Source organism: Falco punctatus, assembly GCF_963210335.1.
Source record: "Falco punctatus genome assembly, chromosome: 11".
NCBI classification, from domain to species: domain Eukaryota; kingdom Metazoa; phylum Chordata; class Aves; order Falconiformes; family Falconidae; genus Falco; species Falco punctatus.
This window is the reverse complement of record NC_137591.1, coordinates 34,923,029-35,211,386: the sequence shown is the minus strand read 5'-3', so window position 1 is coordinate 35,211,386 and position 288,358 is coordinate 34,923,029. Positions and strand designations below refer to the sequence as shown.

At 38.9% G+C, this 288,358-nt stretch overlaps 4 long non-coding RNA genes across 27 annotated transcripts; 3 read left to right on the top strand and 1 right to left on the bottom strand.

Moving 5' to 3' along the window:
* The first annotated feature begins 20,295 nt into the window (after positions 1 to 20,295).
* On the top strand, positions 20,296 to 34,998 carry LOC308071413. 3 transcript variants are annotated; one of them, XR_013931181.1, is made up of 4 exons: positions 20,296 to 20,880; positions 21,993 to 22,179; positions 24,098 to 34,714; positions 34,863 to 34,998. It is a non-coding gene; the product is annotated as an uncharacterized lncRNA (long non-coding RNA). The 3 variants fall into 3 exon arrangements; XR_013931182.1 differs by lacking the exon at positions 34,863 to 34,998 and having other exon boundaries at positions 24,098 to 34,367; positions 34,533 to 34,665; XR_013931183.1 differs by lacking the exon at positions 34,863 to 34,998 and having other exon boundaries at positions 24,098 to 34,367; positions 34,479 to 34,613.
* Positions 24,251 to 74,693, bottom strand: LOC308071415. Of its 2 annotated transcripts, none has more exons than XR_013931187.1 (4): positions 57,444 to 74,693; positions 51,257 to 51,385; positions 25,235 to 44,216; positions 24,251 to 24,364 (listed from the first exon to the last, which is right to left on the bottom strand). It is a non-coding gene; the product is annotated as an uncharacterized lncRNA (long non-coding RNA). The 2 variants fall into 2 exon arrangements; XR_013931188.1 differs by lacking the exon at positions 24,251 to 24,364 and having other exon boundaries at positions 26,940 to 30,885; positions 44,052 to 44,216.
* A 74,512-nt stretch (positions 74,694 to 149,205) lies between these two features.
* On the top strand, positions 149,206 to 203,474 carry LOC308071418. The gene is made up of 2 exons (XR_013931191.1): positions 149,206 to 149,280; positions 149,345 to 203,474. It is a non-coding gene; the product is annotated as an uncharacterized lncRNA (long non-coding RNA).
* A 14,785-nt stretch (positions 203,475 to 218,259) lies between these two features.
* Positions 218,260 to 285,431, top strand: LOC308071412. Of its 21 annotated transcripts, XR_013931178.1 has the most exons (10): positions 218,260 to 221,394; positions 251,423 to 251,536; positions 251,856 to 251,988; positions 257,241 to 257,382; positions 259,509 to 259,622; positions 280,964 to 281,059; positions 281,947 to 283,644; positions 284,311 to 284,383; positions 284,464 to 284,535; positions 284,620 to 285,431. It is a non-coding gene; the product is annotated as an uncharacterized lncRNA (long non-coding RNA). The 21 variants fall into 21 exon arrangements; XR_013931174.1 differs by having other exon boundaries at positions 257,255 to 257,382; positions 280,964 to 283,644; XR_013931175.1 differs by lacking the exon at positions 259,509 to 259,622.
* The last annotated feature ends 2,927 nt before the right edge of the window (positions 285,432 to 288,358 follow it).

Below are 288,358 nucleotides of genomic sequence, written 5' to 3'. Positions count from 1 at the left end.
TTAATGGAGCATGTGTTTGTCTTGTAAGTGTGTCAGAAGAAAAGGAACAGGTCTCGAGTTTCTTCTCACCATGTCTAATGTAGGATGGGCACTCCAACTGCCTCTCTAAGTGACATTGGTGGTCTTTGATATTGCAAACTACCACAGGATGGTCTGGATTACACTTGCACCTCACATTCTTTGCTACTATTTGGGTATGTTGGTGTTCATTTGAAGCTATCCTTCAGATGAAGCTTTTTAAAAACCACAAAGGCTAAGATAGTTTTCATTAGATAAACAAGATTATAATGAGAGTCTCTGTCCCCTTCCCAAGTTTGCATGAGTATGTGGTACCGATGATGAGGGATGTGGTCTCCAGGAAAACATAATTCCTGTTACATTCAACTGGAAAATGGAAAATGGAAAATAGATCTTGCAGTGGAAAGATAGCTGCCGTGTGTACTGTACTGCAGCCCATGCCACTCACCTCTCATTCATAACATCAAAACCAATACTAGAGTAAAAATGTTTGTAATGAAATTCCAAAGGACATTTTAAATTTCAATTAATATTGATAATGGTTTTTTAATAAGTCTTGGGTCAAGATGTGTCATAAAACTTTTTTCCACAATGCACAGAAAATAAATTCTTATTCTGTCTTTGTGATACGACTGGATCTAGTCTTACATGGAGCAGCCAGCTGAGGCTGCTTGTCTATTATAGTCTCTTCCACCATTCCTGACAAATGAACAAATAACTAGATGCCCTGTGAAACATTTTAAATAGAACTGTCTCCTGGAAAAGCTGTTACTGACAGAGACAGGTTCGATCCAGATCAAGGGAACCTGCTTTGGGATAGAGGAGATCAATATTGGTTGCTGTCTTTTTTATTTCTGATTTTATTTTATTTTATTTTTTTTACTAAGCAGAGGTAAGGATTATGATGAATAAAGTAAAGCAGAAAACAATCTATGAACTGAAGTACATCCTTCTTATTAAAGCTTATTGTGCTCTTAAAGCAGTAGCTGAAGCTGTTGCTATGAACTCTATCATGCAAGAGGCTTTCAAAAAAGCATTTAAAACTATATATTAGCTAGAAACCACTTTGTCCACAAATTCTGAAAGAGCTGAAAGTACCTTTTGAAAAGGAACCAATATATTTCATGGCAGAGTAAATTAGCTGCTCTTTTTTTACTTTTGAAGTGCTTGATCAAAATCCAGTGCTGAGCACAAGTGTCTTTAATTCTATTTAGAGTGCTTCTCTGTTGGTTACAAGCCGGATCCTCTGGCCTGGATCCTATAGTACTAACTGCTCCCCTCCTGTTGTATTTTTTTTGACATGTGCATGAGAACGACCCATTTCCAACACCAGCTGGAGGCGCTAAGGCCACATTTTTCTGTTTGGAAACAATGCACAGGTTTGCGTGAGTTGGACAGGTCAAAACTCTGCTTTTATTTATTCTATTTAAATAGTGGCATCTACTCTGATTTTGCTTAACGATGAGAATGCCAATTAGGAGGAAAGAATAGTCACCAAGACCAAATAATCTCAACGACTGAAAATTATAAAACAGAATTCGACAGGTCTTAGGAAGCAATGCTAGCATTGTAGCAGCAATATTCTCCGTAGCCTTAGGCTAAGTCCAGGAATTCAGCCTACAATATAATCAATCATCGACAATCCACAAGCATTAAATTCATCATTAAAATGTTGTTCTCCCTTTCCCAAATCTTCCATGTAACAAGCATCTTAGTAAGATAAAAGGCATTTGTTACTGAGAACAGCCTTAAGGAAAGGAAAAAGAGCAAATCTGGAAAACATATTCATATTTTTCTGGAAATGGGTAGTATTCATAAAACATTTAGTGAGTTCAAGGTCAACTTGTTCTCCCTCTGTATACTATTCATAACAGGCATTTGACAACTCAGTGACAGTCAATCTAGCAGCTGAACTGAATATATTGGGTCATCCAGTTTAAATAAAAGCTAAATCTTCGTTGTAGAGTGAGCACAACAAGAACAGCAAAAGGCTTTCCCGTTTCTCAGATTTCAATTAAAATCAACAAATACAGTTACAATAAAGAAGAAATAGATCTGATTTTGGTAAGAGGGCACTACTTGAGCAGGTGTATGCATAAATGGAAAGAGATTATGGTCTTTCACACCACAATGGGTGTTGTCTTCTCATTTAAGTGAAATTTGGTAATCCTGAGCATTCCACAGATGTTTACCCCCACGCCCATCATCTCTGAGGAATGACCTACCACCAATAAGACATTCAAATTTTGCAGTTACAATCACTCTAGACTTGTCTTTTCACTCCCTATGCAAGACCGCCCTGGAGTTTATTCCCATTATTGACTGTTCCTCAGTATGCTCTGTCATTCAGTAAAAGGTGTCCCCTGGCGGCTCTTGCCCTACTGAAAAGTGAGCAGATTACACTCATTGGACTGGAAACATGAGGCTTTCATCTGAGTTCAAAGCTGGTGAAAATATCAGCTCAGGGAGCTAGATGGACATATGTTTTAGAAATCCCAGTAATGTTGAATTTTGTATCCATGCAAATTCTGAGGTCGGGTCTGTTTGTCATTCCAATATTTTTTCTCATCGTAGTTACTGTGACCGTGAATCTTAAAGAAGTTATTCTCTGTCCGTGTGTTGTCCCAAACCATATGGACACACATGGCATATACTTACCTTTTATAAAAAAACCTTCCTAACTAAATAAAAAATAACCTTATACTGTGTATGTTGAAGACAGATGGTACCAAACAACCAGGTCACCCCTTCCCTCCACCACTTCCAAATTGCACAGCTGTTTCTAACACAGTGGAAATGCATCGTATCACCAATTGCCTTCTCTGTTTCTACAAGATACAAAAGGAAAGCCAATTAGCAATTGTTTTGTGGGTGGGTTCACAGATTAAAGATCAACTATAAATGGAGAGGAGTATCAAGTTCACAATATACTTAGTTCCTTTTTGGAAACCACTAACTGTTTTTGTTTTTAAAGCTGCCACAAGCTTTCAGCAGGATTCTTACTCTAAGAGCTCCGTATCTTTCATTAGCTAGTACCCACTGAACGGCCACCGCAGCATCAGCGTCCGACTCTTCTGCAGACATCCAGCTGGACTCTCTGCGGGGATTTAGCTGAAAGGGCTTGCTGGAGGAATGATGTTACTAACAGTTACGCTTCCCGCACTCTATGTTTTTCAAATATAAACTAAAAATATTTTCAATATGCTCATTATTTAATAACTTAGAACTCTTCCCCAATTTTGTAAGGTACTGCAGAAGTGGCTTTCTGCCTACAGTTATAATGCATGTCTGCAGTCCAGGAAAACAGCTGACAAGCACAGAGAATCTGGCTCTATATTTGGAAACATCTGCTGTTTCATTTCCATGATGCACAGTGACGTGCCACTCTAAGAGGAAGAATGAGACTGGCACAGGAGACATTAGTTTCTGGTTATATATTACAGTACTGAAGCTGAGATTCCTCTAACTCTTAATCATTCTCTGGTGGTACTTCTCCATTGAGTAAAGGATGCTGGAAGATCCTCTGACTGTTAGACCGTTTGCTGAGGACATAACTCCCGCTCCTAGTGAGGCGGCTTTTTCAAGTATCAGTGACTGGCTTCCTCCACGTCATTCTGTTGTGCTCAGAAAAGAAGTGTATAGACAATATACCTATGACATGGAGGCAAAGCAACCAAACTGACTTGGGAGGGGCTTTGGTTTGAGGAGACTCTAGAGTCAAGGTGAGGTGCTAAGGAGCTAGGAGAAAGATTTGCTTTACTATATGTTCTATACAGCAGTCGCACAAAAAATCCAGTGGTGTTATCAAACATATAAAAGCCCAGATGCATATTCAGTAGAAACACTCCTTGATGAGTCAAGAAAATTTGGCAAAGTTCTGTTTGTGATAGTGGCAGAGGAAATATTGGTTTTTAATATTCTGTAAAATCATTGGAGATGAAAACAGTTGTGTGAATAATCTTAGCAATACTTTATAGGTGGGTAAGGCAAATTACTGCCTTTGGTGCTAGGGATAAGCTTGACTCCTATCTGCAACTGACCAAGCAAAAGGTCTTTTCTGATCACGACTGATCACTGCTAGATCCAGGACGCTGGGACAGCTACCCCTGTGGTCTGGCCCGGCACCGTGGCGCCCATGGAATTTTGTTCTAGTGCAAACGCCAGTGTTATACCTTGTGTGGGTTCAGAATCAGACTGTGGGTTTTGTTTTCAAATGATTATCAATGGAAAATTTCACTTAGAGCTAGAAGGGAGCATGGGGGCTTAACAGACCTGAGAGAGCACATTTGTGAGGTGCTGTTAGTGTGGTTCAATTTGAGGTTTGGGTGTCTTTGAGCACGTCTGCCTTCAACGCGCTGCTAAGTGTACTGACAGCAAGTTTGGAGAATGTTGAAAAATTGTTGTTTCAAGAAGCGTTCATGCAAAATTGTGTTTAAAATTCCCTCATGCATTCATTATGTAGGAGCTTTACAATATTTTGTATGTGTACAACATTAGTGTTAGAGTGATGTAATTGTGTTGGCCAGGAATTCTTAAAAGGCTGGGGCATGAAGAGCTGCCTGTTCCTACAGAGAGGACAGACCTCTTTGTTCCTCTCAAATTTAGGCATTGGTGCAGCCTTTCTTCAGCAAAACTGAGGAGGAGTACATTTTGATCTGTCAGATTCAGTTTGGTTTGTCAAATTTTTGAATGTGATCAAAACTACAAAAATCAAACTATTCCACCAATTAACCTGAAAGTTATACAATGTAGTTTAATATAGCAACAGTACTTTGTCCTAAATGTTAAGTCAAGGCTGTCTATCAATAATTCATCTCTTATATAAAATATTCTTGCAAATAAGATATCGTACTTCAAGGATAAATGTTCTGTACAGATCTATTTTCAAAGAGTATTAGTCTCACTGTATATGCCAGTGAAGAGTGAAAGAAACCTGAGGGTGAAAAATAAAACGATACAAGGTTGCATGAAATATGTGAGCTTAGAAGGTAAAATGGTGAACATTTGGAACAGTTGAACTTCTAATGTGGAGTGTGTCTTAATCATTCTGTTGCTTTTTTCTAATACTTTAAACAACCTTTCAACAGATAAAAAGTGCCAAAAGAAACCTTAATGGCAAAATACCCTTAAGTATGCAAGAAATGTAAGTGCAGCGTGTAATGATGAAATGGGCTATTCCAAGGCAATGCACTCCAAACCTGAGAGCTAGAGATGAAAAAAATAATAAAAAAAATTACTTAAATCTCATTTAGGATATACAAACGAATCAATACCTTGAAAAAAATCTATGAATTTGCCCTGAGGTGAAATGCTAAGGTGATGGGAAAAGCTTTTATTGTAAGATGACTACGTAAAATCCCAGCCTTTCATAAAGGAATGTTTCGTAATCTTTTTTTGTTTACAGGTTGCTTTGTGTTTGCTTACATTATTCAGAAATGAATCTTCATCTTCTAAATAGCCTGAAGCGCATTCTTTAGCTATCCATAAAGGCAGGAGTGACTGCTTATACCAGTGATTTTTAAGAGGTATTTTTGGTTTTGGAGTGATAACATTTATGTCCCAATACTTCCAGCATTGCCATCCCACAGTTCAATAAAATATGATTTAAGCATCTAGAAATCATGAGATTAGCTTCAAAGCCATGAGTTTGAAGTTAAGTAAGTACATTTGGCATGTCTAGCTTTCCAGGCCTTGTGGTTTTAGAAATCACTTCCTAACTTTTCCCCACAATCATAAATAGAGATTTATTTTTTTTAAATGAGCGCTAGATGATTTTACACAGCCATGTGACTCTAGAAGCTGATGTTTAAGTATGCTGTAAGAAATTCAGATACTACAATCGCTAGTGGTAAGCGTATTGTTTGCTAACCCAGATTTTAAATGCTACCCTGAAGGAGAAGGTTAAACCCGACCAATTTCTTTCTGCCAAAGCTGGTTTTGTTTGTTACAGAAATCATCTGTGTCAGAATGAAATCTCCCCCCCACCCCCTCCCCCCACCCCCCCCCCCACCCCCCCCGGCCCGGGCCTTTCTTCTTTTTTTACAGCGAGATCCCTGTAACCATTGGCTCGGGCAGTCAAGGAACAGTGAAGTTGAAAACTGCTGGAGAAGCTACGGAAGTTGTGCTCCGCTCCTGCAGCCGTTTTGGTGGGGGTCTGCTGCAGGCCTGGCCGCAGCGGGGGCAATGGACATTTATCCTGGTTTCCAGGCATCACTCGCTACTGGCAATATGTTGTTTTATCCAGACTCACTTCTTTCTCTAGAGGTCACTGGCACTGCTGCTGATGCACAATGTTATATTACTCTAGGCAGCTGGTTGACTTTACTGACCTCAGCAATTAAGAAAGAAGACTTTAATGTGGGCGAGTCAAGAGGGAATATGACCTGAAAGCTTCTGAAATGGGAGAACTATGGGACCACCCCACAAGAGAGAGATAATACTGGGTCTCCAAAGGCCCCATCAAGCTTTCCTGAGGAACAAGGTTTGGCTGGATCCATGGGCAGCTGTCTTGCTCCTTCCCACTCGGGTTACCCTGTGGGTCCCAATGGTCTTGCAGCCAGCACAGGGCCATAGCACCTGAGGCAGGCTTCAAGCTACATGTGGCTGCATTTCTGAAAGTGACACACATACCCGTGGTCACAAAGTACAGGTGACTTCCTTGGGATGCTGCACACTGTAATACTTGAGTGCACTCCAAGCAGGCAGTACAATCTTATGGTTAGAATAGGTCTATGGCACCTATTGGACCATCAACTTTGACTCGATAGTGAAGCTCTGTAAAAACTTGGTATGGATGTGATGCTAGTGTGAACTACAAAAGCGGCATTAACCCAGTTGCTTCACCAGCTACAGAGCAAATAATCCCAGCACAGGACTGTTTCTCCAAGGGGAAATTACCAGTGTGTCAGTGAAAAAATGCAGGAGGGGGCCAAACGTACCATTGTATACAGATAAGCCCCTTCCTCCCCCTTCTTACTCCAAATAAGAACGGTTGTCAGATTTACGGCGTTGCTCCTTTCCTTCTCTTGCTCCATCACTTTACTCTTTCCCTCTCCTGCCCTTTCAGGGTGGCTGACAACATAACTTCCTAAGATATATTGGTTGCAGGTATGATGCTGAGATGGGATTTTTGTTTCTTCATCCTTTTGGTAAGGGAAGCTGAACAGACTCATATAGATGGATGGGTGAAGTGAAGTAGAATATCACTGAATAATCTTCAGCCTTGAATGAGGAAAATGAGGTACAGGATGCCTAATGTTTCATTGACGTCTATGAAAAGAGGCATGAAAACATCCAAACCTCTCTGTGGGGAAGAAAGTTAAGGTGACCACGTGCCAACAGACAGCTGCGGTGAGAAGCGTGGCCCCGGCAGCTGGCAGGACAGCAGGCACCCCGCTGACCTCCCCTGGGGTGGGCACAGGGAGGGTCCGTGCCTAGTGTGGGCAGGAGAAGCGAAGCGTGTTTGGTGAGTTCCCAGTGCAATGCCTCCCCTCCATTTCCGTGCAGGAGGTAACACTGATGTAAAAGAAAAAAAAATTGTGTGAAATGGGTAACATACAACTCCAGTGTTCTTAATTTCTGTAGTAGTTTCATGATTATGTTTCTAAAAGAAAGGATGCATTTTTATTTTCATAATTAACAGGAAGTACATGTTATACATTAAATGTGACACAAGAGAGATGAATTATGCAGTAAACTCTGTGTGTGCTGATCAGCCCAAAACCCAAGGCACATACAGCAGCGTTTCTGTGAAGATCTGTAATGAGTTTCAAGTACATAATTTCCTGATGGAGGGTAAGAAAACATCCATCAATGCTAATTTTCCCACAGTTTTTTGCTTTTTATGAATACTTTACAGCTTACAAAAAAGATGAATTTCTAAAGTGCAACTTGAGGAAACTCTCGTAGTAATTAGAGAGTATTCCTTGCCAAAACTAATGAAGTCTGAACCTGAAATTTGGGGATGGTTCAAAGTTGACAGCCCCAGCCTCTCATTTCTTCCAAAAGGTTAAATCGATTCCCCAAATCTGAACACGGGTATTTTGTTTCTAGTTGAACTCTAAACCAGGGCTGTCACTGTGCCTTCAAAAAGCTAGAATTTAGGTGTTAGGCTCATTTTGGATTCTGTAGTAGTGTTGCACAGGATTATGTGGTCTGAAAGAGCAATCTGAAATGAGATTGTGGCATCTCTATACCAAGCTTGAAGGCTCTGTGAAGTAATGCTGGCTTTGTAGTGGGGCACGTGATCGCAGACACTGGTTTATTTTTTCCTAAAGCTTCTGTCAGGCTGTCGCAACAAAGACATCCTGACATTTTAGGAGTGAGAATGGCAAGGAGACAGTGGCAACTTTTCTAGTTAGGCAGTTGTCCATTTTATATTGAGATCTATTTGCTTCATTACAGACTTCAAAGAACCCAAAGGTAATATCTGTGAATATTTTTCCAGCTAGTGTATGTTGCTTATTCAGTGAGGAAACATCAAGTATATCCCATGTTTATATAATAATCTATATTAAATATGTAGTATAAATATAAGCATCAATATATTAAATATAAAAATTATACCCGCTATACCAAGGTCCTTATCCCTGCAAGATTCTAGGGATTGGAGAGAATTTAGAGGTAGTCAGGCCAAGAGTTGTGAAGAGCTTTCAATGCGGAACACTAAACCAGTGTGTTTGGAGGGTAAAACTGTTTAGCAAAACTCACCCTTACTGGAAGCATCAGGTTGTTATTTGACTGTATCTCTCTTTAGCTTGTGTCCCCCAGTTATGTTAAATGAAAGCTCTCTCAGAGGAGATCACTACTCTTATTCAGTCATAATTTAAGGTATTTTTTTAAGATAGATTTTAAAATTGATGTTCAGATTTCTTTCCAGCACCTCTCACCTGAACCACAAGGCTTTTCTATATCCACAGAGTAGATCTTATTTGATGAATCACAAAATCAAAAGCCATGACCTGAAAGACCATCAAATGTATGGCCTGAAAGCTGGAGGCTTGACAGCAACAGATAAAATAACTTCAGATATGTGTGAGTAAATTGAAAATTCGTTTATAAAATGTAGAGCCACTCAAATTCTACAAGACAGTCCTCACTCTTCAGCTGTCCTCAGTTCCAAGGCAGAGCTTGTTTCAATCATGTTTTTGTTTTTGTTAGTATTCACAGATGTTTATGGGAACATTTCCTCCCCCCCCCCCAAAAAAAAAAACCAAAAAACAAAAAAACAAAAAACAAAACCTAAACCAAAAAAGAATTTTTTAAGGAAAGACTGTGCCTTGTTTGAGTACAGGTATGACCAACAATACTGCAGAGATACCGTAACTTATTCTTTTTGAAACATTTCAGGTATTCAGTCAAGACACAGAAACAATTCCATGGGAATGGATGACCAAGTTATGAAAAGTAAATAATCACTGTAAATTACTCTGGGTTTCTACAAAGAAATTATGTCCTGAAGTTTTTTCACTCCATACTCTGCGATGACTGTGAATAGTCAGAGAAAGCAGGGTAAGTTCTCTCATGCTTCAGTATTGAGAAGAAAGGCTAATTTATTCTTGTTTAAGGTAGGCAAAAGTAAATTGTTTTGCTCTGGTACCAATACAAAACTATTTTGTGATACAATCTGGAATAGGAATATTAGTCACCTATCTTTGATGCAAAAACACCTTTTGTAGTCTGACGCTACACTCATTTCCCTGTTCAGCAGTTAGTATGTCAAGTGTTCATACTGGATCTTAAAGTGTGCTTTAAAGCTCAAGAGTATATCAATATTTGCAGCATAAAACTGTCTTCTCTTTGATCATTCATGCTTTCCATCACTCTAGGTGGTCCTAACTAATAAGGAACTGTGATCGTCTTCACTACTTGATTCCGGTAGCCATGCAACAGACCACATGCAATTAGTGCTTGCCATTATTGTTTTAGTCAAATACTAACACTTAACTACAGATTTATGATCCTGTCAGTGAATCATTTCCTTTTAATTACATATTTATAAATCATGTCACTATATGTATGGGAACTAAAATTTCTCTTTGAAAGATTTAAACAATCTATGTCTTTTCCTTTGAGATTTTTTTCCCCTAAAGGCAAAAACATGTGCAAGTGTTTTAATATATGTAATATATATTACTAAGCAGGAGCACTGCTCTGAAGTCCCATACAAACATGTACTATGAAAACCAGAAATCTTTGATCTTCTTCAGATTTCTATATGAAGTTCTTTGTATAAGAATCTCATTTACAATGCTGACATGCCCACGCAATGTCCATACAGTCGGCATTGCATCCTATATCTGTGCTTCAGCAGCCCTTGTCTGCCTTGTTATGGATGCTGGGCACCAAGAACCCTACTCACTTTTTTGTACTGAGAGCTCTGAAAAGCACATGTGCAGAAAAGGAGCTGGCATCCTCAGAATTAAATACCTGTTTCTGGTAACACTCTTTTCCCAGGCAGCTATTCTGGAATGAGTTGAATATGGTCCCTGAATCTTTGAACAAAGATGATTGAACCAGTTAAGGTGTCCTGTCCCATTTAAGAGGAAATTGTGGCCACCGGATAACAGTCACATGGAGCTGACACCCAGGTGTGGAACAGAAAGAGATGTATGTTTTGTGTAGGTATTAGTGTTTAATGATAAATGAAGAAGGGCTGATGGTAAAATTCATTAGTGTGGTGACAATTCCTTCAGAAAAGAGTTTCAAGTAGCTGCAACCAGGCAGGTCCTCCACAACTGTCTTTCCTGTATTTAAAAAAAAAATCTGCTGAATTTGAGATTATTGAGAATGAGGAAGTTGCCAAGGTGAAACTGAGCAATGACCTACAGGTACCTACCTGATCTCTATAGAAACCTTAGCCCCCCTCTTGCTTGGATTACAGGTTGATTTGATCTGCTACCTCACGATCTTGGAAAATGTATGTTTGTGAGGGGATCATGGTGAGGTAAGTAACTTCAAGAAATCCCTTTTGATGTATCAATGATTCCTATATTAGAAGTTTATGATAGCACTCCTCTCCTCAGATCTTGTGTGGGCATCAATTTGTGTTGTGATCTCCCAAGTACACACGTGATTTGTGACTTAGAGGTGCAGGATGGTCACCGGTTCCTGCTGCAGTGTCTACAGGCTGACCTGAACCTTACCCTCAGCCCAGTTGTTTGATTGGGATGTTTGATTAGGCTGAATATTCTGACAGTAGGTCTTTGTGGTGCTCTGAATGTCTCACGCAGAGTGCCTCACGCAGCAATCTGAAGCACCGAGCACTAATTTTCAGCACTAGTTAGTTGAAAAAAAAATTAAAAATTGATCCTTTACAGTTTCATTGTCATACTGTCCCTTAATTCCACATACTCCTTAGAGTTTGGCTTAACCTCCCCTGGTAGGTACATGTTAGCGGAACATACAGATTTGAGACTTTTGTTTTCTTCCATTTTAATATATAGATGTCAATTTGAAGTAATTGTGAAAGAAATAAACTTAAAGGAGGGGAGATGTTTGCCCTAAGAGAGGAATGACACAATGGATTTGCTCTGAACTGCCTGGGATCATTTAAAACCAATGAATTAAAAATCAGATCATCAGTGAGGGCTATAATTTACACTACAGAGCTGATAAAGCCTTTTGTGTTCATATTTACAAAGAAAGCATTAAACTACAGCGATTTTTGATTTTTTTTCCCACCAGGGAGAAATGTGAAACTCAATTTTACCCCCGATTGGTAAGGTGCTAATTTGTCTGACAAGTTGTTGGAATCTCAGCATGTTTGAGGTATCCTTGATGTATCAACACCTTCATGCTGAATGAAGGATGCCTTTAATGTGTAAATGTTTAGTACATATCCTATATCTCATTAGCCAAGAACAATACAAACCACACACAGGCAAGAAGGGTCAGAAGCAAGCTCCTAGAGAAAAATCTTTTATGTTCTAATTAAGTGAGCAAACATTTGGAAAATGTCTCATTTGCAAGTAGTTTATCAAAAAATACACTTGAAATTTGCAGCCTAACTTGTGTCCTAAAGGCCTGAGGAGCCTAATATTAAAGGGTGCCTCCTCAGTCAGAGTGCCATGTTGTAATGCTGATGTCTGAGGGTTCTTGCTACACGAAATGTCACAAAATAGTAAGAACAGAAGAAGAAACACAGTTGTTAATAAACCCACAAAAGTACACTTTTCCAAATTATTTCTGTTAGCCTAAACCTTGGTAAGTTATATGTAACTTCAGAAATTTAGCATTGTTGACTCTTTGGTGAAAATGAAAACTTTTCTAGGGAAAATGAAACCATTTTCTAAGGAAATACCATCACTGTTTGAGTGGAAGGTAGAAACTCCAGTTTCATTTCATTCTGTAAGAATAGTGGCACCAAAAAGGAGCCAAGCCAGTGAAAAACAGGCACTTTAAGAAAAGCTGGTAGAAACGTTCTCAACTGCATTGAGCTGTGGCTCCCATGGAGAGCAGGAGGCTGGTGGTCAGGTAGGCAGCGCTCTTTGCTAGGTATCTTCCAGTGGAACTTTTATGTTTGTGAGAAAAATGACTCTGACCGAGGAACTGGAGGATGTGGTCACGCACTCTCAAATGGTTATCACTGCCATTTTCCTAGTTTTCACTGGCATTATGCTGCTTCCCTTTGAGAAAGTTTTCCAGGCTGAGACAAGCACCCGGTTCACATGCAACAGGACTCAAAACTAGAACTTTTGGTCCTTTGCATTTCTGGTTGTTACCTTTAGTCTCCTCCAGGCTGTAGTACTTCGGATATTTGACGCCATGGTTTTGATAAATACAATACAATAAGAGGAACAAAGGGCAAACAAAACCTGCAATTTAAACATAGCAAAAAAGGAGCTAGATTTTGCTACCATATTTTATTACAAAGACAGAGGTACAGCTGAGTAGTACAGGCTTCTGAGCAAGGCCAGAGTCTCAGTAGACACCAAGCCCCTGCTGTGACGTGGGACAGGGAGAGACTTGTCTCCTGCAATTCATGGCCTCAAGAGGGCACAGAGTTTGCCATGTTCCTGAGTTACTGCAAAAGGCTATCAAGAACACGGCTGTGGATGTGTTTATATAGCAAAGGGTTCTTGCCACAAAGCTGTAACTTGTCTGACTAACAAATTCTGCTTCTCAGCAGACCTAAATAGTCTATATAGATCCATTAACTAACACAGTTTACTGACTATTATACTGAGCAATACAGAGTGTGAGTTTGTTGCAGTTGGTATGTCTGGGAAACAAGTGGTCTTATTTGTCTGGCATGAATTGCATTAAATATATTTATGAAAGGAGACTTAGAAAACCAAAATGTAGACAAAGATCTTCTCAAAGGTGTCTTAAATATTTCCATCTTGAAGAATTAATTAATTAAATAAATAAATAAATAATCACCTTTTGACAATCATCATGATTACCAGTATTTCAAGGGAGGGAACACATTTTCAATACTATGATTGATTGTTGGAAAAATGGGTCTTATTTGTATTGTTGGTGAGGGGCATAAAAATTACCTGCATCTATTTCCTTGTTATGCAGCTTTTGAAACCTAGTATTTAAATAAGTCTCTACGGTGAGCTTATGAAATGTTGCAAAATATTTCTTCCAGCCTAATATGTTGGTTTTCCGTCTTTGTTTTAAATGTTTGGAACAGCTCCCTCTGCCCCACACCAGAGCCAGAGTGAAGTGGTGGGCACTTTGGGGCATTTAGGTCTGGGAGATTCAGAGTCTGCCAGGGCAGCCTCACACTGCCCTGGGGCACCCAGGCTCTCTGCTTTAGCTGTGCCCATTGCTTCCCTGCTGCGCTCCCCATCCGCACCCCCACCGCCCTTCAACAGGCAAATGGTGCTGGGAAGCTGCTTGGCAGCCCTCAGCAGGGCACTGCTGTCTGCTGCCACCGGAGCAGCCTGAACAGGGCTGGTGGGCTTGTTACCAGCCCCGTTACCTGTTCCACCCTGGCTCTGGTTTAGGTAGTGCCTCTGGCTCTGTCTAGACCAAAGTATAAGGTGGGCATGGGCCCATGGGGAGAAACGTGGAGCTCCTGCTCCATTTGGAGTCCCTGGAGAAGGAGACCTGTCTCACCCAGTGTTGGCTGTGGCCCTCACCAGTACCACTGTCTCAGCAGGCCATGGGGAACGCTGCTGGGCTGCAAACTTCTGGCTTCTGCATTCTGGAGCTGCATAAAAATGGTTAGAGAACCTCTTTTCATTGCCGTTTATCCACATTACACAGAACCAACACAATGCCATTTGACAGTTCAGTTGCAATAGTGCCCTCGTCTTGTGTATCGCTTCATTCCTTCTTTCTGCTTTTCTTTTCCAGGGGTTGATCCCTTTGAACTGCTGAAACCTGATGACTCACAATCAATAGTCTGTGAAACAATCAGGTCAGCAATGCGAAGATTCAGATTTTCTGCCTCTAAATGCAGATTGCTGTGCTGGGCCACTGAGGTGAGTCTGACCTAAGCTGATGCGTGATAGAAGAACAGAGTGGGAGGAAAGGGATTAAAAATACCTGGAGACATGTTGAGCTGTTAATACATGTCTGTGGGAAATACGGCTGCATAAACTTAAATAGATGTGACCGACAAATGTCATTTTCTTGTTAAATATTAAATCACTGATGGACCCGGTGACTGGAATTCTAAACCCCGTATGTGGCACAGCAACTTGCAAATTGATCAAGAACATTCACGAACCCAGTCATCAGATCAGCTTTTCCAATGAAGGTAAAACAGGAGCCCAGGGTTTGGGTATTTTTGGTGTATGTGTGTTTTTTTTAATACCAATAGGATTATATTTATTTGTTCCATGCAAACAGAGATTTGCAAGACTAGCCTGAATGGCAGAAGAGTTCTAGGGTGACATGCTTTGATATGAAATGCAAGTTTGGATCCAGTTCCTAAGAGGAGCTGAACCCAGGCTTCTCAGCTGGATCTTAAAATAAAGTTAGCACAGCATCTCTGAACGATTTGGGTGACTTGTGTGCAGATGGACATATTATGTGGGGGTTAGAGAAACTGGCATCTCACTTACCCTGCAGTCTAACTTGCCCACCTCCGAGCGGATCAGTGCTGGCTAATACATCCATTTTGGTTTGGTTCCCATGAATACAACAGGACCTCATGGTAGCTCAATTACACCCAAGTTTATGTTGCACTCACAGAAGAGAATAAATGTAAGAATCAGACAGTCAATCAATGAAAACATTCAAAGGGAGAGATTTTCCTCAGATTATGACAAACTGGCGTAAGTATGATCCCAAGGAGTGCTGAGGTATCCAAAATGATACAGACAGTTATTTCCATAAAAAAAAAAAAAAAAGTGTCTGCTATTCTCCACCTAAAAAAGAGAGAATATCTATGACGTTAAAAAAAAAAAAAAAAGAATGTGCCTAATATGTAAGCAGGTTGGGATAACAGTACTGTGCGGATGGAGTGGCAGCGAGTGCCTGGAGTTGTGGGTGAATGGCAGGGCTGCGCGGGCATGGTCACACCGGCCGGCTCGCAGCGCTGCCTCAGCCTGTGGGCTGGAAGGCAGGGTGGGCTATTCCTAGTCCAACACTCACACAGAGCACTTAGCCCTAACAAAAAGAACAGAAAGAAAGTTCTTTTTGACGAAAAGGTTGGAGCTTCTTTTGTGGTTTGAGGCTGTCATCTCATGAACAGTCTGTCCAAGACATTATTGCTAAAGTGATTAAAGAAGCATTGTGGCAAGTGTTCCGAGTGCACAAGATGAACCACGGCGGCTGGGTGACCTGTTTGTATGCCTGGTTGGCTGAGGAAAACTCTGGATTAGTTAGCTGTGTAAATACTCATGATCATGAAGTTGCTGTAGGCTTTAAGTAAGTTCACTGTGTTGGTCTCGAATTCATGTTCCTATTACTAAGAGAATTTACTAAGTACCGTTAAATATTGCCCTTATATTAGTGTCTGGAGCTCCTCAAATTAGAAAAGCTGCAAGAATTAGCCAGTCCTAATAAGGTTTGGTTTCTGCTGGAAATAAAATTAACTTGCATCAATTCAAAGAAAACCTACTGTAATGAGGTTTTCCTGCTGAGAGTGACCAAGACAGATCATAGGAAGAAGCACAACAAATAAGTAAAGAAAAAAAGAAAAGGCTGGGAAGGTAGAACAGGCATGTGAACATATTTTTCATGGGCATTTTGACTTTCTTGCTGTATTCATTTACTTTATGTCACAGTTTCATGCCATGCAGTTTCATGTCATGGTAGCAATAATCTTAACAAGAACAAAATTCTGTCTCTGACCTAATGCAAAAGGGACAAGTATTTATATATTTGACTTCAATTTAGATGTCTGTACTGAAGTCAGTGGGAGTTAGAGGAACTTAATATACTTACAGATCTTGTGATTGCTCTCTTCAAATACCATTTTTTAAATCCACGCATAAAGTTCTGGTTTTGTTAGGGTAATGATCATAGAGCTTTTGTCTACTCCTAATTGATAGAAGTAAATATTCATTTCAGATCTGAGTCCAACCCTCAGATGCCTACATGTTTATTGCTGCAGATATTGAAAAGATTTGCAAGGGGTGCATGTGCAGAATTGTGAAATCAGACCTGGATCCTTGGAACTGCTTTTTGGCTGTAAGTGTATGCAGAGCAGAGCGCTGCTGTTTTCCTCTGGCTCATTTTTAATTTTGGGATTCCAGTAGGTGAAGCTAAATGCAAACCCCTCAGCGCTGACCCCTCCCACATTCTCATTTGCAGCTGCACATTCTAAACACTGTGGAGGCAGATCACAGAGCAGTGTGTGATCTGCAAACATGTATATGATAGATGAGCCACACTAATTGTTCAGGTTCATGATGGGTATCATGGATAGTTCATGAAAAAACCATATTTTGAAACAAAAATATAAAGATGTAGGAAAAGATAAATTTACGCCTTTGCTTCTGTGAAGCATTTTGCCCCAAATAACCAAATGTCAACACCTAAACAAAACCACAGAGTTTATTGTCCCTATCTCTCAGTAAGGGTGTTTGCCTGCACAGTGTTGGGATCAGCTGTAAAGATGAAAATTGCACTGGTCTCAGATCCATATTCCACTCCAGTGCTGCTGGGAAGGTCTGGTAAAGCCTCTCCTTGGTTTTGGGCATGTTACATTGAAGCATCAATGGTGCAAGTTCAGGTAGGCACGTGTTTGCAATGCTGAAAATGCTCCTGCTGAGAGCTGGATGGGCTTTCTAGCTGCTCCAGCTGTTTTCCCTGCCAGGTTCTTGGCAGCCTTTTGGGGTGCATTGGGTTGTCCATGTGGCACTGGGCCCATCATACTGCCAAGACTAAGCAACACTGCAGAAGTCATGGGTCTGCTCCTGGGTATGTCTCCTCAGATCCTTGGTCTTCCCAGATAGCAGGAACTGGAATATAAAATTGCTCTGCTAATTCTAGACTCCTTTTCCTGTCCTGTCATATAGGGGCATGCATATATTTAACATATACATTCACAAACTATCAGCCTTAGTACTGTTACTGTCTTCTAGATTAAGAAAAGCTATTAATGGTTAACTAAAGCTTCAGCTCATTTAGAACACTGCAATTCATTCACTCAGCAATACAGTCAAGAATATACCTACTGGGCAGTTCTTTATCCCCCCCCCCCCCCCCAAAAAAAAAAAAAAAAAAGGAAAAAAGAAGTTCCCCAGGCACAGAGGGTCATTTTCAAGGCTTGTATCTATCTAAGGCGTTTGAAGATCAAGCCCAAGTGGTCTGTGGAACTGTTTCATACTCTGAAATCTAGTTCTTCTAAAACTGGTATCTCCTGATAAAGAAACAATATGCTGGCTGTGGAGATAACAGATTTCTGAGTGAGTGGCCTGTTTCTCTAAGGTTTGCCCTTGGGAGCGAGCAGGGTGACCTTTGCACTCCAGTGGGTCTTGGACACAATCTTTTTATCAAAGAAACCACAATCAACCAAAAAAAAACGTAACCCCTAGCTTCCTCTTGACATAAAACAAAGCATCCTGGCGACTCAGGCAGAGTCAGACTAATGTTGAACAGATCTCAATGATCTTAGTTCAGCTCAGACTGAAACTTCATGTGTGTTGGCAGCACTCAAAGTACAGGATTTTGTTTCAGTTTTTCTAAGGGAAAACCTGAACAGAACTTAGCAGCCAAACCAGGACTTGACACCTGGGCACTGAGGCAGGATTTATACTTGGTGGTGTCTTTTCCGTAGGCACCTGGAATCAGAGACAGCTAAATGCTTCCACCACCCAGAGCTCCTCATGGTGCTTGTGGACAAACTTTCAGATTTCTAAAGTATCAGAGCATTTTAAAAAATGTTGCTGATGGCTTTTGAAGCCCAAATGGGAGCTGGGCAACACTGCGGAAGATGTACGGCCCCCCCGTTCTGTGCCGGTGCCCCCAGCTCAGAGGAGCCGCTCTGGTTTCTCAGGGACAGCATTTGGTTGTGAAATTCATTTCTCACAGGGGCCCTTCCCTCTTTTCCAGTCTACTTCAAAATGACAGGCAGAACCAAAATCCCATTCGATTAAAAGAAAGTGAAAAAAGGAGATGAACTCCTAGCAAACAAAGAAAAACAGTTTGAAATTTTTACTTCAAAAGCACGGCAGTATTTTAGCAGCAAGGACTGAATTCATTAACACTGCCTTATTCATGCTGCTACCATTAAGAGTTTTGCAGTGTTACTGTTCAACTACTTTGAAATAGTTCTACCCAGGAGTGAATCTTTGCATTCAGTTTTAAAACAATCACTTCCATGTGGAAGCTATGCAACTTTACACCAGTCTTTACCATCAGTCTTCAAAGACAAATAAGAAATAACAGGCTTCCTCATTCTGGACCACTTTCCTTTTCTATTCACCCTCTCCTTCCACATTTCCTTTTCTTGTTTTTTCTCCACCAGCAGCTACTATGGTCACGTGCTGGGGTAACACATGCATGCATGCACATGGGCACACAAATGAATAGGCTCAAAGAATGAAGACCAGGACCTCATAACTGCCCTAAGTATTACTCTTCATTTTTCATTTTTCTTTATCTTCCTCTCTTCCTTTTCCCTTTCCTTTCTACCTGTCTGCTGCCTCTGCTGGAATCTTGCAATGCTGTTAACTGCCCTGCTGTGAGCGCAGGGTTCTCTGCAGCCCTGGCCCGCTTCGGTGTGCAGCACGTGCTGACGCGGAGTGTGGGCACTGCCTTTTGCGGTGCCAGGGCCAAAGCCTGTGGCCCCCATGAAGTCACCCTGAAGTCGTTCTGGCCCAGTTAGATGCAAAGTTTGGCTGCTGTTGTGGTTTTTTCTGCGTATGGCAACCGAGACCGAACCTAGAAGATGAAGACCGTGTGGGATGCGGGGGCTGGCACAGGAGGCTGGCGCTGGCTGTGGTGGCAGTCCTGACGGGGCAGGTGTGGGTGAGCCCACTCCTGCAGCCCCCCACCAGCTCGGCCGGGCTCCTGGCTCTGGCATGCCAGTGGACACAGTGACTGGTCTTTGTAATGGGAAGGGCTGGGAAGCAAGAAACACTGATGCCATGCCAGCGGCACTGTTACCATCGCTCCCTGGGTGAAGCCAGCTGTACGCTGGCAGCCAGCACACACCACCCTCATCAGGGGGTTCCCATCCTAAGCGTGTCTGCAGCTCTCAAAGATGCTATTGCACAGCTGGGCCCTGCGTGCTGCGGAACCATTGAAGGAAAAAATGAAGACTGGAGGTAAACCAAACATGGCTGACCTCAGCGCGGCCGGAGGTGCCATGACGGTGGGCGCGGCAGGTCCAACGGGCTCCGCTGCCCAGCCCAGTGCTGTGAGCAGCTCCGGGTGAGCAGCTGTACGTGCGGGTGGCAAAGGCTCCAGCCAAAGGAAAAGGCCTGGGGACTTTTCAGGAAGCGTGTGTGACAGCAAGGAATATTTTCAAGTCAAGGTAATAAATAGTACATCGTGAGGGAGGGGTTTGCCTTTGCTAATAGAGGGGGGATCCGAGGAGCAGGTATGTCGCCGTTTCTAGCCCCCCAAATTCGTCGCCGTGGGGAAAGGGAGGGGGTCAATTTTTTTGTCACCAGACGTAGGTTCGACAGAAACAAACTGCGGTTCCTTCGAGCGCGGGGGGGCGGCGGCACCCGAGGCGCTGCGCGGGCCGCGGCTGCCATGGCAGCGCCTCTACCGCCACCTAGCGGCGACGGGGGGGGGGACGGCGGCGGGGGGATGTGGCGGGGGTGCGGCGGCGACGGGGAGGGTGGTGCCTCGGGGGGATGCGGCAGGGGTGCGGCAGGGGGAGAGCAGCAGGGACATGCGTCGTCGTCGGGAGCGTCGGGGGCATGCGGCGTCGGGGTGTGCGGCGGCGGGGGGAAACAGCGGCGCTCTGGGCCGAGCCGCCCCCGCCCGGGGTGTTTGCGCGCGCGGGGCGGGGCCGCGGTTCAGAGCCCGGCGCGCGGAGGTGACGCGGGGGTTTGGCAGTGACCCCGCGCTGGGAATCCCCGCTGCCTGCTGGCTCCCTGCAGTCTGCTAGTTTTCCCTTTAACATCGCCATCTGATGTAAAACTCCATTTGCTTTCCACCCCGTTCCCTCTTTAGAGCATCTTGATTAACTGCATAATTAGAAACAGAATTGGGTCTTAAGCCACGCACCCCCCGCCCCAAACTGTTGCTGCTTTTCGTTTTAACTGTGTCCTGTCGTCACCCAGGCCATACTACTAAGAGGCCGTGATACTCTGATACCATATAGCAAGAAAAAGTTAAAAGTCTTGTTTTCTAATCTCTTACATAACTCACTTGTCTTGTACCAGCTCGAGAAAGATACTGGAAGCGGGAGGACAGGAGTACGCGTTTCTGAAGATGGGCTTTGTAACTCCGAAGTGATGGACTGCCAACGGACAGAGACGATCCATGGAAAAGCAGGTAAAATAACAAATTACACTGACCTTACTTCTTAAACTGCTGCTGTCAGTCGATGTAATTCCTACCAGCGAACAATACAAACATTTTGACATGCAATCTTGTACACACTTCAGTAATTGTTACCTAATAGAAATTTTCAGCCATGGAAGTATTTCTTTTTCTACTCCCTCAGAATCATGAGAATTTTGACGTGATACGAGTTCTGTTGTAAAGGGCACCCTGTCAATGACAGCAGTCACCAGAGCATCTCTGTAAATTGCATTGTACAGAACAGTCATGTACATACAACTATTATACTTCATAATAAAACCCAGCTTATCACCAGGGACAGAAGGCTTTGGTTTCTTACAAAAAAAATACTGTCAGACCAGAACGTGCTTTAATTGGAAATTTAGGTTCTCCCAGCTGCTTTTGGCTAGTTAAGCTCTGTTCAAGCTCCAGCCTGAGCAGAATAGGTGAACGTTTATTTTGGGTAATTACAGAGCTGGTGGGCACAGACTCCGACACCGTGATTGCATCCACGACTCCTGCATTCCCCACTCCAGAAGGCGACTGAGACCACAGCAGCCTTCACAGTTGCTCCAGCTGTGTTTGCAAAACAGCTGGATCAGGCACAGGAGCTCTGCTATCCAGACTCTCCACCACACTCCTGCTTTCGAAAGTCGTGTAGAGATGTGGTTTTGCCTCCGAGTGGAAGAGATCTGTAAATGATTTGAAGGTTCAGAGTTCAGGGGTGGTTTGGAAAAACACCCATCGGGCTGCAATGCCCGAGGGGCAGCCATCTGGTTAGATAGAGTGTCTGGGTATTTCTGGCATTTCACCTCCTGACTGAAGTCAGGAAAACTCCAAGAAAGGAAAAACATGGAAAAATACATCCAGACGCTTCCAGACTTGGAAAGCAGTTTCCTAATGCTTAGTCAAAGGCAGAAGTCAGTTCTTGTTGTAACAACCCACCCCTCTTTGGACTAGAAAATAGCCAGTGCAGCAGTTTCCTTTAAAATATCAGATAAGCAGCATAAATAGCCGCCCAAGAATCAGAGATATGACTAATTCCTATTCATTAAACATGTGCAACATAAATAATTACTTGTTTCATTACTCATTAATTACAGTGAGATGCCTCCAGCTCTGTCAACATGTGTCCAGGTCTACTTCCACACTGTCTCCTTTGAATAAATCCACGTTGTCATTCTGCAAACTTGTACCAAGAGAGGAAATGGGAAAGGCTGTGCGCCACGGGCATCCCCCTCCTCCTGTGCAGCTCTGGTTCCCAGGGATTTAAGAGATGGGCGTTAGGGGGTAAGATTCAGCCACTAATTTTGTTGCTGGCATTACATCTTGTATCTGAGGTATATTGCGAATACAGTTCCCAATACATTGCAAAAACTTCTGGGGAGTTTTGTAATTCACCTCAGCAGTATGGATGTCTTTAATACTGCCTTCCTGCTGCCAGGGTTTTCACTGGGTCACCGTAGTGGCCTTGGAGCTTTCCCCGGGGCTGCGCATGTGGCCACCCAGCCAAAGGCAGGAGAAGCCATGCCAGTTGAGTCCCAGGTGATCACAGTGTCTGACTGAAACACACTTGCTTTTGTTATTTTTAAAGAAAACACTGAGTCACAAAAACTTAAAATACCTTAAATACCTTGTAAATGGATTGATTTTGAGGGGAAAGTTCTCCAAACAGGGTGGACTTTCTGTGTATAGAAAAAAAAACAAAAAAAAATCAATTCTTCAGTGATCAGGGAACTTGTGTGCAGGAGCCCTGTAGTCAGCAAAGCGCAGTGAGTTGTGAAATAGTTGCTGAGGCTGAGAGGGAAACAAGCAGGGCAAGGATCTGAACCTGCTTTACAGACTAGTTTCCCAGTCCTTGGTTCATGGTCTCAGTATATCCTGCTGATGCCAATCCATTTTGTAGAGCTAATTAAAAAATGAGTAAGTCAGGGAGAAAACACCCATAAGCCAGCAGTTAAAGCAGCTGGGCAAGCTGGGGACCAGGCGTGCCTAAACCCTCGATCCAAGCTGGTCAGGGGAAAGACTTGTGCACGGGTTTCTCCCGTGCAATGGACCTAGGGGTGATGTTGCTCCCTGCAAACTTAAATGCCTCAACTGCTTTTTTTGTGATACAGCCTACCCCTTTAAATTAAAAATTGGGACTTCTATTTATAGTGTCATTTTTACCTCCTATATCTGTCCCTTTTAAATGCTCCACTGTTCAGTCCACAATTGCCCTGAAAGGATTAATTTTGTTTACCTTCAGAACTAAAGCTGTTGGGAGCTGAGGATGCCTCAGAAGTAATTGTATTAACAGAAGGTGGTGATGCGAGGTTAAGGGGAAGTGCAGGACCTGAGTGCTACAAATGCCATCAGCTACATCATGGAAACAGATGTACTCTCTTACTCTGTTGAGCATATGGGGAATAGACTCAAGGTCAGGGTCTACTCTGAACAACTAAGTTTTTTGGCCCATTGTTCTACTTTTTACTTTTCAGAAGGGATCCTAGCTTTTTTTATTATTATTATTTTCCCCAGTTGGTTTTCTGGTCACTGTGGACAACTTTCAGAAGTCGTTCTACAGAAATTCTGTCTGGCTTTAAAAAAAAAAAAAAAAGAAAAAAAAGAAAAAAAAAAAAAGAAAAAAAGACATCCTCACCTTCAACTGCTGGAGGCAGCAGGTGAGCCTATGGGGAGCGCCTTAAAACCCCCAGCAGTGCTGTGGCAGGTCCGGGGCAGGCTTGGGGCTGAGAGCGGTGGTGGGCTCTGCCCCTGCTGCGTGCCTGCTGGCTGCGGCTCTCGGGGAGGGGGGACAGCACGGGGAGGAGAGCTCAGCACCCCTGCCACGCAGCCACCTGCCATCAGCAGTTCCTAACGGTCAGTGCGGCACGTTCAGCGCCAGCACTTGGTGACGGGCTTAGCTAAATGGTGGTGGCAGTTTTCCTTTAGCATCAGAGGCACAAGGGGCAGGGGCAACCCCCGGGCTCGTGCTAGCTCATCTGCTGGACTCCACGGGTGGCTCGGTGAGCACCACAGGGGAAGCCAAGATCAATTTTTAGCAATAACTTTACGTTATGCTGTTCTATAGTTGTGCCAGACCTTAGTGTTACTCTAATGAGCATTGTAGAAGATGTATACACACATCAACTTGATTTACTAGGAAATCAAAAGATAATGCATATTTACAGCCAATAATCAAAAATATACCGGATTTATCTGTTGACAGAGAAGCACTACACAAGAACAGAGCCTCAGAAGATTCTACAGGTCAGCCAGTCCTGCCTTCAGCAGCCCGGCTCGAGACCCCCCTTGCCCATATCGCCATGCCCTGCCTCCCTCCTGTGACCTTACAGAGACGCTGTACATCGCCCAGCAGCCATGCTTCTGCACGGAGCTGAAGCAGCAGGGCTTGGTGTTGTGCCGGGCTTTGTTCCGCAGAGTTCTCTCTCTTTAAACCATGTGTTGAATTATAACCGTGTAAGTAGGAGAAAAACTAAAACATATTTCACTGAGTTCTAGAAAAGCTCTGAATGGATGTAATTTTTATCAAGGTTTTATGGGCCCTATCCAAACACCAAACAATTCTGCTGTACCATCATATTTGAAGTGAGCTGTTGTATTACATATCTAGAGGTGGCTACAGCAATGGCAGTGCACACAGTTTGTAGCCCCTGTCTCAGGATTCAAGGCTGATGTGCAGTGATGAGGTTTTGGGTGATGGGAGGAAGGATTGCTAAGGTTAGAGCTGGACATCTGGTTTTCAGAGGTATGATGGGCTGTTTTCTAGGGAGTTTCAAAAGTGCTCAGGATAGAGCTCTTGGGATTCAGGAAGCAGCAGCACAAAGTGCTCCTGTGTTTTTCTGATGCAACTGAAGTTAATGAGAGTTTTACAAGCTGGTCTTGCTGGTCAGATTAGGGCAGACATTCTCCCCAAAAGGCTGTTCACAGTTGCACCTCTCTTCTGTTAATGAGGTGGGGGTTCACGGCTAGAAAGCTGAGCTAAGCAGCCTGAGAAGTGTGGTGTGTTAGTGCTGGGCCGGAGTGCAAAGGATATCCCTGGCTGGGCTCGCAGCGCCGTGTTGTACCTGGCCTTGGTTACGTTACTGAATCTCTGCGGGATGTAGCTCTCTCTTGGAAAATGGGAATAAGTGGTATTTTCCTACCACACAGCAGTACTATGACGAGCTGGTAGCTCAGGTGGCTTGTATATGTGCAAATGCACTAAACTGCTCAGCAGGCTCCACTAGCTAATTAGTTTTTGGACCTGAGTTTATCTGGTGCGACTAACTAAATTCCACTGTAGCGATTGCAATGGATCCAATTTCTGGACCTTCTTTAACTTTGCAAGTTTGTGGAAGAGAACCTTCCTCTTATATATACCACACTTGGCAGCACTTTCATCAGGAAAGGAACTGAACGGCCAGGATTTCCGCCAAATTGGGCTGAATGTATGTGGAAGAGATTGTGAGATTTTTGCTGTCTTCAGATCAGAAATGCAGGTTAGCCTAAGTTTGTATTTGAACCGGATGTTAGTTCAACTCTTAGCTTCACATACTGCAATTTTGACTTTTCTCAGTCAAAAAATACAGATAAAGCAACCCAGAATCAGGAGGAACTGGCCTCGTTTGTGGCACAAAATGCCCTGATGCTAGAGAAGTGAGGGAGCCCAAGGGGTTAGCTCATGGTGTTCGTTCTCGCTCAGCTACAGTGAAGGCAGATTAAGGATAAATTACTCAGTGAGCAAATGTCTTCTTTTCCCTGTGACTCCACCTCCTTCGGGCATCCTGCCCTGTCCCCACCCCTTGCACTTGTCTGCATGTCTTAATGACAGTATTCATGCAGCTGGTAATTTATGTGCCTGATTTACCCAGAGCCTTCCCTTCAGTTATTCATAAAATTTGAGATGCAGTACGTATGTGATTCGTTAGGCCCCAAACTCCAGCTTAAAAAAAATCACAAATGTCTTAAGGGCTGGGCTCGAGCTAGAGAAATCTTAAAAGGAATAATTTCAGCTAGCAGTTAGCTGTTAGGTCCTCACTTTACACCTAGTTACAAAAGTTTGCCCTCAAAATAAATACAATGCATATTGTAACATAAGCACACAGCCGTTCGGCTTCGACCGAGGCAGTTTGATGTTCTGCTCTGGACGACAGACAGAGCTGATCCAGTTACCGAAACCTACTTGATTTCAGTTGGTGTCTCATGTCATAAACATGAATTGTTAATTTCATATTACTCATAACAGGCGCACTGTGAATGTTTGCGGGGTTTATAGGGTATCAGTTACAAATGTGATTATACCAGCCATTCCTCAGGACTGACACCAGTTTCAAATTAGAAGCTGACAAGCCTCACCTGCTCCGGAGTTCACTGGCAGGTCACCTTCTTGTCATTTTGGCTGTCCCCCCATCAAAATGACATCTGTGTTCATGAAGGGCCAGTGAGGGACTCTAAGTTGTTAGGATTGTTGCAGAATAAGAATAAGGTGTCATCTAGTCCAATAATGTGCTCGGCTTTGGCCTTTCAGATGGCTTGGTGCTTGCAGCACCTGGCAATGTTTCCAGATACAAGAATAGCTGGCTCGGCGGGTCAGCAGTTGTTCGCTCTTCCACCCATGGATGCTAGGCATTCAGCTCAACCCTCGCCACAGCCTATAGGCAATTCCAGAGACTTGAGCAAAGAGCTTGTAAAATGCCTTTACTTTTCTACATATAGGAACGGGACATCAGGCAAACAAACGCTCCTTTCAGAGGCTGTTGCTACACATTCGTATTTTTAAACAAATGATGTGTGAAAGACAAAAGGTAAGTATCATCCAACAAACACTGGATAAAAAGAATTTGAACTTTTCCAATTTGTTGGACATTTCCTTGATTTATTTACATGCCATTTATGCAGATGCAAACCATAATGTTGTCTGGAAATGTCTTGACTCTTGAGTACCTATTTCTTAATAATAGAAGATTCTTCATATTCACCTAGTTAATCTAATGCAGTCGAGCTAGGTCAGCCCGATGCCTATGTGCTGACACTTCTCAAAACTAGGAAAACGCACGTGCATCTTCAAATACAGACTTGGGGATTAGCTTTTATTTCTGTCATTAAACAAATGGAAACATCAGCTCCAAACAATGTCAGACTTTGCAGGTTAAAGATTTGGGCTCCCCTAGATTTCCAGTTTAATAAACACTCATCTAATGTATGTGTGCCACCTACAGAACAGTTGCACAGCTGTCTCTCCAGGCGTGGGTTTTTCAGGCAGGTAAGTAAATGTATGTACATAATCCCACTGAAGTTGCCTGGCCCTTACTGCTGTGTGTAGAGAGGAAGGTCTCCGAGTCGTGGGATGTTACAAGTTCACATACACGAGGCTGGTGGGAAAAGAACACAGATGTATTCGTGAGAGGGTAGGCAAGGATAAACAAGACGTTGACTTACACTTTGCCAAATGAAGGGCTCAGAGCAGCCAAGGAAAATCTTTTTGGTTTTCCTTCACTAAATTAGACCTTTATTTTTGTCTTGGGCACTGTTTGGTAGCAGTAAGGACGTTTAGTTATCAGTTACCATAATTCTCTGAAATCTGTCCTTGATTTTATTTTCTGCTCCAGGAAATGTTATAGTATTGTTAGTTTATCTGTATTAAATAAACCTAAGGCCGGATTCCTCATGGTGTAAACAAGCGTGACTTCAGGAAAGCAATGCTGATTCATGCCATCCGAGTGTCTGATTCTTAATATAAAAGGGAACATGTTACAAGAGAGTAAACAGAAGCAAACATTTGTTACAGAAACTCATGTTGTCAACATAGACTCCCCCCACAGCATTCAGCAGGAATAAAAAAAAAGCTAAGGTAGATTTACAGAAGCCACCACTTTTTTTTTTTTTTTTTTTAATGATTTGGATATTGATCATTTTTAATCTTCTTCTCAGAACAACCAGGAGATCTATTATAGCTTGAGCCAGCCATGAAAAGCGGGTTCGTTCTTTAACCTGCCCCAATTCACTTGGACATATTTTATATCTCCAGGGATTCAGCCACAAAGTCCATTAGAGCATCAGATGCAGTGAGGTCAAATCAATTGTCCATACTGCAGACAAGGTAACCATCATTTACTGTAATTCTCCCCCGTCATGGTAGAGGAGAGGAAAGGTTAAAAGCTGTATTACCATGAGGCTGTCTCATCTATCTTTCAGTATATTGGTAATACCTAAACATTGCTTAAAGAACTGAATTTACAATCTTAAATCTGTGTTAAACTGGATTTAATGGTTAGATTGCCAAATCAACAAATTTGCTAATGATTTTTTCTTTAGGGGGAAGCAGAAAAAAACTGCCGCTTTTAAAACAAAAGGCAAAAACCGTCAAATATATCGTCGTGTCCAGCACAACACAGCTATACTGAACGTTCATCTCAGGATGACCTGAATGACTGGTATTTATCCTTCCCTATACATAGATATATTTACCTATGGAGTAATTTGCTGTCATCTCTTTAAGCTGGAGATGCTACGACAGTCTTAAAAACAAAAGAGAAAGTAAATTCAGGATGTATATTTTGCACTGTAAATCAAGTCCTTATGCGTTTGCACTCTAGGATGGGCAATAATAATTGACTGAAGCAATCACTGCTGTGGGAAAACAAACATCCTGGCAGTGTCGCATCTGAAGGTCAAGCCTGATGACACAGTAAGCACCTGAACTCTCACTGACTCCTGGGGAGGTGGCGGGCACTGAACACCTCCTGGGGCTCGCCTGGCAGGGACAGATTTACACAGCCACTGGGGCGGGGGGTGAGGATGCTTTTTCGCTCCCACCTCCCTTCATTGGGTCTGCAAAGTCATTTATTTCCATTACAGTACCATGGCATCTGTCTGACTCCTGCGCTCCCTGCGTTAACTGCTTGAACAACCAGAGAGAAAATGCAGCTCTGTGCCAGGGACTGCCTATTCCTCCTCCTCCGAACAATCGCACTGTGGCCCTGATGAATGTCACATAAACTCTTATGCGTGTAGGGGACCTTGCCAACCCTTGCCATGCATGTGAGAGCTATGGCACTGTGGCCCGGTCCTTGTAGGACTCCTCTGTTGAAGTGGAAAGTGATAATGAAGCTCAGATTTATTCAGCTTGACTTGCCTGTTTGCCTTTTCTAGGTTAATCTTTTTTCTTTCCCTGGATTTCTTTAATCCTGAGCTGTTTTCATTAAGAAAGTGATTGAATGAGGGAGCTATGGAGATTTTCCGTATTCCAGAAATCTTTTCACAGCTGTAGAAATTAGAAAATCTAATTTTTTGTGTTTCAGAAGCTGAGTTGCTGAGCAAACGTACACATGTATTTAGAATAGAGATAAAATAGTAAGAAATAGAAGATAGTCAAACACTTATTCTAGTATAAGTGTATCAAATATATTTCTGTGGCTGACATACATTCATGATATTGTTTCTGGGAGACAATAGGATGAATTAAGTGGGAATGTGGGAGCTGGTGTAGGTTACAGATTAATACATATTTTTATTATGAAGTCTATTTTTAAGGTTTTAGTTAGAGTTTAATGCCCAGCACAGTAAATTCCAACTTCAGATAATGTGGGTATTCAGTAACTGTAAAAAGAAACTAGTAAAAGTTTTGTGTGTGCTGAAGGAGAGATAAATGTGCTTTAGATTAGGTGTTACATACCATTCACTTAATTGCTTTTCCTCTTCTGCTCCTTCTCTTTATGCTTTACCTTAACACAGACTCTGTGTGGCTCCTTTTCCTCAGTTTAAGTTACCCATCATCTCTGAACTCATCCCTATGAATATCTGTTCACAGGTCCTTTGCCAGCTCTCACAACAGCGCAGATTAGCGTTGTTCTATTGAATAAAAGTAATGTCACTAGTATAAATATATATTGGGAACTCTTTACAAAATAAAGCATTAAAATAGCTAAAGCTTTTGCATTTTAATATAGAAATTCAGAAATAAATATGGGGAATGTAAAGCTAAGAAAGAAATAAATTCATCCAAGTCTGGAAAGAAACAAAATGTTACAAAGATGTTTTCCTTCATAATAGCACATAATTAGGACCACATGCAGCTCGCATCGTCTGTTGCTTTCCTTGTTCTGGAGTAGCTCTCAGATAGCTTGCAGCTTAGTAGTACACTCTCTGCTGGTACATATTCTGCAGCGCTAATTCAAAGAGTGATCCAGTGGGTTATTTAACTGAAACCGGAGTCTCAAAAAAGATCAGACAAGCTTTGCTGTTCTTTGGCTTCAACGGATATCACAGCTCTGACTGAAAGAGCACTGAACTTAACAGAAAGGCTTTGGATCTGGAAAACTGCTTACTGAAATCAATGAGAGAAAGAGCTCCAACAGTTAACACTTCATCCTGGCCCCTTTTCTCAATAGGTACGAACATTGGCTCTGTAATGCCTGGTCATTTTTTTAAGATCAATACAACAAATCTAACTCGTGCAACGAATGTGTTTTGACTATTTGCTGTGTTGGCATTACAAGCCAGATCAGACTTCTGAGAAATAAGTATTTGATTTAACAATAATTTCACCCTGTGCAGCAAACAAATGTATTTTTAAGGAAAGCTGTTTAACCAGGAAAATCACTAAGGAATTCCTCAAGAGTTATATATAGCTCTTGGTTGACAGACTTTCTTAAAGAACTTCTTTTTCTATGTCTACAGTAATTAAAATAAAAGTTGTCCTTTGAGTATTTGACTTTGGCAAGATGTATTTAGTTTAATTTTCTCCAAATGCTAAAGAGGTTGCTACAGTTGTGGGGAAGTAGTTAGGTTTCACGAGTGTGAGAGAGATTCAGATTTTCTGAATTTGCCATAAGTTAATAGATTTTAACAGACCTTTTGGATTCTCCTGGCCAGTCCGTGGGAGTGCAGCAATCGTGTGCTTCTTGTGTCTGTCGTTGGTGCTGGAAGCTTAGTTAATGGCACGAAGCCGGGGTGTGACATCAGTGTAGGGCTCTGGGGATGAAATTCTCCCCTAAATAACCAAAACCGGCAGTCCTGATTACAGAAAATGGTGAGATTAGACAGAAATACTCTGAAAACATGCATGAAACAGGCAGAAAAGGGTGTTTGTGAGCAAGTCTTAACCCGGGCACAGCTTGGGTTATGTCGCAGCACAACTGTTTCACATTAAAGACAAAACACAAAAGCTCTAGGAAGAGGTTACCAACATAATTTTTTCTTTTGAAAAGTAACTTGCTCTGTTAAAATGGAAATAATTATGAATGAAAGACATCTTACATGTCTATAAAAATGTTTCCTACAGTGCTGTGGGCCACCAGAGAAGACTGTAAGGCCCCGTCTTCTTTCCTTCTTTTCTTTTTAACAGCAATAAATAGGGTGCAAATTAGTAACTGTAGATTGGCTGGAGTTTCTTGGCATTTACAGACAATTTCAAACTAACACGGAAAGTTTTTGGAGGTTCTCTTCACATAACTATGCACCTCCACAGAATGCATTTGTAGTGATTAATTTTTGCCTTGTGCTGAAGTCCCTCGTACTTGCCCCAGTCTACAATATATCATCCTCCAATATGTCACTGGGAAGTCTAATTTATAACAGATTACCCAGTAGTATTTCCTATTTGAATCTCTTGACTTGGTGCTCTCCACTGTCTAAATCGAGTGAATCACAGAAGAAAACTGGAGCCCTGAAGCTTTCATAAGCCTATTTAAACCTTTTGAGTTTTAAAAAATGGACGAAAAATATAAAAAATTCAAATTGTACATACAGTTTAATTTCTGCTGAATTCCTGATGTTCAAAACATGAAAAAGGCACAGGTGTTTGTGATCAGATGAAAAACAACTAGCTTAAAAGAACACATATACAAATCAAACCTAAGTGATTAGTTAAACCTTTTGATATTTGCTTTGGGATTAGATTTTGGGCTGAAATTTGTTGTGAAATTTCTACAAAGGCCGAGGGAAGGCATGGCAGCCAGGGAGGGAAGGTTCTTGCTTTACACAGATCCCTCTACGTTCCTTCTGAGTTCGTTATTAACTGCCTTAGATGGTGATTAAAAGATCAATGTTTATTTGTCCAGACCAGCAGAACTGGGAGAAAATGTATCAAAATGAAACATTAACCTGAAAGATCTCCCATTTTTCTACAAGTCCACTTTAAACCAATTTGTCAAGATCAATTCAAGGACAAAATTTACCAAAATTCTGAAGAACAAAAAAGCAGTAGAAATATTTCCATCCATTAGAAGAAAAAAAGTCTATTTGGTTTTGTCCTCAATGTCCTCACTTCTAGCTCTGAGTTCAGCGTTAATATAATCTACTGCTGAATAAAAATTTGAATGAGAAATTGGCTTTAACAAAAGTGAATTTAACTAATTTATTTTCATTACTGAAGCTGAGGAAAATGCAAACTATGTGACAGGGAAATGTTATATTATTGGAACAGGAAACACGTATGTGAAAAAATGTAAAACATCGGAAAAAACAAGGAAATTAGATGGTTTTTAAATTATTTTTTTAACCATGCAAGATATCCCTTTCAGCATAGCATGGGATATAACATTAATCTTATTTGTCTGTGATCTAAAAACCTGTATATATTTCCTCATAGTCAGGACTTTGCTACATTACCTCATTTTTACCCACAGAAGCCAAACTGCTAGAATTTTGGAGACTGCTAGCAATAAATTTTTTTCTATGACAATTAGTTCATTACTAATCTTGACCATCTCTCCAATGAACTCATGAGAAACTTTAATATTGAAAAGCACCTCATAAATCATTTACAATAAACCTGAAGGAATATTGAGCATTTGTAAATATGACCTCCTTTTGCAGGATTTGTGTCTCTTTTAGCTTTTCTTCCTGACCTTTTGCTACAATTATCTTTAAATGTCCATGAAAGAAGCCAAAGTAATGGGAACTCAGGTTTGTAGTAAATATTAATCATCTTACTAGTGGATATTCTATAGCTTGTCCTTTTTTCCACTTCCTCTTCCCTGTTTCTTTCATAACTCACAGAGTCAGACAGACTCTTAAATACCCTTTAGTTGGAGCCAATGGGTCTTACAAATGTAATTTATACAGTAGTTGGTGATTTAAATGGCAACCCCCCAAAATTTTGTACTTTATGAAAATGTAAATCTGTCTGGATCTCATTAATGAAGGTTCTCAACCACAGGAGAAACTCCTTTTTTATTTTTTAATTTTTTTTAGAACCATTGATTTATTCATGAGATTTAGCTCTTCAAATAATACTTTGGAATCATGGCTTTATCTGTTATTTTTTGTCCAGTGAACTCAGCTGAAACCTGACCAGTGGTGACATGTAGGATGGTGTCATGAGAAGACTTCATGATGACCACACTCTCAAGACAAACAGTGCAACAGTGCACTCTTTGCAACAGTGCAAACAGTGCGTAACACAGGAATCCCAGGGAGTAGTGGATTTATCTTGACTCTGAGACTGAGAAACTCCTAAGCATCTTCTTTTTTTTTTAAAAAAAAAAAATTAAAATTATTTTTTTTTAAAGTTTAAAAAGGATGGCTGCATATTAGGGGCAAAGCTTTGTCCACCAATAAATCTTTGCTACTTTGCTATTCTGTTCTGAGTGTATGGAAATCAAAACATGACAGCTTTGTCTTAGCCATAATATCCAAGAAATCCTATGAGAATGAAGGGTGAAACCAGCTTGCCTCCATTTGGGAACAGCTGAGGCTATCTGATGATAAACAGCTTGTATGTTAATTTGTGGATAAAGCTATCCTGATGCAGATTGTCAAGTGGGGTCATAACTTGTGGAGATATAAGGTTTCCCTGCATAAATTTTGGCAGTTATTACTTGTTGAAGACCCTAAATGAGAATTGACTCAGAGTGGTGGCTAACTTGGTTTTCCAAAAAAGGGTGACAATGCCTGTGTGAAAGATTCTATAGGAGGCTTATTTTTTATTTATTATAATTTTGTGAAATCCATCAGTGTCTACTCCTTTTCTTTTGAGTTTGGGCTATCTGAGAAATTTGGGGTAAAGCAACATTGGTGGTGTTCCTTTTTCCCTTGTCCTGCTCTATTTTGCAAAGGCTATGCAGGTGTGCCTGAGGAGCTGCTATTGATACTTCAGGTCTCTCCAGACATCACTGTTGACATATCTGGTATCTCTTTTTGAGGAAGACAGATTTCCTTTTAAGGGTTTTTACTTTTTTAATGGAGAAAAGTTCTGGGAAGCTGCTTCTTCAACCTGAAGGGTCTAACAAGATTCAAGCCAGATTCCATTTTCTTCCCCTCCTTGTTACGTTCAATGTATTACAACTGTATTGAAAGTGTTCAGAAAGAAGGCATAGTTCACTGTAGTAACTTTAAACTTAGCTCACTGGTTCTATCTGCTAGTTTGGAAATAAAAAAAATTAGTGATGTCTTCTTTTTCAGCTAAGAATTAGACATACTTTCTGCCTTGTTTCTACTTCTGATCTTCTTGGGTGTGTGGAGAGAATGAGAACCAGAGAAAGACATCTACAAAGGTAAGTGAAATGTTTCTTTGTGACCAGAACAGAGATTATTTACTCTTTCTAGGTGCGCATTTTTCAATGGTTTGTTTGACACCATCATCCCTTACTTTCCAAATTTTTTAGCTCTCAAAAAACAGGGCGATGTTATTAGAGATACTCTTCTCTGTTCTCCACCAGTGCACAGAAAAGCTTCTGCTGCGGAGCTGCAGGGCTTGCACTTGCGTTTGCCCTTTCTCATCCACCTCTGGGATAAGCACTGCCATTTTCTGGTTGCTGTGTTGTCACAGCCAGGCCATGGGGAAGGTGCTGTCCAAGAAAAACAAGTTGGTCACTCATAACAGTGGCCAGCAGGAGTCCAGGTAAAGGATCTTTTAACAATTTCTTAAATAACTTTGTTTTGTATAACAGATATAAATGCAAACTTAGTTAAATATGACTGTTTGGTATACGTGAAGAGAAGGCACATCATCTTGCAAGTGAAGAATGACACTTTTGTATCCAGTTTAGTTACAGAGACTTCAGATTCCTGCTGGGGAGGACGCAGGGTCAGGTGCCTGCGGTACTGCAGGAGTTACCAAGCGAGGAGCCAAGAACCGATGAGGCTCGTCCTGGAGGGCTGAATGCCCCGCCAGCTGAATCGTCACACCAGAATGCTGCTGTTTTAAGAACTATACTATACATACTTGTTTTGCATTAAAAAGATATGCTTAATACCTAAAGTATTGCTTGTTCCCAGCATGTTATTTGATGAAAAAGAAACCTGTTGGAACATGTTCTGTATTCAGTGTTATTGTGCTGGGAGGATTGCAGAGACTTTACTACATGTCATTTTACCATCCTTATCAGCCAAGGCACAGACTTTTTTGGGTGACTGCTGTGTTTGTTGGCCACAGACCTGTATGCACCCCAGTTGCTGACTGCGATCAGACCTTTTACGAACAAAGCAGGATTTTATTACCCCTGCCCCGAGATTCCTTGCTGATATCCCAGCTGTGCTTAGCACTTGGCCTTGCAGCATTTTGCTTGCATACTGCTGGTGTGCATCTTCAGGTTTCACTGGGACATTGTGAGACGATGGGGTACTTGGGTGAGCCTTGAAATGAAGATCTAGAGTGCTGTGCCTGCTTTCTTTTGCTTTTTTACTCTCTTGATCGCATTGGCTTCTGGTTTTAAAACGATGATGTATTTTAGAGCAGTATTACAAAACTCTGAGGTAAAATATATTTGTATTAGTGCTATGTCCAAGGAAAGATACAAAATCATGAGAATTGTACTGACAGGAAACTTTGTCTCTCTCTATCTCTTATTTTTTCTTATTTTTGTCTTAAGCACCTGCATTATTGGGGGACAATATGTTAATCAGACACCTCACAAACCAGAATCCTATGTAGTTTGATCACTTTAGGGGTAAAATTTACAAGACTGCCTAGAAATGCTTATTGGTCTCTATGGATCTGTGCTGAGTTTATTTAATACAAAGTGTGATATAAAAAGCCCTCTCTGCAGTTAATTAGCCTCCAGGTTACTGCAGGCCCCAAGGCATTGTATTTGAGTTGTCATTGCTACTTGCAAAGATCAGCAGTATTTAATTCTTGTGTTACACAAAGTAGATTGCATGTGCTTATCTGGCTAGAGTTAATTCATTGTTTGTAGGCTTTAATTTCATTTTTAATATTCTTGGCTATTAAAGATGGTTCCAAACATGAGGAACTTCACTGAGATTGGACATTACACTGAGGCTGTACCAGTTTCCATCACAGCCAAACTAAACCTGAAGGTTCCTCCAGAATTATGCTGTTGTAACTGAGGGCAAGGTTTGTTTCTGTTACATTGCAAACCTAAACCAAATGGAGCTTGTTCAGGCTCCTTTGGGATAAGGCAGACCTAAGCTCACCAACTATTCCTTCTTTCTAAGGAGAAAACATCAGGCTTCCTTCATTTGATGATCCTGTTTTCTCAGAAAACATTTGCACGCGTTCCCATACTCAGGTAGCAGTGGCAGGAACTCTTTAGCGGTTAGAGAAGTGGCAGAAGGTTAAATCATCTGACTTTGGTGTGATGTTGATTGTTTACCCTTAGTGTACAGTAATATCTTTAAAACATGAAGCGAAGTAGGTGTATTCATTACTGGACAAACACAGCTGACAAGTTAAAGAATACGTGACTCTCTTCAGCTGAGACCAAAGTGCTTCATTTATAATGGAGATTACGGTAAGAACCAAATGAAGTTGTCTAAGGGAAAATGATGTCTCCTGAGCCTTTGTTTGGGTTTGGCCACAAGTTAATAACACAACCAGCACTTAACAACAAAATGCAGGACTGTATTATCCTTTAGCAAATGCCAGTCATGTGCAATCCAAACAGGTCAATTACTAGCAAATCTCCGAAGATCTCCTGAAACCTCAGAAGAGTTAGAGATGCCAAGAAAATGTCTAGATGCACAGAGACACAGGAACAGAAATAGGGCACAAACTAATTTACAGAAATGGAGCTTAACCCTTAGAGGGAAGAACCCAGCCTGCTACATATTCATTTCCATTTCATTAAATATTTATGGAAAGACATGCATGTAATGTGATTCTAAATTATGGAAAAAGCACAAACAGAATCTGCGCTGTTTCAGTCATGTTTAATCTATTTTTTTCAACCTTTCTGTATCTTGCAGGTGCAATGGACAAATGTGGTTTTTTCAGCCACTAATATGCTGGACATTTGAAAATTAACACATTCTCTTGAATGATTCTAAATCAGCACATGCACAAAATAAAGCGTAGAGGCCAGCAATAGCCTATTCTTCAGCTCAATACGCATGCCTATGACCTATTAATATTAATGAAACCTGCACGCAAGCATGTGGGGATAATTGACCCCATTAAATTCCATTTACTCATGAGCTACTTTACTTTGTAAGATTTGCCCCTTAGTTATTGTAGTTTTTATCAAGGATGTAAGTTGGAACAGCATGTATCCTAACAGAAGACTATTTCAAAAGTAGCTTTGTGGAAGACAAAAAAAAAAAAAGGGAAAAAAAAGGGAAAAGAAAAAAGAAGTATCCCAAAGAAACATGTTTTCATCCAAAATTTCAAGAGCTAATGAAAATGACCTTGTCTTACTTTAAACTTTTATTGGGACAGGACATCAAAATCCTTTAGGAGATGAAGAACCTCAGCCTGCATATATTTTTACTGTGGATCTCTACTGAGTAGTCTTTTCATTTGCAGGACTTCTTATTGAGCTGGGCAGACATGGAAGGGTGAGCAATGTTTCAAACACAGACCTGGAGATCTGGTTCCATCAAGGTCAGGTCAGACGGGGCTCTGAGCACCCTGACCTGGTTGAAGATGTCCTGCTCATTGCAGAGGGGTTGCGCTAGAGGACCTTTAAGGTACCTTCCAACCCAAACTATTCTATAATTCTCTGATATGAATTTTTTTTCTTAAGTTCTAGGAATCTTGTCTTCACTGAGTTTTCTTTCATGCTGCTTCTGTTTTCTGGGCAAGAAAGGGAGTAAATGAACAGAGTCAATCTGTTTTCTTTTTAATGGCTCATCTGTAAACATGTAGATTTCTGACTTAGCTCACTGAGGAGGATGCACCTAACATCTCCCCTGATTATTGGAGATTCAAAGTTGTAGACATCAATGTATGAATCACTTTTTTTTTTTTGTCAAATAAGTGATAAATTCTCCCTGGCAAGGAACATCTGATCTTTTTCAGCTGACTTTTTCTTTAAAAGAATCATCCTGTGATGTACAACTGGTTTTGCAAAGTTACACGCAATCATAATCTAACCGCCACAGACATATAGAGAAAGGAAAAATGCTAGTGTTAGAACTAGCATTAGTACTGCTGTAGTTGTGCTTTGTAATAAATATTACTCAAAATAATTTTCCTAACAGTCAATTTACTAATTTTCTTGGTAATAACCACAAACCAAGTGCCTTTGAACAAATCTCACAAACAGTGATATCAAATCTTTCCCCAAAGGAGCATGTGGACTACATGAGCTGTTGTACTCCTTGTTCTGTATACACAATACAAAAATAGCATTTTTACCTTCTCAGTGCACCTTCAAAATCCCCTTCTTCAGGGCACCTGAAGAAGGGTCCAGAATCATGCTTGTTGTCCCCAGACCTGAGCTGGGTCTACACAAAGTGCAGTGTCTCCACCAGCCCCAGACTGACGCAATGCTAGTTGCACCAGACCGGAATGAATGATCTCCAGACATGAGTTACTGGCACAATTAAAGCAAGAGCACAGCTGACTGACATACTGAACAAAAGAGCTTTGGCAAAGCTTACAGTGGAAAAGCGTATAGAGGAAATTCACTCTTGGCATTGAACGCACCCAAGTAAAAGCAGGATGAACTGCTGATTAACAAGCTCAGACTCTGCAGACCAAATACCAAAGGATGAACAATAGCAATAACATTCTGTTATGTCTCTCTACAGCATGCATGCAATTTATCATGAAGTTGTATTCCATAGGCAGCTCCAGCAGTACATTTTCACAGTCTAATTGTTGCATATGAGATTTGGATTGCAGCTTTCAAAAAAAGTCAGAAGTACAAAGAATTCTGTTCCATCCAAGAAGCAAACCAAAGCCCTGTAATATTAGTTATAACTGCAGTAGGTTTTTATGACTCCAGCACAGCTAGTTCACTCGGTTAGGCAGACAGTACGCAGTCGTGTCTCAGAGGGGGCATGTTTAACTGGGCTCCTGGGGCTTCCTCATAAAGCACAACATGCCGACCCCTCCACAGAGCCCTAGTAGGTCTGGGAGTCATGACTGTCTTCTACAAAAGTCAGGTGGACCCCTCTCTGGGGGACTTATTTTTCCCCACGTTGACTAATTTTGATTCTTTTCACAACTTCTACCAGTTTGTTCTCTGCAGCAGTCAGGTATACTAGTTCCTAGTTTTCAGGGTCACCTCTAGAGCCTTTCTCACAGATTTTCACCTTCCTTTTCCCTGCCTGTGGTACTAAGGTCACTGCAAATAACTGATTACACAGAGACATTACTGGAAATTTCATATCTGAGTCCATCTGGAAATTTTGAGTGAATACCCTCTGCTCCAAGTGTTGTACTTTTTTGACACTTCAAACCGATGCATTCCTGGAGACACTTTCGGTTTCATATGGGAAGCTCCCTGTACTCCTTTACTGAATACTGATGTAAGTAACATATTTAGGTTTCCTGCAAGGGCCTTCTTTTCCAGAAATGCTCCTTTTGCACCTCTGTCATATGTTGGCACCACCAGTTCGCTGGTAGCCTTCTAGAGTAACTGAACACAGTTTTGTTGTGTATGTAAGTTCAGCAAGTCACTCTTCAAACGATCGTTGTTTAAGTTACCTTCTCCAAGTCTACTCTCTCATCTGTTTTTCTCCATTAGACATGTCAGTTTCTGAAAGATGGCTTTTTACTCCTGATAACCAAATTCTCTGCCCTTCTGACATGAGAAGTACTTTTGAAATTTGAAAAGGCTATTTTAACGATATACATTTATACTGAACCTTTATTTGTGCCTTTAAGCAGACTCCATGAGGACTAGCTAGCTGCTCCTTTATTTACTTAACCTTGCCATTTTAAAATAAATTGCTGCAAAGCTTGATGGTTTTGACTTTGTCTTTCTGAGAGGAGTTGAATTTGAGAATGACAATATCAGCACTTTACCAGTTTCTTTTCCTTCCACACAGAAAGTTGGCGGCTTAGCTCTGCTGAACGTATCTGACTGCTGAGGGGTTCTGGCATCCAGGTATCTCAGTCAATGCTCTCGCCCCTCAGGTAAGCTGTCACACCGTCACTCCAGACCTACATGGAACAGCTGCTCATAGTAGTAAACGGACTACTGTAGCATACAACACTGCCTTCTGTGGCAGCTGTGAAACAACATTTTCAGGGTTAGACCACTGTAAGGTGCTGTGCATGTGGGCTCGAGGAGGCACAGCTCTCAGCTGAAGAAGATGCAGACAAAAATATTAGCTTGAGTTTCCAACTTTTCAAGTCCTGTGAGAAACAGAGTAATTTAATCCTTTGGTGAAAGGCAGTGTGCTAGGCGAGATCTTCCGAGCTTGGTACTTTCATACCACACTCGACCTGCTAGTTGAGTAACAGTTTGGCATTACCCGATTTCTCCAGTGCTTACAGCAAAATGACTTTGTAATAAAAGCATTCACATTCACCTACACAGCTTCAGATTTTGCAAGACTGTTATGTTTCTAATAATGAAAAACATGGCTTTATTCAGATGATAAAGTAGCCATAAATAAACAGCACACAGGAGCAGGCTGACAAATAAACTTTTTATATGTTAGGTATGTATGGTGATGTGGTTTGTGGTGACAGCACATTGCTCAGAAGAGCAGGTCATATGCTGCTTCCTATTATACCAATGTCAACCTAGAGAATTTCCATTGTCTATATTTCAACCAGTTCAACTAAGATAAAGATCTCTACACAGGATACATAGCCTTTTTTTGCCACTGTATAATATTATTAAAAAAAGAAAGTACTGTGGGGGTCAAATTACTTTCAATATTGTTTCTGATAATAAATGCACTGCAAATGATTTAGTCTCATCCATTAATCATAATAAAATCATAAGAGAAAAAGGCTGAAACAGATTTCAGTAAGGTATCAAGCCCTTCTGCACTGTTATGAAATTTAGGCATGTGACACGAGGCAATGCCTACCGGAGTGACTGCCACTGGAAACCAGACACGGCAGGGTAGACGTTGCCATTTTAGGTCTCACAATGACAGGACTCTGCGTGGATCAAGTCCCCTGCCCTGAAATTATTTGTAGTAAAAATAAATAAAGATGAAATTATAGAAAGGAAAATAGAGAGGATGGGTCTGAGGGACAAGTGAAGAGGTATTCAAAAAGCATCATGCCACGTGCATTTATACAAGAACCGCAAGAGGGAAAACGGGAAGCTGTAAGCAGAGGGGTGGGATGGCAGAAGAGAGTCTGGGAACATGCACGGACAGGTCTAAGCCCGGGCTTTGATTCCCAGCCTCTTCCCCTGCCTAGCTCTGGACCTGGCTAGCTGGGGCAGATGTGCTGGGAGCTCTCCTAGCCCTGGCCACGGGTGCTGCCTGCCTGGGCTGGCCGGCCTCAGCACTCCCGGCCAGGTCTGTGCTCCTGCCAGTGCAGCTCTCCTCATCTGACGGGGAAAATAAAGCCTGAAAGGTGGCACAAGCGGAGAGGCGCAGCAGGTGATGCTCTCACCTGTGGGCACACGCCAGCCAGAGCCCTGCACGGGTTTGCTTACCCCGCAGCCCAGAGCAGGCAACCCGAAGTGAGGGCGCACAGAGACAGAGCGACGAAAGTAGGGCAACATCCACACACAAAGCCTGAGCGGCTTAACTTAACCTGATGGAAAAAGGGATTTGAATAGCTAAAACCTGGTACGGCAAACTGAGATCAAAATATAACTCTAAGGATATGTGTCTGGTCTGTAAGGGGACTGGTAGAGAGGAGAAATGGTATCTGTCTTACTCCTGTCCTGGAGGTTTTGGTCCCCCCACCCCCACGTTTTTTAAGAACACAGAGAGATGTTATTTTCAGTCTAAACAATTCCTATTTTGCAGGTAAACTCAAGAATAATTGGAAGTCTGGTTCCAGGTTCAGGAACAATATATATATCTCTATGCACATTCATGTACAAACACCTTTTCACGGAAGCATACACGTGCTTACCTGCCTGCTCTCTCCCGTGCCCCCCCCCCCCCCCCCCCCCCCCATTTCTCTGCCTCCATATACCCATGTTTCTTTATGCACCCTCACAGGAAATGATGGCAAAAAAATACACAGGAAAACCACTTTTTTTCCCCTCAAAGAATCAAACCTAGTATAGGCTATTTCTAAGAGATAAATATAAAACAGATACTATGTTTCTAATTCTCAGTTAATCAAATGCTGTACATAAAAAGGCAGAGGGTAGATTCTATTGAAATTTGTAGCAATGTACAAAAAAACCACCACCACCACCAAACCCAGAAAATTCTCTGTTACTCTGTTCCTAAGCACCACAGAAGAATCTGGCATTTTTATGTAATGGAACAGCATGGAGTAATAAAACTTTGAATTTCAGAAGCCTGTTTCTATGTGAGCATTCTCATTTCACAACCAAGTCAGATTAGCTCCACCATCCTCACTGAAGTGACAGTCGTGCAGGTTCATTCTCATTTTATGGATGAAATTAAGAAGCAGCATTGTGATTTGCCTGATGCAAAGCAGAATATTGTCTGAAGAAGAAATGGGACCCAGGTCCGTGGCCATCTAGTTGTGTGCATTAACCTCTAGGCTTTCCAGCAGTGTGATGCATACCAGAAAATGAATTTCCTCCATATTCCATTTTTTTTTTCAGTCCCAGGATAAAAGTAATACTTCAAAAGAAATTAGTGTTATTTGTATTAGATGGGAGGAGGTATTTTAAGCGGACGTATGGTTAATTTATTTCCTCTGAGGTAAATTCTGCCTGTGCTTTCGAATAGACAGTTTATGGGGCCATCAGTGGCCCTTCTGTGGGTGCAGTTGTCTGGACTGGCAGATGATGAGGGGCAGGGGAAGAGAAAACTCACAGGTTTACCTGCTCACTTCATGAAATGAAGGTGTACTGAATCCCTTGCCTCTACTTCTGGCCTCCCTTGAGGGCCCTTCTGAGTATCAGCACTATACCTTAAAGACATTTTATTCCTTACCCTTCATTTGAGCTGTGGCAAAGCTGGTGGAAACTGTCATATTATCCTTGGAGAAAGTTAAGGATCTACTGGGAAATGTAGAATTTTACTATTCTAATCTACTTTTCCTACTCCCTACTTAAAAAAAAAAGGGGGGGGGAAAGCTTTTTGTTTTAAACATCGACTAAAAAGTTGTGATAAAATGCAGATAAGCCTTCTCTCTCAGCAGTCAGTGACACCAAGCCACATGTAGTCCATGGCAAAGACATACCTATGTTTCATACTATTTTCCTTCTCTTTTTGGCACAGCATGGAGTTTATGGCACATATGCTACAGCCAAGCTACAATAGTTTTGACAGCTGTGGGGGAAGGGTGGTCGGTGTTGTGGCTGAACTCTTCAGGCATTCCCGTGGGGGCAAGGGTGCCTTGCAGCTAGGCAGATGGCTCCTACGGAAGGTCAGCAGATATGTCCATGCATACCCTACCTATTTTTGCATGGTACCCATTGACTCGAACTCCTCTGAGCCTCTCTCCCCCCTTTTTAATAGGAATTTTATCATGGTTTTAAATCTTTGCCAATTTCAACGTGGCTGATCTAATTGCACACAAAAAAAGTGTGGGAGCAGCAGTCATGATTCCCCTGGATAAACACTGGACTACGTGCTACTTGTGTTTGCTATGTCAGCTGTGAGCTCTGTAAGTACGAAGTCCTGCCAGGCAAGCCATAAATCTTTTGTCCATGAAAGGGGTGCATTATCTGCTTCTCAGCTGTTTCTTTTCTAAACAGCTACCTGAGGTTTAAGATAAATATTCAATGCGGTTCTTTAAAAGAAAAAAAAAATGAAGAAAACAGAACAGTTTCTCTCATGCACTGAACATTAACGACAAATCATATAGATCAGGGATTGGTCCTCATGGCATGTCCTGGGTCAATCTAAAAATGCAGTAGTGCAGCGAAAGGATTTCTAAAGAAGCAAAGAATTTAATACTTTGGTTGTAATATACTTTGTACCTTCTGAGTCAGTCCCTTGCAGTGAAGCTGCCAGAGTAACTCCTGAGGCAACTGGGTGCAACTCTGCTGGGGGAACAGTCAGTCCAAGCACGGGATTGTGAGGGCGGTTATGGTGAACGGGGATCCTTGTTCTCAGCTGATGTCTTGTTCCCAGGTGGCTTCATACTGAAAAGCGTGAAGAAATTAAACTGAGGACTAGCCAAATGCCGACAGCTTAGTGGTTCATGGATTTAGTAGCTCTCCATGAGTCCAGTCAACCTCTGTTCCATTTTCAACTCCTGTAGATGTTGAATTTGGATTTTGGTATTTTTGATACCATTTCAAGGTCACCTCAGCCTTGTGTGGCTAAGCTGATATGGTTAGTCAGTACTGCTGGCTTTGCACTATCATACTCCCCAAAACATTTCCAGTTGTCACCCCCAGCTTTCTGTGAAATTTGGCTGTCTCTCACGTAACTCCTCCTTAACCACCTGTGAATTCCCCACAGAACCACCTGCAAATTTGTCAGCTTCTCACCCTGTGATCTATCAGATGCCACAATTTCTTGTGCCATGCCCAGTAGTTTCTCACGTCTTACTGGGTTGGGTGTGCCTCAGGTCCCATCACCTGCCTGCAGCCCTGGCAGCCAGCATCAACAAACCCAGCCTGCTGCTGTGGGACAGAGGCACATATGTTCTTCTAGGACTAAACAATAGTAACTATGTTGTATAAAAAGTAAAGATAATGCAAGCTATGGATTGAATACGACTGCTTTTGCTCATGCTGCTTTGCTCCTGATCACTCATGGAATGAGTTATTGAGGAAAGAGGATGTGCCATCTAGTCCCATACAAAGGTAAAGCCCTCCGTTAAATAAGAGCTTGAAAGGGACATAAAAATGTTTGTGACCAGCCTCAGGAACTGGAGGCCATTGTGGGAAGCTGCTTCAGTGGATGATGGGTTCTGATCTGATCAAACAGAACCTGGAGTTGAGAAAATTATAGTTTAGGAGAAACATCTTTGAATGAGGAGGAACAGAAAACCAAATAAAACCACAATGATTGTAGGAGCTGTAGATAAGATTATACGTATTATATTTAGATAGGTCCTCAGAGGAAAATAAAAACATTTCTGTGTTAAGAAATCAGCTACAATAGTGAAGTGGATAGGCTTGCAAGTGCATAGGTCTTTTATATGCAATTTTGGAAAACCAAGCTATACATATATGATTTGTTGCATTTTTGTTGTAGAGGGCTTTATCCCATTTTTATGATTTTAGGATTAATAAACATTATCCAAGTCAAGCATAAAACAAGCAGCACCTCATTCAGCACATTCACTGAAATTTCCAGTGTATTTATCATTTTCTGCTGGGAGCATGGCTACAGAAATGATTAGAAAACAATATGGCAGGAAACTCTTGATGTAAAACATTTGAGTTATGTATCACAGATTGTCTCAAATTCTCTGACTTTTTAGATTTAAATCTTTTCAAAGTTTTCCCAAAGCTTTTGGCACATTTTCTGCAAAATGTGTACAAGAAAGACGAAAGATTCATGAAGGACCCTAGCCTTCTGTTATTGTTTAAACACTGATGCTTAAGGTTTAAATTTACAGGGAACAAATCATTCCACATCAAAACTAAGGTGTTGTATGTTTATTTACAGACCAAGCTCCAGTAGTAATGTGTATTTGTCATGGAAACTGATTTGAATGTAATTCTATACTCTGTTTTGCACCAGGAAAATGTGAGTTTCATTTTACTTGTCTCTGTTTTCAATTATAATTTGACAAAAGAAATAACTGCATTACCTATTTGATTTGCCAGAACTTTATCCCAGCACCACCTGTTGAGCCCTCGGCACTCGAATCCTGACATATAGCAGAGAACGAAATTATGCAGTTGGCATGCTAACCAGCAAGGATGCCAACAAAAGCATAATATAGCCTTTGTACTCAAAATACAACAAAATATATATTAAGCTACCAACTGCAAAGGTTTAAGCAAGCCACATTTAATTATACATGAACATATCTTTCCAACAAATAACTCAGTAGAAAAACGGTATGGAAGTTAGAAAGGACCCTTTCTGTATGGTTTGCATTGGTAAATATTGCAAGTTCAAAATAAATAAAATTTCACAATACCATAGTAGATTTATATTAGAGATGGCAAGAAGATCGCAGGTAGTTTATACAAATAGATGGGTTCAGCGCTATCAGCCTCCCAGTTTAAACAAAATGCCCCATGTTCATTTTTTTTGGGGGGGAACTGACCTAGCACAGCACTGGTCTCCCAAGGAGGTGGAAGAAGAGGGTCCCAGCACTAGTCCAGATCGAAACCTTTTCTGCAAGTAACTGTGACCAAAGCAGCAGGGATCAACTGAGATGTGTTTCTTGAAGTAGCACTTTGCCACAAAAGTTAATCGCAGCTGCTTTCCTGGCACTTCTGACCTGAGATTTGCACAGAAGAGGGACTGAAGCTGAAGGGAGATAGGACAGGTCAGCAGGGACGAGGCAGAACCTCTAGTCCCCTGTTCTGCAGAGGTCAGATGAGGTCTGCACAGGGGCTGGGAACTCACGTGGGATTTGCACGCTGGGAAGGGCTACCAGTGCTTCTAGCAGTGATGCGAGAGTTTCCAGTCTGTCCAAAAATATGACTTAGATCACTGCGTGCTTTTTAAGGGACTGTTTTAAAATACCGGTGACAATGACAGTTCACAGATTTTTATCAACCCCTCAATAAGCCTAAGAGAGAATTAAATCTGGAAACTTGATTACAGCATTGCTAATTCAGAGTCTTGGCCAGAAAAATGACACTAGGTATGAAACAAGGATTGTGTTCCAAGGTAAAGAGAAAACAAGGAATGAGATCTTACTCCTGCCCACCCAGAAATCACCACAAATGAGACAGGGTAAGGCAGAAAGAGCTAATTGACCCGTAAGGAAGGGAAAAGCAATTTGGGAAGTACAAGAAGAGGTTAATTGCCAGTGTTGCAGAAATTCTGATGCATTCGCACAGGGCTGAGCACATAGGTTCTGATGCTGGCTAAGGCTTTTGTCAACATTTTCATATGAAGCATAAATGAAAGACCATTAAAACTTTGGATAAGGAACCAAAATGCTGTGGGTTAAATGAAATGTCTAGAAAATCATTTAGAGACAATGAAGTACAGCTTTAAAAAAGCTTGGGAAAAAAACCAACTAGCTTTGTAAACAAGGAAACCAACCAGTTGTAAATCACAGAGTCACCAAAAGATTTTACTTACTGTGCTAACTTTTTCACTCTGAGCTATTTAACTAATTATTACCACTGTAGGCTCATACTAAATGTATGTACTAAATGGAGGAGGTACCTCTTGGCACCTGTCAGTTACCACCAGATGCAAAGTTCTGATATGTGATTCCTGAACAGTATATATGCAATCCAGAAAGTTTAGTGAGTGAGGAAGTGGAACATTTCAAATTATATATAGAAAAACAGAATAATTTTGCATGCAGATTGCTACCAACACATGGCAGGAATCAGCATTCAGCAGAGGTTGCAGAATCTCTGTTTTTGCAGGGTTCAACTTGACCGGCCACAGCCATGAGCAACGTGATGAAATGAGACCTGCTTTGAGAAGGGAGAAGGGGGTTGGACTACATGACCTCCAGAGATTCCTTTCAGCCTAAATTGTCTATGATTCTAGAACTTACCTAAAGAAATCAGAAATCTTTTTAAAGAAATATTTCTTTACAGCTGTTACTAAGTTTTGCTGAAATGCAATGTTTTGTCCTATTTGTTTAAAGGTTGGAATTAAGTATTTACTCTTTATAATTTTTCTAAATTAAATTTTTGTAATTATATATGTAAATGCACTTTTATTATTTATTTACTTCTTAAGGGATTGATCAAACAGAATCCTGGGTGCCTGTGGTGAAATCCCAATGAGCCAGTGAGAGCGCTTGCCTAAAACTCTAAAATGGTAGCTTGAAACTTACCTCAATATCCTTAATTTTTCTGTGCTGAAAATGTAAAGTGATGATTGTTAATGAGAAAAACTTAAATTTGTAATAGAAACTGTAAAACACTTGCTAAGAGATAGACCACATCTAGGAAAGCCAAATCTAGCTGATCTCTCCTCCTTATTTGCAAATATCCTTTGGGGTAACCACATTTCATTCAGGAAAATAAGAAGAGAGGAAGCATACATATGGCAGATACTTTGGCACCATCCCCTTCTAGATTTCTCTGATGTCTAACAGCCAAGAAAATATTCCATCATTTTAATTTCTTTCAGATAGCTGATTCCATGTGATATTTACTTTAGATGAAATATCTGGATAGTGTTCAAATAGGGCATTCAGTCAGCCTAGATAGAAAAGAATCCATCATCTTCTAATAACTACAAATTCTTAAATTGCAATGTTGAGCTTTGAGTTGTAAAATCATAAACTAGTAAGAAAACTCACTCCAGAAATGCACTGCCTTCCACAATATCTCCAAACACACCTAATATTTTTGCTTCCTTCCAAACAGCCTTGCAAAGACACTGAAAATACTGGAACACTTCCTTGCCCATCAGACATGCAAGGAAGCCGCAGGTGGATTGATGAACAGTCCGAGAGCTCTACAAGTGGCTTTTTTATCCTTGACTGTGCTTTTGGGAATTTAATGAACCCACCCTGAATACTTGGGGCTAGCATTTCAGCTTGAAATTGAACTTTTGGCATATAAAACAGCCATGAAAGTTGTGAAGATTTACAGGTGGATTACAGTGAGCTGTACCAAAGGCAGCACCTTTTCAGGCAGTCTTTGAAGTCTGCTCTGAGCAACTTGCAAATGCCTCAAGTACTGCTCAGCTCCACTGTTATTCGCCAGGTAATTGCTATTAGTCTTTTGTATTATCATCTATAAAGTGGAATTCATTGTTGAATTTAATTCCATTTAAATCTGTACCATTTGGGAAGAATTAGTAGTTCTGGAATTAAACGTCAGTGGTTGTTACATTAGTTTAGCGTTTGTGTCTGCAGCACTGCTCCAAGCAAGTGCCCCCAGTTTACATCACATTTCTCTTATTTGAGCATTCCGATAGCACACATGCAGCCTTTAGCAGAAACCAGTGACCCTGGGGGATCCTTTCACTTTAAGCTTAAGTCTACCTGTCACTGAAGGTGACTGAGGTCAGCTGGCTTAAAATGACTGATCTAAACCCCACACTTCCTGAAGGGATAAATTAAATCCAAAGAGAGAGTCTCATAAATTCCCAGGGATCTCTTAGTATCGTAAAAATAGACTTGACGCTGCTCCAAAGTTTAGCCTCTGCCTTGACAAAGAGGAATCAAAATCAGCTTTGGCGCAGATCCTCCACAGGAGATACTTCTCCAAGTGCTGCTGAGCAGTCTGTGCCTGCCTTATCTCGTGGCAACTTGTCACTGATCCCTCTGCCAGCTTTCACCGATAGTGAGATACTGCAGCTGACTGGAAGTGGGAGAGGAAAACAACAGTGTGTGTTTTCATACTTCCCTGTCTACTTCTCTGTGTCTCCTCCTTTACGTCCTTATTCATGCAGATACTTCTGTAGAACTGGGCTCAGGGTAGTTGATGCAGGGCACAGACAAGTGCTTCTGTAGAAAATCCTACCGTATTGAATAGAATTCTACAGAAACGGCTCTAAGAGCTTAATGTATTTGTAGAATTAATCTTGGTACAATTTTTTGAACCACCTATTAAAGATCTACATCAAGAATAATATTCACTGTTGTGTTCTATGGAGTTTTTGCTGTAACTTGTCCTGTTCTGCTTCCTGTCCATCATAATCACGTCATTACTGCTACAACCCGAGCCTTTCATCGTTCTGGAAACTGGTTGAGGTTTACCCAGTACTGCTTCCCAACAAAAAGTGATTTCCTGTCTCAAATGACTAAACTGTAGCATTGAGAAGGAATTTAATTTTATTGTCACCCTCTGAACTAGCAAGATGATTTATCAGTTTGTTTACGTACTGAAGGCTGCCAGCAAGGAGCATGCTTTGGTAAGGGGCACTAAAATGGGTGATGATTTCATTTGGCATCACCTAATACTGACTGTTTACTTTGGCACTTACCCATTTAGGCAGCTATGTAGACTAGGCAACTTAAGAAACAGGCAGGAGATTATGGCTGTAAATTGTCTTCAAAGAATTGTCTTGATTCATGATTGTCTTAAAATATATAAACACATTTTACCACAATGATTTTGCCCATTACAAGGCATACACAACGCACAAGAGACTTTTCCCCCTTCATATAGCAGTAAAAAAAACCCCACTATGGCTCTTGCCAAACTTGTTTAAAGTTTACATGCATTTGTTTGGACAAATGTGGTGGAAAATTATATCCAATGTTTTGGGCACTGGCCCAAGCACCTCCTTACACCTCAACAGTACTCTTCCATCTTTTAATGCAGATTTCTAAATTAAGTTTGTTTTTATCTGGAGTATAATATTAAAAAAATAGACTATGAAATAGCACATAATTTTGGCTCTGTAAAATGTAGCTCTTCCTGGTGTTTGTTTTTGTTTGTGGGTTTGTTTTTTTTTCTCCTAATTGGAAACAGTAGCTAGTGATTTCTGCTCTGCTTTTCTTGGATGCTGCTGTTTTAGGGTTATCTATTGCCTGTAAGAACAACTGCTCCTCAGATGCTATTGAAATATATCATCTTGTGATGGAGCTAGAGACGACACAATCCCATACTGAAGGCATCTGGTACAGTGGCAAAAAACATGGGGCTTGTCCTGCCTCACTACCAACTTCATTAAATTTCTGTGTATTGGGTAACTGTGTGAAATCAATAGGGTATTCTGCTGGACTTTTTAATGGACTATGATACATGTTATTGACAAGAATTATATAGTAATGAAGAGGTTCCCATTTCCCCTTAAGTTTCAGCATTATACAGGATGAGAAAGGAAAAAAAAATCCTGCTTAAAAACCCTAAAATTCTATTTCAAAAGATTACATTATTTTGCATGTCTATAAATCATAAATTATCAGATTTTTTTCAATGTCATTGGGAACAATCGCAACCGAAATATTTTTGCAGAGGGAAAGTTTGCGGACAGCAAGCTAACATATTTGCTTGATTCCCTTTGGCACTGCTAGTATTTAAATCTGGGGTTCCGGGACTGTCGATACGTACGGGACTCCAAGAGGAGCTGCGAGCAGAGATCAAGTTACTCCTGCAGCAGGTCATCAGGCACGTACCTTGCTGAAGGAGAAGGCTCCCTGCTTTCGACCTCTCTGCTACGCCAGAACTAAACCTGAGGCCAGGGCAGGCACATCACTGGTCCCAGGCTGAGGTCTTTCTGGAAAATCCTCCATTAAGTAGAGACCCTGGAGGAGAGAAAGGGAAGTATTAATTAATGTAAACTGGTTCGGTCTGTGGCTGTATGGAGCCTGCGCACGCCTCTGGCGCTCAGTAATAACGCGGCTGCGGTGGCAGAGGGTCCGGGCTCCGCTCTGCTCCCGGGGTTAAACGTTTGATACATTTGTAGGTAAAATCTGAAAGGGAAAGTGAGTAGGTGTCCTTAGAGACGTTGTACAACGGGGGAGCATCGCCTTCTCGTCGGGAGGTTCCCCCCAGAGCTCGCCTCCCGCGCGGCGGCCCGGCTGAGCCCGGCAGGGCGGCCCCGACACGGCCGAGCGGGTGGGGCGCTGCACCGGAGCCGTCCGGGGTTGCTCGGCCCGCCCGGCCTCGGCCGCACGCCGGGGCTTCGGCCGTACCGCGGTCCGGAGCCCCCGCACAGGCCGGGGTAGCCCGTCGCTGTTGCCAGGGCCCGCCGCACCCGCCCTGCCCCGGTACGCCGGTGCGTGACCGGCCCGGGGGCTGCCCGGCTGCACATCGCAACCCTGACCCGCGAGCCAAACGGCCTTGCAGCCTGCGGGGCGCCCTGGGCCGCCCCACGCCGGGGCCGCCCCACGCCGGGGCCACCCCCCGCCGGGGCCGCCGTGGCGGTGCACAGGGCCGAGGGCAGCGCGGCCCCGCAGCCCCCGCCCGCCCGGCGCTGCGCCCCGCGGCCAGCAGAGGCCGCTGCCGGCCCGGCTCCTCTGCGCTACGCTGCGCTCGGGGCCGCCGCGGGGCTGGGGGCTGGGGGCTCGGGGCTGGGGGCTCGGGGCTGGGGGCTGGGGGCTCGGGGCTGGGGGCTGTGGGCTCGGGACTGGGGGCTGGGCGCTGGGTACTGGGGGCTGGAAGCTTGGGGGCCACTACCGGGCTGGGGGCGCGGGACTGGGGGGCTCGGGGGCCGCCACCGGGCTCGGGGCTGGGGGTTAGGGGCTGGGGGCTCGGGGGCCGCCGGCGGGCTGGGGGCTCCGGGCAGGGGGCCCAGCAGCGTGGCCCAAGCGCGCTCCGGAATTACCTACGGACGGACGTGTAACCCCCCCGGCAGCAGTTACACACAGTTGTGCTCTGAGGGGGTGCAGCTATTTTTCACCCGTGTGAAGTCAAGCTCTGTACCACAGACGCTGCTTTTTCGTACTCAACATAGGTACGAGGAAATACAAGCACCCAGAAATTAATTTCCGATAAAGAAAAAAATACCGAAACACTATGATTTAGAAGGAACTTTAGACACAGTTCAGACAAGGTGCTATCTAGACAGACCTTTCCTGGCAGGATCGCCGTCACTGCTTTCGGTGCCGTGTATCGCCACGCTTGAATTTGGTACCTGCCTGTGGCTGTCTATGACCGCCCAAGACAGGCATCCCATTTCAGTAGCTTACTTATTTCCTTGATTTGTTTTTCCCTTATTTTTCCCCTTCAGCTGAGAACTTCTGTTCTCGTTCCTCTTCAGGGACACACTGGGCAGAGGGCACAAACAATTCCCCCCCACCCTTTTCCTTTTCCCCAAATCACCTATTTCTTTGCTTTCTACTGTGGTTTTGGCGTTTTTGGGGGGAAGGAAGGACCGCAGAGAGAGGGGCCTTTTATTTGGGCTTGGACACCCAGGGTTTTTTGAATTAGTTGGGTTATCAAGAGTTGTGGAAAAATACTTTCAGTCCATGGCACCATCCAGTCTCCTGATTTAACAGACCCCTGTGTGTCCTGGGGCTTTCTGCCTCCAGCCCCCAGACAGCCCTGCCATGTGCCCCCGGGGAGGGGGGGGAGGATGCCCAGGCGTCCTCTGCCTGTGCTGCACCAGAGGCTTGGGGTAGGACTGGCATAAGTCATACATCTCCTTTCCACTTTTTGGGTCACGTCTAAAGCTTGGAACCTAGCACAGGTATTTCTAAAACCTCTTCCTTAAATATCTCGAACTGCAGAAAGGAAAATAAATCTGATTTATGACCTGGTGCTTCTTCCTCTATGAATGTGTTTCTTACTGTGCTTCTCCAGTGTTGCTCTGAACCTTGTTTCATAAATACCTACATATAAAAACCCCACAGAAACCTCTATATTTACATTTATATTATTTGTCTATTCCTTGATTGCTTAATATGAAATAAACTGAATCAACCATTTAGGTTTACCTTTCTATGCTTAAAAAAATAATGAAATATGACAGTTTATGGCTTTTCTCCTCTGGATGGCAGTAACTCCTGCTTAAACATTCATGACCCGTGACTGCAATATCCCGCAGCAAGGGATTTCCTTTCCTTTGTCAGTGTGTTATCCAAAAGAAACATTTAATTTCATTCATTCTATGTTTTTTTCAAATCTGAATCTGAAAGTTAAGGAACCTTTCAAATAAGGAATCTGCTTAATGTAAAAATCTAATTGCATGTGTTCTATGCATAAAACCAGAACAGGAATCAGAAGAAAGGAATTAATGGTGGGCATTTGTCCCTAGTTGTATCTGATTACGTTTCATAAAAATGAATGAATGTTGCTGAGAAAATCAAGTTCCTTGACGTTAAACAATGAAGCGATACAAAAGATACAGAACTTGCCTGACCTGAGAGTGTACCAGAATACCTGCCCCTTTAAAACATTCTTATTATAACAAAGCACATCTGGATTTCTTGAGTGTTCATTTTTTACCAGTAAATACATCTAGTAAAGGTGATTTCCAAACACCCACTGCGCAGCCATGTAAGTTAGTTTAAACAAGAGGTATGAGAGGGAGTTAAGCTCTCCTCCCTCCACATCTGACCAAATAACATTTTTTCAGTAACAAAAGTACATTTACACATAGGACTTGGGTCTTCTCGCCAGCCAGGACTAGCTCTATTGCCTTGTTTTACTGCTGGTGAAAACGATGCAGTTAGAGCAACGGTTTCCAAAGATGAGTGCTTGTATTTATACAACTGAACCTGCACTTTGAGGGTAACCCGAGTGCCCTGACACCTTCCCGCTGACCCCGGCAGGCTGAGGTCTGTCCCTCAGAGGAGAGCAGCCTGCCCGGTTTCTGGGGCGCAGCGAGGGCCGTGACCCTGGCCCCTGCCCAGCAGCAGAGAGCGGTGCCCTGGCTTGCTGGTACACGTTATCTATCGGGGAGAGAGTTACTGATTCTATGTGCGCGTTCAGTCTGTGGGCTGTGAGCTGAGATGGCTAGTGGTGATCTAAAAGTGGTTTTCGAGAAGTGGGTGTTTTTCTACCAAGAGCTTAATGCTACCAACTCCTTTGAAAACCTTAAATGTTTTCAAATGGAGAAAAAATCCCCTTGGCTCCGAGAACTGAGAAAAACATTTCCGCCGACACCTTTTTCAGTGGAAAAAATAAATTTGACAAATTTGGCAAGTTTACATTAATTTCTCCAGAATCAAGATCAAATTTACATTTTCTCTCCAAATGGCTAGTGCTCAGAAAACCCACTTAGACTGCTCTATTTCTATCACTATTGTCCTGATCCTCAATAACAACTTAAGGTTCTGCCCATTCATCTATCTTTTCTACATCTGAATGAGTGAAGGAAAACACTTTTGTGGCAAATAAGCAAGTCACATAAAAGGTCCTGCCTAAGCACTGGAGGTCCTCTGGTGATAGAAACATCATCCCAGCTCTGCAGACACGCTTCGGAAGGCATGGTGTCTCCTGAGTTTCTTCATACGATGGGGGAGCAAACTTTGTCACTGTCCTGGAGAAAGAGCAGCACCTACTTGCTGACATGAACACAGCTCCGCAGTTCGAACAGAACCACTGGCACACAGTCTTGACCTCCCCTGCTTCATTGTCCTGGTAATTTTCTTGAGCAGCCTAGCAGAGGTGCTCAAAAAGCTTTCAAGACTGAAGATATCAGTGAGAGATAAACTGCAAATTACTCCCAGCTGCTGCCCTGGCCTCTTTTTTTTTGAATGTCAGGAAACCTGAAAAATAATCATGTGGGTGCAGCTAAGAAGGTGATATTACAGCTTGCCACAAAGCTGAGCTTTCAGCCTTTCAAAAGATGAATAAAACTAGATACATCATTTGTTACACTGGTTTTACTGCAAGTCCATACCTTTGAGATTCTCTGATTTGCTGCAAAATTTTCTTTGAAGACTTCATTAAGTTCTGGCCCTGGCACCGATTTGTCAGTAAAAGATAAAGCACTTTGAGAAGCTGTCTCAAAAGGTTCCCCCTTAGCACATTTGTGGAGACCTGTTGCTGCTCAAACTGACTTCTGAGCTCAGGGGGAAGGGTGGGGAACCCGCTATCAAGCAGAGAGAAAACAGGTGACTGGAGTTCTTTTCTGTCCTATTAAACATAGTGTGTTCTCCCCACTTCAGTGCATGAGTCTGCCTCTTCACCATGGTAGCAGGTAGAAGAAGGACAGATAAAGCAAAAAATATTAAATGGACTAAATAGCCAGCTGCAGATTTAATTTTACTGTAATTTTTTTTAAGTATAAGCTTTGTATGGGATGTGGGTAGAAGGTTTCTGCCATATAACTTCCAAATACCTCAGCTCTCTCAAGCTGCCCTGTGACCAATTCAAGCAGCATTCTGCATGGTCTCTTTTGAAAAAAGGTGTAATTCATAAACCTCCCTTTTCCCTGAGCTCCAGACAATGTCTGTACCCATTTCCTAGATAGCGTTATGTACACATGGCATAGTAGAAATACAGACAGAACACAAGCAACAATGCATTTATTTTAAACCCCCTATTCTTCATCTCCCTGATATGCTAAAATGGAGGCTGATGGAAAACAAAGATGCTTTCCTGTGTGATGCAGGGTGTCACTGTGACAGCTGAGGTCGGGAGGAGAGAAGGCATGCAGAACGTTTCAGGCTGAGGTCCAAAATAGAGAGATTTCAAGTTTATTGCGAGGACAGAAGAGCACTGTGCACTTGAATTTCTACCTGTTGGCACTATAACTAAGCCCAGCTAGTCAGAAGGTTATGTTATAGCTGGAGCTCGGTTTGAAAGGTGATTTCAAACAAGTTAAAAATTCCTGTTTATTACAAGCTCCTAAATTAAGAGAAACTGAAAGATGGGTTTCTTTCTGAATCCTGAATCGTTCTTTAAATTACATTCAGAGGTTATGGCCATTTTGAATTCTAGTTTAGAAACATGTATGGAATTTGTGCTAGCATTCCTAACGTCCAAAGTTACAGAACTGCCAACAGTTTGTCCAGAAAAACACTCAATTCTGGACTTATTTTAAAATAATTAAAAATAAATAAAAAATCTGTTGGGGATAGCAGCCCTGCCCCACAGACTAGAGATGTTTTGCAACCCTAGGAACTCAGTGTAACTGCAAGATGACCTGCCTTGTGTGCAAGATATGCAAAATTTCTCTGAAATTCTTCCTTCTACTTCTTCAAATTAATTAGCAAGAGGAGCCTTCCAGGACACCTGGTATAAACTTTCTCGCTTTCTCATGCAAATGCAGCGGTAGGAGCGGACCTTACAGCACAGCCTTCTCGAAAGGAGGGCAGGCTTGCCCTTTCAGTATTGCCGTAACAGTAGGATCCCTTCTAGAACATGCTTTCTGCTAGGTGCTGCATGAAGTTCTCTGCAATGTTATATGAATGGACAGTACAAATCAAATTCACCATAGCTACTGCTACTTTCAGGCTTTTTTTCAATGAGCAAGGTCTTGTTGACTTGTCTTTCTGTGTAGCATCAACTGCTGATTTTACCTGCAGGAAATCAAAGGGAAAAAAAAGTTTCTCTGTGTGGGAAATACACTTGTTTTTAAAAGAGCTGTTGTATAAAAAAACCTATGCTTTCTGGGTTGCTGGAGTTGCCTGAGGCAGTCTTGTCGTTGTTGATGCACAATACATCACGTGCCACAGAAAAAGGTTTCCCAGGATCGGCTATGCCCTTTGTACAGCAGTAAGCAAGAATGACTAAGGTATAAAAGGACATACTGTGGTGAAGCATTTTTGTGGGTGAGGTCTGCAAGGTCAGAGAAGACACATATAAAACTAATGCCTTCTGCAAGCCATGAAGAAGTTAGCAGGAAAAGAAGTATAAAGGGGAAAGCAATCAAAGGCAAGTAATGGAGGCGGCACACATCCAAAAAATCACCTGTACAACAGGGCTGGCTGCTGGGAAAATCCTGACTGATCCAGAAGAATCTTTTCTTCACGTGATGGCACAATGGGCTGCAGAGATGGGGTTAGTTCAGCATCCATAGGCTCCCTCCTGCCCACATTGCCGAATCTGAACAATTTATTGCAGAACAATCTGAGCAATATCTTGAATCCCGAAACCCAGTTTCACGCAATTAAACCGCAGCTGTTCAACGATCAGAGACTATAAATGAAAAGAAAGGACAGTCAATTTGCAGGAGGCATATGTCCTGTGATAGATGACCAAATTATATGTAAACCGATTTATAAACTGGTTTCTTTGTAAATCAGCAGCACAGAATACCTCCCCCTGCCTGGAGCCTCCCAGCTGTACTGTGTGTACCTGCGCTTTCTGTCTGATCTGATTTCCTCTGCTCTGTCCCCTGCTGCACTCTGTAGACCTTGCTAAGGTTGCAAAGGATCTTTTAAGCTACAAAATTGCCCCTGGTATAATCAAGTTGTGATACTTTTTGATGAAACTCTGTCTCTGAGGCCAAATATTCCACTGTTCTTACTTGTTACAGCCAACTTTTCACAACTGAGACAGATGTATTTGATAAAACTAAAAAACCCATTAAAATGAAAATCAAGCCTTTTCATACTCTCCTTTGCTTCAAGGGACACAGAAAAGCATTGAGATGATAATGGACTTTTGCATTGCCTATAATTATTCTGTTAGCAGCAGACTGGCTTTTCAATAAACCAAAGACATGAGGATACAAACCCTTGCATGGGCAAATATGCTCAGATTCCTTGATTTTGTAAAGTTTGCACTGGCAGTTACAACCTATTTAACTAATCCCTGGTGATTTTGGAAGGCTGACCAGAACGCCTTTCTGTAACCTCATCCCGGCAGCAAAGCTTCGCACATTTGGGGGTAATCAACACGTTCTCTCCTGCATTTCACATCTTTTACCTCTTTACAAAATCACTTATCCCAGTATCGTTATAATAAAATTTTAAAAGCATGTGATTGCTCAGATCTTTGGTACAAAAGTCCCCTCAATGATCCCTCCTCCTCAGCTGGATGTGTGCTCATAACAGGGTGTTTTGAATTGCACCCAGATGGCCAAGGTCTCCTGAAGGAGAGAGGCCAAAGGTCTTTTCAAGTGCCAAAAATTGCCAAGGTGTAGAGTTCTTGGCTAAAGGGAGTGCCACAGCTTTGCTTGAGTAACCATGCAGTTGAAGGGTATAGGGGCTGCTATGGCAATACAACCTAATACATCAAATCCTGTCTGAAAGGTATCTGAGAGCTAATCTGCATTTTACAAAGCAGCTGCAAAAAGAGCAGGTGATGCTAATTCAAGGATCAGTAAACCATTGGTGAACCTAGCACACACCTCTCAGATTTTCTCCAAGATTAAAGGTTCTCTTTTGGTCATCTTTCTTGGCAGGACAGAGCAAAGACTGTCATTTAGGTATGGGTTAAAGAAATACTCCCTTTTGATTGATGAAAGTTGTTTGCTGCATAAGGAATTGAAGCAAATTACATGATTTGTTTAATAAGATTTAATACAGGAGCTCTTATAAAAAATAGAAGATTGTCTTTGATTTCGTATCCTTAAATAGCACTAATTAAAAGTACCCAGTGGGTAAATAATAATCATCATCACCCCAGAGTGTGGTGCCCTACTGAAGCCTTGGATCAGTCATACCATTTGGGAGGAGACAGTTGCAGTTGAACGTGATACCCCAGACTTGTCCCCATTCCTGATGGCCTGTGCTCCTCCGTGGTTGCCCTCAGAAGCTGGATGACATGGTTCATTGCACATAGCCCCTGAAATGCCTTCCTTCCGCGGGGTGCACGTCTATGCATGGGAAACAAGGCAGCTCAGAGCAGTCTGACTTGGTCACATCACCACCACAGATACAGAGGGAAAAGAACCCTCTGACCTGGCATTTCCACTGCTGCATCTGTTTGTCACCGTGTGATGGGCATGAATAGCAGGAGGTGACAGGATGTTGATTTCAAGCTCTAAAACTTAGTTCTGCAGAGGCTGCTTCCAACAGGTGAGTAAAATAAAAAAAGAATGGGGCTTTTTTCATATTGATAAAACCAGCTGAATTGTGAGCATTCTTGAAAGTGTGCGAGGCTCTGATAAGAGTTTTATCAAGCATGTATTACATCAACCGGCGGCTACAGTGGCCCCCTAATCAGCTGGTTTTCCTAGCAGCAGTGCCTAGACAATACGCTCACATCTATCGAGGAAGCACTTCACTGTCAGCGGAGATGCTGTTCCAGTAATTCATGCTTGAGACCCGGTGTAAAGAAGGACAACCAGGCCCCTGCTTTAGATATGCTCAGATGCCGGGAGAACTGAGGCTCTTTCAAAAATCCTATTCAGTGCAAACTTCAGTTCTGCACATCTGAGAGTCCCTCCACCTTCATGAGAAAGAATATGTATTTAGTAATTTTGTTGGGGAGTCAACAGAAATAACTGTTAATGATTAAACACCAACCTGTGAGAAATGTCCTTTCCAGACGTGTTTTCAATACAACATATAATTAAATTTTAACAAGTTTTATTCAGGTCTATGAGGACTTTGCATAAAAGCTTTAAGTGGCAATGCAGAGGACAGAACTCCTGATCTAGAAAAGAGAAAAAGGCCCATGAATATAGTTACATTTGTTACAATGAGACTGAGTTTGCAATTTCTTGGATTAGACGAGGACAGACTTTGAGAGACTGCAAAGACCCGAGAATACTGAGGTACTTCAAGCACCCAGTTTTTCATCACTGGCAATATTAAAAACCCTGGGTAAGACTATTCTTTGTTTTATACTCATATAAATAAGGACTAATTCCACTTAGGGAATGCAATAGCTTTATTTAAAGGGCATTATTTCTGACCATTGAAAGTGGTGAGAGAATACGCCTCACACTGAAAATGAAAGCCAGCCTGACCACAGAACAGTAACATACACTGCAATCCGTACCTGTGAACCTCCTCTGAAAAAAATCTGATGGTTTTTCCTGAAGCTGTTCTGGGATAATTGTATCTTTGTCCATTATAAATTCACATATATTTTTATAAGCAAAGCAAGGGTCCCATTGGCACCATTAGAATTAATCCTTTAAGAGATTTCCAAAGATATGTCTTGCTTAACTTCAACGGGGAGTTAACTAAACACTCTACAGAAATTTTATTTTTCCTCATAAGAAACAATAGATCCCTGTAAATGTAAAGTAAGTCATACACAATCAAATATGCTGGCATAAAAGCAGTCATACTCTCACTCCTATAAAAAATAAATAAATGGTGCCAATAAAGACAGGCCAACATGTAAGAATAAACCTTTTGTTTTAAAGCATATATAACCAAAAAACATTTTATAAGCTTTTAAAATTCATTAAGACTCAGGCCTTGGCTGTTTGGAAGTCTTTTTCAGTGACTGGATCACAAGGAGACTGGGGTGAAGTCTGCGTTTTCGTGTACAGAGGCCACAAAATAATGAAAAAGATCAGTTTACTTGAAACTGGGTCCTAGTCTTAGCAAGTTGTGGTAGAAAGAGAGTAGAAGTAAATTTGTCAGGGTCTGTCCTTTCCTTGCAGCCCTGTCTGCTGTAGCCAGCACCAGGGAAGACTTGTTTTCCCACCCACATCCTGTGCTGCTTTTTGCTACCGGGCTTGGGGACTTGCACGTACCTCCTGCAATACCGCACCCTGACTTCTTACAGACTTAGAGAACGTAATGGCTAATGTGGTTGCACACATCTGCCAAACATATGAGTACTTTTTCACCCCAAAAGCGTTAAAACAGTTCATTGCACGAGAAAGCTGTCATACGAAATTCATATGACAGCTGTTACAGTGGAAGTGTCACAGGAATTAACGTATAGGAACATCTCAGTAGCCCATCTGAAGTGATATTCTCTCAATGCAGTCACCCACAAACTTTTCAAAAAGGAGGCAGGCAGTGATGAGGATATGGGCTAAAAATGAGCAAAACCCTTTGGCTCCATATAGAAACTTTCCCAGAGAGCACTGGAGTCCAGATTTTCAGTTCAAACTTCTTTGTGACCTAACGCTGAGAACAGCGCAGTCAGGCTCAGAGTATATCTCCTCCTTGCTTACATGCTGGCGTGTTAACATTTTCTGTACTTTACAGTAAGGATATTTTACAAGGTAACTAAGGGCTTGTGGATCCCTCCTTTAGGGCATAACGAGCTTGTGCGTGATACTTGTTTGAAGTCACTGAAATGTTCAAACTGCAATGCCACTTACAGCTGGGCGTGTTCCGGGAGGTGACTGCCTACCTTACAGAAGTCCTGCTCTTTTTGTGGAGACTTTTCCAACCTGGCAAAGCTGCCTGGGGCAATGTACATGTGAGACAAGAGACCAGCATCCTCATTTGCAAATGGAGTCATAGGACAGAAAGGTGCTTCTGTGCCTTAAATTTAACTGAACAAAATGCAAGTTTAAGCTGTCTCTCTTACAGTTAGGCTGTTGGATGACACACTCTTCCAAGGCGTCTCTTTATACCAAGGCTAAACATGCAGTATGAGGATTTGATTCTGGAATGGACTTACACTTCCTATGTGATAAAAATTGCTTGTGTCAGTCAAAGTACCATAAAAAGGGTATATACCATGTAATACCTAAAGGGATTTACAAAATCACCTGAAGGATGACTATGAATAGAGAAAGGTGGATATAGTACCTTTGGTAGAGTGTTTATTAACTTACAAGTTAAAGCAACAGTTGTTTCAGAAAATCAAACAGATCCCGTGGCTGAGTCCTCCAAATTTTGACCATCTGCATCACTCTGGAACACTCACATAAAAATGACATATTTGAAGAGTTGTGGCTTTTTTGTGGTGTTGGTTTTTTTTTTTTTTTTTTAACAGAAACATTTAATTCTCATTCACGGTTTGCTGTGAACAAAACTTCAACACTTCTAAGAAATTATAAAAGAAAGTGGTAAGCACATAAGGTTCTTGCTACATCTGTTGGGAAGCAGGAAAAAAAATCACAGATCACTAGAAATCCGGGGAGGGGAATAGGAAAACTGGAGGGAAGGATGGTATCCCAGGGGCAGGTATGTGGCTGTGAGGCACAAGTGCTTATTCCAATATATCTCAGAGTGCCTTGTAATGACATAAAAAAAGCATGAGCTCTACCTTCCAAGTAAAAAATGTCAGAAAGCCGCACTGAATGTTTTTCTTCTGAAAGACTTTTTCCAGGTTCTCTAGGCAAAGAGAGTGATCTAAACTAATATATCTCATGACCACTAACAGTAACATATTGCTTAGCTTGCAGTGCATTAGCAGTATCTGGTATCTAACTGATATGAAGCAACTCTTATTTCTCAGATGATAGAACCCCATGGCTCCACTGTGAGATTCCAAATTAAAAGATTTCCAGAGCCTATCACCATCATAATACTCTCTTACCTAGATTCCAGGGCTTCCTCCACAGCTTTGGTGGCAGTGTTTCTGCCTCTGGTACCTATTGATAGTATGTTTGCTGATTGAAGCTGTGAAAATTTCTGGTTGCCTTATTTAGCAAAGTCAGATCTTAGACATTTCCGAAAAGAGTGGTATGTGGTTGCTTGCTAAGGGATATGTTGATTTATTCATCCAAGTTTTGTAGGATAGTTATGTATAACTGTCTCTTATTTTGACATGTGGAGCTGTAAAAATAGTGACTGTTGGGCTCTGGAGCATTTCTTTTCTGTCTGGGTATTTGCAGTGCTAAAACCTGATAACGTGTTGTTACATGTTGATCCACCTTGAGAGCTTTTCCGAAATAATCTAGCCCAGTTGGTTTTGACCTTTTCCAATTTGCAAGCCTCTAAATGTTTTCCAGTAAGATTATGAACCCTCTCTGCACTCTGAATTTAAGCTAACAGAGAATAGCCTTGCTTCCCTTTGTTACTGGTCAGGGATTGCCTGGAAATGGTCCCTTCGCAGTGGTTGCAGGCCAGGCATCGAAAACCAAGTGCAATTTTATGGCCAACGTTACAACTAGAGCAACTTGGCATAATTCCACTGATTTCAAAGGAAAAATCCTTTGATAGTATCAGTTAGAATAATGGCTAGTTTATTGTACATTAGCTGAGGAACTTCCCCTGCCTTTAGTCCTCCTCTATAGCTTTCACTGTGAATAAGATTAAGCTCCATTTCAATGTAATTATATCTCCTTTGGGAAATATTCCTTACTTACTACCCAGACAAGAACACATCGAAGAGCCCGAGAGGAATCTTAAAAAAATTTTACATGGGAAAACTCATAAGAAAATTCTTAAAATTGTATTTTATGCTTTGTCTCAGATGTATTCTAGATGTCTGATTTTCTCTCAGACGGACAGTACCTTTTATCTCAGTGGTGCAGTGTAACATGCACAACTCTAATAGAAGTTATACAGTTAATAAGATAATTTTTGCTTGGCTTCTCCAATCAAGTAGTTCTACTGTTAAAATCTTGAGCAAGGTATCAGTGTCTCTGAATAGAATTACACTGATTTACACCAGATGATCATATGTCCAATTATTTTAAGATGCTTGAGATTCTTCATGAGTGCAAAGGAAATAATGTTGGTGTTTCTTCTGAAAAAGAAAAGCTTAGATAGGAAGGTAGATATTAGGAAAAGCAACAATTAGGTCTGAAATGTTAATAACTGGATATCTTTTCTGAAGATAGTTAGAAGTATTTACATTTAAAATACAAGAAAATCTCTGAAAAATTAGAGAAAAATGGGAAACGGTCTTTTATGCCGTTACTGCCTAGCTCACTTTGCAGCTCCCTCACATGACAACGAATAACTAAATAAAACTATTATTATGCAAACCACTCCAGCACAAAAGGGTATTACATATCTGGTACAAAAGGGGATTTCTTTAAAAAGCACAGCACATTCAGTGTTTAGGGTTTGCAGTTGAAATTCATGGCCTTGCTTGCCAATATTATCATGCAGCTGGCTATTATGCTATTGCTTTACTCTGAGGGGAAAAAAATCACAATAATGATATTCAAATGGGTTCGTATTAAACTGTTGTATTCTCTTATGCTGCAATATCAGTTTTAATGACTTTTGGCATCTCTTCTCTAGCACAAAGGTCACAATAAACACTAGCCACAAAAACCTGATTGCAAACAGAAAATGTCAAAACTGCACATCTTTTGATTTAAAAAGTTATCGCTGGAAAATAGTGTTAGGCATTATTTCAGTGTTGATGACTAAGATATATGATAGGACTAATTAAAATATTGTTCTCATATTTAGCTATGAGATAGAAGTTCATGTTTCTGTAAAGAAGGCTTCTGACAGAATCTCTTCTATTGGTGCTGTAAAACAAGGCTTTATTTTTTAAATTTTAATTCTAATCAATTTTTTAAGTCTTTTCAGAAATACTCTCCTATTTAAATAAAAGCAAAATCAGCCGCCCAAAAACATTTCTGATGAGTAAAAGATTAAATGTGGCCTCAGAAATCTTAAGCTCTTTATGACGTGACTATTCAAGACACTGATTTGCATGAGTAAATTACATCAGTCTTTACAGGGTTAGGTGCTTCCTGCTTTTTCTAGTTGTATGACTATTGTCAGCCATCTTACTAAGACTCAATGATTTTTCTAAAATTCTTTTAAAGGAATGCTTTGTAGAAAACAAGTCACATAGTACAATTCAAACAGTTCCAGAAGAACAGCTTAAACTTTTTTTCATTTGCATATGGCACATTTCTTTCTCTGCCTCTTAGATGCATACACCTCTGGGTATCTCCAGCCGTGTTTTCAAGTCCTTATTTCACGTTTTGTTTTCTGTTTGTCCTTGAGATGCCCAGCTTTACCATCATGGAGGGCTGAAAGATATGTAATCTGTGGGGAAGTCATGTACTGAAAAACAGAGGAATGGTGCAAAATGAACATTTTTGTAGGGGAAAAAAATGATTCCTTGGCATGGGTTAGTACAGAAGCCTCTCAGACACTGAACACACTGTGGCATCCAAACACTGAAGTCACAGTAGCCCTGGGTGTACAACAGATTAGTGATGGAGAAGAAAGCTTCAGAAAGCGGTATAGCAATGAACACACAATTTGAATTTCCTTACACAAAAATTGAAAGTACTAGAGATGCCACAAATTACTGTCCCAATCTCACTTGGTTATACATAACTGTTTGTGCTACCTGTTCATTTAATTATAAAGAAACAAATTGCTACCTTATTCCAAACGTTTAATTACTGTCTTGTCAGGTCTCGGGTGTGTTCAGAAAAGTAGTGGTGAAAGAAACCTAACCTCACTCGATATGCTTAAATATACACCAGGATCAGTGTTGAGAGAGATGTTAGCATTTGCGTACCATTTCGTTCCTAACTTGTATACATAAAATAAAATTATTTAAATTTACTACACATGATTAAGCCATCCTGACAGTTTTGTTTGCTGGCTTTAATGGAATATAAAAACATGTATCTGTCCACAGCGGCTTGGAAGCCTGCTGGGGATATACTGGTTTGCTAAGCTTCATGTTGCTCTGCTTCCACTGTGCAACTCATAGGATTAGGAGAACAGGAATTTTGTCCAAGAGGGTAACTGGTTGGAGAGCTGTGTTTCCATTCAAAGGGAAATTCTGACACACTGAAATCTGTTTTCTTTCACTGAGGAAAAAGCTTGAAACTTCATCCTTTCCAATAACAGAAGTGTATCCTAAAACTTTGAGTCACAGTAACTGAAAGGCTTCGTTTGACTGTTCAAATGATACAATTCTATGCAAACAGTGGAACTGCATAATTTGTGGTGTCCTGATATTTTTTGTACCTATAACAGTCTTGCTAAACTAACTTTTCCTTTGAATTCACTTACGTGTTTATTCACATGATGCTGTACTTTAAAAACCAGTAACATCAGAAAGTCAGGCCTTGACTAGTGGCACTAAGCTAAGTGGCACTGCTGAGCACTTCGTACAAGTGGCACTTGTAGCAGCTCAGAGGAAATGTCTACGGGAGCATAATCGCCTAGATTCTTTTCATGGGTACGGAGTCACCTCCAAAATATTTATCCAACAAGTACTTTTAGGGTTAATATTTTGGTTGTGGTACAACACCTTCCTCTTCGTGCTCAGTGTTCTGGGTTTACTTACCTACTGTCCCATTCACACTTCCTGAAGAAGGAGCAGCCCTACTGCCTGCCCCGTGCACCACTGTGGATGGTACAAGCTCCTGGACTGGTGACATTGGCAATGCTGTGTAGAGCATCCTATTAGACTAGCGGGATAGTGCCCATATACCGTCTTGTATAAATACTATTGCTCATGCTTCCATTCAAGTATATGTTTTTTCCACTTATCAGCCTTTTTTTTTTTTTTTTTTTTTTTTAATTCTGACTTTTCTGGAATTACCAGCTAAATAATACAGAATGAAGAAAATGCACAATACGAGACATACTAATTTCTGGCTGTGATTAATCAGTAATTATAAGCACACATCCCCACCCCCATAGCCTCAATTGCTAGTGAGTAATTTATTTGCATGAATTCAATAAAAGCAGACAAATTTCAAAATACCTTAAACATTATTGTTTTAATTGACAGATGAGCTTGTCTGTTGTCATTGCTTCCGAAGCCTTACATTTCTTAAACTGAGAAGAGACACAGTAGGATCCTGTTATCTAGATTGATAAGGATCCAGAAGCTTAACCAAAAACCTATAGACAGTATACAAAATATTTTGTCTTCGTCGCCTAGCTTTTGCTTTCAGGCTCCCCAGTGAGCTGCTCTCATTTGCCTGGCTAGCAAAGGAGAGGATTTATTGCTGTATTTTCAGGCATTTTTCAGTTCTAATGACAGGAAGTCAGTCAGACTCTGACCATTTGCAAAACTATAACGTGATGGCTTTTTAAGGAATTAAGTCCCCAGAGGATTAATGGTATTCAGGTCCTGGATATCCCTGGTAGAAGCTAAAGAAGGGAGCTTCTCATGCTGCTCTGGAAGACTTACACTTCTGCCTAATGCAGCCACATTTTGAGGCCACATGCCCTTACTGCTCCCCTTTGAAATGGATCTGCCTGACTTGTTTTTTGCTCAAAATACTGTTCAAAAAACTTCTTCACATCTTCTAGGCCATATTATTAAAACATGCTTGCATATCCTCTCTTAATTGTAAGTTCTGCTGAAATGTGAAGGTCAATTCTTACAAAACAGTATTTGCAATTACTGTACCAGAACCTAAAATTGACCATAAACTTAAAACCAGAGCACATAAGCGGACTACATAGTTTTCCCTTCAGTTAAACCATCAACATGGCTGCAGAACAAGGTTTTAAAATAGCACTATCTAAAAAAATTACAATGTTATGAATCACCACTTCTTACAAGACGATTAGAGGATCTCCCTTTTCCTGTTTGTAAATCCTTAGTCTTCACATTAAAATTTTCTCAGACAGGAAAACAATAACAATTGATTTACATGGACAAAAGCAGCTTTTCTGAGTTTTCAATCCAGCTTCCTCTGAGATCTCATTGACCTCCAAAGTTCAACTTCTTCCAAGAAAATTTTCTTTGGGATTAATAGCCTTCAGCATCAAATCATTGAGTGCTATAGCCATTACCAGTGCTATAACTAAGGCTGTATCAGCATTTCCACATAAACTCTTATTTTCAGAGATTTATAGCTTGGCTACAAAAATATAGTTTTATGCTGAAACTTGGTAAAAAAAAGCTGAATCTAGGAGTGATTTTTTTTTTTTTTTTTTTTTTGAGAAATCTGCATGACTCTGTGGGTGTTTTTAGACTAAAATCCTGAATAAGACCTTGTCTTGCTATCTGCATCCCAGTGGTGCCTTGGAGAAATCCCAGCCTGACTTTCTAAGCGTGCATATCCATTTCTGATAAATTATGGAAAGGCAGTGTAAAAGGGTGTTTTAAAAATGGTTATTCCCTATGTTAAAGATTCTCAAATTGAATCTAGTCACTGCTTCTCTAGAAGACATGTTAATCACTTGAAAATTATAATATTTTTCAGAAGATTTTGGCCAGCCAGACTAACACGTGAGACCAACAAAGTGCTCTGCAGTACCAGAGGGGTCTGAATGTTTCTGTTAGCTTCATGCAGAGTAACTGAGGAGCCTGCTGGCCCTTCAGCAGCTGGAAATGCTGATGGGTTAGGGGATGAACCCCCTTTTTAGAGGAGGCCCAAGAAAATCTAAGGTAAGGAGTTTGAGGAAACTGTGGCCTCCTGCCTCTTCAGGACCTATGACAGGCCCCTGGTAGCTGGGACAGAGTGTCAGGAGGGGTAGGGAAGGGAGAGGAGGCAGCAGGCACCTTTTTCTCCATCATCCTGAACAAAATCAGAGATGCTTAGGTCAAAGCCAGCAACAGTACTTACATGCTCTGTTTTGCACAAGCCCCTGCAGAAGAGGTTTGGAGGCACCACCAGGAGGGAAAGATGACAGAGAGATGCCATGGACCTTCCAGTTTCCCTTGTAGGTGATTCCTATAAAGGGATGATTTGGTCCTGAGTCATTGCCGTTGGAGATGGGAATACAAACATGACACAACATGCAAAAATGTTCAAGGCTACAGGCTACAAATACAATTGCTTCACAGAAAAATGTACTCAGGTAAGATGATGACCCAGTGCAACGCAGCGGTTCCCATAACTACTCATTCATTCCACAATAGAAATCTGAACAATCCAGAGACAACACCTTGTGCCCAACTCCCCCAGAACTGGTCACCAAAACTAAAAATGTCCCACCAGTCTTTCCTCACAAGTATAGAACAAATTGATGCCTATGTCCAGGAGCAGGACCACTATTTCTCTTAGCCAATACAAAAATACCTTTTCAGTCACCTGCCACATGAAGGGAAAGACCAGGACACCCTCTGGACTATCCCCTTGTTTGGGGCTTGCCCGTGACTACCACAGCTGCTCCTGCAATCCAGATCACCCGTCAGTTCATCCTGTTCCGTTTTCAAGCAGGAATATGTGGGTCCCCAACAGGCAAGGCTACATCCTCTGAAAACGCCACCCTGGTAACCACACAGAATCGACAGTGCTGCATCTGGGTAGGAAATACCAACCTTCACATCCACCTGAACCTCATCCACAAATCTTGTTTTGGGGAGCAGCTCATTATAACTAGGCAAACTCAGTCCAAACCCTGAAACTTCTTTTGAAGGCATAATGGCAGGGGAGCCTCGCAAACAGGATTAGAAGGAAGATAATGAGGTAGCTTTGCAGATGTCTAAAGAAGCTCTTTCCAAATGTAAGGAACGGCATGGGATAAAGCTTGAAACGGAGCAGCTGAAAATCTGAGAAGTAGATGGAGGAGGCTGGCGTCATGTGCTAATCAGTGAAAGAAGTGATTTCTTGATCCTGAATGAGAGATGATAGGTAGGATGAGGTGAAGCTATGAATGGCTTTGAAAGTGAAGACAAGCTGCTTATATCAGATAGGGAAGGAGTGTTATACTAGAGTCAAAGTGATGGGCTAGGAAAATGATCTCTGCATGCTGTGCTGTACAGAATCATGCTGGCAAAACTGTATTTTTCAAAAGCAGAGGAACGGATATTGCAGTAATCAACAGAGCTTGGTGATAATTTACATATGTATTAATTCTTGCATAATGTGTCAGTGAGTAAATTCCATAACTCACTTCCATAAAGACAATGATTTTTAATGATTTTTTTTGAAACTTTCACTGAAGCATGTTGCATAGGAAAATGAGGTTTTGTTGGATATTTCTAATAAGATTGTTTATACCAGCATTTTCACCACAGCATTCTTGTAAATTTTGTAGTTTTATAAAAGAAAAAAAATAGATACTTAACTGAAAATCCTTTTTACATGCTTTTTTGTTTGTTTGTTTTTGGCTACAGCTTTTCATTTAAATACAGTACCTGAGGGCATCCAATGGTCATATCCATGGCAGTTACACAATGTCTTAGCTGGTGGTCTTGGCTTATTCCTCTCTGGGCTCTGGTAGTGGGAGAGAGGTTGTCCATTACAACTTGGAGACGGCTCTGAAAAGTCAGTATGCTGGATAACACAGACATCAAGTCACTAAACATACCACCTCCTAGACATGCAGATTCAACAAGGGTTCTCCACTTTGTTTGGAACAGTATCCGATTACAGTGGTTCTGGCTGTAATACGTAAGAAATTCATTTTATTCCCTATTGAATCATATGCTTCATTTCCCTCATGCCGAGACTGACTGCTGCATACACGTTCTTCCAGGGCAAGGCTTTTCCTATTAATAGACAACTTGGCTTCACACGCTGAGATGAACAAACAAGGTTTCGAGTGCTTGCCTAATTTAAGTGGACCATATGTCATAAGGTATAGTATCCTGTTAGTAGACAATAAAATAAAGCAAGACTGAGAGGAAAAACAGCTTCCTACCATTAGCTGACCTCTCAGACTCAAATTTTCAAAGATGTTTGTTTAGGTGTGCTCAGAGCTGTTTGCTTATTCTGTGCATCATGAAGTTATATGTATTTCTCATGCATTCTTAATGGGGCTGATGTCTTTGGAATAGAACTTCTGAGTGTTACCACAACACAAGGGATAAGGTACTGATCCTGATTCCCTGCCCGCCTCCCTCCTGCCCACCTTTGCCCCGGAACTGCCATCAAAGTGTGACCAGCATTTTCACATTTTTTCTCATCTTCCTGCTTTGACTTTCCAACTTGTAAAACCTGGAATACAGTTGTTTACTATTTATTTAGTGTACCCTGATTGTAGGATATTGCAAACTGTCCTTTACTAACGTAAAATAAACTAGTGGATGAAGGTTATTTTTGAAAGCAAATTATATTAATTACTATTATTGTTTAACCAGCCCATCTCTGCTGCACAGTTGAAAGAAATGTGCTCTTTCAGATTCTTTGAGTGGTTATATAAACATTGTTCCTCACAAATATTGGACTCATTAGAGCTAGCAATCGTATTTTCCTGGCAAGTTGTCCAGTGCTGGGTGCAAACAGAGTCAGAGAACTAGAAAATGTGAAATATCAGCATTTCCATTTACTTCCTCCCACCCATCCCACGCATTTCTACTGTATTTTTTCCTTCTTTGCTTTGTCTTTCTCTAAACATCTCTTGAAAAATAACGTTGCCAGATTATTTAATTTAGGTTAGGGAATGGATAAGGCCATGGTCAGCTGACAGGCATACGTGCTTGCATTTTCTTAGGTTTTTAGGATTTGCTGTTCTGCACTTCCAGTATAAGTCCAACTTCCAGTCAGAAGTTTATGTTGGTATGAAAAACAGAAAAGGAAGAAATTGTATAGCTAACACAACTTACAACTTCATTGTTTTCTTCTTACACTACTTGTGTCCAAAAGCAGCAGAATAAAAGACTTTGTGTCTCAAATGAAAGAGAAAAATCTTTGCACAGAAACACTTGTTGGGAATGAAGAGGAATTTTGTGTGCATATTTTAACCAGTGCTCATTTGGCTGCCTTATGGGTCTGTAATACTGAATATTGCCTGCAGTTCAGATACTTAAAAAGCAGAAATTAATAAAACATAACAAATAAAAGCCACACATGGAGAAAAAGATACCTTTACAATCAATTATTCACATTTGCAAATACTATAGATGCTCCTCACCTTTCTTTCCTACTTAATTCAGTTAGTGACAGACTCAAAGGTGATGTCTGAAGTTAAGAGAACAGCAGCTGTGGCAAGAGGGAGTGAGGCTGATTTTAATCAACAGCAAAAGTTATGCAACACAAATCTCTACGGTGTGGCACACTGTCCTAGAGAAAACAATCCATGGCCCCAGTCCTATAAACCCTTTGGCGCTTTACGCTTGTGGGAGATGTCCATATGGGCCAAACTCATATCTGTGGGGTATCTAAGAGGAAGAAGAAAATTCAAAGCATCACCTTTGATTGCAAATTAGACAGGTCTGTCAATCCTGCCATGCTCCATGGTAATGCCTCACCCTACTGCAATTATCTGTGGATTTCTGGCCATTTGGCTGTTTGGCAACCCACCAGCAGGGCAGGCTTTCCCTATACCTATAGGTATTCCAAGCAGAGTTAAGGGCCAGAGGTCAGACACTTTGGAGGTACCCTGATCGGTGGCATGTACGCGTAGGGTCATCTGTACCACAAATCCTGTGCATTTGGGACACACTGTCTTTAGGTTTTGCAAAAAGGAATCTAGGTGTTTTGGTGTTTCAGTTTTAAAATGTCAAGAAAAATACTCTTTCTTTGATGTTTTCTCTTTTACTTAGACTAGTGGAGATGTAATTTAAGGAACCATCTTGGCACATGTCACTGACAACATCTTGGAAGTTTCCTTAAGAGTTTAGCAAACACAGACCTGGAGTTGCACTGCTGAATTTGATTCAGCTTGCTCAGTGCAAAAGAGAAAGTGAAAAGTCAGGCTTTGACTAACTGTGTGTTCCCTTTGAAGAAAGAATTGTGATTGTTGGCAGAGGAAGGAAGGAGTTAGGACAAAACAAGGGAAGGAAGGAGTTGGTTTTTTTCATTCTACCCACCAGTTCCTTAAGTATTGCTGCCAATATTATAAGTTATCTACAAGATAAACATAAATCTATTTATTTATTATTTAAATTTAATTTAAATTACAGAAAATTACATGTCTGTTGTGTTGAAATCTTTGAGTATTCAGAGAAGGGAAGATGAGAGAATAAGCATATAAGGCAGAGGTCATTTTGATGTCAACAGAAAATAGCCCCAGTCAGAAAGAAAGAAGTTTCTGTTCACATTTAACATATTTTTATCTCAGTACATATTTCTTTCATTTTAAATGTTATATCTTATTACAGAGATATGGTCAGAGATCTAAAAGTATTTCGGTTTCAATCTTTAAATGTTTGAAAGTATCAAAAAATGTATCTTTGAAAATGAAAGGTGATGGAGGCCTCCCTGTAATCTTTCCTGGATAATTTATTTTGGATATGACTAGGGCCAAAAGATGTCAAAATAAAAGAATTACTCTGAGAAATTTGTTAATTGCCCCAATTATTTAATGTAACATTTCCTAAGACTCATAATGATAGTATAAATGTTGATGTTATGAACTATGTTGTGAGGATCTTTTCTGCAGCAACACTTACTGTCCCAGCTATTAGGAACAAATTTCGAATATATCAATACTATCTTCTAATGCCCAGCTGAAAGATATGCATACTTGTTTAATTAAGGAAAAAGAAATTAGACAGGGATAACCGATTACAAAATGCAGCCACTTAATTATAACTTGTTTAAAAATTGAGTTATTTATGCAACCTTCCCAGAAGAAATGAAGGAAAAAAAACATTTGCAAACATTAAAAATAATAATAACAATAATAATTTGCATTACTTTTTTTGTCGTCACATTGTAGGTTACAAGTCTCACCACAAAGAAAAGCAAGAATTCAGGCTTGCATAAACAGCCTCCAAGGTGATGGAGCCTTCTATGAGATTCCAAGAATAATTTTTAAACTGAAAATGAAAAGAAGCCATTTCTGCAAAATATGTCCTTCATATGGTAAGACTACTAGAACAAAACAAAAAGGGACACAATATAGGAACACAATTTATGAAATCTGTAGCAAATTTAGTTAGAGGTAGATCAACAGTAAGGAGGCTATTTGACTGTTTCCGTTGATGCAATGTCTTACATTTATTGGAAGAATACCTTTTATGCATTACGTTAAAAATCAACCTTTCAATTTTTTCCAGCATACTTACAATACTGATTCTAAAACAAACCTTTTCTCTGATGCTAAGGAACACAGGTGGAGTAATGGGCCCCTAGAAATATAAGGTGAAAAATTTGTGAAAAGAAAAAAAATGAACTTTAGAAAATGAAGCAGCGTTTCAAGGAAGACAAAAATCAAGCAGCCAGACTTTGCCTTTAAAGATTTTGTAGTTTTGTTAGATTGTGTCCAGCAGAACCACATATTCAACCAGACTTTGGGGCAAACTTTAGATTCAATAAGTAGGGTAAAACATGTAGTTCAAAAACTTACTTGTAACAGTATCAACATAAACATTAAGGTGTCGCACTCTCATAACCAAAGGACAAGCAGGAAAGAAATTGTGTCATTCCCTTCAGTTGCCAAATGCTCTCAGCTACAATTTATTTGAATGGGGACTGAGGGCACTTAGCACTGCTCAGAAATTAGTCCTTAACCAGGACTAAAGAAACAGAGATGCCAACATCCAAATGGGGTTTTCTTCAGTTTGACCAAGTTTCCTAATGACAATCATCTTCATTTTAAAAATCTGGAAATGACTGTGATCTTACATGGTCTGAGTTTCTACATGGTGAAAAACTTTGCAGGATCTCTCTTCCTAATGGATGATGAAAGACAATGGATGTTTCATGTAGTATTTTCCTTTTTTGTCAATATGATAGCTGCTTTTTATTTAGCTAGGAAAGCTGTGATACTGCTTCAGTGAGTGGTGCTAAGTGTGATTCTGAAGAACGAGCACTTATACTTCTAGGGTATTTCTTTGTAGATCCAAAGAGAGGACAGTAATCTCACAAAGCAGAAAGGGACTAATGTCGGTATCCATTTGGTTTATAGTCTCTCTGGAAAAAGGTCACCTAACTGTGGGATCTGAGATTTAACCATGGAATAGTTAATTTTTCATGGTAAAGAAGCAGCCTTCCCTTCCCCAGTAAATAAAGAACTTAAGTGAACAATTCAGTTTCTCAAAATATTTTTGGGTGCAAAATTTGTAATAAAAATATTAAAAGTGTTATTTGATCCTTTTTGAGCAAGTGTCTCATGTGAAGCCAGTATCCTGCATGCCTTAAAATCTACAAAGCTCAAAAGCAAAAGAAAGTAGGAAAGGCAGCAATCTCTAAGAAACTTTCTATCCTTTTCAGCTGGTGGGATGTGGAATCCCGTAGGATGTCATAAAAGCCAGGCAGTCTCTGGAGAAAGCGCTGTGAGGTAGAGGAAACAGGGTTACCTTTTTGACATTTTACTAAAACTTTTACAATTTTTTATTACTACCTAGTGTCCAATAAATCTGAAATAATTCAGTTTTAGAAAACAGTGTTTCCCAGCTCATCCATAACCATCAGGAAAATGGCCAACTTCTGTATGTTGTCCTTGACTGGCATTGCCTAATGGAAAACTGCTGCCCAGATGTGGTCTGAGGACTCAGTATCTGATAGGGAAAGATTCTGGAGCTAACATTCAGGTTTTTAATGGCTCTGTCAGAGTTGATATTTGAATAAATATGCAAAACATAACCCACTCCTTAGAAGAAATAACCGTCTTTATCAGGAATCAGAACTTGTAATGCCTGTTGTATGTCTTTTCGTTTCCATCTCAAACCCAGATTTGTATTTTACCCTAAATCTATCTAGTGTCTGGAAATGTCTGAGTGCTCTCCTCGCTTGTTCCTGAAAACATATTTGGTGAAGTTTGAATTAAAACCTTCCTTTCCAGTTACAGGAAGTTTCATAAGAAACCTTCCTCTGGCCCATGCAGACCTATTGGGAACAGAGAAAAGATAGAAAATGCTCGCCACACGTAAGCCATGAAGTACTTTTTTTTTTTTTTTTTTTTATCTGTTCGTTGGAGGAAAACTTAAACCATGAGCTTCACAGGACTTTACACTTTAGTTTTTCAAAGCACTTGTTATTTAATGAATTATATTTAGGTTCAGTCAGGGTTGGAGGCATTGTGAAATCTCAATGGAACTACACCTTTTGATAGCAGCTGAAAGCAACGCTGTGGGTGGGCTAGTAAATTCCTTTCTGGGGAACAGACTATGATCAATAAAAAGGGAATTACAAGGAGCATATAGACTCACGGTACTGTAACTAGCAGGGCCTGTTCTTCCACACTCTGTTCTTGCTGTAGCAGCAGCACAATAGCAGCATTTTAAGGACACTTCCTGAAATGGATATCCGTCTATTTAAGCACCTCCATAAATAAGGATATAAAAGATTTTGAAAAAAACCTGAATAGTCTAACGTTCATTTATTTTTTGACACTATAGACTGTTGTACCATGTTGCCCCTGAACTCTGTTCCATCACTGACAGTAAGGCAGAGGTACCAGCCAGCCTGGCTGTCCCTGCTGCAGAGGGCAGTCTGAGCAAAGGTTTTGGTTTTTTTTCCAGTAGGAAAACTGTTTTGCCAAACCAACATGTAGAACATTAATGATCAATGTCCCAAATGTTTTCAGTGCTGGTTAACTAGAATTATTTTAAATTTTGTCTAGTGGAGTATTCAGAATGAGTCATGTAGAAATGAATATTTATGTTCCCTCTGACCTCAAACATCCATGGCCTTGTACAAGGTCGCATAAGGAGACTATGGAAAGCTGCCACGTAACTTACTTGATAATTTCTCTCCTTAGCTCGGACAGCTGTGTATGTGATATACGCCACGTGGGTTTTGGTGCATTCAGGAGTGCATTAAGTTCTCATAAAATTCATTTTATAGCTATTTAATTGTGAATTATGATAACTGTAAATATATAAGGAATGTTGGGGCAGGGAGACAAATTGCAAGGGATAGCATTTTGCTGCTGCTGCTGCGGTTATTTTTAAATCTGGCAGTGATTCTGTCACCATTACACACAGTTTTCCCCAAAAAGATATTCTGAACACAGCATAAAATTCCCAATCCAAAGACTAAGAATTTCAGAAAAATAAAATGCAAAAGCAGCAGCTGCCTAGGTTCTTGAAATCTTTCTTGGGTCTCCTAAAATTATTTTTCCAGAGCTACTGTCTTCTGTGTTTTCCAGACATATTTAAAGTCTGAAAAATATTTATTATACAGATACAAATGCACATATTAAAGAGCATGATTCAGATCAGAAGAACTGATGAGTCAGTCATATATGCAGCAACATAATGAAGCAAATTATAGGAAAAACTGAACTGGCAGTTTAAGAATTTCCTTAAACCCTGAATGATAGAACCCCAGATCACACTGAATATTATGGTTCTTATATATGCCATTCAGCAAGACCGGGACAGGCTGGAGAGTTGGGTGGACAGGAACCCAGTGAAGTTCAACAGAGGCAAGTGTATGGTCCTGCACCTGGGGAGGAACAACCCCACACACCAGTACAGGCTGGGGCTGATCTGCTGGGAGGCAGCTCTGAGAGATGCACCTGGAGTCCCGGTGGTCAGAAGGTTGCCCACGAGCCAGCAGCATGCCCTGGTAGCCAAGAAGGCCAATGGGATCCTGGGGTGCATTAGGAGGAGTGTGGCCAGTGGGTGATCCTCCCACTCTGCTCTGCCCTGGTTAGGGCACACCTGCAGTGCTGTGTCCACTGCTGGGCTCCCCAGTTCAAGGGAGACAGGGAACTAATGGAGCGGGGGCTTCAGTGCAGGGCTACACAGATGATGAGGGGCTGGGGCATCCCCCTTATGGGCAAAGGCAGAGAGAGCTGGGGCTGTTCAGCCTGGAGAAGAGAAGGCTGAGAGAGGATCTCATCAACGTCTACAAATATCTTAAGGGCAAGTGTTAATAGGACGGGGCCAGGCTCTGTTCATGGTGCCCAGCGACAGGACAAGGCAACGGGCACCAACCGTAACACGGGAATTCCCATCTGAATATGAGGAAGAATTTCTTTACCGTGAGGGTGTCAGAGCCCCGGCACAAGCTGCCCAGAGAGGCTGGGCAGTCTCCTTCTCTGGGGACATTCAAACCCACCTGGATGCAACTGTGAGCAACCTGCTCCAGGTGACGCTGCTTTAGCAGGGGGGTGGACAAGATGGTCTCCAGAGGTCCCTTCCAGCCCTGACCATGCTGTGATTCTGTGACATGAGGAGTTATTTTGCCACTTGAAAATGTAGACTAGCAGGCAGAACCAAGAATGATGAAATTCCAGTACGCAAGAACCACAGACACCTCTGGAACTGTATACAATGCTTAGCAGCAAAATAAAAAAGAGTGTGTATGTATATCTCTAAAAATATAAAAGGACTCAGAATTTCCTAGTACTAGAATGTCTTTTAAAGGACAGACAAACAAAACTGTCTTACTGCAGAATGAATCTTCAAATACATGACTTTGCTTAGAGTAAGAATGGAAAGAATATTTTCGGATCAACAGAACATTATGAACAATATAACAAAAATTATATTGGTCAAAAAATATTAGATGGGGGTTGAAAAGGATGGAAAGCATTGATTCACCTGTGTTAGTGTGGAGGACAAACATGAAGGTCTTCATTTATTAGGTTCCATTATGAACTTGCAGTTGTTCTGTTAACCTGAGGCCAAGGCAGTAAACAAGTTTGTTCCTTTTAACTTTTAAATAATCTTTTAAAGGCCAATAATACCGAGTTAAATAGGAACTATTGTTAATAGGGCTGTGCCCATTTAGACTAGTACAGAACTTAGCCCACTGCTGGAATAAACAAGTCATGACTTTGTTGTTCATAAAAAAGATGAAAATGCCATTGGAACAACCTCAAGATGCATCTTTCATTTACTTTTTTTTTTTTTTTTAGATAAAAATATAGAGATTTCAGTGGGATACTTGTTAATACAGGTGAGTTTGGGTGGTCTTCACTTAGTAGCCCCAAGGGATAACTACACTCAGTAGCCACTTGGGACTGAGGGCAATTTTCCCACTGCTCTCCTGAGAGTGATGGCCACAGGTCTGGGTACAACTGTGGATGCTCTTTGCTTCCTCCCTCTACCAGTACAGGCACCGCAGCCGTAGCAGCTCAGGGCTCTGCAGGATGGGATGAAGCCTTCCCCTCTTCCTCCTAGGACATAACCTGGGGTCTTATATTCCCTGAAAAACTGCTCCTTGCCTCCCCCAGGAAAAGATGCAGACTCAGTGGGAGCACCTCACATGCTGAAGTCAAGATATGGGCCACCGGTTAGCCCTGCCAAAGTTTATATGGGTTAGAAACCTGTTTTCTTGATAGAAGTCCCATTACCAGGGCATAAAGGGCCCTGGGCAGGGGAGCTGATAAGAGGAACCGTATCTGCTCGCCACGGAAGGTGCCACTGGTCTGCCACTGGGCCACAACAGGGGAATTTCCGAATGACTTGTTTCAGGCAAAGCATTTTTACGGCTGCAGAAAATAACAAACTACAAACATTTAAACCCATGTAAGATACTTTGTATCTATAAAAATAGTTCTGTTTCCTTACACGCTCATGAGGCCTATGGCTATTCACTGTCTGGTTGTATCAGGACTCTCAGTTACACCCTTTTTATACCCTGTATCCTTGTTGATGTTGATGTCTAACTATAAATCTCTATCAGCAGAAGAATTGCAAAATATCATGTAATTAATTTACACAAGTGAGATAGTTCTCCCAGCTCATAAAAACTATTAAATATAATGGCCACATTAATTAATTAGAAGAGTAAGACCAACTTGAGGATTTGTTTGGCATTAACTTTCCTTTCCTAAGAAGAATGTTGTCAAATGCTGGCCTCCCATAATCCTTGTTTTCTCACTTTGATTTCCTCCTGCCTTCAGCATCAACTGATCTTACATGTCTTCACAGATGCAGAATATAAAATGGTAATGTTCCTATAGGATGCTCCTCTGCACCGCAGTTCTCTGGGACTGCCAGGTAGGTATTACTGAATCTCCCTTTTTAGAATTCCTTTTAGAGGAGTCCTACAGATTTGTAGACATGAGATTTTTATAAAAGCTTACTGAATTTAGGAAAATATACTCATCTTCTAAAATTGGGTCATTTCACTGAAATATGCTTGTTATAGAGTTATCAGATCCATCTTTCAGGAAAATCGCCAGATCTCAATAACAGCACTTAGTCACTCTTTCACAGCATGATTTCCACCCTTAATCATCATCAGTAAAGCTAGGGCTTGCCTGTTTGATCCTGCTAGAGAAGTTGTTAAATCATGTTACTTCACCTGAGCAATACCTTAATGGGGAAATACCGCAAAATGGAAAATTAAACTAAATGTTTTCTAAACTAAAGTATTTAATGTACTGAAAGAAAGCTTCTAAACCAAAAGTATGGCCCAAAATTCAGACCAGAAGGTACAGTCATTGCTGCTCCATTCCTGCCTATCTTCAGTATGGAAGAAATAATAAACAGCGTAAAAGGCTGAAGACCTACCTGAAAACAGAAAGGGTAACATCAATATTGTCAGACGCTAAGTAATGTGACTTTGCCAATCAATGCTCTTATCTTCCATAGTCTAATTGGGAGGTTGCATGAAGAGTTAATGGACGAGAACAGATAGCAGGGAAAGGCAAGTCCGAATCTGTCACACCGGGCTCATGTGTTGTCAGACAGCGTCAGGGAAGGCGGCAGAGCTCGGCCGCCATGCTCCGAGAAGCCGGCTGCAGCCACCGGGACGGGGGCGTGCGCTCGTGCCCTGAGGCAACATCCTACCCAGCTGATGAAAACATGGCTGGCTGGGTTGTGCTTTCTGTAAGACATTTTCTTATTGTTAGTTTTAATGAGGCAGCACCAGTACCCCATGCACATCTTCGCACAGCCTTGCCCTTTGTGCCTCCTTGAAGTACATCATCTCAGGCTCTCGTCCCTGCAGACCCTAATGCTTCATCACCCCACCCCTAATCCTGGACAGAGCCAGGACCTCTGTGCAGCTCTCACACAAGCAGGTGGCTTACCAAAGGGCTAGTGCAAAACACTAATGGTTTTGTTTCTGGGACAAACAAGAAAGAAAAAAAGGAAAAAACAAAACAAAACAAGACCCAAAGATGACTGAATCTGACTGAGCACTAACACAGAACAGAAGCAGCAAAGTGTCTCTAGAACAGGAAAGAAAGGTAAAACTGGCTGAAGTATGTGCAAAGCAGTTTGAGAAGGCACTGTAAAACAAGTAAATAGTTTGCAACCTGAACACTGTCACACGAATGTCATTGTGAACAGCCAACAATGAAATAAACCTATTGCATCAAACCAAAATAAGGACGAAACAATCATACTGTGTAGTCAATCCCTAAATAAAGTAGGTACCACAGAAAACAAGACTGAATTAATTTTCAAACCATGTAGCTGTCACTTAGGTGATATATTAATATGTTATAAGCAAATATGTTGTTAGACAAATCAATTATCTATTAAAGGATACTGGATAAAAACATGCTACAGTCTTGCCATTTGTGTTATTAAAGAAAGGCCTGTTCAATCTAATTTAAATGAGATTTGGTGTTTGTAGGTCTGTGATAAATAAGGAAGGGAAAGAATTATGGGAGTATTGTAAAAGTATTTCAGTTAACTTTGTATTGTTACATCTTAAAACATGTATCGTAAGTCCAGTCCTTTATCCAGAATTAGACATGCAGAATAATTATCTCATCATTTATGGCATAGTCTTGTTTTTAAGAAATAGATGACGCTTGTTTAAATGTACTTTAGGAGTGATTAATAGAAGTTCTTTTTATTAATTGGAACTGTGATTTGCTATGTGTACTGCTAAAGGATGCAGTTGCTAAGACGCTAGTTAAATAACTGGAAGTTGATTGCACATGTAAATGGATGGGGACTGCATTCTGTCACGAATTTCTGCAGTTTTTAAAGATCCCAGTGAAATATTTTGGATGTTGAGCAGAGAGAAGCTGCATGTATTTAAACAGATAAATTATAATCTTTAAGAAAGATAAAACCAAGATAACATTAAAATTAGCTGGGGAGACTTTATGTGACCATGACACCCCTGTCCCCAGCTCTATTTTTAAGTTTAAAAGTTTAAAATATTTGTTTTACATCTAGTGATATTTATGGCAGAAGGCACAGATATTCTCTGAAAGAGAGACCAGAACCAGTACATAACAGTTTTCTCATCCTTCCTTTCTTCTCTGCAGGTGAGTGCCCTAAACAGTAAACCCTAGACTCATGTTCCTTCTTGCTTGCTCCCATCTGTCTCTGTTTCCTTCCTGCAAGCCCTAGTCAGTACTTAAAGAAATAAAAGTCATAAGCACCAACACTGAGGACAGGACTTCATAGCTTGAAAAGATGAAAGGTCCTTTTTTATAGCTTCAACTGAAGCCATAGTTGTAAACTTAACTTTCAAAGTGTTAAAGGGAAAAAGTTTATTTTTTCTTGCACAGGTTTTCCTACATATGAAGACATTTTTTCCTCTCATTAGGTGTTCAAACCCAGAAAGACAAGGAAAGAAAGCCTAGCTGCTATTTTCTGTACTAGCATTTGCATTCCATTTCATAATATTTGCATTGGGCATGTTTAGACATGTCTTTTTTTTTTTCTCCTTTTTTTCAAGTTTCCCCAGTTTGTCTACAGCAACAACATCCAGATGTTGCATCAGTTCAACACTAGGTGAAAAATCTAACTGAAATCTGAACAGGCCTTTTTATCACTTGACTAGATACTTCCAATTGGGGTAGCTGATCTAATTGATAACAAAAGTATTTAACTGTTTTCCACCTAGTTTCCTATGTGTTGCTAGATAAATTTCTAAGAACAGTAGGCGAACATGATTTGGTTTTGAATACATGAGTGCAACTTTAATAGTACATTAACACTTAGAAATAAATCAGCAATTTTTAAAAATAGCTGTTGTAAATTTAAAGCTTAATACTTTATAGTTTTAATACATTTAATAAAAACAGTTCAAACAATTTCAAAAAATCTAATGCATTAATATTTGCTTCCATATGCTTTCGGAATTAAATATTACAACAGAATTAATATTAAATTGGATTTTATGTATTATTTAAGGCAAGTCTTTATCTCTATCCCTTATGCCTAGATAGCAAGAAAACTGTGGCTGGATGCTGTTTCCTTTCATAGGGTTACAGCATAAGCAAGAATCTGGTTATAATGATTAAAGGGATTCTAAAAGTTACGACAAACACTGCAATCAGGCACGAGATTAATTGGTCGATCTAGCTACACAATGGCTCCACAGGCAAGCAGAAGTCAACCTTCAGCAGCAAAACTAAAGCACACTGCCCCTGGCAACTAAATCCAAATGGCTCCAGTAACAGTTGTCTACGGTGCCAAAGCAAGTGCTGCCAAGGGGAGCCAAAGAAGTCTGGGACCCGCGAGCTGGGGCTCCTGCTAGTGCCAACACACTATGGCAGGGGATGGCACGCACTAAGCAGAGTGAGAGAGAAGAAATATTACCCCTCCCACTTCACAGGCAGAGAACACAGAGCCCGTGGAAGCTGTCCGCTTCTGCTCACAGGGAGTGCAGAGAAAGCAGCTGCTTTTAGTAGCCAAACTACATGCAGAATGGCACTGTGCCACAGACATCTCCTAAATGACAGAAGAGGAATCCAGTCAGATGGTCTCCAAAGCCACTGCCTTAATCACAGCTCCCTTTCCACTGCCCAGCTCTCCCATCCTCCTGCTGCCTTTCTCCCTTCATGGCTGCGCTGTTGGAGGCGATTCACACACGAGCAAGGGAAAATGGACTTTGTTAAAAGACCATCCTGTGCAATTCCTTCTGTTTCCCTCACTTTCGGGTCACTGGAGCAGTGTGCTCAAAATTCTGCTTTTATCAAATTCATCACCTTCAATCATCCTCTGTTAAACCCAGCAGCATTCCTCTAAACTATTGAATGACATTTCCTACCACTTCCTTTATATTGCGCTGTGTGAAATAATACAGATACTATATTAACCTACAATTGCAGATAATTGGGTAACAGCCCTAGAAACCAGTTAAAAAAGTATTACACTTGGTGATTTCTTTTGGATATGAAGAGGTTCTGTTACCTTGCTTTAGTGAGGTTATACTTACATCTATATACATACAGGAGTTACTCATGGTTGTAACAGTGGCAGATCTGAGCGATGAGCATTGTAATTGAACAATATAGCATCACTGTCACTTTTTGAACTCTGGATGAAAAATACCAAATAACATATTTGGCTCTATTATGAAGTAATGAACATATACAATTCATTTCACATCTCACAGCTAGAATAGTGCCTGTCAGAAGATGCACTTTGATTTTTGTTAAGTACAAACCCCACATTTTTCTCTTTGTGCCTTTTAGGCATACCAAACCATAGCATGGACTTCATGTTGTTCTAAGAGAATCATGCAAAGAGAAAATATTTGTGTCTTTGGAGGAGGGAAAGCAGAAATAGGGGGTGGATTTCCTCTTTATTATTCCCGATTTGATCACTTCATGTAAAATAGACCAGAGCTATATCCTTGTATCTTCCTTGTCCTCTCTTGATTTGCTTGGGACAGGGATAGAAATGTAAGTGTTTCTAATTTTTTCTGCTGCTTAGATAGACCCTGAAGTGGCTGACGGCTGGAATTTGAGGTTCTTTTTTTATCTGACTAAATGACAGTGGAGGGAAATCAATAGCTGTGGGGCCAGACTAGACACTCTCTCTCTTTGCTTTGTTCAGAAGATCCCTGTAGGCTGGTTAAGTCCATAGTCACTGCAATGTAATGGGTACCAGTCCATTTCACGAGCCCTAACTCCTCTTGGGCGTCATTGCTGCAACATCTCCTTGGACACTTTTGGTAATCAGAGCATGTGGAAGTAGCTGATCTGGACAGGCATACTGAAGCAGCTCTCCTCGCACCCTCCCTCTCCTCCCGTAAGTAGTCTAAGCACAGAAAGCCCCTTGTATTCAGCCTAGGCTTTATGTTAATTAAATTTCAAACAACTACACAAATACAATATTTCAATTCCACAATTAAAATGAAAAACATGATTGTCATGAATGGACAATCAAGAATTAAATGCTTTGGGTCCTAGAGGGAAAATTCACTTAAATGCATTGTACTTGACCAGCATTTCTCTCTCTCTCCACTTTAATGTGTTGGTCATAAAACATCTACCAGAGAGGATACAGGTGCTATAGATGATTGCCTGTATAGACAGGAATAGGCAGGAGCCTGAACATTGTATTTATTGGCTTGCTGTTTATCCTTTAGGCTAAGGTCGTATGCATTAACCTAGCCACTTCCTAGGTTTATTTTAAAAGGAAAAATAAAACACAGGTCTAGTAATGCTAAAATTTAAATGATTCCAGGTGTGGTGTTCAGAGATCATTCATTCAGGCTCTTGTTAAGGCTTTTGTAAAAGATTTAATTTACTCTGTGAGGCCTTGGTGACTTGCCTAAGCTATCTGCATTGAGGAGTGCAGCTCGGAAGGCACCATCCCCAGTGCCCTCTGAAACGGGTGAGACCTGCACAAGTGGCAGCTGAGTGGCACCACTTCACTGTGGCACTGGCACAATGTGTGTTCAGCCTGTGGCACCTCTTTTGACATGGTATTGTCCAGAGCATCTCTGGCTCTGCCAGGAAAGGTGAGCCAGGGGACTGGAGAGGGAACCAGAGCCAACAAAAGTGACAGCAAGGGGGACAGCCCAGGTCATGTTGAGGGAGGACACTGCAAGGACAGGGACATGGATATGAGTGTGTTGAAGAGATGGGACAAGATGCACTAGGGAAAACTACTAGAAGCCTCAGGTAAAGCAGGGCAAGACAGACCTCTTTTCCTGAACCTCCTTGGCATGTTGCTCAACTGTGTAAGAATGATGGCTCAGCAGTAGTGAGCAGGTGGTAGAGGGATGGGGTGCAAGAGACAGGCTATGCAGCAAGAAAGTGGAGGAGCCTGTCCATACTAACAGGGTGGCGGCAGTAGAAAACTGGGCTTGATTTGGGCTGTTGAGCTATTTGCAGTAGAAAGTGAGGTGCTTTGCAGATGAACGCATGGGAAGAAAACATAGGAACTACAGGAAAGAAATGGGAACAACATATTTGAAGGGAGTGGAAACTGCAGCACGTAGTGATAGGCCTTCTAAGGGATACCTCATTAATCTGTTTTATGCGTGCTTGGACAAAACATTCAGAGGTCATTTAACAGCCCACTAAATTATGCTGTGTACACCGAAACTCCTACCATATATGTAGGGAATATGCTGGTGGACGATTGTACTTCCAGCCTTGCTGCCAGTGTTACTTGCTTGGAGACAGCTTCCACCAGGCTGCGTGAAGATCTGCTGCATAACAATCATCACCTAAGAGTGCTGTACCTGAACACTGGAGACAGAATGGGAGCGGGGCATGGAAAATACCACAGGAAAGAGCACACCTTTCAGAGAAGGCAAAATTATGGGGTCCACAAAAGCATGAATAATAGTGACATTTTGTTTTCTTTGTATAAATGACTTTTAGACTAAGGCACTTCTGTCAAGTTCCCCAGAGCTGTATTAATTTTCCAGTCCTGCCACCAGCTTCCAATGTACTTTTGCAAGCCACTTATTCTTTGAGAATATATAAAATATGTTATTATTAATCTTTGGCAATATATAAAATATATGTTATTAGTTTCTAGAAATAAAAATATGATCACCACAGTCCTCTCCTCCCAAATCCAAATGCCATGACCTTCCTGAAAGTAAATCTCTTTGAAATTTCAGTATTCTGAAGAGCACTAAGCACAGCCTGCAATCCACCCCAGCCCTCCTTTCAGATTCATGGGGCCACCTCTTCCACACAACTCGTGACAATGCAAGGACAGTGCTTATAACACACTGATCTGCTACTTTCACTGTGGTGGACAGAACCTCCTCACAACCATCCTTTAAAACAGGAAGGGTGAAAGCAAGTTGCATTTCCTTAGGTGTGGCTAAGCCATGTAACATAAACAGAGGTCATTTTTGTCTCTGCTTTTCATTTATCCCTAAGAAAAATACTGCCTTGCTATATTTAGCATTCTGAACCAATCACAAGAAGGGGCACTGGGCAGGGTTCGTGGTTTCTTCAAGCAATCTGCTGATCACACCATCCTGGGTAAGTTATTCCCTACGCACAGCCATTAATTCACTGTGTGGTGAGTTCTTTGGGTTTGCTTCTTTCTTAGACGTCGCTAGAACTCCTTTTCTTTATTCACCCACAGAAAAGCCTTACCTAGCAAGACACCCAGGTTCGGCCAGGACAGAGGATGCCTGTCAGATCTTTTGTTCCCAGTCCTCCAGGGAGCTGCCCACCTCCCAGGCGAGCTCCTGCACAGGTAGCTCTTCAGGGAAAGGAGAGCAGAAGTTTGGCATAAGCTTTGTCCTTTTTTAGCTTCTCTCCAGCACAAGTGGCCAGCTATATTAGGACACAGATATATTGTGTTTCCCCCAACAGTGATGCATAGGGACTGTTTCTCATGGGCTGGGGCACTGCTTGAGAAGCACGGTGGTACCAGTGACTCTGTCCAGAGTGCAGGTGGCTTGCAGAGCACCCACAGTAGCAGTTACAAGTCAAATTTGCTCATGAACATATAATGTCATTATTTAAATATAGAAGTGATGCCAAAAAAATGGCCTGGGTTTACTTCCCATACATTGAAGTTCCTCAGGCTTGAAACTCCCTAGCAGGGGGATTCCTTAACTGTTTATATCAGTATATTTCTCCCAGGGGGTGGGCCATCATTGCTACAGTTTAAGGGATTCGCCTGTAAAACCAAAACAAAACCTTTGAGATATTATGGAACTTCAAGACCAGAGAAAAGAGCAGCTGTTTTCCTTTGTAGGTCAAGATAAGAATCATACTTTTACTGTCAGGAAATGAGCTTAATTTCTAAATACCAAAGAACAGTATGAATCTTTTTCTGACCAAAGGCAAGCTAAATATCGTTCTGATGTGGTAGACATCCTGGTTATTACAGGTAGCCTCAGTAATCGGTATAGGGCCATCTTAATTTTCTCCCCTGAAGCAAAAAGAACTTTATTATCTGTAGTTGAGATGGAATTTGTTGAAATGGAGCTCAAGAACTACTAAGCAAAAAGGCCAAAAAATGAATGAATCTAGAGGAACGAGTTGAAATAGTGAGATGCATCATGAAATGTGATTAATGACACCAAGGGAAATATAAAATAACATGTTTCCCTGGAAATGGGCTGTAAGTGCACAATGTCTGCACAATATTGTGCATCTGCAGTTCTCTGTCCTGCCACCTAATATCCAAATTGTCTGCCAGTATAAACACAGCTGCTAAATGTCTTCTACAACTGCAAAAATAATGAATCTCTACTTTCTTCCCAGCTATTGAAGCATATTTTTACAGAAACAAATGCAATGTTTACCCTTGTTCAACAGAAGACGATGTCAATGCCCAACATATATGTCTTATTAACACACGTTCAGATTCAAATATCATAGATCAAAGAAACAGGGTGGCTGTTTTATAGTATCCTTAGACGAGCTGGGATTTAATGTTTTTGGCTTGAATAATTTCTTATCTGGTTTCTGCATAGACATTTGCCTACCCATCAGTACAGAATCACTGTTTTAGTTGGTTTTGACCATCACTACGACTTTACTAAATCTAGCAGGCTTCTGAAGGAAGGGTAAGAAATCTTTGTGTAAACTCTGCTTTCCACGTTGTGGGTTGGCCTGCAGACTCTGCTGGATAAGTGCTGTGATCGGTTTCTCCCCAGCCTGGAGACATAGGTCTGCAGAAGCCGGGGGTGTGGGAGACTCCAAGTAACAATTTTCGTGTTATATTACTAGCCTGGACTGTAAGAAGTAATTTAAGATAATTTACTACGTTGCATTTACTAAAACAACTTCTTTTCAGAAAGTATAACTAAGGAAAACCCAACTAAAATGGAAAATGATAGTCAGGATTTTCAAACGCTGTACTCTGCTTGGTCTTTGCTTTGATGAAGAAAGCATAAATGGGACAAAAAAAAAAACAAACCAAAAACAAAAAAGCAACCCAAAACCAAAAAACAAACCTGAAAGAAAAAAGAGAGAAATAAAGCTTCATAACCTTAGGAAGGGTACCAATCTATTTATATGCTTCCTGGAATGCTTAGAACATTTAGTCTTACTGGCCACAAGAAACCACTTCTGTTGTGCAAAAGGTTTCACACATGAACTGAAGCCAAAAGTTTTTTCATGGCACTGTGGGAAGAAAAAACATTATTGTACAGTTTTGTGAACTACAGGCAGAAATCAGTCTGTAGACCTGCCTGGTAAAAACTTTCTGAATTTAAGAAAACACTGCCACTCCCCTGACCCCCTTCAAATCATAATCTTGAAATTCACCTCTTGTTATATGGAGAGAAAATTGGCACTTAATCATGATTAGGCAAGTAAGCTAAGTACTTGATTAGCTAAAAACTATGCACACACTATCATTTTTGTCATCCTGTGCCTTCCAACCTATACTGCATTTTTATCTTATCCATCTGTTCCAACACATCAGCTGGCATTCTGTGGGGCAAGGAGTATGGATTTCTCTAGACTTGTACACAAAGTAGCTTCAGTCCACTTTTCTACTGGCTGCAATAGAAATACAAAAGGCTTATAATAAACATGAGGCATCTTTTTCCTGTCAGAAAGCAAAGGCAAGATCATAAATTTTAATAAAATTATAGGAAAATTCAAAGTTTATATAAAACCTAATCATTAAAGACAGATTGGGAAGATTCAATTGGTCAGACCACCAGGATAAGGAATAAAAGACAACTTTAGTCCTTTGTCAGAACTTACAATTTTCTTTCTATATTCAAATTATTTTTCTGGATACTTAGTTGCAGATGTTCCTAATCTACTGGTCTACCAGGCAGAACATAACTTTTGGATATCACTTGCCAGTGATCACTCATGATCTGTAGTTGTGCTTGATACAGTTCAAGGTTGTGATGTGGATCAGGCTGGCGTGTTGGGGAGAGGGAAGGGTCCAAGACCTCTATAAATAGCCAGTCTGCCCTTACAGCAGGTAAATACATCTGCACCCTCGCATCTGGATCCAGGAGTACTCACTTTAAGCATTATAGCTAGAAGAAAACAAACTGAAATGGAACCCAGACTTTCATGCTGCTAGAGTGAAATGCACAGCTGGATTTAGAAGCCCAGCTCTCCAAGTTAGTTAGGTATGAGTTTGAACTCCAAGACTTTGTATTTTTGTTCAATAGCTTCATATTTTTAAGTAAAGGCTAGAGCCGAAACAAACAGTTGCTCCTTCTGCTGAGAAGCTGTGTTCGAATGCTGTTCTCATCCTGTGGGCTGGCCCTGAGGAACAAACCTCAGCCAGCACCCGGCGGTGCTCCTCCGAAGCAGCACGGCTCGGGATGCACCTCGCGGGGCTGGACCAAGGTCGTAGCGGTAGGTACAGCTGTCAGTTGTGCTAGAGCAAAGGCAGGCTAATGCCTTTAAAGTCTGTGGATTTATTCAATTCCACAGTTATTCTGGCATGAGTCAGAGCGGGAATTTGACTACAGGAGCAGTATGGGCAGAGGTGAACGCTAAATACAACAAGAATAGATACGCTGGAAGGCAATGTCTGATATTATGTCCCAAAAGCAGGCAGGAAAGAGAGCAGGGGACAGACAATGCAGAGGTGAGGGTCCTGCCTTACAGACTCGGTCTGGAAAAGCAGCAATTGAGAAGTGGTCAAGTGCCAATAAAGAAGCAGAACTGAGCTTTCCTGGTTTTTGCATGAGAGGCTTCATATCACATAATGAAAGAAGTGGAGAAGATTCTCAGCTTTTATTCACCATACGTTTCCCTTGTTCACCCTACATTTCCCTTATTCACTCTGCTTTTTTAAAAAAAACCCCAAGTCTCCCACATTTATGAACCTGCTAAAACACATAGCTTTTCACAAAAATAGACAAATATGACTGCAAACTGTCAAGGTAACGAAGAAGGCTTGGATAAGGACTCAGGTCACTGAGAAGGCACCACTTACTACAAAAAGCCCTTGGATGAGGCTGAGGAAAAGCTTGCCAAAATACACTGGAAAAAATTAAGTGGCCTGATCATTACAAGAGATCAGTGTGTGCAATTCCCAGCCACTTCAGCATGAGTTGCTCATGTGTACTGTCTTGTGATGGATGGACTTGAGGGATTTTAAAGCCCTGTATACGGAAAACCAGACCCTGCACAGCTCTATTTCCCCTGTAAGGCTACAGGAGAAAAAAAAAAGAAGCAGCAGTTTTCAACACAACTGTCTTCTTCCTGCCATAACATCTTTCATGTTGCCAACAACACAAATCCAAACGATCACCACAAACATACACCTCTCAGGAAGTCTGCCCTCAGTGCTGGCTTCAAACATTTGCTGGGTTTTTGCAGTGCTGAAATTATTCCTGCATCAAATCCCGGAATTACAGTGAGACACCACCCTGTCTGTGGTTACAGGCTGCACAGACAAAGCCTTGGAGAGGGTGCTGGGGGCTTCCCATGGTGGAGCAAGGGTGGAAGAGGGCTCAGGCTGTCCCCTGCTTCTCCACCCCTTGCCACAGGTTTGCTCTCCGGCTGCGGAGGACAGCAAACCCCTCTAAACCCTGGAGCTGCCAGCCTGGGCAGCCAGTATGTGCTGGGGATGTGTGTGCAGCTCCTATCTCTCCAGTCATCCTCACTGCAACCTGTCATCTCTTTCATAGAGCCTCACAACGTTTTAAAGAGAAAAACATGGATAGGATACCTTTCACAATAATAAATAGGAATAGCAGTGGTTTTGTGAATTTAGGTCAATGCATCACCCTTAGAGTGCATTATAAATTCATCAGAATCACAGCCTGAAGAAAATTTTATTCCCTGGCATCAGCTGCTTTTAGCCATGCCACAGATCTTTAGCAGAATTTAAACTCCAGATTAAGTATTGATTGAGTTTAAATAAATTATAGCATGTTACAGCCAGAAAGCTGGGCTGTGACTGGTATAGATGGCTTCCCTTTCTACCTCCTTTCTCACCTCAGATATTAACAAATTTATTCACTGCATTATGACTGTAAAGAACAACCAATTCAAAAATGTTTAATACTGAAGTAAGTACTAATTTAAACAGCACCTTCACCCACTTGACGTAGGAATGAATAGAAATTATAAACCAGGTACAGAATAAAACATATCAACTTAAAGGATTTTGTGAATAGGAATAAATTCCTAAAGAATTAGCTATAGGAGAAAAGTAAATGCAACTTATACTAACTTTTGATTACATTTCAGATGCTTTGTTCCTTTTTTAAGGTTCAAAAATATCTGTCACGATTGCTACCAACAAGCTGTAACTCACACTCTTCTGCCGTGTTCAGTAGCATCAGCTGCTTATGTATCCAGCACATTATTTCTGGACGACTAACAGACGAGCATATCACTTTAAACTATATTTAATAGGGAATGAAAACTTGCATGAGCAGGTATTCAAAATGTAACTGTGATACAGTTACCAAAGCCAACTGAGAAACAAAACAGGCCTAAACTTTATGGAAAAGAAAACAACAACTATCTGCTGTACTGCTAAAAGAGGACAAGAGGACACATAAGGACATATAGTTTTGTGTTTGACCTATTTTGGTTGATTTAATTTTCAGATTTTGTAAGCCAAGCTCCAGTGAGTTCCTGAGGAAAAAATTCTAACTGGCATTTTACTGTGAGTCAAACCTCACACAAAAAGTGCTTTGTGCATCAAGATAACATTAGGAGCTGTCTAGCTGCACGTACCGAAGGACCACTTTGAACAAAGAAAAATAGAGCTGTAATGGACTTCTAATAGCAATAATATTCTGCACGTCTGTAGTACATTTCAATTTGAGATCTCTAAGTTGGTTTTGGTGTTTTGTGGTTTTTTTGCAGTGCATGACAATTAAGCCTATCACTTGGAAACTTCAGGAGAAAACAATTATCACAATTTTACTGATGATGCAACTGAGGTAACAAAGAAGTTGAATGACCTTCATAAGATCTTACAGCAAACAGGATGCTGGCACATGGTCACAGATGCCAAGTAGTCTTTCAGAATCCCACTTCAGCAAGGGCACTAAGCCCCATTTCCAAGCAGCTAAGTTATATGTTTGACTAATATTTCCCCAGCTTCATGAACAATAAAATAATCTTTACATTTACAGGCAGCTCATTTCCTGTTGCTGTTCTTACCAAGCTGATGACAGGAACATTCATTCTTTTAGTGGAAGTGCAGACAGTGTGGGGTATGACAGCAATTCAGATAAAGTCCACTCAAGGATGGAAAGAGTGACTGAAATTGCATGTAGCGCCATATTGCATATGGACATACAATGTTACGAATTTAAAACCAGTTGACATGGTTAGCAATTGCCTATTTTAAGAGACAATTTGACTGTTTTTTTCTAGTTACCGTTGAACAGCAGTGGTATCTACTGCCTTCTTTCCATTCTCTGCTAAGAAAGATGTGATTGTCTTTTTCTGAAAAGTATAATAAATGAATTTTTTTTCCAAATGTCTCTTTTTCTAGTTAGACCTCACACTGCAATTAGAATAACCCAGGCTTTCTTTGAGGCATTAATAAAATCAAGAGGCAGTGGAGTTTGACTTTGCAGTGCTGTACATTTCCATCTGCCTACACCTAGCTTAACTACCCCCGAAATCTTCTTTGTATTTAAGCCCAGGGAAGCCAAGCTTCTGTCTGGCCAAGCAGGGTTTCTAGTAGTAGTAGTAGTATATGTAAGTGCATTGCCACAAGGGTGTGTCCAAAGGCCTTCAGGGATTAGCACAGAAATGCCACGAGGCTGAGCATTTTGCTTAAGCCCCATCTGTGAACGGGGCTGTATATATTCACTTTCCACATGTGGCAGCCCTGTGTGAAACGAGGAGTGATGACAGAGGGGTGAGGGAAGGAGTTCAAAGATCAGGCAGTAACAGGACAGAATTACAATTATCCCTGTTACCGTGTAAGAAAAGGTAGGATGTTGCCATTTCAGTAGGGTTCCTTTAACATTAATGCAGAATCACTGCTTTAGCATGGTTATCTGGAAATACACGAGGAACCTTCTTATGGTCTAGAGAACTGGTTACAACCAGTTATTCTGGAAGAATGAAAGAGACTCAAATTTGGTAATCCACACTAAAAAAAACCTTATGCACCTTATGCTACTACATGGTAGATACTTTAGTCAGAGAATGAGGTTCAGGAATTATCTGCATGTATTTTCCATACATGTATCAGTACATATGTGAAAGCACTCAGGAAAAGAGAGGAAAAAGTGCTGTTAGTAGCAGTTGCAGTGCTAACCTATTAGGGTCATGGTTGAATGGCATAAAGATGACTAAGACTTCCATAGTTGTAGAGCATGAGTATATTAGTAATTTCTAAAATTGGTGTCCTATTACTAAGAAACATCTAGGTTTTGAAAGGAAAATTCAACAGCATAGCATCTCACTTTCTCTCTTCTCCTATTCTTTAGGTGTATAACAGCCTTCCAGATCCTTGAACAGAGAACTGATATAATGTGTGAAGCCAATCCATGCAGTGGTCACTGTATCATCGTACGTATCTGATACATAAGAAATTATCCTTTTCCATGCATTTATGATTCTGATCTGGTAGCTTTATATTTATGTTCTGTTGTTTTCTCTTTTCCTAAAAACCAATTAAATTTTAGATTTCTGAAATAACAGAGACTATGCAAAGACCTATGTGATGATGGCTAGCTACATCTGAAAATTCTTTAGCCCAAAAGCCTGGCAAGAATCTGAAGGGAAGTGTTAAAGCAACCTGACAGAAATCCCCTGCAGTGCTTAAGAAAAAAACCCAGCTCTCCCTCCTCCCAGCTAAACCCTGAAACAAGGTCAATGCACTAAAAGGTTCTGGAAGTAATTTTTTTATAAATAAATATCCTGGGGAATTAGTGCAGCAAGTGCCACAGTCACATCTCTAAAATAAAGGTAGTTATGAATATGTAAGCATTTCCTTTATGCGTTAGGGATAGCACACATCAGTCAATGCGAGATTAAATGCAGCTCTGACTACATGCTACAGAAGAAAGCAGTATTTTTTCTCAGGAAAAAAACTTTGATCATAAGCTTGAATCAGCAAGTTGTTTAAATGCATGCTGAATCTTAAGCCTGTAAAACGTCCCATGTCTTACGATATGCCGGAGTAACAGAGCCCTGAAAGAGCAACCACGGTCCTAGCAAGTCATCAGCACAACAGTAAATGCAGGACTCACCCGGATATGAGCTAACGCAGAGATGCCAAGGCTTTGGCAGCTACTCTGACCAGATTCAGACTCCCTGACATTCATCTCTGATTGACTCATGCCTATCATGGAAAGTGCCTTTTTACCCATCTGATCAGCTCAGATACTGCATTACTGCACAGCAGTAATTAGTTTTCCTTTAAAAGGGATCAAAAGTTCTAATCTCCTATGACTGCAATCAATGGCAACCATTTCCCTGGTCAACAGGGCATGAATTACACAAATATTCACTGTACATCTAACTAAAGCAACTGAAGAAGGGCATTTTCAGGTAAAAAAAAATATATGTTCTTTTAGCAAGGACGTAATAATTCAGTGAATTTACACAGTATTCTGTGACATCAAATAGGAGGCTTTGACCTGGCTTAGCTCAGTTTTTTAAATATTATTTCAACTCTTCCTCCTTGCACTTTAATTTTATCCAGATGAACTTCTTTTTCATTTGCTGAAAGGAGAAGAGCAGGGAAGAAAAGGGATCATTAAGTCACAAATCCACTTATCTTCACTGCATCTGCGTTGTTCCCTAAGTGGTGGTAATCTCCTACGTTCGGGAAAGCTGCACAGTTTTCTCGCAGGAAAAGCACAACATCTGAACCAGTGTGAACACAGCAGTCAAGAACTGGAAGAAATACAAGAAAGCAAACCCCAAGCTAAACAAAAGCCCAGACCAAAACCTTTTAATTTCTTCTCCATCAGAATATCAAGTAACAGTTATTTAAATGAAGAAGATATTTATGCCTTCCTCTTTTGGAGGTAATTTCCTAAGGTTAAAAATGCAGTTAAAAGGCTTACAATTCTATATTAGCACAGCCTGATTTTCAGTTTTCCTTATCACTGCCTGCCATGCAGCTGGCTTGCTTTCGCTCCTTGAAAGTTTCAGGTTTTTACAGAGAAATTGTGTTTTCAATATGCGGTTGAGAATCCTGATATTATAATCGTTTTCAGAGCCACTATGTACATTACTAATTGTGTACATGACTCTCTCGACCGACTCCATTGCACATGCTGAGATTACTGGTTACCAAAACATCATTATAAATTACAAGGTAAGGAGAATGAGACCAGCTTTATATTTCTGACTTGGTGAAGGTGTTGATAGCTTGTACCCAATGGAAATTCTTGTAAAAAATGAGGTTGGAAAATGTTCTTTTTCCTGAACTGTTAAAATGATAAATACTAAATAAACAGCTGCAAGTGAAATGGTTCCCTGCTGTCCAACAAACTACTTTTCTAAACACCTAAGAAAGTAGCCAAGTTTAGGTCTGATATCCAAAGTAAATAGGGAACATACAACGCAGTGATCACTTCACAGTTTTTCCAGTGTATTCTTTTAAATTGCAAGCAGGAAGACCTCTAATAATCCAGAGCTCCCAGTTCAGAAGAGATTTGCCTGGATATTTTCACTGGAGATTACCAAACGACTGAACATTGCTATAAATAGGACCAACTCAGCAAAATAGTTAGCCAAAAAGGAAATGTATGTGCACAAGGAGATGTAAGAGTGGAGTATATCTCACAAAGAGGAGAAATAAGACCTCAGTCTTTTGTTGGTCTTTACATAGCAGTTCGAACATCTCGGGAGCTGAGTTACGAACTAACACAGACTGCAAATACTGTGAACAGTGGTAAGAGAAAAAAGAAAAGTAGCTGCATCTGGCCAATTTGAAATGTATAAACTAGGACTGCAAGTCATTTATATATATACAGCCCCTCTCTTATCTTGAACATGATCATGACTGTCTCCAATAAGTAGACAAGAAACTGCTTGGCACCCTGCTTCTGTTAACTCCTTAGAAGAGCAAACACAGTTCACATTACAAAAATTGTGGGATTCTTTATAAAGAATAATGTAAACAAATTTTTTCTTATTTAATCTATTTAATGAAGTGCTATTTACTACCAGTTTCTGAAGCACTTCAGATAATAAAACCTAAATCCTTGATCCTAATGGGAATTTTAAGTGCAAGTTTTTTTAAAAAGTACTGTTTCCCATTAAATGTTTTAACTACGGCTTTAGGAATTTTAAGAAAGTCTCATAACTTTTAATGTCTTGATATCTATGTCTTAGAAAGTAAGTAATTTTTTGACCTACATTAACCGAATGAGACTCTTTCAATGGAAAATGCAATCAATACATGAATAACATCCCATGCATTAGCACTGAATATATCAGAAGGTTAAAAGATGCACAGTTTTCTCCATGAAGCCTTTTTTATTTTTCCTTTTCATGTTTTTTCTTAATCTGGGAGTGAGTAGATCCAGTTCTAGATCTAGTACTCTAGAGGCTGGAAAATGAAGCAACTCAGGCATTTTTACCTCATAAAATATCACATGGTATATACTTTCTCAAGCCCCATACACTGCCCTCAATACTCTATCAGAAATCCACATAACGTGTGACAAGATCCATAGTCTGCAGGAGAGAAGCTGCCGACAGGGCATGAGAGTCTGGCAAGGCATCATGAACATTTTTGCAGAACTGGTTAGGGATTAAGTTCTGTTTTAGGGCATTTTTGAAACTTTTTTTTTTTTAATAAAGAAAATGTACAGCAAGTTCCATATGTGTTACCTCATCTTTCTCTGAGCATTTTCATTTTGAAGTCTATTTTCTCCTTTTTTAAGTGAAATATATTTACCAATTTTAAATTCAGATGGAACAGGAAGGAAAAAAAAAGCTGTATTTCTTGTTCACATTAAGATTATTTTATCAATTTCTAATTTTAGTTCTTTTCACATTTTGTTTGTTAGGCATAACTGGGTCAATGCTTTCATTCTTTCAGGTTGAAAATCCTGTCTGAAGAAAAGCAAAGTTACTTGTCACGAAGCAAAGGAAATGGCTGTGAATAATTTATAAGAAAGTAAAAATATTCTGCTTTTGAGATTTTAACAGGAGAACAACCTCAAGTTATAAATTATTATAATTACACTGAAATATGCTGCCCATCCTCTTATTCCTTTGCTCTGATCACTGCCACAATACTTTTTGCTCAAAGGGGTAGTGGCCTCCTGAGCACTGCGGACACGGACCCTCCAGGCCCGCGCCCTTTGGACCACGAATTTATCCATGACTACAGCCCTGCTTTGCGCTTGTCTCAATAAGTTCATTAGAATTGTCACAGGTTTCTCTACTTATAGAGAGTAATAAGCAGGTATGTGTTGAATGTCTTGTGGGATGTGAGGTGAGGGCTGTAATACAGCTGGAGGCTCCAGGAGCAAGAATGGTGCTCACAGAAGGTTCTGGGACCATTACTAAGACACAACACAGAGACCCGCACACCCACTGCTCAGGTACAAAGCGACACTGATAGGATATAGGTTGGTAGTTAAATTCTTGATATTTGTTTAGTTCTAGCTCCTAAAGCCACAGGGTTCAGAGATACTTGTTATAAAATAAATAGGGTCTTTCTATGTACAGAGACGGTAAAGGTGGGAAACATGGTATGTTTAAGGGAATAGTAAGATTACAGGAACTTGATTTGATGAGCATTCAGTTTCACTAATGCTCTTATTAAAATTTCTGCAATAAATATGTCAATTCTCTGTGGTTCCAAGGGAAGAAGATGAATTGCTTAATATTAGACTGTCACTTCTTTCTTTAAAATCTTATACACTTTAAGCAATACAACGTCTCTAGCGTATTAATGTTGACATAAACCACCACAATTCCCAGCATCTTTTTCTCATTAATAGACTTCTGATTTTTAGGATGAAAGTTTAGAAGCATAAGTGAAATAATGAAAATGTAGGAACGGATATATACATAAACCAGTTTCCATAAATAAGTTTATATAATTTGGTGCAGTTGCTGTTGGAGTCAGTAAGTTCATATGCCTTCCTGTGACAAGCATAATCTTTTACAGTCCTGACTCACACTGAGATCAGACTGGCAAGAAAGGGAAAGGGCAGGGAGCCCACAGGTTCTTATCAGCATGACTGATTCCAAGCATTTGCATGTGCAAGATTTCAGCAATACATTCAATATTTTCAGATAAGGTGTGATCATATACGCTAAGACTTTTGCTACCAATGTGCTCCCACAGGAGATACTCAATTACCGAGTCCTGCAAGGAGTCTGAAGTGTGTAATAACTACTGCTCATCTTTCTTGCCATGTTGTTGATCAATGACTATTGGTGATAGCCTGAGTTTTGGGGGAACCTGAATATCTTTTGTTCTACAACTTTAGCCCTGGCTCAGAACAGTTCTTAATATGAAACCTCTGCCCCATATTCCCCAATCTCTCCCCATAAATAACTGAATTCCTGATTGACATACTTCTTATGTTTGGCCCATCATTTATCACTCAGTGAGGACGCTAAAGTTCTTTGAAAAAAAATGGGTGGTGAAGCTGACATTCATTTTAAAGTGGAAGCCCTATCTAAGAAATAGTTCAGGGGGCTGAGGCTTGCGGACAACAAATAAGTGCTGCTTTAGATAGGTATTTCTGGGGGGCTCATAACTTAAAATTTAAGCCTGAAGCTTTTAGACTTCAGGACAGGCAAAATATAGAACAGATTCTGATAATCCCAACTGATTGGCCCCATACATACTGAGTGCAAACTGTGTGTATTATCTTTTTGCATTTTTATACACTATTTATATTTTATGGCTGAATATTACAGGAATATAAAATTTGGATATTACAAAGCTGCTTCCAAAGTGAAAAAAGTTAGTCTTTTTCTCATGGAATACCACAGAGTATTACCAAGTAAATTTCAGATTAATGTCATGGTGATCTCTCTTGAAGGGCTGCTGGATATCTTCTTACACTTACATGCTATTAAATTGTTTTTGTTCTTCCACGATTCACCCTTTGCGTAAGCATCATGTGGAATATTACTGCATTGGTCTTTCTAGGCATAAACACACCTTGATGTACCATAGTGGGAGTTCAAAACTACTCTTCATTCAATTCCTCCACATTTCATGGCAAAGAAAGGATCATATTTGCTCTGATTGCCCTTCTGTCCAGGAATTCTTACCAATTTGACCTTGTCTGACATTCTACTCCGGGTCACCAACTAGATTTTTCTCAGCTTTGCCATAGTTAACAATGTCAGCGGAACTGCACCTCTCTACACCAGAATTATGTTCCCAGATTCACTTTTTCTCTTTGCTACTCACAGGCTTGAACCAAAACAACCATGCCTTTCATATTTCATTCTTATCTAGCCACTTGCTGTACATTTACTGAAAAATGTCAGTGTAATTATGCAACTCAAATCTGTACCTTCTTCCTGCCTATAGAAGAAACATGTGCTTTCATTTTTTGCTTCAGAATAATGTATTAAACTTCAGAAATCAAAGTTTATTAGTGACATTTGTAACAAGTATTAAAAATAAACTGTCCCAAGTAGGCCACTATTAAGTAATATCCCGCATATGACTGGGCTGCAGGATTTTCAGGACTACTCTTGCTGACTGTCCTCTAAGGAACTCTTTCCCCTAAGCTAAAAGCAGCTTTGGGCAGGTGCCGATCACACTTCTCATGATTTTCAAAACTCCCTCTGTGGTTTTAATACCCAATTCCATTAACTTCAGCACTAGGCCTGCTAATCCTGTAGGTAGGCTAGAAATTCTTTAGCTGAATGCAGGTGCTTCAGAGATTAGAACACTAATCACTCACATTTAGCTGCTAATATCAATATAAGAAGGAAGGCAAAGACAGCAGTAGAGCGAGACAGACAGGCTTGGATTAACAGAGAGACATACCCATCCCATGTGCTTTTTGCCTTTTTCGGAACAAGAATAATTCAATCTTCTTTCCACCATTCATGTGGAGCCCAAAGCACCAGACATCTTTTAAAAGATGGTAGCCTTGAAAAAAACCACACCCACATTTGGGGAAGAGGGTCTCCTTGCCCCCTTCAGTGGGTCATTTTCTTAATAAACTTTCAAACCAATCATCAATTTTATTCTGGAGATTTTCCTACAACCAGAACATACTCCTGCAGGAAACATGTAAGATCTACTCATGTCAAACACTCTTTGGACATGCAGTGATCTATCTTTGGAGAAGCTATTGTTTCCCTTGAACACTGAGTTACTGGTCCCTCCTGCCTTACAAGGAAGATGGGTAAATGAGTACTTGCCTTTTGAACAGACTTTACTCCGATGTGACCTGTTGCTGCACCGAGTTACCTGTACTTTCATTTTTAGACATAGAAGAAGGACAGAAAAGGGGGATATTCTGTGAGACTAACTGTATTTTTACTTTTTTTTTTTTAATTGATTTATGGATTTTTCAGTGTTTTTCTTTAAGAAAGTGTATCCAAGACTTTTTATATTTGGAAATGTTTTCATATGGGAAGGTGGCTGTTACAGTGAACAGCTGAATCATATTGCAGAAACTACTGAGAGCTGCCAAATTAAAACCAGAGCTGTCTGAGAAACTAAGGGAAAGCAGGATATCCTATAAATTAAAATAAGAACTTCTTTATACCGTCTAATTGAGAGTCATGAGAAGTTTGATTTTTCTAGGTTTTGGGGTGGAGAGAAATGTCAAAGGCAAAATTCTTGGTTTTATGAAGACCTTTCAATGCCACTTATTTCAAAGAGATATTTAAGAGAGTGTAAGACTTATACACATATTAATGCTCTCTCACGGAAAGGAGATGTTCCTGTTAAGTGAAAATTAAGTCCAGAAAGCTTACGCTTTGATGCAAGATTTATTGGTACTGTAGCCAAAAATTTCCTACAACTTTGACTTGTCAGAAAAGGTTCAAGAAATAGCTCAGTGCTATCTCTTTTCTTCCACACCTGGTCTTCCAGGGCTGAGCTGCTACTTGGTTTTAAACAGTTCAGTTTGGGACATGTTGCTGGCTGGAATGATTTTTACTTTTTTAAAAATTTTATTATTACTTAATTAAAATACTGCATTGACTCATACTATCAGGATTTTTTGTGTGGGGGCCTAAAATGAGACTCTGTCTCTGACTTTCTAGAGCCTTGAAGCTAATATAGTAATTCAGTGGTGAGAAAAGTAGGTGAACAACTGTGAGTTTGTGGACAACTCCAGTTAAACTTCCTTTGTAAAAGTATAAAGGACTAAAGATGATATAAGGCAGCCAAGAACTGGCTTTTTTTATTTACCATGATAAATTACTTGCTTTATTACAGCCGTATACTGGGGCAATTACTGAGAAAGTAATAATATAAAATAATTTGTGCTTGTGGGTCTTAGATTAATAGAATTGCTGACAATTTTCTTTTACTTCATCCTAAATAACTTTTATTATGGCAGTTACTAATATCAGTAGCATAAGAACGTGGCAGTTTTCTACTACAGGCAGAAGAAATAGAAAAACTCTCAGTATATCATGAACTGAAACAAAGAAAAGTTCTGGGAAGTTCAATTTTCTTTGAATGAGTTTTCCCAAACTTCATGTGGAAAACCACATGAGAAAGGATATGTGTATATGTTCACAGAAAACGGCCTTTGCCTTCTGTAATGCCAATTAGAGAGTAAAGACATATCTGTTTTCTGTGGGACAGTGGGTGTCTTTATAACCATAGCAGGAAAGAAGGCGGCAGCTGGAGATGGCCCTAAGCACAAATTTAAATTTATTCCTGTCAAAGTTGAGAAAATTATTTGGACCCTGGTTCCCAAATGAAGAAAAAAGAACCTGATAAGAAAAGGCTCCAGGCCTCCTTGGTTGAAAAGCTGTTCTTGAGAAGACATTAGAAGGGGGAAGAACTAAGAATAAAACTAACAAGAACTGGAAAAGCACCACCCCGTTAATCAGCAGGGAAAAGGAACTTGTTAAAGGCTGGCAAATGTAGCAGCAGAGAACTGATAAAAGTGAAGTTTAGCTGGTATTGCAGAGGAAGTTAAGAAGATTGCCAGAGGATTTTCAACTGCATAAAAACAGAACAAAGAAAGTAAAGGTGGTATCACTAAGCATTTGAGGGAAAGGATGAAACATGGACTAGACTCATGTAAATGCATAAAAGTATGATAACACAGGGGGAAGGAAAAAAAAAAGGAAACAGGATTAAAAGCTCCATTGATTTTGCACTGAACTTTTACACCAGATCAAGCCATCAACTACCTGGCAGAACTGATTTGCTTGACAAAGGAATTATAAAAGATTGGATGTTTATGATTAAGGCATTTGAGGGTGGTGCCACATGAGAAATCATTAGTTCAACTGAGAAGAAGAGTAAATATGAGGATGGGACTGGTGGAGGAGAGACACCATTGTGTTATGCAGAAAACAGAACTGCTGGACTGGAGACTCCCTGGGAGCTGATTTTCCCCAAGGACCAGTGTGGGAACAGATTTTGTTTCATGTTTCCGGTAAAGAAGTATCTTAATGAAATTTAATGATGGCATCAAAGAGGGATGAACTGTAAATATAGGAGATACTCCAAATAGCATGGAGGAAAAATATAGGTGATAATGAAAAAAAACCTGATAGGAACCGTCAGAAATTCAATAGTATAAAATTCAAAGGGAATAATGAGGCTGTTAACTAAATAAATTTCAACCCAGGGTGATGCAGTGGAAAAGGACAGGGCATGGGAGGCTTGCAGGGTAGTCTTACACCCCTTGTATTTCATTTGTGAAAAAGGCAAATGTAGTCCTAGTGTGTCTCAGATGTATTTCCAGTGATAATACAATACACTGTTGACAAATTGTGTTGCATGTACAGTTATAGTAACTCACACTCAGAAAAGCTATGTTAAAATACATGGCAGATGAGGGTTACTGAAACTATACTCAGTATATATAGCAAAAGAGGAACAGCACTATTTTCAAAGAAAACTTTCAAATAAGGAAATCTGGAAAAGCACACATCCCAGTTTCCATTTTTCTACCGAGCTGACTTTATTACACACTCTTATAAGACACCTGCTCCCTTTTGCTCAGGCCTTGGAGAGTGGCTGGTTGCAGCCTCTCATTTCCTGGGGCTTGCTGCATCCTTGCTGACCACCCACCAATCTGCGTTCCTCTGAACTGCAGAGGAACAGGAGAGTTCAGCAAGCAAGCGTGTCTCTGCACGGTTTACTTCGTTGCTCTTCCTCAAGCCAAGTGCTGCTGTATGAACTGCGAGGCTTTTGCTTGGGTGAGACCCTTGGGTACAGCTCCGCTTCCTCAGCATGCCTCACGGTGGGGAGCACTGCAGCCAAGTGACTGCCTTCCAGCTGAGTGAACTATCACGTACTGAATTTAGGAGCTTTGGTTAGCAAGCACGCTTATTTACCTCTGGCATTAGATTTAAATGACAAGGCAGCAAGAGATCATCCTTCCCTTTGACAAAGCGGCCAGAGTAAGACCTCTGCAGCACAGCGGTGACAAGGAAGTGGAAGAGGAGAATGTGTTCCCTGTCTGTGGCACCAAGCCATGTGACTAATCACTCCATCCTATAAGTGGCCCCTCATCAGTACACACCTACAGTTCCTGCAACAAACAGATCCTCAGTTCTGCTGCCTGTTTTCACTGGCCCACTCAGAGGATTGCACAGTACAGCAATAATCGGTGAAGTGCGAGATTTGCCTATGCAAAACAACCACCTGCTGATCCTGTGCCTGCTCCTGGGTACTTACTGACCACCAGTTGGTCAGCAGCTCCACTGGCAACCAGGGACAGATCAGCAGGCGGCAGCAGCAGATATGGTGTTGCAGGGTGCAGAGTCAGCCTGGTGCCCTCATTTGAAATCTGATGTTGCTTGGACCACTGTGATATGGATAATCCTTTGGCTTATTTCAGAGCTGCTCAAAAATCAAGAACCTTTTTCAGCTGCCACAATAGAGAGAGATCTTTCTTAACGGTGGTACAAAAATAAGTGTGATTTTTTTTGTTTCTTACTCCAGTTATGTTCACATGCTTGTCCAGTGCACCACAGGTCATATAGCTCATGATTATGTTTCGTTGCTTCATCATTAATCTGCAATTGAATCTGCAAATGTGAATCTACATGTAGGCAATCCTACATGAGACAGAGCCAGCAGGAGACAAAATGAGGCAAAGAGGATTGCATCTGACAGAGCTGTTTAAATAAATTGTTAATTTTCTTAGAACACTGAGGGACCTGTCTGTAGCACCAAATCTCCATAGCTTGTAATCTTATGAGCCATCTGTCTCCCTGTATACTAGAGAAGGCTATGGACTTGGGCAGATGATGAAATATTAGGATGCAAATAATGAGGGGGTGGGACATTAACGCAGTATCTAATCCTGCATCTTGAAAGACGATGGGTTCCCTAACCTCCCACTGTGGTAAGGGAATACAGGGCTTTCAAAATCTTCAAGGTCTGAGCTGTGAAATACACACATATTTAGCAAATTGGATCAATTTTACTGTCAGATGTCTGAATGTGTGTGCCTGTATTTCTGTAGTTTTATTTATCTTTTAAATAGATATTCTGCTCATTAAAAATATTATATTAGGATTTTACGTTGTGTCCAATCATCCAAAACATAGAAAAAACAGCCTACTCAATCTACTGACCTTTAAGACACACTGCAAAACCCCGTCTTTAGTCAGCTTTGCAGAGGACAAAGACTAGGTTAAAACTAAATAGTACTTACTCATTTTTTTATAGGAGGGATGTGTCTTGGATGAAAAAAGCTCATATCTTCCTAGCGGGTTAGGGCATATTTTACATTTACTTTCTAAAATGAAGAAATTTGATATGTAATGGGAGGTATTCTTTTTAGTTGAAATTAAATATTCAAAATGAGGTCTGGTCTGTGGTCATGAAATGAATTTGCTTATATATCTCTCTCCTGAAAAATTATGTGACTTCTTTGAAAGACTAATAAATATCTTTTCAACTTGCAAACTTTTCAGTGTAATAAATCATGTCCTCTGTGGCTTTGTATCTCAAAGGAGACTATATTCTTCCGGTGGAAGATCAGAGAAGAGGTTTAGGAGACCTGTGTTTCACCTCCAGTTTAAGAACGGAGAGGTCTGAAAGAGTAGGAACTACATCATATCTTTTAAACTGGCCTTCAGTCACTTTTCTGAGTTTCCCTATTGTAGCTGTATTTATATGCCTATGCAAAGCAATTTGAAATCTTTGCCTGAACTGTATGCAAAATGTGTTGTAGGAATATACTATGTATATAATTAATATTTACAAAGAAACTATCACACACTCTTCAAGTTGTTAGTTATTTTTAGATTTGTTCTGTGAAATGTAACTATCATATTTTAATAAATATTAAAACAAATGCTTTCTCGCAAACTCTGAAGATTATCAACTGTAAAATGCGACACAAGATCTTCCTCTTCATTTTCCTTTAGTCACCTAATCTAACACAGCACTGAGCCTTTCCATAGGAAGTCCAAACAAGGAAGCACACTTTTTACCTTAATCCAAAACAGCATCTTAGAGCTGATTTGTCAGCCCTGTGTTGCTTTTTGCAATTAACTGCCAAACCATATTTTTTTCAGATATATAAGAGACTGATACAACTTTTAGAGGACCACTATCAATACATCTCTAGGCAAAAAAAGTGCCAGAAATGATCAGCTTCACTGAATTATGTGAAAAGTCTTATAAAGCAACTAAGAAATGTCAATTTTCCCCTTCCAATAAACCCCAGTGAAAATGCAGCTCACAGATGTTTAAGGTCACTAGATGGACTGCTGTCATTATAATCTTCATAAAAATATATACATATGTGTGCTGTCACTCATGGCATTCTCCAGACTTTTAAAGAGTTCCTTCTCCTTTTTATACTATGATTTATACAATAGTGGCTTTTTATTTTCTTTTTTCTTTTTCTTTTTCTTGCCTTGCATTTTAGACTGGGCATGCTGCAATGGCTAAACATTACTAAATACTTCCAGTTCAAACATTCTATAAGTTAATACTTTGAGTCAAAGACAAATATGCTCTCAACCTAGAATAGTTACTCACCTAAGGCATCCGCTTAGGACTGGCAGGTATGACCAGAACTTACAGCTGACATGCTCAGCCGGAGTGGCAGCTGGAGGTCACGCAAGGTACCCTACACTTAGCTACCTAAATTGCTCCACTTGTGTTCATATGAACAACTTGCATAAAAGCTTCTGGTCCAAGACATCAGCAATTTAAATGGTGGTATAAGAGAGCAAGCAGAATAATTGACATTTGCCTGCCAAGTTCTGGGTGCATAATTCTATTGGGATAAGAGTGGAGCAGGTGAAAAGAGGTGAGACACTTCACTCTTGGTCAGGAAATTAATGCAGCACCATTTACTTCATATGTAATGAGAGCCATGGTTTCATGGAACCAAACTGTGATGAGAAACAGGGTTTGGATTTTTTTCTTCTCACCATCTCTAATATGGATATTTTAGTACACATCAAGCTTCAGATAGGATTTCAGTTAAGGCACTGGCACTGACCCTCTGCCTATTCTGTCCAATTCAAAGGAACTGGGAAAAAGCGTCTTACCTCCAACCTTTAGCAAGGCATTGGTTGTTTCCCGAACAACCTTTGTGTCCTTCCCCTCAGAAACACTTTGCAGAATGAAAAAGTACTTCATCGTGTGGATTCCAAATTTATTTATTTCTGACTTTCACTAAAAGCTCCTTGTTCAGCATGGGCTCAGCTCAAAAAGTAACCTGTATTATCCACAACCATGATCTGTACATATTCATCAGGGCTGACACATAGAGCAGCACGTGCCAGTGAGGGTAGCCACTCAAAACCTGTATTAGCAAGAACACAGCCAGAAGGTGAAGGAAAGTGATTATTCCCCTCTCTGTGGAGAACGGAGGCCAGAAGGTGGCCTGCCCAGTAAAGGACAGATTGACATACTGGTGTGGGTCCAGTGGAGGGCCACCAAGACAGTGAGGGGCTGGAAAATGTACTGGGTCCAGCTGAGCCCCCCAGCAGCCCCCACAGTGCTGTGCTGGTATCAGTAGCTAGAAAGGTGCTGATAACACCCCCGTGCTGGGCTGCTGCTGAGCAGGGCTCACAGCACCAGGGCTGCCGCTCCAGCATCCCCCCTCCCCTCACCAGCAGCTGGGGGTGGGCAACGTCTTGGGAGGGGGCACAGCCAGGGCAGCTGACCCAAAGTGGCCAAAGGGATATTCCATACCATACAACTTCTGCCCAGATATAAAACCCAAGAGAAAATGCAAGCAAGAGGGGGTATTCGCTACTTATGGTGTTTGTCTTCCAGAGCCACCGCTTCCCTGCTTCCTGGGAAGTGGCCAAACATTGCCTGCTGGTGGGAAGTACAGGAAAATATCTTTTGACTTCCTTCGCTTCTGCACACGTGACACTTGCTATTGCTTCATTTAACTACCCTTATCTTGACCCACAAGGGTTTTTTTCATCTTATTTTTTCCCCCTGCCTGTGCTGTTCTGCTGAAGAGGGGAGCAATAGAGTGGTTTCATGGGCACCTGGTGTCCAGCCAGGTTCAACCCACCACACATATGGTGAAGGAGGAAAGGTTGAGAGAACTGGGTTTGTTCAGCCCTAAGAAGAGGAGTCTTTGGGAGGACCCTACCATTATCTGCAGCTACCAAGGGGAAGGTGCAGGAAAGATGGAGACAGACTTTCCTCAGAGGTGCTTGATAATAGAGTAAGCAACAATGGACATAACTAATAAACTGATGACGGGGCGCTGTGTGTGTGAGGAATTCTCATTAGGAAAATGAAATCTTCACCATGGTGTTTGTCAAACAGTGGAAGGGTCTGCCTAAAGAATCTCCATCCTTAGAGATGGGCAGAACTGGAGCGGGCACAGCACTGAGCAACCTAGCCTAAGAACAATCTGCTCTGAGCTAATGGGGCAAGCACAGAAACGAACCCCCAATAATATATTGCTATATTCTGAAGGGGGCAGTAGGATAGATTCTGTCTAATAAGCCCAATGAAGCAATGACAGGTCAAAACAGAGGATTAAGTGCTGGATGGAAAAAAAAAAAATCACCCTGACAATTGCTTAGCTTCAGATTATTCAGAAGTTTTCTTGTGTTTTGCTTTCCTTTATTAACTTCAACTGGTTTGTTTGAGAATATTTAAAATTATTTTGTGTACATAAATGACAGCAGTGCATAGAGTAAAATGTACCTTATACATCAAGGGCTTGATAGCATAAAAAGTGAACACAACATAGAATTCAGCACATGAAGAGTAAAATGGTTGGCCTACAATCTTGGCTCTAAATCTCAGCTCTGTGGATTCATCTAATGGTGCAAACCCAATTGTGCACACACAAGCCTAGCCACTGTCACCACGAGTGACGATTCTGAGAGCTGCAGGCATCCTGCACCTCAGGATTAATGCCTGTATCTATATTAAGGTTTGTAGATACTTTGACTTGCAATATTAAAACACACCAAGACAGTCTCAAGAAATTCTTAACACAGGCAGGAGCAGATGCTCTTTCATGATTGACCAAACAGAAAAGGAATAGACTCCCAATCTCTCTTACAATAGTCCTATAACATATTAAATATTTTAAAGAAAAGAATGAAATCTATGCAAGAAATAACACTTCTTATTCAACACTCTATCTGTATATTTTTTAACAAATTATCTCTGTATTGCTCCAAGCTGCCTTGTCCATATCTTTGTCAGGAGACAGTCCTTCTCAAACAATTTTTGTCAATATCTTGTCAGTAACATTGGTCCCACTTAAATACTGGCATGTGTGACTGCAATATTTTCATAATATCATTTAAAAAGTTGTGGTTTTCAGCAGCTGAAAGAATGTCTCTTGTTGTTTGTTTTTTGTTTTTGTTTTTTTTTTTTTGTACAGAGAAGTTCTCTCTCTCTTTTATTTTACTTTGGTGAAGATTTATATAAAAGGAATGAAACAGAATCAAAAAACCCTGAGTTGGAGGCTGGGATACTCGGCTGCCTGGGAAAACACACACCTAGATACATGACTTAACAGTTGTCCATTATCAGTTTCCAGTTGCCATTTGTAGGTGCCCAATATTTTTTCCACTGTCACATTTCCACATCCAAGATAGTTTATACCTAGTGCTAAAAGATTACTGGGTGCTCAGGTTTACTTTTAAATTCTGTTTCCATTCAATTTTAATCCCAATGCAACCCTTTCAAGAACTCACGGCGACACGGGATCAGGTTAACTGTGGCTTTGTGCAACCACCTCTTGAAATCCTCCAGGGACGCAGATCCCACGGTGCCACTGGGCAGCCTGCTCCAGTGCTGCTCTACCCTCCTGATGAAGATGTTTTTCTCAATGTTCTGTCTAAATGCCCTAAGATGCAGCTTGTGGCCACTGCCCCTTGCTATACCACTTACCACTATGACAAAGAGCCTGACTGTTGCCTTTTTAGCTCCCCTTCAAGTAGTGTTTGGCTGCTGTTAGGTTGCTCTTAGCCTTCTCTTCAGGTGAGTAAACTAGCCTTTACTACTAACAACCAAACTGCAGTTCCCTCTGCAGGGTAAATGAAATAGGTCAACCTTTTCCAATTAACTTTTAATAGCTGAATCATCCTTTTCCATGTACTTTTAGTACTTTTTAGTTTGCTGTCCTGAACAACAATGGATGTAACCCTCTGCCCAGAGCCTACTTGTAACAGCAGTCTTGCTAATAGGCGATATTAAACATCATGTTCCTGTTTCTAGTAGGAGCACAAGAATTTCAGTTTAACTTACTATGCTGCCAATACCTAACAGTGTTCTTTGCCATAGGCAGTTAATGCTGTTCTTTTGTAATTCTATCCATAAAAATGCTACATCCCCAAATTACCATCATCAGTAGTTGACAATCTGCCATCTTTCTTTTGGAAGCATTACTTCTCTGACATGTTATAGGATAACATGATAGCGAATGCCTGGTTCCAAGAATCCATGAGTACATTAAAATAAATCTTACCTTACATCAATGTGAATACAAAGCTCTTGTAGTGTCACTTGCAATATTTTCTGTGCTGCTTTCAGATATTACAAGCTAAACTGGATCAGGCTGGATTACTACTTTCAGAGATTACCCACGACTACATTCTTCAAACACTGGTACAAAAGATAATTACTTATTTGAGCACTTATTCGTATATGAATATTCCAAAATCACCCCAGGATAGGGCATGCTATAACAAGCTGCTCAAACTGCCACCTTTAGAAAGAACATGAAATGAATGTCCAGGTAAGCTCTGACTGCAAGTACCATGACCTTTGGTAGCTTTCCAACTGGAAGACTGCTATTTTAAAGACAAAAAGTAAACAAAATCTGATGGTACAGTCTTGCTCTGTTTTGAAACAGTTTCTCACTGCTTTTGCTCTCCTGGTGCAGCACTGCAGGAGGTAGTAGCAAGGTGCCCTCCTGCCCGTTGATGGCTGCCAAGCTCGCAATGGAGTGGCAGGACCTGTCCCACCAGGCAGGACCCCAGGCTTACCCTTCTTTGTGCTGTTTTGCACTTTCACACTTTTTCTTGCCATTCAGAATTCTAAGAGAATCCCTGCAGGCGGGAAAAAATCTGAGATGCTCTGTTGTAGAAACCAACCAATTGGTATGAAGTGTTTAAAACATCTGCTTTTAAACTAAAGGCTTATAAATTAGAGAGACCTTCCAACCCATGCCCATCGTGTCCACATGAGCTTTGAGCCAGGACGAGACATCGTGGGTAATTACATGTGTCCTGTGACAGCAGCTGCCGTAAGGTCCCCTCGTGTTCTGGCTGAGGCCTCCTAGAGCCGGTCAGGTCAGAGCCTGCAGCAGGACATGGAACTGCTGGCCAGGGGGGCTGGGCACAGAGCAGCTCCTGCCCTCCCTGCCGCGGGCGCACCTACAGCGGAGGAGCAGGAGCGGGCGCTCAGCAGGGCTCTCCTCCTCGCAGCACCCTGCAGCTTGCTCATGCACTGCACACCCTCCTCCCTTCTCACCACTGAGCTGTCATGAGGCACTCATTGCTATAAAGGCTCTACCATGTTCCTCTAAACAATCCAAAAAATAAAAGCAAGCCGTCAACCTGTACAGTGCCAAAGCGCTGTTTTTTATTAACATAACAAAATCAATCGCAGTGAAAAAGTTTTAGAAACTTTTATATGCAATGCTCAATAAACCCAAGAAATTTGGCAGGACTTGGCAAATAAAAATGTTAATGCTATGAAGTCGCTGTAATCATGTAGCAGACAGGTTTTTCTGTTTAGTTTTCATCACATTACAGACATACTGTTTATATATTGCTTCTTGGCATATCTTTTCAAGAGAAAGAAGGTGCTGCCTTTTACAGAGGGGACATATTTTTATTAATCTCTCTGTGGCCAATGGCAGTTACTGCTCATCCTAGGTCATCTTTGCTCACAATCTTTTATGACAGTCATAAGATTTCTTTCTAAAAAACAAGCTGTAAAATCAGAAAAAAAAATATTAATCATCTCTCAAATTCAAAAGAGCTGACTGAAGCCCACAGAAGAAAACGAGAGTGCAGAGGACAAGCCAGATCATAGCATGGTGAGGAGTACAGTAAAATGTTTTCTTTGTAAATCAGACAAAAGACATGTTTGGAAAAAACAAACAAAAAAAAAAAAACCAAACAAAAGAAAAAAAAGAAAGGAAAAGCATTCCATAATATTAATTTACTATACTAATTCAAACTGAGCTGTGATTGATGAGCTCTGCTGCCTCACCAAGTGGTACTCTAGCTCCCAAGCCAATATTTTGTCTTTAGTCTGTCTTTTGGGATTCAAATCAACTACAGCAAAAGCCGTTTTACATATCCTTGATTCAAGTCGTTTCTTCCTATTGACAAGATAAACTTTGTATTCTTCCTTTTGGTGCAGTTGAAGGGGTTTTTAACTTTCAGTACCAATTTATTTCTAAGTTTCAAAATTCATGTTAGTAAAGAGTTTTTAAGAAGCAATCACTGTGGCAATTCAAATATTATCTATGTTAATCCTAACAAACTGCGTTCAGATAACATTAATGGGCTGATTTACAAGTAATAAAGCAAGGATGGGACTATTCTTAATTTATCCCGCTGTGCTCAGATATTACCACACATATGGCAGAGGAGATTACCAGCAGTTCTGAGACCTCCACGATTCTTCAGGCATAACAAAGCAGATTAATGACAGAGTAATAAGGTCAGCTCAGGTATAACAGAACCTTTTCTCCTGAATTACTTTGGAGCTAAATATGGCCCAATTTAACACAAAATTTCATTTTACTTGCTGATTTTGGTCATTGTCTTAAAGCAGAATAGTAGTGAATTCTTTGTCTGAAGGAGATAAAGGAACCACAACCCAGGAGATTAAATCTCTCATTTCCTTTCCTAGTCTAGGTTCTAGGTAACAATAGCTAGCACTTGCCTTCACACAACTGTTGAGAAGAGAATGACTTGCTTTCCAGATGTAGAATTTGAAAGTAAAGTAACACTTCTGAAGCATAATTAAACAAACAGAGGAGATAGCACAGGCAATATTTCTGGTGAATTTCGGGCCATTTGGGAAGAATTAAGCCAATAACATGTGCAGCTGAAAATAATTAATCTAGCTGCTTAAACAGACAAACGGTTCATTGTCATTGTGAGAAAGAAATGAAGACAGAGAACAGTAGGTGAAAAAAACTAATAGTGTGTCTGATAACACAACTCTGTCCCCAATGAATTCACTGTTAGAGAAGATAGTTATTACCTACTAAATTAAAGGCTATAAATACAATATAAATAGTGCTTGAGAAAAGCTGGTATATCTCCAAGATTTCACATACAATCTCTAGTTGTTTTCTGACAGATTAATTATCTCATAATAAACCCATAAAAACATTTAATTAAATGTAAAGTGAAAAGTCGTGTACTCCCATGTAATGGAAATATCAGCAGTGATAAATGCCGTGCAGCTGTAGTGAGTACTTTGTTATACCTGTGTTTATTGGAAGGCAAAAAGAAGCAGGTGTGGCCTGTGGGGTAAGCAAGGGATTTAAGGCGACAGGATCAGGTTTCTAGGTCAGGGATAATTCCCAACATTTAATTTCTTTGTTTATGGTGTACTGATTTATAAGCGTACACAAAAAAATAAGACTCCCTTTATAGCATTGCTGGAGACTGAATTCCCCATACTTTGCATAGCCTTTTGAGATGGAAAGCGCTCTGAATGTTAACCTACTTAGTTTACATAAAATCCCTTGTTACCTGGCTTGCAAACCGACTTCTGTGCCTGGTTTTCTACAGGATCGGGTAAAAGACAACAAAAAATGAGTTCCGAAGTCAAAGGGCCAGATCCTTCAGGTTCCTAACTGCCAGCCTTCAGTCCCTTTTCCTCTTGAGACAGGCACACAGACGTTCCTCTGACCACAGGAGAAAGACAGCTAGCTTGGGTCAGCACACTCGCCTCTCCATGATCTATGTTAAAGCCCACAAATCGCCAAGGATGCCCATGACAGCACGATGGCCTCTAGGAGTTATTAATCACAGGTGAAGTGCTAATGCCTTCTGCATCCCCTGTCTGTGATCAGGCAGACAGGGGCTGTGATTGCTGTGCATAGAGCTGCTCCCATGCTAGAACACAGGTGTCCATCTTGTTAGTGTTTACTCTCACAAGGAAAGCGACTGCCCATTACCAGTGCAGGGGTTAAGGCGCCCTAATGCTAAAGTGCAGCACTACAGGCGAGATGGATAAGACAACAGTGTGGAAAGCCATGGCAGGGAAACGTTCTGTGCCGCTCACACGAGCTGAAGTTATACCAGCCATGGGCATAGGAGTGACAATTTCACAGGACTGCAGTATGCTAGGGAGAAGCTCTCACGGATGTCATCTGGGGAATGGTGACCTGCCTCACTTCCTTGCCTTTGGTAAGCAAATGCGCAAGCCCACAGTGCTTCTGCAGCACTCTGAACAAAGGAGAGATCCTTGCTTTAAAAAAAGATTTATTAAGCCAGATGATGAGGACCAATGCAGAAATCAAAATAAACAAATCATTACAGTCACAGAGATTGGAAACTTATTTCCCCTGTGGTGTGTGAAGGAGTCAAAAGGTTGCCTAGAGATTCAAAAGGGGTATTGCGGTGAGTGACTTCTGCCCCTTCTCCTCCACCTGGAACATCTGAAATATCTTACTGTCACTACATAACCTGTTATAGCCTCAAGAAAACATTTAAGAAGCGTTAACGTCTCTAACCAAAACCTTGAAAATAAAGCACGCTATTTTTAACACCAAGAATTTTTTTAGGAAAAATTGTTGGTTAGGTTATTTAGTGCATTAATAATAATGTGCATCACAATTTCATGTTTTCCAATTAATTAAAATTTGAATGAAATTGTTAGGTACATGAATTATCAGTTTCAAAAAGGTGTAAGACTAAAACATTGCAGTGTAAACAACACGTCATCTGCAGATTTCGTAGACCAATTTCCTGTTTTCTGTCTTAAACCTTCCAGGTCACTTGAACTTTTACCATGAATGACTACTTAGCCAAAGATGTTACCTTTAAAAAAAATGAGCCTTCCTACTGAGACAGGACAGAGTGAATGCCTTTATGACAAGAGAGATCACAGGACTTCCTAAAGTCGTCTCTGTGGAATGAACTGAAATGCCCACAGTATGTGAAAACACAATGTGTTGCGCGGCTCCTGGTGGGCTTTGTTTGCTGAAGATAGACAGGAGGATCAGAGGTGTTCGGTTAATCAGACATCTGACTCATTAACTCAAATTAAACTTTTATGGAACCTATTTGTTTAAACCCAAGACGGTAACATTTCTGAGAGCTTAAAGGCTTGATTATCACCAACCTGGTGCATACTTATGGCCCTAATATCCCGTTATATTTCTGTTTCTTTGACATAGCAGAATAAATAGCATTGATTTTAAATTAGGTGGGGGCAGAGTGAAAGAGAGAAAAGGAAGGTGCATATGGAGGTATATATATATATACACATATGAAGGGTGCATATGTAATCTCCAGAAAATTTTGACCTATAATTAAAAAAGATTATAAATATTAGTCTTATTACAAAGTAAAATAAAATTGAAAAATGAAGCATCCAGAAATTCAGCTGAGGCTCCACCAGTGACGATAGTTCTCAGACTGCTTGATGAATCCTTTCTTACCTGACTCTTTCTATCCCCTTGCTCAAAAATATACCAATTTTCTAAGTCAACGGTCCAGACAGAACATGCTAATGCTCCCTGCCAAAGCTGACTACGACATCACACAAAAAAGGACTATGTATATCTATATCTTATATGTAGCTATACATATCTTATATATGTATACTATATATCTCATATATATATATACACGTGTGTGTATATATATACATATATATCTATAGTTTTCTGAGGGTAGGAATACAAGGCAAACTTGAGGTAGCACCATATCGCAATGTCTAGCAATCTGTCCCAATTCTGCAGTGAATCCCTTCACCTGCACTGAGAAAAGTCTTAGTGCTAAGGTTATTTCTGTGGACATGGAGGAGCGTAGCACATTTTATTATTTCTATTATTAGGTTAAAGATTTTGCAATGTACTCTAAAGCACTTGAGGGCTTTCTTATGAAGGCAAGCTATAAAAGTGTATTTGAAATGTTTCTTCTCTATGACAAACGGTTGTATTATTATGGAAAAACTACAGGGTATGAGCTAGAATTTATTAAGCTTTGTTATGTTGAATAATGTTTAGATTATAACAATTAAGTAGAATAAGAGCACGATGTGAATGTGACTAAAAAGAAATATTTAAGCCATGTGGTAGTTATTAATAAGTCAACATAATTTCTGACAGCTATCCAAATATCTTAAGAACTTTTTCAAAGTCATGGTCCATCTAGATGCAAAATCTGTATTTATTTAAATATTGCATATCAAAAGAAAGATAAATATCCAAAACCTAAGCACCAAAGTATGTGTGTATTTTAATGAAAATAAGTTACCCAATGTGAAAGTCAGTGGAAAATTTTTGACAGTACTTTTGAGAGATTTTTAAGATTCTTGGGTGCCTAAAAATGCAGATGGATATGTACAGCATTTTTTAAAATGTTCTAAAAGACCTACAGGATGTATTTACTTGCAAAGAATCATTTATGAGAAAAGTCCTTCCTAACGATTTAATATCCAATTACTTAATATTACATACTTCTACTTTAATTGAAGCCTTAAGCTCTAGTCCAACACTGCCTTGATTTAGATAGGGCCCAATACTGTCTCACAGGCTGGTTACAGGTTTCGGGCCATGATGTCTAGCACTAACACAGAAACTGAATAATAAAATTAACCTGTTTAAATTATACATGGCTACTTTCAAAACAGACACAACCGCAATATCACTGGCATCATTAAATAATAACCAGTACTTCCTTTCAAAGCTGGAATTTGTTATGTATTACACCGTGTACTTATAGACACCATACATGACATAAAATGTGCTCATGCTTCATTCATTTTCTGCCATCAAGTCACAGTGCATGCATTTCTGACACAGTAAGTCCATAAAGTGTTATATGACAAAGGGAAATACACGGATTCATAGCTGGTTTGGTATCCTGCACAAACTGACTGCAGGATGGCTTTGCCAGACCAGCTGAAGGTCTTATCCCCAGACCACAGGGAAACCGGTAACCATGGAGAGCCATCAGTAATCATGGCAAGCCAATTAAGAGGTGTACAGCAAAAGGAGACCAGGCAACACTCACCATTTGCAGGAATAAAAATTTGTATTGGATGCAAAGAGTCAATTTTTCAGTGTTCACACTGCCAAAAGTTAGGCAGTGGAGCAGGTCGCCCAGAGAGCGCACAACCTCCATCGTCAGGAATTTACAGAACCTGGCTGGGCAAGGCCCCAGCCTGGCTCTGGAGCTGTCCCTGCTTTGAGGTGAGGCAGGACAAGGTGACTTTCAAAGGTCCATTCCAATCGTAGTTTTCTACGATTCTTTTCTTGAGAAGTCTCCAGAGGACAGAGGAGACTCTTTCGCTCAGTCCCCGTCTGGATGTTGACTACGGATTGCCGAAAGGGTATTTATTAGAAAGTTTGATAAGAGTCAGCAGTATGCACACACCCTACCAGAGCCTCCAACAGAAGATGTCCGTTTTAAGGGCAGAAATTTAGCCACTAATTTGAAATAAATAACCCAAATGTTAAATATGCCATTTATCCTTTAACAATAAGTTAAAAATTACCTTTTCTTTGTTGTGTGTCTCAGCATAACCAACGGAAATATTACTGGGTTTTTTTCTCTGCCAAAAATCTGTCAGCTTATTGATTACAGAACAGGAACTTGCACTTGGCTATACTACCTCCATGACAAAATAAACTTTTTAGTCACGTGGGAGACAAATAAGCCATAGAAAAAGGAAGAAAGGAATTCAGTCTTTGGAGACATTCCTTTTAAATACAGAGTAAAACTAATTTCTACCTCTACTTCTTTACTATTTCCAGTAACTTGCTGCAGTCTTTCTCAAATTAATTTAGATAACTCCTGTTAGAACAAAATTGCAAGAAGCTTCAGTTTAAGCATACATTTAAACACATGCTTATCCTTAAGAATAATCTTCAATTCCGTGAAGTTGTAAGTATATATATACGTGTAATCTTAGGCATTTTCCAATACATTTTCTGAAGGAGTATATTTGTTTCACTTTTATGCACACACACAGTCCCTTCCCCTCCTAAGTCTACTGATCTTACTGACAAAAAGCTGCAAACCATAAACATTTCATGCTGCTACCATTATTTTCATCTGATTCAGTATCTGATGTACTGATGGCTGCTATCGTCCCCTGAAATAGTGCAGTAAAAGGCTACTTGACACAGTAAAAGAATAGAGGATTGACATGAGAAAGCAATTATGTGGGAAATACTGAATTAAGCATTCCCAGGTGGTATATTTATATTGAGAATAAACTGTAAGGGAGCCAAGTTGGAAGTCTGTGAAACTTCCACCATTGTTAAAGGGACACTGTCCCTTAGTCTGGGGCCCCCAAATTGCAAGAGGATTTAACAAAACTGACGGTGAAATACAGAATAACAATTAAAACTTGAAACTAATTTTATTTCTTTAATATGAACATCCATCTCAAGTACTAAAAAATCTAACAGTACTGTAATGCAGGGATATGTGAATCAGAAAATAAAACTGGATAGAGAAAAAAGTCAGGCTGAGTGTTTCACAGTCTGGGCTTTGTGAAATACAGAAAACAAGTAAGAGTGATAGATCCCAAAAGAAGTATTTTAAAATTGTTCCCACTGTAATAAACTACATAGTCAGGTCAGCATTTTCTATTTTTTTTTATAAAAAGTACAAGCTTGGTTGACAGCAACCCTTTAAAGAAAAGAGTCTGTTACATTAAATGTCAATGAAAAAGAGTGAGTAACTGCTCAGATATAGCAACCCCAGCAGCAAGAGCAAGGGCAGAAAATAGATAGGGTAGGATCTGCAGATACTCTCAGGACTGTTTACATCATTAGCCTTAAGTTTTATGTAAATAAAAGCCTAATTTTAATAAGAACAGACATTTTACTTCAGTCCTACTTAGCTTTTGGTACAATGAGGTGTAAAAATTAAAAAAAAAATATATAAATCTAGCAATTTTGTACTCACCACCACCAGTCATGTTTAATAGCGTATGCTTTTTCTTTCAGCAAAATTTCTGAAGACCTGAAATGGACTAAATTTGTGACATTTTGGTCTTTATTTCAATTATCTAAACTTCAACATGTCTCTGACTCGCAGTTTGGTCCAGTTTCATCCCTCACAGAAATCAGAACTCTCTGAGTTTTTCATTTAAATAAGTTTGCATATTTATCTCTACCTGATGATGATTTTAAAATTTAGGCTAAAAAGATATCTTTTCTGGTGCATGTTGCCTCCAATTTGAGCAAGAATCAGGAAGGAGAAACAATGTGAACATAAGAAGTGGAGAGAAAAATCCTCTCTAGACATCTTTAAATCTCAAAATATCTGGGTGAAGTTTCAAACCAGATATTTCAGCTGAACTCATTCACCCATATTGAGGCAAAACTACTGCAAATCTGAATGGAGATAATGAGAAGTCAAGAATAAATATGGCATGACAAACACATAATGCAAACTGTAACAATGTTACATTACCAGGGAGTTGTGGTGGTTTTGTAAATATTGTAAATATTGTAGTGTTTTCATCCTTAAAACAGAAGTTGTTTAACAACAGAGAATGAAATTTGAATAGAAACAAAACCAAACTGACATTACCATAATCTTGGGACTTTATATACTATTTTCAAAAGTTCCATTCAGTTATAGTACACATGCAAAACTTCCCTTTCTTAGTGAAAAGCATGGCTGGGCATGACTTGACTGCACCTCCAACAGCTTGATAATTGTTGCACTCCCTTCACACACATGCACTAGCAAGCCTACCTGCTGCCTTATATTATCTAGTTTATTCACATACCCAACAGCCAAATGAAATATTTTGTAAAGCCAGTCATCTATTTCACTTGAAAAAAACAGTATGTTGTTAGAAAGATTTGAAATGGTCATTAGAAAAAAGGAAGATGGTTGTGGTGATTAGCCAGAGCCTGGGACAAATTGAGCTGTAGACACCAAGGACATTACTCATGTAAAAGCCTGGGCCCGGCTTCCCTCAGGAATGGGCAAAGTTCCCAATTCCTTCAGACATCTGTTTGATATTACCAGACTCACTAGGGAAGGATTCAAGAAGTGCAGAGCTGGCTCAGAACATCTTGGCCATGGAGACAAAGTCCAGTTTTCTGGCAAAGGGAGTTTAGGGGGCCAGAGGGGAAAAGGACTTGGAGGGGTCAGCTGGATTCAAGGAGAAATGAGGGACAGAGCAGTTCCAGGGCAGGAAGGATCTCAAAGGTTAGCCTAACACCAGGATGGGGAAAGGAGAGTGCAATCTCAGGAGAATCTAAAGGCAAGCAGAAAGGCATCAGATGGGTCTGGGTGGGAAGGAGCTACAAGGGAGCCGAGCACAGTGGAGGTAGACACTGCCCTTCCTCCCTCCTTCTTTCTTATCTGCACTTTTTCTCAGTCCTCCCCTGTTTGCTTGGAATATGGGATGCTACTCTTGCCAGGATGCCTGATACACCTGCTGACCCCAGCCCCATCTTCTGGTTCCACCCCTTGCAAGCAGAAGTGGCCTCTTCCTCCCTCTAATGAGCCTACTGTGCACTCTTGGTCCTTCCTCAAGCTCCTGAAGAAATGAGAGAAGAGACCAGGGCCAGAGGCCAGTCTGGACCTGATGCCTACAGTGGAGAGGGAAGACTAGGGATGGGCTGAAAAGGCAAAGTCAAGTGCTGGAGCAGCTTTGCAGCCAGCTTCAGAAAGAATGAGAGTCCCCAGAGAGAGACCTCAGCCCTTCCTTGCAGGGCAGGTGGTGGCCACGCTGCTCAGGATGAAGAAGCCAGTGCTCATTGCTTCAGCTGCAGAGGGTGCGGGCAGACATGGTCCCTCCAGAGGACATGTGAGAGCTGGCACGGGGCTGGAGGAAAAGCAGTGCTGGGCTGGGAGGAAATCTGGTAACGAAAATGGATCTAGTAAGAAAAGCAATTTTAGGGAGTTGCAAGAATGCAGGGCGAAAATGCATCAAGATGTTTATATAAATTCCTGGAATAGATTGGTGAAATGAATTTAAAAAGGGGGACTTTGTCCATGAATAGGAAGATACCTTTCTGACCTATACAGTCTGAATAGATAATTTCAGGAACGAAGAGATAATATGAATAATCATTTCTTCACATGATCCCAGAACTTAGGCGATGCCTAGAGAAAGCACTGTTCTGGGAAATAACCTAGTCAAAAGAACTGCAGGAGAGTGGCAGTGTACCTGAAATGATTTTATTTATAGGAATTGTTTGGCTATTTTGGAGAAGGTTCCTGGATATTTGTTAGTTCAGCACCCACCCTTCTGAGTCACAAATATTGCAGCAGCTAGCTGATTTTGATACCCTTGTGGACCATAGTATATCAGAATTCATAACTGGCTGATTTGTCTAAGCTGGCAACAACAAAATTTGTGGTCTGGAGATGACATCCAAATTATTAACACAAAATGATTCCCCACAGCCAGGCCTATTTGGGTTTCATCAGCATTCAGAATCACCACCGTAGGCTAAAAGACAAAGAAACCAGTAACACCTGAAGAGGGAAGAACTGAAATGAGCACAACACTGCTTGCTTTCTCCTCCTGCTGGGTAGCTCACAAATTACCTTAAATCATGCCATCAGCATATGGCATGTCTGGCAGATTAGTGGTGGCACACACAGAGCTGCACGTATCAGGCCCTTTGGTGCATGAGTTGGTATGTGCTGGCCAGACAGGCTACCCAGCCTGCAGAGCCCAGCTCGAGCCACGCCACGGGCAGCAGGACATGGCTGCTCCCAGCATCTGGCACCAGATATAACGGCACAACGTACCACACAGCTCCCACTGAATGAAAAACTCCGTCAAACTCAGTAGCTGTTTGCATTAGTAAAAGTTGCATATGGCCACTGTGATGTGACCCAGTAGTAATATTTGCAGGGAGGGACTGGTGCAAAGGAGAAGAGCGGTAGCACATAGCAAATAAAACAATGCAGAGTATCTGCATCTGGTTGAAAGAAAATGCAGCAGCGGAGTCTGCTATCTGCATAATTTTCCCAAACAAGCTATAGGGCTGCACTCAGATTTCAGACAGCAGATCTGGGTCTTCTCTAACCGAAACAAATGGGTGTTTGCCAACTACTTCAAAGGAAGTGTTTAAAAATGAGACCGTTAAACAGCTAAGGGAGCTGATGTAATCATATTTTAACCCAATTATCCTTTCTAATATGTATTTGTCAGCATTTAATCCCATCTGCCATTGTGCTGCCCAAGTGCCTAAATTGTACAAGTCCCTCAAGAGTTCTCTGGTCTTGGCTAACCTAACAAATTCTGTGCCATATGCAAATTTTAATTTGCAAATGTTCTCCCTCATTTCCAGACTCTATTAAACAACTGGCCTTATTATGGGCACTCCTCAGTTAATTCTTTGTCACTTTGGAATTTTACCAATTCTGCTTTATTTTCTACCATTTTACCAACCTCTAATCTATGACAGCAATCTACCTCTAAACCTCTGTATACATAGATGCTTTACTAACCACTTTTGAGAGACTTTGAAAAAACACTAAAAAAAAAATAAAATAACATAAATGAAACAGTTCCTTTATTCACTCTTATGTTGACACAATAAACAGATGCTACTAAATTTGAGAGTATTTTTTCTTCTCAAAAAATATTCCTATTTCTTCTGGCAGTTCTTTTTATTTCTTCAGATGTTTTATTACTGTCTGTAGTTACTATTTTAGTCCACTTACCTAGGACTTCAATGAAGTCCTCTGGTTCCCAGTTTCTAGGACTATCTTTTATACTTTTTCAATAAATGGGTGCCATATCTACTTTCCAAGCTGATATAAATTCAGGTAATGGTGTATCTTATCTTCTGGCAGAAAATAATCAGTGCCTCAACCGATCTAATTGAATTCAAATGTAACTACAGCCATAGTACGACAAAAACTCAGCTAAAATAATTACAACAGTATAAAAGGTTATGAACTTTGATACTAAATGACAGTTCTGTTTTTTATGATTTAAGATTAAAAGCCCATGATCTATTTTTTCTGTAACTGATTCAGCAAGGCTTTTTAAGGCGAAAGATCCTAATTCTCACTTTCACTACTGACTCTTTAATAACACTCTTTCAGGGGCAAAGACCCTTAATGTACATGAAAATCAGTTCCGGCTGAATTACATGTGTGCTTGAGTCCTATGTTGAGCTGAAGCTTGAGAGGAAAAATAGTGTATATTTCATTTGCACAAAAAGTCTGTTGATATAATCCAAAGTAGAAAACAGTTTTCATTTGGATTAAGCAAATTTCTTCCAGAACAGTAACTTGAATGGTTACTTCGGCTGATGTATATAGGTAGGTAAATTTGTTTGAGCATTTAGTCCCTGCATTTCAGAGGCAGACCCATGCTAAGAGTGGAATTTAACATTTGGAGCCACAGGAATGGTTCATTACTATAAATGTCTGCAATACTAATCAAGAGAGATGATGTTCTAGCCAGGATAATAATTAACATTTAACTGACTTGCAAATGTAAAAACCAGGACCCTTAAAATACAGGCATCAACGAATTGAAAGAAACAGGCATCTATTTTTTTTAAACTACTTGAATTCCTCCCTGTAGAGGACTACTGTAGTGCTTAAGGGGAATGATAGCTCATTGCAGTACAGTGAACACTGCAATACAGTTAGCGAATAGAGATTGTACCTTCTGTTGCGCCTGGTATATCTTTTGTGCTCCAAGAGACAGCCAAGTTTACTGTATCTGAATGGGAAAAAAAAAAAACCCAAAAAACCCCTAGAGGATTCCACCAAGAAGCTCAAATGTGATTTAAGAGCAACAAAGTGACTGTGGTGTAATCCTTATTGCTTATATATGCCAGAATAATATCAACAATCTTTTTCCAGTACAACCGCCAGCAAACAGGGAATAGTACCAGACTAAACACAGAATGTAAAAGAGCATAGAGAATTGGGGTCTGTGCTAAAAGAAATGTGAAACCCCAATGAATGGGGCAGAATGAATTGCAGACCATTCAGAGCAGCTTTATAGGTTTCCCACGTGGGCACTAACAGCAGAGTTCCATGAGCTTTTGGCAACCGTACAATTTGCAACAACAACAAAAATTTTGCTGAATTATTTAAGCATGAAATCAACATATCTCAGACAAAAATAGCCAATAAGTGTTAAGCAAAGTAACTTAAAAATAAAGCACTGAATCCGAGAAGGAATGCAGTGGCTTTTATTCATGCCACTTGGTATATGCTTGTTTCTCTGGAAATGCAACCTGAAAGTAAGTCAGCATATCCCATGCAGTGTATTGGAGGGAAAATACGGCTGAAGAGGTTTTTGTGTGGTTCATGCCCTAGGGTGGGCTGGGATAGGGAGGAGTTTAAGGGGGGAAACACACCTCCTTCTCCTCTCTCCCTTTTGCTCTGTTTAGTTTTGATTAACTCCTAGTAACATGATCCCTGCAGTCCCTGGTTTTATTTGCTTGTTTAACATTGTTGTTCACAGAACACAAATGCCAGTGGTTTTTCAGGGACAAGAAGTTAGTGTTGCAGGAAATGCATCTTTTCCCTTTCCTCCTGAACTAATTTTCTTCTAAGGTGAAGAAAACAATTGCCTTTTGCTGGCAACTCAAATTTGTTTTGTTTTGGAATATTTTTCCCCTTTCCTGCATGCTACTATCACAATATAAATATCTAATTTTTTTTAGAACTTCTTTTGCATGTGGCATGGCCCTGCACTCAACATGCAGCTCACACAGGGAGGACATGAGAAACTGGGGGTGAGAACAGAGGCTGTAACACATTCGTAGACCTTTCAGGTTCAAAAGTCTACTGCCTGCAATGCATTGCAAGCATCATACATTTTAAATGAGGCAGAAGCACTGCCCAGACCTTCAAAGAACAGAGAGCCAGAACATGAACTATCAAACATGCACAGCATTTGTGGGAGGAAAGGTACAGCAGGTTTGGATCTTTGTTTTAAAAATTAACAAATAATCAATTTTAAAGGAATACTCTTCCAGGAACTGGGAGGAGCACAATTAACCAGGGACCTTTCAGACTTGCCTTTTTCCAGCACTGTGAACCAGGGAGCATTTAGTTCACCACATCTTAAAGGCAAGGTAAGCTGGTATTGGGGCCCAGTGTCAACGCCTGTCCCTCAGAAGTAAAAGGTGGTGACAGCAGACCTTGGGATGTTGAATAAGAAAAGGACGCAATGGCAAAAAAAAATAAAAATAAAAATAAAATGGCTTAGCTTGGTGGCTTTTCTTATTAAGGACTTTGCCATCTTGCAGGGATAGAGGCATTTTCTTCAGAACCATCAGCCTCAGGCCCCTTTTCCCCCATGACAACTCATTTTCCTTCCACAATATCAGTAGCTAGTCTCTCTCTCCTCAGGATAGCTCAACAGGACTGAGAAAGACCCTGAGCACGAGATTTTGCTAAGACCGAGGTGATGGTGATACCTGCTCCTTGTGCTACCGCGCACAGCAGCGCTGCGGCTGCTTCCCTTTTGCCTTTGCCACCTCGGGCACTGCTGCTTCTCTGGTCCTGCAGCCAGGAGGCAAGGAGCTCCCAGGCTGCCAGGGGCTCCCCTTTCCACTCCTCTTTCCCCAGGGAAGAAGAAGACCTGAACAACAATTGATGTATATGTTGGTGGTGACCTATGGCGCCTGTGAGGGGAGTGGGTAGGGAAGAAATTTTGCTAGGGAGAAGACTCGTATCCCAAAGCGAAGAGAATAATCAGTAAATCCTAATGTCCTAAACACAACCCTGTGTTGAAGGCGCTACTGAAGGGAAAGTTCTCCAGAGAGGGATGGTATCTCCTGCCAAGCCTTGCTGAAAAGTGTCCTACTGTGGTGGACAGTGTGATCAGTTGTCTGGCATTGTGAAAGCTCACAGCTCATGCTTCATTAGATGTCAACATTAATTGCTTTCAGTAGAGCACACAGAAATGAAGTTCTCTTATCAACATAGCAACTAAGAAATAACAGCAAAGTCTGAATCAGAGAACAAGATGCAGTGAAACTAGCTGCTAAAGGCTTCCAAAGGTAGAAGATTATAATTAAAGACCAAACCATCATTACATTACTTCAGTAATGAAATGAATGAATTTAGAAATTAACGAATACAGTAATTTCTTACCCAGAAAGTATGCTGCTGTAGGAACAATATTGCATTCAAATGTGAAAATAAATTTCTTTACTGCTCATTCCAAAAATATTTTGGAATTACTGAGACTTAGGATGAGGAATCGGAAAAAAAACATGTTAAACAAATACCACTAATAGGACTAACTTTTCATTTAATTAAGGAAGAGCCTGACATCAGTATATCATATTCCAGTAACTTGACAGAAGAAAAAAAAATGTCTTCTTTTGGGTATTAAGAAGGTCAGTTTTTTCTACTGCAGCAGATCAAGCATCTCAGCTTTAAAGAATTTTCTTTAAAGAAAATGAAACTACAAGAAAACAGCCCCAAAGCAATTCTATTACATGAAAAAAAAAAAGCAGCAAAACTGCAATGAGGCCTCCATTTTGGGACTAGCAAGCCCCCCCTTTTAGTTAGCTAATTCTCCAGAAGTCCTAGTCAAAAATTTTCTTTATACACACACAACACACATATACACTTAGACTTACACAATAAATGCTTGGATACGAAACCCTCCACTCCCACAGACTTCACCCTTTAATTCTCTAGGGAGCCATGCATGGAAGGAATCTGTAGTTTTCTACAGTGGCATAAAATTAAGTTAGTGAAAACAAGAGTTTGGCCCTGATGCTTCACTGGAATTTGCTGTTCTACTTTCCAGCTGTGTGAGGCAGTAGGAGTGGGAAACTGCAGAGCAAGAGGCCGCCGGTGCCACTAGTGCTCCTCAGAGTATTCAGGAAGGGTTTCAATTCAGACCACGTAGTAGCAGCTATTGTTTCTACTGTTGTTCTCCTTCTAATCCATGAAGGTTTTCTAATGTGTTGTGGGAGGAGGAGTGTATTGAAATAAGAAGAGGAAACTAAGGGCATGAGAAAGATTATGCAAGTGCTTCATGAGGGGTTTCAGTGTGTAGCTATTTCCTTTGTAGTTGCAAACAAAAAAACCCCCTTATACCTGAATTTTACGTGTTACCCCCCCCCCCCCCCCCTGAGATTTTCTATTAGTTGCTCCTATGATATTTTTTAAACTTATACCACTTCTTAAAATTCCACTTGGGATGTGCTTCATCAGCATTCACAGAAGCTATAGTGGGACCAGTGCTATACTGGATAATATGACACAATGTATTGATGTAATTTCACTGGAGGGTAAGGAACTGCATTTGCAGAATCAGCCCACTCTCTCCTAAGACGACGACAGAGGTGGAGGTTCTAGGTTGATTAATAGGGTCGCAGCCCTCATGTGCAAATCAAATTGCTAGAAAGGTTATAATCTGAACCACATATACTTTCTCAGCTACTGTATGATTTGTATACAGTTTTAAATTTTCAGTTTAGAAAGGTAAATAAAAAGGAATTTGCTTTATTTTAACTTAAAAGCTATTCTTCCAAGAACAGCTTCTCACAGTTACTTGAGAATCTGGTTTCCTCCTGCTATGCAAGAATAACCTTCTACCTGATTTCAAGAGACTATAATGGAAGTTGATTGCTTTTATTAATTTTCACCATCACTTTCCATTGCTACTTTTCATTAAGAATTGATCTGTTTGGGGCTTTTTTGTTTCTGACATCCAGGCCACAACAACTTACTAGCAGCAACCTATTTGCCTATACGAGAGGACTTCTCCCAGTTTGCCCTTTTGGGGTATCCATCACCAATGATCTAGGTCAGAGGCTCTTTTGGAAGTGCAATCTAGTGCCCACAATTCTACAATGCCTTGTAAAGTATTCTAATCTTTTTCAGAATTATTTTCTCTATCTACGCTCAGTGCCACTTTCCAGGGGATTTTAAACTAACATTTAAACTTATAAATCTAGTTTAGCAAAATAGATTTTGAAAGCTGTAAAATGACAGCTAACAGAGTCTACCATAAAATGGTCATTTAATCACTCTCTCCTAGGAAAATGACCAGGCATCCTAGACACTGCTTATCAGGATAAACATCAGTATTGTATCAACATCAGTATAACAAAGAAAAGATGAAAAAAACAACTGTCAGCATTTTTTGAATCAACTGATAGATTTGCAGCTGCATGCTGAATTGTACATCTCATACTCACTGAAGAAGAAGGGGTGACTCAGTAGATACAGCTCCACATATGCAGAACTTTTTGTCTTGTATATGGAAGGCACAGCTGCATGCCTTAAGAGCCTGCCTGCAAAAGCCAAGTCCCACCTTGCAGGTAAAACCACCTGACAGGACCAAGACCTCTAACAGCCACCTCTGCACTCTGACCTGAAAAGGTATAATTCCCCTTTTAGCACACAATGGTGAAACTATATAGCAAAGCAAAGTGTAGAATATAAGTGCTAGACTGCATATATAGGTATACAACCTAGCCTGAAAATCAATCTCCTAAATAATTTTATGATTGTTACTTAAATAAGTGGAGCCAATAGCACACATTAATGTTTTCAGACTTGTGAATTTAAAATACAAATTTACCTGCGCATGTAAAATCAGATGTAGTCTAAGAAAAAAATACTTAGACTTGATTGCCTTTACTTTGGCATATCCAACAATAAAATAAAGATTCTAAGGGATTACATCGAAAAGCTCATTTGAAAATGGGTTAGTCCTTTTCTCTGAATTTTAATTTCAGTCTATTTGGTATGGGTTTGGTAGGCTTAGAGCTACATTCAAGGAAGATAAAAGAATGAGGTCTTCTTCTGTGTCGCTTATTCCCTGCTTGGGATACACAGTGCAGAGAGAAACAATCAGAGCTGTGCTGCTCACAGAAATCAGGAAAAAGAATCATCTCTGCAATAAGTGTTCAAAACTAGATTGTTCTTGTTCTCAGCCATACCTTGTTTTAATCTATTTGTATTGTCTTATCTGTTTGCATTTGGATTTTCATCTCTTTAAATAATTCCCTAAAACTACTGGGTGCCCAAATTCTAGGCCCCCAAATGTCATTATTTTTTTTTCCATTTGAAAAGCTCAGCTTTCCAGTGTGGCGTGAGATGCCTTGGTTTAGTAAGGCCTATTTAGTCTGAGCTTGCAAGGCCTCTGCAAAAGAACGCTCATGGGTTGATTAGGAGAGGTGTGGAGGTGTTTTAGGAACTCAGCAGTACAGCTTTTATTTTCACCTTGCAAATGCAAGCAGGCCACCAGGAAGGCAATAAGCCTGTGGATCTGGAAGTGATCTTTCTTTTGGTCTGATCTAAAGGTGCACAGTTTGGCTGAACCATGAGCACATTTAAAGGCCTGCCTTTTTTTTTTTTGTTTGTTTTTGGTTTTTTTTGTTAAGGTGAGAGGTTTGCTGAAATATACGTTGTGATCCTAAGATCATCTTTTTCTATATCACTGAGCCAGTCTGAAAATTGCTGTGCAGTATATGCAGTAAGTAGATTAGAGAAGTTCTTTTAGCACTTTGAAGAAGAAATAACATCGTGGTGGACTTCCTTCTACACTTGCATGAAAACGGATGGCGGTGCAGAGTAGTATCTCTTTGACTGACATAAAATAGCTGAAATCATGTGGCTAAGAGTTTCTGGCTTTGCTCTGCCCCTTGGGTTACTGTATAGAGAGCACTCACTGTTTAAGTCTTGATCTCTCCATCCATAAAACGTGAAAGACAAATTATCTGGCTCGCAGTGATGCTGGGAGATTACGTAATGTTTGCACAGCTATTTTAAAATATGAAGCACTGTGAATTATACAGTATAATTGCTGAGAGTGAAGACTTATCCTCTCTAAAGAAAATGAGAATGACAAATTCTAAAGAATATTATTTTGGAGAGCGTCTGTGACTGCCTTAATCTACACTATTTATCTATTTGCTAATTAAAATTATTTTAGTCTGTTAGAACTGATCAGAACAATTTACATGAAAAAGGCACCTGACTGCAGTTGCCACTGAAGTGTACTCAACCCGATGAGATAATCATTAAAAAGTTAGCACTGCACTTTCAAAAGGTCCCCTCTTTTCCACCCCATGTCTTTATAAGCTACTTAGTCAATAATTTAATTCTTTCTGCGTCTGTGTTTCAAGTTGGTTAAATCTGGGCTTCTAAGTGGTGCTTTCCTTCCAAGGGATTCATTTACTGAGGAATCCTCTTCACTATGATTTAGTCTTTCATCTTGCATGGATGCTGCTTTAGTCATCACTAATTCACACTGCACATCACAAGCTACATCAACATCTGCATCTGCTGGATGGAAAGTTTTCATTTCTTCCCCTTTAAGAATATCTGTCATTCTGCAGTCCCAGTCATCAGTTCCTAACAACCTTCCCAGCTGTACAAAAATGCATTCTGAATAAACATTGGAAGGAAGGAAGCATAAATATTTAACAGCATTCACAGTCGAGGTAGGTTATTAAGCACTCTGCATTTCAGAAGCACACTCAAGACAGTCTTCCAATGAAGTATTACAAGCTAGACTCCAAGTGTTTTTTAATCTAAGTAAGCTTTTGCTTTGGAAGAGGCTATTAGTGCCTGGATATGAGAAGAAAAGATTGTGGACAGGCATAACATTTTTGCAATTTCATTTTGTCTGGTTTTGTGATTATATTCTGCATACCTGAGTCTTTGTTACTTGGAATTCTGAGCATGCCTGAAATGGACACTGTAACAGAAGTTAAAACGAGAAATGAATGACTTCCTCCCTGTGGAGATAGTTAATGCTTATCCCATAGGTCCAAACTGTAAGTGATTTGGTCATCTGAAAGACAGCTTGGTTCCCTCATTCTCCATATGGAAGATGTTTAATACTATACTGTAGTAATACAAAAACTACAGAGGGAAGCATTAAGAGGGAGAGTAAATTGCTTTTATTCTCTCTCAACGCCTTTGCAAGAACTTCAACAATTTCTCCAATAATGTCGAAGTAACAGCCCAATTATCAATAGGGCAGAACTGAAGTGTAATATGGAAACAGTATTGGAAGCCCAGTCTAAGGAACTTTCAAAAATCATATTTTTAACCATGACACCCAACAGCTGCTTGTCAGAACTCATAATTTATTTTAGTTTGAATTCTAAAGTTTCTAGTTTTTCTTAGCAGGCTGACTTCAAACTAACTTCAGCAAACTAATCTAAATTAGGTCCAAGTATATTCCTTCATTGAAAAAGCAGCACACACGTGTGTAATTCTTCTTGTATTTATAGCAACACCAGCTATCTGCTACAAACTGGCTTTGTATAAACATATATCATAAACTGATCTTTGCAATCACTGTTCTGCTTCTAATCTATGGCCTATTTAATTTCTGGAATTCTTATGCTCTAGGCTGCTGGAAGTCAGGAAAGCCTTGCTCCAGCCCTCCTACACCTGTGCAGAGCTCCACTGCATCCACACACAGTCCAGCTGTGGCTTCTGGCACGTGTCTGCACTGGCAGAGCCAGTTCTTCAGATTATGAAAGATGTAGATTAGCAAGATTTTTCCAGTGATGTCAGTAGAACACTTTTGGTGTTGGAGTTTGGCAGGGTAACATTCCATATTAAAACATGGATTTTTGACTAGACATTGGCTTAAACTTAATCTCTTTTCCAAACAGTCCCAATCACTGTAAAAATACTGAAAAAATGACTTAAACAGTAGATTTATTTTATAGTGATCAAACATGACCAAATAAATTTTCCTATCTGAATTTCTTTCAGTTTAGCTTAACGTGAGATTTGCCATACAGCAGGGGGACACAACTCCTGAAAATGCAGAATCTGAAGATGGTATCTACAGAGCATCCCATATAGCTCATTCACAGGAATCTGCTGGACCCACAACCACCAAATCCATTCTGCACAATGTTTTTTTCCAAATAAGACTAAATCTTGGCATACATAGTCTTTTTGACCACAAGTTATACCGAAGCATACAAAACCAAAGTACATACCCACACTAAACAGACTAAAGTCTAGCACCAGAGACAGTACAGTCACCCTGACTGTACATTTATGAACCTTAGTAGAGTAGGAATTATCTTGTACATGCAACAAATGTCACACATTAGCCAAAAAAGCAGACACATTCAGCACTGAGAACTCAGTATTTAAGGAAATAATTCCTGTCATCTAATATAGCAGCTCTAACTACAGGGCAATGAAAGATCAGGCATCAGAATAACCAAGCGTGTCAGTTCAGACTGTAATGATAAGCTCCTGACAGAAAAGGATGAAAATCAGATAACTCATACTTCTGAATTTCCTTGAGGTATAAATGTACAGGCTTAAATGTGGAAATGTATAGTAAAGCTTCAGCTTTGAGGGTTTTTTTATAACGGACATCCATATCACTGCCTAAACTCATTTATTAGAGAGAATAATTTAGAATATAAAATGTCTTTTGCCGTCAGCATTTATGTGCAAATGCTTGAGGGTTTTTTATACGTCACACTGTAGTACAAAACTGATTTCTGAGGGGAAAAAAGAGCAGGAAAAGAATATACTTACTGCCTTTAAGAAAAATACTTAGAAGAATATGAGCATAACTAATGTATGATTTGTAGTATGTCAGTATTAAATGGATTAATCTGGTTTATAGCAAGCCAAATTTGGGACTGCACAATCCTAAAATTTTACAGTCTGTAATGGCTTTACAAGCAGTACTAGGCAGCACAAAATTTGCCCGGCAACATTAATGCTGAAAAGGATATAGTAAGATGCGGAAGTTTCAAACTTTCTAGAAAAATTTTAATTTTGTGTTGATGAAATGTAGTTAAATAAATGGTTTTTATTTGTAAACTAGTCTCATATGACCTAAACGTACACACATTTGAAAATCTTGTTTATCCTGATTTTTTATAAGTATCTTGTTCCATTTCAGCGTAATCTTTTAAATGTGTTACAGCAACAAGAACTCATATGTCACATATATTCAACATCTTCAATGTGATGAGCTAACTAGTGCATTGGCATAAATTGCATTTCCCTGTTTTGAGACTAGGTACATTATTTTTGTCTAATCCTCTATTTTACACCAAATCCTTCCTGATGAGTCTTAGAATTTCAGAGCAAAGAACAACATAATTTTTTAATTCCAAATGGGGACTTGTAAGTGGGCTATATTATTACCTGCAACTACCAGACAGAGACACATAGCCTGCAGGCACACATAATGTGTACAGTAAAACTGACTTGATGTGTCTCCAGCTCTAGTGGCATATATTATAGGCAAGACAAGACAGCTGAAGAATACTTACATATCTTACAATATCGAACAATACTTAAATCCAAAAATGAAAAATACGCAAAAGATGAAATCCTGGTCCAGTTAAACTCAAGGGATGTTTTGTGGCTGACTTCAGTAGGATAAGAAAATGCATGTATCCTGTCGTGGTAGGACATGCCAGAAGGTAACGCCTTTCTCACTGTGCCCTTGCAGGCACACGGTTGGCAGCTATAGAAATGTAGCACATGCTATACTGCGACCTCAGTGATGCTCTCCACGTGTGCTTGCAACGTCCAACACCATACACAGAGCGTTACTGCGAGATCAGATTGTAACCCACACACGTTCTGCTTCCAGCGTGTCAGCAACAGGGCAGTTTGGGCTTCAGCGAAGGCTATAGTTACCTCATCTGGTTGCTAAGCCAGTGACACTGAGATCCATACAAACGCCTTCACTGCAGCTGCCGCTCAGCCTGTTCAGCTAAGCTAGGGCAGGTCACCTCCTGAGCCACACTGCTGAAGTCTAACAGACATAGCCACATTCCCTGTTAACAAGTGGTCAAAAAAAAAAAAAAAAAAAAAAAAAAGAGAGAGAGAAATAAAAATAAAAATAAAAAAGTCTTTTGATACTAAGTGACAAAGCTTATAATCATTGTTAAAATTAGGTGAAACAATATGGGGAAAAAAAAAGCTCTTTAGAGAACAAACACCAAAATTATTTTATGCGGTGCACATGTAGGTCCTTACCCTGGACATGGCAGTCTGGTGCCAGTAACAAGCCAGGCTGGACTGCTAGGTGGGCTGTGGCAGTGCCTGGGGAGCTCTGGGTGCTCTGGGGGAGATTTCTTTGTTCTAAGACTCATCTACATTGTCCTTTTGTCATAAGGACATCTTGAAGGAGTCTTTTTAAACATTTCCAGGAGAACTGCTTTTAGGAAACATCATTTAACTTACAGCTAAATCAACATTAATAGTGTCATAAAACCATTTGCTAGTTGCATATTTGTTCCTTCAGAGAAAAAAAAATAGAGCTAATTCTAGGTTGCAAAAAACTACCTTGCACCAAAACACAATTCATAAGATGAACTGCAGAATAAACCCAGGAACGGCTGAACAGGGATAGTTAAGCAACCTCAGGGTTTCATAGGCAGTTGTTCCACAGAGAATCCACAGTGTTCATAAACATAACTGCGAATGCAGGGCTTGTTACAAGTATGTTTTATATAAGGCATGTCAAAAATGCTATCATTATGCATGGATGGATAGAAAGTATAAATTAAATATTTCAAAAAAGGATCAGAGGGTTCTCTTCCACAGCTACACCAGAAACTGAAGTCAGCTGGAAAATCAGTTCTGCTGTCCTTGGAATTTCTAAACTATGAGGAGAGGCATTTTAAGGCAAATAGATGCTAACATAGCAGCCTGCTTATGTTCAAGAAACTCCATCTTGCCAAGAGAAAAATTATATTAAGTATCTATACCCAAATGTGCTTTTTTAGTTCAGAACCACGAATCTTTCTCCAAATGAAAGCCAAATGCAGATAATGCCTCAGGATTGGTTTAGTTGTGTTATGCTCCTCAAACACAAAGAGGAAAACTAAAATTTCAGTCTGAATGGATTTTGTTTAAGATTAAAGACTACAGTGTCTTCATGTGACAGGACACCATGCATCTTCTACTGTACATTTCTCCATCTTGAATTAATTTGTACACTTTCCACAGCCAACAAACAAGGAAACTCCCAACAAAACCTGTAATAGATGAAGCATAGGACTTTAACATTCTTCCTATGTTTTAATAACTAAGGACACTGTAACAATACTATAAACTAAACTCGATCTAAAAGAGCACACCCCTAGATGGAACAGAAGGGAAAAAAATATCTGTGAAGCTTGCCAAGGCTTACTATGCATGAAGCCATTTTTATTCTTTTTATATAGCATAGTCTATTCAAGTTCAAATTTTTTCTCAAAGAGCATTTGGAATGTCATAGCTAGTACAAAAAGATGTTCTAGAATCTGTGGCCTTCTAAACTACATCCCATCATTTGAGTGAAAGAAGGAAAGAAAGTAGTTCAACTCATACTTACATAATTTTATCACTATGATCTAAATACTTCGTGAAGTGCTTCAGCTTTCTCTATGTCAACCCAGGAAAATGTAAGAAGTACCCTCCACAGGCTGCATGATCACCTTCACCATGCTTGCCACAAGGAACTACTCCATGGAAAGTTAGGGCTTTATTTTGTACAAAATTTCTCTTACAAATTGTCCAGTTTAAATAGGATTTAAAATCTGTTCTGCCTTGATATGTAAATTGAAAAATCAGGTGCCAGCTCTTGGCCAACGTAATTATCCTTTTCTTTCTTTAAAGTATTGCAGCAGGGCATACAAAGTTCCAAGGCCTGCCAACTAAAAGTGGAGTAATTGGCTGATGGTGGTGATAACTGCAGGACTTTTACAGAATTCAGAATTAGCTTCTCTACTGATGAGGACTGCTAGAGGTAAGAAGCACAACTGAGGCATGTGCTGGCCAATTTGTTGATGTACTTTGAAACAGCCTCATGTTTCGGGTTCATGGAAGCCTCCCTCCAGAGGGCACAGAAAGAGACTCATACTTGATGAACATCCTAATTTATTTCCATCTGATACTGAACAAACTTGTCCTTTCTAGTCTTTCAAATTTAGCAACATCTTTCTCTTCTTTTGGATTCAGAATGCATTTCTGTTTTCTACACCGTGATATCTCATATAGGTCTGGATGAAATATGAAGTGGGACTCTAAGGTTCAAATGTTCAGTGGCTCACACTGGAAACGAACATTGTGATGACTCCCTGGTTACACTTCCATTTATGCACCTACTTGTTTTAATTCATTTAATATGTGCCACGTCAATTAGATTTTTGAAACTTTTGCATCTTTCTTAGGTGAAAGCTTTATAAAATAGATTAACGCTATTATTAATACAATCTTGCAAATAAATTGCTCAGATACAAACTTACTTCTCTGATCTTCTGTTAAGAAATATTATTTAAAATACCACTGTTTCATCCTGCGTTATAGTCATATAGGCCATTTCAATATTTCCCCTGTGTCTGAAGTCATGTTGACAAGACCTATAATTAATTGACTTACGTAATTTAATATTTTAAACAATGAGACAAAGTAAGATATTTTTTTCCCAGACCTCTGGAACTTTCAGTTTTCCAAGACTTTTTAAAAAGAAATGTTAACAGTCCAAAATCCTCATGAGACACACCTCCTAAAACTCTTCCTCTGAAACACTTGTGTGAAGTTTCCATACCTGTCGATTTAGGTGATGCTGTTTAAAAATGCTCCTGAATAACCACAAGAATAGAAAATATTTCATCAGTCTATTTCGTGAATACATCATCTACCTCTTTCCTAGTTACAGAATAGAAATATTTATTGAACATATCTGCTCCCCCCTGGAGTAAGTACGTTACCTTTTCATCTACTACTTGTATGTAATTGCTTTGTTCCTTTAATCTTGATATATTACCGTTGTCTAATGACCGTAGGCTTTTTTCTAGTTTTTTTGCTTCCCTTATAAACTTTCTACTAGTTCTACTTTTTTTATTTGCTGAATTATCCCTCTTCTGGATTTAAATACTTCCCTCCTACCGCATATGTTTTGTTTTAAATTGGTATAAGGTTTTCTTTCCAAACTTTGAGGTTTTAGGTGTAGGGATAAAAAAGTAAAATCTTGCCAACTACTTCCCAAGAATGATCAATATTTATATTTTCCCCTTATGACTTAACTTATAATCAATTACAGATTTATGAACATTAGGCAGGATTTTATTTTACTCATATATATCTCAAGTAATCATTTCATAATCAGAACAGCCACCAATATTTAGTTCCAAGATCAGTTTCTACATAAGCATTAAGGTGAGGATTACTATGGGTTTCCCAAGGAAGATTTAATGGTTATCAAGTCAGGAAATTGATCTTTATAATTTATAATCTTTGAAAGAAATTCCAACATTCTCTGGAACAGAGCTTTGAGTGTCTGAAGGTCCATGATGGTCCAAACATAAACATTTCACACTATGCTCACAAGCAGGTTTCTCCGATCCTGCTCTTTTTTTATGTTCATGTTTGCCACAGATCCACAAAATCACAGGTGCTTCCAGCAAGAGCACTCTGACAGCTAATCCATGTGTGCTCAGGAAAGTATTTCCCAGCTAATGAAGAATCTGAACCCCACTGTCAAATAGCCGGTTCTAATCATACAGATTTTATTGCTAGCAAACAAGTTGAATGTATGCCCACAAATTACTGTCTCAAAGTTGTGTTATCACCCACATTCATAACAAAGAATCACTCCTCATCTATCATGATGCCTTCAGCAGTTTTGTTCCTAATATTTTTTTTTACCACTACTTATTTTCTCTGCCTCCCCACGTACATTTTCTTGTAATTAGCTTAATAGGCACCTGGTTAGCCTAGAATGACAGTCCTTTAGAACAGGCATTTTCAAAATGTATGTCGCATACCATGAATGACATACAAATCACTTGAAAATTTTCTTTCTGTTCTGGGGCAAGGAGGAACCAGGACTGCTGTTGCTGCTGCCCTGCACAAAAGCATCTCATGGCTGCCAGGCCGAGCCTGGGAGAAGGCAACATACAGCTCTGAGGATAAAGGGCATGTTTCTACTCTTGTGTAAAAGCAGGAAAGAAAATTTGGTATATATCTTGCAGATCCCAGCCACTGCCCCATTGCTGGCCATCAACATTGAGCTGTGACTGGAAATAAAGTCTCTCACTCCCTAGGCAGCCCCCCTCCAAAAAGCCTTGTTTGCACGTAACTCGCCTCCTTTTGTCAATCCCACACAAATAAGTTACTTACTGGAAGTTTTTTAGGAAAATGGTTAGAATGGGGATTAAAATTATTTCACTGACAGTTACAGCTGCCTAAAACCTTGAAAACTTAGGCCATTAACTTTGCTGGGCTTCAGTTAACCTATCCATGTAAAAACGTTTTCCTGGCTTTGTGAAATTTGTTAGTATCTGTGAATCAAAACTGATGTTAAGCATACTTTAATTTCTATCAACTAGGGTAAGTATCCAATTATTGCAAACTTTCGATAAAGTGTATCGTTCTTTTCCATCCAGACCATAGACTAAGAATGCCAGAATTATTATTTTTTTAATTTTTTTTTTTTTTGAGACAACTACCCTTGCTTTTAGAGCAAGGAAAATTTTATAAGGACACTCTTTCCCAAAAGCTTGTCCCAATGGAAACTCTAAAGATTTTGAACACTTCTCATTTGTAACTGAAACTGGAAGAAAGTGGATGGTTCCTAGTGAAACTCCATGTTGTGTTGCTCCTTTGGTGATATTAGCGCTGAACTACAACCATTTTATTACTACAGTCTGTGTACTTTCCAGTGACCCATACGACATCTAGGTCTGCTGCAAGGCATACAGCAATTCCAGATCTTATCAAATATGTATATCTTCATTTTCACTCTGGAAACTCAGGTTCACATCTGAATATTTCACAGAAATACGCACTTTCAACCATGGCTGCAGGCTAGTGTTCCCTTGTGTAAGTCATCCATTTTTAGAACTAAATGTACAGTTATGCAGCTCAAGTCATGCAGAAGATCCATGGAATTTGTGCATATTGCTCATGCAAGGGCTTTTTTTTTTTTTTTTTTTTTCTTAAAGCATTTATTTGTACATAAATAGATCTGAAATGCAGATAAATAACTGTGTTCAGATAATCATGGACTGTAAAAGACACGATGTCAAAGGACATTTTCCTTGGGTGACTGAAAGTCAGTATTGTACATAAAGCTAAATTACAGAAGGCTTTTATTAATCAGTAAATTGCGGTATTTCTTCAGTTACCAAGGTGCTTGGCAAACATTTCTCACATTAGGCAATTAAAATGGCAATAGTACAGTTGTCTGGTAACTTTGGAAACACTTAACTTAAAAATTACAAATTAAAATGAAGACTAGAAATAATTATCTTTTGTTACTTTTGGCTTCTGGACTCGCAATCAGAAATCAAGGATGCATTGCATCAAGGTCTGCCTAAGGGTCACCGAGGAAAGTGATTTAAACTAACAATTGCATGCCAGGAGCCTCTACATCCAAATGAAAAAGCATTTGTTTATGAAATTGGGGGATTTAAACTGTTTAATAAGCATTACAGTCTCAACATGCCCTCTTTAATGATATTTGAAGGAATAAAGCTGTGCTGTAGCCCTGTGTCTAGCAGAGAGCACCCTGACAATATCCAAACCAAGTCAAATTTTCAAGTGTAATGTCGACTATTCTAAGTATCAGTAAGAGGAAGAATCCTGTATTAACAACACTGTTGTTAATTATTGATGCCAAGGATATACCTAACATAAATAGACAAATGAGTGCAGGAAATTACTTCCTTTTTTGTACAGCCTCTAACCTAAGCATGTTTTGAAGTTCTGGCAAGTCCTGCTTCCCTAAGAGAACCTTTGAAGGTCCTTGGCTTTGACAGCTTTGCTTACAGAGCCCTCACCCAGTAGCTCATTCATTCCTTTCTGATGATATCCAAGAGTTTCTGAAGTGTGTTGGAATTCCAGTAAATAATGACAATGTAGTTTTGTATCACTTGGAAAATTGTTTAAGGCAATTACCCTCAAGAAGCTAGGCATTTAACCGAATCCCTTGAGCAGGCTTTCTTCGTTGATTTTAGAGTCAACTCCTTTATTTGGGGGGTTTAGTTTTGAAAAATACTGATCACAGTGGGAGTACCACGTGTTTACTCGTTTTGAAAGTGGGGACAGTGATTAGAATGTATAAATTTAGCTGCCTGCTTTTGAAAATCTTCCACATGAGCCTAAAATTTATGTCATATCTCTCCTGAGAGTTTGCTTTTCCACATTTCTACTAATGCCTTCTATTTCCTTCTGGCCTGAAAAAATGAGAACGGCTGCTCTTTGCAACTAGCAGTTTTATCTTTGTATTAATTGGAAACTGAAAAGAAAAAAAGAAGAACGGGCCTTAAAATGATCCTTTCTCCTACTAGTAAAACTGTTCTAGATCAAGTTTTGAGCCAAGAGTCCTCTTTTATCCTACCCAGGTTATCCTTTTTAAAAACCAGCTCAGACAAGTTGGAATGTTCAGTGGCCCAGGCCACCAGAACTTTGCAGAACACAAGATAATTTATCCAGCACTTGGAGGGAGCCTCACAGAGGGGTCTACTATGACTCTGATTCATGTTAGCAGTTGATTGACTGAAGCTGTCAGACTCAAAATCTCTCTGCCTGGAGCCGCTGCCTGGCTCAGGGAACTCAGAAAGATGGGCAGGCAAATGGGCACGAGTCAAGCGGCGTGTGTGGCTACTTCCACTGCAACAGACATTTCCTTTGCAGCTCCTGCATCTCTCCTGCAGCATCATTAGCTCTTTACAGACAACTCTTGGATGGTTTTAATTTTCACTCTGGTATTTTCCCTGTCATGCCATGTGCAGCACTTTATTTGCTTCCTATTCAGACTGAGCACTCAAATTCTCTTACTCCCAGCTGTTTATCTCTTTCCAGCAGGAGACTCCTGTGGATGTCTTCCCCCTGCTTAGGTGCTGCTTCTTTTGTGTTGGTTAACTGCAAGCCTTCACCTCAAGGTGAGTTTTCCCCCTTCCATTTACTTTTAGGCCCGTGTAACCCCAACACAAGTGTAAAAGGGAAATGTAAAACCAGATCTGAGCTGGTTTTAAGACTGTTGAGAGATGTAGTTGGCTGGTGCTCAGTTTGTGCTGAACAGCTCACTGTAGCTCAGTAAAGACTTATGTCTGTGTTTCTGTTTTTATGGCTGGAGTTGAGCATAGAGTATACTTTTTAACTTAAAATCATATATGAACGCAAGACAAACACTTTTTAGCTTGTAGAAAAATAAGTCATAAAATGAACTCCCAAGAGATGTGGAAACCTATGTTATCAGTCTTTTCTCTACTAGATGTAAAGCACACCAATGCAAATGTTGCTCATGGAAGTTATAGTTGCATATCTTAGCAAATGCATGCTTCCTCTAGATGATCTGGAGCATATTCAGCATCATATTCACTCAATACACCTATTTTACACAGGAATCAGCCACATGACAAGAGAGAAAAGTAAAAAAAAAAAACCAACAACAAAAAAAAACCCATAAATCAGCAGGATCTACCTCAACTCCAAAGCAGTTTTTTTCTGCTTGTATATGTGGGGAAAAAGGATGATTGGACTTGTAAATCCAAGACACCATCTATCTGACAACCAGATTGTCATGCTTAATGCATAGGACCCTGCATACTCCTGTATTCATGCTTAATGCATAGGACCCTGCATACTCCTGTATTCAACACACAAAACAACTTTCACAGCACATTCTATGCCAGGTTTCAACACTTAACACAGAGAAGCAAAAGTTATGGATGATTTATGTTGTAGTCTTTTTTGCTATGGTCCAGTGCCACCTCGTGCTGCCCTGCCCCATGAAATCATCTGCCCCAGTCACACTCTGACTTCTACCAGTCAGGGTCATGTCAGAGTCACACCAGCTCCTGGCAGCCAGACTGTAATCCCCAGGATGCCACACCTGGAATCAGAGCGACCATAACAGCAGCAACACACACACACACACACATGTGTATGGGTACGTACATGTAAGCATACATACAGACTTGTACACACATACATATTTATATATATTATTTATTACTACATATTTAAAGACTTTTAATATAGGGCTAAAAAATCTGTTCCTTATTAATAGGAATTTGCCTCAAACTCTGCTTAATCTTGGGGCAGAAACATGAAAAAATGGCACAACCCCGTGACTTTTGCTAATCACACTTTAGGACAGCCTCCTAGAGACATGCTGGCCTGGCAGGAAGAACTGTGCCACACCTAGAGAGGATTATGTAGGTCATCTCAGGGAACAAGCCCACTCAAAACTTCTCAATTTGTCTTTGGAGCAGGTTGTGCAGCGCAGCCCCCTCTGATTTCACCCATGCTAAACAGGGACTCCACTAAGAATTCCTGACACATACATATCTGTCCTGAAACTACTCACAATAGGGATTAAAAAGATATACAATTTAACCTCGATTCATAATCCCGCTTAAATCAAGAGCAAAATAAATCACTAAGAGCAATGACAGTACTGTTCTGGGTGCTCTGCATGTGACCCTGGCAGATCCCTTTGGAAGTACCGTAAGGACCACACATTTGCTAAAGGAACATGCTGCATTTCCACTGAGTGCTGCCTGCTTTTTGTGCTTCAGGATGCAAACTGTGGTATGGTTAGCAATCACAGATGCATTGAGCTGACTTTTTCAAAGAAATAAATGACTTTCTAGAGTAACTAAATCCCAGATATATTCCCATTCCCAGGGTGTATCTCTTTGGAGATACCCTCAACAGCTTCAGCAACTGCTGCTTACTCACAGAACCTATCCTTCTTTCTGCTTTTTAATTACTAGTATTAGCAGATTTTTGAATTCCCAATTCTGGGTGCCAGCTATGTCAGGGTGCTCTATAACCAGAATGCTGCATTTGCTGGGTAAATTGACAAAAAATGTGGCAAGTGTTTAACAGCTGGACTTCCAGCCTTTGGGGGCATCTTAACACTTGCAGTTTACTGGGAACTTAATGGTCAGTTTATGTCCTTAATCAGGTCAAAGCTATCAAAGCATAGGATTTTGTTTTCAAACAGTGAATTCCTTCTCCTGCTTTTGTGAGGAGACAAGATTTCTGTAGCATCCATCCAGACCAATACTGAGCCATAAAGCTATCCCAGTAACTGGCACAACAGCATCTCTATCCAAACAAAGTGAGGACCAGCCTGCTGTGCAATGCAGACACTGGGTACCACTCCCCATCATGCTGAAATCAGTTCACACTCCTAACTCAGTCTTTATAGGTGTCCCCTCTTTGTTTTGAATAAAGTGCATTGTCTTTGGTGGAGGAAATAACTGGAATACTATTCCCTTCTAGAAATCCATGGCTCTGGAAAAAATAACCTTTTTTTTTTTTTTTTTAAGATCCTAATCCCATTATAAGGTCTGATACAGCTGCAAGAGAGAGAAACTGGGCAGCCATTTAAAAAATTTAGGTTGGTTATAATAGCCTAAGCTAATCTATTTCTTATTCACTGTATTTCCCAATTCCTTTCCTAACACATTGCCTACAGAATTTCATGGCAAATTATTATTTCTTTAAACAACATTATATGTTAGCAATAACCAGGGTGTTCAGATCTGCACTTTCAGAACATTTGAAGGCATGTTTTTTTCACCATGTGTGTGGGGGATGGGTGCAAAGGTTATATTGATCAGATTTATTCATAGAAATAATTTCTTAGAAATTGGATGTTTAAGCCAACTTTTATAGTGTCTAGGAACTATAAAAAAAACCCCACCCAAACTCAGAAAATCTTTCTCATTCCCTAATCCACACTCTGATGGTCTAGCCAGTAGACTGATCCAGCCGTGCTCTATTTTTATGCTGTGATAGTAAATGGAAAGGAGCATTTGCATCACTCAGTGCTAGCTGCAATCACACAGCTGTAACCACTTTGACTTGGCTGGGATGAGACAGAGATTTCTCGTGTGCCACAGTGACTGCAAAAATGCTTTTCTAATACAACACTGTGCTATATAGGCACCTGGACGAAGATGGCGCAGGATATTGCCACTGGGACTCACCAAGACTTTACGCCAATTGCGATGAGTTCAGAGTAGCTTGCTGCTCTGCGTGAATGCTCTGGTTTTGGCTGGGATAGAGTTAATTTTCTTCCTAGGAGCTGGTGTGGTGCTGTGGTTTTGGATGTAGGATGAGAATAGTGTTGATGACACACCGATGTTCTAGGTGTTGCTAAGCAGTGTTTTCACCAAGACAAGGAGCTTTCAGCTTCTCACCCCACCCCACCAGCGAGAAGGCCGGGGGGCACAAGGAGCTGGGAGGGGACACAGCCAGGACAGCTGGCCCCAGCTGTGAGAGGGATATCCCGTACCATATGGCACCATGCTCACCACAGAAACTGGGGAGAAAGCTGGCAGGGAGCCACTGCTCAGGAACTGGCTGGGCATTGGTCAGTGACTGGTGAGCATTTCCATTGTGCATCACTTGTTTTGTATGTTTTAATTCTTTTATTATTATAATAATTATTTTCTTCCTTTTCTGTCCCATTAAATTGTCTTTATCTCAACACATGAGTTTTCTCACTTCCACTCTTCTGACTCCCCCCCCCATCCCGCTGGGGGGGAGTGGGCTGTGTGGGGCTTAGTTGCTGTCTGGGGTTAAACCATGACAGTGAAGCACAGTAACGGATTCATACTGCCTTTGCTGCGCATCTATGGTGAAAAGACCATAGAATAAGAAGACATTTTAAAAATGTATTTTGTAAAAGCAGAGAAAACTATTTTTCTTCTTTAATCCTGCAATACCTCCTTTCACATTTATAAAACATTTATAGGAAAAGTTTGCCAGAAAATGCAGCTCCTTCTCCTGCTCAAAAATAGGAGTATTTTTTTAATTTAGCATTTTCCCCTGGAAATTTTTGGTTTATTTTGATCTAGCTGTTTGCTATTTCATTTCCAAGCAGTAACAGAACAAAACTTACAATTAAAAGAAAAATGCCATCTAAAAAAAATAATTACTACTTTTACCAGACAAAACTTCTGGTTTTGATTTAAAATCCAACATTTGTTGGCAAAAAGCTTTCAGGCAAAACATTCCAGACAGCTTGAAATTTGAAAATAATTTGAGAATTAGAAACATAACCACCTACCACATCTGTAAAAGCTACTTGTTTAAAACTTCTGAAATGTGAATGCCCATCTATGCCAGTAAATGGACTTAGTCATGGGCAGACCTCTTTTTATCTTACATAACCTTGCCAAAACTTAACTGATGGATGGTGGGCACTCGATTGCCCCATGTGAAACGCTGACGGAGCACTTCTGTGCAGGAAAGCTGGGTGCAGCCTTGCCATGCCAAGGTTTTAGGAGCTCTGTTGCCTGTGAGCAGGGGCACACCAAGAACAGCCTGAAAGGACAGAGACCCACTGCCCGTGGCTTTAGGGTTTTCCTCATGCTCAGCTTTTACTTTTAATGCAGTCTGCATACTAAGGAGGAGCAGATCAACTTTCTGTAAATACCGCTTATACCACTCAAATTTCAGTGTTGTATTTTAAATTTAAATACATATTTTCATACTGATGTAAAATGCAATTTAACAGACACCTACGGTCTTCTATTTTAGTAGATGCATTTTAGTCTTCAAAATCATGGAAAATTGCCAATGTCCACCTGTCAGTGCAGATTCATTGGGGTGGATTACAGTAAAATACAATTGATTTCTTTCATTTCTTTGTTCTGCCCTAGTGCCATTTAACCGTCTCCCTCTTTACACATATCTACGTTGCTTTTATATATCCTTCATCTTATAAAGTGTGCTTCACCAACAGGCTAAGTAAACATTTACGGTGATATATAACGCTTACTGACAACGTCAAGACAAATACACTCTGATCCAAGAACAGGCTTGATTTCCCTCAGTCTCCTCTCCTCAGGCAAAAGCTTGAGTGAATAGATGAGCCCTGTTCTGCACCTTGAAGGTCAAAAGAATAGCTTTGACAAACCAACAGCGAAACAAATTCTGGGGCTGACAGACTTTCTCCAAGAATCGTCCATCTCCAGTATCTCAATATCCAAACTTAAAGATTGCTAAGAAAACAACCTGTTATCTATTATCACAGCACAGAATGAGAGAAAAGCACTGACTCCTGGACCACCAGCACACAAACCGCAGACCCATAGCTTCTAACCAGCACTCCAGATTAGGCTAGTTGGAGGTTTGGCATTTGATTTCATGATTCTGTTCCTTGTTGCTGTTACGGGGTTCTCATGCAATTGTACAGACTTAAATGTTCTGGCCATTATGTTTTTTAACCTCCTCAATATTTTTTAAGGTATTTTGATATCAGCTTGCATTAGCAAATTGCAATAAACCATCCCTTACATACTACCAAGCCACTTCCCATTTTTCTTGGTTTAACACATATTTTAAATTCTTCCTTACCCTCCTCCTTCCTTCAAAACAGCATCAAAATATCTCTCAAGCAGTTCTTACCCTGCCTCTGCTTTCTAATTTATTTTATTTAACCAATGGTAGTTTCTCCAATGGATACACACACGGCTGTAGTGTGAGGGTCTCTGGGGGAAGCTGCAGCTCCTTGCCTGGCACAGCGGCAGATGCTCACCAGCCCCCCCCCGGCAGAGGGACTGATCCGAGGGGACACGTGCTGTTCCCACTGCCTGGTTCCTGGGTCACACAGCCTCACACTGGAGTCTATGGCACTGTCAGCTAAGCAGGAGGCAGGCTGTGCAGTTGTGCCACACGTGGAGCCCCGGCGCCACTCCTGTGCCCGCCCTTCCCCCACACTGCGAGCCTGGGCTGGCTTCTGAAGCCCTCAGGCCCACAGAGGTACTAGAGCGAGAGCACGGCAAAGAAAAGCTGACATAACGCCTTTCAGGAAAGCAATGAGAGAGGAAAGAAATGTTTGGCTTTTTGTCCTCTTCTTCAAGTCTCTCATTCGTAATATCGATATTGTTCTGTCAAAGGGTCTAAAAGACAGTGTGCATCTGCACTCTCTTCATGGGCTTCAGGAAACAGGGCTTTATTTTTTATTTTTTTTTTTGGAAACAAACCAACCCTCCAAACCCCCGAAAAGCCAGAAACATCTAGCCAGATTTCAGAAAGGTGCTCCCTATTTCCAGTCCCCATGTCTTTCTTCATTCGTGTGCCACAATCTTAGCGTCTTGTGTCATTTTGCAAGCCTAAACGTACCAGGACCCTGCTGTTGATGCCAATCACATCCACCCTGAGCGTGTCTATTCTAGAGCTCGTGGGTCAAAGGAAACTCAAGGATACCAAAACACAAAGTACCAGCCTTGGTCATGGTGCAGAGGGAGTTTGCACGGCTATCCCCACACAAGGCCAGAAGCAGGGTGAGAACCACCAGCAGTCACCTTGGGGCACAGAGCTGTTGCTGGGGTAGGAGAGGGCTGGCTGTGCCTGCCTGGCGGACTGTCATCGACAGCAATCCTCTCCACTGCTCATTCCTCTAAACTGAGGGAAGTAAGCTTTCCCAGTTTGTCTATTTAGAATCATAGAATCATTTAGGTGGAAAAGACCTTTAATATCATCAAGTCCAACCACCGAGTCACAGCTCTGAACCTTTCAATAATTTTACTGCTGGTCATAACCTAAACTTTGAGATAACTTATGCTAACCCCCACTCTTTCTTTTTGTTGCAAAGCCTTAATCAAACACTCCTCTCTTGTTCATTTTTTCTGTTTGTTTGTTGATGAGGAAAATGATATAGTCCTGTACATAAAGTCACTGAGAATTCATTATTTCAAGTGTTGTCGTATTTCCACTCACTGCTTAAAATAATGAGGACTAAACTGAGACTTTTCTGCAGTACAAGTTAGCTGCATGTACTTTATGCAATTGGTGTCTAGTCTTCAGTGATTTAGTTTGGTTTTGAGTCCTCCATTTTAGTGATTTTCCCTCAGGTCCTAGTAGATGGGTAAATAATTTTAGTATAATAGATGCTACCCATACTTCTATAAATTATTTCCACATTACCAGCTAGCCAGCAAAGAATGAGAGGGGAAAAGTCTGCTGTAAATGTAATGGAGTTGATTATTTTCAAGCAGATGGACAGAGCAACAAATACTGTAGCAAACATCGACCTAACCTGCCTGCTGTAAGTATTGCGGTTTTGCAACTCAATTTACATGCTAGCTAATTTTTGTGCTCTCAGTATGTGTCAGAATGCAATTCACTAACCATTCCAGGACAACTGTTAATCTAATCTTTGGTCAAGGAAAGAACGTTGACTTTCAGCTGGAAGTCAGGATGGCATTAGATAGTATGTTTGTAAGATGAGAGGGAGCTATGTTCTTCTGTCTTGAAAAAGGTCAATGGATCCTGCAGCTTTATATTTACTGTGGTCTTAAAACCTATATTCAGACTCTTTCATGAATCACAGAATCATAGAATTATTTAGGTTGGAAATGACCTCTGAGATCATCAAGTCCAACTGTTAACCCAGGACTGCCAAGTCCATCACTAAACCATTTCCCTAAGCACCACATCTACACACCTTTTTAAATACCTCCAGGGATGGTGACTTAACCACTTCCCTGGACAGCCTGTTCCAATGCTTGAACATCTTTTCACTAAAGAAATTTTTCGTAATATCCAATTTAATCCTCTCCTGGCACAACTCGAGGCCGTTTCTTCTTGTCCTGTCACTAGTTATCTGGAAGAAGAGACCAACCCCCACCTGCCTACAAACTCCTTTAATGTAGTTGTAGAGATCAATAATGCTCCTAATTTCTCTTCTTTCTTAACAAAACAAACTATCTTCTCCAGTGACTTGTGCATTTCTTTTTTCCAGAAACTCTGTGAGAGAAAATACCAGTTCAATGCCCTTGGGACATCAGATAAGTGATGCTACTTAAATAACTGACCCACTTATTAATAGCTTTGCTTTTAAATAATGTTGACTTTTTTTTTTTCAATTTTATTTTTTATTTCCTTCAGGAAAACTTTCAAAGGGGTTTCAAGATAGTGCCTAAAACCTTCTGGGTTACTCTGAAAGTTTAATTGCAAGTTGCTTTTTCAGTCTTGGATTATTTGACTGTCACGACAGATGGGCAATTTTTGCAAAGTCCCAGAATATTGCAGGGTTAAGAGAAACTCACTTTGCACCATGGAAGCAATTCTGAGTTGAACGGCTGGAGGCATGACTGGCATTTCCTTCAACTTCACTCCCATGAAGCTCAGTAAGAAGGATTTAGTCCCTTCTTACCATGCTGGCAAGATATAATATACAAACTTGCCAGAGCAGGCTGTTATGGCACATCTCCTCCTCCTTGTAAGGCACATGCAGGAAAATTGCAGTAACACTTTGGGCAAGTCTGCACTCTAAAATTATTAGTGAAGCTACATAACATCTGCTTTTTCACAGTATTTACTAAATTCTTTACAATGATATGAAAAGATTCTGTTCTTAGGTCCCTCCATAGCAAAGACAGATGAAAACAAGATCTAAGTGAAGCCAAACTTCTTTCTTTTTCCCCTGAAGTTAACTTTAAAATGTCATCTCTAGCACACAGCTAGTGTTCTGGCTTAATTTATATTTTTATTTATAACTAGTATAGAATAACAATCTGCATTATAAAGCTGACAGTCAAGCAAACTATGTTCAGTGGTTTGAAATGTCTCTGTGATATCTTTTCCCAAGCAAAACAAAAAATAATAATAATAAAAAGGAATTTTGCTGTCTCATTGTCCTGTTTACATACTGAAGACAAGAAGGGCCTTCTAGAGCAAAAGAGAATTAACGCTGTATTGTGTTCCCTCCAGCAACCCAACTACTGAAACCTGCACAAGCTACTAAGGTAAACTGTAAACGGCTCTAAGCTGTCTAGAGATGACCTGTTGGGGATGATCTTTGCAAATGCTTTTATACTAGGTATAATTTCTTAGAGGCAGTAACACACTGGAACACTGTCAATCTCTCTCATCCGCTACAGCCAACTCATTGCGCATCTTTCCTGTGTCTGCGCTGGAAACTGCAGGTGTTCCTGCGATGTTAACACACATACGCCTTCCCACACTGCTCCTTCACTATTGCAGCCTCTTCAGTCCTGTGTGGTACAGAGAACTATACCACTCTGGAAAATTCTAGGTCCTCTGTGTTTGCCTGGCAGCTGGACTGACACGAAGCTGTAGGAAACTCAGCACCAACAAGGCCGTCCTTTACATTGGCTAGTTCTCATTTTACAGTTTGAATAGAGATACACAAAAAGATAACTGGAGGGGTCAATGGAACCCTTAGTTTTGCTTTGCTTCTTCTGGGCTGTTTTCAGACATGTATACTGTCCTGGGGGAGGGAAGTCCTTCCCCCTGCAGGAGGCCACAGCTGCCCTCAGCCACCACATCAGGCTGGATTAGCTCCACTCGCCTGCACTGCAGCATCTCGGAGTGCAGCCACGCCGCTTACCCTCTGCCCATGGCCTCACCTTCCCTACCCTTCCGAGTCCATTGCCAACTGGCAGGTTTCTTCCTGCTGTTGTGCTGACCCTTGGTCCGCAGTGGTAATGGTGCAAACAGACCAGTCATATCTGACAAATGCAGTGGTGGGCCTGGGGAATGGTTTGCATTTGGGAAAAAGTTTTCTGATGCTGCGGCTTGAATGTTGCAGTGAAAGCCATGTGACCCTCTACTTCCATAGATTTGTAGTGGAAAAGAGACAGTGTTTTCTATTTTGGGTAAAATTATCCTAGAAGTACTCTCAAAGTTAAATGGTGTCAAGTGTTGGACTCAGAAGAAAACAAAATCATAGGTGCTGAGATAAAAAGCAGTCAGTAGTATATTGTAACATTCATTATTCTTCTGACTCCAAAGCTCTGTCTCCCACTTCATGGAAATATTGTCTAGTTCATTTATTTAATTATCTTAGCACTATCCACATACCATTTAGCTTTCATTTCTCACCTGTCCAAATTACTGATAAAATACAATACACTGACTGATTTCTTTTAATCGGCTTTTTCAGCTGAATGCTTTAAATATTTAAAAATAAAATACATGAGAAATAAAAGACTTCAGCTTTATATTACCATAATCCTGCTACAGGTTGGAAGGCTTTGAAGGTCAGTTTCACAATGTAAGAGAAAGACACATTCAGTTATTTTTTTACTTTTTTCTTCCTTTCCCCCCTATTTTAGACCATACACAGGAGGGGATGCATAGTATATCAAGTAAAAATTGAGCTCTGGTACATGTTCACAACAGTCACCATCACTCAAAATTTCAGTGTACTGTGTGAGCATGTCTGAACATATGAATAAAGATAACATTGTTTTAAAAGTAAGAACAAGAGGTTAAAACCTGAACTATGCAGTAAAAACACAAACCATACATGCTGATGATTTGAAAGAGGTAAAATTGCGATTTGTTTTCATGAACTTTTTGCAGTGCAATAATGTCATTGACATAGGGCATGGAAACTTCCTACATTAATTCCTATATTTAGACAAGCTCTGTCCTACCAGTATTTGCCACAAGTATATTCTAAAATATCATTATACTTTGCCCTGTTATCACCTTTTTAATTACAGAACTTGTGTCATTTTAAACTGCTAAAAGTAACTAACATATTTTAAAATTATCCTCAGTTTATTACAAAGAAAATAAAAATAGATCAAGGTCACAGTATCTTAATATTATACATAATTCTAAAATTTTCAGCAAAGAAGCTGCAAGAACTTTTACCTATCTCCTTTAGTCATTTGTACTTTTACTCTTATTCTCCTGATGTATAAAGCATGTATAAAGTTTCTTTCTACTAATAGTAGCAGTAATATAATTTTAGCAGTTCTAAGGGATCCCTGAGGCTGGGGAAGGTGGAGCATCCTTCTCCCACATCCCACAGGCTCCATGTACACCCTGTACTAGTGCTTACAGGGAGGTAACAGCTGTACTTGGTGATATTATGTTTAATTTTGCATTGTAAGCTCAGGTTGCGGTGCATCCCCCATGGTGCTTAGGGCCAAGAAGAGGAATGCAACATCTCCTGTTCCTGTTCCTTGCCCTGGCTTGAAGAGGCGACCTGCAGTCCCCTCCCTAGGCCTGCTGTCTGCCCTGAGCAGCAGGGAGATGGCTGCCCTCCATCTCCCATGGGTTCCCTTCTAAAGGTCATGCAAGATCCAAATTGATTCTACTCCAGATTTTAACAATTTGGCAAATATGAGTGCAAACAAAAGTATGGTTCAGAAAAAAAGAGACGAGACGCTTAAAATAACCACAGAATTAAAAAGAAGGAAGCAAAGACAAATGTGTCAAAAGAAAAGTAATTTACAGTTCCTGAGTGTTCTTAATTGGCATGAATCAGAGAGGTATTTTGACAGAAGAAAACGAGAAGTACTGTAACATGGGTAAAATTCCTCCACCAGCTATGAGACTGTTAATTTGAATTAACTTATTTTGTTGAATATTACTCATACTATGCGAACTCCAATGACTTAAACTTACGTCATACCACAGAAGACCATGGTAAAGAATTTAACATTTAAAAAACTCAAAACCAGAAATTACTGTTTTAATAAAGGTAAGTATTAATTTCAGTAGGTGTTCAGTTTGAGAAAGTTCTGCAGATTTAGATCTGCAAAGTTGTATGGTGGTGAACCATAAAGTTATATGCTGCAGCTAATGCAAGATATCAAATTATTATTTTGCCTACTAAAGAAGCAAACCAACCACAACAACAAAACCCACACACAGCCAAACTGGAAAAGACCCCAACAAACCCATAACAAAACACTAAACCAGAAAAACCCCAATTCAAGAGGAGTTTCACCTGTTCTGACTTGATAGAGCAGAGCTACTGAGAGTGAACTGAGCTTTTAGAAAGCAGAAAAGACAACCTTGTTTTTAATCTGTAGCTTTTCCGGGGCAGAGAAAGGCAGAGGCAAAATATTCAGGGTTACAGATGACAAGTAACTGTAAAGGACTGTGAAAAGGAATCTTTGGCATCTGAGAAGATGGAAATAGCTAAGGAGAAAAGGAAGCAGAGGTCGGGGGAAGCACTTTGAGTAAGATGGTGCCTTTGCTTCAAGCCTAAAGGAAATGTTCTTGTGAAAAACATAAACAAATATGTTAATTTGTCCTCTCACTAGCAGAAAATGTCTTGTTTTCTGCAATTCATTGATCTCTGATAGGTTCTTATCTGATTTCTATAAAGAAGGTGCCCAAATGCTTTACAGAATGTGATCTCTCTACCTTCAGAATGTTTTAGTGAAATAGGGCATTCCTGCTCATTTTGCAGATGGAGAAGGCAGAGAAATGAAATTACTGAGCAAATGTGATACAGGTCATCCCTGGTAAAATACAAAATGGAGCCCATACCCTAGACTACATCGCAAACCACTGTGGAGCCCTCCTTCAAGCTGAATTATGTCACCACTTAAATAACACCATAATGAGAAGTAGATTACATACGCAGCTTTGGAGATTACTTGGCTCTTTTAATATAACAAATGTCTAATTCGCATGCAGGACAGTTTGCTGGGGATTTTGTGACTGACAGAAGTACTGGCTTGCTGATGGACAGCTGAGGGTTACAGTATGCATCTTCATACCATGAAAATTATGTACAACTTCGGTAATACAATCTCAAAAAAAAAAAAAACCTAAGTGGAAAATAAATCCTTCTATATAAGTAGGCTGTATCCTTGTTCATGAAAGTGAGAGTTAAGACAGTTGCTTAAAATCTTTTGCAACATGGTTTGGTCAAGGGGTGACCAGAATGGTTAGTCCGATGCTGAAAACAAACTGAGTGGTTTCTCTTATCTCTCTGTAAGGTGTAAGAGCAGACTGGCTAACTGAAGAACACTTTAGTCCTACTATTCCTGAAAAATTAAAGAGGATATTTTTTCAATTTTGTACCGACCTTCCTAAACTCTTAATTAAGAAAAATGTCTAGGCAGAAGAAATGCACTAGATCTGAAAATACCAGAATAAAAAAATAATAAAATCACTGTCACAAAGAAAGCTCATCTAGTCAACATATAAATATACATAACAAGTCAAAAAGCATTAACAGACAACTGTGCATACTGCCAACAAAAAATCTCGGCATACCATACATATATCTTCAGTATCTTGAGGACTCATATGACAAAGACACTGTAGCCAAATGAAAAAGAACAAATGTATAATTCATGAGGAATGGCTTTTTAACACACTACAGCTTTTGGCTGTCTAAAAATAGAATTGTGAAACATAAGAAGCAATAGTATTGTCTCTAAAACTACAGTCATGTTTTATTTTTGTAATATTGCCCTCAGGAAAACCTATGATTTGAGGCTTATTCCTGTGTTTTGCATAGACTTTTTCTCCTGTTGATTTATGTATCTTTACTGGAAGGCATAACCTTATTCTTAGCTTTACTTTGCTCTATGTAAATGATTTAGAAAGGAGTATATTTACTAGCAGGTTTAAAACATTCCTTTGAGTTATGTTTTTTTTTAAAAAAAATATATGGCACATATTTGACATAGATTGCAAAATGCAGGAAAACATATTTCACACAGTCAGATCTTTCTCCCATGGTACACCATGTATATAAGGCAACAGTTGAGAGTTAATGCAACATAAAGACTTTTCAGTCTGACCTGCAGTTATCCTTTGGATCCCCTTCTTCACCTTCCCCCACTGTTGTCTTTATTTTTTTTTATTAGATATAAACATCTGCTATATAAGTGAATTGCAATGCTACTAGAAAAAAAAAAAACCAAAAAATATCTTCTTAAAATTTTCTGCAAAAATTAGAGGAATTAAGTGCTACATCACTGGACAAAGCTGGACAACAGAAGCAAAGATGACCAGAAAAGAAACATATATATTCACAGATTCTGGTAAAATAGAAATGCAGTACTTGCAAGAACAATTATAAATTATCTAACTTTTTTTAAAAAAAAAGATAATTGGCCCGTAGCTTTGAAAATGAAAATAAATCTCATCTAGCTGACAAGAAAGCACCTTTTATAGGAGATAAGGCACAAGTACACAATTAATGTTTAATACTAGCAACTTCCATCTTTATGTTAATACACAGACTCCAGACCTACTATAGCCCAATGGACATCCAGTAGCTCAACCCCAGAACTGTCAGGCTATGTTATTTTCAGTACAGCAATTATTTCAGTGACCTACTTTTTCTGTTACCAGTTTTCTACTCTAGGCAAGAATCAAAGCATAAAGCAGGAAAGTTTTTATTAATATTATCAAAGATTCCCTCTCTGTTTTAGACTCTAGTCTTTGAGTCAACAGGAAAGAAATTTGATGTGGACATTTTTGGTGAAATTCTGTTGCAAATCAAAGCAGGTAGCAGTCAGTGGTTTCCCCGTAAGAAATGCTTTTTTATGTTGATTCTTCCTCTAGCTTTACCGGTGATTAAATGATGAATAGGGAGGCCAGGGTGTGGAGCAGTGCACGTAGCTTTGCAGCTGAGCTGAGGACCCATAACATAGGAAACATTGTTACGTGACAATGCAGCTCATGACTTTCATTTTAAGATTTACCTTCAGTTTGAGGAGGAAGACAATTAATAGAGGTCTCATCACTCAAGTGTCATGCCCTTATTAACACAGGTTTACATTTCACTGTTATTCTCTGGGTTCTTCCTTGCTTCAGGGGCAGGGAAAGTGTACGCTACTGGTGCTGTATAAGTAGCAGCTTGTCTCCCGGCTGTGCAGGACCACTTGCACTGGGGATACATTTGGCCAAGAAGAGGGATATGTTTGGGAAAGGCTTTATCTTTTTGTATCCTATCAGGGTGAGATTCAGTCCTAGGGGACCTGATTCCTATCACCTGATTGTGAGCATGACCCATTCATAGGAGCACCTGTAATATTCAAACTTCCATCACTTTTCAGGGTATGAAAACTAAGGACCGATTCTGTCTGTAATTAAATCTTTTGCAAGTATCACCAATAGAAGTTTTAGTTCATTATTTATCTTTCTACGTAGAAAGAAGCCTACTTCACAGCGGCCTGTAACCATTTCACCATCAAAACTGTCACTACTTCTAAACTTGCCCTGAGCCAGTTCTCCAAGCTCTATTGTCACTGACTCATCAGATCTGAAATGATGTCTCTGACCTTTGAATCAGTTGCCTTATTCCTCTTTTGACACCAATGACAACTAGAGGAAAATTGTAGATGAAACAGTCAGAAAATAGCAGTGAAAGCAAGCTGACAGTGCCAAATCCATCCAGGAAAGCATCAGTTCTTAAAGATGTTGAAAGCTCCCAGTGAAATAAGGATGCTCTCAGCAGTTGCTGCTTCTCTGGAATTCAGTTGTTAGGCTCTACATATTTTGAATAAAAAAATCTAAAAAGCAGAGGAATACCTGAAGCCTTCTCCAGTGACTCAGTGAACACAGAAGAATCAAAATCCTTGCATAAGGCACAGTATTACGTAAGGCTTAAATCTCTTACACAGTAAGGAACAGGGAAGGAAACCTTACGGAGAACCTGGGAACAGGCAGTCCTTTTCAGCTGTCTCCCGCTACCGCTGTATTCACTGTGCCTAGCTAATTGCAGATCCCAAAAGTCAGGCAGTGAGGATGCTTCCCCAGGTAAAATGATTTGATCTGTCTATGTTTAATATATTTCCTTTTTTGGATAAGTTACAATATATCAAAAAAAATGCAAGTTGTATAACAGCACAATATATAGTTGGCTCCCATGAAACTCAAATTCTGAAACCTGAATGCTAATAAATGCTAAACTGGTCAATCCTTATTTGGGGGCATCCAGCCTGAAATGCTGTGCTGAGCTTTAAACAGTCAAAAGTCACCCAAGCTATTGATTTGTATGATGAATCTCATTTAGGAATTATGGTTCCCTTTATGGATCCCTTTGAATTCTCCCAGGCAAATGGAAGACTTGACTTTCCCACATGTAATGGATAGTATTGCCCAGGAAGGAAGGCAGTTCATACCTCTCCTTGTAAATCAGTTCTGAATAATTCTTATTCCAATGTCTGTCCTGATCTTTGGTCTCCTGGCAGTGTTTCTGAAATGAGGACATCACTCCTCTTTTTTTTTTTTTTATTCTGTTCTCAATGGCAGAGATTATCAGAACAAAGTAGTAAACATTTCAACAGAAAATGAAATGCAAAACTCAAGGGACAGTGCTACCCTGAACTGTCAATTACAGTAAAACTTGAGTATGTAACAAATCTCAGCAAGATGAATTAATGCAACATACTGGAAAAATTTGGGCACTGGAAAAAAGATTTATATTGGTAATATGAAATGCAAGAAGGCAAAAAGGGAGAAATGCCAGAGGAGGGAAGAATTTCTCCCACTTCTATGATTTCTTTAAAAAATGTCATATTTCTAATTTAAATCCGAATTTTCCCAGAAAGCTACCACCTTTCCAGAATTTGTACCAAAAAGTTCAGGCTGCAGATTTATCTGATATTATTGACAATATTAGAGAGATAAATTTCCTTTTAAATAATTAGATATAAATATTAATTAATTGATGATTACTAAGTTTATAAAATTATTGAAAAGTTGTAAAACTATATTAAAAACACTCACTGCATGATGTTGTCTTAGAATATGTAATTCATGTACAGAAACAGAAAGTTTAGTAATGAATGAAGGATTTGTGTTCCAAGCTAAATCAGGTACCAGTGAACTCATACAATGTGAGATGAAATCCTAAAAGATAATTATTTGCTCCAAACAGAAACTTTTTTTGCTCCCTTTTCTAGCCAGTCGCAAATTTGTCTTTTGAAGTTTCATGTCTGTTCTTGCTTTGGGAATTACCTTAATTTCTGTTCCAGCCACAGAGTTCTTCCTTCTAAATATCAATTTTCAATAAATATTTTTGAACAAAGATGTTTTATGATTCTCACTCACCTGCTTATAGACATTGAATCATGTTTTACTTGATTTATTTCTTGCACTGCCCTTTTAGTAAAGTAAATCTGTCTAGTTGTTTCTAACAGAAACGTTAGGATAGGCTTTGATGGAAACAGAAATCTAGTTATAACTCATTTTCAATCCAATAAACTATATAACGATAATATTTACACCCCATACAGCATAAGGAAAGAGGAGTGAGCATAGTTTTACACACAGCCTAAATCAGTCTGTCATTCCAAAAGAAAATCACAATGCAATCTTGAATATTCCACTTAATTCTCTCCCATTTAAAACTTCTCAATGCTCAAGTCAATAATTCTGCATATGTATGATCTCTAAATTTAACACTAGAGACTTCTAGAAATGTCCATCAGGCTAACCACCAGCGTGATAGCAGAAGCACTGTGTAACATATTACTGAACAACAAAAAAAGAGCCCACATGCTCTATACTCCAAGTGGATGATACAGATAGTTATGATGCATTACTGAATGGAGTTTACTCTTGGATGCTTTTGGATTTTTAAAATATATTTTTCAAAACATTATAGCATTAATGTCCATGGTTTCCATAAGCACCATGAACCCTTCCCTTGCCCGACTTATCTGACTGTTAGGCATTAAATTTAAGTACTGAGAGAACTCATAATTTGTCCACCTAGTCACAAGAAACCCATACCAGAAAAAACAATGACAGACAACCATCTCAAAAAGAAAATCCAAAGCTTTGGAGATTACATTATCCTCGCTTAATAATGTGTTTCATCCAAGGTGAAACTGCACTATTACATAGGAAGGCTGAGATTTTCAGATCTGTATTACAGATGTGTACACCAGTTTATTGAGAGCAAGGCATTCAGACCTCTTAAGCATTAAAATGTTACCCACTTCATGAAGAATTAGGGCAAACATTGGTTGACCAAGATAGTTAGCATTGCTGAAATCATTACAGTTTGGAATGTCAATAGCATTCTGTTCTCCAGGTGTGGAATGAAAAATTCTTGTAGGAACACTCAGTTTTGTTTCAAACATCCGGATAATTCCACTAAAAATGCTTCAATTTAATCTTGCTGAATTATGGGGAAAAAAAATAAAAAACCAACAACAACAAAACCCATCTACTTACCAAGTCAGTTTGTTGGGATACAAATCACACATTTCAGGTTCAAGTATTTTTGGTAAAACAGGTTTTCAAACACATGAATGCATTCAGAGATTCTATGGAGACAATATAAAAGAAACCAGTGTGTTTGCAGGGTCTGTTGTTTAGGAGTGTTACAATATTTCGCAGTGTGTCATAGATATTAGCCCTATGACAATTTTCAAACCCTCTCTTTTAAAAAAAGATGGGAACTTCAGTATGTATTTTCTATTTCCTATAGAGTCAGTCTGTCTCTTTTAGGAGCACTGTGTCCTGGAAAATGTGCAAGTTTATTTTTATTTTTTTTTAAACAGGAGAACAAGAATTTTCTATTCAGTTACAATAATAACTTTCCAGCTAGAACATTCATCAAACAATGAGCAATTCACTAGGGTAATATATGCAGGAGCTTGCTTGTATATATTCATATTATCTTCTGCCTGAAAAGAGTTAAATAGAGCATATAAATGATGAATACAGAGCATCTTGGGATACACAACAACTAAAATGGGTTAATTAGCGAAAAACATGCATCGGAGTATAAGGCTCAACTGTAAATGTAATTTTTTTTCAAATGTATTTTATCTGCTGATAGCATTCAGGATTATGGATAGTATCAAAATAAGACTTGTTAATTTTCAAATGGAGTCAAATGAAACATACTGAAGAGTAAGAAATATTCATTGTTTGAATAATAGTTCAGATGCATTCACATTAAACATACATTAGTGAATACATTTCTTTGACATGCTCGTACATAAGCATAATACGTAAGTGACCTAGAAAATACAGACATCACATAATCAATGACAAAAATATTAAGACAGATAATAAGCCCTGAGATCTTTGATCAAATATATTCTTTGGTGAATAAACAAAACACGTTCTCCTGACAAAAAATACTCTTTGGCGTACTGGCACCACAGGTGTTCCATGCGCCGCCCTCGGAGGCGCGCGCCAGGCTGGCTCTCGGGGGAGGTGGGCGCAAGATGCTGGTGGGGCCAGCAGTGCCCGCATCAGCTCAGGCACCCTGATGCGGGGGAACGCGCTCACTCCTGCCTGATGCTGCCTGTTGCCAGCTTTCTGACTGAAGACTGTATATCCCCTTGTGCTTTGTCAGGCAGAGAGCTGACCCGGCTGCTGTCATTTTGACAAACAAGACAGACGCTCTCAGGTTGGTAAAAAGATAAGCTTTATGCAGAGAAGTAATGAACTGATTCTTCTCTCTTCAAGTACTGGTAAGGTGTTTTAGGGTTTTTAGGACTTCTTTATCTAAAAGGGTCCTCCCCAGTGCTGTTGCTGCTAAATCTGTCTACACTGTTCTTTACACCAAATTAGTGAGATTTGCAGTTTGGCGGAAATGAAAAATAATGTGCCATTGGTATTTAATTAAAAATGCTGAGTTTTCTGCTGTGCCTCTCTGCTCAGTTTGCTGCGTACATGTCTGTGGGCTTCTGAAGGGAAAGACATCAAAATATTTCTTTAGAAAGGATAAATCTCCTCAAAGGTCTGTAGTTGAAGACAAGAGATTCATGAGAGCCAGAAATACACTAACGCAAGACAGTAACAGTTGTTTGGCTAAAACAATCTTCTGGAATTGAGAAAATCTGCAGTCATAATACCGTATCATAAAGTCTTTGGAATATAATGCAACATGACATAGTTGTGTGGCTATCCATGACCTGTGATCACCCTGTTAAATTTATCTGCTGTACAAAGTGCTCATACAGAACCCTGAGCAGGAGAGAAGTGCTATGGTGGTAAGACCTGAACTTGTCAACAGAGCAGTAAAGTGTGCTACAGTTAAAATAAAAGAAATAGTGAAGTTTTCAATATTTAAGGAATACTTGTGATTTTTAATGCCAACACTAAAGTAAAACTGTTAAGTCCTCTTTTTAATGTATGCATTTTTTAAAGTAAAAATGACATAACAATTCCAAACACGTAGACAAAGTCTTTTTTTATATGGATGTTCTCAATTTGTGTTAGGCAATTGACATTTTAAATACGGGTTGGAAGAGGATATACATCAGAGTATGCAGATAGAAATGTTAAAATACATATTTTATTTTGACAAGTAAAAGCTCTGTCAGAAGGTCTTTGATTCACAAAGCTGGAATACATTCATAGTTTTGAAATATGATCCTCTATCATACTCACTTCTTAGACAGGTTAATGTCTAAAATACAAACAAATGTACATCAGAGAGAACCCTAGCCTGATTTGCTTGAGGGGCCGTAAGGATAATAAGAAAAAAAACCCTGTTATTAAGTAGATATAGCATGAAAGGGAGCGATATTTTTTTTCCCAATTCTTACCTATTTGTCTGAAAAATGAACTTAGCAGTTATTGTGTCTAATATGTGAGATAGCTAATAATCTCATTCAAATTAACACTTTTTTCATTCAAAGGTGCTGTCTAAATACTCCTGTTGTCTAAATATAACTGAAGAGTGATATTTCAAACAAATATATTTCAGTGTAACCCAAATAAATTCATTTGATGAAAAAAATAACTATGGTTTATACTAAAATATTTCCATTGGAGAAACCAGATTGCATCTGATGCTTAATAAGAGGCTTTTTTAAAAGAAATATTAAATCACTGTACCTTCTGGAAATGCCATCTTTCAAGTGCTACCAGTATTTCAAACCCTTTTTAAATACTTTAATTGCAGATTTATTTTTTTTTGTTTTACGCCTTCTTTTCTGTCACCTTGTAAATCATCCAGACAGATCCAATATGCAACTAAGACTAAGTACGTACAAAATACATAGACAGTAAGAATGTATCAGAAGTCTGGCTTTTTTTTTCCCCTCCTTCTCTGTAAGTAAACACCTTTCCTTTCAAATGACTCGGTAGCTGCCACCCCTAAAGGTGGCATGTAGTTTATGACGCCCCAGGACAGCACCTTTACTTTGAATACCAGTGGTGGAGCTTTGTACCATCAGCACTAGCTAGCAGGTCTTCAGTGCCTTTGCATTTAATTTCTCATATCCATTCTCAGTGCCTTTGGATTTAATTTGCTGTATTTGCTAACAGGCAACAAAGTCACATAATAGATAGTTAAAAGTTTCTTGTAAAATTCTCCTGATATGTTTGTAACAGGGTCCCAAAGCTACAAATTTGATTAAAACCCATACTGAAACCATAGGCCAGGCTGCAAAGTTCCTGCAACTGCTGTGTGAACAAGATGCAGCCATACAGCATTTTGTGATGACAGCATGTAATAAGAAAAATGGATACAACAGAGCAGAAGTCTATCCAAGGAATATGAATTCCCAAAGCATAGACAAAGTCACTAGTTATCATTTTATCTGTGTTATTGTCAGTGTCATCCCCACAAACACAAACATTCTGATTCGCCCACGGTGAAGAATCTTTGAACCAAAAAAAAAAAAAAAAGGAGAAAGATAAATAATGGGCAAGGAATCTACCCATGTAAAAATTCCAACAGGGTTTTCTGTAGGAGGTTTCAGAAAAGTGACTATCTGACAAAAATCTGTATTGTTTCCAATGCTTAACTTGAACTTCTTGAGGCAAGGCAGTATAAGCAAACATGCCCCCAAACCACCAGCAGATACACAGGGAAAGCAGTCCCTCCTTCTGTCCCATGTCCTCGTGTAGTCAGCCATGGACTGGGATATAAGTGTCAAGAATCTCCGAAAACAGTCAGAACAGTGGAGGGACTTTCCCACCTCACATTTCAAAGACAAAGGTGACCTTTGCCACACCCATCCCTCTTTCTTTAAGTCAAAATTCAAGTCAGTATTTTAAGAGCCAATGTCTTTATAAGTCACAAACTGAATAAAAAGGTTATGCATAACCTCAATAGCAGTATCTCTTTTATCTCTGCACAATCAGAATCAATGACCTGTTTTTTACTGTGAAATTGTATAAGGACTGAAGCTTCAGCTAAGCTCATATAAAGAATCCACTGAGCTGATAAAAATACCAGCAGGTGTAGGAATGAAATCAGACGAAACATGAGCTGGAACACAGAGACATTCATCTGGTTTTATCTCCATCTAAAGGGAGAGGGGCGGCCTGTGGGCTCAGGCTTGCTGGGCCCTGGTGGCCGTGCCAGAGCCCCAGGGCTGGGTGTCAGGCGGTGTGCGAGGGAGGGCTGTTAGCCCAGAGCTGCTGCTGGACCAGAAACATCAGATGTCTCATTGACACCACGGGTGTGCAGGAGTCAAAAACAGGCAGGCAAAGAAGCAGGAGGATATGAACTGTAGTATGAACGCACAGAGGCTTCGCTTTGGGAAGCCGGGACGGTAACAGCAGATTATTTCTGCAGCCACTGGAGGAAGGAAAATTCCTCTGTGCTTTCAGGAGGATTGTTGGAGTAGAGCTCTATTGTGACCCTGGAGCTAGATCCTGTGCCAGCGCATACACAGATATGCTTCAGTGTTATTTCTTGGGCAATTCCCATACCAAACACAGCGTAAATTCAAAATTTTCCAGAGGTATACATGACAAATGAGTAATTTTTTTGGCTGTGCAGTTACACAGAAATCAAGATGCCCCACACCTGGACAGTAAAACTCCTCCCAGCCTTCAGCACATGTGGCTATCAGCATGACCCAGCTGCACAGCTGGGAATGCTGGTGTCCCACGTCGCAGCAGATGGTCAGTTCAGCTCTCAGGACATACAGAGCACCTGCTTTTTTGAGTATTTTCTCAATCTTTCTATCTATTACTCCATATAGTCATCATCTCTATCTTTTAGGATGTGTTTTTCTTGATCCTCATCCAACTGCTCCCCTGCAGGGACTGAATCAGCTCCCTGCCTTCCCCCTTTCATGACTGAGCCCATGGAGTGGCCACTGCCACTGCAGAACAGGACAGCCCTCTACAACAGCTCACGGACTGTATAGGGGCATAAGAAGATGGGGTTTATATTTCCTTGTATCTCAGAGAGGCCCCAAACATCGCCAGAAACAGCTCGGTTCAGACAGGTCTCTGCTTCTTTACAACTTAACCAAGTATTTCTGGAATGGATAAAATCTTGATCACATAATAAAAGAGCTGAATGACAATAGCCTTACCTTATCCTTGGCTAGAGACTTCCTTCAGGTGTCTGGTCTTACATTACTACTTCAAACAGAAGAACCAATCAAAGCAGCCTACATAAATTGTCTACTAGAAAGACTGTAATTAAAAATATGACCAGGAATAACCCCACATTTAAAAATAACTGTGAAGTCTGCCTTATTAAAATCAAATGTCTCAGCCACAACCACAAAATGAGAGTGGATTTTCATCAGAAAATTTCTATTCCATTAAAAAAAATACTTTCCACATTAAAACCAAATGATTTGCTGCACCAAATTTCAGTAAGTCTCTTATTTAAAAAAAATAATGCAAGAATTAATTAAATGTTAAGAAAAATGAGAGAAAAAAATAAACCAAGATGAAATGTTAGCAGGCGCGCTCTCCAGAGTTTAGAACTTTTTGTAGATAATTAATATGCTCACATTATTTAATTGAAACATCATGCATCCTGCCACAAGTTGTTCCTTAACCAGTCAACAGATAACGAACTATGCTTGCAGGATATAAAAATTCTTGGGAATCATGGATTTTGTAGTGAGATGAAAATGACAGATGCTTTTTTAAGTGAGGAAGGATATATAGAACTGGGGAATTAGCAATGGTCACTTTAATTAAAAGCATACCATATGATGGTTTACATTGCACAAGAGTATTATGAAACATATGTAGATAAATGTTTGTGTTCTCACTTTTTATACTTTGTCAGATTGCATATAAACTCTAATTCTAATAAAATACATTGTAAATTCTTGCAACCACTATGACAAACAGCCTTTAAGTGGTTGATTAATTCCATTATTATTTCTCAAATTTAACTTCCCCTTAGTAGTGACGCAATCTGATAAACTAGGGGAGCAATGTAGGTCAAACATTTTGGTTCAGCTTATTCTAAATAGAGTGCTAACCAGGAAAAAAAATAATTAAAGAATAATCAATTCCCAGGATTGCATTCCTGTAATTACTATGTCTGAAGAAAAAAAGGACTGCATTTTTTCTTTTATTTCATAAAACTTTCTACTAATTACAGCGTGTATTCATCATTTATATGTCATAAATATGGACCCTTGTATTGGTGCACAGCTACCTCAAGACAAACATGCTGCCAACATATCCATAGTAGGGCCTGAACCTGCATACTCACGAGGAGGACTAATCAGTGTCTCCTCTACTACTCCCCACATGCCTTGAGCATGTGACTACATTCACAATGATGGGATATGTGCACAAGCTTCCAAGTGGAAAAACATGCCTTTGATATTCCACACAATACAGCCTGTTTAATAAATGTTGTTAGTTAACAACAAACCACCTTTCAGAAAGCTCTATCACACGCACCATGTGAACACAGGTTAAATTACATAAGTGCAAGTCAGCGCTTTGCATCTACGCTAAGGCAACAAACCAGAAGACATAACCCTGCTGTCCTGCAGCTGTGTGATGCTCAGAAAGCACAATTTATTTTCAAGTATGAGGAGGTGGGAGGCCCTAGATTTCTTGCAGCTTACACTGCTGTAAAGGGACCCAGGAACAGTTAAACACACTTGACAAATTTCGAAGGATATGAGTATGTCCTCCTGGTTTTTAATTTTGCTTAGTAATTTTATAATAAACTGTAGAGAGCCTTTTATCTGTACTTTGTATTCAGTGAAGTCACATCAAAGGAGAGAACAGATCATTTACATCAATTTGGAAGCTACTCACCATGTGCCTAGGCAAAGGATACTACAGTACTACTGAACACCCTCTCCTCAACCACCCATCATTAAAAGGAAGATTTGTATGCATATAGAATCAAGTCTTAGGAAATTCACTGGCAGCCCACACTCCCCTTGCTCATCTCTAATTACTCAAAGCCTGCAGCCTCTAGAAGCACTCACACCAACCACCATGGTCTGTGCTCCCAAGTGTCTGCCCAGCCCCGTCACCTCTGGACTGTGGCAAGATCTTTACATTAAAGCAGTGAAATGCAGCTGTGAGACTACTATCTTTCATAAGCTCACTGATCACCTTTGTATTGCATCTGAACTCACACTGAGGTCACCTTCTTGACAATACGTGCAACTCTATAGGAGAGAAGGATGAAAGTTTTGAGAGAAATCTCTCTCAGGAAGAAGTCTAACAAGGAAGGAGCAGAGTTGATGGGATGCCATTTTCCATGTTCTAATGAAGTTCTTTGTTCAGTGCTAGGAAAAAGATGATAGCTTTTCACAGGGGAATATTTCTCTGTCTAGATTAGCACTGATTTTAGAGCCCCCACTGAAGGGGTGGAACAAGGGGGCTATTATAACCTCTAGAGATCTTCAAATTCTAAGTACCTCTACTGGCGTAGAAGAATCAACTCCACATTTAGATGTAACTTAAATATCAAAAGTAAAACTGAGCTAGTTCACAGAAAAGATTTTGGTGAGCCAAAATCAAAAGTTCAGTTAAAAACACAAGGTTTCTTATTTTCTTAGTTGTGAAGGGTACATTCAAAGTTTCAGAGGTAGTGTCCTAAGAAGCAGATAGTGTAAGCAATAGCTCTGATAGGGATTAGCTTTGTCCATTCACCAGAGGGAAGAACTAACTTCAAATCCATTTAATAGCTGAAATTTTGACGCTCAAAGAAAAAAGAAATCCTTAGAAATGTTGCTGCTCACAAGATCTGCATGCATTTTTGTTGTTATAATTTTCTGATGTACTGAAAAGAATTTGGAGAGGTTCCAAAACAGTTTCTATTTTTCTGTCCAATTCTGGAATAAAATGCAAGCAATATAATGTTCAGCACTTGAAGACTGAGCTCGAATAGACCATTCTGGGGACAGCAGCTACAGTACCAGAGCAAAGACGTTTGAAACGATTGTACATTTACTGGCACAAAGGTAACTACAGGACATTCTCTCTTCAGAGCCACGCAGGGGATGTAGGCATTGGGGGTTGCAAATGGCATTTTCTAGAAATAAGCCTGAAGGGAAACCAGATACTCCTTGTCAATCTTTTGTACCAGCTCCCTGTCATCACTGCTGGATCACTGCCATCAGCTACAAAGTTGAGACATAATTTTGGGGAATATGAACATAGCTATATCCTCCAACTCAAAAAAACAATCTCATTAAAAAACCAAAACCCAAACAAACATATGAATTTCTGCAAGCATATCATTCTCTACCTGGAATGCATTCTACACCTACAGTCAGGAGTTCAGGAGTCCACCTACCTACTCAGGTTCCTTGGTGGTTTTAATCCCCAATTTATTATTATTGAGGCTTGGTCTTTGTCAGCCTATGTCTGATAGATTAGATGTATACAGGTTCAAAACATATGATGTATTTCCCCATACGCTCATCTTGTAAAGAAAAGAAGTCTGATAAGATAGAAGGCCATTGAATGTTTTAAAATTATTTCATCTCCATCTAAAAATATATTAACTTATGTAGGTCTAAAAGATACTTAAATTTGCAATAATAGAAAAACCATTTGATAAAAAGATTTTTTCCTTATTTCCATTTTTATAAAGGGGAAGACCTCTCTGTTAGGCGAGGTCTTTCATTCTTATTCATACTGAAGACAAAGTTTGATAAGCCAGGATTTTATAGTTTTGATCAGGAAGAAAATTTTGATACATTACATTTTAATATATTATTGAAACCAAATTTTTAGCAAGAGTAGAAGTTGTATTTGAAATATGAATACAGTACAATTAAAAAATGAAATGATGACAGAAATGTGAAGTAAAAATATTTACTCACTGTTCAAATGCATTTTATAACTGAAAACAGTTCCATCAAAATTGATTTATTCTTCTTTCATGTACAATTGCATTGTCTTTCTGCTTTCCTGTATAATATTTTTACATCTTCCAATTGTTAAGGGAATTATTGATTTAAAGAATACAATGGACTATTACCAGTATTCACTTTTTGTGAAACACACATTATTCCATTAACAGTTTCCCCACATAGATGAGTGTTAGACATTATAGTCTTTCAAGAGCTGTAGCAAAATCTGTCAGAAGGTTGAAGACTTCCACGGACAGAGAACATTTCATATCTGTAAGTAAAATCACTCAATGTTTACATAATAAAAATGAGGTAGGGTCAATTTCTGAGGTAGGAACACATCAGTATGATAATAGCAATCTAAAGAATTAAAAATATAATTCCAATTTAGATATAAAATATGTATCAATTTAATAAAAAATGTAAATAATTTTGATGCTAAAGCTGATTAAACCAAAATAAATCTCAATAATTTTTACCATAATCAACTGTCACTTCCCCACAATTCTCTCTGAATGTTAAAATATAGAGAGGTTTTGAGAAATAAGAATAAACTATAAGTGTTTGTTAAATATTTCAAGAAGTTTCAGAAAATGGTATGACATTTCCCTAAATGCCAGACGCAAGCAAGTATGATTATGTATACCTAGAAAGTAAGGCATTTAGTCTTTAAAAGCCAACAAAAACTCTAATAGTAAAATGCAACAACTTAAACTGTGAGCTTTTTTGGCACTGAGCACATGAGAAAAACCTGAAGCTCCAGCCATGCTCGCAGTGTGAAGTTTTCACAATTTGGAAATGTAGTCATCAGTTCTGCTGAAAAACAGCCACCGAATGGGGCTGTGCAGAACGGCGCCTTTGTTGCGCTTGGTATGCACTGACAAAAGACTAATTCTTCGCATTGTTTGAAGGACTGACTGCTTCAGAACAAACCACCACTATTCAAACTTGTCAGAACAAGCTTGGAGAAAATAGATAAGAGCACTTGAGTGATCAGTACACAGAGACAATTGAACTGGAAGTGAAGTTACATACACGAATGATCTATTGTGTGGTGCAGCTTTAATTGTCTGAAACAATTCCTCAGTCTTGTTTGTAGCAATGATATTCCGTTTACTAAAGGTCTTATTTGATGGATGTTTCAGGGCATGCGGCTAGTGGTCTTTAACAAATAGTATGCTGGCATCGTGCAATGACAGGTACTTCACATACAGTACGGAAATATTCACTTCTGAAATATGCAGGGTTGTTTGAATTTAGTTTAATTTTAAATGCAGTGATTTATGACTAAATAACTATGCCACACAATAATCCCTGTTCAACACATGATATTCAGGAATGGCTACAGATGGAGCTTTCGCATACAAAAAATAGATCGTTATGAACTGCACCTGTTTCTACCAGCCGGATGATCTTGCAGTGTAATTCTTATGTTGCACTAATAATTATCAGTTTAGTATGCAACTGTTCTTACCAAACAGTTCATATAAACTGAGGCACATACATCCCTATGCATCCCTTGAGATTTGAGCCAGCAGCGGCCTAACCGCATGTGTTACCGCATGCATACTTGTAGTCTCACTGGGATGTCAAACAAACTTTGAGCATGAAAGGGAAAGGTATGTTCATATAATGAGCAGCCATTATTGTACCTATGTACATCATTGTACCCACGAAGCTTGGGCTGGAAGAGGTTTTCAGGGAAAGTGATTTTTCTCAAAGTGTAAGAAAAAGTGTTGAAATTTTTGTTCAAGTGACACAAAGAAGGAAACAAATGGGGGAGCTGTATTCATGTTGATGCTGTGAATCTAGATTAGAAATTAAGATTTAGAATGAAAGCATAAAGTCATGCACACAATCAGCCCAAAACACCATCCCAGAAAATGAACATACAAGATCAGATGAACAGAAGTGGTCTTTTGGGGGACAACTTTCCAATAAGAGAGCTCCAAGATGCGCAATCAGAAATACTAATACTAAATAAATATGTTTCCTTCTGATAATTTCGTAGTTTATTCATTTCAGTAAAAACAATATGTGTCTAATACCATAAAATATTTTCTGATATCAAATCATTACCAGTTCTTACTTTTCAGCAAGTAATAGCTTAATTAGTTTTATACTATCTGTATATCTCTAAATCTGGTTCATATTTATCTGAATAATACATATAAAATTTTATACTGTCTGGGTACTAAACACATACAATTGGATCAAGTAATAGCTTTTAAAATACTTCAGTGCATCAGTACTTCCATACCAATAAGCACTTCATGTTTATTTTCATGCTTGGAAGGAGACAAGAAATAACACTTGACCATCTGAAATGTTATGTCAGTAAACTTCTGTAAATAAATGCATAATACTGTACTATGGACAAATGGGCAGAGTCCTGCACACAGAAGGGTGAAACAATTAAATCTGCTATAAAGTACATTCTGTGTTTGATGTTTTTACGCCAGCCTTAGGAGATAATGTCATACACTTTCAGAAAGGTTTGCTTGGTTTCTCAGTACTTAAGGATTTCTCAGTTTAACTCTGAAAGGGTAATTTCCTTACATGGTATTTCTTAGTATTTTTCTTACATGGTAGACTGATGACATAAATGAGGGGAGAACAGCATAATTAGGCAAATACATGTTTTTCTCATTATAACTAATTTCACAGCATTGTGGATGAATTATTGTATTTTTAAAGGTGAATAATACTCTTCATGTGTAGAATTCTACATTCATAGGTGAGGTATGCTTTACAGAGATCCAATTGCAATAATATAAGTTGAGGCAGGGGTATGTATCCTAATTTCTAAGGTGTATCTTCATCCAGATTTAATACTAATAAAAATATTGTTTTAAACTCTCATCTTATGTTTCATGCCAATTTCCTTTTGTGAGTCTAATTTGCTTTTATTGTGGGAACATAGTAACTGACAGCTTATTCATGAATTAGGTCCTGCATACTGTTTGCGACAGCTGTAGACTTGAATCATCCCCTGTGTGAGCAAAACACAAATTTCCTAGACATGCATCAAATTGTGTTCAACCAAAATGTGAGATGACTGTTAAAACTATAGCCCCCAAGCCTTCAGCAAACGTAAAGCCTGTCATGTGAAATTCAATGTGGATCTTAACGTGTGGTGTTCAACTGAGCTACTGTACTTGATTCAAAACTAAATTTATGTATTGGAGAATAGTATTATAATCACAAAGCCTTAAGGGGATAAGAGAGAACACAGGAATAAAGCAATCTTTTTTCTTAATGTATTGGTAGTGAAGAACCTTTCCATATAAAGACAATGTTTTCTTTTATTTTTCATAAAAGTCTATGGCCAAATTCATTCCTCATACTACTCAACTGATCCTGTTCTTGCTGCTCCCACAGTTTTAGCTGACATTGCTAACATTTACCACTTTGAAAAAAAAATGGAGTCGTGGTTCACACATGAAATGAATAGGCTTGGACAGGAAATAAAAAACCATATATATATATAACCTACCTGGTTTTATTCATAGTGGGCAAAAACCTCAGGGATCAAAAAGTTTACTGTAAGGCAGATTGGAAAAGTGTTCATGCATAAGAATCCCAAGTCAGCTTTCTGAAGAAAGCTTGAGAGTTTCCAGAACATCACTAGGACCTGAGATACAGTATACAAACTTAAGATATGGTATAAACTTCCATTGCTTTATGGTTATATTAAAATGCACAAAAGCCTTGTAAAAATTTATTAAGGCTGAAAATGTATCAGTGCTTTGGTATCAAAGCTTCCTCATTCCTCCCCATAAAAGAGGTGCTTTAATACCACCCCTAGCAGACAGATAGACATTTTCCTTAAACCAGCCATTGCTGTTAGGTGCTCAACAGAACTATGTACTACTGAGTTTTCCAATATTCTTAGCTTTCACAACTTTGATTCATTTACTCAGAGCCACTGTAGTTTAAGATCTAGATGCACTGCAACTTCCTCAAAGGTCAAGGGGAAAAAGCAATTAAAAACCCTACATAAAATTTAAGTACAGTTCAGGTTGGTTTGGCATTTATGTGCTTTTGAAATTTTTAAGATGAAAACCTCTACTATAATTTACAATACACCCATAGTTACCAATTGTTTTTAATAATTATACAGAACTATTTTCAGCCCAGCAAGTTTAAGAAGCATGGGGATATCTGGTGGTAGAGCAGAGGGACCAGGGACAACAATATAAGAAGAAGAGAAAGTGAAGGGAAACAGGAGACAAGGGCAGGAGGAGTTTAGTGACATAGGATGTAAATCCATTGTATTTACAGGGTCCGTACAACTGGACTTTGGTGTTCACAGAAGAACTTGTTTAGGTAAGCCACATGCTGATGGCATAGCTTCAAATAAGACAACATATATAAATCCTATGAAATGCACTGAACCACACCTGACCTATGATAGCTATAACTGTGCTCCAAAGCTATTTCCATCAAAGCTCAAGAATCACAGTCTTTAGAACCAGAAGGCAGTCACAGCCTATTGTACAACTAGAGTTGGGTGATGTTTGAGTTCAATCCCTTTCAAATCTTAGCATTTGGCCTTTGTTTCTAGAGTGGGTGAGCTGAAATCCAAGATGGAGAGAGCTTCTCACACTGGGAAAGTCTGGATTCAGAGTGGACCCTTTGGGGTCTTAGGTGTATGTAGTTTGTGAGACATTGTGGAGAGGACATATTATTTAAAACAAGGATCACAGAATGGTACTACTGTTCTTTTCCAGCGCCACTGAAAGGTTAATTGCTTAAGACTGCGATAAAAGTAGAAAGTCCTCTCTGACTGTAAAATCACTGAGTTATGCAGCTATTCATATGGAATCTGAGAGGATTAAAGCCTCGGAACTGCCACACTGAAATACAGACCTGAACCGGTTGGAGTAAAAGAACAACTCCTTTACCTAGGAACTCCATCAGCCTCTGCCAGGCAGTGTGTTAGGAATGTTTCCCCTTCACACTTCTGCAGGATGCTGAACCCCCTTCAGGCCCAAGGAACATTACTAGTCCAAGTCAAAGTTTTCAGGCTGCCAAATCATGGTCCCTCTCAGAGCATACACACAGAAACTCCTGTCTCAGTCTTCTGTTTAAAAATACACCAGTGCTAAGGTTTATATAAGGCTGGGATTAAGAGAGGTGGATAAGACAGCAATACATCCATCAGAAACTGAAATTAAGCCTCTTTGAACAACTTAAGCAGAAAGGAAGTGGGTCACTGAATTATCTATGCTTAAAATTAGGCATTTAACTAATTTCAGCTTATATCAGGTTCTTTAAATCATTCATGGGAATTCACTGATTGTTCAAGTTAAATATCTGAAGTAATGAGAACAAGGCATCTAGGGGCAGATACGTATCAAATGCACATCAGTTAATAAACAGTTTTTGGTTTAACAATCATCAAATTGCTTCAAATGGTTTAAGGGTAAATTCAAATTACTTGAGGAGAAAGGAGTAAAACAGAACATGCTTTTGTTTTCCTCCTGCCTATGCGGGTAACTGAGAGAAGAACAGGCTCTGCGGGGAGACAGGGGCTGGGCAGCCTCACTGCCTTCTCATTACCACAAGTTAAAACGTAACAGAGAAACAGGAATTAAAAGCATCAGGTATAAATAGGTGCTCAAGTTCAGCCTTAATGCTACAGAGGTGTTGTTAATAAAGGCCCAATATATGACCTTACCATATGTTTCCTTAATGTTCAGAGTAGCTTAGAAAGATCAAAGTCAGTCTAATAGATGCTACTTTCAACGAAGTATCAATTAAAACAAGCCAATATTATTAACATATGTATGACTGACAACCACCTCAATAATTGATTTGGTCAAGCATTATTTATGCAGAATACTAGGCTGCTTTCAAAAATATTCACAAAGGAAAATACTTAATACTTAAATATCTCAAATTTGCAGTTAACATTTATCTTTAGCTTTTTATTACAAAAATATTTGGTGAAATGTTTAATGAGGCGACTGTCCTAAAAATACAAATGTTCTTGAATTTTGTTTTTTGTTTCATTCAGCCGTAACAGAAGCCAGCTGCTGATGTTAGATGTAGATTAGCTTTGATCTTCACCAAAACACAGAAGCACCCTGTCTACATTTCGTTCTAGTCCCACACCTCATGGTCACAGTCACCCAAACCCAGAAGGTCCCACGTGTCTGACCGAACTGCTCGGCGGAAGGGGCACTGTGCACATGAGAGCAGCTCCCTGCGGACACCAGGCATTTCTCTAAAACCACGTGAGGGTGCTGACAAGATGGTTAAAAAGGACACTCGTATTAAGGTTGTATTCCCCCTTGCTTTAGCAGTCTCACTAACCGCTGCAGGATCTACCAGCTTTTCTCTCCATCACCTACTCTTCCCCATCACTTCCCCCAGGGTGGCAGATTAGCCAACTTCTGGGGTATTTTTCTGAGGAAACGTAGCTGTAGCTGGAAATAGGAGTAGGACACTTTGGCTGATATAAAAATCTGTGAGGCTTGTGTGATGCTTGGCCCAAGCGCAGCTGGGCAGGCAGGTGCTCCCCAAGGCGGGGGCTCACTGTGGTACCAACACAGCTCCTGGGCTCTCCGGCCTTCTTCCTGGGGCACATTTTAATTGTGACCATAGATCTTTTATCATAGGTTTAAGCTTGTTACAGGGTATTAGAAGTGCTGTGCAGCTCTGGGAGGAGGAGCAGATGACGTCCCCTGGGCCTGCCTGGATTAACTGCTCGTTACACATTTGTCAACCTGACAGCTCGCTTGGTCCTTCTCATGCTTGGGTCTCTAACATGTAAATCATGAACCCACCCTAGTTAGAAGAAAATAAAAGTTCTCAATTTTTTGTTGATTTTTTTTTCTTTGTTGCTGGGCTGCTTTTTTTCATTTTGTCTTGGCAGTACCTTCTATAGACCCATTATTTTTCATCCTGATCAGCAGTTCTCTTCAGAGACAAGTCACAAGCAAAACCAAGCTTAAAAAAAAAACAACCCTCAAACAATTCATTCTATCTAAACAGATAGCTTTAAAATGGCTTAAAATGCCTTATTAACCAATGTAAAACAATCTTTTTAAAAGGAACAGCTACATGTCATCACACTACACGTATATCTTGCAGAAGCACAGAAACTGAAGATAGAATCCCATCACGTAAACTATTCATTCTCTGCCAAGGCAGTTGCCTGCAATGTAAGCTTTGAACAGTTGAAAAGTTAAAAAAATTTTAAAGTTAGAAAAGTTTAGAAATTATAAAGGTTTAAAATACTTGTAAGTGGATGACAGAAATCAAGCTTTCCCTATCTTCTCAGTACGATAAACCATACAGATATTAAAGCACTGAAATTCCATTCTCCCTGCTCATGTTTCTGTCTTGGACTGTTTTCTTTTGCTAAAATATAGTCTTTATTCTGAATAACTAAGATTAATTTTTGTTATTTTTTTCCATAAAAATATAAATGAAATATTTGTACAGGATAGATTTATGCTGCCTTCTAAAAGGAAGGGTAGTATGGGTATAAAGCCTGAGTGCAGGAGATGGAAAAAATACAAACTAGATTGTGGACTTTCCTATCTGTGATATAAAAGACACACATCATTGGTAGAGCAGACATGCAGTTTCCTGCTTGTTCTATTTCAGAAAACCAAGAGGTTGACAAAAATATTTGTATCTATAATAGCACAATGCTAGTAATCTTTCACTGAATGTTTTCAAGTCACATGACAATATCATGGCAAAAAAATTATGATTGTACATTTTAACAGTCAATAAGAAGAAATGATACTGATCTGACGTTTCCTTGCTACCTACACCATTTTGTATACATATCCAGAACTCTATCTCCATCATTATAACATGCATTTCTGTATTGCAAATACAACTTGCTTAATAAAATTCAAATATCTGACCAGTCACCATGCAACACAGCGGCCAAAGAAATTCAATTTAGGTAACCCATCACTAAAGACTAAATCACAGCTTTGCTAGTTGTCTGTGAAATTTTGTGTGAAATTTAAGAATGTTTCTGAAAAGCATCTGAGTGTCGACTTTGAAACTGTGCTGTAAAGAACGCATTCCTCTGATTAAGAGCTAACAGTCTAAGTACCAATCACTCATTTGACAAATATCACATAGGAGTGTATTCTTACGTAGACCAAATTAATCCCTATACATATACTACTGATAAACCATATTTGCTGTATAGGTTATTCTTTCAGCAGAGGCCATGTCTGCTACACAGCAGGGCAGCATGCATAAGAATTTCCATTTTAGATGCTGAAAAGTTTCAGAAAATAAAGCCCTTAAGCCAATATCTATTTCAATTAGAGAAAAAAAAAAATCGCAGAATTTTCAGGGCAAGGGAAAAAAAAAGGTTATTCCATTCCTTAAAAACTTTGAAGCCACATAGCTTTTAAACATCTCATTATCTAGTAGGTGAGAAATCCTGAGCAAAGTGTAAGATTCTGCTTTTACCTGGTCTGTACCTCGGTGCATAACTAAGGAGATTGTTTTTAGAAGAGCCTATGCAAATTGTAGAGCAAAAACTGTCCTATTTGCACTTCTTCCTGACTACTATAGCCAGATGTGCTCCTCCCTCATTTTCCATGCGGGGAAAACAAGTTTAATCTACCTGTCTAGTCTAGCATGATCTATATAAGTTAGAATCAAAACCTTGACTTGATACTCTGTAAAACCTGGAAAATAAAGGATGAGATAAGAGCTGGTGGTGTTGCAAATTTCTCCCATTAAATATTTCACATTTTGTTGAAGGTGAGGCTGCATGGCCGCCCCTCTGCCTCACTGTGTGTTTGGTCAATGCCGAGCACAGTACAAGGTGCACCCTCCCGAGCAGTACAGTGGGTCATCACCTACTGCCTTCCCATACCCTTCATACTTCTGCTGTAACCAGGAACTGAAACTTTTCCTTCATTCAATTTGTGCAGGATGATACCAGGGTTTATTTCATTTTTTTCCAACTCTTCTGTTCAATCTAGAAGAGCAGCACAGAGACTGTGTGTCTGATATTAATTATACAATAGAATTTAACTCCCTTCCCAGACTTGTTATGTGACTGTTATGAAGGAGAATTTTACGTTTGCGGTCTTGTGAAGACTGAAGAAAACTGACAATTAGGTCAAATACAAGGTTTGTTTTAGATAACTTCTGTCATGACTTCTCAGTATCAGTGAGCATGCTCAAAACATCCAACAAATTCCCTTGAATTCTCATTAGGCTAAAGAGGCGTCTCCATGTAAATGCAACAGTTAAAACCCGTGTAAGATGTTTGAAGCCTGTTAGAAAAGAGAGCATCTTTTCTGGATTTTCCTTTATAACTCAAATGTACTTTCCGTATTCAGTTATTTAAAAGCAGAGGCTCCAGCAAAAGGAAACGAGCTAGGAAAAGGCACCGTGCTACATAATCAGCTTTCAGCTGAGACTTCATTTACCACACTGAACTAGTTTCACACGGTAAGACAACCTTATGACCAAACAAGACAAAAGAAAATCCCTTGTGGGGATGTAGCACTGATCAAGGGAACTTCTTTTGCCAGAAAAGACAGTTTCATCATGGCAGTTAGGGGGTTTCTGACTAGAAAGGAAATCGTGCTGGACAAACAGTTCTGCTAGAATTGCATATACCACATTGTTACGACAGGGACTTTAATTTATACTATACTGTAGTGTAGCCCTACATAACAAAAGAAAATATTATGGGATATATTTACATTCTAGAACTGAAAGGAGATGATATATTTAGATTAAATGCTTTTCAAGTTAAATATATATTTTTATTCCCCTTTGATAAACTAATGCTATAAATTATCCTTTTATTTGAAAAAGTTTTTTTAAGTCCTTTGCCTTAAAATGTTAGATTTAAATAGATCCAGACACAAAGACCCACAAAAATCTAAGTGTTCCCAAACTTTGTGACAGAATCTTCCTTCACAGCATTCCCATGGTAGAAGACCGACACATGTTGAGAGTTTATCATTTCAGACTGCTTCAACCTTTGCTGCAAATTGTAGTAAATATTCATATTTGGGGGGGAAGGGCCATGGCAGCAGTGGCCACTTACCATGCCCAGTAGGGGAAACTTTCACTTTCTAATCTTAACAGAAACATTAGCCTGTGCCACAAAATAAAACCCATAAAGGAGAACATACACATTTTATTGTAAGTCCCATATTGTTACTGTAGCTATATCACAACAATGAACTCTATTTCTCTCATCACAAAGTATTATCATGGTGGTCCTAGCTCTTGGAAAAAGGGAAATGCAGAACACACATGTGAAATGAAAGAAAACACATATGTTTTAGATTAAGTCAATCTCAAAATGTTAAATCCCAGACCTATTCCACAGAGGAGCAAAATGGGTATTGGCACCATATGACAACTATTCCGTTTAGGACGAGACTGTAAATTGCAACACGGTGGTTTTCCTAGATAATGCCTCCTAATTTGTTTCCATCTTACTTCTGAGAGACACTGTTGTGTCAACATTTATTCAGTACATTCACTGCACCGCAAGAAGTGCAGCTATTTTTCTGGCAGCCTGCTGCCCATTGTTTTATCCAATGCCCAGTGAGAGAGTTTTCCTCATTTGTTGAGAGTCTAACAGTGAGCTGCTTATAGCTCTTGACCTTAAATATTTATCGTGCTACAGAAGAAGTTGATTCTACAGATACCTTTGCTTTAGGCATTCAATTATGATGTGGAAAGTTTAAATATTCTACTTTTCCTTGAAAAAAAAACCCTGTTTAAAATTTACTTTGCCCTACCTGTTCTTATTCTATTTTACTATAGCTGAAGAATGAAATATGAGACTTAATACCTTTTCTTAACTTATGGAATCCACCCATAGAAAAGAAAAATATTTACCCTTATTATTTAAATTCTTCTGATAGCTTTTTTTATTTTTGGTTCAGACTGTAGACTGGCTAGATCACTACAATATTTCTTACATGCCCTTTGGAGCACCTCCTCCTCAGCCCAGCTATGAGTAAATTATAGGAACTAATCTTCCTAAAACAGTTGTGAAACAATACATACACATGTATCTCTTAAGAATGTATATTGAAGTAACGAATAGAGATTCCTAATTAGAATGACATAATGATTTGCAAGAAGTATTAAGAATTTTTTTATGATAGTCAAGAGACAAAATGAAACAATAGAGCTATGTAAGATCTAATGCTTTCCCCTAACTAGGTCCAGTTGTGTATGGCTGGCAAGAAACCAGGAATTACCAGGTTTACAGCATTTTTTGATGTTCTGTAATTTGTTTTTTCTTGCACATCAAAATAAAACAGATCTTTCACAATCAATCAGAAAGATTAAGAGAAGCGGTTCACTTGTTTTCTGGATCAAAGTTTGGACCTTAACTTATGTCACCATGTGTCATGTAATTATCCCAAATACCTGGGTTTTCTGGGCTTCTCTGTTCCTCCTTTCCTCCTCCTCCTCTCCAACAAAACTTTCACCAAAGTCCAGAGCTTCCCCTGAGGAGTTCTGTTTTCAAGTAACCAAGACTTTTGGACAGGGGAATGTTTAATTAAAATACTTCTGACATAGAATGGTTTAGTTTGGAAAGGAGTTCTGAAGATCACCTCGTCCAACTCCCTGCTCAAAGGAAGGCTAACTTACAGCAGCTTGCTATATTATTGGCTTAAATATAGATGCTGATACACTTTTTACAGACTTTCCCCTTAGCTATATCCAATAATTGTGTACACCTCCTTGCAACTGTAATGGTCAGAAACACTCTGGTGACTAACAGTAGAAAATTTCAAGCCAGTACCTACGTAATTCTGAGTTTGATATCAGATACCTGTTTTATTTTATTCCCCAAAATGTGTCAGCTAAAAGGAGACCACCACAGGTCTTACAGACAAACACACACTAGCTAGGGCTTTACTAAGGCCATGTATAGGTTACATGATTTCCAGAAAAAATGAAACTCCATTTGTACCAATGAAAAAGCCAGTAGAAGATACAAAGAGATTATTTTTCAGGTAACACTGTATCACAACTTTCCCCACTGGGTTTATTATAATTATTGGTGGACACCAGCACTTTTCAGTCACTCATCAACCCTCTAACCATTCCATCAGGGTAGTGTAAGGGACAGTTTGTACTGTGTTCAAAGGGGTCTGTGTAAAAGGACACGCTAGTGAAACTGGCCACAGCCCAATGTTGCAGACGTCTTCTAGCACAGAGGTGGCCCAGCTTTGGTCAGTGCTCTACAACATCATTACTCCACAATATTTACATAGCACTAAAATAAATTCAGTCCTTCAAAATGTCATCATTTGTACCAGAAACATTCAGAATTTTAGTGAGGTACATCTATTTCCCAATAGATCCAAGCATGAACAGGGAACAACCACAAAACAAATTGCACTGCAGAGTTTATGAATAGTTTGCAGACAACACAAAAAGAAAACTCTTTATCCTATCCATACAGTCAAATTAAGTAATAAGGAATATATGTGCAGATATAATACTGCTTTCCAAAGCATGCCGTTTTAGATATTTTTTTGTTTGTTTAAAGACAAATTAACGAGTTCTTTAGTGCTATCTGAGGTGACTTTAACAAAAAAGTATCACCAGTTCAAACTGAATAGTCTGCCTGGCAGCCTAGCTACTCAGACTTTGAGATTTAAACATGACCTGCATACAATTAAAAAAATAAATAAATTAAAAAATTTTAAAAAAAATTAAAAAAGCTTCAACTACTAAAGTGTTGTCATTGTTGTTTTAAATGACCAATTAGTGGGATGGAATTCAAGGCACTTAATTATCACATTAGTTAGCCAGATGGTTTGTTTGAAATCTCAGCAGATGTGTATCTGATTTTTGCTTTAAGTTGGGCTCAACAAGTTAGCAAAGGCAAAGGAGAGCAAGAATATGACTCTTTATTTTGCTTGAACAAATAAAATTTTGTCTGCTCATCCCCCTGAGCAATGTTACAAAAAGAATTTATAGAAATAGTGGTAGCCAAAGAATATGAATGTTCCACAGCTCTCCAGGTACCTTTGGTCACTTAGCAGTCTTGTTACCTCTCTGACACAAACTTTCCGCTAACTTTTTTAAAGAAAGGGATTTAAAAGAAAACTTCCATTAAAATGGAGAGTTTCTTCTAAACCTGAAAAATGATTTAAGTAGTCTGCACCACCTTTTTTCTCTCCTCTAAATGTTTTGGCAACAAATAAGATTCTTTGTTGAATGACTTCAGGGGTGGTGGGGAGGAGAGGAGTCATGCATCAATAATCACAAAATAAGAACTGGTGGTATGACTTGGCTTAACTACTCTGTTTCAGCAGTTATCTCTCTAGTGGCTTGTTCAGATGGTCTCAGCACATTCACAAGAGTTTCCATTAGCGTCTGCTCCAGACGTGAGAAGAATCCATCAATTTCATTTTCAAAATGTCTTAGCATGTAATAACTGCCTTTGCTCAAACAGCTTCTCTAAATAGAGAATGTTGAATTCTGTCTGGTAACTGCATCCTGAATAAGTTTGTCTTGGGGAACAAGTCATTATTCTTGGAAGAGTTTCAAAAGTTTTTTGGCTTTCACAGGCCGCCTGAACTATGGACAGATACCATCTGCTCTTACAAGAATATACATCTCTAGTGTATCATTGTACTCATACATGAAGTATATAGACACAGAAGGGCAACATCTTTAATCCCGTCCCTACTGTGAAAGTAAGTGGCAAAAATCTTGGTACTTGTTTCCTTTTAGTGGCTGAATTAGAGGAGTTGAAACATTAACAGGACAGCAATTTGCCCCCTCTAAAATATTTCTCAGATGACCCTTTGAGAACAGAAGTAGCACCTGGTGCACCCACTTAGGTGCAGTCCTTGGCAAAGCTCTCTTCTCTAAAGTTACAATACTGTTACAAAATGTGGGAAAAAGGATGCCTGGCAAACAAGACAACCAAAGATGGTTCAGATACAACCGTAAACACAGTAGCCTCTGTAAGGTAATACTTCCAAGTAAAGAACTACCATAACTTTCCGTTCCGTAGTGGAGATGTGAGGAACAGAAATGTTAAATGACTTGTTCAAAATGACATAGGTATCTGGCACAGAGAAGTCATGCCTGGTTTCCCATGTTTCAGACCACATACCTTCTGGATATCTGCCCAAAGAAGTTAAACCCCTTGGGTTAGGTGTTGCTTTTATGTACTAATTGATGGAACTTGGAAAAAAACCCGAACAACCAACCTCAAAAATTCAAATCCCAATGATTTTCAATGAGACTAAAATTTTTCAGTGAGGAAATAGCAGTACTTTGAGGTGTTGCCTAAGAGGATCAGCACATGGAAATATTAACACAAGCAAAACATTAACTAGGATTTCCAGTAAAGACAGCACATTCAGTTTAGTTCTTGGTATCAAATAGCAACATCGGTACTACAGTACGTGCGTGTTACCCCCGTCACTTCTTCACTTCACATAAAATGCAGATTATCAGTATGAAGGAGAGTATTTCTGGGTCAGGTTATTAAAGTCAACCTAACGTGTACCCAATGCACCAACTAGATATTTTTAGAGCTCAGGGCTTGCCTATGTAGTAGAAAAGTTGCTTTTCCTGAGATTATTCTTTCAGAGGCTAGATAACATGGAGAAGAACTGTTGACTGTACTGTGTCCTTCTGTCTCGCAGCCTGGGGTCTCTCTCTTCAGTTGACATAAAGGTGCTCAGTTTTACTTAGTTGTGACAGTTTTCTAAATCGCTATCACGCTTCAGGAGTTTTTTTTTCTGAACGATTGTACCATGGTCTCCCCTCACCAAAGAACAATACCCCTGCAAAAGCAATATTGGCTAAAACCCATATGTGCCTCACTATGACCATAGTTTGGGAACGACCAAAATAATCTACAGTAAAAGCATAATTATTTGCAAACAAAATTCCCTGTAAGGCTCCTATCTACTATTGTCTTGAGATCCTGAATTCCAAAGATGGTCAAAATAATCCTGCCTGGCATAATTAGGTTTCCCTTTCTCAGTCAGGCCCCCCCAGTTACGCAAATTACTTCCAGCATGCAGATTACTCCTTGATAAAATCTGTACCTATTGAATTAGAAGCATCCATCAATACAGGATGTCACAAGTATCTCAAAACCAACTATTACAAATTAAGTTCTGAAAATAATGCAGAGACAAACCTGAATTTTGCACTATAGAAGGTTGGCAAAAACCATCCAGTTCTATTTAATACTTGAGACTACTATACAACTTAGAGGATAGTTAACTAGATTTTGGAGACCGTTTTTACACTGTATTTTTGCTTCAGAATGTCTCTACAAACATGCTACCCCAAGTGCAACTCAGTTTGCTGTCACTGGAGAGGAGGAGCTCTCTTGTCTGCTGGAAAGACACCTCGATTTGGGTGTCTCTGAGAAGACCGGAACATGGCTTCTGCTTGGAGGTTGGGGAGAGAAAGCTGCTCTTTATAGAACAATGTCACTTTAAGCAGTTATTGGAAACAAACCTTTTAAAATTCTGAAAAATGATGACAAAAGATAGGACTGCAAGTCTTGCCATCATACATACACAAACACATATTCACTACAGAAGACATAGTTTACTAAATGCTGCTTCAAAATACACGGACAAAAAAAAAAAAATAGTGGCCACGCTTGCCTTGGAAAGGACAAAAGCAGAGATGAAATATCCTGACTATAATGATGTAACAGGTCAGTAACAGAAGTAGGACTATAAAATGTGCCATCAGTTAAGTGAATCATGTACTACTCTTATAAACTATCATATTGCTTCCCTTAAATCTTACTTGAAAGAAAAATATTGGCTTAAAGCACATCCTGGTCTGCTTTGTCTCCAAATACATACTTCAAAGAAAAGTTGCAAATATTCATTCCAAGGGTGCTAGTGGGCAATCTTTTAGAAGCAGAATAGCTACCAACAATATGTCAATGTGAAATAAGGCATTACTTAATGGCAGAGCACTGGACATTTATATGGGGAAAAGTGTCTCTAGTTTTTGAGACGACTAGGGGGAGCGGGGGAAGAAAGAGGAACTCCGAGCTGTCAGCTCACAGCCCTTGCAGATAACTGAATGACTCGAGGTCACAGGGAAGTCCTGCCCAGTCCTTAATGCAAAATGCAATAGCTGAAAGAGTATAGAAATCATACAACTGAGTGAAGGGGAGTTACTTATGGTCAAAAATTGTTCAAAATGCCATTTTTGTAGAAGTTTTGCTAACTTATTTATTGGCAAACCGGTTGGTAATAAATTATGGAGCTATAGATTGTTTCATAAATCAGAGATCCACTATTTTTCTTTCATATTTCTTGATTTTCTTTGCAAAGCTTGAAGGCTATCTTGTATACATTTGATTACGTATTTGCAGTTTATTGTTTCCCTACTGTTAAACCCATCTTGCTGATAAAAGAGTGCAGCTAATCAGTCCTCTTTCTGGAAGGACTCTCTCAGCTAGAAATGAGGTATAAGATCTGTGGCTTTCAAGTTCTACTGTCTAAATTGTTCTTCCGCAACAGCTGGAGAAAATGCTTTCAAGAGTTTTATGCTTCTTCCTGTGTGGTGATGCAGCTTTCCTCTAACGACTATTTCCCATCAATACCCACAGACACCTACTTTCTCAACCACTGCTTTAACGGTTTCTTACCACTTCCACCTTTCTGAAAAAAAAGAGACTCATTTGGAAGAAGATTTACAAATATCCGAGCACCAAGCTGTTGAAGCAGATAATATCTCAAAGAACTTAAAATTAGGTGTACAATTCTTGTCTAAAGAAAATATACCAAAACAGTCCTGAATGCGTGCAGGCACCAGATGTGACCAAAATGATCGGTGTATACCCTTTCCCATGCTAAGTCTACAATGATCTTTACTGAAAGCTTCACAGCAAGAAAAGATCAGGGATTTTTTTTTTCATGCAATAGAACTGTTATAAGATAAATCGTTAATGCAATTAAGTCCATTGTTTTGAATTATCCCATATTCTTTCGAATTACAAGAAACTTTAAGAAGTAAATCTTAAAAACAACAAAACACATGAAAGCTCCATTTTTTCCAAGAGTCGCTATCTACTAACAGATGTATGCTGACTTTTCTGGGAAATATGATGTTTGTTTCATTTCACAGGGGACTCTGGGGGTTCACGAAATTGACTTCTTAAACTCATACTGCATTAACAAAAGTATATTTTAACCTTATTAGGGTAAAACTTTCGCCTACACATTTATTCAAAATTGCTGTGAAATATTTAAGTAACTTGTGTTCCTTTAGATAGTAATTGAGAATATCATAACAGACCAGCAAATCAGTGTTTTAGTACTGACATACACTCTAAATTATTATAGATATTGTACACTTTCTTTCACACATTTAGTTTACTTATTTGATATAAAGAAAAGAACAAGGACAGCTGCAGCAGAAAAGCCTGTACATGACACAGTCTGGTAACTGTTCATATAAACCACTATTTTGTGGACCCTGCCCAAACTTCATTTAGGGTAGAAATTGAAAATTCTAAACTGTCAAGTGTTTTTAGACCTACCTCTAACAAAAATGCGAACCAGATTCCATACAGAATGCTAAGGATTGTTCCCCCTTCCCCACCCCACCCCCCCGCAAAAAAAAAAAAAAAAAGTGTTTTTATTTAAATCAAAACGTACAGCCTGAGAGTGATGACAAAATGTTGCAAAAATGCCTTTATAAAATCTGTCATTCAACAGCTAATTCCAAAAAAAGAATATAATACAAAGTCACTGCTGATATCCTCCGAGTCCATAAAACACAGACTGTTGACATCACCAAGAAAATGTTACCTAGAGAGTCTGTAAAGGCTAAATCTGAAAAGTGTAAAGCAGTATTTACTGAGTTGTAAGGATACTGTCTGCAATCAAAGGGAAAAGAAACATCAAAATACTTAGTATAAAACTTTTTTCCCAGTTGAAAATAGAAGGCTGTTCAGAACCGGAGGATTTCACTCAAATTAATCATACAGAGGAATGGATTAAATTTAGATTAAAAAGAAATTCTTATTATCCAGAAAAAAGGTCAGTTCTGAAGCATTCATGAGCAAGACAGCAAAAGGAATGATAAGGGTTTATAGAGAATCATCTGAGGCATGAATCCACATCCAAACAGCCCAGCGCTCTGGCACCAAAAAACACGCTCAGCCCAGAACCTCACCTAAAGTTTCTGTAGCAGCTGGGAGCACTAAGTTGGTCAAAGGAGAAAAAAGGGCACTCTAAGCAGTTGACTACAGAATGTTTGTGCCACTGCTTAAACACAAGAGTCAGCATCTCCTCTCCCTCCAACAAAAAAAAACATCGTAAATTAATTAATAAGATTGATAACACTGTTGTTGTATTACTAATACTAAATATGTTAGTTTGCAGAGTGGAGGTTAATGTAAAATGCAGCAAAACTTTTAAAGCAATGTATCTAAACATTAGATTGAGATACTGCAAATTCCGTTTGTCTGGCTAGAACATGGATTCAAATGTATTAATTCAATTTTTGTAACACGTTCCATATTACAGGAATACAGGAAAAATAAAGAATGGAATTTGTAAAGAAAGAGAACAAGACCTTTTGATTTGAACTGAACAGTTCAAATCCAAGTGGAAATCCACAATTAATTTAATTCTTAGAAGGCTTTTTATGGGCTAAGAATGAGAACTGTTTGGGCTTGCTTGGCTGCTATAGCAGCTCAGACAGAAAGGTGTGTTGGATACTGATTGTAGAGTTAGTAAGAGAGAAAGGACTCAAAAACTGTAGGAGGAAAAATGAACAGTACCCAGAATCTGTCACAAAAAAGATGGAACAAACACCTAGGTAGGTGACTATTTTTATTTCCTCTACTTATTTAAGAGTGTATCTCAAAGAAAAATTCTGAAATCTGATGTTTGCATTTTTCACTAAAACTTTATCATGCAAAAATCTGAAGATGATTACCAGCTATATATTTACAGCATTTAGTGAGAATAGCTTTACTTCTACTTCCAACGCATTAATTATAACTTTTTAGTCAGATGTCAAGATTGTTCAACTAGTGCAATATTTGTGCTAAAACATCAGACAGGTTCTTCCTATGGTTTATGTTTTTCACTTTTCTAATTCATAAAACATCTGATTTATTGTTTTCATGCAAGAAATTCAAAGGAGATGTTTAGTAGAACTGATATAGAAGTTTTCTGTTGCAAAAATCTGTCTGATTGTCTGCATTTACTACTGTCAAAAAAGCAGCTACTTATTTAATATTTGCCAGGTTTATACTTTTACATTAACTAAAGCAATGGATATAACCTAAATTCAATTCAAGGTTTTAATTTAGACACTAAAAACTTACTTTAATATTTTGTTATAATTAGAAATTTTATTTTATAATCTTCATTTAGCAAGAACTTTGTCAGTTTTAAGACTGTAAAGAGCGTAAAGGCTATTTTTCTTGCAAAAATCTTAAAATTACCACATTTTAGTTAAACTGGGGATGCTACTAGACTTGTAAAGAAACAATCATAAAGAAACAAACATTTTGTACATTTCAGATCGTTTAGAAAATGAACCTTTAAACCACTAAAATTAGAAATACCTTGTCATTTCATCGTAGAAACCATACGGCTGTAACAAAATGAGAATCAGGCTTCAACACACACATTCAGCATCATAAATGAATATAAGCCCTTATCAGACCATAAGTATTTGATTGTTTATTTTTATACATCACTAAAACGTTGTCTGGAAATTTCTCATACGCAGATATGCATATATTTGTCAGTGAAAACACTAAACACCAGCTTGTTAGCTATCACACTTTCCCTCCACGAGGAAATGTGCACAGAAACAACCGTACCCCCTCCTCTGCAGCTCACCAACAGGCTGCCACAACGTCCTTTGGCAGAGCAGGGACTGAGCCCTCATTCTGCACTTTCAGGCCTCACCTAAACTCACTTTGCAATATTAAGATTGTTTAGATTTTGTAAACAACATTAATACAAAAAATGTTAAGATTATAAGAATATAAATCAACCTTTTCTCAGTTCTGTGCCAGCAGCTGCAATGAGATGAGGAGCTCTCAGGGACACTCCTTTCAGGCCTCATTCACTGCTCCCATGCACTGTGTTATTCACAATTTAGCGCCGCTTTCACGGGTAACAATAGCGCATCAGCTGATAATACGCCAGAGCAATGGAGTCTTATTTCATTCACTTAGGGGTAGCTTGAAGTCTTAACTGGTGGGGTTTTGGCTTTGGACTGGGAAAGTGGGGTTGAGGGAAGGCTGGATTTTACTGTTCACATGCTTTCTTTTGTACAGATGATGGAGCATTAGCAGAGACTGAGATGCACACAGTTTTGGAAAGTAAAAAAATTAACATACGTAATCCAAGGAAACAACACAATAACTTGAATAGCAATGATTCACACAAAAAACTGAATAATAAAAAAAAATCTGTCTATACTGTAGACATTCAGTGCCTCCATCTGTACCTGTTTTTTCTGTAGATGGCACCTGATACACCAACTCCTGTTGCATGCTTCCATAATCTCATGGCAGACAGAACATTACTGCTTGTCTTTCAGCTGTTTCACCAAAACAGCCTGCAGACAGCTCTGTACCTTCGACACCGCTAAAGATGCCTGACTATACCGCTGGAGTTTTAAGGTGATTTATCCAAACAGTACCAGAAGGAACATCCATAAACAAGGTATGCAGCTGCCCAAGGTACAGGTGCTCATACATCTCATAAGCCTAGTCTCCACTAGGATATAAACATGACAAATCACAAAATAAATTGCCATTAAGCTTCCTTTGAATGCATAATTTACAGTTGAAGAATTCAACCTTTGGTCATTCACACTGGCAGCTGCTACTTTCCGCCCTCACTGTATGAATCAAGTCAGGACTGAAATGTCTCATGTTACCTCCTGCCACCACCAGAAGGACTCGAATCCAGAGGTATGAAATTCCTAATAAGGAGAGTCACAAGAGTTTCTGCTATTCTACTGTATATTCTGCGTTAAATTTTCTGCCTCACTTAATTTATTCATCTTTGGTGAGACAAGAGGTCACCAGTAACATTTCACTAATTCTCACTGGTCACCAGTTTGGGACATACAGCTGACAAAATACAGTTGCATTTCCTGCCCCCCCCGCCCCCCTTTTTTTTTTCCTTTCCCCCTCTTTTAAACATAAACCAAAAAATATGACCTTTGTATTACACAAGCAATCCCTTCCCTGCAGTCTAGAGCTGTAGGCCTTCCGTCAGTCTTTTTCACCCCACTTTCAAAGCCACTTCAGCATTAATGAGCTCCATGACCGCATTGCAACTGGCTGGCTGCCAACCAGCTGCAAAACAAGCGCCCCTTGTATTGACATTGGAGGTTCCTTGATCGCATTCAATAAAGCACCTTTGATGTCAGTACTGTTGGCTAATATCATCTTACAGGGTCTTGAGGGAGAGCTTATCAAATCTGTAAGACAGATCATAAAGTCAGAAAGGACCCTCTAGTGTTAGAATAAAACCAAGTTTGTCTCTTGTGGGGTAAGTATATTATTTATAGACGAGAATGTCAAAATACACGTGTCACCTATGATTCACCATTTTTTGCATAGTATTTGGTGAATCACAGGTCCCATCTTGTCTAACAAATACCAAGTGGCTTTCTCTTGTTATCCAGCCTTAACAGAGAAGTCCCCATAGGACACTAAACAACCAGCCATGCTCGGGTGCCTTTCTGCCGCTCCATACCCTGCTGATCTTCCTTTGCTATCGCCCAGCAGCTGCCTCTTTCTCCCCCTTTCTGGCATGCTCTCAGAGCAGTGCCTGCCACTGCCCACGGTGTTGGTCTTCAACACTTGGCAGGCACAAAGCAAAATTTCTAGTGCTCTAGCACTGTGGGACGTCTGGTTTTGTGACACTTTAAGTACATGAAATTATAAAATCAGAGGGACTGACAGGCCTCCCGAAGGGTTCTGAAACAAAAAGGACACTGGCCCAGGAAAATAAAAAGGTGTAATACGCAGTGCCTTGTTTCAGCAGCCTCAGTGCTGGCCAATGCTCTCTGAAAGGGCAGAAATCTGCCCACATCCTTTAGTGGAACAGGGAAGGTATGCTGGGCTTTGGTGCTGGTGGTTCTGGCTTTCTTTCCCTCTTGCTTCATTAGCTTGTGTGCCCAGCTCTGCAGTAGAAATCATCTCCACTGAAAACTTGGTGAAGATATCATCTTTCCTCTCACCTTCAGCTTTCCATTCTGCTGTGGGAAATCCCCCGAGGGCACAGGCTGCTTGTCCTTTTTTCAGCTGTTGCAAAATTTTACCTTTACTAGCCCTCTATCACCGGAACGGCATCTAGCTAAATGTTACGACCTGGAAGATCTCTTACAGTGCTAAGCTGGAGAAAACAACTTTCCCAGCATACTAGCCATCTCATTTTAGACTGGGCCAGGCCCGTTTACAAGCAGGTAGGATGACCCTGCTGGAGGAAGCCAGTGTGTGGCATGAGGCCCGCCTCCAGCACTGGCTATCAACAGCTGTTAGTGAAGTGTGTAACTAGCAGGCAGTCACATAAGGACAGTATTTCTATTATACTCTTCTAGCTTACAATAACCAGAGGCTTAGTAGCTCACAGATCTCTAAAAACTTTTCTTCCTTCCTTTTTTAATAAAAGAGGGAAAAGGCAGAGAAAAGCTATCACAGATCATTTATGTGAGAAAATAAGATATTCTGTTTAATTTTTGTGAAACCACACAGAGAGAGATCATCATCTATTAAATGCTGGATTATGCTGTCCTGTTCAGCAAGGCAGTCATTCTATGTCATTGTACCTAACCCCACATGAAACACTTGACATTATTTCGTTCCTTGGGCCAGCTCCTCCCTCTTCTTCCTCCTCAGTCTCCCCAGATCAAGGACTGCTGTGTCTTCACTCCCACCACCCATCCATGCTCAGTGATATTTTCCTCATGCACACACAGGTTTGCCACAATTCCCGTTCTGGGAACACCAATAGCACAAAGCTCTCCATTTCTGAACACCAGTGAGAAAAACTCTTGAGACCTGGAAGCTCTGAAATACGGCTCACTCTATGTCACAGTCATAAACACTAGAAATGGATTTTTAATAATAAAAGTGTTTCCTTATAAATCTGCACACTGGAACATCTGCACGTTTATTTACCTAGATGAGAAGTTTAGCCTAACCGATTTGATGCTGTAAGGCAGATACTGTAAACTAAATAACAGATGTATACAGTTCCTTCAGACATGAACTGTTGTGGTGGGTTGAACTTGGCTGCCCACCAAGCTGCTCTATCACTTCCCTCCTCAGCAGAATGGCACAGGCAGGGGGAGAAAATAAGATGAAAAAACCCTTGTGGGTCAAGATAAGGGTAGTTAAATGAAGCAATAGCAAGTGTCATGTGTGCAGAAGCGAAGGAAAGAAAAAGATGTTTTTCTGTACTTCCCACCAGCAGGCGATGTTTGGCCACTTCCCAGGAAGCTGGGCTTCAGTGTGCTTAGTGGTTGCTGCAGAAGACAAACATCACAAAAAAAACCAAAACACAAAACCAAATGCCACCCCTTTTGCTTAGCTTTTATATCTGGGCAGAAGTTGTACGGTATGGAATATCCCTTTGGCCACTTTGGGTCAGCTGCCCTGGCTGTGCCCCCTCCCAAGACCTTGCCCACCCCCAGCTGCTGGTGAGGGGAGGGGGGATGCTGGAGCGGCAGCCCTGGTGCTGTGAGCCCCGCTCAGCAGCAGCCCAGCACGGGGGTGTTATCAGCACCTTTCTAGCTACTGATACCAGCACAGCACTGTGGGGGCTGCTGGGGGGCTCAGCCGGACCCAATACAACTGCTCAGGTTAACACATAGCATTGAACTAACATCCAAACACGGTCTCAGGAAATAATCTTAGGAGTGAGGAATTCCCCAGTGCCACAGTCTCCAAAAGAAGCAATAATTTTTGTTCCTGCATTTTTTCATATTTATTTTCCTTTTCCAGGTACGTTCTTCAGGTGAAAAAGTTTTTGCAAGTTATTTTACATTCACTTCAATCAGATTTTCTTAAAATGTCATGTTTTCTTTGAAATAAAAAACTGCAGAATAACGTAATCAGAATAAACTACGACCACACTATGATTAAGGATATTTTTAGCAGAAAAAAATCCCATAAACAAGTATGATTTCTGATTTGTGAAAGAACTGATTAGCTACTCAGCTCCACAGAGAAGTTCAGTGTAAGATCACCCAAATGTTTTAGATCATGACTATGACTCAGTTGCCTTTTTAACAGTGTGCATTCATTAAATCATTAAAAGCTGTCAGTTCTTATTAAAATTCATTTGTATCTTTTTCTTCTTTATAAAAAAAAAGAAAAAAGAAAAATAAATTAGAAACTGCCTGAGATATAAAAGAAAGTTTCTTTAGAAGAGGAGGAAAAGAGACGTCAAGAGTAGCCAGCAAACTGTACAGGTGAAAAGAAAAACAAATAGTACACCTGGCAGTGTTATCTCAACTCTGAAAAATAATTTTTACCACCCTTTCCAAATATTCATTTTAGATGTGACTACTGGAGAGGAATGAATTCAGCTGAATGTTCTCAATACCTCAGCACTTGGGTGCTGTTTTTTAAAAAATTAATCTTCCCAGACTGCATCCATATCCCCTTGGCAATCAGCTCCATGAAAGAGTCTAGAAGCTTTATAAGCACAAATGGTTACAGAAGGCAAGTTCAAAGGCACACGTGTAAGCACTCAAGGAAAGTATTCAGGTTCAGGCAAAGATACTCAAGTACTTATGCACTTGAACAGAAGCATCATCACATAGATTAGCTGACCACCCTAAATCCAACAACACACAGCAATTGCTTGCACACAACACCTGATGGTTAATTCAGACAGACAAGTTATCGTTCTTAAACAACCCCAATGCTCCCCAAATAATCAATATATTTTAGTAAACAATTTTATGAGCATTAGAAAACATTTTCAGCAGGGAGGATAACCTTTAGAAGAGAGAGGGTTGTAGCTGAGCTGTAATGGGAAAAAAGAAGATCTAGAACACCAACCCCTGGAACTGTCATTTTCACTACGTTTAAGAAAGGGTACACAAGTGTAAAAAGGGGGAAAACCCACAACAATATCAAATGGCCAGGACCTGCAATAATCATTGATGATTTTAACTATTAAAAAATTCACATGTACAAAATGATTATTTTGCTAATAGTTGGTCCCCTTTCTAAAGGAATTCAAAAGTAAATAAATTGCAGAGCTTAAACAACATTGATTACTACTCCTGATTATAAAAGCTCATAAGAGATCCAAAAGAACAGCTGAAATGCCTCAAGAACCCAAAGACAGGTATTTGCACATACAGCCAGTTTCCAGGTAAGTCAGTGTGAGAAGAGGGTTTGAAAGAGTTGAAGTCCTGATACTTATAAATAACTTAATAGATTTGAGTTGAGCCAAAATAGTGCAACCAGTGGGCTTTGAACATTGAATAAATACAATTAGCTCTTTTGAAAACACTTTAAAAGTTTCCTACATTTTGCCTATTTCTAAATTTGGTTTCTAGTATATACTGAGCTAATATTTTAGTAGTTACGGCTTTACACATCCGAGCACTACTGCTGCTAAGACAGAATGAAAACAAAAGCATCTCACTTGTGTCAGTTAGGATTTGGGTAAAGGGTTAGGAGCAGAAAATTCCAACATAGTTAGTAAAATTAGATAACCACATTTTAAACATTACTGTTCCAGGAATTTAAGGTGTCTCTAGTTTATATGAGACTTGACTTTCATTACAGGTACTATATGTTGAGGATAAGATGCTTTTTTTCATCTTCCTATTAAGTCTTTATACATTTTTTTATTTATTTCATTTTCTTTCAATAATCCTATAAAACCAAAGGGTCACTTGTGACTTTGCACATTGCTTATATCTGACAGACGTTAATACATAAAAAATATATGGTATTTATTTGAAAACTGGATGTATAAGAGAAAATTTTAACTACCAGAAAGATTTGCAGTATGGACATATAACTCTGCAATTTTGTGAACCAGTGACGTTCCTTTTTACAGTTACAAGTTAGTATGACAGTCACTTTTATGTTTACAAACTGCACTTAAAAATTAAGTACTGAATAATGTTATTAATGGAATTTTAAAAGGTAGAAGACTTATGTTCATTAATATAACTACATTAAAGATGAGGATTTTTGCTTCTTACTTGCAAGATGACTTTTTCATTCACATAATAAAAAACTGAAGCCAAACAACCTGGTTTTCTTTTCCAACCTACCATATGTTTTTCTGAAATAACAAATTTAACCTTCAAAGATGTGTATGGCATAAAAGAGGCAGTCAACTAGTAGTTTACTTTGCTTTTTATAGCCACATTACTCTTTATTTTCAACGAACAAGGCCACACACGCTATTTTAAAGTCTGATGATTCTGGCCTTTTTAGCGTAAACCCTCAGTCCCTCCCTGCCTCCTCCCCAAATCCTCAGGCTGTCCGGTGACTTGAACAAAGTGTTGCTTTTCCTGCACAAGCGTCTCACTCCTAAGTCAACAGCTCTCTACTGATCCAAGCCCCGCAGCCCGGCCCAGACCCTGGTGAAGGTGGCTTGTCATTTCCTGTCACAGGATACTCTTCTCAATTACCCTTTTCTTTTTAAGAGTTCAGCAAATCATGTTTCAAGAAATGACGATCTGTATTTCCTTTTTGATTTAACATGTTAAAAATAAACACCAGCCGTCCTTGTTAAATCCAGAGCCAGATGAGGGTATTGTAGGTCAAAAATAAACATTATTTATTCTCTGAGCTATAACAACTTACTTTTGAAGTTACAAAAGAAAGCAATCTTTAGACTGGATATTTGTAAAGATATATAGAGAAGTAGGAAAGGGATTTGAAGAAATTGCAGCAAACCGTTTCCCCTGCTTTTAAGAATTTTTGTGGGAGCATGCATTCTTGATTGATAAAAAACAAATGTCCACAAGAATGCCTAATGTACCTCGCATTTAAGCGTTAGTCATCTGAAAGGTGTTGAAAGTAAAAGCAGTTAAAGTTATAGGCTTTCACACCAAGATGTTTTGTCTTGGAGTTCACAAGGTTTTAGATTCAGATGAGGAATTGCCACATATGCTGTACAGTTTTCATAATTCTCATCTCAGAGTTACAGCTTCAGGTTCCATGCAATGAAGTTGAGAATAGAACTCTGTGAAAAATGAGTCTCAGTTGAGTGGCCAAACCAAAACCTTTTAATTAATAATAGATTTAGGCCAAACGGTAATAAAATATTGTATTTGATTTTCACATTAACTAACCTTTATTAAAACTTCATTTTGATTATGGACAAAGTATTGATGTCTTTTTTAAGCCAAAAGTCTAAAAATACTTACTTTTCAAAAAAAGTTATTGTTTGCTTACAGTGGAACAGACATTCTTTCACATTTTTCTCAGCACTGAAGTCAGGACATCTCTTGATCCATCTTGTTACCAATTCACAGCTTGACAACAATGCCAGCTTGCTGGAAGACAGATGGGTACTGTGCTACCTGGCTGGGCAAAATCAGCTGCAGGGGAGCAGGCTGAACTTGCCAGAACATGGGCTGGCCCACACCACATGTGTCCGTGTGCGATCCCTCATTTAGGATACATGCTCACCCAGAAAAGACAATTTATACAATCCTAAAAACCTTGGCATGGCAATTGAGGACTTCAGTGCAACTGCCCTATCTCTGCAACTCTGGTCATGCAAATATGCTTAACCTCTTTTACGTGAGCAAACATTTATTTCCAAAGTTAAGCACATGTAGATTCTGTTTCACCAATTTCACACAATTAATTTTATGTCTGTCAAGATAATTTTAGAAATATCCAAGGTTTAAATCAGAGAAAGTCATTAGTAATCATCCACCCAAAATCAGAGCTTTAAAATATTTATGTTCTGAGGATTAAAATGAAAACACAGAGTTCAAAGTTCTCCTATTTCTTAACTCTAACCAATGCTGCAAAGTAGTAAGTCAACTCTTTTTTTTCTGTCTACTAGCATCGCTTATTTCTGAACTTTTATTTTTTTTACATCTGTTTTATATCAATCTTTCACTACACTTGAGACTCAAATGTCATTGTGGGACTATACAAATGGTCATTCTTTCTCTAAGTCATAAGGCAAAGTATGGACTCTGCATATCTTTTTCAGTACTCTTTATTTCCTTTTTTCACGGGAAAAAAAGGACAATGAAAGTTCAAAACCCCTCTATAATCTACTTCAGCAAACAGCATCAACATGGAAAATAAATGACTCATGGCAATACAAATATATACCTACATTTAAAACAGGGATGTTCTGCATAGTCCCTAATGTACCTCTTTAATTCATCTAACTTGTACTGTCAAGCCTGCTTTAGTGTTTTGGTCAGTTTCTGAGGTCTCTAACAAGGTCCCCCATCACAAGAGCAGATTTTTTTTTCCTAAATTTGTTGAAGGTTATTGAACATTACGTGTGGGAGATACCCTGTTTTACAGAAGCACACAGACAATTTTTTGAAAAGTAAGCAAAAACATGGCTTTGCCACATGTTAAGGTTAAGGAAGTCCATGAATATCTTAAAAATCAGACCATGACCACGGACGTGTTTTCTACCTTTACTGGATCTGTCTAGGTCTCACACATGACAGACCTTCGTTACATTTGCTGTTCCTCTGTTGTTAATGAATGCTCTGGTTTCATCCACTTTCCTGGATAAAGAGAGGCTCATGAACTTGCAGAGACCGCTTTTCTTCCCTGCGGTAACCAAGGTCATTATTCGCACACTCGAGGGAGTGATGCAGTGTCCTGTGTACTTATTGCCTTCGCTTATGTTTGGTAGTGTTGAGATCTAAGTAAAAGCATTATTACTGCAACAGTAAACTTAGTTAGCATTGGAAAATGTGATCATTGGAGTTTCTTTTCATTACAAAGTGAAAGAAAAGCTTTAGGGTAAAATATAGGTTTTCCATTAAGCTCCTTTTCCAACTATACAAAAATGATGCTATAAAAACTACAGTGGCTTTTACTAATTCAGGGGCTGTTAATTTACAATCAGATCAAAAGGTAAGATTAGGTGTTTGAACTTTCTCTTTCCCCACTGCTGTATTTTAACTAATTCCATCAAACAAAATGTCAGCCTTCCTTTCTTTAAACAAAACTCGTAACTTGCTAAAAGAAAAGTTGAGCAGTTTTCTATCTGGATCCAAAGTACAATGAGGTCAGTAAAAACACTCTCATTAAGTTTAAACAGGCTCTGGCTTAGGCATTTGTATGGTAATAACTGGACAACCAAGAAAGATGGATGTCTATTATACAGCTAGGAGCACTTTACATCAGCTTTTGCCATTTATCATGTTAACATATGGATATCAATGACTTGGAATACAAACAAGAGGCATTACAGTATTTCGCTGAAGAGACTAATAGCTATTGAAGTTCTTAATTGATTTGATGAGAGGCCTGTCTTTTTTAAACTCAGGGAACCTAAACAGATGAAAATAGTATTGAAATATATATAGATGAATATGGACTTAATCTCAGAATAATTGCAAACAGAGGCATTCATAGACACCTTGTATTTCACCTTTATCTTTAACTGCATGAAACCCAAATGTTCTGCTGGTTGTTTCTGCCCTTTCCTGTCCCTCCTCTTCCATGTTCTCAGCTTTTCTTATGCATCAGAAGTCAAGTGTTAATTCCAATAGGGGTTAATAGGTGAAAAGTCATAACTTTCTTTTTTTAAAAAAAGGAATGCCAAACAAAATCATTTGGATTACAGTCAGTTTTTAAACATTAAAAGATATAGCTTTGAGTATAAGCATATTTCACCTTTAGTTTTTTATTTCTTCAAGTGAGAATTTTGTAAGAATGTTTCAGTCAACTAAAAAAGTTGAGGTGGTCCTTAATTTTAAATGACGAAAAAAAGCCTTTGACTTTAATAAAATCCCACATGCATTTAAGACAATTACTGTGCATTCCACATCCTAGATTGTTCATCACAAAGTTTCACCCTAGTACTGCATGTCCACAGTAAGCCACTTACCCATGCTGGCATGTCAGGTTACTGTTGATTATTTCTCTTTGCTCATGCACGCAGGTAAATAATTAGTATCTTAAAATTAGCCCAATCTTTAGTCATAAACACAGAACATTTACCACACTTATTTTAAAGCCAAAGAACTTGTCAATACAATGTATGGTTAAAATATTTTTTTGTTATTATGGAACGTGCATTAATGGGTATCACTGTGATTGGCCTAAGAGGGCTACAGAAACCAGCCAGAGTGAGTAGAGGCTTGGATTACAACAACTAGCAGCCTTTGCCATAGACTAATTCAGCTGCTGTTAGCCACATACCAATAAAAAAATCACCAACACAGTAGCTAGACTTTCAGTTGTACAGGGCTTCTGCATAATCCCCTCTTGCAACACCAGCAGCATGAAAAATAAATAAATAAAAAGCTTACCATGCTTAATGCTAGCCAGATGAAAAAGGATGCAAAGGAGTAAGACAAAATTAAAAAGCTTTATACTTCAGGAAGTTACCTACAAGTTACAAAGTGAACTTTTTATTTCAATTGTGTTTTAAAATTATTGTTATTAAAAAAAAAAAAAAAAAAAGCCACCAATGTGCCCGTCTTCAAAGAGGTCCCAGAAAGCACATGAGCACTTGCTCAAAAGCCTTCACTCGCTGTTGTCCCAATTTCTCTTTCCTGTCATGTTCATTTTGGGCCTCTCCTCCATTTTTCAGGCCTCCCACTTTTACTCTTTTATGGCTGTAAACTCTCAATGTCCTGACATTTTCTTCCTAGTTATCACCCTTTTCTGCTGGGAGGTTTCTCGTTACCTCTAAGGTGCACTGTCTGCACAGAGAGCTTCTGCGCAGCACCCCCCTGCCTCCCTCCCCCCCGCCCCCAGTGCCAGTCAACTGTGCTAAATCCAGACATTCCAGATGCCACAGATACTTGTCCATTACATTATCTGCCTTCAGCCCATCTGCTAAAATGAAATTTGCTGGATCGGGGACTAAAAAACTGCTTCCCCTTCTCTGGCCTCTGGTAGCACTAAGCCAGCTTAGGGTCAGCAATAACAGCAGAACTTTGAACTCAGGACTTTTGGCTTTACCTGAAGATGACCAACTCAACAAAATTAAATGAACAAATGAGCTCTCCTGTCATATTAAATACTGTTACATTATTGAAAAATATTTCTAAAAATTCACCTTTGCCCTATTTTAGAATCTAGATGGCCTAATGTTCAAGCCCTAGAATGGAATCAGAACTTGTTAACAAATAAATAGTAGCAGCAAGTATTTATCAATGCAGCTATCTTTGTAGTCCTCAATAACCACACAGCTATTTTGTATACACATGCACTGCATACCATCTGCTGATGTTTATTTTAATTCACCAGGAAAGGCCTGTGTTTAAGTTGGAATTTAAGTGACAGAATCAGAACAAAAGGAAAAGGGCAGCAGAATAAACTGAATAAATTCCAAATATGACTTGTAAAGGCAGACAATATAAAAGCTATAATCTTAGTTTAATCCCCACACTTTTTAAACATAGTAATTACTAGACATCTGCTGGTAACACAGCCTTGCTATTGGATAACCTTAATTACCCTGTAATATTTCCTGACACTCCCCAAAATATGCCCTATGGATAATAATTCATTCACGGTTCAGCCCCATTATTAGCTACTAATTCAAACGATCAAGACAAAGACAACGAACAGATGACCTTGAACAATTACCCACTCACTAAACGGAATTTATTTCATGCTTTTCAAAGACTTTACTGCTTTCCTGGCTTCATGAGCAACACTCAAAAATTAACAAAACGCAAGCAAGGGAAGAGCTGCAGAATGAAAGGAGATTTGCTGGGGTACCTTAGCTCCTTTAAACACCATTTGCCTTCATTAACAACACAATGGCCAATGCAATATATTCCATTTTCTAAGATTAAATAGGGACCTAGACAGAGTAGGTGCAAAACTGATACAATTGTTTTATTAGACTGGATTAGTAAGCTGTTTAATTATCTGCACGTACTGGGAAACTTAGAATAATTTTAAGAAAGGATTTAAATGCATACAGGTTAAATGAATGGAATTAATACAACTGTTGCAGAAGCAGATACAGCATCATTGACTTCAGTACTGAAGCCCAGGGCGTCAAACATCTGAGGCTTCTTTGTGGGCTGCCAGGAAATATTTAAAGCCACAGATCACACTTGGTCCTCAATTTGAGCTGCCATAACCTGATGCCCTTCTTTCTGATTGTATAGGTAAAATCAAGTGCATAAAATGGACCATTATTGCCAAATAAACCTAATCTCTACTATTTTGGATGATCAGGTGTCTTGTTCATTTTGAGAAATTATTGTTGTAATGAACATGAAAGGGGATAATTTTTAAAAATTATTATCATAATCAGTTTTTGGATATTTTGTCTTCAGATTAGGACAGGAAGAATGTACTCAGAGGAGTGTAAAAAGTTATCCTTCTCTCTGAACCTCAGTTCATTCTCTCCTCAAGAGTCTAGGAGGCCCCTTGCCATCCATCTGAAAGTGCAAACATTCAAGTTCAGCTGGAAATAAGACTAGAATTACCGAACTGGTAGGAAAATAATGTTGAAGCAAAATACAAGGAAAGAAGGAAAAGCAAATGAAAAGTCGAAGTCAAAATGAAATCATTGTTTGCTGAGGTGATTTGGAGAATGACACTGTCACTGTAGGAATATAGTTTAACTTCTTAAAAACCTGTAAAGTGGAATGACAGAAAGAAGATATCATAAATAAAATAAAAACATAGCAAGACAGATGGCTACAGAATTTCCCCATGCCAAAATCAGAACTCCGATGAAAAATAGGTTCTAAACACTATTTATTTTAATGCACTAATCACAATGACTTTAAAGATGAGGGGTTTTTTAAACATAAAGTTCCTTAAGAGCGAACAACCTCGTGAAATTTAAGGCAGGATAGTTAGTCCTAGTTCCAGACAAACAATCTGAAAGCCACAGGTAAAAGGAACATCATAGTTCTCCTTGATCTTAAAAGGTATGCAGTCTGCAAATATAAAGCACTCCAGGAATGGCAGAGTGGAAAATTAATTTCTTCTCCAATGGAAAGCACGAGACTGCAATACCTTCAGTGAAAAATGTTTGTGTCAACATGGCTTTATGGACTACTTGATACTTCTTGTTGAAGCTATGCTCTCTGAGCATGCTTTGCTTATCAAAATATCTAATAAAACTTCTAAGATTTAAAAGTTCACCTCTCCCAAAAATCAGATATATGTGATGAAATTTCTCTTCTTGTTCCAAGCAGATTTTTTTTCAACTTTTCCACTACCCATCTGAACATCCTCTTCAAGAGTAGTGTTCAAGTATTAGCACATCTCCCTCTAATGTTGTACTTTTCTATTGTACTAACTGTAGGAGTCAATTCTTCATGAAATACTCACTTCAGGATTGGATATCTTTCCAAAAGACTGCTTTGGAAGCATTTTCAGTGGCAATATAATGAATTAAATTTTGTATAGTCTCTTCTGACCACAAAATCCATTAATTACATCAACAATTACTCCGTAACTTCTTCTCTTTTGGTCATTGCATGATCCCAGCCCAACATCTGGGATTTTCATTAGGAAGCACATATTTTTATATCTAGAACTTCTAGAGAAATGAACACATGACATTTTCTTTCCCAGATCAAGCGTAGCCTTTCAGGTCATAATCAAGCATCTCGGAAACAGATTTGTTATCAAGCCTTTCCAAGAACAGTGTGCTCTGTGTTTCAAAAATCACTCATGCAATGGATTGTAAACATAAAATATTTTCCTGTGGATAAACCAACAAAATAATCTCCTGGCCATGGGTCAGGAATGGCCTTTTCTAATGCATAAATATTCAAATTATCATTTTTGAGGGGAAAGTTTGAAGTACACTTGTTATTAATTTCTATACAGACAAAATTAATGCAATTTGCCTGAAGCTCATGTCCTTGTTCATTCAGGAACTGAAATGTCATGTACAGCAAGATAGTCTTTTCTTCTAATTAATGTGGTCATGAAACAAAAGAAACACAATATGCAAGTAAGAACTATGATGAGTAAATAAAATGCTGTCCCTTCCAGGAACAAAACACTCAAAATATACTAGTTTCATATACTTGGTTTTGAAAGGCCTATCTGTTAAAACTGAAAGTATTTTGCTTAAGTTACATCTGGTTACTAATAGGTCCTGTTTCAATTATTTCAGGGAAACTTTAAAAGTTTTTTGCTAGAATTCAGGTCCAGAACGAACTCCATAACTGAGTTCTTGTATGTTTAATCTTAGATGTTGGGACAATCTCAAAATTAAATTCACATTTCTGTTCACATCTGAAAAGCCTCCTAGAAAGTCAATATGAATCTCGATAATTTCTCTTTATGAATGTTACACAGCCAAAAGCCATACTAAAGAGTGTAGAACCTAATTTTTAACCTCTTAATCTTATGGTTCCTAGAGATTGCCATAAATCAAACACAAAACAACCAAACTTATTTACAGAGTAAAGGGTCTTTACAAATATTCTAAGAAAAATTACTGCTTTACATCAGTGGTCCCATTATCATGTGATATGTTTGACCTTATCTACTGGAGCACGCAATAGTGAGTGTCTTGCATGATTATTTTTAAAAATATTTATTAAACGAATGTTAGAAACAGGGCAGAAACGTGACCAGATTCACTAATAAGAATTCTGATTCAAGCATTTCCTTCACCAACTACTTCAACAGCGGATAGTGTCCCCTCTCAGACTGGAGTGGGTCAAGCTGGTTACTAATATCTTCATAGAAGAAATTAGACCTTCCTCCTTGCTATCCAATGCGAGTTCCAACAATGGATCTACAACCAGTTTCACCTTTTAGTGTGGGACTACACATCCTGGAATCAGCAATTTCCTGTGCCTCATTAAAGCTTCCCAGAAAACCACTCCTTTGTCCTGTCACCCTGGAAGTTTTTATGTTTTCAGAAATATTCCATTCCAGTGATCCCTTTCATGACGAAAGCAAGACAATGGAGAAGGTGACCATTTCCTCCAGAAAATTCAGAGCCAGGGCATTTGCCTGACATGTAGGGAACCAGCATTTCCTGGAATGAATCAGGTACAAGACCCGGCATGCAACTTGCTCTGTCATAAGCAATTGTTCTGACCACCAAACTGCATTCTTAATTACTTTTGTCCATCTAGACACAAAGATCTTTTCCAATACATTCTCCATCAAAACTGTTAGACTCCTGTGAGGAGTTTTAATGTCAAGTTATTGATATTTTTCAGTAATAGGTACTTCTGCTTAACTTGATTTTCCTAAAGATAATAATAAGCCCCTCAGAAAGTGTAGTGGTTTGATGCTGTCTGAGTGCCAGGTGCCCACAAAAAACACTCAGTCACTCCCCTCCTCAAGTGGACAGGGGAGAGACAAAAGGCTCATGGGTCAAGATAGGGACAGGGAGATCACTCGCCATTACCATCAAGAGCAAAACAGACTCGACCTGGGAAAAATCAGTTAAATTTATTACCAATCAAATCAGAAAAACACCTTCTCCCCACCCCTCCCTTCTTTCTGGGCTTAACTTATTTCCCATTTTCTCTACGTCCTCCCCTCGGAGCAGCACAAGGGAATGGGGGTTGCAGCCAATTCATCACACGTTGCTTCTACCCCTCCTTCCTCCTCACACTCCTCCCCTGCTCCAGCGTGGGGTCCCTCCCAGGGGAGACAGCTCCCCATGAACTGCTCCAAGGTGAGTCCTTCCCACGGGCTGCAGCTCCTCACACCCTGCTCCAGCGTGGGTCCCCCCACGGGGTGCAGCCCTTCAGGACCAGACTGCTCCAGCGTGGGGGACAGGTCCTGCCAGCAGCCCTGCTGCAGCCTGGGCTCCTCTCTGCATGGGGCCACAGGTCCTGGCAGGAGCCTGCTTCAGCACAGGTCTCCCATGGGTCACAGCATCCTTCAGGCATCGCTCTACTCTGACATGGGGTCTCCCACAGGTGTATATCTGATCCACCGTTAACCTCCATGGGCTGCAGGGGCACAGCCTGCCTTCATCCATGGTCTTCACCATGGGCTGCAGCAGAACCTTTGCTCCACCACCTGGAGCACCTCCTTCCTCGCTGACCTTAGTGTCTGCAGAGCTGTTGCTCTCAGTGTCACTCCTCTCTCCCACTGGCACAGGTTTCGTTGGGTTTTAATATGCTGTCCCAGAGGTGCTGCCACCATCGATGCTGGGCTCAGCCTTGGCCAGCGGTGGGTCTGTCTGAAGCCAGCTGGTGTGGGCTCCATTGGACATGGGGGAAGCTTCTGGCAGCTTCTCACAGAAGCCACCCTGTAGCCCCCTGCTACCAAAACCTTACCATGCAAACCCACTACAGGAAGTTATAGCTACAGAAAGCAGTGTTATTAAAGCTGTAAATAAACAATCATCTGTATAGGCAAAGATGATATTCTGACAGCGTAGACCTTTTAGATGCAAGAGAGCTGGCCAGACCCAGAAAGTGCTTTGAAAGCAGCAGAAAATTTTTTTTTTCTTCTCAGCCACACTGTTAAGCGACCAACGCTTCAGACCTTCTAAGGCCTAATCATGCAACTCAATGGAAGAGCTAAACTTCAGTTGTTACTTCCTGCTTTTAATTTCTTGGTTTTCCCCAGCTCCCCTTCCCACGAAAGCTTATTTTTCTTTCTTGGACTTAATGCTTTTTCTTGCTTAAGTTTTCTCTCTCCTTCCTGGAGTCACGACTGTCTGCTTTTATCTTCAGTGTAGTCAATCCCTAGTCTATACCTAAGACTTTGACTATAATGAACTTTTTTTGCTTAATGGAAATAAACAAACCTGCCTGCTTTTTTGCTCCTTCATTCTTCCGATACATCCTCCATGCTGCCCAATTCTTTCTTCCTCTTTCCTTAGCTTAACCTCCACTTTTATATCTGGCAAAATTAATTTTCTATATCACGTATACCCTTCTTCTTTATTATCTTTCTCTCCCTACCTTTAGTTTTATACACTGTTTCAGTGTCCAAACTTTAGATTGCAAAGCTTAAGAATATTTTTCCCCCTCAAAAATAATACTTTATTTCCTTAGTTTTATAATGAAGCAAAATACATTTGGTTGCTTGAAGTTAACAAAGATCATCTCACCTTCTGAATGGTGGATAACCAACTTGAATCATACAATCTTTTCTCTCTGAAGCTGAGTGCTAAATTCCTGAAGCATACTTAAAACTTGCATCTTTAGTTTTGCCACAGAGGTTTCTATCAGCCTGTTTTCTAGTTTTCTATTCAATATTCAATTCAATAATCCTATTCAATTTCTATTCCTGTATACTGAACATTCGTAATCTTAACCTACTGCAGTCTGACTTGCAACATTTCTTCTTAACAATTTTTACATCTGCTTACTACAATATAACCTGTACCACCGCAAGCGACAGAAATCACCATTGTCACATTTTCATTTCATATACCTTCTATGTGAAGTAGAAATTATAACCATGGGTAAGAAGCCATTGTTGGTATACGGAAGCAGTTTTAGCAAAAACGGTGGATTTTCCATTGCTATGTTGCCCACTGAAGCTCAAATATTGTCTGGCAACTATCCTCAAGGGCAATTGTCTGGCCAACTTAGCAGTGGCCCCCCTGCCATCCTAACAGATGGGCACCAAGGGTAAGTAGCCATAAGACCATATAAGTGCATTTAGTGTGAAACTTGGGGCATAATTCCCAGCCTTGATCACCATATGGCTTTTCTATACTGAGTTTGTGATAAATGGGATGTGCAGAGCTAACCTAACTCTGAACATGAACAGCATTAAGGAAAATAATGAGAATATTTCCCACCATGTGATAAGCAGGGGCGAAGTTTGGAATTAGCAGGAGCAGCAGAAGAGTAGGATTTTTATACATGGTCTTCCCCATACTTATTTTTGTTGATCCACTAAGTTTTCTTAGGATCAAGGAACAAGGAAATCTGTTCCCTTCACTCCCTCCATACTTCTTTACAGGGAAAGAAAATGAAAAATTATGAAAACCAGTACCTTCAAGAAAGAAACCTTGAATTGATTCACTTAGTCTTGTAATTGAACTGAACCTGCATTTCACAGTAACTTCAATATTGTATTCTGCAGGACAGGTTTACAAGAGAAGCTCAAGGTTTCACAGAATCATTCACCATACATGTGTTAATGCTTTTAGTCTGTACTCTTATTGGATACGGAAAGCATTTCACATCCCCTCAGCACACATTTCAGAGAACTGCCATATCTGATCTAGTGCTCAGGGAAAAGGAAAGTCAGCAGAACCTATGAGTATGTTTGCAGCCACCATCTTTATTCTAGGTAATTCCAAGTAGCACATGCTTCATTATCTGTGGATCTCAGTTATTGCAGCAAACTTCATTTGAGTTTGTTAACAGAAAGGAAAAGCCTCTTCGCTCCCATCCCCAGTTACATATTTCTACTGGAAAGGGCAATGCTGCCTTTCAGTGAGACACAACTTGAGGAGTTCAAGGTATTTACAGAACCCTTATCTTTGATAAAAAAGAGGGAGATTTAATCTGATATATACTAATAGAGATTTTGCTGGAAACAGTTACAGCTGTGCAGCTGAAGGTCTAACACAATATACATCTCTAAGTTCAGTTCCTAGATCTGAAAGAGTGACTTCCATGAATACTCATTTGAATTTACCTGCTTTCCAACAGTATTTAAATAATCAACTCTGCTGGCATGAACACTTGCGGAAAGCAAATGTCAAAGTTGCTTATGTGAGCTTTTCTGGAAACACAATTTAAAACTGGCCCTCCAAGAATTTCGGTTGGAATATTTATCTAATCAGGAAGAGAGATAACTGACAGGCAGTATTTCATCAGAATCCTGAAGCAACCATAATAAAGAATCAAACACAGTCATGCTTTTGGTTGACATATATGAATCCTTTCTGAATTAACTTACTACTTACCTGAAAAAAGAAAAGTTAAATTAGTCATTATTTATGTACTGGTTACTTAGGCTATCAATAGCTTTTCTCATACACGTTTACATACAATTAGAGCTCTTTATGTTGATTTCCTCTTAGGAAGACCGATCTTTTATTTTTAGCTATCAACATGTAAAGTTTTAAGCTGAATCAGGTTATGTTTCAAAAATCAGGGAACTAACTAGGCAACATTAAATAGGATATTTTTGCAGACCTATACGTTGACGGGAGGCTTCAAATACCTATTCAATAGTTGAATAGGTGAGAGACAAAACAAACATACCAATAGAACAGGTCCTAGTCAGCATCAGAGTATAATTAATATAAAATTACCCTCAAAAATACAGAATCTACCACAAGTATTAGGAGATCAAATTCACAACAGAGATAATGTCTTTCTGCTTCAGTTGTGGCTCTGTAGAGAAATAAGTCTAAGAGCTGCACAGTTTCCTGTTCATTATCTTTCAGAAACTTCCAGGACCAATTAATTCAGTTTATCTGAAAAATATTTTCTCAGTCATCAGCACTGCAAGGCTGGCCTTAAATATGAGTCAAAGCACAGGCTCCTTCTGAGTGCAGCTATGAATGCAGCACTCAAAATCACAGCTGAAATCACCATTACTCCCCTTTCATGATACAAATTACTCCATAGTCTGTCCATTGTGAAGACTTAAATATGCCAAATTCATAACACAGAAAGAAACACAGAAAGAACAGCAAAAAAAGGACTTGAGTAAGATGAAGCTAGACTTGAATAAAGTAAAAAAACACCAAGAAATGCTCTAATAGGCATTGAGCATCCTATACAAGCACGAATACCGTACTTCCAATAAAACCGAAGTTACAAAAGTTACCTCTTTCAGTTACATGTAGAAAGAGACATTTTTACAACATAACTAACCCGCAGAACTCACTACCTACAAGTGACTAGACAAACCGAGAGTTTAATTTGTTTGATGAATCAGACATATGCCTGGGTAGTGAAATTAAAGAGGGCCTTTACAAGAGAAAAGTGCTCATCAGCCCACTGTTTCATGCTCTGGATCACAAGCTTGGGTGAGCCCAGGGCTGTGCATAGATTTCCCTGGTGGGCAGCTGACCTGCAGAGGTTTCTGACCACAGCAATTGTAAGGGCAGTGAAAGCCACACGCATCTTGGCTACATTTACTGGGTCTCAGTTTCTTCACGTTCTCCACTTAGCTGAGGTGTGCAGCTTCACTGCCAGCGCAGGCTGTGATACAGAGAACACGGGGGACCCAGCCCCCCCCTCCAACCTGCTGGCCATCCGCAAACCAGCCCAGTGCGGGCAGCTCCCCAACACACATGTGGCCTCAATGGTCCAAATCAGAATAAAAGTTGTGAACCTACTACAGAAGTAAATTATAAAGTATTGTGTGTACCAAAAAAGGAAAACAGTTTGTTTACAGCAGGTACATTCAGAATATTAGCCACATTTTCAGAATTAAGAAGAAAACAACCATTTCAGAGAAAGCAATACATCTTTGACTAAAGCTGCATTGCATTCAAAACATGTAGAAACACATGTAAAAGGTGTGGTCATTGTAAAACTCTCCAAAATGCCTTATTTCTGCTTGTGTTTGCTGGTATGGTTTCAGTCCTTGTCAGCCAAAACAGAAAGACGTTGTGATTTAAGTTTTCAGCTGCCAGAATCTGGTCAATGGCCCAACCAATGCTGGCTCTGGCTCCTCCCTTTGTTCTCACTCATATCACCGCTCTACGAGGGGCTCCTGGGCTCTACTTGTGTGACCCCTGGCACAGCCAGGAGCTGCAGAGCGGTGGGGCTCGCAGAGGCTGTGCTCACCCAGACAGTGGCACTGCTGGGCCCAGGGGCCTCCCTCCCTCCGTGGCCCCTCGCCCCACCCCAGCATTTCACGGCAACAGCGTCGCCAAGGCACACTGACACCCACAATGCTGCAGGTTGCTGCTGCTCCTCACGGGTCCTCTGACACAAAACGCTATTCAACCCTCATCAGCCTTTGCGAGCCCAGAACAGATTTGAAATGGAAAGAACAGTGGGATCCTGCTTTGGGTTGATCACTAGTTCTATAGTATTCATCTCAGGTCACACTCTTGCATAGACTACTGAATAACCTGGTGCCCACAGTCATTTAAAACAGGAACGGAACTTTCTAAAGCCCTTTTGGAAAATAAATTTAAGCATAAGTATTTCCTTTTGGCCATCTTATAATAAACTGGCAATATTTTGAAATGTGAACACATTTTTCTCCAATAAACTCTTGCTATAATGTGTTAATGTTAAAGATGCTGAATTCAGAAATTAATCTGATACAAATAAGTTTTTAAAAATTACGTTTCTATTTCAGTTCCTTTACTTCCCCAAATATTTTGTTTTCTAAGTTATTGATCATTTGTTCAAAATTGCAAACTGGACAGTCTATGCCCCTTTCAGATTCCACTTTCATAATCCACAGAGCCTTTGTGTTTAATCTTTTGTTAGACCCTAAAGTTCTTTGATGCATGCACATTATTTTCTAGTGATTGCCATCACATGAAAAGGGTGTTAATCCTCTGCTAATTAACAACTTGTTGAGGTCAACGGGGGTCAGCACTTTACATTTTTGGATTTAGTGAATTTTTCATTCATTGGAAGTTCTTGTTCTCATCAGTTCAGCTATTCCATCAGTTTTTTCTTGGTGTATTTTGTTCCATGTCAGTGATAGCATCCTTTTCCCTTCTTAGCCCACTCAGAACATGCTAAAAGCTTTTGGTTTGACATGGGATTCTGTTTGCTTTTATTTTTTTGTAGCTATACTACCTACTCTACAACTACTTAAATTACAAGGCCTATTTGCTTCATGCAGTTTAGGTGTTTTGACTAGTCAGGAAATGGAGCTTCCACTGCTTTTGATAGTCATACTACATGTTCCATTGCATACAGCGTTCCTCAATAAAAATATAATACAATACTCCCACAAAATCATTAACTGATTATAAAAGGTATAAAAAAGAATCTTAATAGAAAAAAAATTTAAGATCTTGCCACTTATTCAGTAATATTTATTTATATAAATATTTATTCATTACCTTATTAATCTGAAAACCAGCTTTATTAATTCCAGACAATTTTAATGGCTTTCACCATTACCTTCACAGAGTGCAATGGCTTACACAGTTGAAATTCTATTAACTCAGATTTCAAGAACAGATTTGTTTCTCTTTTCACTTGATATCAAGAATAAAAAAAGGTAGCTTTCTTTAGGGAAATGATACATGCCAAAAATGTTCTTATCTAAGCAACATTACCAAGATCCACTTTATTTTTTTTTGTAGCATGTCAGTGAATCGTGCTTATTTTCTAAATGACCAGTGACAACCTTTCAGAGTACTAGTGAAATAGAACTATGCTGCCCTATCTGTGTACTTTCTTAAAAAGGTTTTGCAATCTGAAGAAAAGTAGATAGCAAGACAGAAGATGTTTTGTTTTGCATTCAGTTCCCAGCAACTGGAAAAGGTGCACGAGAAAAGGCATTACAGGAACAGATTAATAAAACTTGATGGGGCTGGGAGAGACTATGAATGAAGAAAAAGATGGAATGACATCAAAAAAATCCATATCTTTATAATAATTAAGAAAGAAGTCTGGCCTTAGTAATCTTGCCAGTGATTCCTACAATTTTATCACATGTCGTATGGAAAACCACTTTATTTTCTAATAAAAGAATTTGATTTTTCTATCTCCAGAATAGGTTGAAGACTTTTCTCAACCCTTGTGAAAGAGATAGGGAACACAGACATTCCCGATCACTCTTCTACAAGTTTCAATACTTTACTTTTTTTTTTTTTTTCCCCCTCATGAGCCATTTTAATTCTTCTGCTTCCTTAAATAATCAGTCCTAATCTTTGCAGTCTCATTCACACAAACCTCCTGCATTTAATTGACTTTTTAAATCACTATTTGAACACCCCTACTTCTAAAATACCCTAACAAGGATGGGGAAATTATCTTTGAAACACTGTTTCTTAGTGTTGCTTAAAATTAAAAGAAACTGCTTAAAAAGAAAAAAAAACCACCAAAACAAAACAAAAAAACTCAGCACAGTCCTGTGGCTGTCACTTATAATTATAATTCCTTCAAAAATTCTTAAAAAAAATACAAAAAACATTTAAAACTGAAGTGCAGACAGCCACATACCTGTGTAGACACTGTGGCTAATTACATGTTATGTAAATGGTATCTCACAAACAGCGCTGTATAGATGACAGACCATTAAGACAGTTTACAAAGAGGAGTAATCTTAACCCTTTTGAATCTTGATTAAAGGAGAAAATAATTGTAGAAATTAAAATTATTTTGTTATCTGAAGCTCAGAAAAATCTTAGCACAACAAAGGTGATTCATGATGAAGGATATGTCTATTTTGTTTTTGACAAACGAAATACCTTCAGGGTGCTGAAGTTCTGTGACCCTTACTCAGCCATTTGAACAACGGGAGGATGAAGATTTCCCTGAGGTTCCCTTACTGAGTGCACATCCCTGGCTACTGTTGCAGCAAGGCACTGAGTATCTCCATAATTATTTTTGAATGGTTATTTTGACTGTTGAGAAGCAGCAACTTCTGAGATTCCGTTTATGCAAATATATGTTAAAATGAAAATAGCTGAAGAAAAAATACTTGTCTTTCTTTTCAGTACCCTCTTTCCAGAACTTTAATAAAGAATCTCCCCTTTTTGTTGAATTATTAACATCACTTTTTATTCATTCTGCTATTCATTTGTAATGACAGATTTTCATGCAGATAAACTAGGAATTCACTTGAAAGTCAATTCTTTCCTTAGCCTATTAAACAAGTAAGGAATTTCAGTGTAAATATTGGCATTAAAACAGTGCTATGATTTCAGCATTTGAAGAAGTTTCATTACTTGAGGAATTGAAGTATTTAGATAAAGTTAAATTAGGCCACAAGAAAATATATTTTTTAAAAAAGATGATGACCTAAATGGTGAATTGTGACAGCAGCCAAGTAAATAACTTAACAAGAAAAAGCTTTGCAGAATATTGATTTAATGCATCACTTAAGCAACAGAATATCTCAAACCCACATTATCCATGCTCTATTTCCCTGTACCTTGGACAGTTTATCTATTCACCTCTCTCAAAGGAACAAGCACATATTTCTACATGAATTGTTTGCCTATGATGTACAGTTTTTAACAGTATGATAAAATTAATCTTTAGTGTAAATTTACTTTTCTGAAAGATACTTGTTTGTAGAAATTTTAGCATTGTGGAATTAAAAAGCTACAGAAATTTAACCAAGATATCGTATACATTAATTGTCCTCTTTACTATGTGAAAATGTCTCACTGCAAAATAAAGATTTTCACTGTGTCGAAGGACTGTAAACTGTACTTCAACTTCATTGCAGTTTCTAAAAAAATCATTAAAAGAATGCCAAAAATCTCATAAAAAATTACACTGATTTTAAATTATGGCTTGAAATGTTACATTCAGGGCAAAGACTGTAAGGGCAGTGCTGTCTCACAGGAGGAGGGAGAAGCTAGAAAAAGTATTCATGTCCCTTTTTTTGTTTGGGTTTTTTTTGTGTGTGTGTGGTTGTTGGTTTTTTTTTTTGGTTTAAGAAACAAATGAAAGAATCTATTTGTTTATAACAGTGTTTTATTACCCAAAGTAAAATCTGGTGCTGTAAAGATTATTTCAGGCAAACTTAGCCTTTATCAGTGTTATGCCATTTAAAGTGCATGAACGATGGCTTGATGGCTAGAGAGGCATCCGATCTGAATTCTCTGATTTCCTCTCTGTGGCTACGGAGCTGGAGCTGCTGCTGCTCGACTCCATGTCACCCAGCTGCCACAGCAGGTTCTGCACGTAGGCAGGACTTTTTTCACTGCATATGCTTAAATAGTTCTACCAAAGTCCTACATGAATGATGAATATTATGAATGAGGCCCTTTCCCTCATGCCTGTCCTGAGGAAGCATTTAAACCACCTTTTGCCCAGTGGTTTTGTTTTTTTCCTGATTAAGCACTCAATTTTATGGAAAATGGGCTAAGAAGAAAGACTTACTTAACAGGTGGCACAGGAATCTCACAGGGTAATAGAAGCCCAAAGGAAATTATGATTTTCGTAGCATTTTGCAAAAACATGAACTGTCAGAACACTGTCCCCAGATCAAGGTTTGAACCACAATTAATTCATAACATCTTCAGTAATTTCCATCACTGTTACCTAGTCTCAAAGATATCTCACCAGAAACCAGCAAAGAACACGGGGGTAAATTTAGTACTGACAAACCACAGCTAAACTCCTTTTTAGCAACACCCATTTCCCCAGCAGAAAAAACGTTTTAAATTTTCAGGTCTCTTCTCAGTCTTAGAGGAGGTGGCCACAAGGTCTCACTGATTTCCCTCTCCCTCCGTGCTGTGGTAAAAAGCTCCCAAGCTATTTGTAGTCTACCCTTTGTAATATCTGCAAAGCAGATTTAAGGAATTACAGAAGTTACCTCCTGGCCAGTTTTATTTATCTTTTACAGTTAAAGGACGCTCTAAGAACATTACTGGAGCCTATCTGACCACCCTTAGCGATCTCTCCAGCTGAGCAAGGCAGGGAATAAGACTCATCTGTTCACCTCATGTTTTGTCATTTGACATCTGTGTCAGAGCAACACCCTGTAAGAGCAGACACTTTGATGCCACTGCAGTTTTATCTTTGTCAGAGTTAGAGCTGGGTGGACTATCTACTGTGAATAATTTATTCAGCAGATTTCACCCTTTCTTCAGTTTAAGAGTTCTCTATACATATCCTAATTAGAATAGATAATTGGCTTAATAGTCAAGCACTTCATTCTTGCTTGTTCCCTTTGTCCAGAGGTGTCCGGAATAAAGGCAGGGGTGAAATCCTGGTGCCACTTAAGACACTGAAACCCACTCTCCTCCTTGATTTCAGTAAGGTCAGGATCTCCGTCAAGGTCCCTCAAGCACAAAACCTCCAGTTTAGATTGTGATATGCCACAAATTAGGTCCATAATTAAAGACTGGGAAGAAACAAAAGAAAGAGCTGGGGACACAGTAATAGGATATTTAGGTACCATCATGATGGCTCAATTTAAAAAAAAAAAAAAAAAAAAAATAAACCACAAAAATAAACCAACCAAAAACCCCCACCAAACAAAACACTACAAAACCATGAGAGAGATTACTTAAAGTAAGAGGACATTTAGGAGGGCTCAGGGTAGGATTTTATTCCCTTACAAGGATCAGGCAAATATGCAAATATACTTTGGTGACTGCAATTATTTGAAGCAGCACAGTTTGCATTGACTTTGTCCCTGTCCCCTTGCTTTCCCCCTCTCTGCCTACACCTAGTTCTTTAACCAAGATCAAAACCCCCTTGGTAAAGGAGTTCTTTGGTCTTTGCTGTATAAAAACCCCTCATTAATCAATACAGAATATGTAAAACAATATGTAATTGAAGATAAAATGTCATTAACTAGAGTAGCAGTTCTATTCAACTACATAATAATCTGTTTCTGAAAGCATCTCTACCCTGCGTGCACCTAGTGAGTATCAGGGCCTGAAGGCAGTATTGAACTATATTTTCTGAAATGTCTACTGTTTTGCTAGCAATTTCAAACTCCTCTGTTCTTCAATGTTCAGTCACTAAACTATGCTGCTTAAATTATTAAATCCTTCTAACTTAAATTTTCATAAGCTACCAGAGGAAAAAAGCGCATCCTTAAAGTTACAGGTCCGGCTTCTTGCAAGGAAAACCATGGTATTGGTATTGCTTTTATGCAGTATTAACTTCCCTTAAGAAAAGATCAAAATAAATTATTTCATTAAGGAGTAAAATGTGGAGGGCAGATGGTTTAAAAAACAAAATCCTTTTGAAACTATCTTGGTTTAGGACCACCCAAAACTGGAACAGAAATGGGGCAAACTACCTACTATTCTAATCCCTGAAAGACTGAGATGTCAGACAGGAATAATGAATCAGAAAATGGGAGATGTCTCTAGATCAGAATTATTGAAAAAGAAGAAAAATAATCACCAACATTTATTATATTGGTCCCCCCGAAATACACTACTTTGAAAAAAGATGTGATATATTTTAACTTTCATGTATCTTTACTGAAAAAGAAGTTGCAACTGCTAATGACTTGTTTCCTTGTGGTGCTTTAATCTCAGCAATAATACTGCACTTCTGTTGCAGACCGTGCCGTAGGGGTGCGACAATGGAGGGAATGCTCTATTTAATTTGTTACCTATAGTGTGAAATACTTCAACATTCATCTATTTCCTCTGTGAAAAGAGAATTGATTTATACCAGGGAATAATATATTCAATAAAAAAATCTCAGAATTAGACCACATATTACTTTTTGATCAAAAAAACTTCTATATTTGAAATTTGAACTGCTAAATACTATCATTCCTCACTAAATACTGGATTGCAAAAAAATTTGGTACTTGTAAGATTTTGAAAACGATAGAATATCTTACAGCAGAAAGAAATTAGAATATAAAATGCCAGTTGCAGACTTCCATAAGAAAATAGTAGTTTCCTAGGTAATTTATAAAATATAAATGTTTATATATTGTTATAGGTTAATCTGGGATGGAAGAATACACTTGAAACCAGAAAAAGCTGTGTAAGCTTGTAAGAGCTGACTGAGGGAAAAAGACCTGTTATAGTCACTAAATCCAGCTGCCCCTACAAAGTCCTTCATTTTTGTTGTGAAAATTGGTCCAATTGAGTTTCAGGCCTGTGTATTTTTGGGAAAATATTTTTTTAAAGGACTTCTGAAAACAAGTGACCAAAGAGAAGGGATAAGAGTTGGGAGGATTCCACAAAAATTGAGGAAATCACCCAGAAAAAAAAAAAAAGAAAGAAAAAAAAAAAGAAAAAAAAAAGCAGCATCATTGAAAAGAAATCACCAGACTTTCTGGAATATGCAGATATGATATAAAAATTGTTCAAGTATCTTTCATTTTAATGGTACCTTAATGTTTACAAGGGATTTTATATATTTTAAACTTGAAGTATATCATTTAAAATTATGGTTGGTTTAACTTTGTCGATCAAATCTTTCTGTACATCATAATTTTATGACAGTCTAAATATAGGCAAGCTTTAAAACATTTGTATCACTCAATTTCCTCTGAACAAGGTTGCAGTTACCAACCCACTGTTTACATTATGTTCAGTTTTATCCAGAAATTTTGTCCTACAAATACAGTTGTTAACAGATTATTTTAATTTTCACTTACTTGTATAAACTTGTAAAAATTTTAGAAATGACTAGCTGAAAATCCTGGATTTTTTCCTAATATTATCAATTCATCTGAATGAGATGTTGATGAGATCTGAATTTCTTACCAACAGTCCGGTAACCAAAATCAGGTTTATAAATAAAAACAACTAATAGCTCCATATATGCATGAATCTCAGTACTTATAGGTCAAGAACCTACTGAATCTGAGATTTTGTAATCTCAGATTTTGTAATGGTTGAATTGCAGCTAGATTATCTATGCTAGCCACACAAACTTGACCCAGAACAGAAAGAAGGCCTGCAGAGAAAACAGGAATAAGTTCTGACTTTCTCTAGTAGTGAGATACCAGCTTCCTCTCTGCCTGCTGAAATTCTTCCCAGTATGTCACGTGATTTCATTCACTTTATCTACATAAATAGAGGAGACAGAGGAATGAGAAAAGACTCAGTTGGGAAAAAAAACCCACAAACAAAACAAAAAATAACCCCCCAAAAGCCCAACAAAATTAATTATTATATTAATAACTTTACTGGTGATTTTTCTTTATGTAAATGGTAGATACTGCAACCTGGCCAGCTGGTTCACGTACAGCACAGACAACTTGCTCAGGCAGCATTTCCGCTAGCTTCACCCCTCCTAGAGCAGGAGATGAGAACACACCTTCCCTCTCAACCTTTCTGTACCAGATGCATTTGAAAAGCTCCTTGTGTTAGCTTAGGGCTGTTCTTAACTAGGGTAATAAAACCATTTCCAGAATATATGCAGACACTGCCAGTGATGTGCCTGTCTCCAGGCTCTGGCAATCCCTCTCTGAAATGGGGTTTGGGTGCCCTTTGTCCACTTGCCTGCTCTCAAAGCTTTGCTTCTTCCCTGCCTTTTTCCAGCTTCTCCGGTATCTCCTGGGTTTCCTGACTGATTTCTTTACTTATGCATTACCAACATCAAGGGATTTTACTAAGAGTGACTAATGTAAGATTTAAACTTTAGCAGATACCACCTACTGCTGAATTATAAAAAGCAAAGGTGTATAGAACAGCAAGAATTCTCTGGCAAAGTTGCAAGCAAATACACAATCTATACAGTAAAGGTCAATTATTTTCCACAGAAATTAAAATGGAAAGGCTTAAAACTGCTGTGCAAGATGAAATCTACATCATACAGACAATCGGATCGCATTTGATTTTCTAAGGAAACAGTTAAAATGTTTTCATAATTATCCTTTTATATAATACAACACATCAACACGCAAACTGCGTGCCTTTATTCTATGAGTTTCTGAAAGAGATTTATCTTTTTGATTTTTGCCTTTCTATATGTAGCATGCATTGCTAAAAAGAAGCCAAGGGACAAATCTCCTCCTCCCCCACAAATAGTCATTGAGCTTAGAATTACAAGAAAAAAATCACTAGCTGTTTTGTAAGGTTGTTTGGGAATGCAATCCCATACAAGAGAATCAAGGTCATCCTACTTCTTCCCCATCAAACTAACAGCTCTAAAAACTCCAAAGAACAACAAAGGGCTATTTTAGTGACTACCATTTCTAACTTATTTCAGTCATCTCTTCTCTTTCCCAGAGTTCTGGGCTAGGGGACAGTGAAAATTTACAGGAACAGGACCTCCATTAGGCAGGAGTTAAGCATCTTTACCAATCTTTGCTAGGTCAGGGAAAAAAGCCTAAAACCCCAAATACCCTAACTTAAACCCCAAAATAGAAACTTATTCTGTCAATGGATGGAGTCACAGGGGACCACATAGCAGGAACAGTACAGCCTCCAAACTCTTGACAGCCCTGTTTGTACAGCAACATTTTGTTTCACACCTTAAGCATCATCACAATGACAGAATTTGCAAAAACAACGTTATTTTCTACATCTCAGTAGTTTTATGATGCTCTTATTGTCTCTTACATTTATGAATTCTTCTCTAGTAACCACTAATGGAGAAAGAAGCGGTTTATTATTCAAGGACAGGGAACACGACCTAGCCTAAGTCTTCATTTTGATCTCTTGTAAATGGAGATGGTATGGAAAATAAGATGTCCATTGAAATACAGGAATATGTGTAAAGATGCACTTCTCTTTCTGCAGACAACAGTGACACTAAATATTAATTTGGTCTCTGAAATACTATGAGTCACAAAAATGTCTGTTTGCATCACCTAAGTCTTTGATTCATGGCTCAAGAAGCACAGCTAAATAATCATTGCTCCAGATTCCCTAAATTTACCTGAAATTCACTCACAATATGTTTGAGGAAAGAGCTAAACAATACTAAATTAATTCAGATTCTTATTCCCTCTCTTTAAACAGCCTTTCAGCATTTTAAAACCAGAAAACGATATTCATGAAAAAGATGTATTTAAGATAAGGCCATGTACTGGTCTTAAAACCAATGATTTTACTACTCTCTAGAGTAAGGTTTCTTTTATTAGTATTTCTGCCCACTTTAATTGAATTAAACAACAACAAAAAAAGTAACCAAAATTATGAAGACCACCAGCACTGTGAAAAAAATAAAAAGTCTCCCAGGGTTTTCAGTTCTCTCCCCTCAGTGTTCTGGAGTCCAGATGTGGAAAGGCCAGTGGAGCCTACAACATTTTTGGAGGAAGGAGAGAAAGTTTTGATGCTACTGCTGTAGCCTTATTTTTTCCAAACCAGAGGATTATTTCTTCACGAAGATTAAAAACCCAAACAACACCACCCCACCTTTTGTATATTATTACTAAACATTATTTTTAAGTGAGCTTTCTAAGGAAAAATAACCCGTTTGTATCTTCTTCGCACTTACAAGCAAAGGCGGCCTTACAAAGACTTCTTAATTCAGAGAAGAACACATAGTGTATTAATCTTCTTTGTAATCCTGCTTGTCAGGTGCGTATGTCTATTTTTAAGATATATTTTCCCTCTCACATATCGAGCAAACATATTGATTTGCTTGCAGTGATACCAGGTCACAGGCTACAGAGGAACATTCCCATATCCTATGCAGATACACCTGGAATATGGTGTTCAACTAAGTGATGACAAGGGCAGTCAGTGAGGTGATGATAAAAGTCTATAAATAGCTTAAGAGGGTGCACTCTAAAGAGGAAGGAGCATTGCTTTAAGGTGGCCTGAACAAGCCTGACTGGTAGAAACAAAATGACATCCTGACACCCAGAGCCAGGCATCAGCTGCTGAATTGCCAGCAGTGCAGTCTCGGTGCTTGGCCTTGCATACACCACAGGCATATAATGAATTTACTATTCCAGAATAATTCTGGTAAATTTCCAAGTGTAGTTAAGCCCTTCAACTGCTAAATTAGACCCTAAGTTCAACAGTCCACCAACAGGAGCCACACATTCTGGGTATTTGGAGCGACACTAGACAAAGTCCTGGAAACATAGAAGAGGAAATAAACCTGCCAAGAGAGGGGGGCTGACACAAACCCTGGCAAATCTGTCATACCTCTGCTTTCTGTGGCTCGAGGAAAACATGCATGTGGGATTTGGGAAAGGTCTTTTTAATAAGGGTTAATTGGAGAAGTATGTCACACATGACTGAGTACCGTTTCAAATTACTGCTCACGCTGGCATAACTAAATCAGGCAAATGACAGAACACCAAAACAGGGGACAGTCAGTCTTCTTCTCTCCAATTTAATCTTTAGAGTTTCATTATTCTCAAAACGACCAAATATCAGCAATTATAGTTCTTATGGAATTTGTTGCTTCTTTCAAAATATTATGACCACATCATAATATCCCCAGAGATCAAATAGCTCTGTAAAATCTATTTTCTGTTGTTGCTTGAATTATTTGCCTGTGCTTTGGAACTGATGGATTCATTTTTCTGGCTTATATGATGCAAAAGTTAGATGATCCTGATATAGCCCTTTCTGGGCTTAAAAAGAAATCTAGAAAAAAGAAAATAACCACACTTTAGCCAGCCAGAGTAGCATTATTACCACAAAAATTATTGTACAGCCTATAAACATTGTGTTAATCTGAAAGTCAGGTCCATACCCCTGAACCTGAAGAAAGTAATTTCAGTTTCTCTGTGCTGCCCAAGTTAACTGCAAGCATTTCCTGACACACAGAACGCAGGCAGAAAAAGGAAAAACGTCGACTTGAGAAAAGCACAGCTCCCAATCCCCACCCACCAGCTTCAGTCAAAGGGATGACTTCAGTCCCTTTCTTAACTAATCCTGTCACTGTAAAATCCTACAGTCATTCTTCCACACATAAAGGGAAAACGGACTCGCTAGGAGGACCTAGACTCTTTCAGCTTGAACTGTTAACCAATGGTGGAAATGCAAGAATGCTGAAGTTGTGCCTTCGGAGCCAATAGAGTGGATTTGTGTGTCCCACATGACTGTGTTTCCCCTGGCTTTCACATGGGCAGTATTTAGTTCAATTCAGAACTGCAGATAGTATAGCATGCAGAGCAGCAATGGGATGTCTGAGCACAAGTGGCTGACTTCCAGGCGACTTCAGGAAGCACATTTGTACATTTCTCCTGAATTAAACCGGGATTCTGCACCCTTGACATCCTCCGACTCTCCTTGTCTCTGCAGAAGGAGACAACGACCTGCACAGCACAAAACTGTGAGTACGGGGTCTATTTATTTTTATTTTTACCCAGAAAAGCAAATCTCTTAAAATTATCAAAATGCTACGTGCACTACATCGATGGTTACTTTTTCTTATGAGAAGTACAATTATCTAAAGTGTTATTCAAATTCAGAAGTATTTCTTACATGCTTCAATAAAAGAAAAAAAAAAAAGAGGAAAAGAAAAAAAAAAAAGAAAAAAGAAAGAGTTATCCTCCAGGGCAGTGCCTACATGCACACTGCATGCCACACTGCGTCCTGACATAGCCAGCATGCTGCTTTGTTCATAAAGAAAAACAAAGACAAAAAGCCTTACACACGTATGTTGTTCACTTATATTTGTACTCTGTCTCTAATCAGGCCTGATCTGTCCCCAGGGGGAAAAAATAAAGGCAAACTTTAACTCTGCCAGCAAGGGCAGCCCAGACTTTCCAGACATCTGACAGTTATTATAATTAGCTATGAAAGACAACGAAGACACTTTGGGGCAAATAGCTCTTACATTTGGAACAATGAAGTCGAGCAAGGTTCCCATCCCACCCCTTCCACGGGGGGGGGGAGGGGGAGAGGCGAACCAACGGGGGGAGTGTTAGAAAAGGGTTATGGCTGGACGGAAAAAAACACAACTAGTATAATATCTGGATGCAGCACGAGGAGAGGCTTTTTGATAAGCAACTTTAGATTGCAGCTTGCATTCACACAGATTCCTGGTGGGGTGGGGATGGGTGTGGGGCTCTTGGCAGCATAACATCAGAAGGTCGGGGTGGAGGGGGCAGCAGGGATGAGGGGGGCAGAAAGAAGAGAATATCCATAGGAAGAGACATTGCAATTGCTTCCCAGAGCTTTGCTGGCCAGATCTCCTTAAGCCCAAGTTGCTTTCTGGGCAAGATTTATGAGAGTTCTCAAACAGAAGCAACAGACAAAGCAGAGCTTTTTTTCTTCTCTGGAAAAGAAACCGAACCCAAATGGATAACTGTCTAACAAGAAGCACCGGTTTGTATTTTTGTTCTTCTCACCCGCTCTGCCACATGTTCATAAACCTTTAATAAGATCTTTCCCCCTTGCCTGCTTGCTCCTTATGCCCCCCACCACCCCCCCCAAAAAAAACAAAACAAAACAAAACAAAAAAGTTAGATTCTGAAAACTACAATCAGAAGGGAAAAAGCAAAGACAATAGAAATCTGACTCGGTCCTGGCTGGGCTGGATCTCTAATAAAGCATGAAGTGAAAACAGTTTCTAAGTGAAAGATGAGCAGACTTCTCTTTAAAAAAAAAAATAATTAAATGCAATAAGGAGAAATTGTTGAAAGACTCCAGACGCTACTAATTATGGCTTAAATAAATCTTCCTGGACAGATGTTTGCTTGCTCCCACTGCAGGGAAAGGAATGTTAAAAGAAGCATTTTTTAAAAAAAGAGATTTGACATGATTTTTTTACATATGGGGTTTTTTTTTAAATACACCATTTTATTCTTTGTCTGCCCTCCTGTTATCTCCCCCTCCCCCAACCGCCGCCCACTGTGAGCTGAGACACCTGAAGGCTAGACACAATGATCAACAGAGCACTGCGCTCGCCTGTCTGGATTCCAGCCAGATTTTTTTTTTTTTCCCCTCCACAATCAAGGAGCCTGCACGCAATGCACGGCAAGCCCCTTGCTCTGCTATGTGCAGATCAGACAGGAGTCTGAACCGTGCAGCAGAAAGATTAAAGACAAACACAAGCCTTTCCTCCTTATGTCGGCCGGGCTCAGTTTCAACTTCATTACAATTCGCAAAAAATACAAAATAAGAAACTTTATAAATGTATATGTGCGTTATTGTACAAAACATGTGCATACGTGCACACACTTTCCAACACGTTGTAAGGGCATCCACCATTTCCCATTTTACAGTGGTTTCCACTCTAGCTTTACAGTCAACGCAGTGTTTTACGTTAAGTTCATGCATTGCTTACATAATTGCATGTAGCTCAAATACCATGTAAAGGTTTTGTATACGTTTACAATATACTACATAAAGGCAAGTCACTAGCGTACAGAGACCTACATCTGAAAGGCAGTCAAACTGAAATACTTGAACATATTTGGGTTTAGAGAGATTAGCAAGATCTCCTAGACCATTTTGTGGCAGTTTTAAACACAGCAGTAGCGAAATGCTTTGCAAGTAGGTTGTCTTCCAACCACAGAAGGGGAGCATGGCAGGAGACCAGTTAGCTGGCCTTGCAGCCCCCAACCTTCCTGTTGCCACAGCCCAGAGAAATACCGACTGGCCCAGTGTCATCGTGCCAGAAAGTTGGTCTTGGGAATGCAGTACTCCCCAAAATAGTTGCTCTCCATTTGGTGTGGCTATGGATGGGGTTAGCAGAGACATACAGGGAAAAGGGAGATTCAAAGAATTTATTCTGTTCAATTTTTAAATGTATGCCATGCGGACCTATTTTCTAAAAGTCCTTTGGAATTGCACTGTCTTCTGGTAGAAATTATGGTATGATACACACTATGATAAATTTTTGCTTTTCAATATGAACTTTGTGTAAAAAAGACTTAAAAAAATATGTTTTTAAACACACATGCACACACACACACACTGCTTTTAATTTACTCCCTGAGAAGGCATAAACTATAGTTTAGTCACACTACAGGTACATTAATAGAAAGACATAAAATTTTTTAGTTTTTCTTTAATATTGCTGATAAATACTATGAAAAAAGGCACCCAGCATAGGTATCCCATAAATTTAGTCTTCAAAAAAACAAAACCAAACTTCCTTTCCAAATAGCAGCAGAGACATACAAACAAAAGGTTGCGTGGAGTGGCAACAATATCCACAGGGATTCTAGAGAAAAGATTTCATAGAAATGAAGATAGTTAACTGAGGGCTGTGACCAAATTTGTATTCCTGTATTTGTTTATTTTTTTTAAGGTCAAGGAATTTAACACTTTCCTGAAGGAACATTTTATATACCTTGTATGAAATATACAAGCAAACTCAACACAGTGATCATATATGAGAGATATATACTTGTAAATGATGTGTTAGTACTAGTGAACTTGCATAAATACATGCTAATTTCCTTTCTACTTTTCCTGGCATATTATGCTTGAAAAATAATTTTTTTTACTTATGTTTCATAAATGTATTTCAAAATAATGCTTGCAGCTGCATTTTGAAGTGGTGACTTTTATTTTCTTAATGTAATGACAATAAGCAATCATAGTTTTATATGATTTTTCCTAAAGGCTGAAATCCTATACAAATCAATTCCTCTAAACTTCAGAAGTGATTTACACACTACCTTGTATTAGAAGGGATATTTCAACTGGCAATTTATATTTTGTTTGTCTTTACAAAAGTAACAACTAATCACATAAGAGTTAAGCATTAAACCTCAGCATACGAATGCAGGGCCCTTGCCTCCATGTTTAGTTCAACACTCTCTCCTTCTCCCAGTAAGGTCTCTTGGCTTTTGTGAATGCTGGGTGTTCAGCAGCTCTGACTAAAGTAGGCAGGAGATACAAATTCCCAGCATTTTTGCAAATATGGCATTATCATCCAGCTGCTGTTGTCCAGGCACCTGAGATTTGGAGCTATGTTTTAGCTTTTTACACAAAGTTTATTTACCTAAATGTGAAAAATTCTGACCTGTGGTTTTTTTGCTGACTTCTTTAAACTTTTAAATAGTTGTTGTCGAAACAAAGCAATCATGGAAACTCAATCATATTTATGACTCTATTCCTTAAGAATTTGATGTTTATTACAGTTCATCTCTTAGCCTATGGTCTCCAACTGATTGTGCAAACTCCATGGTGCTAGTCGCACAAACTTCAAGTTCTAATTTCTTTTTTTAAAGTCTCCTCTCCCCTCCTTCCCCACTGCTTCCTCTGTTGAATCTGGTTTTTTGAGCCTTTCCCAGTTCAAGCAGAAGTGCAAGTTTTAGTCATAAGAATAAAGTGCCTAGGATTACTTTCAAAACCTTCAAAAGATTGGTTGTTTCACTTATACCTTTACACAGCAGAAGTAACCTGAGAGCCTACCAGAAACATGGGCTGTCTCAATAAGGTAACAGGGTCAAATGAGCTCATGCATTACAGATAGGAAGAGAACTGCGCATTGCATTTTTATAGATAAAAAGCACAGAGTGTTTTAATGTAAACAGATTTCTGTTTGATATTTTGGCAAACTGTTGCAAAGCTCAAACTATGGCTGAGCCAAAATGACTTTCGGCATGGTACAGTTAGACCAGATGGCCACGTGTTCTTTTCTTATTTAGATGAGACTTTTCCTTTCAATAACATCTTTCTTCCTGACCTGCTTAAAAATTCCAGCGAATGAAATCAGCACAGGATTTTCAATTCTAATTGACCATGTGCAGAGGAAGGGCCAGTAGAGAAATCAGTAGGGCCATTGTAAGGCACACTGCATCAATCTCCCCTTTGTCCTGAATCTTTTCTAGCATGAGCTAAAATAATTAAGAATATTTAATTTATATTATTTTTACAGCAGCAAACCTAGTCGCGTTCAGGCAAAAATCATTGCAAGTTCCTCTTTTACAAGTGCGTGCAAAAAGGAATGCACATATCTATCACACACCAGACAAACACGTAGTCAGCATCATTTAATTGCCTAGTATTAAAAATAATAATAAAACCCCTCAAGCAAAGTGTGAACAAAAAAAAGGAAAGATGTGGGTGAATGAAAGAATGAGCTGTTTCACCTTTTCTGATGAAATCAGAAAGTGTGAGGATATGGTAACTTCTCCAATTAAAAAAAAAAAAAAAAAAAAAAACCAAAAAACAAACAAACAAACACCAACAGACCACACAGCATTTTAAAAACATCAGAAAATTATAATTTTCCACTGGCCAAAGTGCTCACCCTTAAAACATCTGTAATCTTCTATTGCTATTCATTTACCTACATAGATTTTATACATTCATACCCCACCCATGCTACGTAGGTTGGTGATCATAGTCTCACTTGTGTCTGCGTGATCTACATGTAAAGTACAGACTGTAAATTCTGTATATATCACACACAAACATTATCTACACAAATAATGCACACAGATGACATCATTACAGTCTTACCTACTATTTAATTTGGATTCAGTGAGATATATATGGAGTAATATAACAATATTTACTGAGATTTAGCAAGTGAAATATGCAAAAGACGCCCAAAGTCCTACCCATATGCTTACACAGCCCATGGATAAGGTAAGTGAGTAAAATGAATCTTTTAGAAGAAAAGCAAGGCAAGCTGGAGGGTGTGGTGGGGTGGGTGGGCATGGGGATGGGACATGACACCAACTGAAAGCAATACAGAGCAAGTTTAGTTGCTTTTGTTCTGTGGTTGTGTTGGTGTATGGTTGGGTTTTTTAAGGTTGGGGTGTTTTTTTGTATTTTTACACAAGAAAACAATTATCAACACATTTATCATTCCTGTACTATTTTGTACAAATTCTCTCTACTATTCACAGTTTAGTTTGACATTATGTGTGATTGGTTGATGGTTTCAGGTCACCATAAGCTTGAATCAAGAAAAAAACAAACAGCTCTTGAAAATAACTTCTGAAAAATAATTATGAAAAGAGTTTCAGTAAAATAGTTGTCTTCAGTTGAATCAGGTTTTCATTAAAACCCCAATCACTTTTTAAATACCAGGTGAAAAACAATCCAGGAGAAAATGCAGTGGGCAGCATGGCCTTTGCTATATGTCAAGCCTGCAGGCCAAGTAACAAGTGCGTGAAGAAACATGCCTGAGAACACAAAACAAAGCACAGACTTTGTGACTGGCCAGACAGACATGGTAAAAGGTCTGGTTTCAGCTCTCCAGCAAGATGCTTTGTAGCCTTGGGCAAATCATTTAACTGCCTGGCTTCTCATCTACACCATATTAGTAGAATTCAGGTTTTGAATTTGTGATTATTATTGCAAGGTCAGCATTGAGATAGATGCTTGAAAAGAATATAAAGTTCCAGACAGAACAATAGTCTTTTTTTGTTGTTGTTATTAAATAAGATCATTTTTGGTGTGGTATTTCTATAACTAGATGAGATACAAGGCCTGTTTCTCAAGAGGTTCACATAACTCAGTTCTAGCTTAATTTTCTTAAGTTTTTAATGCACTTAAACATTCACTTTTTTTTTTTTTTTCCCTAACATGAAACAAAACATCAGAATACAGGATAAATGTAAGATACTACTCCATCTGTAATGATGCTCTATATTCAATATTAACTGCCGTCACGCAAGGCCTAACACTGAAATGCTGACTCTTATAGAGTATTTATATACTTATTTAACAGACTGTCCCATGGTACCAGTGAGACTAACTGCAGGCTAAAATGCTCCGCTGCTCGACCAAGAGTACCAAACCTGAGCCCTAGACATTTATTACCTCCAGTATTTGTGCACCAAGGATCTGGCCTTTAATGGCATTGAATATATTCTTATTTCAAAAGCTTCAAGGAAATTGACTGAACTACTTCCATGCTCAAAGCATCATGCTGAAACAGGTCTTCAATTTCTACAGACCCTTTGCCATGAAAAGTAAATACCTTTACTGGGTTCTGCCCCCTTTGCTGGTGATCATTAAATTGTGCTCCCAGCTTCACCTTTCTGCTTCTATTGACAATTCTTTCATTCCCACCATTGAACAGACCAAATTAGAAACCCTTGGGCAGGAACTGTAAAAATCACTGCACAGGAAAAGAAATCAGTGGGCCCAAAGTAATCATGAGATTTCACAGATTTTTTTTCAGGCTACCATTTTGTAACTAACTGAAATGATGGTGTCGCACACATGGAACCAAAGAGGTTTTTTCCCCTCCATGAACAAATATGAGGGATCTCTGTGTGAAAGAAAATTAAAATTTCTGCTGTATGTTTCTATTAATCAATATTCACGCACAGTATGAAAGAAATACTCAGACTTTCAGCTATCTATGTGTCAGTGCTGTCCAGGAGTTGTAAAAATTAAGAAAAAGGCAATGTGGCAGATCTGCAAGTTATCTCAGAGGGTTTGCAAAAGGGTTGGGGTAGTTAGAAGCAGGCGAGAGGGAAACATCCTGCATGGAAGTACAGCCTCATGCGGTGCTCGGAACGAGGAGAGGAAGTCAGCAAAATGTGTGCTGTTATGTGCAATTGATGGGCTGTATTTCACCAGTCTATTTTTACCGACAAGGCTCCAGACTATATTAAGAGTCTCTCCAGTCGCTTAAGCCATGGGATGTGGATAATGGGATCAAATAAAATTATTAAAATCAGTTTGGTCTCATGATTTCAGCTGCTAAGTGTAATAGATGCAAAACTGAAAGACGTAATTGTATGATAAAAGTACAAACACCTCTTTGTGTTTCACCCCTGCATTTTTCCAGTTTAGAGAAATTGATGAGGTTTTGTTTGATTAAGAAAAAGCACCATAAAAAAATGGCAAACAAGATGATTTTCTTGAAACATAGCAGCTGAAACTTGTTTCATCTATCAAAACAAATAAGATCAAAAGTAGTTGTAAAACAAATTTTATACTACATCCCATGAGATATATTACATAAAGTGTCTGGTTAAGAAGCTTCAGAAAAAAAGGATGCATTTAAATTGTTTACAGAGTTTGATAATTGCCTTTTTTCAGAAATAAAAATCCAATGATTTCCCAGAATGTTCATACACTGAGTTTGTGCTACTGTTTTCAAGCAATATTTTCAGTTGACCTGAAAACACTTTTCTAAGACAATGATTTGCAAAAAGGAGGACTGAAAAAGATGAGAAGTCTAGTGAACGACAGCAAAGTAGAAAAGCAGTTCCCAAGGTTGATTAAAAGATGTAGTAAGGGTTAAAATTTCAGATCTTTATGTAAGAATTAAAAATGAAAGGAGAGTTAAAAAGGGGGAGAAGGCGGGGGGTGGGGTGGGGTGTGTGGGGGGTGTGAGATCTAAGCTGCTGGTGACTTAAGTGTATTTATGGATTACTATGTCCTGAAAAGAAGAAAACCAGAGTTGTAAGATGACACTGCAGGGGTTGTCTGGACTTTTCACCAAGTGTAAAGTCTGTTCAGTCAGTGTCTTAATGCCTAATGCTGACCTTTGCCCTCCTCACTCCTCCCTGCTCCAGGTGCAACATTTTTGCAAGTGCTTTAACATTACTGGAAAGTTTCTGCAGGTTTCACATGCTGCAAAGTGCACAGAGTGTTTTACACAACAACATCCATTACACACCCTCAGTATCAAGGCTTAGCACATTTTTTTATCCAAAGTACAGACAACAATTTGCTTTACACATTTTCCCTTATTAGTTATTACTGCATTAAATTAGTAAGCACAAAACCTTCTTTGTAAGGGTATTCTATTTGCATAATTCTATACAACAAGATACAACATTCAGCTTAAAGTGCTGTCGCATACTCCCCAGCACCATGAATTATAGCAGGAGTATGCAACGTATGCCGGCAACGCTATTGATCTCTCTTAAATTAATTCTCTTTGCTATGGAAATGGGAGACAAAAACAGAACCCATCACACAAAACAGCTAAGGCACTTAAGTTGATTTTCCTCAGGAATAAATTGATTTCTTGTACAGTTATTAGTTATATTGGGACTGATATAAGTTTTAAAGAAAAACACCACCGTTTTACAGACTGATAATAAAAAGTGCTAAACTACATAAGGTCTGTATAATTTCAATTTTGATTTACAAAAATAAGGAGTGTGATAAAATGCATATTAAATATGAGATGCTATAAATGCCGTACTTGTACAGTGATTCAGATAATACAAAAGATGGCACACACATATGTAATCTTTAATCACATTTAGTAGATGGTTGCTAAGATTTTTGAGGTCTTGCAATTTGAATTTGCTGGGATGTATAGGCTGGGTACCATCATCTTCAAGACCATTGCAGATTTTGTGCTGTTTCCAAAACGCCCACCACGGGCGTTTCCTGCACTGTGGGTGAGGAGCCTGTTTTCCCCATGCATTCTACGCTGCAGGACTGACTGCTGCTTCAGGTGCGGACCCAGCATTTCAGGTCCATAACTTTCCCACTGCATGATACATGTACTAAAATGCACTCTGTATAACCACAGTATAAACCTTACTGGAAGTAAAAGACTGTCCAGTACAGGTTTTCTGCACTTTGTGAATCTAGAACACCTAACTATGCCTCAAAAAAAAAAAAAAAAAAAAAAATTAGAAATTGATTTAGACATTTTTAAAAGCTTTAAACAACTGACTTCCCCCACATTCTTTCCTCACTAAGCTATGCTGTGAAACGTTTGTTAAGCTGAAGCAAAAGAGGAAAAGGATTGGTTTAAAAGAGATAAATAATGACAGGTAGTTCTTATGGAGAACCTTACTAGTCAGAACTGCCTGGCAAAATAACCCAGGATAACACCTCTTCCAGGTACAGCATTACTTCAAGGTGAGACTGGCATAAAAAGAGGTCTGATGCGGGATTTAGGGATTACATTTAGGGAACTTCCATGGTAGAGATGTGTTTGGATCGGGACTAAATAATTTATTTTACTGGATTGTCTTGAAAAGCAGCCTGCAGTATACTGTGTCTTTCTAAAAGACTATTTTGTTATTTCCATATGACATCTAGATATAAAATAATTTAGCTCATCTTCATTACCTAGATAGTTTTAAAGGGTTCAGTTTTGGAAGAGTTTTTTCTTTAAAACAAAACGTGGAACTTGCTATACTAGTTTATTATTATATATAGGAGTAGGCACATATCAGGGGATAAATATATTCTGGAAAGTGCCCTGAAACAGTTTCCTTATGTTCTTTGAATTCACTTATAACATTCGGACTACAAGAGAACAAAGAAAAGAAAAAATATGAAAATTTGTTTATTGCATGACAGACTATTTCTAGAGCTGGGCAGCTTTATCTCAGATCAGAGACTGCTCCTGTTCACAGTGCAGCTGCTAACAACTCATCAACACTCGTTGTTTAAGAGTAGGGTTACAATTAGAAGTCAAAACTTTAAAGCAACCTCAAATGTTATTATTGTAGTAAGCTATGCAACTGGATTTGATTTCTGGCCAAACTGTATCCCTTTGCTCCTGACACTGTTTACAAGACATATTTAGTGCAGGTGGTACTCTCCTTAATTCCACTACAGGTCAAGTGCACTTGTCATAATTGTATTTTTTGCACAGCTGAGAATTCAACTACTTCTGTAGACTGAAAGCAGACATTGTTTCTGTGAAGGAAACATATAGCACTGAAGATCTGGACTTGAAATAAATAGAATGAAGTAATTTTTTCACACTGTTTTCTCCTACTAGCCCATCAAGATCATCACTTTTGAGGTATTTGTGTATCAGTATAAGCAGCCATTTGCGTACTTACACTTACAGAACTTCAGAATCCTTTGTCTGGAAAAGTGGTTTTGTCTGTCCTGCTTTAGGTGGCTACTATGAATCGTTTTCAGGACTGCAATCTGAGATGAAGTTCTTGTAATGTTTATGTATGACTGACTTTACAATGATTTGCAAGTATAAAATTGAATAAAATGAAATTAGTCAAGTTTCTAATTTAAGCAGAGAAAAAATAGATAACCAAAATTACAAATTCATTTAGTCTTCTGCTATTTTGGAACAGCAAAACCAGGTATTTCAAAGAGAACTCATAAAGCTTACTCTGCAAATACAGTCCCTCCTACATGCAATAAGTGTGGCTAAAATACAGGAAATTGTCCATTGATCCTGCTTTATCTCTGAATACATATTTCCCTCATCCTCTAACTTACAATCATTCCTAATGCCTTTACTACACATTTTACCTGAAGAAAGGAAATTAAAACAAACCATCTTTGAATTGTGCTTGGATTTAAAGTACTTTTCCATGTCAGTTGAAAAAAAACATGACAAAAAAGCCCAGCAGCTCTCTCCTCCTATAATTCTTATATAATACTTTGGTCTTGTATAACACTTGAAAATCAGTTCCCTTCCAGTAAACAACTTCCTAATATATCATAGACATGGAAGAGAATAAATCCTTCCTTCCAGATCCTGTCTACCATCAACATCGGAGCTCAGGTGTGCTCCAGAGCATCAGTTCATAAAACTCTAAAACTAGAAACAGATTCCCCTTGTGAAATCCATTCGCTGGTGAGCTGCATCTTACCTATCTCTTCTGCTTCCATCCAACCTGCTTATTTTAACCATTCTGCCCTGAATAACTGTATTCCTCCGCAAAGAGTTGTGTAAGGTGTACAGATGTAAAAATGTGAACAGTTGCCATAAATATGAGAAGTTTTTCTAGATAGGATAAGATTTTTCTTAATTTTACTTGAAAGCATAAATACAAGTAAAATAATGCCTTTTTGTGGGGCAGATCATTTTCAAAGAGACATAAATATTTTTTACTAAATTCACACAAAGATTAGGACTTTAAGTCTGCATTTTCATTATTACTGGAAACCTCAAATAAACAACTAGCTTGCAACTTGATACAGTCTCTTTCATAATTTTCCTTTATGGAAAATTAGAGACATGTTTCCTGAAAACACAAAATAGTACGGTAAAGCAAGAATTGTCTCATGAAATTTCAGTAAATCAAAATATGGGGCACTGTTACTTCAATCTATGCGATTAATCTGACATTTTGTTTCTAAATCCAAGCTTCTTCTTTCCTCACCTCGTTGATGACTCAGGTAATTTTTTTTTTAGTTGTGCTTGTCTATTGAGTTTTACTTGTTTATTTTATGGTAATAACCACATTTCAATTCTACAAAACAAATCCTTAAAAAAAAAAAAAGAGGAAAAAAGATCCCTCTAACCAATATCCTCTGCCAGTTTTGTACTTATATTCAAGGAATAAAGCTTATATGACTTCATTTACAGAGTCATTTATCATAACTATTCTATCAGTACCAGTACTCTAGCTTAATTTCAGGCTCAGTGGTAAAATCTAGGTAACTTAACTAAGAACATTTTCATGGAAAAACAAATTAGAATCTATTGGTCACATTAACGAAGGAAATGAAACCTGCATTACTTAAAAAGCTGATAAAGTTCATGTCCCTTTCAAAGAGGAATTAGAAAGGGTTTTTGCTGAAAGACTGGCTAAAATTTGTATAAAACAGATTCCTGAACTTTAAAGAAAAAAAAAAAAAGGTCAAAGTAAACATGGACTAATGCTGAATGTGTATCAAGTTCATTAATGTATTTCTTGGTTGCATAATGGTTTGGGTCGGTTCCCCAAGTGACATGCCAATGCACCTGTACCCGTGCAGGTTGTTTTGCAGCAACTAGCAGGACAGATCACATTTAGCATCGTCCCAGCGGACTTCAATGAGTTAGGAATCCACTGTATGTTTCCAACACACTCCTGGTGGAAGGAGACTGATGCCTTGCCTACACCTTGAGAACATCAAGACATTGAAATCACCAGTGTGACTTGGCTGAATCCACAAACGTTTTATGAAGACCTAACTCTGTTCTGTTCTCTTGCGATGCCTCTGTGCTGGGTAACGTACTATGTGGTGCCTATGTCCTGTCCTTTTCTTCCCCTCTTTGGGATTTACACAGCCCAGACAGCAATGATTTCCTGCTGGATGCCCTCAGGATTCACTGCATATTTTGGACATTGCCAGGGGATAGCAGACAATCAAGAAAATTCAAGACTTTTATGGGGAAGGGGGTTGTGGCCTTTGGCTACAAGATCTTAATGAGCTTTCCGCTCCTTTTTTCCTTAGCTTTCTACAACAGGAGGTGGGAAGCATAACGAAGGCTAGAATTGTGCATCCCTCCTTGCCAAAGATTTGTCATCCAGTATTTTTAAATTTAGAAACTTGGCTGGCATTTCTTCTACTGCACAAATATAAAGTAAGTGAGGTTAACATAGCATGAAAGAGAAATGTGGGGGAGACCTACTTCTCAATTGTTCTGTTTGAAAACTCATACTTTGTTCCATGACAAGCAGTAAGATTCACTGAAAAAGGCATTCTGCATTGAAAGATATTGGGCATTCTTCATTATATGAGAATATTTCTGAATGAAGACTTTCTGTATTGTTTTTTATTTCCTTAAGAAGGCCTCAGACTGTACCAGCTGTCAAAACATATTTACAGTCTTTCCACTGCTGTAAGCCCACTGTAGTGGAATTTGTTTAAGGGTCAAAGATAACATAACTGAAGAGGTTTTGTTTTGGTTTGGTTTTTAAGACACAAGAAGATAGCCATGCATTTTCTGCAAACATAGCTATGCATGTATCTGGCCCATTATATAAACATTTGTTAAACTAATTTAGAGATACAACTTTTCTGAGTGACTGCTAACCATTTGGTAAACTTTTCTTTTTCTTTTTAAATTTAGTGCTACATTCTGCAGCTTGCTTTTGACTTACCTACTTTGTTGTCTACAGCCTTTTTTTCCATTTTTTTCCCTCTTAAGATGCTAGTTGAGCCACAAAAGCAGACCCTGTATCTGAAACTGTACTTGCCAAGTTGTTTTTACTTTTACTTATTTAAATTGGGGGAAAAAAAAAAAAAATAAACGTTTTGGATCAGATTATACATCCATATCTAAGCCAGGAGCTAAGATGAGGTCAGATCAAACTTACCTAAAAGCAAATAAGCAATTACTGAATAACCAATAGAGCATATTTATCACTTGAATCAATTGCTCAAAATTTGATAGTTAATATATTTTCTGAAATTGCTATTTGGAGGATCCAACCCACCCCCCACCCCCCCCATCCTCCAGGAAAGACATCTGGCTAGCACTGAATGGAGTTTAGTGTTTGAACATCCCATCTGGTTTCATCATGTTAACACATGATTCCAAGTCATTCATGAAGTATGAACAATGGATATTGTATTCCATATAGTGCCATGTGGATTTAATTTTTAAGAGATGGTGGTACGGTAGACCTCAACCTTTTAGTTAAAAGTCAAAACATCTCATGTACTGAAACTTATTTCCCATAGCCTCACAAAAGTCTCACATTTTATCCTACTCTAAGAACGACAAGCAATGTCCCTCTTATACAGCACCATTCCCATTCTTACCTATCATAATACCTATCTTGATAAATCAAGAACACATTTCCTAAACATGGCAGTGAAAAACAACATTAAGACAGATTTTTTCATGAGAATACTCATTATTTTAATCCTCAAATTACAACCAGATTACTTAAAAATAAATGCAGAAGTTTGCTATGAGGCAAGTGGAAGCTGGGCACCTTTGCCTTCCAGAACTGGTAACTTTGCCTTTCACTGAGATTAACAAAATCCACAAAGTCTGTCTTGAAAACAAACTGTGAGCAAGCATTTTCTGCAATAGACCAGCACTAATCTGTCTCAGTGATGCTGAAGGAATGTCTCATTTCTTTCTATCATGTAGAATAAAAATTCAAATTTCAGTTAATAACACTTCTTATTCAAACACTTTTTATATTTATTTCTTCATAAGAATGATTGACCCATTGTCCTGTAACACAGGTATTTTCTGTATCTATTAAGGGATCCCTACTAGAAGCAAATATTCAGTAATTGGCTTGCTATGAGAAGTTAATAAAACTGATCTCAGGCTGAAAAAGAATCATAGAAACTTAAAGCATAAGGTTTTCAAGTATTTGCTAGCTGTCCTTTAAGCCACCTACTATAATTAGATTGCTTCATTTGAGCACTTGGGAAAGTGAATGGATTTTATCTGCTAGAGCAAGAAGATGTGGAAGTAAATATGGAGATTTGGGAGAGAAACATCTTTTTAGTGGAATGAAGCAGGGCAAACATGCTTTAAAATATACATGATGTGTGTGATCATATAATTTTTAAATCAGATTGCTGAATGTCAGCTCACATTTTATTTTTGGAATTAAATTTCTAAAAGATCTGATTTCACATCAGAAATCCTTGGAACTGGACCAGGAAGAAAGACTAGTTATCGTCAAAACTGTGAAGCCAGAATCAAGAACTGTGTAACAAGACATAGATTTGGCTGACAAGAAAAGAAAAAGAATTCTCTGAAGACTAACAAAGGAGATTAAATTACACAATCCAACTTTTTTTTAAAATTACCACACAGGTCACAGGGTGAAGTCAGTCACAGTGGACAAGAAAAGTGGGTTACATGAAATCAGGATTTTCACACCAACACTTAAACCAAAAGTATTTTAGAGGCTACTGATAACACTTAAAAGACCACTTTGCATTATCTGGAAAATTTGTTTACCTGCTGTGTTGTTTCAGTTGACAAAAAAAAAATATCTATCTAGAGGATCAGGACTACTGTATTTGGAAACAGAGGGGGCAAAGGAGGAAGAAATGTGCTCCAGTTTATGGAAGTAGAGTTCCTTGTAGGAGAAACTGGATAGGTCCACAGGAAAGCTAGGTTGAAGGTTAGCTGTATCAGCTCAAGATTTCATTTAAAACTATGGAGATCATATAGATTGTTAAACCAGTGGATTATAAGAATTCAGTATTCTCAACACTAGCTGATTACAGCAGGGAAGGTATTGAAGTACTTCATTCACGGTAAGAACTGCAAAATGCAAGACTGGAATATAGATAATCAAACTTTGTTGTTTGTAATATAGTGTCCTAGCATTCCTATCATCTCTAGCGATTAAGTCATTACTATATTAGTGATTATGTTCATTGAGGACTACCTTGGCTTTACAGAACAAAGTGAGAATTGTTTGTTTCATGTAGCAATTATATCTATCAACTCTTTTCAAGTAATTCTGGTTGAGTACCTACTCAGCACAGATTTATGCAAGCTATAACAGACGGCCTGTGTCAGAAAGTCTTCAAAGACTACTCGTCTAATTCAAGTACTCTGTCTAGAAGGGCATTGCTTTTGGGTGCTCAAAACCTATTCATTCAGTTGCTTACGCTGGCAGGCACAGCCTCCAAAATATACAATACTTTTATGTCTGTAATTACTAATACAGAAAATGGTAGGTACCTCCCTCCATCTTACATAACACCTGAATTACTACAAGCCCTTGCCATGCACTAAACAGAAAAAGAGACACTCCTAAACCGAGTCTGCCTGAAAGCACTTTTAAAAGATTTTAGTTTTCTGTGGCCTTAAGGCATGAAAAGCTTGCAAGATACTTGCTTAAAAAAACTAAAGAAATCCTGTCTTCTAGAATTTAGGCAGTTCGTTAAATCTTGTTGGTTCCTTATAAACATTTTGTACAACTTTACTTTTTATAGTGGAAATCTTTGATTTCTCAGACAAGTTCTAGAGTTATAGTTGTTTCTGCTCATGACTGGTTTCACTTAAGGTGTAGCAAGAGTTTCCAAAGGAGATAGAATTCAATGAAATACTTTACTGCAAATTAGACCATACTGGCCCAGCTAGACAACACAAACTTGGTGCCAAGTGATTCTCTACAAGATTAGCAATATGTCCATTCAAAATTTCAGTGACAGAGTGCCTGATAGAACTCTTGTTACTACATCAGTTGTTCTCTTATTTGTGAAAAAAATGTGGGATATTAATTAATGGTAATTCTTTAATTCTTGAATGGAGTAAGGAATATTTTCTAGAAGTTAGTATTCAATTATCTTGCTCTTACATATGATGTGCAACATTATAAAAAATAAATGCCTTCACAAATTTATTCTGGAGGGGGGAGGAGCATCTCATCAGTTTAAGTCTCACCACTTAGTAAAGAGTAGCTTTATTGAATGTATCTACGGTTGCTGGCTGTCTACGTAGAGCTACCAACATTAACTGAAACTAATGGGCAGTCCTAAAATGCAGTCTTGCAAGGGCAGCCTGAGTTCCAACTTAGATTTGATTATTTTTAACTCATGACTAGCCTTATGAAGGCTCTAAGTGCATTATGATCCAAATAATTAAATTCAAATTTAAATCTTTTCTCCCTTCACTAATGTAACTAAGATATTTGTGCACTGCAGTCATTTGAAATCTCAGTCTCTTCCTCTTGCTAATACAATCTTGTTCTCCACATATAAATGGCAAGCTGCCAATTAGGGAAGTACACATGCTGCAATGCAAAGGAAAATAAGTAGATATGTCTGTATGTATTAACTACCAGTCAGTATTGTGTAGTGCAGCTGGAGTGAAAAACACTCCAAAAAAAGTTAATGACAACTCCAGTCTTTATTATTATCAGTGAAAGCTTTTGCAAGCTAGAGTTACATTCCTCACTGCATCTTATTTCTTAAGTCTTACTTTGTTTTTCTTCTTTCACTGGTTCAAACCCTTGAAAATAAAGTTCTGTCAAAGCTATTAAAACAACAACAAAACATTATAACAAGGCTATTCATCAAAGTATAGAACAACAGAATTCTCTTCATCCATTCCATTACCTCTATGGGCGAGTCTTTTAGTTGCTTTTAGCGACAGGTAGAACAATTCCAACACAGACGCTAGATTTTCATTAAAATATCTAATGAACAAAACTTACTAGGATTGATTGAAACATTTTTATAAAGCTTCCTTTTCTCCTTGAGGGAAGGAAAGAGCAAGTTCAGAGGGATGTGATATGAGAAACTCCTCTTCGCTTATTCCTTAACTGCCAGACTGGGAAGGTATATTAAGATTATGTCCCTTTACTTATTCCACTACAAAACAAAGCAAATCGAGAGTACTTTGGACACTGCTATACAGTAACAAAGAAATTTAGGCAATTCCATATGGTATATCATACACACAGTTTTATATCACTCTCAAAACCTGGCAGTAGTAATCCAGATCAGGATACTGATGATAACACTTGAAGCTAAAAAAACTAAAACCCTTGTATGTTCTCTCTATCTGTATTTTCTGTCCAGGTACTGTATCTTGACTACCTACAAGGTCACCATGTTTGCTTAGCCTGCTAAAATAAAAAGAATAACCATAATTATATTTTATTTATCATCCTTTCTAGTCAAGAACGGGAGACTTAGCATAACTACATGTTGTGGACTCTAATCTCCTCATGTCTGTTGCATCCTCTTCTGATGAAATGCTTGGCATCTTCTTGTGCCACACTACTCAGCATAAGCTGCTTTACTGTAATTCATAGACCACTTATGTACAGGACCATTGCCATTTTTCATTTGCAAAAGCAACTATATGAAGTGATAGAACTTTCAAAAATGGAAAAAAGGTGTCCTACTTTTAACTTAACAGAAAGTGGCATTTCATCTTATAGCCTTGCCATTGCACTTGTTAGTAATGGGATGTGACGTGTCATGTAGGTTGAAGTAAATTTGTTTCCCTCGAGGATCAAGTGCCATTTCTCACCAAAACCATAAGATTTCACTTCATGTCTGACTCGTAATTCACAAGTAGTGCATTCTTTGAATATAAGCTTTTCTGTCAAGCTGGAAGATGGAGATTCATCAAGTTAAACTTCATGTGGAGTTGTACTATTTTAAAGAAAACTCCTTCAGAAAACACTTCTAAGAATTAAAAGGGAATTTATAGTTAAAAACAGACACATTGACTCCGAAATAGCTGTTTCCTATCCAGCAGCAAATTGACTGTTTTAGACAGATCTTTTCATTCTTCCTAAATTCCACTGAAATTTAATATAGAACAGAACTAGTTTTGAACTCAAAGTTTTGTGGTCTGGAAAAAGTGAGTTTTTTTGCTTACCTGTGGTCATAAAATATTTATCAGTTTGCCAGTTTTTGTTTGTTTTTTTTTTTAAAAAAAAAGCAATGAATGGTATACAGTGATTCATTTCTATATGTGAAGGACTATATAAATTAGCAATCTAGCATTCAGTGGTCACATGTATTCAACATATTGAGTCATATTACTTTATCTCACCTTCATAAAGCATAACAACAATGTGGCCTCCCACTAAGTTATTTAGTGTTTGGTGTAATGGGCCAGAAGTATTTCAAAGTTGCTTGACATAATTAACCATCCAAGACAGAACTACAAGCACAATTTGTGGGGAACTTTTGCAAGAAATCCCAAGTGCAACAGTACCTACTGCATAATTTCTACTAAAAAGCTTTTAGTCCATTTTGGACAAGTGCAACTACTTACATCAAATATCCAGTAACACCATTTAATAAAACATATAAATACCCTAACCAGTTCTCTATTTAATTTTTTTTTTTCCTGCCAGATTCTACCACCACATAATAGGCGATACCTAGAACAAATCAGACAAGACTAAGGTCTTCTCAGCCTCCAATTATGACCAGAACTAAGCAAACATGTAGTTGATAAAGGGCACTAGATAACCTTTTCCTGGGCCTTTGAAACCTTCATCATCATGTTATAGATAACAAGGCTTAAGAAGTGCTACACTTGTTGAAAAGCATCTTCAACAATTACCAAAATTGTGGCAGGTTGCCATTTTCCAAGCCATGGAACTGTACTGTTTGGATGTCAGGCATCCCAGGGAACTTCTCACAGAGCAAACCCCCTGGTTTCACAGGAATTCAGCAGAATCATCTAACTATAACCACAGCTTCACCTCTGTTTTAAATCTTTTGAGGGGGCTAGGTATACACTTGAAAAAGAGAAGAAAAATAAGGGGGGAGGGGGAGATGCTTGAGGCTATCTGTAAAGATTGATCTGTTTGAGGTGTGGAATGAAGAAAACATTCTAGTAAGTACAAAACGTATATGTAATTCTGAGCTACCTTAATTTTTGAGACAAACCCCTTAAGATATTTCTCACTATTGATTATGTACTAGATCTGCTTTTATTGGTATTTAACACTAGAAAGTTGCTTCAAAAAATAAAAAAAATGCTGGTTGTTCATTAGAGTATCACAAAAAAAGAATATTGTCCAACAAAAGATATAATTATTTCTTTACAAAGACAAACCCCATTAAAAGAGTGGTATGCAAATATTTAACAAATATATGTCTTCCCCTATCAAGTGCAAGCCAATATGGCACTGTGTTTGGGAATAAAAGGTGATTAACTGAAAATTTCCCCTCGGCTCAAATTTGATTTGATGGGTTAGATACCTCCAGATTAAGAAAACAACAACAAACAAACAAACCAAAAAAGAGAAATTTGTAATACTTGGATACACTTTACTTTTTATATACTTGAAATCTTCCTGGTAATTTAGGTTGTTGATTTTTTTTAATGACATGCATTTTTATAGAAGGTTCTATATGCATTTTAAGGCAGAAGGTTTAGTAAATGAATTTTAAAGAAAGAATCACTAAAGAGATATATAATTACACATTTAAGAGGAAAAATGCTATTAAGAGTCAATCAAAGTAACAAAAGGAACAAAGAGCAGGTCTCAGTCCATCAAGTACTACCTGTGTTTGCAGAGAACAACTTTGTCTAGAAGTGTGCAAACCGCCAAGTCATAGCACTGCTGCAGTGTCAGAACTCTCATGAGGTACAATGTTTTTGCTAGATACAGAATTATCTAAACTTTTTTTTTTTTTTTTTTTTTTTTAGTTAAAAGAACTAAAATGACCTATTAAAACCTCTTCAATGAGCCAATGTCACTACAGCAGACTATAGTATCTGCAGCAGCAGTAACATTTCCCAGGGCATGTGCTGTTCTGCCACCATTATCAGAGCAGCTTGTGATACAGGAACAGAACCAAAGGCCAAATTATTTCAACCAACCCAAACTCAGTTTACAACAATATATGCTCCCATGAGTTTTTGTTCCTCTCCCAGCTACAACCTTATTGCAGGTGATAAGCAGATTCAAGTTCTGAAAGTGAAACAAAATGGAGAAAGAACACAGAAAAGTATTTCATCTCCCACTTTGAAGGCATGGAGCATTTACGTGGCAATGTCTATATATGCTAATTTAATTAGTAAAATGAAGGTATTATATACCATACCACTCAAAACCAAGACTCACTGCATGCACCAGAATACCATGTGACATACTGTGAAGGAAATTATTTAACAAAAATTTCTTCTTGAATGTTATGATTTATGTACTCATGAAACAAGTTCACCATATCGCTCCCACTTCCTATACTAACTTTACTCAAGGAAAGAGTACTGTGCAGAGCTTAGCAAAAATTGTAAAAGTCTGTGGTTTTCTTATTTAACAAAACTCCCTTCCTATATCATAAATGAAGGCTTCTGCTACACGTATGTCAAGTATACAAGCTAATAAAAGATGAGAAATTTCAAGAAAGAAGAAAGTGCTTACAAAAGAGAATAGAACTTTCTGTTTGTGACAATGGAAAATTATCCCCATTCAGAAAAAAAAAAAAAAAAAAAAAAAAAAAGAGCAGTGGAAGGGGAAAGTATCCTTGACCTTTATTTTGACTCCCCTAGATGCTTTACTATAAAAAACAAAAAAACAAACAAAAAGCACTTATTTAACTGTTCACATTATATTTAGGTTGCCTGGGAGAAATCAGGCTTCTGCAAAGAAGCAGCTCAAGGTAGTTATACAAACCTTGATGTGAACATTTAAGCAAACAAAAATCCAGTTTCATCATCACATATTTCCATCTCTTGGGTTTTTTAAAAAAATACAGGTAGTTGCGTTTAAAGGAGTAAGAACATCGTACACATTGATTTAATGAGTCTGAGCTTAAACTAGGACATCAAGAAATAATAGCAGCAGCAGGTATTCCCTTACTCCGCTGCTGCCAAAAAAGGTGTAACTCCTTACTACACCTTGTTACATCCTACTCTGATCGAAGTGGTACATGTCAGTTTGAGTCTTTGAGGGTTGAAATGGGTACTGCAAGAAATTTTACTTTTGTTTTCAAATTATTGTTGTATGTAAAGCAAAAGTCTTCCCTTCCAGAAGCAGCATTCAGTGTATTGCTATTTCTCTTTTTTTGACACTACTACTGACTGTCATGGTAGAGGGCACACAGTGGACACCCAGGGCATTGCCCCTCTTTCTGAACCCCTTGCTAGGATATATGATAGAGAAAGACTTCAGAGAGACAGGATTCTTCTCCACTCTATAGCATCAGCCAGCTCTTTCTGCTAAAATAAATGCAGCAGTAAGTGCCTGCCACTTTACAGAAAATAGTATTTTTTTCAAAATCTTTTAATGTTAGCAGGTATCTTCTGTTCCATATTTTACAGACACAAAACCAAAAGTTTAAAGTACTTTTTAAACTGAGTGTCTAAAGTGAACACCTTTGAAAATTAAATGTCTGAGCTCACATGTCCCATTGGCAATCCATAGTTTTTATTACCTGCTGGTAGCCCAGAACATTTTCTTTTTCACTGCTTACTGGCAGCCTGGAGTGCTCTTGCATGCAGTAGGGTGAACTTTCTAAAAGCTGGGCAATATTAGTCATGGTAAAAGCAATATTTCAGGCAAATTCTTTAAGTCATAACCCACCTGCATGCATCTACTTTCACACATTCACAGTAATTTGCAATGTTTTCACCTATGCAATCATTATTTCATTTTAAAGGATGGTGAATGGGAATATCGTCTTTAAATTCTGTGGCAAAATTAGAGTATTGCTTAAAAGAAATAAGCAGAGCTTCCCAGCTTCTGTGAATTAAAGGGATTTGCAAAAGACTTCCTACCCTAACGTGAAGCACTATAAAAATAAACGCTTAGAATACTTAAATAATATTCTGGAATGTAATTAGAAACTTTAATAGTTTAAGTTTAATGGAAAAGCATTCTCCTTCACTTTAGTTTGGTTTCTTATAAAGAGCCTACAGCTGAATCAGAAATAACTTCTATTTGCCTATGAGTAAATTAGACATATCAAAGATATTTTAAAATGGTGGAAAAGGAATGCATCAGGTCCAATCACAAACACCCACACAGGAAGATATGCTCAGAGTAATTAAAAACCCTAGAGGAAAAAAATAAAGTTTGTGTTAAAAGGCGTGGTATAATTGGGGTACCTACAGCTATTTTGAACCTTTTAACTTTAACAGAGTGGACTTTGGAAACCCTATAAAACACAGCTTTCCTTTTTTTGGAAAGAGGCACAAGGTGATAGATACTTCCAATACCACACAAAATAAACAGGAAATCTAGATAATATCCTGCAAGCTGCTAGTTATCAAGAGAATTTCAGTTGGAAACTACGTACCTGTAAGGTTTAAGATAACAGAATTCTACCAATATTCAGTCCTGTTAGACTGTAGTTTTTCATCCTAGTGTCTCTTAGGTTAAACTAGGTCTGTATAGGTAAAATGCATGTCAAAAGTGAAAATTCTCACTGGGATGTACAATTGAAGATGCTCAAGTTGTTTATTAAGAAGTCTTGTATATTGTTTTCTTTTTAATCAGAGATTTAGGATTAGAAATTTCTGTTATGTATAGTATATAAACAATTGATTTTCAAGACTCCCAAATAAATCAAAAATTCACATACTTGTCCTCAGAGCTTTGCTGCGTAATGGAACTTTTTTTGTGGTAAAGAAAATGCACCTTGTCCACAATAAAGTCCCCTCAGGAATTGACAGTTCTGAGATAGGGGGGAAAAAAAACACTCGACATAATACCTTATAGTTAACCTGAAAGCACATCTTCAACAGTTGTCTTTTTGACTTTTTCCTATTATAATAGCCATTTGAAGTGACATCTGAGATATTTATTTGCACTAAGAACCCAAGCACTTGTGTCAAGTAGTACCATGTTCCACAGGCTGTCTCATTTAAAAGCTGTAAGTCTAGCCGGATAGTGGCATGTAGGATTCCAGGTGACAGAACTCAGTACTTAGTGGGGGAGGAAATGCATTCAGAAAATAGCAAAAGTCCAGCTATGAACTAAGGAAACATAATCTGATTGAGTTGAATGGAAAAAGCCTATGCTTAAAGTTAGGTACCTGTGCTCAAATCTCTCATTTAATCCGTCACCCATAAAAGAATATCTGTCAGTAAATGTTTTAACCTGACAAAGTATTCTAAATACTGTGTCTTCTCTTTGGATATAGCCTGTTGCTTTCATTGTATTAGCTACATTCAGTGGAAAAATTAAACAAAGTTATGAGATACAATGTTGGGACGTCTTTGAATTTACTGATTCCTCCCAAAATGTCTTATGGACAGACCATTTATTATTCATCGCCATGCTCCTGCACAGCAATGTATGTTAGTCTTCTAGAATGTACAGAAAAGGAAAACTATTAGCTTTACAAACAGGCTTGTTTGGGCCTATCTTGTAATTTTTAGTAGATGAGCTGTTGGGTTTTCTACAGGGGAAAAGAAATTAATTCTTATAGTTAACTGTAACTTGAGCAGCTAAAGTAGGAATTTACTGTCCAGTGTATCTAAGAATCAGTGAAAAAAATTCACTTTCCTTCCCTTTTCAAGGTCAGCACTAAGATGACATACAGTCTGTATTACACAGTTCTATCATATAGTGAACATGCTGAACGATGAACCCGTAATTCAACAACCTGACATAAGGTCCAGCGCAAACACGGTGTTAAATGTGCTTTCCAGTGCTTCTGAATATTGCATTCAGTCACTGCTCCCTTGGAAAACAACTGCCCCCCCCCCCAACCACACACACAGAAACCTCCTCCTTTTCCTCCCCTTCAACCTCCCCCTCGCAACATAACCCAAACCCCAAAGTCCTAAGTACAGCAGGCAAGGGCAAGGGGGAATTTTTGTCATTGCAACGTGGAGTTACTGCAGTGACCTTAACAGCTCAGTGAAATAAATAGCACTGTTCTGGTTTTACACCGGTACAGAAGAGATGAGGATCTAACTCCCCTTTTGTTGTTTAACTGATTTTAACAAGAGGAACTGGGGAGGGGGGGGGGAAGGGTTTCCAACTACTTTCTGAAAAAGTATCTCCTGAAGGGAAAATACAGTCTTCAAAAAGGAAGAAAAGAAAAGCTTTTCCTTAAGTTTCTTTTCATTTCTTATCTTCCTAAAGTACATATATACAGTTTGTTCCAGGAAACGTCTGAAATGCCTTCTGGTAGCTTTTAAATAAACATGAAAATCTTTTGAGTTCAAAGAGTTTTAAATAATGATGGGGGGGAAGAGTTCTTGAACTATAACACAGATGTAAACAAAGGTCAGGAATCACTCTTAATGACTAAAATGCACGATCATTACTTTCAGACTTTTAAGCCGCTATCGCATAACTGAATTAGACTTTAGCAAAGCTCTAATGCGCTTTCACAGCAATCTTTTCCTGTACACTAAAACCAACAGACCTCGGCTACTTTTCTCAGCCAGGAGCTAATGTTTCTGGGTACATGTTACTGTTGCAGTTTCATTTGTCAGTAAAGCCTTATTTACTTGCTTCCTGTTATTAATTATGGGAAACAGGATCTCTTCAAACTGTAGGAGAGGGTCTTTTAACTCCTGTCTAGACTTTTCAAGACAAAATATTGATGAGCCCTTTAATGTTTGTGCAGAGACACAAACTGAGTAAAAAAACCCTTCGTTACCTCATACAGCTTAGACTCCTTATCTTGCATTCACAAAAAAAAAAAAAAAAATCCTTTAAATCACTCGGGCTCACATCCTTATTGTTAGTCACTGAAGTAAGGTTTTCTTTCATAGTTGGATACTTTCTTCATCTGTCACACTGATTAATTAACAGCTCACAGTATGAGCCCCGAGCTTAAATAGCCTGCTGAAACGAGGAGGAGAGATCAACATTAATATTCCATAAAAAGCTGAAGAGGAAAAATGCTTTCTTTAATATGAAGGAATCTGTCTTCTAATAAAAAAACCCCAAAAACTAATTTCTGTTTGGTTACATTACGCATAGAGATGAAAGCACAAGGCCTATGAAGGAGGGTTACAGTGAAAGATTAGGACAAAAGTTGGAGAAGACTTTAAATGCTTTAAATCAAGCTCTTGGTTAGAAACAACCAGGTCTTGAACACCAATGAAATAATTTTCATCTTTGTTAAATCTGTTTATCAACTCACAAAAGATAAGTCTATAAGCACAGTACCATTGCCTGTACAGATGTATGTGAGGAAAAGGCATGCGATTGCATGAAGTGGAGAGCAGCTAAAACCTTAAACCTAAAGCCGTTTTTAGCCAAAACATTGTAGTTTCTCCCCCCACACACACACACCCCTTTCCCAAACTGTTACAGTCCAGCAATTATTTCAAGAGGTTGACTTTCAAAAGCTACAAGCTCTTCCCCCTTTTTAAGCCCCTACAGTACTGCTGAGTGGACAAAAATTACAGATGCAAGAAAAGCTGACAAATGAGTGCAAGGCCCCTCCTCTCCAGTGCCTCGACAGTCGGAGCTCCTGCCAAAACATGCCTGAGAGCTACTGAGGAGACAAAGACACAAAGATTCCATTTTCTCAGGGAAAGTAGATTTCATGTAGAAACTACCCGGCCGGGAGAATAGCACGCTGGCACGTGTGTTGTTTCAAAAGCAGAGCAGGAATGAATGTTTTAAGAAAAAAATGAAATCGAATTTGATTATTCAGTAAGCTCAACAGATGCTGTTTAACACACAGCTCTTTTTAAACTGCAAAGTACTGGGGGGGGGGGGGGGGGGGGGGGGGAGCAGGGGGGCTCCCATAAAGCTGGAAAAACATTTTCAGTCATGGAGAACCTGCAGTCCAACATGATCCAAGCTAAGGGTTCACTGCTAGAGCTCTAAATCATCTCCTGATAATATTGTAGAGCACATACAACCCAAACAAAGTAAATCCAGCTTTTTTTCAGCTCAAATTTGTTTGAATGTGTTTACTATTAAAAGATTCTTCCCCCAAGGTGTCATTAATAAATTGCAACGAGTTTAAAACCCTGGCACCTAAGCACTTCCAAGTTTGCAAGCTTTTCATAGCAAGTTTACTACTTTTGGCTTGTTACAGTGTCGTGACTGGCCCTCAGCAGTGAGCTGGAACGGGTCTGTCCGTGAGCAGGGAGATCAGCAGTGAGGTGAATGCAGGCAAGCAGAGCAGGAAAAAAAAACCAAGAACATGATTTCTCTTTGAAACAAGTCAGAAAGTTGGGAAAAGGTTCAACTGATGGGAAGATTCGGGACAATCCCAGTTTCTCATTAATTTAATAATAAAAAGGACATTTATAACAACAGTATATAAGATTAAAAATTATTGATTATTTTAAGTGTTATTCCAATCCATTTAGACCCAGTGGTGAAAGTCTGTTAAAAATAACACAACCTCCAGACTGAGAATATGGGAAGTAGAGGTGTAAAACACAGGCTTAGTCATCAGTAAGGTTTTCAAAATGCTCCCAGCTCTGATAATTACTGCTCACCAGCATGTAGCTGTCTTACAAACTCTGCTTATAAAAGCCTTTTTTTTTTTTTTTTCTTGTATGTGAAGCTGCTTTTACCTATCTGGTAACAGAGCTACCTAAATTCAGCCAGTCTTCATTCTTTCAGCAGAAACACTTATGTTTTATAAACAGAACACAGAAAACATTACGCAATAAAAACCTGAAAATGTTACTAATGCCCTGAATTAACAGGTTTGGGATTGAGGATAAAACACAACTACTGAGAGCCCTCTACAAGAGAGCTGCCAGGGCCCCCTGCCCTGCAGAGACCCCGCAGGCAATGAGCCCGGCTCGCTCCCCTCGCCCTCGTGTGCCCCCTCCCTCGGCCCAGCCGCATGCCACAGCATCCCCCCTGCCTACCCAGACTCAGGCCACAAGGACAAGGACGTGGCACGGATTCTCAGTCTGAACCCATGCGCTGCCTCACAGCCCTCGCTCTTCCCCGCTGTCTGCTCCTGAAGACAGGCTTAAGAAAAAAAGGGCCGTTAATCCTTTGACTAACTAATAAAACCACTTCAGATCATCAAAACCGATCCTTACACAGGGACTGGGATAGTCAAGAACAATATATGAAAAAAACAGAGATTGCGCTGAGAAACAACCCTTATTACATCTGAGGTGAAGGACAGGGAGCATAAGAACAAACCTTGAACATTACACATTAGTTACAAGCTTACATATATTTTTCATTAATGTTCACATCCCTTTGTCTGATCCCACTATCCTTCCACTTCCTAAGTCTAGGCATTTCCTAAGTCTTCATAGCCAGACAGTATCTAAATGCTTTTTGTTCTTTTTAATGCATTTTACCATCCATCACTCAAACCTTCCTCATCTCACATTGCTGCTGCCACAAAATCCTCTTATCTGCTCTGATAAAATGCCACCCTCCCCTCCTCATGCACAGCTATTCCCATTTGGTCTCTCTTCCCAACCAGACCAAACCACCATCACAATTTCATTTCATTAGTACAAAAAGATTCTAAATGTTGGGTCACTACACGTACTAGATGTGAAAAAGTCTGCATGTACCAGTTTAATCCTCTTACTGATACATTTCCCCTGCCCCCCCTTCAAATTCTCATGAAGGGGTTCCCAACCTCTTCCTGAACTCCACTCGCAGAAAGCAGAACTGCTTCACATTAACACATAGCTCAAGAGTGATTTGATTGACTGATTTCCAGAAATACTGCAAGAGAAGATGACTTAGTTCTGGAAGGACTACTAACAGCAGAGCTATACTGAAAAGAAAAGAAGGACTGCAATTACTGACTAGGTGAGAGACAGAGAACAGAGAATGAAACAAGAAACAAGATTTATGAATAAGGAGTTATAAACATGCTTTCTCTTATGCAGCTGGTAAACTCATTCTTCAGACTACCATTACAAAGGAATCTTTTGAGAAAAAACAAGTCATATCAGATTGTAGAAACACTGCAGCAGTTGAAAAACATTATCACTTGGTTTCTTTTATATAGCAGCCTGTTCCCTCACTCAGCTAACACTATTCCTATTTGAATGCTTTTAAAGATTACTTGAAGATAAAATCCTAGAATTCTTTCAACCCATAAAAACTGTTGAAAGTCAAAATGAAATCTTGCATCCTTGTCTAATGCCTGTCATTTCAACAGAGTTCATTTGAATGACGGCATGTCCAGGCAATATGTGGCACAGGGCTTGGAAAGAAAGGAGACTTATGTTTTACTTGGCATTAGTACAGCATAAGTCTTTAGCATAAAATTTATTAGCATTAATGGGCATTATGTAATTAAAGCATTGTGCTTTAATTCCCTGGGGGGCGGTGGGGGGTGGTTCATGTCTTATAAAACAGACAAATAACAAATGTGAGATTTTTCAAAGCTATTTGAAGAATTCAAACTTGCATGTTCCTCCATTAATCGAAATGGAGAAGGTGTAGCTAAACAAGATGGATCCAAAATTCTCAAAATGTCTTCCATGAAACTGCATAAAAGTTAATACTACAGACCAGTCTTTTTAAGCATATGCTATATAATTACAGTATTTTGGAGACCACAAGCTCTTCAAAAAGTAATTGGACTGTTGAAAACATAGATCTGAAAATATTTCTTTTTAGATGTAATATACCATACTTACTTGATACTAGACTTATTTACATGAGTTCCATTTAATAAAGTAGCTTTAACAAGCAATTCAGGTATTTGTTACTTGAGCCCTGGGATTTTCAATCCATCATGCCAAGAATTTAGAAGGCTTTGGGAATCCCATCAATTAATCCACTGCACTTCAGGGACGGGGGATAGTCGTTTAAGTAGTTCTTTGGGTGCCTTTGAACGTTACAAGCTAAGGCTGGGACAGTTTTCAGAGCTGTTGAAAAATTGCGGGAACTTTGCAGATTTCATCAGGATTGGTGCATGTTACCAGTAAAGATCAGACTATTACCTAGACTGGTATTTGAGCATTTAAATAGCATTATTTTTCTCTAAGACAGAAAATTGATTCAAAACTACACTGTGAAAAAAAAAGACCAATGCACACAAAGTTTAGTATCTGTCTGCAGCACTGAAAAATAAGCCTAGAGCTCATTTTCTGGCAAACTTTTGTTTTGTGTCTGAATAATCTAACCAGAACAGCATGAAACAAAATTCCACAGACCTATGTATTTATGATTATTAAATTACTGGAAACATAAGGCTTATTCACAGTATTGTGTCTCAGTTTAATATTCCAAATAATCTAATTTCATTCAGAGCTAACTTGAAGCACAGCATATTTTACCTGAAAATCATAATAAAAGAATTTGTACAAATAGTACAAAACCACTCAGACCTTTAGAGTGACACTAGTGATTTTTCCTTACGTAGTGTCAAGACCAATTATCAGCTGATCTATTGAGCTATCACCCAAAATCCTTTACTTCTTTGTCTTCTAGACAAATCACCACAGAGCTGCAGACCAGCAAATGAAGTGAACTGAGAGCAATTTGACCAACATCATCTGTGCCTGTTCCTCAGAAGTCGATGAAACATGTTATCGGGTCTCCAAGGTACATCCCAGAGATTAGTTGGTTGTGCCATACGATTAGTAAATGATTAAAACAAGCTGTTATCTTCGATTGTATTAAGATACTTGCAGCAGTAAGAGCTATTACATTCTACGGAAGAGTGTACCTTCCCAAATTATGTTGTTTATTAGCAATTCATTAACAATGTGCCACCTCAGCCAAATGATCAGGCAGCATGTTGGTCTCAGGTACAAGCAAAAGATCATTATGAAACTCTGTCTTGTCTCATTTGGGCAAATCAAGTAAGTACATCTGAACCACAGATTGCACAGAAATATTTGAATGTTAGTTTTCATTTCAGGCTTTTTGTGTATTTTGTGCCAAACCCATAAACCTTCTTCAGAGGAATCAACAGAACAGAGTAGAGACTGAATCAAACAGACAAGCTCTTAAATATCTCAACACGTCTTCTTTTCACAAGAACAAGACCCCAGGTAAATGATGTTTTCTAATACAGCACATGAAAATCTCTATTATGGAGATCATTACTCTAGGCACTGTGTGCCATTTTATATCCCCAGCAAGATATTTTTCATCTCATCAAGAGTTTCCAAGGCTGTTTCTGTATATGCAAAAGAAATTTAAGGGTCCCCCAAAAGATCTGATAATTAAAAAAAACTAATCAAGTGGTCAGACAGACTGGAACTTGAGGATTATAAGTAAGAGGGATGAAATGAAGGCTTGGAAACTATAATTTCTCTTTCTGTGGTAGCAGCAGAAACAGCTGTTATAGACTGGGCAAATTAAAGATGTGGCTGACTAAGCCAGCAGTCTGCAAACAAGACACTGCAAAAACGTAACAGCAAGTCATCTGCACCCCACTTTTAAAAAAGCCGAAAGTGCTGACCATCTATTTTTCTCTCTTTCTTCCTGTTATTCTTATCTGTCATAAATATCCTCCAGCTGGTACCCTTCCAGCCCTTGCTCACCAGTTCTAATTTCCCACCCCCCATCTTGGGGAGTTAACAGTAATTCCTGGGACTGTGGACAAGTGCTCCATAGTGGGAGTTGTCAGCAAACAAGAAATTATGCTTCTAAAAGAACAGCAGATGAAATAACAGAGCTGCAGTTCTACTCATATTTTTTTTTTTGCCTATGAAAGTTGTAAAAACAATCTGCCCATACCGAACAATATTTACCATTCCTTGAGAGCAGTTTCATCTGCCCAGTAAAATCAGCATCTAGATACAGAAAGTTCTCTGATTAAAGGCCAGACAGATTGCCACCACTTTTTTCAGATATATTGGTTAAGCGTCTTATAATTCACTATTTTTAGAAAAAATTCACTCTCTCTTCAGTTTCTAGTCTGTTTATCCTGAATCTTTTTAAAATAAGTTACAAATCATTGTGCCATGAACTAGTGAGATCATATATTGTCTTCACTATCAGAAAGTGATGAAGAATCTATGAAATATTGTAAAAATAAGTTACTTAAACAACAAAAGCAAGCTAAAACAGTCCTTTGTTTCTCTTCTACAACAGGTATGAACTTACTGTTAGAAGAAACATTATTTGCCTTGCTTAGACAGCTTTTATATCAAACAGTGTTGCCAACCTAGAATTTGCTTCAATTTATATTAGCATAAACCTGTGGACTATTTTTGAGCTCAGTTTATACATCATGAATGAATATTACCCAATCTATTTTCCCTATGTTTATTTGTATTCAAAATGTACCCATCATTTCAGATTTGTGGTAGATGCTTTTTTTAAGTGCTGCCATTTCAGTACTACTCTAAACAACGTTGTTAATAATGTTGCAGCATTGGATCTGATTTGAGGCACACTCAAGCTCTTTGCAACCAATTAGTCATGAAATACATTTCAAAAATGTTTATAATATTCATGCCATAAATCTTTAACAGAAAGAAAATTGATACAGGCAAATTAAGTGCCCCATTTCTTACCAGAAATTAATTTTAGGTGGCATGGGGCGTTTGTCTGTTGCCTTTACCTGAAACAAATCAATTGCCACTTTATGTTCTCATACAAACCTAAGAATATGAGAGAACAGCAGAAGAATTTTAAAGGTTAAAACCCATATTCAGTGCAGCCTCCTCCCCCTAGCCCCTCTGTTAGAGTGGGTATTTGAGGAGGTTCTTTACATCCTCCCACACAGTTTCTCTGTTTCATAGACAGAAGCCAGCTGCTGGTTCTTTCAAGTCTAGTGGTTAGTTGACATTTACCACTAGTTTATTGTTTCCATCCTATCTCAGCAAAGAAAATAGCTAGAAAACTACTTTTGAAGATTGAATATTAAGTCTTTATATTTCTAATTCCCCCCAAACTGGAGGGATCTGCAGCAAGTTTTTTTGGTGGGGCATAAAGAAGGGACAAAAAGACTGTGCTGTGCACCAGCATAAAGAATAGGACCAACGAATCCTGGCTTTAGTGTTACTATTCTCCCTAGAAAACACCTCACTGCAACTCCTGACCAGCAGTGCTGATTTTATTTATATCAGTCTCTAAAAAATTATGTGTGAATTGTTGATAACATTTCTGACCTGACAAACTTGGCAACGTTATTTAGCAAGTGCCATAAAAAGAAAAAAAAAAAAAGACAGTCCTGCATACGTACCTATGATAAAGTGATTCGATGGTAGGGATGGGAGAAATGAGAAAGATGTCTAAGAAATGCCACAGAAAACATTTTTCCAGAGCAAGAAGAACATCAAACCCACTTGAAACCTATATGAAGTAAGGTATTAAGTCCTGCAAATGACTGTGCAGTGCACCCACATGAAAGATTGCCACTGCAGTGTAACTGCCCACTCCAGACCCACACACGATGATACATCCCTAACATCTGATTTAGTTCCCAGATAAGCACACTCATACCGGTCTGTTTGAGATTTGTCTTTCTGAAATTTATCTTGAAAAGAAACTCAATTATGAATTTTAAATATACTAAATTCTTAAACCAAAGTATAGACACAAACTGAAGATATTTTCAGATTGATGGGTATTTTGAACTCATAATAAAGGAAATATAGTTACAGAGGGCTCTCCTTTAGGGCGAGTTCATGCATGAAGGAATCGGGAAAATAGAGGTGATCTGATAAGCAGAATTCCACTCCCCAAATCAGGAAGCCAAAGCAGCCATACCGGTACTTGTTAACTGCCCACTAAAACTGAGCTCAGAAGTCCGTCAGCTGGTAATCCTGTTTTTATTTAATGGACTTTTAAAGAACAGAAATTCAGAGTACGTAGCCTTTTATCTGATGATATTTACTAACAGCTTAAGAGAGGTAACCTTAACAGGATTTCTGTAGACATGAAAAGGAACTTGGAACGTGCAATTACTGGATGGCTCCAAACTTTATCTGATGTGTTTAGGAGCCACAGAAGAAAACCATCCCAGACAGCTCAGTTCAGAGTGCCAGAAAATACCATACTGGTTTTTAATAGGTCTAGGTCAGGACATTTGAAGACATCCGTGAGTGAATATGATTTCTTTGCCCTAAATCAAGGTTTCCATGACTGAACATCATAGACACAGTTATAAAAATCATACTGGCTCACAACATCTGCAGGAACTCAGTAGCGCAGCTGGTTCACTACACACGTGTTAAACAGGCAGCACTAAAAACTGTAAAAACAGGTCAAAGCAAAACAGAAAAGGACCCAAAATGAAGATTTTCACATACCTGAAATAAAATGTAGAAATGGCCTTTTCTCCAGGTCAGCAAGCTGAAAACATTAAGAGAAAAATCAGTTAGTAGCAATCCGCACACAATAGGTCTTGAGCATTACTTCCTTTTGTTGTATATTGCACTTATGGGGCTCTAGACTTTTCTAAACAGTATCCAAAGCATACTTTCAAGTCCAGCCAACAAACATCTGAATGCACAGCAGCCTTTCAAGAGAAAGTTACAGCACTGTGACTTTTTAAACACAGTCTGAAGTATTTCAGAGATCAAGGTATACCCCAGTGCTATTTCCTCTTGTTGCTTTGAATTAAAAAGGAAGATCAACTTATCCGGAAAGCAGAATCTAATTAAAAATTATCTTTTCTAAAGAAAAAAGGAAAATGAAAAAAGGAGAAAAGCACCAATCTTTAAGCAAGGTGGAAACTCATCTGGAGATGGACGGCAGCGTCCATTTCTTTTTGCAAAGTAATGATTCAGAAGCACAGCCAAACACACATGTAAGCGATGAATGTTAAAACATTTAATACTAGAAATGAGGGGCATCCTATGGGACCATGATCCAGCCATCACCTTCTTTTCCTCACTGATAGAGGCTTTAAAGAAAATCAGACATACCTGTGTTCAAGTACATTTTAAAAAAAATATCTAATATCTTAGCACACGTGCTGAACTTTTTGAAAGACTACTGATTTCAGTTAGCATTTATACTTCAGAAGACATGCTGTAATAGTCAACAAAATTAAGCTAAGGCTTTGCACAATTTTGTATGAATGGAAGAAAGATTCAGGTACATCAGATTATTTTTTATTCTTCCATAAAGAGTCACTTTGGCTTTATGACCAGGATTTTCCTCACACTTTGTTCTCTCTGGTTTTGTATTTTTTAAAGCAGACCTCACATTGTCAACGGTAGGTCTAGTTTTCACTATGTGTAAATAAGGTGAAATTATAAGTACATATACAAGTGCACAGATAACAAGATGCTTTGCAAGACTCAGTGGAATAAATGCAATATTTTTCCATTGCTCCAAGCAGAGCTCTTCAGCCATAGCTACAGCACCTTTCTCTCCATCCATGTACAGTTGTTTCACTTCATTGCTACGGGCAAACTCTATACCATCATTGTATTTTTTACTTTACTAGAAACATGAAGAGTGGATCTATGCATTACTGTTAAGACCGATTAAAAAATAATATCTCTTTCCCAGAGAGAAAAACAAAATCTTGAATTTTTTTTATTTTGCATTAGACTGAAGAGAGGTACGTCTAAATTTTTAAAATTTTCTTTCAGGGAAAGGAGGTCATAGCAAAGGAAAGAGGAGAAAAACTAGTCACCCTGATCCCTTTCCAGATAGATAGTAGCCCAATCATTAAGACTTTCACACAGAGTATTGGAAATCAAGGTTTCCAGGCCTTTTTCCAACAACAACATAGCCCTGACTTTCCAGAGGCACACCAAAAACACAAAGCTAGTAAGGGGTCTTTTTTCTTCTCTTCATGCAAAAGACCTTCCCAGAAAAGCATTCATTGAAAAAAATATTTCTTCAAAACATCTTGTGTTTTCCCCACAGGGGAGAAAAAACCATAGATTTTCAAGCAGATAGTTACACTTTTGTATACATCTGCAGTTGCAGGGAAAAACTTCTACCAGAATGAGAAAAACACATTCTTTCTATAAATTCTAGTAATACCTTTAATCATATTACAAGCATTACATTAGTTTGTTAGATTAACACAGTTAGACTTTTGGATCAGAGTGGAGAGAGAGAAGATTGTGATCCAACAAAAATGTTATAAAAACACTGCTGTTCAAAGCAAGCCAGGTATTTTCTTGTGCTTGAACCCTAACAAAGATGGTTTTCCTTAAGGCAGTTATTAGGTGTTTTGTGTTCACTTTTGTTACTTCTTTGTAATGGTAGAATATCAGTTCTACTGCTGTGTGAAATGCACTCTGTTCTTTTTCTTGTGAATAGCAGTTTCCTTAGGACACTTTTTTTGGTATTAGTAGTAGTTGCAATAGGATTCCTGTCTCTCAAGTTTGCATTTTACAGAAGACCAAAAACCTCAGAAGATGCATCACTCTGTGGAAGAAACACATGGGGCCAAGCCATTATGTCAGTATTGCACAACGCACGGCACAGTTTGGTGTTCTTCCTACTCTGAAGGAGTCTCACATCAGGTAGTGGAAACTCACTCATGTATTTACTGTTGAACTGGTGGGGGTTTCTTTCAGCATCTCCCCTTTAGGCTCAACAAACACTTTAAGATTCTGGCGAGACACCTGCTGCTGCCAAAGGGCCACATAAGACGCAGATGTTCCACTGGACTATGGGGAAAGAAGGGGACTGGTTACAGGAACCCCCCCCCTGCTCCCTTTCTCACACAGCCAAGTAAACCCATTATAATTGATGCAATACGCAGAAAACAGGAGAGGGCTAATTGAATTTAAAAGTTATACATTTGTAGCCTCATTTAGGAAAAGCCCAGGGCTTGCCTGAGCATTTAGTAATAAACCTAGACCACAAAGCAAAGTGAATGTTGAACTCTACATGCCCAGAAGGGAGAGAAAAGATCCTTTTCTCCATGCTGCTAAGCTCATGCTAGCACCTCCAGTCTTTCTTCAACAAAGTAGGATTCTAGGAATCCAGGAATCATCTCCATTTTTCTTATCTTGAAGGTGGAGCTGTATACTGTTGGCAGCTAATATAATCTTGATTACAAATTTATATTACAATAATACATCAGCATCATCACCTGAAATCAAGGTCCTGTTTTGCTACATCTTGTAAAAAAAAAAAAACCAAACAAACAAACAAAAAACACCAACCAAAAAAAAAAAAGGTATTTTCAGCCTAACAAGATTAGGAAAATAGAAGTGGCCACACAGTTTGGGAACAGAAAAAAACCTCTTGTTTGGTATTCCTCTTCTGCCACAAGTGGCATTTGTAGCTAGTACCGGAGGAGCTTTCTGCCCTTGATCAACTGCTCACTAAGGCATTTAAAAGCATTTAAATGATCTGAAGTGATAATTTAAAACAAGATAATCCACAGCCAGAATATCCACAGCATTTAACAGAATCATGTGTAGAAGGAATCCAGGATCAGCCCCCAACCCAGTTATGAACATGTTCAAGAAGTTTGAACACACACACACTTAATCATATTATTCTTAAATAATACCAAAAAGATGGGAACAACCACAGCTAAAGTTGATCCTGCATTCTTTGTTTTTATTGAATACAAGCATCATTAAGCTTTTGTGTCCTATAAAAGCAGCTCAGGGGAGACCTTATCACTCTCTACAACTATCTGAAAGGAGGTTGTAGTAAGGTGAGCATCAGCCTATTTTCCCAAGTAACAAGTGATAGGACAAAAGGAATCTGCCTCAAATTGTGCCAGGTGAGGTTTAGATTGGATATTAGGAAAAGTTTCTTCATTGAAAGAGTTGTCAAGCACTGGAACAGGCTGCCCAGGGAAGTTGTGGAGTCACCACCCCTGGAGGTATTTAAAAAGATGTGTAGATGTGGTGCTTGGGGAAATGGTTTAGTGGCGGACTCGACAGTCCCAGGTTAATGGTTGGACTCCATGATCTCAAATGTCTTTTCCAATCCAAATGGTTCTGTGATTCTAGGAATGCCAAGTGCTAATCTTGGCTATGTTACCTTATATGATGCTTTACATACTAGTTAATTTCCCCTTTACATGGGATTTGAGATGCCATTATTACGTCTTCGAATCTAAGCCCTTCTCACACTCACTTGAGCAATACGAATGCATTTAGATTGCAATCCAAAACAGTTTCCTTCATACTGTATACACACATCACTACAACCACATTGGAAGTATTTCAACAGATACAACATGGTCAGACAGCCAAATCATATCCTTGCTGTCCAAGAATTACAACAGCACTCCATACAGCAAAACAGGAACATCTGGAATTCTGCTCTTGTGAGGGCAGCTGGGACTACACCGCTACATCAGGAAGTGAACTGTGCTCTCCTTGGGGTTCTAATGGTTATAAAATATACGCAGGGCTTTTAGAAGAAAAGCAACAACCATTTTGGTTACTGAAGGAATTACTTGTGTACAAAGCATTTATTAAGAAAAAGCTCTGTTAAGTGCATAATACATTTGTATGGCATGGAGAAATCGTGAACTTTCACTCTATGTTTAAAATTAGTTGAGCAGGAGGAATAGGTTTTTTACTAACTCATGTTCTGATCTTATTCAAAAAAGAGCTTGGGAAAATGCTAGCCATTACATCTCTCAAGTTGTGCTTTGCTTTCATGTTATTCCTCACAGAGGCGTAGTGGCAACAAGTGCAAGAAAAATTACTGACTTCTCTTCAGTCACACTATTGTACAGCAGGGAAATGACCACTTGCAACCTTGATCCATGCTAGGTAAATCAAGCCAGGTGAGATTAGCTTCTTACCGTAACAGCTGCCATGCCTGCTCCAGCTTTTTTCCACCCCCATGCACATCCACACCTTCACTGTTTTTTCTGTTCTGTGCCAGCAAATCTCTGGACTGTGGCTCACTAAATATTATGTTACTGCTCATCTGGCTTCATGGATGCCCACTATAGGCACTACATACTACTCAAATACTACCTGAATATTCTGTGTGAAGTACATGCACACTGTCCTAGCATCTCCAAATGCTCTTAATCAAATTGCTAGTTAATCCTTGAACTTTCTGGTTTCTTTCTACATATTTTTCCACTTCTTTCAGCAACTGATTAATTTTTCTGCTGATTATGCTGTTACAATAGTTTTCAGAGTACAGAAAAAGATTAGATGCAACATTACTTTAAAAACCATAACTCCTTCTTCCATTCAGAGTCTTTGAAGCGGTATCTTTAATAATACTACAGTTAAGAGATCAGTAGAAGCCCATCTCCATGAAGTATATGTTTTCTGATCCTGAGGGCACAAGTTATGCTGATAACGAAATCAGAATACTGCTTCTGTGCTATTCAAGTTGATAGTTTCAAATCTATTAATAACTTAATATGGGCAAACATATGACCATTTCTGAAATATTCTTTTAAAATATTTTTAATTTCAAAGGATTCTCCTGTTCTTAAAAAAATCATCTGGTACTTATGCCCAGTCCCTCTGAGCATTATGAAGACATTTAGGCCAAGTGGGGGAAGGTGATGCAAATACACTGCAAATTTTTCTAGCATTTTGCTTAAATTACCTACTAGAACATGTTGCAACTTCAAGACCTGAAGATTATGGCTATAACATTAAAACACTGGTCTTTTCTTTCAAAGTCTGTGATCCATCACAGGTATTAGCAATTTGTTTTGTGAGCAGCTGTGACAATACCCCTAAGCTTTTCCTGATTCTTACTATTCTTACAGACACTTCCACTAACTTGAAGGAGATTCCGTCCTTAGGTGATTAAGCTTTAGGTAAATTCTGGTTTTCTATGGGTTTCAACAACAAGTGGAAAGAATTCCTAGCTTGCCAAGCCAAGCTTTTGTAATGAGGATGCTAAGAAAGAAATCATCATTTTTCAAAAGTGACAAACAAAACTGTAAGAATTTTGAAAATAGACAGTCCCATTCAACAGGATTTTCAGCAACTGACTTAAGATAGTTCTACATTTACAGTAAAGGCCTCTCCTGCCATTCTTATTGCACATGGAAAGACAACAGAAATGGAAGTTGTTACCCAAAACTCACACTTTTAGGTTGCACATATGTGTAAATATTATGCGATAAACCATGAGCTGTGTGCGCAGACACACACACAAGTCTGTCTGCAAAACACTGAAGTGGGCAAGTTCAGCACAAAGTCAGAGGCCTCTATAGTTATTCGAACTACTGTTTTTTATTTCCAGTAGTGGGTACACAATAGGTTGTTTTAAACACTGTGACTAACCATCGTGAGAAAGCATAGTCACACTAAGCCAAAAGATTTCATAAGTAATGATTCCTCTGAGATAGCAAGGAACAAAAAAACAAAACCAAAAAAGTAGGAACTGTAGAATACAAGAAATCTCAGTTTTGTTTCCATGATTTCTGCTGCACTATCAAAAGACTGACAAGAATAAAGTATTAGTACATCGGCAAGGCAGTGAGAAAAGAAATTAACAACAAATATAAGAAGAGGAAATAAAGGGAAGCCTTTCTCAGTAATTGTACCCTAAGAACCAGAATTTTGATGTTTTACTCGTGACATTTCCAAGTAATAAGAAAACAATGATCTCTACGAGAGAAGCTAGTAGTGCAGTACCCCAGCATACTCCAAGGTTATACCTGTTGCACTTTCTGTTAGAAGTTGATAAAACATAACCTTACAAAATTTATAACTTATAAGCATATTTTCTAGTTAAAATTCCTGGACTTCCCAACAAAGAAGCTTTGTTTAAAGACACTAAAGAGTTATTTGAAGAAGCCCCTCTGCCACTGCCAAAACTAAAACGTACCAACTGTAGTAGCCATACACGGTGGTTTGAGTGAAATCTTTCTTCACTAGTACTCAGAAGGGAATAAAATACAGACAATTGCTTTCACTTGGCCAATGTACCTTTTTACATTTTGACTGTTCTGGTTTTGGAAGGAATCTGATCAAAGCAGTGATAAGATTTCTTTTTGCACATTCTAGTACTAGGTTTTGGAAGAACCTGAATTTTATGTGAATGCACAGATTCAGTAGAAAGCCATTTTGATGATCACAGATTTGAAAGATTCTGCTTCAAAGAGGTAGCTACATGAGGGATACCAGATAAAGGTAATTCTCAATAAATACCTTCTAAGATCCAAAGTTTCTAAATTAATGCAGTAGCTTTATTTTGCTTTATTTCTCTTTACCTTCAGTACAAAGTAGATCCATGTCATATTTTCTAGCAGAGAAATACACATTGAATTTTAGGTATGATTCATTTTCACATGAGAAAAGGCATACATACATGCACTCATTTACCACACTTAGAATGTGAGGCCTGTATTTATAAAGAGAGACAAATTTTCTGAAACCCCCTACCTATCCCGTTAGCAACTATTACTATTTAGTTTTGATTTCTTCAAAGAATAGAAGTTGGATTTACACTTTGCTAGCACTGCATGACGATTTTGAGAAGAGTCCATCCACTTAGCCAAAACTGGAAACAGCTAGCACATACCTGGTAGAGTACCAGCCTTATATACAGTGAACCAGTTTAAAGAAAAAAAAAAAAAAGCCTAAGTGCAATTTACAAAGGCCACATTCTTTTATTTGCATTTATTTATATATAATTTATATATATTTATAAATTATATTAATATAATTTATTTATATTCAGTATAAAGAAATAATGGAATTATTACGAGAGTCTCTTGCTAGAAATGGCAGAGCACTTTGAACAAGTTTGACTTACACAGCATTTCTTCCCCTCTTTTGAAACGTGTGCTTAAAAAGAGCTTCACAATTAACACATTATACACATTTTGCTAGGTTCTCAAAGATCAGGAACTGTTTCTGGAAAGACTCACTCCAATTTGGCAAACAATTGCAAGCACACACTACACCAAGGTGTACTGAATGTTTGGCTTCTGTGAGAGTACAGAAATATGCGCTTACCCACAGTTAAGTTCAGTACATAAACCTAGTCAGTTATAATTTAAAAAGTGAATTTAAAAAAAAAAATAAAGAGACAGCAAGGGAAAGGACCAGAAGTCTAAAAGGCAGAGAACATTACAACAGCCGGGTGGAAACAAATGAGATATTATAACCCGGATGCAGTCACAGGACTATGTGTAACTCTGTTACTGGTACACCAGTAGCTTCTGGTGAAATTCATTCTGCGTGCTACTTTAGCAACAGTATAAAGAAGCATATTCAAAAGCCCTTGAGCACAAAGAAAACATAGTCATGACTATTCACAATAGCGAATTCTGTACTGAAGTGTGAATGGGATGAGTTAAGCAAAATACAACCAGCCTCCCTTTGCTTGGGATCTTTGTAGTGACACAAGCCAAGCAATCTAAACAGAAAATGTCTGTCTGTGCTAGGAGGGGAAGAAATAAAACGCCTCAAAAACAAAAACTGCTTTCCTCATTGAAGAATGGTAACTTTGGACAACATTTGGCACCACAGGTTCAAAGGGCTGTTTTATCTGCATTGGAAGTACAGAGCCAGAGATTTTACACAGTATTCCCATCTCCATGGTATTGCTTTTTGTGCCATTAATGGCATTTAAATTATAGACCTGCTGCAGCCATGTAGTCAAAACACCACATCACCCGATAAGACACTGTATTATAATGTCACTGTGTCTGTGTTTTAACTGTTCTTTCATATACTGTACTTCTCATCAATCACCCTCTTTCTCTGCCAAAGAATAGATACAAGAGACAAGTCTATCTTTAGACTGCACTGAAATTTCTTAGATAGCTGCAATACTTCATTCATCACGGCCAGTGCTCCTGTTTACACCACTGAAATTTTTAGAGGTACAAACAGTACAGACCTAGATAAAACATTCCTGGAGAATTTTAAATGAAAACATAGGATATCATTAGGGAATCCAATAGAAATAATGCACTTTAACTTCTAAGCTAAATCTGTTGGGATTTTGGGTTTGTTTTTTAAATATTAGGTAATTTTTGTTTCCACTTTCAGTAAAATATTCCAGGATGTACTGAAACACTTTTCCAGAAGCAGGTATTTATTGACCTGTACATATGTACAGTTACTTAGAACAACAAATATTGATAAAGGTACAATTGCACTTTGACAGCATCTTAAAAGAGAATAGACTCAAATTTCCAAACTATTGTGTAACAAAATCCAAGACCTTTAGTTTTTTAAATTATTCTAACAAAATTGTACTGGTCATATGTAGTCAATAACAAAGTTAGTTAATGAATCTGGATTTTTGCCCTGTGTTCAAAAACTTTTCATCTCAGAAACACAAAGCAAGTTGTTTCAAGATCACAAAACTGCTTTGGGCAGGGGAATGGGTGGGGGGTGTCTGCTCCCTCTCAAGCTGGTCTACTGTTTACTGTCCTCAAACAGCCAGCTCTACTTAAAGTATTTTTTTATCTAACGAAAAATTTTCAAGATTTCATGATTTCCAGTTCTCTGCAATATAACATGTGTAGTTCATCAATATGAACACTCAGACCCTCAAGTTAGCATTTCAAAGTATTCGTAAGAAGTAGAAAAAAATCACATGAAGTTGCAGTCAGCTAACTTTATTCTGTATTTACTTCTTTTTTCTAATGCCATAGAGATTTTTGCTTATTAAAAGCATAGTCTCAAATCAGAAGAGCAAAATAACAGGAATCCATCAAGTTTTTTGACCATGTTCTAAACTTGCCAAGACTATCTAGGGCAACTGAACGTATTCAACAGTTCAACTAAACTTTTGTTTCCACTGGACAGGAAGGAAGAGAAAAAAAATTAGCCTGCAATTTTCCTTTGAAATGTTGAAATTCTGTTACTTTTATTCCCAAATGAGAAGAGTATTTTTTAAGAGTGACCTAACTTCTTCATGTCTTTTCATTTTCCCCTCCAATGTAATGTCTTTTATTTCCCCCCTGCACCCCATTTTAAATGTCATCCAAAGCTACACTGATTTGGCACTGGATAGCAGATTATGAAAGCAAACAAAACTCCCCTCAGCTATTCACTCACCCCTTCTCACAGTTAAAGTACAACAAAATTCCCACCACACTATAGGCACTGGAGAAAGTTATGCACACATAAGTAGATCCCAAATGTATTTTTTTCTCTATAGTGTCAGTAGTAAGAGAGAGGTATGTATTATTCCTGACCTTTAGACGAGAAAGCTCAGAGCATACTTTGGATATACAAGTTCTTCTCAAGCAACTGATGAAAATGTGTAGAAGTAGATCTTTAAAATCTTGAGCTATCCAAAATATCTTTATCAACAGAAGTGCCTCTGGAGCAGTTCCATCAAGCCACATTGATATATACTCAGAATAACTGAAATCAGACACACTCCTGAAATAAGTGAGGACCTCACCTAGTCCAATGTCCTGCTCAAAGCAGAGCAAAACCTGGCATTACCCTGTGCTGAATGCCTTCTCCCATCAATTTTTAAATATCACCAAGAATGGAGATAGCAGCCCCTGCTGACACATCAGTAATAATCCAAGGCAAAAATTTAAACACTTGTTTAATAATAACTCTACATATAGGCTTACATTATCAGTCAGTGACTAAAGTGGAAGAGCACCTACATTTCAGCTATAGCATTCAACTGTTCTTCATGACTTATGATCTCCCTGTGTAAAAAGAAATAGTTGTGGTATATCAGATACAACCCCATGGTAACTCTTGGTAAATGCTCTCAATTTAGTCTAGACCACAACATAATGGTGTGTTAAATGACTTAATGATCACTGAATCTAGCCATGGATGATCCTTTGAAGATACTTTTAGGTTTTGCATCGTTTTAATCTGATCACATTCATCAATCCTTACTAATATTTAGTTTCTTTTAAACCAATGTCATTCACTAGAACTGCCTCAAAGGCTCTTCAGAAGTTGGTGCAGTCAGCCTAGACTGGATTCATTCCAAGTACTGATGGTTTGTTCTGACCCTTTGATCTGAAAATCCTCTTTGCACAGAAGCTGAATTTCCTAAATTCAACTTGAAAAGTCAGCATAAAAATTCCCATTTAACTTTACTGAGAGCAAAGTAAAGTAACATTAGGCCTTTTTGAAAACCTACCCTGAAGACATACTGTTTAGCCCAAAGCTAACCCTGGAGCAACTCACTGTTTATAACTGAATATAACAAACCTCCAGAGCTGTCTATTAAAAGATACTAGTTTGATTGCTTAAGAACTGGAGATCTACATAGGGCTTGCATCTTGGGGCGCAGTAGATCTTGAAAAGATGTGCTATTACATGATAAAGACTTAATTCATGCTTGACTGCTACCTGGCTGCAATTTGTGTTTTGGGTATAAAATGAAAGAGCTTACTAGAGAAACACTAGAATACCTTCCCCTCTATCCCTGCTCTGAACTGGGAAATCAGGCCCATTTTTAAATTTAGTGATGTGTCCCTGTGGGCTTCATCAATAGAAATTCACTATTATGACAGAATAGTGAGAAGACTGAGAGGGAAAACCAAAACCAAGTGAGAATGATCTGTACATTCTGTAACCCTTCTTAAAAAATCACGAGTTAGACTATATGTTTCCGTGATTGTCAGGAATATTGATAATTAGATATATTTTTATATACTTATTTTCATACCCTCTTCCATTTTAAATCCAAGAAAAATGTCATTTATTATTCACTTTAGGGTGTATCAAAGTGAAATGGGTATACTACTTTTTCAATACATGCATTCTTCAATACTTGTATAGAAAGACAGAAAATTAAATGCTTACGTCAGTAAATTTTCAAGCATATGTTATTTATAGAGTGCTGAAGGAAACAAAACTTTACAAAAAATTGCAAAAATGTTTTGGTTTGCTTCTCAACTACCTAGAAAGTTTTTGCTCTGGGAGGTTCAACAAACAGATAAAAATATTTGATGTTGTAAAATAATATTTCACTCTTTACCTTCAAAAAAGTTTATTATGCTAGTGACTCAAAGACCACCCTTTATTCAGATCTGCTTACATTTAGTAATGTTCACAGTGACCAAATTTTGAATTTCCTGATGACATATTTCTATGTGTTCATTTGTTTTAAGTATTTCAGATATATTTGCCTGTTTTCTCTAAATAAATTCTTTGCCTTCTTCCATTTTTCAGCTTGCATGCAAGGGTAGCACAACTGTCTGTAATACCCAATTTGTATATTCAAAAATCCAGTTATACATATTTAATAATTTCTTGCATAGTCAAGTAGCAAGCATGTGTATTCAGAGTATGTAATGGGACTGAAGGGGACAATGAAATAAAAACTGTCCACTCTTGAGTTTTTCATTGCTTATCATCACTCAGATGTGTACAGTTGTAGAGAAACTTGCAGCAGGGCTACCGTACCTATGATTTTTAAAAACTATTGTAAATTTAATGATATAAAAATCAAACAAATTAAAATAAAATTTAAGCTACTACAGTAGAGAGAATTTCCATATCAGTTTAATAATTAGTTTTATAATCAGACAATTTGCCATATATACTCTCTAGAGTGAAAATGAGATTAGCATAATCTATGAACTATTTTGCTGAGCTCATTGAGACCTTTCTTTGAAGCTGTAAATTTTGACACACATTTTTAATCATGTATCTGGCAGTTAAAACATAATCACCTTTCATTGTTAAATATCTAAGTACCTATGTCTGATTTGAAAGAAGTATGGAGACCCATACTTCAGGAGGAAAGAAACCAAAACCAACCCCAAGAATACTTGTCACATAGAAGCACCTGTTCTTGCATTCTGCTCCTGAAAAAAATGCCTCTATTACCTGATCTAGGACAAGCATTCTTTTCCAATGTAAGAGAAGCAGGAAATAACGTGAATACAGTATGATGAAAAAGCCAAACCTAAACAGAATCACATCTCAAGTGAATATCTGTGAAGAGTTTAACAAGAAATTACATAAACGGTGCACTGAATTGCCTCCAGTTTATAATTACCAACTCGTCATAAGCCACAGACGCATAACCCCTTGTGATGCAATCTACATTGCCACAGTTCACAACAGGATAGCTCCCAAGGTGATTCTTTCCCTTTTTTCCTTCTCACAGTGCATTTTTGCAACATATTTCTGGGTTTTTTTGTTGGCGTCCAGCTGGAAGCACGCTTCTGCTGTCAGCTAGTATTCCCCCCCAAAGGGAATTTCCCTTTCCATGAAGGGGAAAATGTAGGACAATGCTGCAGTGGCAGGAGAAAAAGCAGGGAAGGTGAAGGGAAAAAATACAATTTGAAACAGTAGTTCTACCCGACCTGTATTAAGCAGCATCCATCTTAGTCATAACAGCTCTTCAGCTGCACCTCATCATAAGCTCTTGCACACCACACCTCTCACAAGAATGGACATGTTTTCCATGTTTCTGGACTCTCAGTCTCATTTTACATAAGCAACATTTGTTCTCCCTCATCGTCTCAGATTAACAACAACAAAAAAATTAAATGAAAGTCAGCAAGACTCATACTATAGCACATTTTTACAATTAGTTTTTGCAAGTATCCCTAAAGGCATCTGAGGAAGGAGGAACTAGATTATTTTCAGTTACCTGATCTTCTGAACAGTACACAAAAAATATCACCATAAAGTTTCAGTAATAAAGCAGACTAACAACATAAGCAGGTGAACATGGATAAGGAAACTCAAAACACACGGTTAACTCCCCCCAAAGTCAATTAAAAAGGAAAAATCTCTCCCTAGAAAATCCCCATCTGAAAAGGAAAATCCTCCTTTAAGACAGGCTCTAGTTGGCATACCTGGGGCAAGAAAGCTGTATAGCACTTTTTCAGGTTCAACTTTGCCTATGATTGAGGCTTAAGACTCCCATACGTTGAAGGCGGATCATAACATTATCAAAATAAAGGTTCTCAAACTTTGTTTTTAAACACAGGAGGAAAACTGCCTTGAAAGTTACAGGTTAACCCCACTAGTAATTCTCTGTGTTAATAATCTTAACACAAGAAATATTATTCAGAGCTATTTCCCATCATTTTAACTCCAAAAAATTGCTCATAAGATATAATAAACCTCCTTGTTTTCATTTGGGCCATCCAACTACTTGCTGGCAGAGTTATAAAGAAAAATAAACTTCGTAGTATGATACATAGGATTATTTTCTTTTATGTTCTCAGGTTTACTTTCAGTGTGGGTTAGATAAAAGCTAATTTGCATTCTGAAAGTCCTGCTCAGACCCTCAAATGCATACGTTAGCATTTTAACCTATCAAAGTCATGTGCTTTAAATAATGGGTTCATACATTAGATGCCTAGAATTAACAGCTGAAGCTAATATAATAATTGATAATGAAGGCAGACTTTGTGGCTCTGGTTTACCTGTTAAACCTCTTCCTGGAGAGCTATCCAGCTGGAGAAATCACAGATTTCTTGGCTTTGCCATGTCACGTATCACCCAGGAGCTGTCACTTCAGCAGAAGGAGCGATATCAAGTTAGGCTTAATAATAAAGCGGAACACCCAGCAAAGAATATATTAGCCACCTGATTAAGGACAAGAAAAGTCAACCAAACCCCTACAATCATTATATCCTTTTTCTAATTGCAGGCAGAGGGGTGGGGAAGGCCTGAAAATAGGTTAGAGGAACCAAAGGACTGAAGTTACAGAAATAATAAATGTTGCAGTTATCTTCCAAACATCTCTACCCAAAATATCCATAGAGATTTATATCTAGGCAGCTATATATATAGTGCTTAAAGAACTGCATACATAAAAGGACTCTTAGAAGTCTGCAAGTTGAAGAGAGTGCTTCTAAATTAGATGGAGGAATAGCAAGATTCATAGGCCTAGAACTGCAGCCTTGAAACTTCAGATTTAACGTTGCTGCCATTACAGCGATATGACCAGGAACTCTTTCCTGGAGTTTGGCCCTGAAAACACTCTTCTCCCAATTGAAAAAGCAGGAGGGACTGTTACTGCCTCCCACAAGGAATACCTTGCCCACCCATGGCATGGAAGATGTGGATTCAAATTCCAGCTTTACCAATGGGATTCTGAACCCAATTCTCCCCGCTACCTACAGCTGCATAGTCTGACAGAGATATGCCCGCAAATGCCTCCTCAATAAGCTTTCACAATTTGCAAAGAGCAGGTAAATGTTCAGTTGGCAGTAGAGAATACACTTAGCTACTCCTTGGTAACTGAGACACCGACTTCCCTGATCTTTGGGTTTTGCTGTACCGTCTGTGCTCAGGATTGGGCAGCGCAGGGGAAGGCAAAGGCACATGCTCCTTCAGCCGGCTGCGTGAGACTCACTGAAGTGAGGCCAGCAGGGCACTTCTGCAGAGGGGTGCTCAGCACCAGCCTGGCCTCTGCAACACAGAAGTCATCTGGCATGTATTTTGGTGGCCAGAGGCTTTGGGCACCTCTGTAGTGAGACAAGCACTGAGGAGGGTGTTTTGAGGATTCAGATTTTGAATTTAGGTACTATGCACTAGTTAAGCACCTAAGCCAGCTGTGGAACACATTTAAACAAAACAATGCAGCTTGATCAGGTTTACACTAGGCTAATTTTGTAATGATTATTTTAAATGCCTACTAAAACCTATTTGCATACTGTAAGTGTGATTGGAAAATCCATTCTATTTTTTCTCATACAACCAAATGGCCGCCTGTATTTTTGAGAAGGTCCCTGGAATCTATAAAAACCAGAAATAAAAGATGTATTTACAATTGTAAAAGGATTTGTTTGCACATTAGCTTCAGTATTATTTTTCTGAGCTTAGTTGTCATATTACACCATTTTAATTTTCAGTATGCCAACAATGTACAGACATCATCTGGGTGGTGAAAGCTAGGGGCAGTTGAACTGCATTATAGGTGCTCTGCTGGTTGTCATTCTGTGCATGTGCAAGGCAGTCTAATGTTGATGCTTAGACTTGATTGGCAGCAAAACACTTTGTTTAAAACAGAAGAATTTCTAAATTCACTGAACTTAAGTCTTGGCAAGTGAAGAACTGAATGACAAATACCACAGTAGCTGAGCATAAAAGCATTCCGTGTCATATAAGGTATCAAAAGGAAACAAAATAGGACCTTGCTAGTATTTGAGACCAGGGACCAGTTTAACTCCTTGACCATGCAGGATGACAAGACATTTGTTATGTAACAGCAACTTCAGATGGTGTTTTTAAATCCTGCCATCTCTCCACCAAAGAACAGAAGATTAACTTCTACAGATTCTGAGAGACAGGAATTGGAGCCAGCAGCAATATTTAGCACAGAGTGACTGATTGCTGGCACCATCTAGTTTCTCTACATCAGGAATCTGGCAGCCTGGTAGATGCTTTTCAAAGACGCTGATTAAATAATTTATAATAATACTACACAAAGGTTCAAAACAACACAAGAAAGAATGAGAAAGAGTAGGTCCTAAACCCCAAGACTACATTTATTTATTTATTTAAAGACAGCGGGGGAAAAAATCCCGGGACAAACGTCAAATCTAAGAGAAAGCAGACCCTTTCCATCATTCAGCTTCTATGCATCTCTGACAAACATCTAATGTAAGTTAAACATGTTAGGCTCAAAGAAGCCATAATGCAAGAACTAATTCTTAATTTTCATGATACATGATATAATTTGCAAAGTACAGCTTTTTCTGACTAATAAAACCATCCTTATTTCACTTAAAATTGTGAAACTCCAATGAGTCTTTGTAATTATAAAGACAGTGAATTTATACTCATTCGCTACACATAAGGAGTTCTGAACTACAGAAACTCCAATTCATCACCACCCTGCTCTGTATGAAAAACTGCTGACCATTTGAGAAAGGCAACCATGTCTTGTTGCTGAATGTCGAAATGGAATCAGTTGATGATATGTACAAACTTTGATTCCATGTGCATTGTAAAATTTTACTGGATATACCAGGCAAGAAAGCGTATTCTCTTGAATTTGGAATCTTTTTTCAATTTGCACAGTGCAACTTTCTTTCCATTTGTCTGAAATCACCTGGAATACACTTTAGGAGCTACTCCTGTCACATTTGGTTTACTCAACACAGGCTCAATCAAAGCAAGGATTTTCAAATGCATGACCAACCCAACCAGCTTTCTCATTTATTTGGTCTTTTCAGCTACATGCATGCACAGTTACCGAAATAGAAAATTACCTACATTTACAGACAGCTAATTCATAGGAGTTTCCCAATGGATAAAATAGAACATAGTTACATGCTTTTTCCTACAATCCACTTAACATGATATTTCTCTGCCTCTCCCTCAGAGCCTTGGCTTAACAGTCTGTATAGACACATTTTCTCGGTGAAGAGGTCCTAGGGCTATTCTGCTGTTGATTCCTTCATGATCAGCCTTTGTGTTTTGTGATTTCACCCAATAATTGAAGCGTAGATGCAAGGGAGACATAGTTGCCTATTTATTTTAGTCGTATTTCAAAGGTTTTCCTTTAAGGAGTCTTACATTCTCTTCTGCCTACGTATATTTAGGGGGGTTTAACTACACATTTTCCACTTCTTTTATGCAAGGCTATGAAGGACTGTATATTTTCCACAGCATAAGGACAGCTGAAGCCTGGACATTAGCAAGTCAGTATTTGGTGTGGCATGAATAAGAGTATGCAAGTGTTGTAAGAATGCAAGTATGAAAGAGTTTCAAAATTTAGATCTGAGTACGAACTCAAATGAACCCAATCTGAACTGCAGGCAGAAGTCCAAACTGAAGTTTGAAACCACCCTCAAAGTCAGCACCTATTTTTTGAAGACACTTTAAGCTCATTGAACAGTTACAGATCAAAATGAAAGAGCAAGTAAAACAAAATTAGGTACTGGGAGCAAACCAGAGAACATGTTCTAAAGGGGAAAGGAAAATTGAGATACCTGTCAACAGCCTATAACTTGGATGTTTGTTAATGGTTTTATATTAAGTCATCTGTTATTCAATTGTGTTACTACAAAGTGTGAGTATCTACATAGTTTGGATGAGCGACAGGCACCAGAACTAAAGAACCTTAGGCTATTGCATAGTATTCATCATTTAACACATTTCTGTGATATTGTACTCAGATTGCACTTGTCAGGGATGCACAAAAGAAAGCACTGGAATTACTAGCAGAAATTCCACCTGAGTGTCAAGGGGAGGAATCCTTTAAAATCCCTTGGTCCTTTTGAAATTCCCTGCATGCATTTCAGGGTAATATTGTTTTTAAAAGCCTGGTAGGTAATTCTCTAGAAAGTAGTAAAGAAGTTTCATTAAGTCCTTCTCCCTTCCTTTTTCCTAATGAGCTACCCTGATGCAGAGTGACTTGCACATGTGTAAACACACACGTACACACACATACAAGCTCTGGGCTGCCTATGTTTGTGCCAATTTGTTTTAGTGGCAGCATGCCCAACCTGAAATTGTCTGCCCCATAGCTCCAAGAAAAATGCTGTCATGGGTTTGAAGATGTTAAGGCAGTGCTCATGTCCTCTTTCTAGAAGGCAGAGTTGCTGTTTTCATCTACATGAGGTTAGATTTCCTGGCACACTCATATGCAAACCTCCCCTGCAAAGGAAGTCAGATGTGACCTTCGTCTCTCGTGTATTCTCATGTGCCAGTAAAATAAGGTGTAAATTTATCCAAAAAAAACAAAAAAAAAAAACCAAACCCAAAAACAACACGGAAGAAAACCCACATCCAGTAAGTACTGGGATTATTTGAATATTTTCAGAAAACATTTATACTATGCAGGTAATCCAATGTAATCATAAACAGCTGAATGAGATTCCGATCACAACCTTCAGGTATCCATAATAGGTGCTTGAGAGTAAGCACTGGCAAGACGGCAAAGAACAGAGGAGGGGGAAAAGTGTTAAAAGTATTACAGGAATGGGGTAGTGTTACCCTTATTTTTGATATTTAAGAGGAGTTTGTAATGACTACAGCAGCCCACTCCCTTTTTACACTGAATAATTCCCAGCAGTTTTATATCAGCACATCTCAGATACACATATTGAAGACTTGACTTTTTAATCCTGCAATTGTGGGTAGAGAGAAGGAAGGGGAGAGCAAGAAATATCAGTAGGTTTCCCCTCCCCTTTGGCCTCACATTACTGGATGATACTTCTCTTTTGCTCCAAATACATGAGGAATTCACTGCCTCTGCAATAGAGGGAGAAGACTGAAAGGAGACAACCAACTCATATATATGTCATAAGATGTACTTTTATTTAATAATTTAAAATATATTTTATATGTATATTTCTCAAATAGCAGAGGTGAAATTACAGTTCTGGAGGAAAAAAGTGACCAGGATTTGTCACTCTTACTGCCTCATTAAATGGATTCTGTATATTAGAGAAGAATCTAGACCTCAGAAACCATTTCTCTTCAAATTTCCTTCAAGTTTTTGCCCTAGGAGAAATGGGGCAAATTGTTAATTATTTCGGCTGCCCTTTATTCTTCCTCACTTCACTGTGTCTTACATTATATTAGCAGTGCTGTGAACAGTGTATGATAATAATACTGAGCTATTACGCAAGACACTCAGACTAGACCTTCATATGCCAATTAAGCATGATCTGCATTTCACAAAAATAAAAATAATTTCCAGAGACATGAACAGACTGGTTATATTCTTTCTTTGGTCATATCATATTCTTACTTCCAGCCCATTTACTACCTTATTTCTTCCTCAGTGTCATATTCCATGTCCCACAGCATTAAGGGACAGTATTTGGAACCTTAAATCAGTTACAATAAATGGGATGAGGTCAGCCATCAGATCCATGGGACCGGCAAGATTAGAACATATTTAGCCCAAGTCCAAGTGCAGTGCCCTATTCAGACAGCTATGCTGCCTGCTAGTTATCAGGTTGAATTGAAAACAAGAGTTGTATTAAAAGACAGCAGGATCATTATTTCTCCCTTCTGCCCACCTCCTCAAGTGCCTGAGGTCATTTTCCACAACAAAAATGAAAGCCCGTCTTGGAAGTGTTTTTGTGCTAAACAGCAGTGGTTAATTTCTTGCAACTAATTAGTTATTCAAGTGAAAGTATAATGATCCTCCAACATGATTGAAAGTGCTTCAACTGAGTTTCCTGCTAACAGCATATTTCTAGAAATAACACAATAAATCAGCAGGGTTATGGAAATCTTTAAACAAAGCAAGTCTACGACAGGAACCCATTAAAGATATAGCCATGTAATATTTATGTACCTAGCTGACTTATGCTTTTAACCTAGCACTTTCAGCTATAGCTTTTTAGCACCTGGGTCACATTCACTAAGAATGAAATTCACCCTATCCGCTAAAAGCCAGCATAATGTCTCTGTATTAGGTGTTTGGAGTATAGAGTTACCATAGGACTTAAGTGATGGAGCCTTCCCACCAAATGGAATTTCACCCAGATTTTTCTAAAGAAAAATACAGACAAAACACCTTTAAGCAGCACAGAAATTTTAATGTGAGCCTCAAACTCCCTGATTACCCTTAGCAAGAAAATCAGTGGGTACCTAAACAAGAAAGGTTTCATAAGCTCAAGGAGGTATTGATGCAGAAAAAAAACTTCACAGAAGAGCTGATGTCACCTACGATTGTCCAGATTATGATTTGTTGATTAGGAGTCATTACTGAGATGGTAACAACATATCTCCAAAGATTTTTAGAGAAACTGCTAACTACATAAAATGCCATCCACTTACTCCAAAAATTATTAATCCATTACAAGTTGTGTGTTTAAAAGTATTAAATACTGCAGAAAAGAAAGACCCGGTAGTATAGAAAAATGTTTTGATTACGTTTGAGCCTTCTGGATGTTACAGATGTACAAATCTGATCCCCTCAAATCTCCAAAGAGACATTTCTCTTTCTTCCATCACATTGAACTATATCTGCATGTGTGTTTACATGCATTTTTAAAACACACATATGCGTATTTGAAGCAGAAGGAATGGTTTAATAATCCCCACTTAATTTGACTATACATGCTTTCCCTCCTCCCACTCACTCATTTACTCCATTGCCAATCTCCCAGTCTTCCCACAGATTTGAGACAATTTGTATTCATAAACCTGTTTCAGTCAAGATCCCAAACATTATTTCCTGGCCTACCCTTCCGTACTGCAGCAGATGGCAGCAAGAAGGGAAACATCACCACTGTGGGGCTGCAAAAGGGAAACCTCAGGAAGGGAAGTAAGAACTGCAGTGTCCTGGAACTCTGGGAGGCAGGAGGAAGCAAGAGGGTTATAAGAAATCATCAGCAGAGGGGGACTGAAGGACAGAGAAAAGGAGACCAAACATCACTCCCACTTCCCAATAAAATCATCTTTATTCTCACCATCGTTTTTTGGGCCAATGACCACTTTCAACCCACACTCACTTTCCGCTGGAAAAATAAATTAGGAGTCCAGATTAATTTTGTCAATAGAAAGTTTAAAGTGGTCACTGGAGCGCAAAGAGCTTTTGAAAAGGCAGCTGAGCCTAACAGGAACAAGGAGGAGGATGTTGAGAAAGTCACAAAACTACAGGAAGATTAAAGACATTAAGGGTGCACCTTTTTTCAACAATAAAGATAATAACGGTTATAAACAGTTCCTGCAATCTTGTTTCTATTTATTGTGGGCTATTTTTCTTTAGAAGAATATGCATTACTTAAAAATACCTTTGCCAGGGCAGAAAATAAGTAGTTTGTGTGTGTTGGTCTTTATAAAAACAAAAAGAAAAACAAAAAAGACTAAACAAACTAGGCATTTGCTCCCCAAGTACATGGGATTATACTTCGCATTTGTGCTGTTAAATCATTGGATACAAGTAATTGTACGGCAAGAGGGTTTGCTATGCTAAATATTTAAACTGTGTGCCCAGTCCCTTCAAAGTCTGAGCTTACTCTGTGTTCAGAGCTTTGTAGGGTTGAGTCAATAGCATATTTGTTTTGAATGGTTGTTCCTAGATAGCTAACTAAACTCCAGAACTTGTTTACATCATTTAACATGCCTAAAAGCTTAGCTCAAGACACTAAGAAAACCAAAAAACCCCAAGCAAGCAGAAAAATACAGTTCTTTAGAATGGACTCTGCTGTTGAAAATAAATTACACCACCAAAAGGCAAAAAGAATGTTTGGCCAACTGTGGACCAAAACCTAGTTTTGTTTCTAAACTGAAGCAATGACTGGCACTAAAAAATTTCAAGGAATTTCCTCTTCTCCCTGAAGATGCTGTGAGCCTTTCTACTATGCCAGAGTGCATGTTATAGTGATTGCAAGATAGGTGTGTCTTGTGGGTCCTAAGCAGTAACCTTTATTCATCAGAACATACAAAATGTGATGGAGAGTCAAAATGAAGAAAATCAGGCAATTCCATCAATCCTATGTCCTTTGTTCCTAGCTTAGCAGTACCTTCAAGCTCTAGTAGGCAGATGTGACATCAGCTGTTTAGCAAGTGCCCTTCTACTATTTTCTTAATTTGTACCAACACTTCAAGAGCAAGATTTCTCTAACATTTACACCCAGACACCCATGGAGAGTTCAGCATACTCTCAGAATGGTATTTGAGGTCTAACTTCTGTAAAGTATGGCAATATTTTCAGAAACAAAGATGAAACATAACCTCTCATCTGTTTCAAATTAAACATGAAAAATACTGAGTATGTTAGCAACAGATTTACACGCAAAAATTTCACAAAGAAAAAAAAATACAAGAATGCCAAAATACAAGAACAGCGAAGGAAGTAATGCAAACAGGTGATGATTTATCATCCTTACGCATTTTCAGAATCACATTTCTAACTGAATGTTGTCTGCCTCTAATTAGTATCCAGTACTTTGAAAAAGAATCATATTTTTCGTATCTACATGCTATCTAGAAAGCTCCTAATACTTAATCTGAAAGCAGACAGAATTCAGAAAGGTGTCTCTTCCAGTGAAGACACAATTTCCCCTCTAAGGGCCTGGGGCGGTGTGCCTCAAATGCTAATAGCTTGAGTTGTGTGCAATAACCCTATATTGTTTACATAGCACTTCACATGTTCAAAGCACTATAAGATATCAGCCATCACTACACTTTTATGAGGCTGTATTACCCACTAAACATTAGGATTCAAATGACTTGCTCTTGATCAAAAGGAACTTTGTGTAGCAGGACCATAATTATTTGAATTTGGTAATTCTCACAGTCCATTCTTATGGTGACTCAGAAAGAAGAGGGGGATGGGATATTAAAGCCAGTTGCAAATGCACTCTGCTCTGGCAGTGAGATACAGACACATGGAGAATCCCTAAACTAATTTGCACTCAAACAGCACCTTCTCTGGTAACTTCCAAAAATAATTAAAAATCAAAAGCACAAACTAAACGAAACACTGTAAAGAGCCCCCAAACATGTTTTCCTGAATATATGTGTTTTATATAGTCACTGTGAAGAACCCAAGAGACAACATATGAACTGTACTGAAATACTCCAGAAATCCGAAGATAGGGAATTCCCATTCATTCGAGGCAGTTAGCTTTGCCTGGAACCAAGGAGGATAGTAGACAAGTTAAAAGTAATCAGCCCATCTCCTGCAGATAAAGAACCGCAATCTAGTCTCTAACACTTGACTACAGTAGGACTCAACTTCTAGAAATACAAAATATTTTTAGTCTCATCTTTATACATACTTTGATTCTATGAAAATTCTGTTGCTATGCTGACATTTGTAAGTCTAGCTTCCAAATATCAAGTCTATATTCCCATAAAGTAAATACAAAATACAAAGGAGATGTTGAAAGATAATGAATCCACAGTCTTGGTACACATGACAGCCAAATAAACATTTGACATAAATGCCTAACGGGATACATCTGAAAATTCTTCTCTTTATAGCTGAAAACATTTCATGCAAAAATACAGAGATTGAAGACAGAGCAAGAAAATTATCCTCTGCCTTTCCATCCAGCTCCCATCATATCATACAACGTTGTCTTTTCCACATCTTACATTTTAACTTGTAGGGTCTTGGTTTCCACACGTACCATATGTTTTCTGAGCACAGCTTCACAGTTACTTGCCTTAGAATCTTGCCTGCAGGATCACATGGGAAATAGATCATAGAACTAAGACAAAAATGTCAGCTGCTACACACAATCCAGATTCATGAAATAAGAAAAGGATGCCTGTTTAAGGCTATCACAGGAAAGGGGAGGGTAAGAAATTCCCTTCAAAGGCAGTAATGAGTACAGAGAATTGCTAACAGAACCTCTTGTGTTTTAGCCGAGTTGATCACGTTGCTCTTAATACTTCCCCCTCTATTGTACAACTTCTATTTGACATTTTCTGGGTATAGGCCACACAAAACTATGCCAGACTGTGTTTGCAGTTTCTACTGTTTTGACTTACATTGCCTGAAAAGTTAAATTACTGAAATATTTCACAAAATATTAAAGTTTAAGCATAATGTCAGTAATGAGCATTACTTCATGGATATTAATGTAAAAAGCAGTTACTATACTCCATCTACTGATCTAAAGAACAGATGTTTGCATATGATTTATGGACACTGAAATATGTGCATATCTTCCATAAATAGTAATGTGTTCCAGTAACAAAGAGTGGAGAGTTGTCATCCAAAAGGCTGGGAAACTGCAGGCAGTATTAGAATTTTTTCACCAATTTCTTGGCTTCAAATAAAAAGCAAAGCTTATAGGTCCAGTGCCACAATCCTATTATGTTGGAAAACTCTTACAATTTCAAACAGGACTAACAACGTGAAGAAATAAATTGCGGAGTCAGGCCTAATAGGTCAGATATAGAAGTCGATTTAGAACACATGAATGCATATATGATTTGTTAAATAAGAGGAACTATTTATATTGATTGAGGTACATAAGTCTAAAGCAGTAAACAAAAAGCCAATATTGCCGTTGGTATTTTAAAATTAAATTTTGTTTTGGAAGAGTCTTTAATATCAAAATTTAACAAAATATTAATCAGGTAAAATTCTAATGGGCAAAGCATAGTTTGGAACTCTGCAATTAATTTTTTTCTGAAAGTGCAATCAAATGTTTGATTGAGCTAATATCACTGCTGCTCCTCACATTTGTTCTGTTCCTAAATCAGCTTGGCTAATCAACATCCCACCTCATAGCCTCTGTTGTAGGGTTTACTTTCACCAGCACAGTCAATTTTTGGACGGAAAACTTACTAAAAAACATAGTCAAAGGATACAAACACATGAACTAGCATACTTGGAGATGTCCTAGTTTCCAACAGAACTCTGATTGGACTCAATGAACTACAGATTGTTCTGTGATGGCTACACGTGTCAAACAAGTTTTGATTTAGTTTAAGAAACTGTCTTGTGGTTATTTCATCTCAAAAAATGATTTCTGGCTTACAAAGGTATTTTCTACCTCTTATTTCATGAGCAAGAACCAGGATGATTCTGCATAACTTCAGATTTCTTCATACCAAAATGTACGAGACAGCAGCCTTGTAGAATGCAGAATTTAAACAAGACAATCACAATTTTCCCTCCTGTCTCAGGCTGGCATACACTAGTGCTTCAAGATGTTATGCAGCTGCTACTTTTCCCTAGAGATGGCTGTATTCCAGTAAATGGTGAAATATTCCCTAAAACATTTTTTTCCCCACAGAGGTTTACAAAGATGTTTCCATAGGTTGAATACAACATAAAAACATTGTGATCGTTTAGTTGGATTTCTTGAAAAACATTGGCCTTAGAGTTACTGCATTAGTAATTAGGAGCCAATGCTATACTCCAACACACTGCAGAAACAACTGCATTTACTGTTTGTAGAATACGTTGAGAGTCTTAGATTACAACAAAGGTTATTTGATTCTGTTCTTGCCATGAATCCTTTTCATTTTGTCAGAAAAAGGACTTCCTCTTGATAGCTGTATATTTGTACTTTCAGCATATAACTCAAAGTCATCCAAGAATAAATTGAATCTCTAATAACTACAGTCAGCTGGATTTAATTCCTTCTAGTGGAAGCACAGCAGTGTCAGTACTTACTGAGATTTAGTATTATTGCTAATTTATTGAAGGTAAAATGTCAATACAACATGAAAAATTGTCATTTGAGAAAGGTTTAATAAAAAAAGAGGAACACAAAATACAAAAAAAAAAAAAAAACAGAAAAGGTGATAAGAACTGATAACTGATCATTCTACTTAACTTTTTTTTTTACAGATAAACATCCACGTGCCAGCTGGTGTAAACGCAGATGCCACTGACGTCAATGGAGCTGTGTCAGTTTACACTAGCTGAGAATCTGATCCCAAGTGTGTTAGTGCCATTTTTAGATACTGCCACTGGAATTCACTTTTGCAACTCAATTAAAAATACATTCACACATTGCATTTCTTCCTGTCCCCAAGTGTATAACTGGAAGCCTGGTGACAGACTGTGGGAGAGGGCAAGTGGGAGATGGAAGTAGCCAACAACTGTATCCATGAGATAACTCTGCAATATGAGTATTAACACTATTGTTCTGCTGTCTTCCTTTCATACAAATGAGTATTTGCCTTCAAAAAGTCTTAACTCCACCTTCCAGTAACAATTCAATGCCAGCAAAAGAAGAAAGATTGTTAGCCATGCAGAGTATCTACCATATAAATATGTTAACATACTGTTTTAATTAGTGCACAATCTGAATTGTTTTAATGCATCGTTAGGGAAATTCTCTAAAATCATAAGAAACCCCCAAACCCAAGATCTGTGTATTCACTTAAGTATTCGTTCCTAACTAATCTGACTGCTGTACAAGCAGCAAGACTGTTAAAAGTACTAAACCAGCTGCTTCAAGTAGCCTGCAAGCCAGACCTGTCTGATATGTATCACTTGTATTTCATCGAGCATTTCTGTGGGAGAGGGAGAAGGAAGAAAGGAAGAGGTCGGGCAGTAAGCAGGGCAGGGCAGTACCTCACAGCTTCAGCCACCGTTCCGAGTAGGGAGAGAAAGCTTTTATTGTTGTGTTACATAAGGCAGCTGTTAAGCATGGCTGTACTGTATAACAGTTGCAAGTACTAGCCAGTACGGTTAAGGTTAGTCTTTTGATTGAAGATACCAAGGTCAAGATAGAAAGGCTAACTAATTAGAACCAAAGATGCAGTTCACATAGCATTGAAGTAATTGTCTGTTTGTGCAGCACAACACCCGTATCTTCAATTTAGGTCAGACCATCAAGAGGAGGAAAAGGACTGAAGACTGAAGATGAGATGCTCTACTTCACACAGTTGCCCTCTGGAAGGACTGGCAAAGATAGTCACTTAAATTAAGTACAGGTCATCAGGCAAGATATCTCATCTATTCCTAAAACAGGCAGCTCTAGAAGTCCAAATCCCTATGGCCTTTACAACAACACAATAAACTACTTCCTCATGTACCTCTGTCAATTCACGTTAGGTTCCAATTTTTTTAAAAGCGATATTTCATGTACACCATGACCCTATTGCTCATAGCAAGGAGAGTGCTTTGGTTTATTTATGACCTACTAACCTTAAATAAAAAAAAACATACATCCAATCTGAATGTTCACATAAGCCTTCAGATCTGAAATGAAATTTAAAATAAAACTGGCATTTGTAACGGCTAGCTAAGCCCAGTAAGGGATTAAAAAAAAAAATAAAACCAGATGAGAGAAGATGAAAGCATTTTTACCCTGCATAACCTGCACACATCAGGAATCAGGGCTAGAGCTCAGGAATACTCTTGTGTTTTTGTACTTACAAGTCTCAGCCCGTTTCAACAGAGGCTAAGGTAACCAATGAAATGCTGAGGGTTTTCGGTTATGGGGGTGGGGAAGGAATAATAATAATAACCTGTGAAAGTAATTCCTTCTAAGATGCAATCTGCCTAGCTGCAAGTTCTACGTAGCTCCTATCCTCCCCTTATACCCCATCATAACTGCCAGGTATCAGCCAGGCAAGACTCCACATTGAAATATGAAGTGACAGACGGAAGCAGGGTATAAAAGCACAGGAATAAATACTGAAATAAGTGGCACACAGAAAGAAAACTTATAATAGGGAGGACATTAAATATGAGTAACCCTAAACCATACACTCTATTCATTTGTCTAGAACAATGTTGAACAGATGCACAAAAGACTACTGAGTTGGAGAGCCTTATTCTCTCATCATTCATGGTGGTGTAAGGAACTGCTTTCATAACATCCATGTAATTAAACTGTGGAAAAGCCAGTACAAAAAATAATCAGTCTTCAGAACTACTGTACTGGCAGCAAACATCACATGCTGCTGTGTCGGGGTGGGGCAGGGTGGGAGGGGAGGGGGGAGGTGTGGACTGCCACATTTGGTTAGAATTCAGATATATTAATAATCACAGTGGCCTTCCTAAACAAAAAACATCTATCTAAAGGAGAAAATTAGTCGATTCTGTTATTGCCTAGTTCTCCAATAAGCTATATTAATAACTCTGTCCTTTAGATATATCTGATAGAAAATATGGTTGAGTTAAATGATGTAATAGATACCTCTACATGCAGAGCAATTAGGTGAAAGAAACATCTAGGACAAAGTCCTTGTCATGGTGTTTGTTCACAAAAATACAGGCAGCACACTTGTGACCTGCAGTCTTTTGGTGCTGGTTCCATTTGCACAAGTACAAACAAATTCAACAAAAAAAACCCCAACATTTATAAAGATTTTTAAAATAATCAGAAATGGATGAGAGAATATAAGACATCTCTTACCAAAGGACAAGGTAAACAACAATTTATAGAAGCTAATGAATCAGTCATATAATTTCAGCACAGCAAGCTAGGAGTGGACCTAGCAAAAAAGAATTCAAACCAGCTGAGCTGCAAGACCACCGTTTGCAAGAGAATTCTTCTCACAAATACAATTAAGGTAAAATTCCTAGGTTACTATGTTTTGCTTTCTGATACAGCCTCTAAAACCCCTTCCCCCCACGATGAAAATTGCAACCTGACACTTTCTTTTCAATTTTTTATTTATCTTAAGAATGAGGACAATCTAGTTGTAAAGCTGAAAAGATTAGGAAAAGTGTTGTGCTACTGTGGAAATTTCTGAGTAAGCACTTTACTATGTGATGATCAAGTTCTGGATATGTACAGCATGCTTCCACCTAAAAATATATGAAAAAAAAATGTAGGTCATCAAGCCCTGATATATATATTCACGTTATTTCCTCCTGAAAGTTTTTATAACAGGTTCTGCATATATGAGAATTTGTATGGGGGGGGAAAGGCCTTCCGTCTCCAAGACATTTGTTGAGAAATTAAGCCTTCTTAAAAGAAAATGCATTTTCATCAATCCTAAGCAAGTTTAAAACCAATTGAACCATGTCACCAAAATAAATTTTACTCAGTTGGGCAATCTATAATTAGCAACACAGATTCACAAACCTCTTAGCCAACACTGTTTGTATACAGGATCTTGTGTTTTAGTTTGCTATGAAGTTCAGTTCTGTGAAGTAACAGACAACATTAATCCACTTGTGCCGGGATACCCAACCTATATTGTTAAAGCTTGAATAATCTTTTCTTTTCATAGAAAGAAGCTTGGAAAACTGACAGCTCCATGCACAAAGACTGAAATAGGATGGGCAGAGAAAGGTGTGGTGTCGGTAAGAGAAAAATATCTGAAGTTGCAACATGTGTGATTAAAATCTTTGTGTGAATTTTGATTTTCCCCCCCTCCTTTCAGACATTTGAGGATGCTGGCAAGTCAATGGAGTTCTGTTGTAGTGGTTGCTTCAGTGAACATTCAACGCTGTCGGTGAGTTTGGAATTAAAGTGAAAACCATCGACCGTTGATTGTACCCTCCAGCTAACCATCCTCCTCCTTACTTCATGCTTTCAGGCCTTAACACCGAAGATAGCAACCTAACCACCACATGATGTTTCTCTCCCACCCTGCCAAGCTTTACAAAAAAAGGTCACAATCAACATTCATTGCTGTCGGTGGGTTTAACTATGTGGACAAGCTCACTGAACAATGAATGCAACTGTGGCCCCACATTTTACAGTTGCTGTTGGGAGGAACATCAGCTCTGAAAGCAGTAGTGAGAAGCAAACACTTCTTATAAGCTACATTTTTGTGGTCAGAAAAATAGTTGGGGATATTCACTTTTTGCTTGCTTGTTTGTAGGTGTTTAACTTAGCTGCTTAGAAACAAAAGTATCACTGCCTTTTTCTGGAATATTGTCCTCCCAGGGTTCAGCATCATTGAGACCATAAAATTCTTATTCAGTATGTATGTGCAAACAAATAACAATACAGGACGTTTTGTGTATATCCATTCCTAAGTTCTCTGCGTGTAAGAGGAAAGAATATTTAAAACTCATTTTAACTAGTCACTGTGGAATACTTTTAAAAAAAAATTCTTCTATACTTGTCTCAAAGACAAATGGGAGCCCGAGGTATGGATAAAATGTTTTATCAAAGATACTTTTGCATCAAACTGATTTCAAGCAGTTTAAATAAATGATAGTAGACAACAAATACTATTACATTTGCCTTTTTGTAGGCATCTGAAAGATGACAGAGAAATATATATCCAGAAATAATAATGAATCAGTAGTTAAATTTTAAAATTACTGTAAACTTTGGATATCTGTGTAAAGTTCAGTATTGCTGGTAGTAATGAGAAAATAAAAGTGTAAATAAAGCTCACAGCTTTGTCCTTATTTCCTTACAACTCTTTATTAACCTGGTCAGACACACAGAATGACTAGTCTACATTTCTCACATCATACAGTCATCCAAGGTAAGTTCAGCCTTCAGACTTAGTGCAACTCCAATATTCTACAGTAGAAATTGCTTCCAAAGGTTAGGTAATCACACAGCATTCATTTGTTCCTCCTTATAATGGGGCATCCATTAATAATATTTTAGTCTGATTATTTACAGTGTCCCTAGCATATCAGTTACACAACAGTCATCTTGTGTACTGTGCTTGTTTTATCCATGTTCTACCTTGTAGCAACTGAACAGGATATAAGCATCAAAGCTATCAGGGGAGGATACATCTGTAGTTGCTTTGAACTTTGTGCTACCTGTCTACTTAAATGATAAAAATATGTTTCAATCATGAAAGCGATCAATCCTCAATCCTATATGAGACTGATATTTTTTATTTTTTATTTTTTGTTTTTTGGGGGGGGGAAGTTCCTCAAAGATATAACCACACCGAAATTTAATCCTGGAATTGTTTGGACTTTACTTAAAATTGATGTTTGGAAAGATTATATTTTTTCATTGCAACATTTACTACAGAACCCCCCACAAGGTCTATTGCTTGCTGAATACTATTGTGGTCAGAGACAGAAAAGTAAAGTATCACAAAGAAGGGTTACTATGGATCTATGACTTCTCAGCAACACTGTTCAGAGAAAAGCCTGTACCTTTAAGTTTACTTATTTCTACAAAAACGGGAACTTGAATTACTACCAGATTATATATTTCAGATAGATGAAGATCATTAAAAGCAGGACTCAAATGTATATCTTCTATTTAGGAGAAGCTTTCAAATTAAGCTCTAGCTAGTACGTTTCTTGCAACAACATGTGCCAAGATTGCTTATTGGAACCCAAAAATCAGGTTTATTTCTTTCATAGTCATTTCATACACTCACTAAATATTAAACAGCAACAATTCATACCTTACTAGAACAGTGTGCAGAAACCTCAGCTGGCACTGACCTGGGCACAGATAATCAGCCTACACCCATTACAAATATAAAACAAGTATTTTCACCCAGACTGCAAGTTTTTACTGATTTCTGAAGAACAGACTCTGCAGAAATAGTCTCTTTTAAATGGTTCCTAGTATAAAGTTTATCAGTAATTTTAGCAACATCATGGTTTTATATAGAGATAGAAAAATATCTTCTTCATGTACAGATATATAATATTTCATACAACTTAACTAGAAGTCGGCTTCTATAGACTAGTAATTTACAAGATGTTTATTAGCAAAACCATACCATTATTCCACACTGCACAAGAGATGCTGGCTCTCACACATCTTTTCTTATGCTGTAAAGCCACAGAACAATCCCATTTTGGTAAAAGTAGCTGTGAAATATTTTGGAAAGGTTTCATGGTCATTTTCATGTTTTTTTGTTAATATGATACATATGTCCTCAGTGCAATGCCCACAGGCCATAGAGACATTCTAGAAAATTGCTTCTCAGCGTCGTTGTAAATAATTCACTCACAGCAATATTTTTAGGTCAAGCATATCAAAGTTGCAGTAAACATGATGGACCTTGACATAATAGGAGCACTAGTTTTACAGCAGTAGAGGAGAAGGAATATACTTTCTATACACGAGAGATCACTTGCTGTTCCCCAGTGTTGTGCTTGAAGACAGAAGAGGTGGTACTAACTTCGGAGTTGTTGGGTCATGGGTTTTTGTTTGGGTTTTTTGTTTGTTCGTTTGTTTTTACTTACCTCCAAACATTCACCTTTATTTCCTGACTTCTGGCATAAAATGGGTCAAAACATCTAACTCAACAGTTTCTGCATTAAGTCTATAACTTGCGTTTAGCAAGTACAGAAAAACTCTTGGTTTTACCTCTAAATCTACAAGTCAAATAATTCCTACAGCAGAAATAGTCTGGATATTCAGGACCAAAGGAGGATGAATATTAGACTCACTTTTTTTGGCACAGCCAAACACCAGCACACTAACACCTCTTACTTTACAGACGAAGTGACATACAGTAAGTTAAAACAGTTAAGAGTAGTCTATAATTGAACTGGAAGCAGTAGCTAGGTGATCTTGGACTCCAGTCATGTGTTTTTTTCAGGAAAAAAGAATGATCCTGCAATCCCGAATTTTCCCTAACGCAAACACCATGTTTTTCTTGCTGACCACCCTCTTTTTTTTTAATTTATCTTTGTTACTTGCCAGATTTACAATGAAAACCAATTTTTTTAAAAGCATTTGCATGGTGACATACACTCCAGATTAATTTTTGTATCTTTCCCTTTCTTTTATTTAGGTTTGCATAATTTTGTCTTCACTTTTTTTCAGTTTTCTTGTTCATCCACTTAAAGTATGTCCCGAAATAGACGGCATTCCAAGCAGCCCAACCAAGGCTAGCTGAAATAGTCTGATGCCTCCTTATTTTACAAGCGATCACTGATCCTGCTCAGCCAAAAATAGCATTTGTAATGGCACCACACAGTTGACACTTTTAAATTTATCTAACATTATTCCACAGATACATAAGTGTCCACAGTTCATTCCTATTTTGCAATAGATTATTTCATCCCCTTGAAATGTGGCACTTGCCATTTTTTGAACTTAGAGAAATCTTTTTTTTTTCAAAATATAGCTCCTCCTCCCCCACTTCAAAAAAATCACTAAGATTTTGAAACTTAGAAGCCATAGCAGCATATGTAGTAGTAGGAGTGAACTCTGAATACGAGCAGAAGCCTATTGTGATTACTTCAAGTACTTAAACTTGACATTCCATTTCATTTTCCCCATATTATATTAATTTTAAATGTACAGCCTGCAAAAGGGGCAACAGAAAGAATAAATACAAAACCACCAAGTTTTAATGAGTTTAAAAGCAATCCCTCATATAT